General features: G+C 40.5%; 6 protein-coding genes across 6 annotated transcripts in view; 2 read left to right on the forward strand and 4 right to left on the reverse strand.

Annotated features, from left to right (window-relative positions):
• Positions 1-45,176, reverse strand: part of PARP4 (poly(ADP-ribose) polymerase family member 4) — a 52,408-nt gene extending 7,232 nt beyond the window's left edge. The window contains exons 1-21 of the mRNA XM_081046744.1: positions 45,055-45,176; positions 39,119-39,251; positions 37,254-37,452; positions 35,853-35,919; positions 34,829-34,904; positions 33,976-34,089; positions 31,328-31,474; positions 30,637-30,774; positions 29,530-29,703; positions 28,555-28,715; positions 25,173-25,310; positions 22,849-22,944; positions 18,845-19,028; positions 15,616-15,772; positions 14,256-14,380; positions 11,255-11,386; positions 9,890-9,976; positions 5,990-6,154; positions 5,289-5,335; positions 5,062-5,140; positions 1,820-1,957 (exon numbers count right to left, since the gene is read on the reverse strand). Of these exons, the coding sequence (XP_080902870.1) occupies positions 1,820-1,957; positions 5,062-5,140; positions 5,289-5,335; positions 5,990-6,154; positions 9,890-9,976; positions 11,255-11,386; positions 14,256-14,380; positions 15,616-15,772; positions 18,845-19,028; positions 22,849-22,944; positions 25,173-25,310; positions 28,555-28,715; positions 29,530-29,703; positions 30,637-30,774; positions 31,328-31,474; positions 33,976-34,089; positions 34,829-34,904; positions 35,853-35,919; positions 37,254-37,452; positions 39,119-39,250 (2,556 nt within the window). The 5' untranslated portion in view covers position 39,251; positions 45,055-45,176. The remainder of the gene's footprint in view (positions 1-1,819; positions 1,958-5,061; positions 5,141-5,288; positions 5,336-5,989; positions 6,155-9,889; positions 9,977-11,254; positions 11,387-14,255; positions 14,381-15,615; positions 15,773-18,844; positions 19,029-22,848; positions 22,945-25,172; positions 25,311-28,554; positions 28,716-29,529; positions 29,704-30,636; positions 30,775-31,327; positions 31,475-33,975; positions 34,090-34,828; positions 34,905-35,852; positions 35,920-37,253; positions 37,453-39,118; positions 39,252-45,054) is intronic.
• A 487-nt stretch (positions 45,177-45,663) lies between these two features.
• Positions 45,664-49,853, reverse strand: LOC308496932 (serine/threonine-protein kinase MARK2-like). Its single transcript, XM_081046761.1, has one exon. The coding sequence runs from the start codon at positions 48,219-48,221 to the stop codon at positions 46,401-46,403; it is 1,821 nt and encodes a 606-aa protein (XP_080902887.1). The 5' UTR covers positions 48,222-49,853; the 3' UTR covers positions 45,664-46,400.
• Positions 49,854-50,064: 211 nt separating this feature from the next.
• Positions 50,065-51,412, forward strand: LOC308496934 (phosphatidylinositol 5-phosphate 4-kinase type-2 gamma-like). The gene is given in 4 exon segments (XM_081046763.1): positions 50,065-50,604; positions 50,607-50,863; positions 50,867-51,005; positions 51,008-51,412. Coding segments are annotated over 4 exon segments (1,248 nt in total). The 5' UTR covers positions 50,065-50,072; the 3' UTR covers positions 51,328-51,412.
• A 9,485-nt stretch (positions 51,413-60,897) lies between these two features.
• On the forward strand, positions 60,898-103,472 carry CPAP (centrosome assembly and centriole elongation protein). The gene is made up of 17 exons (XM_081046743.1): positions 60,898-61,001; positions 66,544-67,053; positions 67,578-67,701; positions 72,151-72,429; positions 74,036-74,147; positions 74,971-75,073; positions 75,198-76,830; positions 79,271-79,403; positions 83,750-83,915; positions 87,504-87,755; positions 91,176-91,260; positions 99,019-99,083; positions 99,329-99,445; positions 100,898-101,038; positions 101,115-101,199; positions 101,283-101,403; positions 103,110-103,472. Exons 2-17 carry the CDS (start codon positions 66,610-66,612, stop codon positions 103,300-103,302), a joined length of 4,053 nt encoding a protein of 1,350 aa, XP_080902869.1. The 5' UTR covers positions 60,898-61,001; positions 66,544-66,609; the 3' UTR covers positions 103,303-103,472.
• Positions 103,473-105,046: 1,574 nt separating this feature from the next.
• RNF17 (ring finger protein 17) lies at positions 105,047-199,323 on the reverse strand (the record flags this gene model as incomplete). Its single annotated transcript, XM_081046130.1, has 37 exons — positions 105,047-105,217; positions 105,672-105,771; positions 107,266-107,455; positions 109,246-109,381; positions 112,043-112,211; positions 113,329-113,445; positions 119,813-119,869; positions 121,000-121,125; positions 123,433-123,513; positions 124,420-124,539; positions 126,417-126,580; positions 127,921-128,207; positions 129,860-129,975; positions 130,945-131,035; positions 140,175-140,293; positions 140,448-140,598; positions 141,297-141,524; positions 142,797-142,917; positions 145,793-145,913; positions 150,586-150,701; positions 153,352-153,505; positions 164,610-164,751; positions 165,643-165,833; positions 167,135-167,303; positions 168,123-168,306; positions 171,494-171,652; positions 172,910-172,987; positions 173,800-174,107; positions 176,830-176,904; positions 177,178-177,254; positions 178,496-178,667; positions 187,200-187,300; positions 188,509-188,589; positions 189,533-189,644; positions 192,021-192,112; positions 196,892-196,986; positions 198,960-199,323. The coding sequence occupies 36 exons, from the start codon at positions 199,321-199,323 to the stop codon at positions 105,673-105,675; spliced, it is 5,163 nt and encodes a 1,720-aa protein (XP_080902256.1). The 3' UTR covers positions 105,047-105,217; position 105,672.
• Positions 199,324-212,875: 13,552 nt separating this feature from the next.
• ATP12A (ATPase H+/K+ transporting non-gastric alpha2 subunit) lies at positions 212,876-241,556 on the reverse strand (the record flags this gene model as incomplete). Its single annotated transcript, XM_081046131.1, has 26 exons — positions 212,876-215,106; positions 215,190-215,281; positions 215,699-215,800; positions 215,961-216,094; positions 216,496-216,641; positions 216,760-216,883; positions 218,619-218,773; positions 218,866-219,034; positions 219,899-220,049; positions 222,066-222,202; positions 222,853-223,028; positions 224,904-225,096; positions 227,881-228,015; positions 229,513-229,622; positions 229,759-229,957; positions 230,954-231,222; positions 231,475-231,592; positions 231,899-232,033; positions 232,924-233,037; positions 233,781-233,984; positions 236,344-236,403; positions 239,138-239,296; positions 239,352-239,385; positions 239,876-239,970; positions 240,094-240,284; positions 241,529-241,556. The coding sequence occupies 26 exons, from the start codon at positions 241,554-241,556 to the stop codon at positions 215,078-215,080; spliced, it is 3,459 nt and encodes a 1,152-aa protein (XP_080902257.1). The 3' UTR covers positions 212,876-215,077.
• Positions 241,557-264,341: the final 22,785 nt, after the last annotated feature.

The following is a 264,341-nucleotide window of genomic DNA, read 5'->3' on the forward strand; positions in this document are numbered from 1 at the left end:
GATTTCTTCAATAAAAGGAGTTTAGATAAAAAGCAGAATGTCACATCTCCTTGCTGATTAGTGATCATATTGAGCATCTTTTCAAGCACCTGTTAGCCAGCGTGTCTTCTTTGGGAAAATGTCCATGCAAGTCGCTTGCCTATTTTTTAATCAGATTATTAATGCTTTGGCTATTAAGTTACATGAGTTCCTTACATATTTTGGACATTATTTCATGCAATCTTCTGGTACTCGCCACTTGATTTTCACATGATCATCTCATTCCGATCAGATGTATAGTTTGCAAATATTTTCTCCCATTCCATAGGTTGTCTCCTCATTTTATTGATTGTTTCCTTTGCTGTGTTGAAGATTTTTAGTTTGGTGTAGTCCCACTTATTATTTTGCTTTTGGTGCTTGTGGCTTTTGGTGTTATATCCACCAATTAGTCTTGGCAAGACTAATGCCAAGAAGCTTTTTCCCTATATTTTTCTCTAGGAGTTTTATAGTTTCAGAAATTATATTTAAATCTTTAATCCATTTTGAGTTATATCTGTGAGTGGTATAAGATAGGGTCCAATTTCAAAAACCATGTGGATATCCAGTTTTCCCAAAACTATATATTAAAATGATTATTCTTTCCCTACAGGGTGTTCTTGGCTCCCTTGTCAAATATTGTTGACCCTATGTGCAAGGGTTTATTTCTGGACTCATGATTCTGTTCCATTAATCTGTGTGTCTGGTCTTATGCTAGTACCAGACTCTGTAGTATAGCTTTGTAATGTAATTTGAAATCAGGAAATCAAGAGCCTCCAGTTTTGCTCTTCTTTCTCAAGACTGCTCTGGCTATTCGTGGTATTTTTGTGGTTCTACCATGGAATATCTTTCCAATTCTTTGTCTGTTTAATTTCTTTCATCAACATTTTACAATTTTCAGTGTACAGATCTTCCATCTCCTTGATTAAATTTATTCCTAAATATTTTACTGTTTTTGATGCTAGTGTAAATGGACTTTTATTTCTGTTTCAGATAGCTCATTGTGTACAGAAATACAGTCAATTTTTGCATGTTGACTGGCTTTGGTGGGCTCACCGAGTTTTGTACACCTATTACCTGGTGCAGGGGTGAGACTCACTCCTCCTGGGTCCCTTGGCGTAGGGTGTTGACGACAGGAGCAAGCCGAGTGGGGCTGCGGCTAAGTTCTCAGGGGCACGAAGCTGTTCCTACTTCAGCAGCTGGACCATCGACAGGAAGTCAGCTGCCTGGCTCGAGCCTACCTGCTCCAAATGACTCTCCTTGGTCTTAGATGGCACTGGGGTTTCACAGTCTCCTAACTGGACCCCAATGCCCCTACAAGGGCACTTTTTGCTGGTGGATGATGCCAAATAATTGTTGTTGGGGATACAAATGAGGGACGTCTTATTCAGTCACCTTGCTGATGTCACTCTCAATTTTTATTTTAATTAAGAAGATTCTTTGTCACAAGCTACACAAAATAGTCTTATCGCCATAAATAAATAATTTTGTATCTCTTTTTATAGCATCAATACTTAAAAACTAATCAACGTAAGGTCTAAAAGCAGATTTTCTTTTTGGTAGGGATTAAGGTAAAAATTACAACCTTTATGAGGAAATTTGCCACATGAGGCTTTTGGCTGAAACCTCAGAAGTTTGTCACGCTTGGTATCATAAGTGGTTTTAGTTGTAGAATCTTGGGGTGGTGAGAGCTTATTTACTAATGCTAGTTTTCAAGACTAGCAATACTTTCCAAATTTAAATAATCTAGTTATTCTGAAATATTTTTTCAATAGTGTCTCCTACTCTTAAGTAAGGACAATACCTCGCTTTCTTTTTCTGGATGTTTTTCAACCCACATTCTTGGGAGGTACGCATCAGATAAACCGACTTGAAGAGAAAATCCACTGCTGTCTAAGGAGCTCCCTTCCACGGTGCTAATCACAGCTTTGCAGTCTGTGCTCTACAAACAAACAACCATGATGACAAAGTGAATAATGGGATAATACCATATTACCAACTTGCAGTAACCTGTCAAGTAGCACACCCTTGCATAGTTTCCGTAACTTTACTAAGAATCAACAATGTAGCAATAAACTCCAAAATTATGAACTGCAGGTTTTAGAAACATGACAGGTATCTAATTACCCTCCTAAAATGCCAAGGGTGATATAAACAGTGGAATTTATGTGCGTTTGAGACAGTCTCGATCCCTGGAGCCAAAGATGATGAATCTGTGTACTCAGACTTCTCTGGAGGCAGCAGAAAGGACACCAGAAAATTCAACAGAAATCTAAGAATTATACATTCTTTTAAAATTATAATTTTATAAGTATAAAATAACTTAAAAAATGTATGTGATAAACTTTAAAACAACAAAGGCAACGTGGCAAATTATGAAATGGCCACAGTCCTCCCATTCCGATGTGCTGGCCCCTCTGCAATGTGACTCTTCGAAGGTGGCATCTCTGTCTGCCCTTGAGTCTGGAGTTGGCCCTGTGACTTGCTTTGGCCAATGGGAAATTGGCAGATGTGAGGCAAGCAGAGGCTTGAGAAGTGTTTGTGCAATGGGGCCTGCCCACGCCTGTTGCTACAGAGAACCGTCTGTCACTATAACCATGAACCTGGGCTACCTGCTGGATGATGAGAGACACGTGGCCATCACCACAGCTGACACCAGGCCAAGAGCCAGATAAGTGAGACCATTCTAGACCATCCTGTTCCAGCCCAGCCAGCCCAGCCCAGAACTGCCCAGCCAACCCCACACACTGTGAGAAATAACACATGCTTGTGGTTTTAAGTCACAAAGTTTTGGGATTTGTTCATTATGCAGTAAAAGCTATCTGATGCAAAGGGCTTCTTGTTCAGAATGGATTAAATCTATGTGGTTATCTCCACTCCCTAGCAAAATCCTAAAACTCCCTACAATAAAAAGGAAACAATTAAAAGGGTGTAAAGCCATGAAGATATTGAGAACAGGAACAAAGACAACAGCAGCCGAGAGATGCCCACAAATATACAAACCTGGAAAGCAGACAGAGGCGCAGTAAGTAACCTAGCCGGATTGAACGAAGCTGCCACCTGAGTCCTGCAGAGGGCACGGACCTGGCAGTGGGCTCAGTGGCCCTGCAGCTCTAGGGGGCTCACACACTAGAGGCACCAGGCAACAGCGGTCCTAGTGAACAGACTACATACTAAGCTGTCTGACGCACGGGCCCTTCCCCCCGCCCAAGTAGCCAAGTAGCTGGCACCAATAGCTAGTACGTCGTTCTCTCATAAAGTAAATTGGAGATTTATTACTCCGAGAAATTCAACCAAATGAAATCCAGACTCTGGAAATCTAGGCATAAAGAAGCACAGAAGCAGAGGGCAGCAAACAGGACAGGTGACAGTCGGCATCTCACACCACGGGGCCCTCAGTCGCCCTCCCCGTGACGCTCTGTGAACACCCTAGAGGTGCTCTGAGTAACAGAACAGAAGCAGCTAAAACAACACCACGAGACGAACCACCAAACACACAGTTCGAGCCACATTTGGGGCAGGTCTTTTTGGTCCACTCACCCCACTCACCTCAGAGCATCTAACTGGCTTCCTCATGTCTCAATTGAAGATGAACACACACAGGTCACCCAGACATTTGAGGAAACACCTCTAACATGACATGTGGACACCAAACAAGCAAAAGCCAGAAAGAAAAAAAGGAACTCAAAGAAAGGAGACACAACATAGGGAACAGAAAAAAAAGTATATTATGAATGTTTTCAGAGAGACAATAATGCATCCATGAAACACACAACAATCCTACAAAAGAGGAATACAGAACAGAAAAGAGCTCTTACAAACAAACAAAAATCTGAGATCTAAAACAAAAATCTCAGTTGAATGGTTGGGATTTAAAATTGACAAAATCACCCAGAAAGAAAAAAAAGACAATAAAGTGGGAAATAGGACAGAAAATGTAAGAAAATAAGGAGCTCAATCCAGGGGACATCTGACTGAGCAGCACTGCAGAATGGTGAAAGAGAGAGGAACAACTGAGTTCTTAAAAATCTAACAAAATTTCTCAGAAAGTAAGTCCACGAGCTACGTACTTGAATGAATATCACACTATCACGAAATTTCAGAATACGAGGGATAAAGAGAATATCTGAAATTCCTGAAGAATTAAAAACAAAACACATTAAAGACATTTTTTTAAAAGACAATGTTTTCACTCCTCAGAGAGAAGGTGATTTCCAACCCAGGATTGAGCCCCTCACAGCGTGATGAAGGGCAGCGGGTGGATAGGGACACTTTCCAACATGGCTACCCATCACTCTCACTCAGGAAGGTAAAGAGACTGTGCTCTGACAAGTGACGGGAACAAAACCAGAAAAAGCGTGAAGATGAAAGTCCTGCAAAGAAGAATCAAGGGAGGCCTCACAGTAGCCAAGCTGGCAGGACAGTCTTGAGGGGAAAACACAAATTAGCAGATTATCTGAAGCACTCAACAGTGTGAAAATAGTACAGAGAGGGGTTTTAATCTAGGTGTGGAGCACATGAGAAGAACTGTCCTAGAACACAAAGCAAATTTAAAAGGCTTTTCTTTTTCCCTCCAGAAAATACTATATAAAGAGGTTAAAAAGAAAGAGTAAAAGAAAATGTAATCATAACACATTTTTTGGCTCAATAGTAAACATCATTTACATAGTCATAATAATGCAAACATTGACTGTTGATGTAACAAAAAATTGTGATATAACTTTTGGAATGAAGGGGAGAGAAAAAGTGGGGAGTAAGGTGAGTGGAGGGGGCAATTTTCATCTACCATAACAGGAAGTCAAAACAAAATTTCTGAAACAGATGAATGAAGAACAAACAGTAAAAAATTATTATTTAAAACTATGGGGGCCACCAGAAAAGAACCAAAATATTTAAAGGGGTTCACTGTCTCAGGACTGCTACTGCTTGTAAGAAGCTGTTATTAGTATCATTTCACTTTTTAAACCATGTGTGCGTCTTGCTTTGATAACATAAAGTTAATGTTAAAATAAGAGCTCTTAGAAAATAAAGCAAAGCTTTACTAACCTTTTTTTTCAGTTCATGTGTATCACTATGAACAAATCCAATCACGTACGGCATCTCAATAGACATACTCAAAGAGAAGCTACCGAAAAGGAAGAGAAAGTTGTCTTAGATTAATATCTTAAATGTTACACAATACCTGTAATTGTTTCATTAATTTAAATAAAAATGTAAGCCATAAAACTAATGCCCACTGAATGACTGTCAGGTTTTATATTGTAGGTACTAACCTTTGCTCTGTTCCTATTTTCTTGATACAAATCTTCTCTACCGTATCCTGTTTAAAGAAAAATATATTAGTGTCTATTAGGTTTCACAATGAGACTCTAAGCTGAATGTAATGTCATCAAGGCCACAACCTACAGCAGCAACAAGACAGCTGGTCTTCCTTTGTAGTGAGACAAAGCATTTGTTTAGGGAATGACAGTGACTTGTATGACAGTAAATGTAACTAATGTCAGGGTAACTTATGACCTTTTCAACTATACGTATGTATGTGTGTAAACCCTCACACATCCACACCTATACACATACACACACACACACACGATTTATATAAACGCACACAAAGTAGGAAATCTGGAAAGATCTACACCACAGTGTTAATCTCTGGTGATGGAATTAAGCATGATTTAAATTTTCCTCTCAGGCTTATGTGCATTCTTTATGCTTATCTGAATTCTTCATGATGAACATGTAACACAGACACAAACATCTTTAAGTGACTGAATAATTCAGAATAAAACTGCTATGCCCATTGAGCATATCTGTCTTTATTCTTATTTTACAAACATTACATGTGTCTAAATGCATAGATGCCAGTAACATTGACTTTATGCCAAAAAGATTAGATTATTTTGGGTATTTTTCTTTCCTATGCATAAATCATACCAAAAAGAGCTTCCTTAAATCTTATCTTAGGCACACAGACCTGGATGTTTTCATTCAAAGCTTTGTTCTGTTGCCAGGGGGCGACCGTGGCAGGTATGAAGAAGATGGCCGTGGTGCCCTCAATGCTGAGTTCCGTGATGTAGGTAATCTTGATAAGGACCTTAGCCTTGGGAGGTAAGTTTCCAACACTTACAGTAAAAACATCCTGAAACAGAAACATGACTTAGCTTGCGACTCACAGCATGTCCATTTTATGCTGGTTAACCCCACCTATTACACGAACCAGCCGGATTACAGTCAGCCAGATTCTGCCTCAGAAAACGAACAGAGCCTACAAGACAAGCACTGATGGTGATGAACGAGACCGTTGGAGCCACTGCCCAGTGGTGGGGACAGTGTGACATCTGCAGGGGCCACAGGGAGAGGAGGCCCCTTGGCAGCAGAGCCCTGGCCTGCCTGGGGAGCAGCACCCAGTGGCCTCTCCCCACCAGAGGTCCCACATGCAGGGCTCTGCGCAGGGATCCCATCCATGCTGCCCCTGCCGGGAGAATGGGGGCCTCTCTGGCCCCTGCAGCCTCCTGCACCTGCTCCTCCCACAGCTGCACAGCCAGAGGTTGTCACTGAGCTTGGCTCTCACTTAATTCTTTTAACTGCAGTAAATTCATCACTTCACTTTTCAGAAAACGTATTTCGTTTTCTTTCAATGGGACATTGATAACCACTGCGTAGAGAAATAGCCTCATGACTAGCGAGAACAGAAAAAAGGGATAGATATATTTTTTCTGATTGCTGCACAGAAAACCGCTGAGCCTCCCCAACCACTGCCCCCGTTCCACATGACCATGCAGCAGGTTTAGGTCAGGAGCGTATGACATTAATGATTAGCACAGATTTAAGGGACAGAGTATGACTTCTGACATCAAGGAAATTCATTTGCAGGATGGGAATAAACAGTGAAGACATGATTATTAAACAGTTACTAGTTTGTCCTTAAAAGAAGTGTATGAAAACCTGGGGTTCATGTGAGAGATCGCCACTTAATTGTGTGGGGTTATCATGCTGTCGCTGGGCAGGATGTAAAATGGAAGGAAGATGTCACTTCTGTTACAACAAGCTGGATAATCCACAAAATTGTATATACATATAAAATAATATTGTTCAGCTACTTGGGAACATATATATCACATATAACATATATCGCTATATTATATTATCATATATAATATTATATACAATGTTATATATTATATAAAATACATACTCATACATATTTTATATAATACATATACACATATATATAATATGTAACATGCATATATTATATAAACATATGTAATATACATGTATAATGTTCCCAGCTATCAGAGACTAGCAAATAAATATTTTATGTAATGTATTGAACATACAATAATATATATATATATACAGTTGACCCTTGAACAATTCGAGCATTAGAGACACCAAACCCCCATCAGTCAGAAACCCACGTATAACGTTCGACTCCCCCAAAACTTAACTACTAATGATGATAACAGTCGATGAACACACATTTTGATGTTGCATGTATTACATAGTGTATTCTTACAACAAAGTAAGCTAGAGAAAAGAAAATATTACTAAGGAAACGGTGAGCCGTGCCTCGCTGGGAGTTCTGGCTCCACGTTCCTGCGCGGCCCTGTGGTCAGTGGTCTCTGCGTGACTGTGGTCCCGGAGTTGCGACAGCAGCAGAACCACAGCAAGCTGAGATCTCTATCTGTGGACCTGAGTGTTGATCCCTCACTTCAGACTGACATACCCAATGCACTAGATGAGAGAGCAGGTCAAGTCTACAGTGCATACCAAGACCATTGCTGCCCGCGTTTGAGCCCAGAGTTTTCTGGTGCAAAGCGGCACTAGGACTGTGTGGCTACGTGACCCTTGCTGAACGGTCAACTATGCTGGGATCATTGTTCCACCTGCTCCTACAAGCCCGACTTTCATGAGCCCTCAAGAGAAGATGCAGAAACTGGGAGACGGTGAAGGGACCATGAGCAAAGAAGAATTCGCCAAGATGAAGCAAGAGCTGGAAGTGGACTGCCTCGCTGTCTGTAAGATTGTGCCCTCCCATGAAATCTTTCTTCAGCAGCTCTCTTCTCACCCTGTTCTCAATGAAGATGGAACTGTCGTGTTTTCCTGGAATTCCATCAGGATCCAAGTGTTAGGCACAAAAATACCAAGAGATGTTTGGTGGCTTTTTCAAAAGTGTGCTGAAAAGTGCTGATGAAGTCCTTCTTTCTGCAGTTAAGGAGGCAGAGGACTTCTTTGAACAAGGTAAGAATTTCCTCATTAGCTACCTGGGTTCTGGTGGCCAGGAACATTGTCCAATATCAAAAGAAGTTAAAAGGCAGTCAGTCCCTTATGGGCCAGGTACGTCCTGAGACAAAGCATAGATGGAACCAACCCAAGAAAAGGGCTCTCACTGTGCAGGCCCTTCTTGTACAACCAAGACTGGCAGCTGGTGTTTATCTTTTCCCTTCAAAGCTCAGGGATGAGCTCTATAGATTAAAGGCCGTCCTGCTCATAAGCCCGACTGCATTCATACAACACCATAGACTTAGACCATCTCTTCCTCCTTCTCTTCCTTATCTACATATACTTTATGCATTTGTGACATACCTAACTTTTAAAATTTTTTTTATATATTTCTAGGCTATGTAGTTCATCTGTGAGTTTTTCCAAATTGTCACAAATCTCCAAAATTTTTCCAATATATTTAATGAAAAAAATCCATGTATAAGTGGACCTACACAGTTCAAACCTGTGTTGTTCAAGAGCCAACTGTATAATAATATATACTATTTACATAATACACTTATGTTATTATATATTATTAACATAATATGAAAACATTATAGTCACCGATGGCATTCTAGAGGAGAGAGGATGGAACATTCTAGAGGATGGAAAGGCTTGGGTTCTGACCAGACTACCCATGGCTAATATCCTTTGTGAAGACTTTTGTCTTGTGGCTCATATTCCTAGGAAATATGTCAGCATGAAGAGAGAAACGTGTAGGCCAACTTGTTTATGACAATAACCCCACATGGCTAAGTGGCAGCATGTGAACTGAACGCAGTCTTTTTTTATACATACACTTCAGAGGGGGAGGGGGTGGGCATTATGAACTGGTTAACAGTTACCTCATCCTTCCTCGCTCCTATTCTGCAAATGGATGTATTAGATGTCAAAAGTAATCATTTATACCTTAAGTCGCTATTAATCTTAGTAACTCCCCTTCCAAACATCAAATTTTCACAGAACTACAGCAAAGTGTCATCCTCAGAGATAACACCTGAAGCACGTGGCCTGTGTTTAAAAACAACTAAGTATCTACTGGAGATGCTGGTTAGGAACTGAGCACATGCAGCCTCGCACCTGCCAAAGGCACATTTAAAACATCTTGTGTTTAAGAAATCTAGTGGATGTGACGGTGGTTCCTTCTTCCAGACTCCCCACATCCTATCCCTGTTAAAGCAAATAATCACAAGGAAAAGGAACCTGGACCTGTCTCAGGACCCACAGAAATCCCTCTGAGTTAGGATTTGGTAAAAAAAACAGAATAAATTGCTAGGTGAGCTTAGTTCTAGGAAACATGTAAATATATTACACCTTTTAATCAGAAGATGAAAATTATATGTCCCAAATGTTTTCGTTGTCACTTCTGGGAAACTCAGTTCCCAATGACAGAAACAGCCCTTCTTGTTTGGTCATATTATTTAGGGTGGGTCCAATGGGTCTGACCAATCGGATCTCCCCTTGGTAACAGCAAGTGAAATTCTAGGGCCTAAAATAGTGTAAATTATCCTAGTTCTTAGTAGGAACTTCGTATTTCAAATAATTTGCAACTCCTTTTCCCTTTCTAGCAACTATGCTAGACTGGTGGATGGATACTCAGCCTCACAGGTGCCTCCTGGTCCATCAGGTAAGCGCCATGACCCTCACTGATGGCTTTGCGGTATTCTTGGTGGGCGGCTTCCTTCTCTTTAATCTGGAAAAAAATGATTTTTATACCAGTTGTAATATGAATAGTGATTTTAGACTTTACCAAGGAAAACTTCATCAATGTTTATTAAAACCTAGGCAAAAACAGAAAACTAAGAGTCTGTCAAAGATGAGTGGAAATATATAAAATGATCATCAATGATCATTCTTATCTAACAAGAATTTGAATTAGAAAAGGCCAACTAAAGAGAATTCTCTTTAAGTTGGGACCAAAATATTTCAGAGTCAATAGTGGAAAAAAAACAACAAAAGTTTGATTGGGACTTTATGTTGAACAAAAAAATAAGAAATTGAATTTATCTTAAATTTAATGAAATGTCACTTATTATTGTAACTGTGAGCTAATCCTTACAATAAACAAAGGAAGAAACAACTGTTACTTCTATTAGCACAATTTTTCTTAAACACTAAGAACAATAGCCTTCACTTCAGTTTGACTTTCACAGCAGGCTACAGAGGATTGGCTCTTAAAAAAGTATGTAAGGGGCCAGCCTGGTGGCTCAGGCGGTTAGAGCTCCGTGCTCCTAACTCTGAAGGCTGCCGTTTCGATTCCCACATGGGCCAGTGGGCTCTCATCAACAGGGTTGCCGGTTCAACTCCTCAAATCCCGCAATGGGATGGTGGGCTCCGCCCCCTGCAACTAAGATTGAACACGGCACCTTGAGCTGAGCTGCTGCTGAGCTCCCGATGGCTCAGTTGGTTGGAGTACGTCCTCTCAACCACAAGGTTGCCGGTTCGACTCCCGGAAGGGATGGTGGGCTGCTGGAGCTGAGCTGCGTCCTCCACAATTAAGACTGAAAGGACAACAACTTGAAGCTGAACAGCACCTACCACAACTAAGACTGAAAGGACAACAACCTGACTTGGAAAAAAGGCCTGGAAGTACACACTGTTCCCCAATAAAGTCCTGTTCCCCTTCCCCAATAAAATTAAAAAAAAAAAAAAGTATGTAAGGGCTTCACAATTTTCCAATGTGCCTCTCTTAAACTTTTGATAACTGAAGTCACTGTTTTGAAGTGCCCAGGCAAAGAATTTACAGGGCACTGACCGATGAATACAGGACAGGTAGGACCAGGTAATCAGGAATAGATGTGTGAGTGGAGGCTAATTAAGTACGTGATTGTTTCTTCAAAGAATACTTCTGTTTTCTGGTAAGGCGGCTCCTCAACCGTACAGCTGTGGGGACTCAGATAATGAAGATTTGGGCAAGTGGGATACTGACTTCGGAACCACAGAGCAGTCACAATGCATCTTCACCCCTTACCTCTCCCACTATGTGCTTCCCGTTGATGAATGCTTCGAAACCACACACAGCTGCCTTATCATCCAAAGGGAAAATATATTTTGCCTCAATGGGCACATGACTCTGATTTGTGTATGTCTGAAAAACAACGACCTGAAGAAGAAAAAACATCCGTAAACTTGATGAAACCATACGGAACAACATTTTCTTTGTATGACTGGGAGCTCAAAAAGTAAATAATTTTAAATAACGATGACAAAAAGTATTTCTACTAGGACTTAGAATAGAAACTAATAATTGGATAAACTTTTCACATCTTAATTTTTCTTCTTAGGTGAAACCATTACATAACTAAACTAAAACACTGAACTCATTTCAAGAACAGTCAAATGTGTGAGCTGTGAATATATTATTACAAGGTCTCTGCTGCTGGGCCTGCCTAGAGATTCAAGGTCAACCAATAGGCCAGCTGCCTAATCACAAATTAGTGAAAAAGTCGCTGCTGAATCATGAGTGAATTTTTTTAGGCAAATTTTCCCATGGAAGAAGACTCATGAGGTTTGAAGTAGCAAATGGTCCAAGTTGTCTAATCCAAAGTGGCCTGGAGGACACATTAGCATTCATCCTTCTCTACATACAAAAGCATGTATCTCCAGCCATGCCCCATTTTCTTAGATCAGTTTTTCTCTCTTGCACTGGCTCACACACATGCTATGATTTCTTACACCTTAAAAGAAAAAAGAAACACTCTCACCTCACTTCTCTTTAGCTACTGTCCCATTTTCTGTCTCTAAATTCTTGCCTCCCATCTCTCCTGAACTCACTCTAATTTGGCTTTCACCCCCATCACTCCATCAAAAAGGTGATTTGTCAAGGTCACCAATGACCTCCTCATTGCCGCACCTGGTGGTCAAGTCTCAGTCCTTATTTTACTTGACCTGACAGCAGCCGTCCACAGCCTTCAGCTTTCCAGGGAACTTGATCTCCCTCCCAGCTCACCGGCTGCCCCTCAGTCTCCTTTGCTGGCTCAGCCTCCTTCCCGACCTCCGAATGCTGACCTTCTCTCTCCACACTGATTCTACTGGTGGAGATCTAATGTGGTCTCATGGTTTTAAATAGTATCCAAATGCTGGTGACTCCCCAATTTATAACTGTCACCTGGGTCTCTTGCCTGAACATGAGACTCAAATATCTGGCTGCCTACTCGACTTTTCCACCTGGGTATCTAGGCAGCATCTTACATCGATGCTCAAAGATGACCAGATAGTCGCCTTCCAACCAGCCCTCTGCCAGCCTTCCCCACTGCACAGCAAACACAGTCAATCCTCCCAGTTTCTCAGGCCCAACACCTTGGAGTCATTCTTGACTCCTGTCTTTTTCTCATGTTCCATATCCACCAGCAAATCTGGTTCTACCATCAACCCTTTGCCAGACGCAATCACTTCTTACAGGGCCCACTGCTAACATTTTGGTCCAGGTCACCATTACCCTTGAATGAATTATTTCAATAGTCACCTTCAATTGATGCTATGGTGTGCCCCCAGGTGTCCCCATAAGGACCAAGGCTGCTGGGAATGTGACCTGCTGAGTCCCTCCCCAGACAATGTCCTCAGACAAAGACGAACTGCCTCACCTAAGGTAACAACTCCTCCCCAAGGGCAATCATATCCAATGACTGGTCCCCATGGGGCACCAGTAGGGGCCCCTTGCCTCAATTCAGAACATCTCTGCAGTGCCACCTTGGCTTCAGATCTCCCTGAGACTGTCTGAGGACTCTAGATTGCCTGTGTCACAGTTCCATGTTGTCTTCTGCCAGGTCCTGCCTCCCAAGCTCTCTTACAGTTGTTGCTCCACAGAGCACTTCCCAACAAGCTTCCTGAAAACAAATTTCCATCTAGAGTCTACTTTCCAAGGAACTTGACTAGATGTCTCCTAACTGATCTTCTTCAGACTGCTCTCAGCATGGCAGCCAGAGTGATCCCCCTAAAACACAAGTCCTCTGCCAAACATCTTCAAAGGCTTCCATTTTACTCACAGTATGTCCTGTGTCCTTATGTGAGCTGCCCTCCCCACAACCTCTCTGTCCCCGGCCCCCACCTCCAGCCATAGTGGCCTCCTTGGTGTCTCGACCACATCAGTCTCACTCCCACCTCAGGACCTTTGCATGTGCTGCCTCCTTGCCTGGAATGAGCACCCTGCAGATGTCCACGTGGTTCACTCCTCACTCCCTACACATCAGCACTCAGGTGTCACCTTCTCAGTGAGGCCTTCTGTCATGCAGGGACTCAGCTCCTGCTCCCCACACGAGAACGCAGGATATGGTGAGGCCACAAAAACCACCAACAGAGCCATGGATAGGGGGTTCATACCACTATATTCTCACTGGCAGCTGGGTTAGAGATACAGGAAGCAGGAGCCACAATCTGCCGCCAACCCAACTAATCAAACCAATCACTCACCCACCCACCCACCCAACCAACCTCCCAGCGTAGCCATGGCAGTTATATTAGTGGCCAATGGCTAACCGGTAACAGCTGATGGTCACCCAGCCACAGCAGATGGCTATCTGATTACAACTGATGGCCATCTAATAACCAAGCCAGCACCTTTCCATGTGAGGCCAAGAGCCTGGAAACAGCTCTCTGGGACTCTGTCCCCACATCTTCTTTGGCCATCCTGCTTACAAGTTGAAACCCCTCCCTCCTACGTAGCTACTGTCCCTTCCTGTTTTGATTTCTGTCTCTAGCACCTGCCACCACCTAACACAGCCTGGATTTTATTTACGTATCCTATTTATTGTTTAGACCCCAATGCAATGTAGGTGCTGTGAGGGCTGATTTTTCACACTGTTTGATGCCGTATCCCCAGGGCCTAGAACACTCCCCAGTATGTGGTAGGTGTTCAATGGATAAATGAATTTTAGAAATATACATGTTTTGTTGAGTTCAAGCAACTATAATCTAACTCCCATTTATGACTTCCATCCATTTGGTTTAAGTATATAAAACCACGCACAGCATACCTGGGCTATAAAGTCTATTATTTTCCCCTTGATGTGCACGTCCTCAAGAGGAACGGAATTCCCAGAGGTGTCCTGGAGGCCAGCCTTGATGCTGCTGAAAGGTCTGCTGTCTGGTAACTGGTAATCTACACATTACAAATATTAATGTTAGCTTTGAAAACCATCCCTGCACTCCCGTTTTTGTTTTCTGGATCTTTATTTCTCTTCTTCCCTTTCATACATAATGTAAAATGGACAAATAGCATTTTATGATTTTCTATAGCCAATTCTGAAGTATAAGTGCCCCCACATGAAAAGAATGGGGCAGTGTTCTCAGCAGACACTCTGCCTTTTTAATCTACAGACTTTGAGGAGTCACTCTGAAAACTCAGAGTCGTGCTGTACACATGGATACAAAGGTCTTAAGAATATCTGAATAAGAGTAGCTTAAGCTGAATCTAGGTATCTGCCCTGCCTGGCTTGTAATTTTGAACTGGTCAGTCACTATTACTTACTGTGCTACAAAAGCATGTTGGAGAAGTATGAAATTCCCTAGACTTTAGATCTGAGGAAGACTAAATCAAACTCTTAATACGGTATATCAAAAAAATCTTCACATACTATATAAGGTAGTAAAATATACAGATATGGTTAGATACATATACTCCTTCCAGGACATGTCATTCAATGACTCCCAGAGAAAAAACGGGAGTCTTCTTCTTGAACATACGTGAAGTCACACATTTCTGATAAAAAATACTTGGATCACAGTTAAAAATTTTAGTGTTTTTACAATGCTAATAATTAATATTATAGTAGTTCAGGCTTATGATTTTCTGAGAAGCTATCATACTCTCCTTTATTTGTACTACTAACATATAAGCTGCACATTACAATTTTGGGGTACCTTCACTTATCCCACTTAATCCTCACAGCTACACTGTGACGAGGATATTAGTCTCATTCCTGTGGGAGAAGCTGACGCCTGGAGAGGTGATGTGCTGTGTCGCAGATCCCATTGCCAAGTAAGTGGTCAGCTGACACTTGAACCCAAGCTTCCTGATTCTGAAGCGGTGTCTTCTGTCTGTTCTACCAGCCCCCATTACACTGTTTGCACACTGACATCATAAATTGGTCAGTAGGTTTTAGTGGCTATCCCGAGGGTAACAAGCTCGACTCTGGAGTTTAGTGAAATGACATAATTTTGAGATCATTTAAACCCCTTCCAGCTTCCTGGTTTTCATTTTTACAAAAAGGAAATAAAATATTTATGTATAAGGTCATAAGTATAGTCACCAAACATGAATATAAATTCCATTGAAAATATAATGTTGAATTTTGTAAATATCACATAAAACAGCATTCAAGAAAATTGTCTCACCTTCAACCTTTGAAAAATTTGAAACCTCGGGTATGTATTCCTCTAATTCAGCATTATTACAAGGATGGAAATCCTTTATTTCATCGCCAGGTAAACAAAACTTAACAACATATTTCATTTTAACCTGATTGGTTTTATATACAACAAATTCATCGTCCTAGAACAAACAGAAATAGGTGAAAAAAGACTCTTTTTGGCACGTTTTCACAGAAGCAGAATTTCATGTTTGCTTATTTAGAAAAAATTAAATTAAGACGGTAGATATAAAATAATTATTTACTTTTTACGTTTTTTTTTTTAAGGACGGCACAGCTCACAATGGTTCATACAGGGATTGAACTAGCAACTTTGGTGTTATTAGCACCATGCTTTAACCAACTGAGCTAACTGTTTACCCCTAAAATAATTAAAGTTAAGCATATTTAGTAAAAACAGGAGCCTTTTTGCCTGTTTCTTTTCTTTTTCTTTTTTTAATTTATTGGGGTGACATTTGTTAGTAAAATTACATAGATTTCGGGTGTACAATTCTGTATTACACCATCTATAAATCCCATTGTGTGTTCACCACCCAGAATCAGTTCTCCTTCCATCACCATATATTTGATCCCCCTTACCCTCATCTTCTACCCCCCCACCTTCCACCCCCTTACCCTCTGGTAACCTCTAAACTATTGTCTGTGTCTATGAGTTTTTGTTTCTCATTTGTTTGTCTTGTTCTTTTGTTGTTTTTGGTTTATATACTACATATCAGTGAAATCATACAGTTCTCTGCTTTTACTGTCCGACTTATTTCACTTAGCATTATACTCTCAAGATCCATCCATGTTGTCACAAATGTTCCTGTATCACCTTTTCTTACCACCGAATAGTATTCCATTGTGTATATATACCACAATTTTTTTATCCATTCATTTATCGAAGGACATTTTGGTTGTTTCCATGTCTTGGCCACCGTAAACAAAGCTGCAATGAACATTGGAGCACACGTGTCTTTATGGATAAATGTTTTCAGATTTTTTGGGTAGATACCCAGGAGAGGGATTGCTGGGTCATATGGTAATTCCATTGATAATTTTTTGAGGAACCTTCACACTGCCTTCCATAACGGCTGCACCAGTCTGCATTCCCACCAACAGTGGATGAGGGTTCCTTTTTCTCCATAGCCTCTCCAACACTTGTTACTATTTTTCTTGTTGATGATAGCCATTCTGACTGGGGTGAGGTGATACCTCATCGTGGTTTGTATTTGCATTTCCCTGATGATTAGTGATGTTGAGCACCTTTTCATATGTTTATTTGCCATTTGTATGTCCTCTTTGGAGAAATGTCTCTTCAGGTCCTCTGCCCTTTTTTCAATTGGGTTATTTGTTTTTTTTGTTGTTGAGTTTCATGAGTTCCTTGTATATTTTGGATATTAGCCCCTTATCGGAGGCACTGTTTGCAAAAATCTTCTCCCATTCAGTTGGTTGCCTCTTTATTTTGTCGATGGTTTCTTTTGCTGTGCAGAAGCTTCTTTTTTTTTTTTTAAAGATTTTATTAGGGATAGGGAACCGGTCTTTATTGGGGGAACAGTGTGTACTTCCAGGACTTTTTTCCAAGTCAAGTTGTTGTCCTTTCAGTCTTAGTTGTGGAGGGTGCAGCTCAGCTCCAGGACCAGTTGCCGTTGCTAGTTACAGGGGGCGCAGCCCACCATCCCTTGCGGGAGTCGATCTGGCAACCTTGTGGTTGAGAGAACGCATTCCAACCAACTGAGCCATGTGGGAACTCAGCAGCAGCTCAGCTCAAGGTGCCATGTTCAATCTTAGTTGCAGGGGGCGCAGCGCACCATCCCTTACAGGACTCGAGGAATTAAACTGGCAACCTCGTGGTTGAGAGCCCACTGGCCCATGTGGGAATCGAACCAGCCTTCGGACTTAGGAGCACGGAGCTCTAACCACCTGAGCCACCAGGCCGACCGTGTGCAGAAGCTTTTAAGTTTCATATAGTCCCATTTGTTTATTTTAGTTTTTACTTCCATTGCCTATGGAGTCAAATTCATAAAATGCTCTTTGAACCCAAGGTCCGTAAGTTTAGTACCTATGTTTTCTTCTATGCAGTTTATTGTGGCAGGTCTTAAATGCTTAAGTCTTTGATCCATTTTGAATTAATTTTGGTACATGGTGACAGATAGCAGTCCAGTTTCATTCTTTTGCATGTGGCTATCCAATTCTCCCAGCACCATTTATTGAAGAGGCTGTCTTTTCCTCCATTGTATGTTTTTAGCTTCTTTGTCAAAAATTATCTGTCCATATTTATGTGGTTTTATTTCTGGGTTCTCAATTCTATTCCATTGGTCTATGTGTCTGTTTTTCTGCCAATACCATGCTGTTTTGATTATTGTAGCCCTGTAGTACAAGCTAAAGTCAGGCAGTGTGATACCTCTAGTATTGATCTTTTTTCTTAAGATTGCTTTGGCTATTCGGGGTCTTTTGTGGTTCCAAACAAATCTGATGATTTTTTTGTTCTATTTCTTTAAAAAAATGCCATTGGGATTTTGATGGGGATTGCATTAAATCTGTATATTGCTTTGGGTAATATGGCCATTTTAACTATGTTGATTCTTCCAATCCATGAGCACAGAATGTCTTTCTATTTGTTTGTGTCTTCTTTAATTTCTTTCAAAAATGTCTTATAGTTTTCAGCATATAGGTCTTTCACATCCTTGGTTAAGTTTATTCCTAGGTATTTTATTCTCTTTGCTGCAATTGCAAAGGGAATTGTTTTTTTCATTTCTTTTTCTGAGATTTCATTGTTAGTATATAGGAATGCAATGGACTTTTGTACGTTGATTTTGTAGCCAGCAACTTTACTGTATTCGTTGATTGTTTCTAATAGCTTTTTGGTGGAGTCTTTAGGGTTTTCTATATATAGCATCATGTCATCTGCAAAGAGTGACAATTTAACTTCTTCATTCCCAATTTGGATGCTTTTTATTTCTTTCTCTTGCCTGACTGCTCTGACGCAGACTTCCAACACTATGTTGAAAAGCAGAGGTGATAGGGGACAGCCCTGTCGTGTTCCTGAACGTAGAGCAAAGGGCTTCAGTTTTTCACCATTAATTATGAGATTAACTGAGGGCTTGTCATATATGGCCTTTATTATGTTAAGGTATTTTCTTTCTATACCTATTTTATTAAGTGTTTTAATCAAAAATGGATGTTGTTCTTTGCCTGTTTCTTGATACAAATACCTCGAAGTCCGCAGTGACAGTGGCTGTTCCTGGAACCCCGTGGACACTGTCATAGCCTGGCGGTGCTTCCGTTAAGGAGAAGTCTTTCCTGTATAAGTCCATGCACTTCCCAAGGGCTACATCACAGATGGCCAAGAGCCGGGTGCCATCTGTCTCTCCCGGATGTGAGTACTTGATACTGGTGCTGCAGATGAAAGGAAGTAAGTACACATTTATAAATCACAGTTACATAGCAATGACCTTTTATTACATATAGGAGATGTTGTTTATAAGACTTTGTTGGCAGCATGTTCCAAATTTTACTATTACTGAAATATCTCTGAAGATTCAATTTAGAACTTTATGATTCATCGAAATTTCGATGTAACAACCACAAAGATGGCTCTTCTATTGTGCCAGGCAGCTCCAAGTCCCTTACTCCCAGGGAGAGAAGACTCCTACTATTCTCCAAATCTTTATTAGCTACTGAAATACATGCATTTTGGTCTAGTAAACACCAGAGTGTTAAGTCTCTAAAACAATTTGAACAAAAACTCATCTTATTAATTAAGAAAAATAGATTAGCTCTCTGCACTTAAGCCCAGAAAGAACATTAAACACCAAGTAAGAGCTGGTCAGTGGGAAGACAGGCACTGCAGTCTCATGAACCTTCTGAATCCAAATGGAAAAACAAAAATTTCACTGACACTTACATGAGAGATTTTGTTTAACCTTCTTCAGGAACCAGCAGTTTTAATAAAGCAACTTTGGCTATTAGGAGCACAGCTGGGGTGCCTTTGGGAGTAACTTGTTGGGGATATACTTTTAGTTTTACAAAGTTCAAGACCAACATGTAAAAGCGTTGCCTGACAACCCTTTGTTCCATCGCTTCTAAGACTTGCACTTAAAAAAAAAAAAAAAGTCGATTTCCCCCATTCCTCCTAGAAACCTCTCCTTTCTGTGGGCTCTTTCCCTATAACTACAAACATGCTAAACTCCTTCCCATCCAGCCTGGACCTTGACTTTGCCCTCCAGCTCTCTCCTGGTCTCCTCCCTCTCTGTCTCCAACCTCCATGGAGTCAGGGACCTTCTCCGCTGGCTGGTTTGCTGATTACGCCTCAGTCCCACTGCAGTTTGGCTCTCTTCATACTTCTTCATTGAAAAAATCTGTCAAAGGTCTCAAAGGACCTCAATTTGGTTCAATTCAACTGAATGCTAACTAATTAAAAGAAATATTTAAATACACAAAAATTTTTACTTTGAAATATTTTATACCTAGGAAAGAACATTTACAATATAAATGTTAAGTTTCAATAATAAGACAAATGCACACATAGCTACCACCTGGGTTAAGAAGTATAACATCATCAATATTTACTGCCCAACGAGATCACCTTCCCTGCTACCCAGATGTGATGTAATCACTTTCTGGATTGTCGTGTATATTATTTTCTTTCTTTTACATATTGGCACCTAGGTTCCTCAACAACTTAAAGTTTAGTTTTGCTTGTTTTGAACTTTGCACATATAGAGTCATGTAGTCATTTCTGCTCCATGCTATGTTGTTGAGGCTCATCCATCTGATAGGTGTAACTGTAGGTAACTTGTTAAAAGCACAATGTAGGTCGGCGCCTCCCACGCCGGGCCCCGGCTGCGTGGAAGCCGGGCGGCCCTGGTAACTGGGCACGAGGCGCGGAGGGGGCGAGCCCGGCGCGCGCGTCTCATTGTTGGGGGGGGCCCGTCGGGGCATGAGGGCGAGAGCACGGCGAGCTTATGTTTTACTCTATGGGCCTCGCAGAGTTGAAATAATGGAAGAGGAAAGTGAACAGTAATCTTCATTTTAGCTATTTATGCTTAGGTGTGAAATAAATGTTATTTGTTGATCATTTCTATAATCCAGAGCTTTAGAGGAAGATACGTAAGTGGTTTCCTTTCCCCTCATGTGGAACGAAAGAGGGCAGAAGCAGACCACTCCATGTGTCAGCCTAAAAAATTATAGAAAAGAGAAAAATGGCCTTTGGACTGTGCTGCCCTGTATTAAAGGTGGCAGAAAGACATTTTAAAAAGCTAATTCCCTGCATTAATTTTTTAAAAATTTCTGAGTTGAAATGCCTTTCAACTATTACCTTCTATGATGGTTTTTTCCTTGCCCTTTTCAGCCCACGATTCAGCAATGTGATGTTTATTGCACACCTGTTACTGTTATTTGTTGTTCTTGCATGGTTCACACCACAGGTGATTCCGTAGCTGTCCACCCTTTGCCTTACCTAACAGATTTTCCCAGGAAGATGGAAAGGAAGTAAGTGTTGCTGTCATTGTGCTCTCAGTGCTGCTGTCCACATCCCATGGCAACATGGGGACAATCAAGTATTTGTCCAGCCTGATAGTTGCTGGCTTTTCATGACTTTTAAATAAATTGTGATCAATAGTAAATTTGATTATACATTTATTACTGTCTCTGATGTACTATGGTTTGTACATTTAACTTTGCATTGGTTTTGTAGTAATCAACCTTAAAAAATGTTGACAAGCTCTGGTTGCTTATTTTTAGAAAAATGAGGATATTTAATAAAAAAAAAGGGAATTAACAAAAAAAAAAAAAAAAAAAAAGCACAATGTAGGACTCCACATAGGACCACACCAAAATATATAGATTAATTCCACTGTCAGTAGGCGTGTGCATCATTTCCAGAGTCTGTGACGAGTGATCTTAGTCATTCTTATACACGTCTCCTAGTCTATGAATAAGAGAGTTTTTCTTGACCCAGGCTGTATATTACAATCATCCCAGAAGCTGAAAACTATTGATCCCCAAGCCTCACGCCTAGAGATACTGACTGAACTGCTCTGGGGTGAGAGCAGCTCCACAGTGTGAGTGTGTGCACCAGTGCACAGCCAGTGTGCACTAAACCCTCCCCTGCAGTGATCCTGGCAGGCGGCCAGGTTGAGAAGCACTGCTTCCTGGTTCATAGGTCAACCTATAGCATTCCTGAGTCATACCATCAACTCTGTTCTTCGATTATACCAGACAATGGCAAAACTTTTTTAGGAGGGTTTATCAGTTATACTCTTACTGCTGGCGTTGGAGAGTTCAAATTGTTTTAGAGACTTACCAACATCTAGAGATATTAAACTAGTTTTTTTTATCAATAAGATAGGTATAAAATCACATCATTATGGTTTACTTTTCATGTTCTTAATTACTTAGCTTTTCAAATGTTGTTTTCCACACGCTTCCTCCTCTGTTAGGTTACTATTCATGTCTTTTGCCCATTTGCTTATTGGATTATTTATCTTTTGTCATTGATTTACAGAAACTCTTTACATATACTGGATAATTAAACATCCTGGATAATTATCTTTTATCCCAGGTTCCGTGTTGAACTAGCTCTGTGACCTAAGGCAAGTCACTTAACTTCCATGAGTCTGTTTCCTTTCCATAAAAATGATGTGATGATACCAATTGTGAGATTTACAGACAATGTACATGAAGCACTGAGCCTGGTGCCTTAGGACAGGGCAGCTGCGCAATACACTGTGGCTATTATGAGGACAGATTTAAATATCAACAAGGACACTGAAGATGAAATATTATTCCAAGCATGTAGATTTCACGGACAATAGATAAACTGTTTATAAGAGAGGTCATGTGCTATGGAAGTTAAGATTGCTGGCTCTGGAGAGAGAAAAATGCTGCGTGACCTTGGGCAAGATACCCTCAGCTGCTCCACAGTGTTCTCATCTGTGATGTGGGAATAACAACAGTACTGGCCTTAGGAGGTTAAGGATTAAGTGGGTACATATATGTAAAAGTCACTGAGAGGATTTCAAACACAACTTTCCAAATATCCACCACAAAAGACATGCTTCTATAGTATACTGAGAAAACTTTTTTTTCAGGTACCCATTTCCTGGGTGAGAAATCCCTCCTCAGGGAAAGACAGAGGAAACCACACAGCATGTACTCAGCCATGATTCCTTGGTAATGGGTGTGAGAAACATGATTAAGGATATAATGTACTAACCTGAGTGAATCGCTGAAATATATTCCACTCCCAAGATTTCCAATGTCTGTTCTTTTCACGCCACGATCTTCAACTACTTTGGGCAAAAGCAACCCACTAAAAAGAAAAGGGCATTATAAGGTTTACCAGAAAAAAAGCATTTTTTATTATAGCCTCATAATTCTAGCAAAGGCAGATGCTATTTAAGGACATTATGCTAAGTGAAATAAGCCAGACACAGAATGACAAATACCACGTGACCTCCCTTATATGTGGAATAAAAAAATCGAATTCATAGAACCAGAGAGTAGAATGGTGGTTTCCAGGGGGTGAGGGTTGGAGGGAAATAGAGAAATGTTGGTTAAAGGGTACAAACTTTCAGTTGTAAGATGAATAAATTCTGGAGAGGTACTGTGCAGCATGGTATAATAGTTAATAATATTGTACTGTACACTTGAAATTGGCTAAGAGAGTAGATCTTGTGTTTTCATCACAAGGAAAACAAAGTAATTATGTGAGATAATGGCTGTGTTAGTTAACTTGATTGTGGCAATCATTTTAAAGTTGTACTTATAGTAAATCATCAATCATGTTATACATCTTTAAAAAATCGCACTGTACAACCTAAATATATATAATTTTTATTGGTCAATCATACCTCAATAAAGTTGGAAAAAATAAATACACCAATTAAAAGACAATAAATAAATAAATAGCATTAAATGGAAAGAAAAATGCATTTCCAAGTCCCCCCACAGAAGGAGTCCCAGGTGCCAGGCTGGAACCTGCTTATCACCGACTGGAGCAGCCCTGGGCTGCGGGCCATCTCTCCTGCCCCCGGGCTCTGCCTCCTTCAGGCCCAGGTCCCCCCAGTGCTCAGGGAACAAAGTTCAAGCCCAGCACTGACTGCATTTCTCCCCTGCTCAAGAACAGATAGAGGTCCCTGCAGAGCTTGTGGCACTCAGAGAACTCTGCAACCAAAGTTAAACCACGGTTGTCTGGGAAGCGGGTAAAGGAGATGCCTGCCTTTTATTACACAAACATCTACTGTTTGAATTTTGTATTAAGAGATGGAATTAATTTTGTAAAATGGCTTTTGAATTTTGGTCCTACTTAGAAAGGCCATTCCCACTCAAAGATTATCATTTTGCATCTAGTACACTTACAAATTTTATTTTTAATATTTAAATCTTTGCGCCGTGTGGAGCTTATTTAAGTGTGACAAATGAAGTAAGGGTCCAACTTTATATTTTTTCCAGGTGGTTATTTATTTATCCCAATATAAAATATTGCAAAAATAATCTTTCTTCCGCAGAGATAAAAGCTACTTTGATCATATACTAAATCCTCTGCTTTTGCATTTATTTGTGGACTTTTTATTCTGTTCTTTCATGTATTTGTACACTACCTCACCATTTTAATTAATATAGCTTTATAATAGGTTTTTAATGTCTAAGTGGTTAATCCTCCCTCATTGCTCTTATTTTTTAGATTACTCTGGTAATGTCAATTTTTAAAAAATACATGCTGTAGAATCAGCTTTTTATTTCTTAAAAAAAATCTTGTTAGTACTTTTATTGTTACACCACTAAATTTATAGTTAATTCAAGGAAAATTGGCATCCTGTTGATTAGTGAAAGTGTCTTTTGAGTCCCTCAACAGCTGTTGAATGTTTTTTCCAGATAGATCTTATATGTTTCTTTTTAAGTTTCTTATTAGGTATTTAATTAAAGACCCAGATTTAATCGTATTTTCCCCTGCTCCCTATAACTTCAGTTTTAGCCCTAATATTAAGTGGTTATTCAAACAGAAAACTATAGTTATGTATCGAACAGATAACTCAGTATCTGGGCACTCTCATTTCTAGGTCTTTCTCTTTAAGTTTTGGACTAAGCCTAGTTTAGATACACATGGTAGACTCATAAAATAATCACCTTTCTTTATATGATACAGTCTTCAAGAAGCAATTCACATTCACGCATGACACATAATTTAAAATATGTACCGGGGCGGGAGATGAGGGAAAGGGGGATCAAATACATGGTGATGGAAGGAGAACTGACTCTGGGTGGTGAACACACAATGGGATTTATAAATGATGTAACACAGAACTGTACACCTGAAATCTATGTAATTTTACTAACAATTGTCACCTCAATAAATTTTAAAAAGTACAAAAAAATAAAATAAAATATGTACCTATAAAGTGTTCCATTTATTCTGGAATACAATTAGCTGGCTGATTTTAACTGAAGAGACCCATGTAGTATAGAAAAAAGAAAAGTAAGACACTTCACATCATGAGGCTGACAGACTCGGGAGGCGTACAGCTGGCGTCCTCTTACCGGGACAGGATGCCTACAAAGCTCTGCACAGGAGATCCATGCAACAGCGGCTTCACGTTGCCAAGCTGGCTCACGAATTCTATGGTTTCATTCACTCGGCCCACTCTGAATATCTGCAAGATGTCCACTGGACTTTGACTGTAAGAATTAGAAGGAAAACCCTGAGATAACATAATTAAAAGCAAAATGAAACATCACTGTTAGCAGCAGCAAACACAAGAGTCTAAATGCCCATTATTAGGGAGCTGATATAATGACTCACGACACAATCTATCTTGGAAATGCAATGCAGCCATTAAAAAGCACAATGAATAAATAAGGATTTGAGGTAAAAATTATAGTAAAAGATAAATTTTAAAAGGTCACAAAACTTTATGCATAATACGACCCCAAATTTTGTCAAATATAAATTACATACAACACAGATTGAATGAGCTCATTTATTCACCACGCATTCATTCAATGAACAGACTGTGGGGAGTATTCTGCCAAGCACTGCAAGTTAGACAACATGGTCTCTGGCTTCATGGAGCTTACATTCTAACGAAAGACCAAAATCAAGAAGTTAACAAAATGTCTGGTTTTAAGTGCTAAGGAAAACCGCCAGACTGAGAAAGGTGGTCAAGAAAGGTCCTCGTTGGCGGTGACATTTATTGGAACATGGCATAATACAGTATGTATTTTCAGATTTAACTGGTTGTTATGGGAAAAGATACTGGATGGGGCAGGGGTGGAAACAACATCAGTAAGGATGCTGCTGCGGTGGTTTAGACGATGCAACGGTCTGCACTAAAGATGGCGGCAGTGTAAATGGAAGCCAGTGGATTGAATAGATTTGGGAGATAGATGCGACAGAACACGTGACGTGGGAATGAGCGAGCTAAGACGGGGAATCAGAGGAAAGACTGGGGGTACAACTGGGGGCTGTGAGGGGTTATGAGAGCCTGTGTAGCTCGTCGTCCCAACCTCACGTTCAGTGATGTCACGTAGGTAGCTTGACGTGAACTACAGCAGGAGTATTTACACTGCAATCAGCAAATGTTACAAATCAGGACCTTTATTCCAGAGAGCTAGCTTCCTAGCACACCACTGGGTGAGAGCAGAATCAACAATTCCGTTTGGGATATGCTCTGTACCAAAATGTTAAGAGTGATTATATAATCTCCGGTTATCTCTGCGTGGTGAGATTTTGGGTGATCTTTAATTCTCTTCATGTTTTTCCACAGTTTTTAAACTTTCAGCAAAGAATATAAATTTAGAACAAGAACAAAATTAATATGAAAAAATCATTATTAGTGAAATGAAATGGAGAAAATCTCATTTTTCCCAGCAGCAGAATCTCTCCCTAGGAAGAGGTCCAATTTTGCTGTATGACTACTCAGGTGGCGGGTGAGCTCTCCAAGGGCTTGAGTTACATTACGTGGTTTAACTGCATCCCCATCTCAGGGCGGCAGGACGTAGCTCTTCCTTCCCTTTGATTCCTGGAGAAAGCTGTCACTCCTCTCCTGATTCTACCTTCATTGTTACTAGTCTCTGCATTAGTATTAGATCCTAGTAGAAACGGAGTCAAATCAAAAGAAATCGAAATAATTTGATTATATATAAAAGCAAAATCTGGAAGAGATCTACAGAATGGGTTTTTTCTGAGGTACAATTCACATCAGATAAAATAATTTTGATGTGTACAGTTCAGTGGTATTTAGTACATTCACAATGTTGTGCAACCACAACTCTATTTAGTTCCAAAACATTTCATCCCCAAAAGAAAACTGCATACCCATTATCAGTCAGTCTCCATTCCTGCCCCCGTAGCACCAGGCAATTTGCATCTGTCTCCACAGATTTGATTTATCTATTCTAGATCGTTCATATGAATAGAATCATATAATATGTGATCCTTTGTGTCTGGCTTCTTTCACTGAGCACAGTGTTTTTGAGATCCACCCATGTTGTAGCATATTTCAGTGCTTCATTCCTTTTCATGGCTGAATAATATTCCATTACGTGGATAGACCATATTTTGCTAATTTAATCATCCACTGATAGACATTTGGGCTATTCCTACATTTTGGCTATGTGAAGAGTGCTGCTATGGACACGTATGTACAAGTATCTGTTTGAGTCTCTCTTTTTAGTTCTTTGGGGTATGTAACGAGGAGTGGACATGCTGGGGCATATGATAATTCTGTGTTTCGTTTGTTGAGGAATCGCCCAATAGCGGCTGTACCACTGTAAATTTCCATGAGCCATGTATGAAGGTTCCAGGTTCTCCAAATCCTCAATAACACTTAACCATCATCATGGATGTGGAGTGGTACTGGGAGCAGAAGTGAGAATGACTGCCCAAGGAAGGTGGGATGTATGCTGAGATATGCCAGAACTAGTCTATAGGGCGGCGTAGCTGGATCTGGTTCTAGAATGGCGCCAGAAAACCAACTGTGAACAGAGCAAGCCCACAAATGGCCCTTCCTTGTAGCATTTGATTTCCTCAGTGTGTAAATTCTCCCACCATAGCTGATTGCACGTTACAGGTGGTTTAACATCAGTTAACAAAATGACTAAAAATTTAACAACAAGACCCCATAAGCTGGTACGAGCAGTTGCGAATTGGCACCACTGGCTCTAAGGAATGTGCAAGACTGCTGCAGGTTCACCTGGCCATACTTGAGAACCGAGGTGCCAGAAGTGCCCAGGAGAGAGACTGCTGGCAGCCCTGCCATGGAGGGATGGCCAAGCCAATGAAAGTCGGGCCAGCCTCGAGAATAATCAACACAATTGGCTTCTGAACCTTGATGCCTGGTCCCGGCTCTTAGCCAAGGTGATTCCACAGAGGCATAACACCACTGAGGGCTTGTCTGAGCAGCTCACTCACCATCTATCTGTTGGTACTGCTGCTGCCCCAGGTTACAGGATACACACCAGCACGAGACAGGAACATGCACGGTCAATGAGCAAACAAATGTGACTGATGTCTAGGGGCCATAGCTCTCGACAAATTCTCCAGGTTTTTGTGCCACAGGGTGGCCAGCTTAGAAGCTGCCACACATGTATTTCTGCACTTTAAAATCTTAATTTAAGTGCATTTTCCTATGTAATACCCTTCAAAATACAAACTTAAATATGCTTTGACTTAAAAAGTTTAAACGTAATTCCATCACGATTTGGTAACCTTAAAATCCACATGGAAGTGTAGGGAGTGTTTTCAAGTGCAGCATACCGCCCCATACCCCATTAAAAACACAGGAGAAAGTAACCGGTCATTACAACACAGTACCTTGTTACTGAGGAAGAACGTATCCAGGTAATTGTGATGATCAGTTCTGTATGAGAACATGAAATAGTGTTACAAGAAGAACAGAGCCTCATTATTTCTGGTGCTTACCTGCGATTACTCTGCAGTATCTCTTTTCTAACTCTGAAAAATTCTTCCGTGTTCTGTTCAACATGCTCAATTTTGCATCTCAAAGCTCGGTACTTGGCAAGAGATGGCGGGTTGGGTTTGGACAAATTAGTTTCACAGACATTAACCATGTCCCTTATTAGCTGTAGATGGAAATGATACACAGATGTTAGAATCACCACATTTCAAAATACTTGTATCATGTTATGGTTTCTCAAAAAGACTGGAAAAATAAGCTTTTTTTCCTCCAAAGCTTTTGATTAGTATCTGCCTGTACTGTATGTAGGTGACACATTAAAGTGATATAGTTGCCTCAATGATAGCAACATATAATAATAATAGAGTACATTAGGATAGCACACACTAATTGTTTTCAAGTGTATTATTCCTTTAGTCTACACCACAACACTGGTCTTACTGGATCTTATTAGCTTTGTTGTATAGATGAGGAACGTGAGGCTCTATGAAGTTAAATTAATTGCTCAAGATTAATTAATTGCTCAAGTGAGGAGAGGGCAGTGACAAAGCAGGAGCACTGATCACCAGACTTCGAGTTCAATTCTGTTTAACAAAAATTCATTAAGTGTGTTCTGTATGCCAGGCACGGTATTGGATTTGAAAAACACAGACATGTATAACACAGGTTTCTTCCCTGACAGCATATTTACTATACTCATAGGTCATGGAGCTTGAGGAGGGACTGTACCTCCTGAATAATGTGAATTACGTTTAATAAGGGATGTGCTACTTTCACATCTTTGAGACTAAAGAGATACTGAAGGGGAGCACCAGGCATTCGGCTGCCATGCATTCTAAAATGGCTCAACAATTTATTTTCAAGCAAACTCTAGAGACAACTTTTGTGATTCAGTGTTGTTACCTTCCTTATTCATCAGATTTGAAAGGAAAGACGCCTCCCCAACATATTTTAAATTGAATTCTGTGTTTCAGAGTTACCTGGCAGAGGTCCTCTTTCTTGGCTAACAGTCTCAGGTTAACTTCTTCAGTTGCTGTACCTCTGTGAGGTATTAATCTGTAGAACTCACTCATCATCTTTTGCAACTGCTCTTCTGTTTCTCCATTTTTCAGCGCTGCCTTTACTCGGAGGAGAATTCCCTCTGCCTTGCTCACCTTTAAATAGATAACAAAGGCTTATTAAAATGAGATCTTGATAATCATAGGAAAAGTGAGGCAACATGTGTAAAAGTATATAAAACCGCTGTTAGATATGGCGTAGCTACTCGCTTCCTACTGGACACCTGCTGTAAAACAAACGCTACATTCACTGGAGACGCACCTCGTGGTGACGACAGTGCCGTGAGTTGCCCCAAAAGAGGCTTGGCTTACCCAGAGGAAAGAACCAGGGTCTTCCATATCTGTGTCTATATATGTTTTTACACCTACATCACAGAAAGAGGAATACTCTTGCAACTGTAGGAGACTTGCTTTTCTTTTTTTTCTGAGTGAGGATTATTTTCACTCATGTCTTAGCATACCTAACAAAATTGTTTCTTAATATCATTTCATAATTAGAGACTTGCTTTTCACGTAAGACATTTAGAAAGATATCACAATCAAACTAGAAACAAAAGAAATGTTTCGAATTACACCAGTACTTTTCAGACTGTACCCCAGGAAACCTTTTCACCCTGAAATAAATTAAGAAGAACAGGTTCTGGAGGGCTGGAAGTCTGCCTGCCCTTCCCTGGGATGGTAAGACAGTGCAGGACTCTGCAGAAGTTGCTATGGAGTAGGTTAGGAACACAACCTCCACACCCTCGGGCCTGCTGCAGGCCTCTGGGCTCAGCGGAGCAGGCCTCCTCATGAGCCAACATCAAAAGCCACTCAGCTCTCATGTCTGACATTTTACAGGTGGGAGTGTCTGGGTTTCCTAGAAGCTCCTTTCCCCTCAGTGCTCTAGGTGTTCCCCTTCTCAGGGTAAGAAAGAAAGCACTCACAAACAACTGGACCAGCACTCAAAAAGAATCGGTATCACTGAGGCCAAGACACCAGGAAACCAGCTTTGTCATGTTAGAGGCTGTTTCAAGGACACACGTGACTTACGTCGTTAAGACTGATCCGGTTCACAGACGTGCGGATCGTGTGCTCCAGGTGGCCAAGAGCCTCTGCCCAAATCATCTCCACCAAATCGCTCACCTCTTGGCTCAGAGTGCTTGAATGTATTACTTCCTCTAAAAGCAACTGTAACAACAAAATGGCAAAAGAAAAAAACCCACCAACAGAAAACGTTCATAAGTAAGTTTATTTAAACCAAGAAATGAGAGGAGTGAGAAGTAATCACAGCCAAAGAGAGCCCGAGGCCAAGTATGTGACTGCTCGGGACCCCTTCCGCTCCGTTCTCCCTCCACTTTCTGCCATCTTACTTCCCCCCACTTCTCTCTTTTGCTTCCATTTTATTTTTCCTTTTGCCTTTTTCTTCACCCTGTAAGCTTTAGGCATGCCACTAGCATTAGAGGTTAAATACTACTAAGGGTTAAGGAGCCCTGACACCCAGCCTGGGTTAGAATGAAACCTCTGGAAAGCTGTGAGGTCTTGTTGCTGAAACAAGCCTTAAGCTTTGTGGCTCACCCTGTAAGTCACCCCCGCTCAGCTTCCATGACTTTCTGTGAATTTACTTGCTTTTGTTAATGCCCCCTTCCTCTCTCCTGCCAGTTTTTTATTTGTCACGGAGGAAACATGTCTATTAAAAATATTCAATCACTAACACAAAATAATATGGACAAATCAATCTTACTGCTTGCAATTTTTCAGATGCTAATTGGGTGGCTTCGGGGCTAAAATGTTCTCTCAGCAGAAATCCTTGCTTCTTCAGCTCTTCGATGTAATTTTCGTAGCACTCATTCGCATCTGCGGAGGTCTTCACAGAGAACTGACTTCTGGTCTGTGAATTACAGTATGTGGATTACAGAAGTGTTAGGATGTGAGGGTATAGTCACTTAGCACCAGTCTTTATTGAGCACCTACTATATACAGGGGGACAGGAACACAAGTAAAGTATTAGATCTTTGCCATGAAGGAGCTGAGAAACTAGTTTTTCCAATTAGAGCTCCAATTCTTCACAAAACAGCCTGAAACCTGAAAGGGGGAAATGCTTTAGCAGAAAAGACACAACCGGCGGAAAAGACACATTTGATTCACTGGAGAGTCACTCCAACATTCATGCAGAGACTACAGTCTTACTTTACATACTATCTAATTAGCTTTCAAGTCTGGCCTTTTAGCTTTCTGGGAATGACAAAAATAAATTGGGGGAGGGGAAGAAATGAAAAATACCTCAGAAATGAGGTACCATAGAGACAGCTGCACAGTCAGGATGAGATGGTAGCTACTGGTCAGGAGAAAAGGCAGGAAAGCTCTTAGGTCACACAAACCATGTCAAAGGCAAAGCGAGGGGTCCTCTGCAAAGGCACCAATACCCCCTCACTCCAGCTTGCCTGCCATGGGGCATTTTCTGCTCTTCCTGGAAATCCCTGCCGCGTGATGAGCAGTTATCCCAACATTAACCTCAGAGCAGGGAGGACTGCCCTCTGGGCACTGGGGTGTCCTTGCGGGTGTTGCCAAGCCCCTAGCTCTGGGTGCACAGCCCCAGGCGAGCTACTGCCCTGTATCCCTGAAAATAAGACCTAGCCGGACAATCAGTTCTAATGCGTCTTTTGGAGCAAAAATTAATATAAGACCTGGTATTATATTACATTACATTATATAAAACCCGGTTTTATATTATAGTAAAATAAGACCGGGTCTTATATTAATTTCTGCTCCAAAAGACGCATTAGAGATGATGGTCCGGCTAGGTCTTATTTTCTGGGAAATACGGTATGACACTGATAAACCACCTCAGACTGGTGGCTACAGGACGCCTCTAAAGTTGGGGAGAAGAAGTATGTCACGTTCAAGTCATTCCATTGAAGAGAAGAAGGAAGAGTTTATCATAATTTTGGAAGGTTTCCATCCAAATGGCTAGGTAAAGGGGAAGGTGAGCTACAGGAGCCTCCTGTGCAGGGCAGCTCGTCCCTGCGGGTGAAGTGAGGGCCATTTCTGTGGGGGTGGACAGACTCGCCACCACAAGCGCACCCGGGACCCTGGACAGAGCCTGGATTCAGGCCTGCGAGAGAGGAAGGCACCCAGGTACAGCTCTCTGCATAGAAAGCAGGAAGGAACAGGGCGGCCTAGGCAGTGGCATTATCTTTCTCAATGACGAAAAAAATTTGTAACATATTTTATCATGTTTTTCAACTTCATTTTTACTTACTTTTTTACCCACACAACTAAATTCTCTGGGGAAAAAAAAGAGTCTGCATTTTTGGGTAAAAGATAAACAAATTCTTTTCCCCTTCTTGGACACATTTGATCTTGGATTAACTTTTTATATCTGTTCCCGTGGAAACCTGGTAAGGATGGTGTGTCGGCTGTCATATTGGGCAAAATTGTTTGCGTAATAGTGACCTGTCACTAATCAATCACATTGGGGCTGGGAGTTCAATGCATGAACCATACGTAGCGGCAGAAACCAGAGCCTTGGGCAGCGTCCTTGAGAGCAGGGACTCCAACTAAGGCCTGTTACAAGAGGTCTGGCTCCTGTGGGTGGGCTTCTCAGTCAGGTGGGTCCTGCACCCACTTGACGTGAGTCTTCCTTGTTGTCGCCAGCTGACACCTGGAGTGGGCAAAGCGAGCCATATCCAGAGCCTGGGTGAACTGCCGGGGGACCACCCACCCCACTGAGCGGTGACTCTGTGCCTCGGTTTCCTGCCTGGAAGCTGAATGTCTGGGCAGAGTACAGCGCAGTGGGTATTGCTGCATGTTCTTTGAACTTTAGGTGTTCGTTCTGAACTCATTTTTGTTTCACAATTGTTTTAGGTTGGAATCCCGCCCTTGACTTGACACTGACCTAGGCAAAGGTCACGGCCTCTGCAAAACCTTCCTTGCTATGGGAGCCACCAACAATACTCCATACACATTTCACTCTCACTTCTGTCACAGCGGGGCTCAATCACGAATGTGGTGTTTCCTCCCAGATGGTGATTTCTGAGGGGCAGGTATGAGCATTGTTTATCTTTGGGTCCCACCCTCTAGTAGATTGCTTGGTACATAGTAGATGCTTATTGCGGTGTGTGAATGGATTGCTTGTACAGGTGTGTATGTTTGGAAAGTTCCCATACGTGACTCAGAACAGGAGTGGGAACCGTTATATAGAGAGTGCCTTTCCCTGATGAGGCCCCTGGCTGCCACTTTCCAAAAGGGGACACATTTTCACTTTTCAAAACTGTTTACCAGGTAGAAAGAAGAAGGTGAACAGGTTGGCTGGTTCACTGGCCAATTTTAAGAGAACATGTCAAAAAGAAGGGTGGATAAACACATAGAAATCAGCATAAAGGTCGTTACCTCAGTGCCCCCGGCCGTGAGGAAGTGTGAGGATATGAGGAAGGCGGGGTCCCCGGGGTCCTGAGAGCACTGCAACTCCACCACGGCTGTCTCCTGACACCCCTCCAGCCCCACCTGGAAAAGAGCTTGTTCTTTCATAAGCTGCATTCAGTAAATAACAAACCACACACACCACTTAAAAATACTGATTGTAAAATGAGTATGTGCTTATTTGGAGATACAGTGTAAAAAAATAAAATAAACGTCCCCTGAAATCATACTACAGATATAGAATCACTATTAACATTTTGGTATATTTCCCTCCTGTATTTTCACTATTGATGTATCTGCATATGTTTAAACGGTACCACTTTCCATATCTTCTTTATCATAGAGAGAATGTTATTTTCAAGTTACATTTTGTTAAAATACCTAAAAAATACAAATGGAGCATCATTTTGAATGCTAAAACTAGTATGCATTTCTATAATGTTGGAGAAAAGTTTGTTTTTCTTTTTAATCAAAAGTAATTGTAATTCAACAAGCTATAAATACTGGGTATCGAATCTACTCTTAAAATACAAAAATTATCAGTAACAGGGAGGAGGACCTTTACTTTTAATGTCATATTAATATTTTGTACTGTTTACATTTTTATTATGAGCATGTATTACTCTTACAACAAAAATGCTAAAAAAATTAAACATTAAATTTTAAATAAAAATTTTCCTATTAAAAATTAACTCATACATTAAGGAATGTTATTCAGGATATGCACAATTTTTCAAAACAACAAGGAAATTATCAAACAGGAAAAATAATCAGAAGATATTTAAACAGTTATTTTTTTGCAAAATAGAAATCAGACTCTTACTTTTTCCAAGTTGTTGTATTTTGCAACTTCAAAATCTTGAGGAAAATGAGGAATTTCAACATTCTCCGTATAAAATCTGAAATATGTATAATTAAAATTTTAACATTAAAATCAACTTTTAGACTAAACAGAATTTTCATAAAGTCCTTCTTTTAGCTTTCCTAATTCCATACAAAATGCATGTAAGTGCCTAATGCCACCTCAGATATTCTAAAGATGGTTAAAACCTCTTGTGGAACAAGCTGGATTCCTTCTTTACGTAATTCTAGAACTCTGATGCTGAATACCGTGAGTGTTTGTGTTGGACAGCGAGGAAGGCATATAGAAGAAGCAGAGGCATACAAGAAACAGGCCATTGTGTTGGAGAAAACAGCTCCTTGTTTTCTCCAGACGGCCTACGTTCATGCTGAGAAGGACCCTTAGGTGCCGCGTCACCACAGATAGGCCCACACCTCTTTGAACTATAGTCAACTCCTTTTTAAAATAGAGCTGTCACACTTCTTGTAATCTGCACTTTTAATTTTGGTATTTGTTCTCTCTTTTAGCACTACTGTTAATGAATAAGATGAAATATGACGCCTTATGAATATTGCAGCCTTGGGTACACTTTAAGAAGCCATGTATAACTTCAGACTCACTCCATTTTGGAAGGTTGCTATTATTTCTATTTTTAAGAATATCAGGTAGAGAGTAAGAACTGTCTTCACTCTAAAGGCTGTTCAATGAGGTAACAGAGTCAGCAGACTGCCCAAATTTCATCTCCAGTGGTTTTCTTTTTTCCAATCAATGACACAATGACACAATTACATTCTTTTTTCCAATCAAAGAAGGTAAAGATAATGATCACTACACTGGTTGAAGTCTTAAATAAATAAAAACTCTAAAGAGTTAGATCAATAAAGAGTTAGATAAGCAAGATGAAACAATATAAAAATATTGATGTACTAATAGCATTTTAATACTGTGCTTGAGGTTAATAAAACATTTTGCAAACTTTGTCGAGGCTTAAAGATCAGAAGATTACTTAGTGAGTTCCACAGTGTTTTCCTTCTCTGTGGAACTGTCCAGGCATAGGTCATCTGTTTTCACTTCTAGAATCAAAACAAACAAAATACTTGTTTAGTACCCAAAGACTTACTAAAATTGGTTAACAATAAATGCTGGAATTGTTACAACTCTTGAATATGGATCATATTTGCCATGCTATCTTGCTTTTTTTAAGGTGTCCATAAATTAGCTAGAGTTATTTGCAATCTAAGGACAATACAAGTGGGAAAGGAGGAAGATAGATTAAAAGATGGTGAGAACATATCATATAATTCTATTTAATAGGCATGTGAAAACTCTAATGTAATCTGTACTATTTGAAACTCATTTTCAGGCAGACAATTTTGAATGGCATTCTTCTCTTCTGAAGATTATGGTGAACTTGTTATGAAATGAATTTCTCATACTACAGGATCAGAATGAGCTCCCGAGTGCCTGCAGGCCACACACGTGTTCTAGTTGAAAGGGAAATTCAGTGTTCCTATGTGAAGCTGCACAATTTCTGGTTCATATTTTTATTACAGAGGAATAGTACAGCATTATTATATACAGGAATACCTCTTTGAATGCAAGGATTTCTTTCCAGTTTTAATTATGCTATCAAGATTTCAAAAGTCCTCAGTGTATTTGTAGTAATTCTGAATCTGACTGTATAATTCTGGATGTTGAAAAATATTTTCAATACAAAAGGAGTTTATCATCCTGACTTTTTGTTTCAGCTACCATTTTATGAAGGAAGAAAGAAAGTCTGATGACAACATTTATGCACCATACCGAAAATCTTAGATGTCTACAACTTTTATAAATAATACAGTTGATATCATACAAGAGTTTATCTAACATATATTGTGTGCTTACTCTAAGTGAACATTTAACAAAACTGCTGGACTTTCAATGTGTCTCAGGAGGAGTACATGTCTCTGTGTCCAAAGGATTTCTTCTTGGACAGATTCCAAAATAAAATCTGGGTTTATAAAGGAGATATATTTCTTGTGGAGACATCATCTTTTGGAAAGAACTTCTTTAGCAAAATGCTGGCCTTAAAATTTCCAGTCATTAAGTTGTGACGATGACTTTTTAACACAAATGTTCTTCCCCTTCCCAGCTAAAATTACACATCATGTTTTCTGACATTATCTGTGTTTTCTGTAGTCATTTTGAATCTGACCACACTAGACTGGATATTGAGAAATCTATTTCTGTTGCTAAAGTAGTCTTTTGTCCTTCACTTTTTTGCTGCCCATTTTCTGAGGTAACAAGAAGCCTACTTATTTTTGTAGTATTTCTGGACCATCCTTTGTCTATAATATCTTTGAACAAACCAGAATTGTTACTGTAGCACCAATAATACACAAAATGTCTGGTGTGAGATACTTACCAGAACTGCTTGCCTCTGGACAAGGGGGTGTGCTGTCCGCTGACTTGTGAGGATCATAATTCCTTACATCCAAGAGTCTCCTCTCTTTGATAGATTCCCATATAAAATCTGGGCTTGCAATATGGATGTGTTTCTTTTGGAGAGAGTTCAGTTGGTACTGGCTCAGAGCATCAACATTGTCTATGATTATGTGTGTGCACTAAGAAAAAAGAATCAATTCATTATGCTTTAGTAAAAATAAAATTCAAAGAAATTATTTGTATATGCAATTTTCACCCTTGAAGTCTTATTTAAAGGTAATTTGTAATAATTTTTCTCAGATTTCTAAAACTTATAAATAATATAATTTGTTACATAAAAGTTTATAAAACCAACAGTTTTTAAAGAGTATGGATGTACCCCAATTGACTAACCAATCCTAACGGTTCTTTCCAAATTTTCACCCTGTATTCAGCGCTGAGCTGAAGGTACACTCGTTTTTGTTTTTTCTTTGTACACTTGTTTTTTTCCTTGGGATAGTGGGATAGTGGGATAGAAGGTTCAAAGACTATTATTATCTACTCTAATTTGTTAACTTGTAATTTTATTAACTTAGTGTATGCCCATTGTAGAATATCTGAAAAGGAAAATACCGCCTGAGGCACCTGTTGTACCCTGTTCCTTGGGGACCCTCCGAGAGCTGTTCTATGTAGACAGGACACATACAAGCACACAGTCCCCTTTGAAGCCACAGATGGCAGCACACTAAGACATTCTTCTGTACTTGGCTTTTCCACTTGACAATTTATGTTGGAGATGATTCCTTTTCATTACAGTATCGTGCTGTCTCCTTTGTTGCACATTTGTAACACTTATATACACTGGCAAAACAACCTCCAACAAGGCTACACTCCCAGTATATGAGAATATCTAAAAATGCCAGGCTGGCATTCTCTATGCAGAGGGTGAACTGAGAGTCATGAATTATTCATCAAACACAGAAAAGGTGAGACAGAAAAGCCGTACAAGGGAAGTGAATACAATTCTGCTGGAACTGGAGGTAAACAGGGGCCTTCCATTTCTGATACCCACAGGCAAACCACCAAATGCCAGAGAGATGCGCCCAGCATCCAGCTGGAGTTGAATGCGCATCACAGAGCAGCCCGGGCTCCCTGTCAGCAAGCTCAGTTCAGGGCTGTGGTCCAGGAATGGGAGGCTGAGGCAGCCCCATCAGCCTCCTGATACAGTGAAGACAGAGGACCCAGGCAGGCTCTGCATTTGCAGGCCTGGGACCTACCAACTTCAAACTTCAGTGTTTACTTCTTGTGATGAGGTGGTTAAAAAGGAGGATAGCCTTCATTATTTCCAAGATTTATTCTCGCTGTGAAATTCTATATCTAAACTGTCAGACCTACAATTCATTTCAAGAGAGAGAAGGTAGCTTCTTTCCGCCTTTAAGTAAACAAACAGTACAAAGATCAGTTTACATTGCATGTTTTTCTTTCTGTCCCCGATGATACAGGTGTCATTCCAGTGGTGACACACTGGTGACTGTATAGTGTGCTTTTTGCAAACGCTGCACATTCTAACTTTTTTCCTTCAAGAACAAACCTGGCTGATTGGAAATTATTTCATTTATATCGCCGGCTGTGCTATAATAGTATCAGATTCACAGGGCACGTGGGATTGTCCTACAGCTCACAAGAACAGGAAAAGATGGGGCTGGGTGGTCTTCCTGCCTCTGCCTCTCTCCAGCCCAACTTCCCTGTTGGCAGTGTCACTTCTCCTGCCTTCGCTGACTTTCCTGCTGCCAATTTGCTGCTTACTCTTCCCACCACGACCTCTGCTCCCTTCTATGACACAGTTCTCAGGAAATTTGCAAATACCTGGGGATTTAATAAAAAGGAAACATTTCCACCATTTTCCTTAATGTCAGTTTGCAGCTTTATCTTCTGTTGACGAGGTAAGTGCTTAACTTTCAAACAAAAGGTACAACTTGCAAAGACTCCCACCGTCATCCTGTAGGAAAAAGAAGTTTCAAGTCATACTTTTTAAGGATTCTCTTTTAAGTGAATATAAATGACAGTGACTTTAGGATCGTTCTACATGCAAACTGTGGGAAAATTGGGTGTTTTTTTTTTTAAAAGATGTTGAAATCATATTATAATCACAGAAGTTGAATACTATCCAAGGTTGTAATGTGTGTTGATTTTAGAATCATTTCTAGCTTTATGGCTGATATTATGACACCCAAAAATCCTTCAGTGTAGACTCATAATACCCATCTTAATGAAAACATGACAGATTTCAGTTAACGATCAAGTGTGGTTTAAGAATATAAAAGCATTAATTTCTAAGTTAAAAATTAACATTATATGATAGTGAAACCATGATTTTTATATATGTCTCCTGTAAATTCAAAGAAACTTGTAAGTTATGTGGGTTTCTGTTAAGCCATTCTAGAGATAAGTTGAACAATTAGTAAAAAAATACACAACTTATGTTTAAACGGGAAGATATATAGAGACACATTTGAAGTTAATTTAATTTCTTTTACATTCTTACATATAGAAAAAGTTACTTCTAAAAAAATAAGCATATTTTGAATTGAAAGAAATTTTATGTGTATCTTACAATAAACTAATAAATGATGAGATAATGGGTTTACTTCACAGTAGCTATTTGTCAGTTTTGAAAAACTGAAGTCATCTCTAACAGACTGCCCAAAGTCAGCTGGGGTTTGGTGAAAAGTGGTTCCTGGGTGTAACGTTTGTTTAAGGAGAATTAGTCAGCAGATTCCTTGCAGGCTCTAGGATGGCTGGGCGCTGCCAGTCTCCGAGGGTGCCCCCCCAGCACAGTCCTGAGAATGTGATCGGGGATCTGCATTCCTCCTGCCCCATCCTGAACATCCAATTTTCCCAGGTCAGCTGAAGTCCCCACTCTAATTCCTACCTGAGCAATGGTGCCCATTCCTGGGGCCCTAAATGCTGTCTGTATGCAGACAACCCCCAATTTAGGACAAAATGCCCACTGCTTCCCCAACACCCATAGCTCACACGTGGCAAATTCCCAGTCTAGGCCTTTCCGTTTCCCTCTTGGCAGGTGGCTGCTGTGTCCAGCTGGCTGCTCAAGCCACACGGTACTACCTCTATTTCTGCCCATTATCTCTGTCATCAGCATCTCCCATCATCACTGCTCCTAAATAAAGCCAGAAACTATCCACGTTCTCCATCTCCACTCCCACCCTTCCCCATGCTCCATCAGTCAAGTCCTGATTCTGCTCCCCACATCTGCTCCTCTGTGTCTCTAATCTCCTCTCCACACTACAGTCTCAGTAACTTTTTTTTGAAAATTACATTTCAAATGAAATTCAGATTTCTTATGGTTCAAGGCCTGGCCTCTCTCCCCAGCTTCAGCCAGCACATCTCTCTCCCTGGCCACAGTGGCTTTTTCTTCAAGTTAGGGGGAAAAAAAAACCTAAGCTTCATCCTCCGGGCCTTCACACATGCTGTTCCTTCTTGCTGGACCCTCTCCCCTACCTCCACCTCAAACTTGTATATCCCACACAGGACCCAGTAGGATCTGTTCAACGAATGAACATATTAGGGGTTCATAATTTTTTTCTCATGAGATCTTAAACAAAGATCTTAAAGTCCCGTGATTTAACTCTGCCTTTCTATAGCATTAATATTTACTAATTTCATATGTGTTCACTGTTTTTTATACTCTCCTTGATTCATAATTATCATTGTTTGTAGATGGGGAAGATGATGGTGAATACTGTGAAAGATATTAAAATGCACTACTTAGGTTAATCTAGCTTGCTCTTCATCTCTGACAGTTAAAAACAAGCAACAGAAAAAGAAAACATTAAAACTCTCTAATGAACCTTTAACAATTTTCAGGACAGTCTCTATGTACTATATAGCTGCCTAAGCTGGACTAGGCAGGTTGACATGGGCGTGGCTGCTGAGCTCCGCCCTCCAGATCTGTCCTTGGCCATTTCTCAAGTCCTCACTGACCTGACCTTGAAAAAAAAGCTTTCTAATAGAAATGTAATACGTGCTCACCTTAGAAAATACGGAAAATACAAAACTGCCTAACAGCAGCAAAACAATCTCAAAACCTAGGGGCCATGTTAATTAACATCGTTATATTTTTTCTTATGAGGTGTCTTTTACTGTAATAGATGATTTTTAATTTAAACATTCATCGTATTGTTTGATTGCACCTCATACAGGCTTTTTTCCAGGTATATGTCCTGTAATGGACTATATTATTATCAAAATTGAAATCATACTATATTCACAGTACCTATGTTGCCTTTTATGTCAGCATCTTATCATTAAATATTCTTAGAAAAAATTTTTAATAGAGGCTATCTTAGATATGCACCATACATGAACTGTTTCTATATTATTGGACAATTAAATTATTTTTAAGTTTTAGTATCAAAAACAAAAGCTGAGGGTGGCTGGATGGCTCAGTTGGTTAGAGCGTGAGCTCTTAATAACAGGGTTGTCGGTTCAATACCCGCATGGGATGGTGGGCTGTGCCCCTGCAACTAAGATTGAAAACGGCGACTGGACTTGAAGCTGACCTCTGCCCTCCAGAACTAGACTGAAGGACCACTGATGGGTCCTGGAAAAACACACTGTTCCCCAATATTCCCCAATAAAAATTTAAAAAAACAAACAAACAAAAAACAAAGCTGGGAGGTAGATCTTTAGATGTAAATCTTTGCTCGCAACTCCCATGACCGTCTTAGAAAACAGTCCTAAAGTCCTTAAAAGCTCTGAGTCAGAGTTTAAATAATTTTACTCTTACTAAATTATATTACTTTTCAGTTTTTCTTAAATTTCCTATTAGGAAATTACTATGTATTTGTTTCTAAAAATAACCCCCCCATAAGTTAATCACTACGAAGAAAACTTAAATGCACCCACAGTGATAGAAATGCTCTAAACTAGATTGTGGTGATGGTGTACAACATGATAAATTTTTAAAAAAATCTTTGAATTGTACAATTCTAAAATGGATGGATTTAATGGTATGTAAATTATACCTCAATAATGGTGCTTTTAAAAAAAAGCACCTGTGATCCCTCCATCCAGAAATAACCACACTGCTGATATTTCTTTCTGAGATTATTCTTGCGTGTATCATATTTTACAAATTATTTTTATAAAAATATGTTATTCATTAATATGAATTTTATAGCCAGTTTCTCCTACCTAACTTTTAAGAAGAATTTTCCCATGTCACTAAATATTCTTTGAAATTATTTGTAGCGGCTACATAAGCTTTGGGTCATTTAACTCTTCCTCAAGTCATCTGATATTTGGTTATTTAAAATTGTTCATTATGATAAATACACTTTGAGGAAAATGTTTGTCCCTGCCTTTTTGGCCAGTTCCCTGTCAGTTTCCTTAGAACAGGTGGCCAGAGTGGAATCACTGGATTAAACAGCACAGATAAAATTTTAGCCTTTCTTTTGCATTATAACGTACCTCACATAAAGTTTATCATTCTGACCACTTTTGAGTGTACAGCTCAGTGACATTAAGTACATTCATTATGTTGTGAAACCAGAGTGTAAACATTTAAAACATAAACCCCTGGCCCAGCACCAGCAGCCGAGAAACTAACACTGTAGGACGTGTGAAATTTCAAATCTGAACCTTGACTTATAGTTCCTACAGGTTCTGTCTGGAGTCCCTCTTAGCTATCGTGTTTCTCCCAAAATAAGACCTAGCCGGACCATCAGCTCTAATGCGTCTTTTGGAGCAAAAATTAATATAAGATCCAGTATTGTATTATATTATGTTATATTATATTATATTAGACCCAGTATTATATTATATTACATTACATTTTATATTATATTATATTATATTATATATTATATTATACCTGGTCTTATGTTAAAATAAGACCAAGTCTTATATTAACTTTTGCTCTAAAAGACACATTAGAGCTGATGGTCCGGCTCGGTCTTTTTTTCAGGGAAACACAGTAGCAGCTTCCTCACAGACGTGGGCCACAAGTCAGCCTCTTCCTCCCTTCCAAGCTTTCTCCAAACACCCACCGGCTGCTTTCACCGGACCTTGTTCTGTCTGTGAGGTCAGCCTTCAGGCATGGGGCCTAGGGATACAGCCCCAGCTCCTGGGAAACCCTCAGCCTCCCCCTCACAAATTCTGGCCACTCTATCCAGAAACCGTGGGTGTAGTTGGGAGCTTCTCTGGAACCCTCCAGCTCTGATCCAGACAGGCCCCAAAAGCTTCCCTGCCAACCCCAGAGGGCAGCTGGTCACTCACACATCCCTATAACCACTGGCTATTCTCTTCATATTGTCAGTTTCTCCAAGAGGGCAGATTGCTTGAGAGAGCTCTGCCTTGTTGATCTCTATATCCCTAGAACCTAGGGAACACACAGTAGGCATTCTATAATGCAGTAGGCTTACTGAAAACTCACGCATCCATTAAAGCCTAGGATTACAGAAGAGCCTTCTGACACTATTTGGCATCCGCAATATCTCCAGTATGCCTATAGTAGAGTCCAGAACCATAACTTTTCTACATCTTTTCTATTCTCATTTTATTCAGTACCTGGGGAATTTTAGTCTTTCCCATTATCTTCTACTTACTGAATCTCCAACCCCCACTCCCGTGCTGGAATGGCACAAAAGTACTTCTACTGTGTTTCCCTGAAAATAAGACCGGGCCGTATATTAATTTTTACTCCATTAGGGCTTATTTTCAGGGGGATGTCTCATTTTTTTCATGTACAACAATCTATATTTATTCAGATACAGTCATTTCATCATCTTCTGGAACATTATCATAATGTGCTAAATGAGTCCGTCTGGATGATCTTAACTGGGGCTTGTTTTGGGAGTAGGTCTTATTTTTTGGGAAATACAGTAACTACTTAGGATCACTACCAGGAACTTCAAACTCAGGAAGTCTTAAACTAAATTCTTTACCTTACCTTCCTGCCACCCCAATCCCAAACCCTTCAAAACTTTTGCTTCCTTCCAGCTCCCAGGAATTCCCCTCATTTCTCAGCTAAATGGCATCAATTCCACACCTCCCTAATGGGACTACTGAACCCCTGAAAGGCCACCTACCCTGATGCTGCACCAAGACGTGTTAACAAGGCTCTGAGCACACAGACGGGACCTAGTAAGTGCTCACTGAATACACGATCAAGTCAGGGCACCCAAAGGACCCGAATCAATTTCTCCTGTTATCGTGCCACATTTTACAGGTTTTCATGTTTACAGACTTCCCAGAGTGGAAAGGATGAACACTGGGCAACGCCCTGTTTTTCTAGAACCTGAGATTTTACAACTCAGCACCCGCAGGGATTATTTAACTCATTTACACGTTTTCGACTTTGGACTTCAGCACAACATGAAGCGTTTCTGTCACGGTGTTCCCCATTCCTAACGAGGTCAGGTGACATGCCCTGATTATTCACCAGAATCCTGGACTTTTCGCAGAAGTTCGCTTTGAAACCTAACTTTCGGAGGACAGGCCGCTTGGCACGTCGGAAACGCGAAACACGGAGTCCTAGGGAGATCGCCCCTTTCCGGGAGACCCGGGCCTGAGAGCCGGCGCCCCCGCAGCCCCACCCACGTCCCCTGCCCAAGGGCGTACGAAGGTCCCCGCGGGAGCGCCGGGGCCAACACCGGAGGACGACGCGCCCGGGTCAGCAAAGGCGCCGCGCCCCACGGAGCCCGCGACGCCCGCAGCACCCCCGGGCCCTGGGCCGGGACCCGCCTGCGCTCCGCCGGCCTCCACTAAACGGCGCCACGCACCTGCCAAAGGATCCGGCCGCTGCCGACACCGCGCCTCCGGAGTCCGGGCTCTCGGGCTCCAGGTGTCCCGCTCCACGCGCTCCCGGTTCCGGGCGCGCCCGGGCTCAGGCTCTCTCCGGCGCAGGCGCCGAGCTCGGGCGGAAGTCCGTGGGAGGCCGCCTGCGCCCCGCGCTCGCCGTTTCCAGCCACACCCTCGCCGCGTCCCGAGGCTCCTGGCGGGTGTGGCAGGGCTTAGGCGGCCGCTGGGCCGGCTTTCTCTGTCTGCATCAGCGCCGGGGGTAGGATGTTTTCGATGGGATTTGGCCAATGAGGGTGACTCCCAAGTTGGAGTTTGGAAAAATGTGGGTGCATGGTGCTATTTAACTGAGAAATGTGGGGAATTCCTGGGAGCTGGAAAGAAGCAAAATTCCGGAGGGTTTCGGATTGGGGTGGCAGGAAGGTAAGATAAAGAATTTAGTTTAGGACTATGGCTTCTCAGTGTCGGGGCCGGCTGTGTAGTGGTTTGGTGTGATTTGTTAGTTCTTTGCGGCAGGGTACCCCTGTCCCGATTTCGACATGCAAAAAATCAAATCTCTTACCACCCGACAGCATCCACAGGAAGAAGGCAGCATGTGTGCTATGTGAGCGAGCAACACCATCCTGCCACAAAGGAGACATGGACAAGGGAGCTGAGGGTTCAAAGCCAAGGAAACAGAAGACCAAGAGGGTACAACATGCAAAGGTGCAGAGTTGTGCCAATGAAGTCCAAGTATTACATCACTACACGCTCCTCAAACTGCAGGATGCAAAACAAGAGGACCCAATACATCTTTCTGAAGCAAGACATTTATTGAAAGGTTTGGAAAACCAAGTACTTTAATAAGAATATCCCCTCCACACAGAGCAGGGGAGGGAAGAAGGGTCCCGGGAAAAACAGCCCAGTCTCTGAAGTTTCACCCAGCTGGGGGCCGAAGTGGTGGACCTGCAGCAATGGTGGTCCCTCCTCCTGTCTCCTAGGGAGCTCCAGGCTGTCCTCCAAGGAGGTCCTTCTGAAGGCCCCAGCCATGCCGGATGCCACGCGATGCCAGATACCCTGGCTGGGAATCCCACGCAAAGACGCCGTGGCACGGTTTACATCTCCATTGTCTGCTGGACCAAGTCCTCTCTCCCACGGCTCCTTGGACGCACCATGTGCATTTCTTGTACTGCTGCCGCCTGCAGTTTGCGTCCAGCCTCTGGCCGATCTCCCCCACCGCGTGCTCAGGCTCCCTGGTCCTCAGCTTCACCCCGTTCAGCCTTTAAAATGCAGAGAGCCAGGCTTGACCTCCCCGGAGTCTTGTTATAACCCTGACTTTGCTGTCCAGGGTCTAAAGGGGCTTTACCTGGCTCCGTTTACAGTGCCCCTTCTTGGGCGGCAGACAGAACATCTTCTGAAAAAAATTCAAGCACCCCCTAAACAACTGCCGCCGGCCCAGTTTGATTTTTTCTGGGTTTCCACTGCTGCTGGTGGTGTTGTGGCTGGACAGAGAGTCCCCAGGGTGACATTGGGGGCCTGGACTAAGGATGGTGCTGGAAACAGGGCTGCGCTCGGTGGTGGTGTTCCTGGACCCTGGTCTGTGCTCAGGAACTGATCTGTGCTCGGGAGTGGCAGTCCTGGAGCCTGATCTTTCCTCAGGAGTGGCAGTCCTGGAGCCCTGGCTGGGCTCGACAGTGGAGGACACAGGAGTGGCAGTTTTGGAGCCCCAGCAGTGCTTGGGTGTGGAGGGCCCGGGAGTGGCAGTGCTGGATCCTCGGCTGGGCTCAGGAATGGCGTTCCTGGAGCCTGATCTTTCCTCAGGAGTGGCGGTCCTGGAGTCCTGGCTGTGCTCGGGAGTAGAGGTCCTGGAGCCCCAGCAGTACTTGGGAGGGGAGGGCTCAGGGGTGGCGTTCCTAGACTCCCGGCTGGGCTCAGGAATGGCGGTCTTGGATCCTGGGCTGGATGGAGGTGGGGTGGCACTGGACTCAGAAATGGTTATTCTGTACTCCTGGATGTATGTAGGACCGGCAGACTCTTGGGCCTTCTGCCCTGGCTCCACAGGCTGCTGCTCTGCTTGCTGGCAACCGGACCAGTCGGATTGAACCTCCTGGGCTGGGGAGGGGCTGCTGCTCTGGATCTCAGGAGGATGGAAGGGCTTAACCTTTATGGTACGCTGCTGGAATTTTAAGTGTTTTCTGTATAAGATGTAGTATGTGGCCAGGTTGTTATTGTATGTTTTATTTGATAGTGTGTTCTTGATGTCTTCACTACAAAAGCCCATATTTACCATTTCTTCTATCACCGAGGTGTCTATTACTTCACTGGGTGGCTCAACGTATGGCTTCAGTTCTTCCTCTTGGCCCATGTTGAGCCAGGGATCTGGCATGATGTCCTTCAGGTTGTTTCTCTGCTCAGGGTTGAGGTTCAGCAGCTTTTGGAGGAGGTTTGCCACCTGAGTGGATAGGTAGGTTGGCACCACATACCGCCCACCACCTATCTTCATCATCACATGTAGCCAGCTCGGTCCATCGAAAGCGACGGTGTTCGTCAGCATCTCGTAGAGCAGCGTGCCCAGGCTCCAGATGTTCGCTGCACGGCCGTCATATGTGTCTCCCAGGAACAGCTCTGGGGCTGTATAATAGACACTGCCACAAAACGTGCTGAGTCGATGGATGTTGGAGGGGGCGCCAAGTCCAAAGTCTGCCAGCGTGGCGTTCATGCACGCGTCGAGCAGCACGTTCTCCGGCTTCAGGTCCCTGTGAGCCACGCCCTTCTCGTGGCAGTAGTGCACCACGGACACCAGCTGCCGGAAGACGCCGCGCGCCGTGGCCTCCGCCATGCGGCCGTGCTCGCGGAGGTGGTCCAGCAGGTCCCCTCCGGGCACGAACTCCAGGACTAGGTAGAGGGAATCCGCCGAGATGATCACGTGGAAAAGCTGGACGATGTTAGGATGGCGCAGGTCTGCCAGGCAGCGGACCTCTCGCAGGAGAGAGCTGCGCCTGTTGTCGGAGACACGTTCTTTGATGATTTTCACAGCCACCTTTGTCTGCGTGAGGATGTGCATGCCCGCCACTACGTTGGCAAAGGTGCCCTCGCCGATGGATCCATTGAGCTCGTAATGGGCCGTGTGGGGCTCCGGGTCAACGGGGATGTCTGTGAAGTCACGTGACATGGTGACCCGCGAGCTACACTCACTGACACTAACTACTCTCTCCAACGGTGCCAACAAGCAGTAACTGCACTGACTACGCTGCCTAAATATACTAACTGTATCGACAATATACTAAGTGTGCTAATAAACAGTAACTATGCTAACTACACTGACTAAATGTAATAACTGTACTAACAATACTAACTAATAATACTAAACAAATGAGACCAAGGAAACAATAGGGAAGGGAAAAAATAAAATGGTGTGTGGGGGGAAACAAGGCGAAAACAAGCTACAAGGTCCAAGTCCAACAGGTCACCACAAATCAGCTTCCTGGGCTATAACGGACAGAAAGCTCAGCCCAGCCAGGGCCTTATATAGCAGTTCTGGGTAATTTCATCACACTGGTGCTTTATGAGCTCAGAGCCAGAAACTGACCAGATATGGCTAAGGATGAACTACAGTAGTTCTCTCAGTTTTGGGTTTCAAGACCTCTTTACTCTGAGAAAGGGGGGACCCCGAAGAAATTTTTGTGTATGTGGGATATTAAAGACTGATATTTACTTTATTAGAATTTAAACTCTGTAGGATGCCTTAAAAAGAAAAAAAAGTGTATTAGAATGTTTTTCCAGGGGTGGATAGTGTTGCATTTTGAAAAGCCCTTAAGATGATTTGTTTCCACTCCCTCAGCCAAGAAATGGTGCTGCCCTTTGAGAAGCACTACTTGGGTGTATAATAAAGTAAGTTTTTATGTAAAATGATCATTTAAAAGGTATCTACAAGCAATTGTTCTTAAAACCACCTTGTGCTTGTTATTACCAAAGCTTAGCTGAGTAGTTCCCTCAGAAAATACTTTCAGGTGTGTATTCATTTTGGATACCTTCAGGTTTGTTGTTGTTGTTGTTGTTGGTTTGTTTTGTTTTTAAATAAATGGAACCTTGTTAAAAGTGAAAAAAAAAAAAGAATTTAGTTTAGGACTTACTGAGTTTGAAGTTCCTGGTAGTGATCCTAAGTAGTTAGAAGTACAAATGTGCCATTCTGGAAGGGGGGGTGAGGGTGGGTGGTGGGGGGCAGAGGAAAGGTTGAGATTCATTAAGAAGAAGGTAATGGGAAAGACTGAAATTCCCCAGATACTGAATAAAATGAGAATAGAAAAGAGGTACAAAGATTATGGATCTGGACTCTACTACAGGCATACTGGAGATACTGCTGTTCTGTTCCAGAACAGGCAATAAAGCAAATATGGCAATAGAGCCAGTCACATGAAGTTTTTGGTTTCCCAGTGCATATAAAAGTTGCATTACACTATATTGTTAGATAAGACAAAGGTCTCAAGGTTTGGACAGTTACTACTAAATGCCATTCTTGTTAAACGTTCAAATGAAGCACAGTGTTTTGCAGAGGCAGCTGAAACTGGATGAATTTGACCTCAAAGCAACCTCATAAGCTTAGCCAAGTTCAAAGAAGAAATCAACATGTAATTAATCTTCCAGGAGACAGAGCTTTGGATGTGAATCCCATCTCCTTTACTTGCTGCAAGTAAATAAAATTACCTAATGACAGCCACATCTCGATCTTGAATAGAACACTCCAATTGGTTAACCCCCTGAGTTCTGTAACAATATTGTAGTCTATTAAGTGTGTAACAGCATTCTGGCTAAAAAAAAAAATGTACATACCTTAATTTAAAAATACATTTGTGGGGTGGCCAGTTAGCTCAGTTGGTTAGAGCATGATGCTAATAACCTGGTTCATTCCCCGCATGGGCCACTGTGAGCTGTGCCCTCCTTAAAAAAAAGAAGTAAAAAAATAAAACATATAAAAAATAAAAATACATTTGCTAAAAATGTTTGTGAGGGTATGCGAGAGGCCATGGTGTCCTCCTCTGCCCCGCCGGCCACTGTACCAGCGACAACAGCGGCCCCCGGTCCGGGTTTCGGCTTAGCCTCCAAAACCAAGAAAAAGCATTTCGTGCAGCAGAAGGTGAAGGTGTTCCGGGCGGCTGACCCGCTGGTGGGCATGTTCCTGTGGGGCGTAGCCCACTCGATCAATGAGCTCAGCCAGGTGCCTCCCCCAGTGATGCTGCTGCCAGATGACTTTAAGGCCAGCTCCAAGATCAAGGTCAACAATCACCTTTTCCACAGGGAAAATCTGCCCAGTCATTTCAAGTTCAAGGAGTATTGTCCTCAGGTCTTCAGGAACCCCCGTGATCGATTTGGCATTGATGACCAGGATTACTTGGTGTCCCTTACCCGAAGTCCCCCAAGTGAAATTGAAGGCAGTGATGGTCACTTCCTTATCTCCTATGATCGGACTCTGGTCATCAAAGAAGTATCCAGTGAGGACATCGCTGACGTGCATAGCAACCTCTCCAACTACCACCAGTACATTGTCAAGTGCCATGGCTGCCCCAGTTCCTGGGGATATACCGTGTTAGCGTGGACAGTGAGGATAGCTACATGCTTGTGATGCGCAACATGTTTAGCCACCGTCTTCCTGTGCACAGGAAGTATGACCTCAAGGGTTCTCTAGTGTCCCGGGAAGCCACGGATAAGGAAAAGTTTAAAGAATTGCCCACTCTTAAGGATATGGACTTTCTTAACAAGAACCAGAAAGTTTATATTGGTGAAGAAGAGAAGAAAGTATTTCTAGAGAAGCTAAAGTGAGATGTGGAGTTCCTCCTGCAGCTGAAGATCATGGACTACAGCCTTCTGTTGGGCATCCATGACATCATTCGGGACTCTGAAACCAAGAAGGAAGGGCCAGTGCGGGAAGAGGAGTCAGAGGGGGATGCGGACTGTGGCCTGACGGACCTCCAGCTCTAGTGGGCTCCTATGGCACCTCTCCCGAGGGTATCGGTGGCTACATCCATTCCCATCGGCCCCTGGGACCGGGAGAGCTTGAATCCTTCATTGATGTCTATGCTATCCGGAGTGCCGAGGGGGCCCCTCAGAAGGAGGTGTATTTCATGGGCCTCATTGACATCCTGGCACAGTATGATGCCAAGAAGAAAGCAGCTCATGCAGCCAAAACTGTCAAGCATGGGGCTGGGGCAGAGATATCTACTGACCATCCTGAGCAGTATGCTAAGCGGTTCCTGGATTTTATTACCAACATCTTTGCCTAAGAGACTCCATGGTGACTGCTGCTTTATGTTCAAGGTGGTGGGGTTCTTCAGAGAAGCTTGGGGGAATTGTGGATATTCTGGCCACTACTTCTTCTCTTCCTCTTTGCTAAATTCAGGCTACAGGCTCTGTTGAGTAGGCTCTTCGTGGCCCTCAGAAATACATCCTTTCTACCCTTTGTCCAGTTTTCCTCCCTCTCTCCCTCTCCTCCAAGAAGTCTGCTTGCTTCATTAGAGTGTAATTGTTGACTCTCAAGTGCCTTGATCTTTGTAAAATGTCTCGTTGTTTCTGTAACATAGGAGGAGCTGGGGGAAGGGGGTTGTTTGCCATCTTCAGGACCTGATTGGACAGATGGACCTGGCTCAAGCAACTACTCTGGATGCACTTTGCTGTGTGGGATGAACTAAGTGTCTGAATTTTGCCGATAACTTTATAGAACTCATTATGGAATGCTTCCTTCTGGTAGGCCCTAGGATGGAAGACTTTCATGATACTGCAGATGTGGGTGCAGAATGCACACATATGATGGGATATGGCCAGTTTTACACACACAAGTGGGGTGGAGAGTGGTCAGCAGGCTGACACTTCATGTAGGTGGGACCTAAGAGGACTCTTGTGATTATTCACGGAACTGGAGAAGGTCTCTGTCAAGGATTGACTACTCTCCAATCTCTTCCCTTACCCCACTTCCACCACCACCCCTGTACTTGTGGGTGCAAGAGCCCAGAGATGGATGGCCAAAGTGTTCAAGCCTAGGTGAAAGGGTTTGACTTTTGCTGCTCTTCCCCAGGATCGCACACCCCTCCTGGCACTGGAGCCCTTCAGTGGGGGTATGGCCAGTTCTGGATGCTGGGATGATGGGCCAGGGGTATAAGGTAGATTCCGCATATTAAATTTCCCTTCTTCATGTCTAGCCATCCCTGAAGTTTTATTCCCAGGGGAAGGGAATATCGCTACCAGGGTCAACCACAGCCATTTTAAGAGGATGGAGGTCTCAATTATGGGAACCTCCTCTGGAGGTGTGTGCCTAGCATACTTCCTTCCCCCACCCACTCTCAAACCCTTTTCCCAGTTGGATTTGTTATTTTGTTCTCTTCTGTCCCGTCTTATACTGCTACTGTGTTTCCCAGGGGACAGATGGCCTTCTTTGTCATCTTCACTCTCGACCCCCAGAGAGGAGTCAGAGCCATAACTCAATCACCCTGCTCCCTCCAAAGATAGTTGAGTTGATGCATGATATTCTCAGAATGTAGAGGACCATCATGAGCCCAGATAGCGTCTTCCCCTCCCGCCAATGCCTTTGGGGCTAAGGCAGCCATTCTTGCTATCCTCCATACCCCTTGAGTCTCCTACATTTTTTTCTTAAACACAAAGATGGGCACGAGCAACTGGTCTGTGGGGATGCAAAGATTCTTTTCTCTGTATCTGCCTGGACTGATCTGTCTCACAAGAAGTCATGAGGTCATAAAGAATTCTTTCTCCCCTCCATCTTCTCCAAAGAAAGAAGAGTCCCCAGTTAAGGATTGGAGCCCCTGTGATATCATCCTGTCTGGAGCCTGATGGATCTTTTTCATTCATGTACCTTTCCCCTGTTGAATGCAATAAAACTCCATGACACCAGCAACTGTTCTTTAAAAATGTGTTTTCTGACCATGTGGCTGATGTATCATGAGCAGTATGGTCTTCATTTGTTGCTTCTGATTTTCATCTTTTTTTATTAATACAAAAGATCTTGTGTATTTACCCCCATTGCTGTCACTATATAGAAATTAAATTATTGAATCAAAAAAAAAAGTTTGTAAGTTTGTTGAAAAAAATTTGCTAAAAAATTCTTACCATCATCCGAGCCTCAGATGAGTGTAATCTTTTTGCTGGTGGAGGGTTTGCCTCGACATTGATGGCTGCTGACTGATCAGGGTGGTGTGTGCCGCAGGTTGGGGTGGTTGTGGCAATATCTTAAAATAAGACAACAATGAAGTTTGCCTCATGGATTGACTCTTCCTTTCACAACTTATCTGTAGCATACGATGCTGCTTGATAGCATTTTACCCACAGAACTTCTTTCAATGTTATGACTGGCTTGATTTTCTAGCCAGACAGCTAAAACTTTCTCTATAGCAATAAGGCTGTCTCATTTTCTTTTTTTTGTTTGTTTTTCTTTTTTTATTTTATTTTATTTATTTTATTTTTTGGCTGTCTCATTTTCTTATCGTTCATGTGTTCACTGGAGTAGCACCTTTAATTTCCTTCAAGAACTTTCCCTTTGCACTCTCTCCTTGGCTAACTATTTGGTGCAAGAGGCCTAGCTTTTGGCCTATCTTGGCTTCAATGTGCCTTCTTCACTGAGCTTAATAATTTCTAGTTCTGATTTAAAGTGATAGATGTATAACTCTTCCTTTTACTTAAAAAAAAAACCAAAAAACAACAACCATGATCTCCCTATGTGTTGTCTAGAAGAAGTTCACTTTAGATCCAAAGACACAAATAGGTTCAAAGTGAAAGGATGGAAAAGAGACGTTCCATGCAAATAGTAACCAAAAGACAGCAGGGAAGGCTATAATAATATCAGACAAAATAGATTTTAAATAAAAAATTGTTACAAGAGACAAAGAACATTGTATTTTAATAAGAGTCAATACATCAAGAAGATAGAACAATTATAATTATAAATATATACACATCTAAAAAGAAAGCCCCAAAATATAAACAGCAGAAATTGACAGAATTGAAGGGAGACACAGACAGTTCTACAATGATAATTGGAGACTTCAAAACCTAACTTTCAATATTTGATAGAACTAGAAAGATTAATAAGGAAATAGACCATATAAATCAAAAGACATATACAGAACACTTCACACAACACCAGCAGAATTCATATTATTTAAATGTATAGGGAGCATACTCTAGGATAGTCTGTATGTTAAGTCTCAAAGCAATTTTCAGTAAATTTAAAATAATTGAAATCATACAGAGTACCTTCTCCAAACTCAATGGAAGGAAGCTAGATATCAGTAACAGGAGAAAAACTGGTAAAATAGCAAATATGTGGAAATTAAAACACACCTAAACATCCCATTGGTCAAAGAATTCACAAGTGTATTTAGAAAATACTTCGAAATGAATGAAAACAAAAACTTATGGCGTGCAGGATGGCAGGATGGCTCAGTTGGTTAGAGCGCGAGCTCTCAACAACAAGGTTGCTGGTTCGGTTCAATTCCCACATGGGATGGTGAGCTGTGCCCCATCCCCGCAACTAAAGACTGAACATGGTGACTAGACTTGGAGCTGAGCTGCGGGCTCCACAACTAGATTGAAGGACAACGATTTGGAGCTGATGGGCCCTGGAGAGGCACACTGTTCCCCAATATTCCCCAATAAAATTAAAAAAAAAACTTATGGGGTGCAGTGATAGTGTTCAGAGGGAAATTTATAGCTGTAAGTGCCTATATTTAAAAAAAAAAAGATCCTAAATGACAACCCAATTCTACACCTTAAAAAACTAGGAAAAGAGCAAATTAAACCCAAAGCCAGCAGATAAAAGGAAATAATAATGATTACAGCAGAGACATATAAAATAGAGAATAGAAAAACAGAATTAATGAAATCAAAGTTGGTTTCAGAAAATATAAACAAAGTTGACAACATTTTATCCAGACTAAGTAAAAAGGAGACTCAAATTATTAAAATCAGAAATTAAAGTGTGAACATTATTACTAATCTTAGAGAAATAAAAAGGATTATAAGAGAATCTATGAACAACTGTTAAATCAATAAATTAGGTAACCTAGATGAAATGGAGAAATTCCTAGAAACACACAAACTACCACCACTTACTCAGGAAGAAATAGAAAATCTGAATAGATCTATGACAACATATTGTTCAAATTAGTAATCAAAAACCACCCAACAAAGAAAAGTCCAGGATCAGGTGGCTTCACTGGTGAATTCTACCAAACATTCAAGGAATGTGCCTGACACAGAGCAATCACTTAGTATTTTAAGGAATGGGTAGTGGAACACATGTGAAAGTTTTTTGAACAGTTTTGTGCTTTGCTGTTTATGTATTTTTAGGATACAAAAATCACTGGTAATTTCCACAATTGTGGAAAGTAAATGTGCTGCCTTAAAAATGTTCAATATAGGGATGTATAAGGTGTGATAAAAAATACACTGAATATTTAAATAAAAAATATTATTATAGTAAAAGACTATTGGGACAGAGTCCCAGAGAGCAGTTTCCAGGCTCTCGGCCTCTCGTGGAAAGGTGCTGGCTCAGTTATTAGATGGCCATCAACTGTAATAAGATGGCCATCCACTATGTCTGGGTGGCCATCAGCTGTTGCTGATTAGCCATTGGCCACTAATATAACTGCCATGGCTATGCTAGGGGGTTGGTTGATTGGCAGAGAAGTGGACGGTATATTGTGGCTTCTGCTTCCTGTATCTCCAACCCAGCCACCAGCAAGAATATAGTGGTATGAACTCCCTATACATGGCTCCGTTGGTGTTCCTTTTTGGCCTCACCATATCCTGCGTTCTTGTGTGGGGAGTGGGAGCTGAATCCCTGCGAGACACATGGCACAACGAGCAGGGTATTGTGCTGTCCAAAGCTCTCCGAAGGGCAATGGAACAGTTTGTTCGTATGGACACTCAGTCTCAGGGAGCCCGTGGGAGCAGCGCCGGGAGTAGGAGAGGACGTGGATGGTTCTCCGACCAACATAGAAAAAGCCATGCAGCTGCGGGAAAGCTGGACCCCCGTGGAGAGGTGGGAAGATGTGGACGGTTCTCCGACCAGCATAGGCTGGAGAAAGCGAAGGTCGTTGTGGCCCTGTGGGCTGGGAAGTTCTTGCTGAGGCCACCCAGGTGCAGGACTTGTATTCCCAGGAGGAAACACTTGCTGAGTCCTTGCGGGAGGATGCGGGTGAGGTCAAAGTCATCCCTCACCCCCAGGTTGGGGAGGACTTGGAGCCCTCACCCTGCAGAGAGGACACACATTGTGAGCCCAACGCACAGTCCTCGCGAATGACTGTGGACTATGGGGAGTTGCCTTCCATCCCTGATTTGATGGACCGTTTGACTATCTGCTTAGGAACGTACCACCATGTAGTGGAACTGGCAGATGTTTGCTTCCTGTGTCTTGAGAGTATGTAAGCACCTTGGTTGTGAGCCACTATTGTTCCATCATGGTACCCTAAGAGCCCTGGCTGTGCCCAGGAAGTCTGGCTGTGCCCAGAAAGACTGGTGGTACCCCAAGAAACTCTGGCTGTGCCCAGAAAGTAGGTGGACATCAAGGGACACCCCCTGGACCATTACTTGAACTGGACTGATACTTTTTCTTGTGAGCTGGGTTCCTGACACAGGGCTCCTCGTGGAAGACGCTTGTTGCGTAGATTGTGAGGCGAGACCCTGGAGGCGTGGAGTGTGGGGACAAAGTCCCAGAGAGCAGTTTCCATGCTCTGGGCTTCATGTGGAAAAGTGCTGGTTCTGTTATTAGAGATGTCCATCCGCTGTGGCTGGGTGGCCATCAGCTGTTGCCGGTTAGCCATTGGCCACTAATATAACTGCCATCGCTACGCTGGGAGGTTGGTTGGTTGGTTGGCAGAGAAGCGGATGGCAGATTCTGGCTTCTGCTTCCTGTATCTCCAACCCAGCCACCAGCGAGAATATAGTGGTATGAATCTCCTATCCATGGCTCCACTGGTGTTCCTTTTTTGACCTCACCATATCCTGCGTTCTTATGCAGGGAGCGGGAGCTGAGTCCCTGCATTACAAAGACACATTGCCATTAACCCTCCTCAAAATACTCCCCCTTGCTTCGAACAGTTATTCCATCATTCTTGCCACTTTCTGAAGCAGTTCTGGAAGTCCTCTTTCATGACTGTCTTTATTTGCAGTCATGGCTGTCTCAATGTCCTGAATCATTTTGACTTTGGGGAAGAGCCAGAAGTCGCACGGTGCCAGATCTGGTGAATAAGGTAGATGAAGACAAACCATGTTTTTATTTGACAGAAATTTCCATACCAGAAGTGATGTGTGACACAGAGCCTTTCCATTGTGATCAAAAAGTATGGTGGCTGCTGCTGCAAAGTGCCATCCAACAGAAAGGCAGGGATCTTCAATATGGGAACTGATGCGTCGAACCTTAGTACAATGTGTGACAAGTTTCATCTTGTTCGGTGCAGTCAGTCTAGTGTGAGCTACAGTTGAGAGAAGGTGTGTTTTTTTTGTTTTAAATTAAAGTTTATTGGGGTGTTTTAAAATGTGCCATAAATCATCCTCCATCATGACAACGCTCTGTGTCATACATCGCTTCTGGTACACGGCAATGTCTGTCAAATGAAAATATTATAGTGTGTCCTCATCTGCCTTATTCACTGGATCTGGCACTGTGCGACTTCTTCCCCAGTCAAAATTATTCAGGACATTGAGACAGCCACGACAGTGCCACTAAAGACATTCATGAAAGAGGACTTCCAGAACTGCTTCAGAAAGTGGCAAGAATGATGGGATAACTGTGCTTGAAGCGAGGGGGAGTATTTTGAAGGGGATTAATGACAATGTGTCTTTCACAATAAGAATTTTTGTTTTATTTAAACATTCACTGTATTGTTTGATCATACCTCATAAAGTACAACATAGGGAATATAGTCAATAATTGTAATAACTAGGTATGCTGTCAGGTGGGTACCAGACTTATCAGGGGGATCAGTTCACAAATTATATGTCTAATAACTATAGTGTACACCTGAAACTAGTATAATATTATATGTCAGCTGTAATTGAAAACAATTAAAAATGAAAATGCAAAAACCTATAGTATGCTTCAAGAGCTGAGACAATTACATAAAAATCTCAATTACTGTTATTTTAAAAAAGAAAGTAAAAATATAGGTGTGACAACTATCGTCATATTGCTGTGCTGTGATCACAGCACAGATTCGGGCTAGAATTCTCCTTTCTAGTCATCATTATTGCTTAGACATTCTAGAATGAAGGGGATGTGATCATCCCTTCGTTATTTAGACTCACAGGTTTCCACGAACTTTTGCTGCAGGTCCAATGCACCAGCAATAGTTCTATCTATATTGAAATTACAAGATTTTCTTTTTTAAAGATGTTTTTTAGTATCCGACATTGTTAAAAACTTCTGTACTGAGCTAAAATTCTAGAAATCTGAGATTTGGGGCCTTGGTGAAGAACTCTCTTCCCCACAGGTGAAGGGGGCTGTGAGTTTTCTTGCCTTTGCCGAGTCCTGGGACTTGCATTTCTGTGTTAACTCCCTGTTCTGGTAGGGTCTCCCTTTCTGGTCTGAACGATATAAGCATGGGGATCGTCCTTCAGCCAGGCCTGCAATTCTGTCCTCTCGACAGAGCAATCACTGATATCACTAGTCCAGCAATGAAAAATGCTCAACAATCAGAACACCTTTCATCCCAGATCAACAGCATTAAAATATTATTACCAAATAATTTGAGAATAACATAGTATTATTTTGTATATTGCAAAACCTGTGGAGCCGGGCTTTGGCAGACAAAGTGAGTTCATCAACCCCTCAAGTGATGATAAAGATGAAAGCATCCTGATGGATGTTTATGGTACAGATTGTGGTGATGGTTTCATGGGTGAATACTTAGTTCCAAACTCATCAAGTAATATACATTAAATATTACTTTGTAAATTTCTTTGTGTCAATCATACCTCAATAAAGTGGCTTAAAAAAATGAAAACTCCTCCTAGTAATTAAATTTTTACTACATGGTATGTATTATGCTAAGGTTTTTTGTTTTGTTTTTCTTTGAGCCCAGCATCCTATTTCCCGTGAAGTGTGGTGGCCAGAGCTCCGGGTTGGGAGTGGGGGCAGGGGCCATGAAGCTTGGTCTGCTCCAACTGTGGTAAGGCTGGAAGGCTATGCTGTTTTTACGTATATTTTTTTCTTTTAATCTTTTTGATAATCCATTGAGGTATTATCATTCCCACTTTGCAGATGAGAAGACTGAGTTTCTAAGATGTGGAGCACTGAAGACTACAGAGCTCTTTGTAAGGTAAGATTTGATCCCAGGCCCGCTTGACTCCAAAGCACGGGCTGTTAACCATTACATTATAGTGCCCTCCTGCCTATGATGACACAAAGGATTTTATGAGAATGGATAGTTTGTGGTTAAAACCTCTGTAGGAGAGCCTGGTCTGATTTTCCTTTACAGCAGTACTTGAAGATGCAACAAGAATAGGAGCAGCTGGTGAGGTTGGACCTTTCCTTGTCTGGCAGAATAGAGGTTGGAAGTTTCTCCTCTCTACCCCCTCCACTTTGTAATAGATTTTGAGGACCCTTCAAGTTTAATGGGCAGTTTTGAGAATTACCTGGGCTACACGGGAACACACGTATTAGAACCTTAATTTAACAACCAATTAAGACTTGAGTGTGGTAAAAGACCCATTTACTCTACCAACAAGCAAACGTGGTAGTATGAAGTATGTTAAAAAAGAAAACAAAGAAATATACGCACAAAAAGTGAGGATGTTGTTACTATCTTAAAAGATACATATTTTAAGAAAAATGATCAGTCTTTTGGGGGATGCTTTCAAGCCAAAGGACTATCGTAAATGAAGACGATTTGGGTCCTTGTAAGGCATCTTAATTAGCTGTGACATTGAAAGGCTTGGGCTTTGGTTTCTTCACCCACAGCGAAAATTAAAAGAAAAAATAAACAAAACCAAAACCTCGATTTAGGAAAGTGAAGCTATTTTTGAAGTAGATAGCAAAGCAGTTTTTTTTTTTGGGGGGGGGGCAAATTTCTGTGAAAGCGTTTTGTAATTATCTTTAACCAGTGGTAGTTTGTTTCAGCTATAATACCGGTTGTTATCAATAGTACTTCACTTGACTAAAAATCGTACTCGGCTTCCTGTTATTTAACAGACACGAAGCCCGGGTATGCGCGCCCTGCTGCAGGGCGGCGTCTGCATCTGCGCGGCTCTCCGTGGTGGCAATTAGCGGAACCCTCAAGTTTGCTCTTTCAGGATTCCAAATAAATACTCGTAACATGTAATGTGACACAATGCTAAACCAAGCATTAGCCGTACGAGAAACGCGGTGACTACTTTGGGAGTGAATTTTCCAGTGGTTACCTTTGCCTTAGGAAATAGTGTGGCCCAATGCCCTTTTCTTCTCCGTTGCTAAGTTACAGCCAGCCAAAACGGAAACAAAGGCAAAAAGCGAAAACCGCCCAGATACACTGACCGTGAAAAAAAACCCTTCCCCTACGGTCTCTACAACGGTCGGTCTCTGGGCGCTTAGTTTCCTCTCCGCGTCCCCGGAACTTCCTATCCGCGGCGGCGCTCTCCTAGTTTTCAAAGGGGAGGGACCCCGCTTCACCCCAAAAGTTCACTCTAGGAACCGTTTTTGTCCTTCCCGCCTGGCTGCGCCCCGAGCGGAGGACACCTTGCCCGGAGTCCCCTAGGTAACGTCCTCGCTGTGACTTCGCTGGGAGTGGTAGTTTCGAGGGTCGGGCGGTGCCCGCGCGCAAGCCCAGAGCGGGCCGGTGGGCACTACATTTCCCAGGAGCCCTCGTTCAGGGGCGGAGCTCCGGCCGGAGGTGGTGATTGTGGCGGCTCTTTCGTAAAGGCGGCGGCGACTCCAACTCGGGTTTGAGTGGACTGAGAGACCAGAGGACTGCGGGTCGGTAATTCCTGGACAAAGGGAGCGGGGGAGCTGGAGTGCTCGCCGCCCTGCACCTGAGAGGGCCGGCGGGGCGCCGGAGAAACGGCTTCGGGCCTCAGCGCGGGCGCGGTGGGCGCCGGGCGACGTCGGGCGGTGGCCATCGGGGCTCCAGGTTACCGGGGTTTTGTGGGGAGTCTGCGTTTCTCACCGCCGAGATTTTGGCCAGACTTTCCGTTGCTGTTGAGAAGCGCAGGGGCCGCAGGCTGCTCGAGAAGAGAGTGTAAAGTTGCGTTGCTTTGTGTCATCCGGTAAGGGCCGGTCTCCTTAACCCTGGTCAGGAGCTTGTCTTTAAAGCCCTGCTGTGGAGTCGTTGCTTTCAAGGAAGTGCGTTTTGGGGGACCGATAAGTCACCTGTCAGACCTCTCGTGGTCTGAGGATAGCTTTGAATTAACTGCTGGAGTCCACTTTGCCCCCTCACGCTGCAGAGACCCCAACTGCTTTAAAGAATGTTTACGTAGCGCTGTGGAGGCTTCAAAGCTATCGGTTTGTTTCAAAGAGATTTTGATACAGGGAAAATCTGAGTCCACATACTGTTATAATTCTTTCTAGGCATTTTGCTATACATGCTCCCTTTACCAAGGTCTTAGTGTCAGTAATAAGTAACAGATTAAGGTGAAACAGCATTTTTATGCTTCACGCTGACAGTACATATACTTTGCAAATCGTAGTCATGAAATTGAAATGAAGGAATAGAGGGGTTTTTGTTTGCTTTTTTAAATGTCCAAGTGCTGCATCAATAACGGCACTTACACCTGAAAACCTAGTAGGGAACTTTTCTAGATTTTGATGTTGCAAAATGTTCTTGTAGCTTGTCTACTTACTAAGTTTGGTTTCAAAAATTTCCTGCTAAGGTTATTTAAATTTAACCAAGGTTATTTGGCAGATTTTGTTAAAAAGTTGTTACCTTTATAGATAGTCTTCCAACTCAAAAATAATTAGAAGTAGATTGCTTAGAATAGATCTTTTAAAAATTATTAAAGAATAACCAATATACAGTAAAGTACCCTAATCTCAGTGTACAGCTCAAATGTGTACACCAGTGTAGTCACCACCCAGATAAAGAGCACTGTCTATGATCCCCGAAGGCAAAGCCCCTTCCCAGTCAATAATACCACCCCCAGCTGCCTAGATAATCATAATTCCGACTTCGGTACCTATAGATTTATTTTGCCTATTCTTGAACTTCATATTACATGAAAACATACAGTATGTGTGTTTCAACATTACTCATCCATGTTTTTGCCTGTAGCAGCAGTTTTATGTTTTTTTTTAAATGCCTGAATAGTTGTGGTTCTTAATGTGTATCAGTGAGGAAACAAATCACACTGCCATTGTTGTGTTTGGTTATTGAATAGTTTACAGGCATTCCTTTTGTTCCTAGAAAAGTCTTTAGTTGGAGTTCACAGTATGGTAAGCCTTTGTAAAACTTCCACAGCTCAACCAGGGCATTAAGTTCACTGTCTTCTACTGTGTTTCCCTGAAAATAAGACCTAGTCAGACAATCAACTCTAATGTGTCTTTTGGAGCAAAAATTAATATAAGATTTTACTATAAGACCGGGCCTTATATAATATAATATAATAATACCGGGCCTTACATTAATTTTTGCTCCAAAAGACACATGAGAGCTGATGGTCCAGCTAGGTCTTATTTTCGGGGAGACACGGTATTTCTTTCAACAGTTCTGTAAATTGGTGATGCATGGCATGTACACGTAACAGCTGGGACCATGACAGATCTAGGATCTGCTTCAGAAAACAGAGCACAAGGATTTTCAGCGTGTGTTGTACAGTGCAGTGATGCAAACCAGGGAAACAGAATTCTCTTGCTTTGAAAGTCCAAAAAATCCAGAGCTTTGACCTAAAAATGACACCACCTGCCTTTTAGTTCTTTATGCACATGAACCACATTTCAAGTGTTCAATAGCCGTGTGACTAGTCGCTACCATATTGGACAGCAAAGGTCTATGTAATTGTACTTTTTTGTCTTCAGTTAACTCTATCTTGGATGTATATTCAGTACTTCAATATCAGCACTTCATGAACTTACTTACTCTCTTTAATAGTTGCCTAACATGCATACCATGATTGGCTGGTCCCATGTTAACAGACATTTGAGTTAATTTCAGTTTATTACAAAGGTGAACTTATACCAATATAGCGCAAAATGCCTAGATGTGAAATTGCCGAGTCAAAGTTTCTGTGCATTTACAGTTTGGATAGATGTAGTCAAATTCCCCTCCAAAAGGTTGTACCAGTTCACATTCCTGAGTAACAGTTTATGAAACAGTTCCCTTTTACCACACTGGGTGTTATCAAGAATTTAGTCTTTGCCAACTGAGTATGTGAAAAATGGTGTGTCGTTACTGTTTTAATTTGTATTGGATTGATTGAGGATGAGCATATTTTAATGTTCGGGCATCTGTATTTCTTTTTCTGTTTGTCTTGTGTATTTATGCCTTTTAGACACTAACTAGGTGTGAAGCTAAATACATGTCTGTTTGCCTCCAGATTACCATTTTTCATTTCCCTTTGGTTATCTGTATTTTGTTGTGTTATATTGATAAAGTCCAGAATTCTGTCAGAAAAATAGTGTGAGATGTCACTCCACTTTAGTGTTTCTCATCAAACTAGATTTCTCAACTCAAAGACATGGCTATAGCAGTTTTTTCTCCTGTCTCCATCCTTATCAGCCTACAAATATGTTTTTATTTCTTACATCTTAAAAAAAAAAATCTCTTCTGCACTTTGCTTCCCTGTACAGCTACTGTTCTATTAATTTCCTTCTTTTTATAACAAAACTGGACAGAGTTAGCTATCCTCATTGTCTCCAATTTCTTCTTCTTTCATGTATCCCCTCCATTCAAGCTCTTGCCCCCCTCCCCAAGATGCTCTCATTGAAGTTAAGACCTTTGCTTTGCTAAATTCTAAGGTTCTCAGTTCTCCTCGTTCGTCATCTATTAACAGCATTAACGCAGCCCTTTATTCCTTAAAACACTTTCTTCACATGGTTTCAAATACACTACACTTTTACATCTTTTCTTTTTGTCTACCTTCAATCCCTTAGTGATCTCATCTGATTTGTATGCTGAGGAGACCTATATTTGTGCTTTACAGCCTTGGCTTTACATTCTTGGGAGTGCAGCTGACTACATGATATCTCTACTAGGATGTCTGATAGGCGTCTTAAAATGTCCTAAATTCAACTCTTGATCTCACACTCCCCCAAACCTGTTTCACCCCCAGTTTTCCCCATTTCAGTTAATGGCAACTCTCTTCTTCCAGTTGCTCAGCCAGAAAAATTTAAGGAATAAAGGGGAGGATCCCAGTGATCTTTGAGGTTTTATAGACAGTAAAGGAGGGTTATATAGTTAGGTTATATAGTCTGATCATATGAGGTTCAAAATTGGGTGCTTTTTATGGTGGAGGGAGGGAGAATAGCCAAGAAGCAAAAAAGAACAAGAAGGAAAACACATATTCTACTTTCAGGATCAGTGGTACAGGGTATGGGCTGCATAGGAAGAAGTGTTCTTGGGAAGATGAGAGAGGAGGTTAAGAATAATAGAGAATTTGCTGGTGATGGACAGTGAGTGTGTTGGCACTGGGGATGCTTGGGAGACAGAATAAGGCATGTGTGTGGAGATTAAGAGAGGGTGGCTTGGGAGCCAGGCCTTCTTATGGTGACTGATGTAAATAGGTTTAAACACATAGAGATTAATCCTGGAGAGCTCAAGGTAGGTGGTGGTGGTAGGACTGGTGGGTTTCTGGAGGAATGGGGCATTGGTGGGGCAGCCTGCAGATGGAGGTTCCCAAGTCTGGGTGTTGGGGTCTTACTCCACACCTCATAGCTGCACCACTCGCTCTCTTCTTCTCCACCAAATTCTTACTTTTATCCTCTAAAGCAGGGGTGTCCAAACTGCGGCCCACTGGCCAACTGTGGCCCGCAATCCAATTTTTATTGGCTTGCAGCAAATTCCAAAAATATATTTAGTTTACTTAAATAAACCAGGTGAGGCAATACGTACTTCACCTCGAGTGAGTGGCCCGGCTGTTTGTGTATTTTACCGCATATGGCCCTTGGTGAAAAACATTGAAAAAAGTTTGGACACCCCTGCTCTAAAGGAAGACTCCCTGTTCGCCCTATCTACACTTGTAGTCTCCTTCTACCATATGGCTTTTATTTTTCTCCTTAGCACTTATTACTATTCAACATATTGTATAATTTGCTCTTGTGTTGTGTTTTTTCCCCACTAGACCGATTTATTAACTGCCGTATACCCAGTGCTTAAAACCATATCGGAAAAAAAAACAAATACCATATCTGGCACAGAGTAAGAAGTCAGTAAATGTTGAGTAAAATGAGACATACAAAGGAGGAAGAGATGTCCCATTTAGGTTTCCATGTTCCACAGTGACAAAGTTACACTAGGAAATTCATCATTTTAGACTATTTTAAAATACAATGTAGCTGTCCTATGGGATGAGCCAGTGTAATTTTTATTGTCGAACACTGAATTCCCACATAATACTGAATTTATTTTCAATAATGTAATTTAAAAAAAAAAGTATAGGCCATTGTTAAAAAATATTTTTCATTGGGGAATATTGGGAAACAGTGTGTTTCTCTAGGTCTCATTGGCTCCAAGTCATTGTCCTTCAATCTAATTGTGGAGGGCGCAGCTCAGCTCCAAGTCCAGTCACTGTTTTCAATCTTTAGTTGCAGGGAGCGCAGCCCACCATCCCATGTGGGAATTGAACTGGCAACCTTGTTTAGAGCTTGCGCTCTAACCAACTGAGCCATCCAGCTGCCCACAATAATGTAATCTCAGTTGTGGTTTAATTTTAACTTAATTTTAGCAAACATTTATCATGTTTCTCCCATCAGTAAGGAATGGATGGTGCTAGGCAGTGGTGAATATACAGATATTTTCAAGGACTCACAGCTGCATAGATTATGAACATGGAAGTAAAATACTACTAATTATGGGATGAGTGCCAAAATATTGATGTCAGACCTCCAGGAATACAGATGAAGGACTGCCTGGTGGGCGAGGGAGAAAGGGACACCAGGAAACAGTGCCAAGTAAAGGTGGAGACTTTCGTCCTGGAACTAACAATGGGTTTCCCAGTTGGGCAAAGAAGCAAGGTAGATTAGGGTGAGAAGCATGAAAGTGCTTAACGTGGGTAATATTTGATATTGATAGTCTTTTTTCCTTTGGTAATCGAATAACTTTAAGGTGCTTCGGCTGCCATAGTTTTTGGTCAACTGATCTAACACTTGTATAAAATCATCAGTAATTGAATGATTAGATCAGAAGGGAATTTAGGTGTTTGATCCACTGAATTTGGATATTTAAGACTTAAAAAACATGTCTCTTAACGCCCAGTTGCTTTGCTAGTTAATGTCTTTTGCATCTGAAATATTCAGTAGATTTTTGTGCTGGGCCCACGTTTGGGTAGAATAGCTTTAATACTTTTTGTTGGTTGTCTTCTTTCTACAGGTGTGGGAAATTAATAGCTCTTGTAGCTTTTACATTATTTAAAAACAGTTGTGTGATTGGACTAAAATGTTCCTGATGCCAACCTCTTCGGAGTTAAACGGTGGACAGAACTTCTTAACCCCATGGATGACCAATCCTTCTCGGGCTGGAGTCATATTAAATCGTGGATTTCCTGTTTTGGAAGCAGAGGAAGAGAAGCGAGCAAAGGTGAACATTTCCACCAGCTCTCCTGTTAAAGCCACACGTTTTTCAAATAGCTTCAGCTTTATAAGTGAAGAAAATTCGCTTCATGAAGAACAGAAGTCGGAGTCTAACAGCCCTTACAAACTACAATCAGATAAATCGGAAACATATGCAGGCCTTCCTTTAACTGAAGAGGGATCACAACTAGTGCCATGTCAAGATGCTCCTGGCCACGGAGAAGATAACAGAAGTGACTTTATCTCATGTCTTGCAAGTGAATTAAAAGAAGTGGCTTATAAAGACCCACTTTTTAAAAAGCTTGAACAGGTACAACAGGATTTGGCCTAATACGTATTTGTGTTATTGCAGGGTTTTGTTTATGATGAAAAGTCACCAGTGTCAGGTCCTCTTGTTTTTCCCCCCCTTTATTGTGAAATCCTTAAAATACCAAATTTTGCTTTTTGCTTAATGTGAAACATTAAAACATTTAATGTGTAAGAAATATAATCACCTATGATAATATCTTTAAGTTTCTACCTCATTTGGTAAGAACTAAATTAGAAATAGTTGATCAGATATTAGGGGTAAAAGTTGGTCATAAATGTACTGATACCTATCCTATTTTAAGAATCGAAGGATTTATATGACTTTTTCTGTTTCTTAGTTCAGATAGTCGATATGAAAACTTGAATTTTAGAGTTTTGGTGGCAGGTTTAGTTACTTAGAGATCCCTCTTTGACACTTTTTATTAGTGAACATATGAGAAGGGAGATAAGAGGGATTAAGATAAATGTAAGGTCCATAGAGAGATGTAAAGTTAGCTTAATAAAATTAATTTTATGTTTAAATAGCTGAAAGAAGTACAACAGAAGAAGCAGGAGCAACTGAAGAGGCAACAATTAGAGCAACTGCAAAGACTCATGGAAGAACAAGAGAAGCTGCTCACTATGGTATCTGGCCAACACACACTCCCAGGTATTGTTTTGCTCCCAGAGGCCCTTCAGTTAGTACAGTGAGACAGTGACATACATTTCTTACCTTGAGTTGTTTGACAGGTTGTTTTTACCACTTCTCTATCATATGTTACAAACTCTAATTTGTTTAGGAGCCAGGCAGATAACTGAAATGGTGGTGGTGTCACGTAATTGGGACACGTGGGGGCTGTGCCATTCTGGGGCATTCCTGTCCTACTTAAAGGCATTCACATTTATTTATAAAATAAAATTTTAAAGAGACCTAGCCTATTAAAAAATCTAGAGCCAAAATTGGCCTAGGACTACTGGTTTACAACCCCTGCCTGATGAATGAAAGGCTGGTCTGTATCATGGAGGTGAAAATAGTGTGAAAGCAGTCTACTAAGCTAAAGAAGGATACCAAAAATATTTTCTGTGGTCGTAGGTAACAGTTCTTTTGTTGCAAGTTAGATCAGTTAATAGCATGATGTGCTTATGGGGGGAAAAAACCCGTTGAAATGTGACCTAGAGCAGTGATTTTAAAGTTTTTCGAGCACACTGAATAGTAAAAAAAAAACACTTTATTTTTATTTTTTTTATTGGGGAAAGGAACAGGACTTTGTTGGGGAACAGTGTGTCCTTCCAGGAGTTTTTCCAAGTCAAGTTGTCCTTTCAATCGTAGTTGTGGAGGGCGCAGCTCAGCTCCAGGTCCAGTTGACGTTGCTAGTTGCAGGGGGCGCTGCCCACCATCCCTTGGTGGAGTCGGAACCGGCAACCTTGTGGTTGAGAGCCCACTGGCCCATGTGGGAATTTAATGTTTCACATTAAGCAGGCTTCGGCGTTAGGAGCACGGAGCTCCAACCTCCTGAGCCACCGGGCTGGCCCAACAAAACCATTTTATTTATTTTATTTTTTGGGGGGAAGGGGAACAGGACTTTATTGGGGAACAGTGTGTACTTCCAGGCCTTTTTTCCAAGTCAAGTTGTCCTTTCAATCTTAGTTGTGGAAGGTGCCGTTCAGTTTCAAGTTGTTGTCCTTTCGGTCTTAGTTGTGGAGGGCACAGCTCAGCTCCAGGTCCAGTTGCCGTTTTCTAGTTGCAGGGGGCACAGCCCACCATCCCTTGCGGGAGTCGAACCGGCAACCTTGTGGTTGAGAGGATGTGCTCAAACCGAGCCATTCAGGAGCTCAGCAGCAGTTCAGCCCAAGGTGCAGTGTTCAATCTTAGTTGCAGGGGGCGCTGCCCACCATCCATCCCTTGCGGGACTCGAGAAATTGAACTGGCAACCTTGTGGTTGAGAGCCCACTGGCCATGTGGGAATCGAACCGGCAGCCTTCGGAGTTAGGAGCACGGAGCTCTAACTGCCTGAGCCACCGGGCCGGTCCCCCAACAAAAACATTTTAAATTGTGACTCATAATTTCAAAGAAATTTCATAAATCAGTCTTTATTGGTGTGCCTGGCATATAACAAAAATACTTTCTATTTTGTTTATTCTTGGTAAAAGAAAAAAAAAAAGGCAGTCATGACTTACTGCATCTGTCGATAAAATTACTGATGGATTGTGTATCAGAGTTTGGAAAACAGTGATCTGGAGCAATGTATGTGCTTCTTGCTGCTGCTGCCTTTGAAGAGACAGACTTTACTGATTCCACGAAGTACCTAATCTGTTCAGATGTTGCATGGGGCATTGAATACAAATAAGAAAAGACACTGGCAAATGAGTGTGCGAAGTGTGCCTGGATGGGTGGGACTCGGGGAGTGGTGAGGGTGAGAAACGTAGCAAGTGAAGAATGGGAGCAAGTGGTTCAGGGCATTTGGATGTTTATCTTAGAGAGTATAGAGAACATGCTGTGTTCTCTATCTTAAAATAGTTGAATGGTTCATGATTTTTTTATGGAATCCATAAAAAGAATAATCAAGATCACTTAAATAACAGCCTGTAATACTTCTTAATGTAGAAGTCACACTTGTGTTAAAGCAATAGGGAACAGATTTCAAAGTTACTAGTATAATAACTAACCCCATTCAGTATGGAGCAGGTGCTTTAGGGAAGTGGTTTTCACCCTTTTTGGTCTCAAAACCTCTTAACACTCTTGGGCCGGCCCGGTGGCGCAGGCGGTTAGAGCTCCGTGCTCCTAACTCCGAAGGCTGCGGGTTCGATTCCCACGTGGGCCAGTGGGTTCCCAACAACAACAACAAAAAAAAAAAAAAAAAAAAAAAAAAAAAAACCTCTTAACACTCTTAAATTATTGAGGACCCCAAGAGCTTTTGTTATGTGGGCTATACCTATTGATATTTACTGTATTAGACATTAAAACTGAGAAATTTAAAAATTAATTGATTTAAAATAACCAATTACATGTTATAAATAGCATTTTTTTAAATTAAAAAACTTCTATAAAACTAGTGAGAAGAATGGTACTGTTTTATATTTTTGAAAATTTCTAACTTCTGGCTTGAAAGAACTCAGCTGATTCTCATATTTACTTCTGCATTCAGTCTCTCGAGTTATGTTGTTTTGGTTGAAGTATGTGGAAAAAAAAATCCAGCCTCACATTGACACGTAATTGGAAAAAGGAGAGAGGAATATTTTAGTAGCCTTTTCAAATAATTGTGGTTCTTTCTTTGATATTGCACCCAAACTCAACGTTTTAGTGGTTATTCACAGTATGAAATCTGAAATATTAATGAATTTTTTTGTACTCTATTATATTAAAATATATTGGAATACTGGCATTTTGAATGGATCTTTCATCATGCATGATTTGGTAAAATATTGCATGGTTATTTGGAAAGTAGTGGTTCACTGAGTTATGTAGGTCTTTAAAAAACTGACATATTTCATTATATAATATCAAAAATCATATCCACTAATACACTACAGAGCTCATCATAAACGTCTTGAGATAATTATAAAGCTGTCAAGGTCATGGTGGTGGACATATTTTTCAAAATTCTGATCTTTATTTGAAAGTTCAAATTTTATCATTGGCAATAAATGCTGTCAGTTATTTTCTTTGAAGTGACTGGCTCACTTGTTTCATTTTTGAGAAAATGTCTGCAAGTACTGAGGTTTAGATTGTCATAATTTGTCATTTATTCTTTCAAGTAAAAACAACGTTCCTTGAAAGATGTGGCTGGCTGAGCTTACAACTCAAAAAATTACACAGCATGTCTTTGTTTGCAGACGTGATTTATTCATTTTGTCCTATAGAATGTGTAAAAGACACGTATAAAAGGTACTCAAGAGTTGAGATTTAATTAAAAACTGATCATTTTTGCTCTTTTAGTATATTGTTAAGTAAAACTGTTTTTTTGTTTTTTTAACTGTTGAGTGCATGGTAATGACGAGGACGGTGCCTGCCAGCACACTTGGGTCCTGCTGTCCGACCTTTGAGTGAAGGCACCAGGAGTCTCCATTTTGCTTTTGCACTATCAGTGCATATGTCAGCACAGTGAAAAAGGCATATACTATCTTAATATTTTATGAAAATAGTTTTGACCTGGTGCTTGATGCCCTGAGTCTTGGAGACCTCCAGCTGTTTACAGACCACACTTTGAGAACTGCTGCTTGGGGACATCACTCTTTTATCAAAGATGTGTTCAGGCTGAAGTGGGAATTCAAAAATGTGTCGATGGGGAGAGTATTGTTATAAAGTGAAGGGAGGTCAAACCTGATATTCAGTGAGGATCTGCCTGAGTTCCAGTTATATTTGTTGGTTAGGAGTAAGGTAGATGTGTATAAGAGATAGGTGGCACTGCTCTTTATGAAACACTTTCCACTGTGTCCTCACTTCTCAATTTAGTTGGGATAATCAAGGAGAACGGAGGGATAGTTGCAGGATTTCAAGGGGCTTGTACAGTAGGTAGGATGGCTACTACTGCCATCTATCCTCAAGAATTATATCTTGGAGATATGTAGAAGGGGATCTTCTCTCTGTTTATTGGATTATTTCAAAAGCAGAGATTTAAGAAACAAAACAGGTAACGAAGAATACAGGAAATTTATAAACTATTGAAAAGTCACTATAATACCACCACCTGAGGATACCAAAATGTCAACAGTAATTTAAAGGGACAATACTTCTGTATGCTGTGACACAGAACATGATCATTAGTTGAGACCGTTGGTAACGGTCTATGTTGGTGCTACTGTGTTTGTCACAGACTGCAGGGTTGACAATGCCAGCCCGCAGTGCTGCCCACAGTTGGTGCATGAGTGGCGTCTTCCAGTGTTCGGCGGTGCCACATTATCTGCACGTGAATCATGGTCTAAATTTGCTTTGCATTAAAATTATGCACGGGTCACTTTGGACTTTTAATATTTCATGATTTTGTTAAACATAGTTTCCTAATAAGGAGGAAAAATACTTTTATCACTTTGGAGAAAACTCTGTGGTAGGAGTCACTAACAGGCAGGAGAGGAAATGTTATAGAGAGACATCAGCTCTATTGGTTTTCTTAATTACAAGGTTTAACTCTACTGCCTGCTGAGCAGAGCCAGAAGCACAGAACGCCAGGAAACTCAGCCACTGCGGAGAAGACCACACCCTTCCGACCATCATGTCTCTATCAGAATCGAACCCAAGAAAAAACGCACATGTCCAACATTTTGTCTAATGAACTAAACAACTTGTGTAGGACTACTCATCAAGATCTTGTCTCAACTTCAAAAACTTCTCCCAATTTGTTTCCAGAAGAACTTGTGAAAAAAAATGATTTGAAGGAAGAAAACTATAACCGCCCTGTAGGTGAGTTACTTACATTTCTCTCTTCTGTGCTTAACCAAGAGTGTTGCCAATAGTCCTTTCTGCATTGATTTCCTGTCCCCTCGGCTTTGCTTATGAGGTCCTACATGCTGCACAGCCACTGAGCCTGGATTGGACGAAGAACTGGACACAGAACTGGACTTTCCAAGAACTGCCGCAGTCCTTGTGCTGACTTCAAACCCTGCATAGTAGCACGGGGGTCTTCAAAAAGGGGAAGCAATGAGGGCTGTGTGTACTATTTTTCTTTGAGAGCCTAGGAACAGTTTGAGGTTGAATTAAAATTTGTGTGGCAGGAGTGGGTTACTTGATAGAAAATGTGAAATGTGAGAAGTAGATTGATGATGGGAGTTAAAATACCCCTAACCCAGACACTCGCTTTGTCTTCACCGTCCCTCTGTGTGCCTGCCCCAGGACTGGCACTCAGTATCTGGTGGTCTGAACTCATGGGACTCTCGTGCCATTTCTGGTCTATTCTTTTTCCTGCATATTCTTTGTTTTTCTGTCTTGCCCCTCCTTTCTTTTCCATATTTTATAGTCATAGAGTATTGTATACTATTGTGTTCTTTGCTACTCAACATGGAAAATGCTTATGGTACATTCTGTAGTCTATAACCATAATTTTAATGATTGTCATTATGCTAATCAAGTAATATGTCAATATTTAATGTTCTTTGTTAAAATACTAAGTTAATTTTCAATTTTAATGGTGAATGTATTCTTATGAGTTAAATTTTAGAAAAATGCAAATAATATGAAGAAAGGTGTCTATGCTTACTACTTAGGATCGGGCAACTTCGTGTATAGTATCTTATTCCTAATTTAGAGCAATTCCTTAGTATAGGAAGGTCAAATGTCTATTTTTTAAACAATACACTCCCCTAACCTTTTAATTTGGAAAATTTAAAACATCTGGAGAAGTTGAAAGACCACTACAATGATTGCCAGTATACCCACCACCTAGATTCAACAGTTAATATTTTGCCATATTTACTTTCTCTATGTATATTTGTAGGTGTGTGTGTATGTGTATATAATTTATGTGGCTACCTATATCTATATATCTACATCTATATATAGTTTGCTGACTCATTTCATTGCAAGTAGTATGCAGACATTATATTACATCATTTCAAATATTTTAGCATGCATCAAGTAAAAACTGGGACATTCTTTTATATAACCACAATACTATTATTATACCTATGGACATTAACAATAATTCTTTAATATTCAAATCCATTTAGAATTCACCCTGTTATCCCAAAATACCTTTTAAAGTTTGTTGTTTTTTAAAAAACCCAGGATCAAATCAAGTTCATGTATTACATTCAGTTATTTTAACTCCTTAGTCTTTTTTAATTTAGAAAAGTCCACCCTTTTTTCTCCATAACATTACCTTTTGAAGAATGTCTGTTTTAATTTGGGTTTTGTAATTTTTCCTTATTACATTAAAGAAATCCTTGAGAGTTCTGAAATCTGCGTATCTTTTAACCAATTTTTCTTTTTTAGCATATTAACGTAAAATTCTCAAATTTGAACACTTTAATCTACTTTTTTTGAACTAAATTATTCCTAATTTTTATTCTAGGTGAAGGTATTTTACCATGTTGGGAGAAAATGACGGAACAGATTCAGGAAGGGAATGATGTAAACTTAGAAAAAAATGGTGATTCCTCAAAAGTGGTTAATACTGAAGAAAGGTATCATCCGTGTTAAAAGTAATAAGAAATGTGATAATATAATAGCCAGTTATTATTTTTGAGCACTTTCTTTGTTTGAAAGATCCACATCTTTCTTGTTTTTGTTTGAATATACTTTTATGTGTAAGATTGAAGATAGAGCGTGTCACATTCTGTCAGCAACAAAAAGAGATTGGGGAGATATATTAGTTTAACTACCTTTGAAATTGTATTGGAAGAACTGAGCGGTTTTCTCACCTAAAAGAAATATCTGTATAAAATTAATCTTCTTTCAAACAGTTAGGTGAATCCTGTTTTGGAGAAGAGAAAAACAAATTAAATACTGGAGTCTCACATTTGATGTTGCTTATAAATTATAGTTGTGTAAGTCTGGTTACAGAATTTAAAATTTTTATGACAAAGATAAAAGACCAATATTGAAGTCGTTTATTATTTTCTAAAATATTTGATATATTTTAATATATGTTGTGGATGGGCAAATTACTTTTTTGATTATTGCTCTATTTACATTGTTAAGGATCTTTCTTAATTAAAGAATGTGTATTTAAAGAACTATTTTTGAAATATGTTTTAAAGTTATATAATCTGACGTCAATAGATGGACTTCATTAGGCTTTTTTTCAAGTCGTGTAGAGTATTGTATATTTCTGTATTTTGGGAGATGAAGCAGGGTTGTACCTTTTAATTAGATTCTCAAAGAGGGTCTGTGATTTTTGGAAAGGTTAGTTTTTAATGTAGTCTGGAGTCTTCCTAAGGCATACTAAGTGTAAAATGTTCACCACATCTTGATTGGCATGTCAAATAACTTTATTTTTATTATTAGGCCTATTAAAGCTGCTATTAGAGAAAGGAAACAGACATTTGAAGACTACTTAGAAGAACAAATTCGGTTGGAAGAACAAGAACTGAAACAAAAACAGCTAAGGGTTAGCATTTCCACTATTTTGATTAAATTATTTAAGACTTTAGAGATTCATAATTTGCTTTAAAAATAACTTTGAAATTCCTTGGATATACCAGAATTAATTCAAATATTGTTCTTTATTTTAGGTAGCAGAAGGATCATTGCTAATCAGAGCAAAGCCTAAACAACCATTCTTAAAACGAGGAGAAGGTTTAGCTAGATTTACTAATGCTAAATTTAAGTTCCAAAAAGGGAGAGAAAGTAAAGTAGGGACTAATCAGAGCATTTCAGAGGACCAACCTGTGTTTAAAATAGATAAACAACAATTACATCGGAAAACTGCTCTTATAAATAAAGATCCATGTACAGAGAACCCTCCTGCTAAAAAGAACAATAAAGTTAGAACCAAGAGTGGTTCTGTCACATGCAGTCAGAAGCCAAAAGTGCTTAAGGGGAGTAATGGGAAAAGTCTCTCTCCATTGGGACTGAAGATCCTGGCAGTGAAGAAATCTGATGGGCAACTTAGAGACCAGATCAAATTAGAAAAACAAGTAGAATCTAATAAGAAAGAAAATGTACCTGAGTGCCCCAGTCCTTGTAATACTGGCTGCAAAGTCTGGAGCAGGACACAAGGTAAAGACAGACTTTCCTTTCCAATCGGGCTGGTCAGCTGCATGGCTTCTAGGAGCCCGGTAAGGGAGACCTTGAGAGAGTCAGGATCTTCTCTTGACATTTCTCTTCACAAAAAGTTAGAGAATTGGGAACGAGAGAAGGAAAAGGAAAATTTGGAACTAGATGAGTTTTTGTTTTTAGAACAAGCTGCTGATGAAATATCATTTTCCAGTAATTCCTCATTTGTACTGAAGATCTTAGAGAGGGACCAACAGGTCTGCAAAGGTCACCGGCTGTCTTCTACCCCTGTCAAAGCAGTGCAGCAGCAAAAGATGATGACACTGTGTCCCACGAGTCAGTGTAACCAAAATGAGAGTCCAGATCATACTGAACGTGAAAATACAGGTGAATGTGAGCCCATACCCAAACAACTAAATTCAGGGTCCTCACCTGAAGAATTGGGGGAACAGTCTTGTAAAGTCAGTAGGAAAGCATTCCAAATGAGCACTTCTGAAAATCAAATGAGGTGGAACGCAAGCGATGATGAAGGTGTCATGAACAGTGACAGTAGCACTGATTCTGAGGAGCAACTGGACATTACCATAAAACCGTCCACTGAGGAAAGCGCAAGGGGTTTCAGCAGCAGAGCTGATAGTCCACAAGTCTGTAATGGAAAGGGACCTTTTGGGGACACTGGGACTCAAGAAGAAGATAAAAGGAGAGATGTTGATTTAGACTTGTCTGATAAAGATTATAGTAGTGATGAGTCTATCGTAACTGAAAGCTTGAAAAATGAAGGTTCTGAGTCCTCAAGAAGACCTTCATCTGTAAGTAAGAGTAAAATTGACTTTGATGATGAAAGAACTTGGACCGACCTTGAAGAGACTTCATTTAAACATGATGTTATTCTTGGGAGTGAAGCCATTTATCGGACTCCCCAGACAACCTACCCTAATAAGAGTGAAGTATGTGTACTGGACAAAACAATAAAAAGGAAGGTTGCACCAGTGAAGAAGGAAGACATGAGCCAGCCTAGTAGGGGCACGAGTCCTCCGACATCAGATCTGATGATGAAATTCTTCCCTTCTTTGAGACCAAAACCAAAATCAAAATCGGATTCACACTTGGGAAATGAACCGAAGTTAAACAATCACGACCAAACTCCGGGTAAGTCAGAGCATTATATGTGTCAGAATGTTACAAATTTAACATTTAGTTTATTGGTATATTGTCTGAATGCTTAAAATCCCAACTTTGGTAGTTGCTCAGTAGAAGTCTAATTAGTAGGTAAGTTGTTAAAATTTGATTTGTGGGTCTAAATAATGGAATAGTCACTAGGATAAGAGATTGGGATGAATTGTGATTTCAGATTTTTCAAATTTAAGCCACTATCTTATTCCCAAGGTTTTAATATTAATTACTTTATTATAAAATTAGATGACATTTAAGTTTCTTTTATAGCCAGGGAATACCCAATTTATGGTTTGTGTTACTGTGGAGTTAACTGTATGTGCACACTTTTTTAATGACTGACTGTTTTTACTTATCTTTTTTTTTTTTTAGTAACTCATATTAACTCACTAAATATGACCGGGAATAAATACAGTATAATCCAACTTTCTTTCATTTCACAGACCTGGGCTCCTAGTCCCTTTCCTAGAAGCACCAGCACTCCCATTTCATTTGTATATTCTAAAAAAATTCCGTGCATAATGAAAGCATACGTGTGAGTGTGTAATCTGCTCTCTACACAAATAAAAACATGCTTTTTAAATAATACTCTGCACCTTATTTATTATATTTTGGAGATTTTTTTAACACACACATCTGCCTCATTCTGTTTAATAGCCATATAGGATTCAGTTGATGTGATAGACTTTTTACCTTATATTGGAAAACTCTTTTCTATTATTGTATCATGTTATATGATATGTATCATATGTATGATTGTATCATGTTATATGTGTCATGTTATATGATAAACTCTGAATGCCTAACAAAGCTTAGATGCTTTGAAAATATTAATTATAACAAGCTGTTTCAAAAATACTCTGAATTTAAAAGCAGTACTTTTTGCAGAAAGTTTGGAAGTTCAAAAAGTATAGAAGCAAAAATGTTTATAACTCAACTACCCAAAGACAACTGTGATATCATTCGGGGATATTTCCTTCCAGCCATTTTTCCTATGTATTTTTAATATTGTGGAGACATAACTTGTCTTATCCTTTTTGACTAGGTGTATAGCATGCATTGGCTGTATCATTAAAACTCTGTGTACTTTAAAAGTGGTTGCAGTGCATTATATGAATGTAGCATAATTTTATTCAGTAATTTTTTTTTTATTATTGTTGAAGGGGAATAGGACTTTATTGGGGAACAGTGTGTATTTCTGGGACTTTTCCAAGTCAAGTTGTTGTCCTTTCAATCTTAGTTGTGGAGGGCGCAGCTCAGTTCCAGGTCCACCATCCCTTGGTGGAGTCGAACCGGCAACCTTGTGGTTGAGAGGACGGGCTCCAACCAACTGAGCCATCCGGGGAGCTCAGTGGCAGCTCAGCTCAAGGTGCTGTGTTCAGTCTTAGTTGTGGGGAGGCAGAGCCTACCATCCCTTGTGGGAGTTGAGGAGTCAAACTAGCAACCTTGTAGTTGAGAGCCCGCACTCCAACCAACTGAGCCATCTGGCCACCCAGGAGTTGAGCGGCCCCTCATTGACTTCATTCTAGTTGAGGAGCATGCAGCTCATTCGTCCATGTGGGAATCAAACTGGCAGCCCTGTTGCCCAGAGCTCAGGCTCTAACCAGAGCTCGCGCTCTAAACAACTGAGCCACCTGTCCGCCCCCAGTAATTTTCTTAATGTTGGACACTTAAATTATTTTTCACTATTGGAAATAACCACTACAATTCATATTTTTGTGCAAAACTATTTGTATGATTTTTACAAATTTGTTTTTTAACTACATTTTTAGAAGTAGCGTAACTGTATCAAAGGGTGGATATGTATATTTTAGCCTTGTGCTATAAATCAGATTTAGTTTCTAAAAGGGTAAAGGACTTTTAGCCTCTTACATTCCTTGACTTGCAGCTGGACATTTGTGTTGTTTCTACCTTGTGGTTATTGTGAATAATGCTGTTATCATTAGTGTACAAATATTTATTCAAGTCTCTGCCTTTAATTCTTCTAGACATAGTAGCAAATTTGATACGGAAAGAAGGTCTTAATTTGTATTTCTTTGATTAGTGGGGGTTAAACTTTGATTTTGGTGTTGGTTAGTGCTTTAGATCTTGTGTGACTTTTTCGTGTTCTTACGCTATTTTTATATATTGGACTCTTAAACTTTTTATTTGAATAGTTTCTTTTATATGTAATATTAATTCATTGTCACGTTGATACTCTTGGGGTAGAGTCATTTGATTCTTAAATTTATACTGGTTTCATCTGGAAAGTTAGGTCAATACATTTTTTAAAAGAAATTTTGTTATTGAAATATTGTTTCTAATGCATTTTAGTAACGTATTTACCATATTTTTGGCTCTTAGTGTTAATAGCTATCTAGTGTTTTTGCTGCTAAACGCCTTTTGTGAAGTTCAATATTTATGGTCTATTTTATAGGTGACAGTGGTCGATCTCAAGTTTTGAGAGAGAAAATTATTGAATTGGAAACTGAAATAGAAAAATTTAAAGCTGAGAACACATCTTTAGCTAAACTTCGCATTGAACGAGAACATGCGTTGGAAAAACTAAGGTAAGTTTGCATCTATTAAGTTGGGAAAAAATATAGTGATTCAGTTACATCTTAAGATTATATCTAAAATATTTGTAACAATTTTGATCAATCCAACAATATAAATGGAAAGGAAATGAAATCTATACCCATATGAATTTTTTAGTTAAATAGAGTGGCTCATTGTGGAAAAAAATGTGTTAAAAGGGGAATCTCTCAGTGATGAGATCATAAATTGAATTTGAAAAGCAGTTTTGGAGTTATGAATTCGAGTGCTAACTTGGCCAGTGTATTAATTTCCCAGAACTACTGCAATGAAGCACACACACACAAACTGGGAGGCTTAAAACAGCAGGAATTTATTTTCTCACAGTTCTGGAGACTTAGAAGTCCAGAGTCAAGATGTCAGCAGAGCCATGGTTTCTTGCGTCTTTTAGTGGTTGCTGGCGACTGTTGGCATTCCTTGACTTGCAGCTGGACATTTGTGTTGTTTTTACCTTGTGGTTATTGTGAATAATGCTGCTATTATCATTGGTGTACAAATAACCTGTTCAAGTCTCTGCCTTTAATTCTTCTAGACATATACCCAGGGTGGGACTGCTGGATCATATGGTAATTACTGAATTTTCTGAGAAACCACCATACTGTTTTTCCACAGTGGCTGCACAGGGTTACATCACATTAAATGATTTGCATATATGAGCCACCTTGCGTTCAGGGATGAATTCCCCTTGGTCATGCTGTATAATCCTTTTAATGTGCAGTTGAATTTGGTTTGCTAGTGTTTTATTGAGGACTTCTACATCTATGTTTATCAGGGGTATTGGCCTGTAGTTTTCTTGTGGTGTCTTTCTCTGGCTTTAGTATTAGTGATATTAGCCTCATAAAATGAGTTTGGAAGTGTTCCTTTTTCTTTTTTTGGAAGAGTTTAAGAAGTATTGGTATTAATTTTTGAATGTTTGGTAGAATTTACCTGTGAAGGCATCTGGTGCTGGATTTGTCTTTGTTGGGAGATTTTTGGTTACAGATTGAATCTATTTGTTATTGGTCTATTCAGGCTTTCTATTTCTTCTAGATTCAGTTTTGGTAGGTTGTATGTTTCTAGAAATTTATCCATTTCTTTTAGGTTATCAAATTTTTTGGATTATAATTGTTCATAAGACAATCTTTTTTTATTTTTGAAGCTTCTGTTGTAATATCTCCTCTTTCGTTTTTTATTTTATTTATTTGAGTCTTCCCTTTTTTAAATTTTTAGTCTAGCTAAAGGTTTGTTGATTTCGTGTGTTTTTTCCCTCTGAGACTCCCATAATGCTTATATTGGCTCATTGTTTGGTGTCTTATAAATGCTTTAGGCTTTTTTCACTTTTTTCATTCTTTTTCTTTTTTCACCTCTGACTAAATTCAAATTACCTGTCTTCAAGTTCACAGATTCTTGCTTCTGCTTGATTGAGTCTGCTGTTGAAGGTCTCTTGTATTTTTTACTTCGTCCATTATATTCTCAGCCCCAGAATTTCTTTTTTCTTTTTGTAATTTAATTTTTTATTCTTAATGTCATTCTTTTGTCTTTATTTTATTTATTTATTTATTTATAGAATAACTTTTTTTTATTAGTTTCAGGTGCACAAGACAAAGTAATACTTAGACGTTTTATCATTTATATGCCTCACACTGTGTTAACCTCCCTCCCCCCATCCACTACCCCTCTGACATCGCACAGAGCCATTACGTTTCCACTGTCTCTATTCCTAATGCTGTACTCCGCTTCTTGTAAGTATATACATACATATGTATATACATGTATATATATAAAATTATAGTTGGCATTCATTATTGTTCAGCTTCAGGTGTACAGTGCAGTGATCAGGTATCTACATCATCCTGAGGTGGTCTCCCAAATGGGACACGTGTCCATCGGATACCCTACATAATCTTTATTGATTACGTTCCCCAAATTAATTTTCAAAACCTGGTGGCCATCTTGTGGTTACTGACTGTTTTCTAATCCTCTCACCTTCCCCCTTATCCCCACCCCCCCACCCTTCTAACAACCCTCAGTTTTAACTCTGTCTCCAAAACTGTTTCTGATTAGTTCATTCACTTATTCTTTTCTTTAGATTCCTCACATAAGTGAGATCATATGGTACTTGTCTTTCTCTGTCTGACTTATTTCACTTAACATAATGTTCTCTAGGTCCATCCATGTTATTGCAAATGGTAAGATTTCTTTCTTCTTTATGGCTGCGTAATACTCCATTGTATAAATGTACCACGGTTTCTTAATCTAGTCATCTACCGATGGGCATTTTGGTTGTTTCCATGTCTTCGCTATTGTGTATAGAGCTGCAATAAACATAGGGGTGCATAAAGATTTTTGAATTGGAGTTTTGGATTTCTCCAGATAGATACCTAGGAGTGGAAGTGGTGGATCATAAGGTAGTTAGTTCCATTTTCAGATTTTTGAGATACCGCCATACTGTTTTCCATAGTTCAGCCCCAGAATTTCTGTTTCGTTCTTTTTTGCGATTTCTCTTTGTTGAACTTTTCATTTTGTTTCGTGTATTGTTTTCCTGATTTTGTTGAATTGTTTATCTGTGTTCTCTTATGGCTTGGTGAGCTTCCTTAATTATTTTTAATTCTAGGTCAGGCAACTTGTAGATTTTCATTTCTTTGGGATCGGTTACTGTAGCTTTATTAGTTTCCTTTGGTGGTGTCACATTTGTCTTATTTTTCATGATCTGTGTAGCCTTGTGTTGGCGTCTTTGCATTTGAAAGAGCAAACGCCTCTTTCTGTCTTTACAGACTGGTTTTGGCAAGTCTTTACCTTCTCTTGCTGGATCCCTGGACTGATGAGTCTGCCTCGGATCACAGTCAGGTGGGGTTATAGCCAAATCATGTGGCAGCTTCTGGGTCCACAGTGGGGTCCAAGGTTGCAGGTCTGTTACCCAGGTTGCAGGTGGACATGGTTTATGCCAGATCTCCAGTTGGACAGGACTGCTTGTGGGACCATGGTCAAGCAGGGCTGGAACTAGGTGATAGGGCTGCTTTTGGGTCCACTGTTGAGTATGCAGGCAGTGGGCCTATTACCAGGGGTGAGGATGGATGTGATTCCTGCCTTGTTCCTGAGTATCCTCCTGCTGGACATTAGGGGACCCTCTCCCTGTCCCTGGGTGGTCAGGACTGCCTCTAGTACCACAGCAGCACGGGCTGGAGCCAGGTCACAGGGCTGTTGCAGGATCTACAGTTGGGACTGAGGTCTGTGGGCCTGTTAACTGAGCACAGATCAGATGAGCGTGGCTCTTCTCAAGTCCTTTGGCAAATGGGGCAGGAGCTGAGTCCATGGGGGCCTGGACTTTTTCCCATCTGCAGTCAATACCGTGTTTAGTAAGCTTGCCCCAGGGCACGCGCCTGCTTTCCCAAAGTGGCTGTCCTCAATCTTCGGCTTCACCAGGGTTTCTCAACCTCCTACCTGAGTCCTAAAACTTCCACAAAAACACTTTTGTCCACTTATGGCTGTCAGATTGTTGTTTATGTGGGGGCACGTGAGCCAGGGACCTATTCCACCATCTTGCTGATGTCATTCTCCCTATGCTCTTAACACAGCACTCAGAGTGAGCCTGGGTTATGACAGTCCCTGAGATCACCATTCCCCTAAGCTTAATACCTAAATGCTCACAGAAGTCTGTACGACCCCAGTTAATTTGGCTCTCTTTTTTTTCTTTCTTTCTTTCTTTTTTTTTTTTCTTTTTTAGCATTATCTACTGTTCTGTCTCTTGCTTCCTCTCCTTTAGCCACACTGGCCTCCGGGCTGTTCTTTGAACACATCAAACATATATTCCTGCCTCAGAGTTTTTGCATGTGGCGCTCCCTCTGCCTAAACTGTTTTGTCCAAATATCCTCATGGCCACTCTCTCCCTATCTTCAGGTTTACTTCAGATATTATCTCAGCAAGATGACCTCATCCGTAATTTTAATCTCCTATCCTGATATTTCCTAACCTCATTCCTGGCTTTACTTTTCTCTTTAACACTTCTGAAATTCCATATATTTTACTTATTTATCTTCTCATCACCTCTCTCTCCCATTAGAATGTAAGAGGCTTCATGGGAGTAAAGATGTTTATTTTCTTCACTGTGCGTCTTCCAGTACTTAGTAGTGCTTGACTCTTAGTAGGTGCCCAGTGGATGCTTATTGGAGGAATGCTTTATTGAATTAATCGACTTATTTCACGGTTATGGATTGAAGACAGATTCACCAAGACCAGCAGCTCCTCAATTCCATGCTGTCACTCATGTTACATTTTGGTACCACATGTGGATTACTATGTTGAGATGGTCCCCTTAGACGATAATATGGTTTTGTCATTTTAGGAAAGAAACTGCAGACTTTGAACAACAGAAAGCAAAAGAATTGACTCGAATAGAAGAGTTTAAAAAGGAGGAAATGAGGAAGCTGCAAAAGGAACGCAAAGTTTTTGAAAAGTATACTACAGTTGCAAGAACTTTTCCAGATAAAAAGGAACGTGAAGAAATACAGGTATGCCAGTTCTTTACATTATACTCATATACGTTAGTAAAGATGACGGTCTTGTAAGAATCTCAGAGTTACTTGATGCGTCAAAGAGAAATCGGGTATCAGTGTAATGATCCACTGACTCACCAAATACTCTGTCTGAGACACTGCCTCAGGAACATATTTTGTACTCTGACTTAAAGAGTAAGGTATGTTTGTTTACTAAAGGCTTCCAAGAAAAAGAAAAGAAAGACTACGATAATAACATGAATGAATTAATAAGCCAGAAGTTGGAAATTCACCAGTGTAATGTTGTGTTAATCTGTTTGACCCACCATACAACAAATACTGTTTGTTTTGTTCATTTATGATAATTTAAGCCCATATACCAACCAGAGATTTAAATCTAAAACTTACAAACTGATACGCCAAATTATCAGTCCTGTTTATTTCAAAGTCCTGTTTATTTCATGGACATGATCAGAGAAATGTAGTATTTAAAAAGAATTAATGCATTTCTAGCTAAAATTATTTAAAAAATGTAGGTGAATATATTCATGACATTAGCATATGCAAAGATTTCCAAGAGAACACAAAGAACTAAGTGTAAAAGAAAAAACGGATATAATGGACTTCACCAAATGTTAAAACTTCAATTTACCAAGAAAAATATTTTAAGTGGCTGTCCATTGCTTACAGCATAAAATTTAAACTCATCTTCCACTTCCGTATTTAAAGTACCAGTATTTTTTTTTAAAGATTTTATTGGGGAAGGGGAATAAGATTTTATTGGGGAACAGTGTGTACTTCCAGGATTTCTTTCCAAGTCAAGTTGTTGTCCTTTCAGTCTTAGTTGCAGGGGGCGCAGCCCACCATCCCTTGTGGGACTCGAGGAATGAACTGGTAACCTTGTGGTTGAGAGCTGGCGCTCCAATCAACTGAGCCATCCAGGAGGCAGGTCAGCTCAAGGTGCCATGTTCAATCTTAGTTGCAGGGGGCGCAGTCCACCATCCCTTGCAGGACTCGAGGAGTTGAACCGGAAACCTTGTGGTTGAGAGCCCACTGGCCCATGTGGGAATCGAACCGGCAGCCTTCAGATTTAGGAGCACGGAGCTCCAACAGCCTGAGCCACTGGGCCGGCCTCTACAGTATAATGATTTGATCAATATAATTGACACATTCATCACCTCACATAGTTAACGGTGTGTGTGTGTGTGTGTGTGTGTGTGTGTACGTACATGTGTGTTGACAATGCTTACGATCTACTCAGCAACTTTCAAGGACAATGTCCCCTCATTCAGGCCGTGCTTTCCGAGACCCTCAGTGGATTCCTGAGCCCGCAGCTGTACCACACCCTGTATGTGTTAGTGTTTTCCAGTGTGGACATACGCTTTACATCTTCTCTGTGGCACATGTAATGCCAGCATCATGACTCTTGTGCTTTAGGGCCATTATGAAGTAGAATAAGGGTTACTTGAACAGAAGCACCTGATGTAATAACCCAGACAGCTACTAAGTGACTAATGTTGACACTTGAATAAACTGGACAAAGGGAGGATTCATGTCCGGGCGGAACAGAGTGGGACTGTGTGAGATTTCATCACATACTCAGGATCGTGTGCAACTTAAAACTTAGGAAGTGTTTATTTCTGGGATTTTCCATTTAATATTTTTGGACTGCTGTTGACCATGAGTAACTGAGATTGTGGATAAGCGGGGAGTACCATACTATGTTACTAACTGTAGTCACTGTGCTTGCATCAGCTTCACAGAACGGATGGATGTCAGTTGTGATGCGTGTTAATGAGGGCCTGGGATTCCCGCTGCCTTCAGCGTCACATCTGAGGTGCTCCCAAGTGGAGAAGACTTCGTCTGTCCTCCCCTCAGCTCTCGGTCACTCCTTGTAACTTGCGCCTACAGACTGTAGGTGACAGTCTCCTTGGTTCTGATGTCAATCTTTATTTCTGTCTGTACAGTTGCAAATTGCTTCTAGACATATCCAGGAGTTACTTCACTTAGGTCATTTAGTCCATCTAAAACTCATTTTTTTAAAACCTGTTTTTTCTCATAAATTCCAAATAGAATCAGTTTTCAGGGCCGGTAGGAATCTTTTATTCTTCCCTTTACCTCAACTCTTCTTCCTTCAACTAGTAATGAATTCCTATTAATTAAAAAAAAATTTTTTTATTTGGGCTGCTGGATGGCTCAATTGGAGTGTGAGCTCTGAACAACAGGGTTGCTGGTTCAATTCCCACATGGTGGTGGGCTGTGCCCTCCATGACTGGATTGGGGGCGGTGGGCTGCCACTGAGCTTCCAGAGGGGCGGCCGGATGGCTCAGTTGGTTAGAGCACAAGCTCTCGGCAGCAAGATTGCTGGTTCAATTCCCGCATGGGATGGTGGGCTGCGCCCCCTGCAACTAAAGATTGAAAACAGCAACTGGACTTGGAGCTGAGCTGCATCCTTCCTGGCTAGATTGAGGGGTGGCGACTTGGAGCCAGTGGGCCCTGGAGAGGTACACTATTCCCCAATATTCCCCAATAAAAATTTAAAAAACAAACAAAATAAAAAATAAATTTATTGGGATGACATTGTTTAGTAAAATTACATATGTTTCAAGTGTACAATTCTGTAACACATCATCTATGTATCACATTGTGTGTTCACCACCAGAGTCAGTTCTTCTTCTACCATCATATATTTGACCCCCTTTGCCCTCTTCTACCACCCGCCACCACCCTTACCTCTGGTAACCACTAAACTGTTGTTTGTGTCTATGAGGTTTTGTTTCTTTGTCTTGTTTGTTCGTTGCTTTCAGTTTTACATCCCACATGAGTGAAATCATATGGTTCTTGTCTATTTCCATCTGACTTATTTCACGTAGCATGATGATCTCAAGATCCATCCATGTTGTCACAAATGGCAGTATTTCATCTTTTCTTATGGTGGAGTAATACTCCATTGTGTATATGTACCACATCTTCTTTATCCGATCATCTATCAAATTACACTTTGGTTGTTTCCATGTCTTGGCCACCAGTGAATAATGCTGCAGTGAACATATGGGTACATATATTTTTACAGATAAATGTTGTCAGATTTTTTTGGTAGATACTCAGGAGTGGGATTGCTGGGTCATATGGTAATTTTATTCCTAATTTTTTGAGGAACCTTCACACTGTTTTCTATAGTGGCTGTATAAATTTACATTCCCATCGACAGCATCTGAGGGTTCCTTTTTCTCCACAACCTCTCCAACACTTACTATTACATGTCTTGGTAATAGCCATTCTAACAGGTATGAGGTGGTTTCTCATTGTGGTGAATTCCTATTTTTTCTTCACCACCTCTCCCCCATTTGTCTCTTCTATTTCAATTAATATCTTAGTTCAGACCTTTATTACCTCATGGCCATGTTATTGCAGTGAACTACCGTGCTTCCTGAAAAGAAGACCTAGCCGGACCATCAGCTCTAATGCGTCTTTTGGAGCAAAAATTATTATAAGACCCAGTCTTGCCAGGCTAGCTATTGTTTCATTGATGCATCTATTTTCTTTGGTTGCATTGGTTTAATTCTAGTAATGCTTATTTTATTTATTTATTTTTTTGGAGAGGCTTTGAAACAGCAGGTAGCAGATTTACAGGAAGATTTGAAAAGAAAGGAAGCAAAATGGTCAAGTACGCATGGCCGTCTTAGAAGCCAGATAGAAATGTTGATCAAAGAGAACACAGACCTCCGGGAAGAAATAAAAGTGATGGAAAGATTCCGACTAGACGCCTGGAAGAAAGCAGAAGCCACCGAGAGCAGCACCAAGATGAGTCAGTGTGGGACTGCCACAAAGAAAGAGAAGAAAGAAGGGTCCATGGTACGTTTGGAGGCCAGTGGCTTTGTCAGGCCAAGAGAGATGTTATTAGGTTGGTGCACAAGCAATTGCAGTTTAAAAAGTTGAAAACAATTGGAAAAACCGCAATTACTTTTGCATCAACCTAATAAAAATATTGGAGCAAATTCTTAGGGACAGAAGGTAGAAGGATGGGTGCCAGGGCTGTGGGGAGGGAGTAGAAGGGCCTAGTGTTTGATGGGGACAGAGTTTCAGTTTTGAAGATGAAGAGAGTTCTGTGGACGGACGGTGGTGATGGCCGCACACACTGAATGTGCTTAATACCACTGACCTGCGCACTGAAAATGGTTAAGATGGCAAATGTTACATACAGGTTGCCACAATTAAAAAATTTTTTTGAGTGTTGCTATACAGATTGTTTTCAAAGTAATTTTCTAATTTTTATAAAGGAATTATACCACAGTAGGCAATCTCAGTTAAAACAGGCCAAAGGAAGTTTTTGCAGAGTATTACGTGTGTGACCCTTTGGAATCACATAACTGCTGTTTCAGTCATCTCTGTTCACAACTCTGATTTGCCAGGCAGTGCTTTTAGGCACTGCGGATATAACAGTGAACAAAACACAAGCGCTGTTTCCCTCTTGGAACTTAAATACTGCAGTGGTGGGAAGACGACCATAAATAAAATAGACGGTGTGTGACACAGTGATAGAAACTAAGGAGAAAAAGCGAGGAAGGGGAATTAGTGTCGGGGAGAGGGCTATTGCCGTTATAGGTAGGATGCCCAGAGAAAGCCTCACTGAGAATGTGATATTTGAATAATGGCCTAAGAGGACTGAGTGAGCAGGGCTGAGACCTGGTTGACGACCCCCAGGCCTGGAGGCTGGAAGATCTTAACTCTTCTTCATATCAATTAGCCTGTGGTGGATCTGCTGTCATTGCGTGTCATCTTGGACCCGCTGTGAGGACTTACTGTAAAGCTGGAGCAGAGGACCTGGGGGCAGTGCTGGGGATGAGATCAGCCATGTGACGGAGGGTGGCGGGTGCAGATTTCATCAGGCCGCAGCAGTGTGTCAGCACTGGCCTTTCCTAAGGGGACCTGGGCAGCCGGTGGAGGGCTCTGATGGAAGGGGCAGCCTACGCCTTTACCTTAGCACTGTCTCTGCAACAGACCTTAGAGACTGGGGAGGGGGTGTGTGTGGGCACAGTCAGGAACACCAGGGGGACTTGCAGTAATTCAGACCCGAGGTGGGGGGGCGCTGGAGCGTTGAGAAGTGGATGGGGTTATGGTGCCCTGGTGTGTGTGACAGCAAGAAAGGAGTCAGGAATGGCCTCCAAGTGTAGTGTTGTGTTTCTGCCTGATAGTCTCCATTTGTCTGGGAGAACACAAGGAGACAGCACGTATTTCTCGGGTGTGGACATGAGGAGCTCAGGTGCAGACAAGGTGAGTCTGAAATGCCTGTGCGGCATCCGGTGGACATGCTAACCAGGCAGTGTGTGTATCTCAGGAAAAGGTCAGGATGGAGCAGGAAGTTCGGGGTCCTCAGAATGTGCAGTGGGTGAAGCTTCGGGCTGGGAAGGATAGATGGCCGAGGCTGAAAGTCCACGGACTGAGCTGACTGAGGAGCTGGGTGTGAGGATGAACAGCCAGGAGGAGGAAGGAGAGGGGGCCAGTGTGACGTCCCAAAAGCCAAGTCACGGAGGTCCCTCAAGGGGTGGCGCCCACGGCGTCAGGGCCGCTGCCAAGTAAGATGAGAACTGAAGGTCGTCATGGGATTTACCTTAGAGGTGCTGAAGACAAAAGCGTGGATGAGAGAGAACGAGGACAACAGTGTAAGAGCTTCATGGAGAGGTTTTGCAGTAAGTGGGAAGACAAGTGTGGCTGTAGGGGAAGTTGTTTCTGTTTGTTTTAAGATGGGACAGTTAACACTAAGTGCCTGTTTCCCGGTGGGGTTGGCTCAGTGGGACTAAAGGTCTGATGGGCTGAAGGGGGATTGTTGACGTGGCCGGTGAACCAGGGGAGATGGGATTCGGGGATGAAGGCAGGGCTGCCCTCAGAAGGTCCGAGGTCTGTACCCAGGGTGGGTGTGTGGTGCCCTGTGGTAGGACGTCCCTCCTGATGCTCCGAAGCATGAGAGAAGGGGCTGTGGGAGGGGTGAGCACAGCGGAGAACGTGCGGTGGCTGTGAGAGGGTTGCCGGCACCGCGGACGTGCCTGGGCCCGCGCCCGTTACAGGGCGTTTCAAGTGAGCACGGATCCATTATTTTGTCTCATTCAGCTTTTTGGGTGTAGGGTGGCAGAGAGTTGTATTTCCGAAGAGGAGTGGTCATCGGGGGGAATCCCACAAAGTGGGGGGATTGGAAGTTGACAGGATGTACAATGAGAGTGACTGCAACGCCAGTGAATGTAAGCTGCCCGAGGGCACAGGCTCCACGTGGGGGCTGTGAAACCTGGGTCAGTGACTAGGACGCAGAGGCTGTGGAGTCGGGACCCGAGGAATGCGCTGAAGGCCCAGCTGTGACAGTCAGAAAGTGGGTTCTCCTCCTCAGACGCCCCTTATGGCGGTGGCTTCCCCACATAGCGATTTCCGCGGTGTGGTCGGCCCTGGAATACTCGCCGGGACTCCAGCACTGTTAGCATTTGCAGTGTTTGTGTGTGTCCTTTGCTGGGCCATTTGAAGGTGGTTGAAGAAATCATGGCACCTCACCCCTAAATACTTGAGCATTAAATGGTATTGGTTTTTTGAGTAGGTCAGGCTACCCTGCGTTCTGGATTTGAATGCTTTGAAATTGAGAGTTTTGCGGTTATTGATTTTGTACATGTTGCTAGTGACTAGTTCTAGAGCTTGCCCGTTGGAGTGCACGGCTGAGATTGCTCAGCACACTGCAAAACCCGGCCTTGGCTTGTCCTCTGCTGGCAAGGACAGTGGGATACGTGGTGTGGGTATGCGCCATGGGGCTCAGAGCTGGGCGCGGACGAGACAGATTTGGTTGGAAGCGGTGAGTGGGGGAGCAAGAAGGACATCTCCCCTACTTCTATTATAAATCTAAATGTAGGGGTGGGAGCTCTGAGGGTGACAGACTTCCATCCCCACGAGGGGACAGTGTTGAGCAGGCTTCTGAGCGGGAGCAGGGCTCAGAGCAAGACGGCAAGGGTGCTGATGCGGACCATGACTCCGCCCTCTGCTCTGGCTGCCTGCTACCAGTTGTCTCTCTTACGCCCTCACTTGAGTGAGGACATTGCCAGAGGTCGGCTGTGTGTATATGTGCGCGCACGCATGTGCACACACACATTCCCAGACAATAGCTGGTTCACTGGTCTATAGTGATGAAAACAACATAAATGAACAGACTTAAAACGTTCTCCTTGCGCGCCGAGTTGTTTCATTCGTTATATTAATAAGTAGACGAACACTACTTTTTTATTCAATTCTCTCCACCTCTAGAACTCATCACTTCGAATGCAAAAGAGTCAGAATTCTTCAGGGACCCAGCTAGAAAAACACAAGAAAAATACTTTGCCCACACAAGGTAAGAAGTCGTATAATCTTTTTCAGAAAACATTTCAGGAGTTTAAAGAATAGAAACTTCACACCAAACTTAAGACATAAAACACTGTAAGTGGAATTGAAGCCCATGTCCCGACTCTCCAACCTGATTCCCGCCAACTGCATTCCCACGCTGGTTTCTCATTCCTCTGCTACATCGTGCCCACGAATCAGCACAGTATGACTGTCTTATCTTTATGTATCCCTCTGCAATTTGCTGTTTTCTCTCCATATTTTGAGACTCACCACAGTAATACATATAAACTGTAGCTTATTGATTTAATAGCTCTATCCAGATTCCATGTATATCTGTGCCAAGTCTCCCTGTCTGTGGGCCTTCAGGATTTCTCCCAGTTTGTCAGTGCGATGAATAGGGCTGCATGATGTCTTGATCACATGTCTCTGGGACACTTGTCCAGAGTGGGATGCTGGGTCACAGCAAGTTTGGGTGAGTGTAGGTCTTCCCTGCGTTCCCCAAGGTCGTTAGCGGTTGTGTTTTGCCATCAGCAGAATGTGCTGTGTGTGCTTTCTAACCCTTGATCTGGTCAGACTGCAATTTTGGCCGTTCGGGTGGGTGTGAAATGGCAGGTCAGTGTATTTTTAATACACACTTCCCTAATTACTGGTAAGGCATGTGAGCATTTGGATTTCCTATTTTGTGACTTGCCTGTTTGTTTCTTTTGCCCAAGTCAGACTTTGGGAGTGGGGTGGGAAGTGTTTCTCTTCATTGAAGTTAATTATTCTGTGTACTAATCCTTTGTCAGTTACAAATACTACCAACATCTTCTCCCAATCTGGGTTTAGCTTTTTGGTTTGTGTTTTTCACACACGTTTTTCCTTTTAATAAAGGGTGCTTTTATGAGGATGCTAAAAAAAAGTACGAGGTATGACAATTAAATTCACGAACTCATCCTAGAAAAAGTGCTACATACCTCATTGCTGAATATCACTGGTCACTTTTGAAGTCCTCCCCTTGGGAAGCTATGCACCGACACCAGTACCTAGTCCACCCTTCAAAGCAATTTTGGAACTCCTTTTTTGGAATGGCCATCAGAGCTGTCATCTTGATGTCCTGAATGTCATCAAAATGTCTTCCTTTCAATAATCCTTTATCTTCAGGTAAAGAAAGAAGCCATTGGGGGCCAGATCAGGTGAGTAGGGAGGGTGTTCCAATACAGTTATTTGTTTACTGGCTAAAAACTCCCTTACAGACAGTGCCGTGTGAGCTGGTGTATTGTCGTGATGCAAGAGCCATGAATTGTTGGCCAAAAATTCAGGTCATCTAACTTTTACTCAGCCTTTTCAGCACTTCCAAATAGTAAACTGGGTTAACTGTTTGTTCAGTTGGTACAAATTCATAATGAATAATCCCATAGTTGCAACAAGTTGGTGAACTTGTCAGACTTGTATACAAGTGGATACTTTGGTCAGCGTTGCTCAAGCAGTAGTTCTCCATAATCAGAAGTGTCTGGACGCTGATGGGAACCACTTTGAGCACCTCTTGTAATTGCAGAAGTCAAATGTGACTTGTGTTCATCTTTTGTTATCGGTATATATTGAGTATTATAATTTTAAAAGTTTTCCTTTCTTAAAATGTGTATACATTTTTGGCACCCTCTGTATTGATTTTATCAATCTTTATTTATGACTTTAAGAAATTCTTCTCAATCCTCAGACATAAATATACCATTTTCTCCTATGAACTTTTGTTTTCACAATTGGGTCTTTATTCTACCTGGAATTGTCAGAAATTATTTTTGTGAATTAAATTTAGAACGTGGATATAGCATATGCAATTTGACAATTACAGAAGAAAAGCTTGGATGACAACCAGCTAAAGAAATAGATTAGAAGCACCCCAGAACTGTCCCCTCCATGACCGTATTACATTGCTTTTCCTTGTAGTTTCTACTCCCATAGATGCAGCCCTAAAAAGTGTTTTACTTTTTCTGATCTTTCTGAATACAGTCAAACCCTGTGTGTTCTGTCATCTTTCACTGTACATTGTTTTTGAGATTCAGTCACGTTAATCTGAAACTCTAGTTCACTCATTTTCATTCCGTTTATATATACTTATAATTGACTATTCTTTGATGGTTCATTTTTTTTAAAGTTTTGGAATGTTCAACAGTGATGCCATGAACACTCTTACTCATGTCTGGTACACACGTTCATTTCTCTAGGGCATATTCCTAGGGATGGGTTTACGGTAATTGGTAGGAATAGCTTTCACACCAATAGATTTTGCTAAAACATCTTCTGAAGTGATTTTACTTTCTGACCAGCACTGTGTGTGCTTTGCTCCACACCTTTTTCATACTTGGTGTTGTCAGACTTACATTTTTGCCAGGTAGTAGGAAGGAGTATAATAGTATCTCATTAGAGTTGAATATGCTAAACACCTTTGCCTGTGTTTATTCCTTTAACTTATTACAAATATCTTCTCCCAGTCTGTGTGCCTTTTTACTTTTTACAATATATTGAACCACAATTCTTTATCTTTTTTTAAATTACAATATATTTGACATATAACATGGTATAAATTTAAGGTTTACACATTGATACATTTACATATTATAATATGATTGCCATTGTGGCAATAATTAGCACCTGTCACATCACATAATTATCATTTCTTTTTAGTGGTTGAAATAGTTAAGATCTAGTCTCTGAGTAAGTCTGATGATTATAATACTGCTGTTGTCTGTACTCACTATGTTAGATCACTAGGACTGACTGACTACTTGTTGCAAGTTTGCGCCCTTCCACACCATCTTTCCTATCTCCTGATCTCGCAATCCTTGGTAATCACCATTTCACACTCTCTTTTTATGAATTCGGCCTTTTTAGATTCCACGTATAAGTGAGAGCATACAGTCATCTGTCTCTGACTTATTTCACTTAGCATAATGTCTTCAGGGTCAATCCATGTTGTCACAAATGGCAGGATTTTATTTTTTCTTGGCTATTGTATATGTGTACCATATCTTCTTTATCCAGCATCCACTGATGGACACATTGGCTGTTTCCATACCTGACTATTGTGAATAACGCAGCAATAAACATGGGGTGCAGATTCCTCTCCAAGACTGTTTACATTTCCTTAGGATAAATATCCAGAAGTGGAATTGCTGGGTCATAAGGTAGTTCTATTTTTAATTTTTTGAGGAACCTCAATCTTGTTTTCCATAGTGGCTGCACCAATTTGCAGTCCCACTAAAAGGGCACGAGGGTTCCCTTTTCTCCACATCCGCGCCAGCACTTCATCTTGATAATAGCCATTCTGACAGGTGTGAGGTGATATCTTGTGGGTTTGACTTGCATTTCCCTGATGATTAGTGATGTTGGATACCTTTTTATATAGCTGTTGCCCATCTGTATGTCTTCTTTGGAAAAATGCCTATTCAGTTCCTCTGCCCTTTAATTGGATTTTGTTGTTATTGAGTCCTATGAGTTCTTTATCTATTTGGATGGATATTAACCCCATATCTGACATGGTTCGCAAAAATGTTCTCCCATTCTGTAGACTGCCTTTTCATTTTGTTGATTGTTTCTTTTGCTGTGCAGCTTTTTAATTTGATGATTTTTGCTTTTGTTGTAAGTGCCTTTGGTGTCATACCCCAGTAATCATTGCTAAGACTATTGTTCAGGAGCTTCTTCTCTACACTTTTTCTAGAAATTTTAATGGCATCAGGTCTTATGATTAAATCTTTGATCCATTTCAAGTTAATTTTTGTGAGTGGTGTAAGCTAGGGGTCCACTTTCATTTCTCTGCTGGTGGTTATCCAGTTTTCGCAGCGCCATGTGTTGCAGAGATTATCCTTTCCTTATTGAATGTTCTTAGCTCCCTGGCTGAATATTAGTTGACTGTTTATGTGGGGGCTTTCTGTTCTGTGCCATGGGTCTGTATGTCTGTTTTTATGACAATACCGTACTGCTTTAGTTATTATAGCTTAAAACAGTATGATATTCCTTCAAATCAGAATTGTGATGACTTGGGCTTTCTTTTTTCTCAGGATTGCTTTGGCTATTCGGAATGTTTTGTGGTTCTGTACAAAGTTTAGGATTGTTTTTTCTATTTCCGTTGGAATTTTCATAGGAATCACATTGAATTTATAGATGGATTTGGGTAGTATGGATATTTTAACAATATTAACTTTTCTGATCCATGAACACAAGATGTTTTACCATTTGTTTGTGCCTCTTTGATTTATACTTTTATAATTTTCATCATATAGATCTTTCACTTCCTTGGCTAAATTTATTTCTAGGTAGTTTTTGTTTTTCATGGTATTGTGAATGGGATAGTTTTCGTGAATTTTTTCAAATTTTAGTGTGTATAGAAGTGCAACTGATGTCTGTATGTTGATTTTCTATCCTGCAACTTTAAGGAATTCATTGACTAGTTCTAACATTTTGATTGAGTCTTTGGGATTTCCCGTATACAAAATAATATTATCTGCAAATAATGACAATTTGACTTCTTCCTTTCCAGTCTGGTTGCTTTTTATTTCTTTGCCTTGCCTAACTGCTCTGGCTGTAAATATTTTACAATTATTGATTTGTGTGTGTTGTCTATCCTTGCATTCAGGGATAAATCCCTCTTGGTCATAGTGTATGATTCTTTTCATGTGTTCTTAAATTTGGTTTGCTAATATTTACTTGAGAATTTTTGCATCTGTGTTTATCAGGGATATTGGTCTATTGTTTTCTTTTCTAGTGCCCTTATTTGGCGTTGGTATCAGGGTGTTGCTGGCCTTGTTGACTGTATTTGGAAATACTCTTCCTTTTCAATTTTTTGGAAGATCTTGAGAAGGACTGGCTTTAGTTCTTTAAATGTTTGGTAGAATTCACCAAGTGAAGCTGTCAGATCCTGGGATTTTCTATGTTGGGAGGTTTTTGGTTACTGATTCAATCACCATTTTAATCACTCATTATTGGCCTGTTCAGATTTTCTGTTTCTTTCTGGCAGATTGTGTTTCTAGGAATGTATCCATTTTTTTCACGTTATCAAATTTGTTGATATATAATTGTTCATAGGAGTCACTTATGATCCTGCCGTTGGATGGAATGTTCTGTATATAACTGTTGTATGTTCATTTGGTTTATAGTTCAGTGTTACATAGGTTTCAGGTGTACAATTCTGTAATATATATCTATATCTATATATCTATGTATCACATTGTGTGTTCACCACCCAGAGTCATTTCTCCTTTTATCCCATATATTTGATTCCTTTTACCCTCATCTACCACCCACCTCCCCCCTTACCCTCTGGTAATCACTAAACTATTGTCTGTAAACAATGAAATACTATTCTGCCATAGGAAAAGATGAAATAGTGCTATTTGCGACAACATGGTTGGATCTTGAGATTATTATGCTAAGCAAAATAAGTCAGACAGAAAAAGTCGAGAACCATATGATTTCACTGATACATGGTATATAAAACTGAAAACAACAAAAGAACAAGACAGACGAAGAAACAAAAACTCAGACACAGACAGTAGTTTAGTGGTTACCATTTTTTTATGTTTCATGGATCTCCTCCAGATTTTCGCTTGTGGTTACCATGAGGGTTACATAAGACAAGACAAAACAGTTTTATGCTGATAGCTACTTAGCTTCCTTCACCCATAAAGCCGCCACCCTTTTACTCCTCCCCTTTCAGTTTTGATATCACGATTTACCTTTTATGCTGTGTATTTGTTAACAAATCTTAGTAGCTATAATTATTTTTAATACTTTCTCTTTAACCTCTGTACTGTAAGTGGTTAATACATCATCCCGTTATAGAACAGTTTCTATCTGACTAAATTTTCACTTTTACCAGTGTTGTGTACTTTTGTGTATTTTTATCTTATTCATTAGCGTCTCTGTTTCAGCTTGAAGAACTCCTTTCAGCATTTCTTGCAAGATAGGTCGAGTAGTAATGAACTCGCTTTTCTCTGGGAAAGCCTTTATTTCTCCTTAATACCTGAAGAATAACTTTGTCAGGCAAATATTCTTGGCTGGCAGTTTTATCTTTCAGCACTTTGAATGTCATTCTACTCTCTCTTGGCCTTCAGAGTTTCTGCTGAGAAATCCGCGGCTAGCCTAAGGGAGTTCTTTTTCTAGGTTATGTCTTTTCTTCCCTAGATGCCTTTAACAGTCTTTCATTATCATTGGATTTTTGAGTTTCATTATAATGTCTTGGAGACAGTATTTTGCATTGAGATAATAGGTATTCCATTAGCTTTGTGGACTTGTATACCCAAGCCCTACCCAAGCTTTGGGAAGTTCTCAGCTATTATTTTTTTAAATTAAATATTTAATTTCTTTAAAGAAATTTTCTTCTCCCTCTCTTCTGGAATACCAATTATTCAAATATTTGCCGTTCTAATGAAACCCGATAGGTCTCCTTGGCTTTATTTACTTTTTAAATCTTAGTTCCCCCTTCTCTTCTAACTGTATTATTTCTGTAGAGTTGACCCTTGAACAACCTGGAGGTTAGGGGTGCTGACTCCCCAGAGTCCAAAATTCATGTATAACTTAAGTCAGCCTTCCACGTGTGTGGATTGAACATACAGTTGACCCTTGAACAAGTCGGGTTTGAACTGCATCGGTCCTGGTTCCGCCTTTTATTAGTTGACAACCTTGGCAAGTTACGACGAGTATTTAACCTTTCAGCCTTGATTTTCTCACCTATAAAATGGGGATATTAGTCTTTCTCATGGAAGATGGGTATAAGATTTAAAGACGATGTGACATAAATCTCAAATTGTGTAGTCACTTTGCCTGTCAGGTGGTGGAAGCATTCTTTATCAAATCCAAAACAGAGCACTCCTCTTACCCCCAGCACTGCCTACCAGCCACCTGCCCGTTCAAGCCAAACCTGTGTGTACTCCTTGACTCCTTTTTTCCTTACTCCCCATTCCCATCAAGCCCTAAAGTAACCCTTCTGATGTTGGTATGTTCTAAATCAGTTCAGGAGGGTGAACCATGGGACATGCCGACACTTGGCAATTTGGGGCCCGTGCATCAGTGACTGGACACAGCCTAGGTGGGCTGTTTCCATACCGTGGCCCACCAGGCACCGCTGCACTCGCTGCCCTGTTCTCCGCTAGTCTGTTCTCCCCACAGCACCCCGCATCCGTTCTAGCCTTTAATGTGTATGTCAGAGCCTGGAACTTGGGAGTGTTTATAATATGACCTGTTGGCATATAGGAAGAAAATATTAGAACTTCACTATATTAAAAAAAATTCACCTCCTTTATTTCGTGGTGGTGGTGGTATTACTAATACAGTGTATGATCAGTGTGTGTCATGACTTAAAAACTTTAGACCACAGCCATCAGCTCTAGACTTTAAATACCCAGTTCATTTTTCAAGCCAAATTCTGTATGTGTTCTTCTTGGATGCCTTTATTACCTGTGTGCAGACCTGGTCTCCTTGTGGTTGTCTCCACAACACGCACGGGTCCACCTGTGACACTAGTGGAGCACCTGTGCCTTCTTCCGGATTGTAAACCCTCAGAAGACAAGAATACTGTCTTTGTCGCTTTGGACTCAAGTAGCTGAATATTTAAACTTAAATAATGAACTCCTATTAATTAGCAAAAAAATATATTAAGTCTTAATGGATAAAGGTCAGCAGTTCACCTGAGGATATGAACTAAGGAAATGTTTGACTGTAATAGTAAGTAAATTTAAAACTTTCAATTAAATATTAAAACTTAACTCTGACAATTATATTCTGACAGGCAATCCATCTCGAAGATGCAAGCCTGTGCCTCCTCATGGCTCATGCAGTTTGGATAAGGAACAAGTAAATCTCTATATTCTTACACATTCAAACAAATTATTCAGGCTTGAAGTGGATTAGTTAACTGACTTAAGTTTCTAAGCCATTTATAAAGGAGGGTTTTTACTTACATTGTAAATGTTTAATACGTAACACCAAACAGTAGTTGTAGAATCCTGTAATAGTAAAATTGGGTTTTTGAAAATAAGTGTAAATTTTAGCCACTTGAAATGTCCTTTAGGACAACTGAGAGCCTCTTGTCCTTACAGATTGCCTCACCCACGGAGCTCCCTGAACCAGTGGACCTGCCAGATCCTGAATATAAACAGGAGGAAAAAGAGGAAAAGGAAGAAATTCAGGGAGAAATCAGTCATCCTGATGGAAAGGTTAGAATTTAAAAAAAAATAAGGACTACTATAAAAACTAAGCATGGGTTAAAATAGAGTGAAACCCCCACATTCTAAAACAATTGACCTTTAAGGCTGTTGATGGGGCCTGTGAATGTTAGTGCTTTGGCACGTGACCTTAGTTGTCTGGACGTGCTCTGTATACAACATGCACTTAGAGCCCCGTAGAATGTGGATATGGAACCCTGTTCTTCCTCCATACACCCCTAAAAGGCCCATTTGGAAACCTCAGGTGGTGAGGAAAGGCTCACCCTCTCCACAGCCCCTTAAGTCACCCTGGGTCGGGGCCTCTCCATCTCAGCCTGCAGTCTTCTCCTCACACCCAGAAAGGTTGTGGGTGGGAGTGCTGCCTGACGGGTGGTCAGCTCGCAGGAGGAACGAAAGGGAGGGACATAAATGGGCTTTGTTGCTGGGGAGGCGATGAGAGAATTTTTCCTTGGGTTTTCCAAATACCCTAATCTCATCCATTTTAATTGAAATTAAAAGGCCAGAGTTCACTGCTAGTGATGAAGACAGTTTTTCTTGTTTAGAAGAATTCCAGCTAATAAATGGAAATGAAATGAAAAAATTAGGGAATCACCAGATTGCCACCTCTAATGAAATAAAGGATCTAGGCAGGAGTCACAAGTGATTCCCAACACCGTAAATGAAAGGTTGATGGGGCTTCATGGCACATCTGACTGATGTGACCCAGTCAGTCCTGAGTTAGGACCCTGCATACTGTATTTCTGAACGTGTGGCCATAAGAAGCTCACGGGCACCTAGGAAGTACTCGTCAGAATAACCCAACTGCAAGTTAATCAAGCCTCTAGATCTAACTACTGGTCTTTACTAGGAAATATAGGGGCTACGAGAACATGTTAAATGATACCGTAATAGGAAAGCGATCAGACAAATCCAAAATGTGGGAAATTTTATATGTTCAATGACCCAGTTCCTTCAACAATCAGCATTAAAAAGGGGGGCACGAGGTGACTGTTAAAAAATGAGTCACATTAACCAAGTGTGTGGACCTCGTTTTGATCCTGATTTAAATGAACTGTAAAAAGGTGTTTTTTTGTGAATTTAGGGAAAACTGTGAATGATTATGATAGGATGAAGGCACTACAGTTTGTTAGGGACAATAAGGGTTTGGTTAATAAAAATCCTTTCTTAACCGATATCTGTTGAAGTGTTCACAGGTGATGTCTGCAGTTTGCTTTAAAAAGAACACCAAAAAGTTTAGGGGGAATAAGTGACATGAGAATGGTGATGTGTTGATACCTGAAATTGTTATGAATTTATTAACTTTTCTCTCCTTTTGAGAGAATGTTTTATTTTATTATGAAAAATTTCAAAGTGGGTAATTAGGAAGAGAATTAGGGATATTTTTGTCAGGCGGTCTCAGGAAGAAATCATACATACTGATAATCTTGTTTTTCCTTTGTGTAGATAGAAAAGGTTTATAAGAATGGGTGCCGTGTCATTTTGTTCCCAAATGGGACTCAAAAAGAAGTGAGCGCGGACGGGAAGACTGTTACTGTCACCTTCTTCAATGGGGATGTGAAGCAGGTCATGCCAGATGAGAGAGTGGTAGGTTTCCTCAGGGCTGGTTCTCCCTGCAGCTCCACACCTGAGGGACAGGCCTACTGACCTTGTGTCGTTACAGATGTACTACTACGCGGCCGCGCAGGCCACTCACGTGACTTACCCCGACGGACTAGAAGTCTTACATTTCTCAAGTGGACAGATAGGTGAATACTTGCTCTGCCCTCTCCTTACTAAATTCTTCCCTTCCTCGAAAAATAAAATACTTACAGTAACCTTTTTTAAATAGAAAAATATTTCCCAGATGGAAGAAAAGAAATCACATTTCCTGACCAGACTATCAAAAACTTACTTGCTGATGGAGAAGAAGAAAGCATTTTCCCAGATGGTACAGTTGTCAGAGTACAACGGTATGGTGTCTGTTAAAATTGTTTCTCGATTTTCCAGTTTTCATGGTTCAACTGTGATTACCAATTGAAGTTTTAAAATATTAAAACATCTGTGTAAGTGATTCACAATTTCAGGGAGTTTAGAAGTGAGCAAAAGACGGACACTTTGAGAGCAGGTCAGAGTTTTCAGCATTTTGGAGTTAGAACTTGTTTGAGATAAACAGACTGTAATCTATAGTCTTTAGCCTTGAGATTTAAAGGGTGTCTGTATACCGTGTTTCCCCGAAAACAAGACCTAGCTGGACTATCAGCTCTAATGTGTCTTTTGGAGCAAAAATTAGTAATAAGACCCAGTCTTATTTTACCGTAAGACAGGGTCTTATGTAAACCGGGTCTTATGTAAGACCAGGTATAATATAATAATATAAAATATAATCATAATATCGGGTCTTATATTAAATTTTGCTCCAAAAGACGCATTAGAACTGATTGTCTGGCTTATTTTGGGGGAAACAGGGTAGCACTTCGGGAAAGGAATTTGCCTAGAAATCAAGTTGGTGAAATTGGAAAACAGTGAAGGAGACACAAAGAAGGAAAAGCTGCTCTATGTATTTTTAAAACGAATCAAACAATGACAGCAGGGATTGAATTAGATTCTCGCTCTCTCTCCCTGTCCCTGCCTGATAAACACTTGAGTTCTCTGGCCACCCTGACCCCATTCTTTAAAACGAATAATCTTTCTTTATCCTTCTGATTGTCATATTAGAGACTTCTTTAAGTCTTCAATCCATAATGAACATCTTATATCACCATTTTCATTAAAACCATGGTGAAGGTTAGTCAAATCCAATGTCCTTTTCTTTGTTCACCTTCTTCTCCTAGAGCAGGACAGTGGTAAACATCCATTAACTTGAATAGAACACATCATAGTTGCCTTCAACTTAAATTCTAAGATACTACCGTAACTTGCCCCCCTCCAACAAGAAGTAAAAATACTAATTCGAATGTAGGAACGTCTTATGGTCATGATAGTGTTTTTCCCTCAACATGTCTGAAACTATGTGGTGCTCATTAAATAAACAGCAATTTGTTCTAAAATTTGAGTAAAATCTTACGTGTACATTATACTTTGAATGTTTTCTACAATAAAAAGAGAAAAGAACATGAAAAACTCCATGTATTCATCTCTCCATCTTCACGTATTAACTTGGAGATGCTCAACCTTTTTCATCTCTGCTCCTCCCTATATTAGGGGTTCGGTGTGAACGTCCCACACACACCCAGGCTGGCAGCTGGCTACTGTTTTCCACACTCCACTTCACAGCAGGTCTCGGGTCTCATCACGCCCCCTCCTTCAGCCTGATGCAGGCCGAGCAAGGGCTGTGTGACGAGAATAAGGGTCAAAACCGAGAGTCTCGTGTTAATACAGTGCCCAACTTTTTTAGAGGCAGAACACATGTAAAGTTAAAAAACAAAGAAACCTAAGCATTTTGTGGTGAAAGCATAAACATATTTTTAAAAAGCCTTTTATGGGGACATGTAAGTGCTAATCTGATCATTGCAACTATCAGCCTGCAGCAGAAACACATGCAAAGAAGGTACCGTGCAGGAAAAAGGACCTAGGTGTGCTCTACAAGAAATAACTGGCAGAATCAAAAGGCTACTTTTAAATAGTTTTCCTGTTGTATATTTCGTATTTTAAAAGAAATTCTATTTTAAATTTACAGAGATGGTAACAAAATCATCGAGTTTCATAATGGCCAGAGAGAACTACATACCGCCGAGTTCAAGAGACGGGAGTACCCAGACGGCACAGTTAAAACTGTCTATGCAAATGGCCATCAGGAAACAAAATACACCTCTGGGCGTGTTAGAGTTAAAGATAAGGACGGTAATGTTCTCATGGACATGAAAGTGTAATGATGCTTGTGTGAGACTAATCATGAAATAACACTAGCTTGATTGTCTTGTTAAAAATGTACATTTCTTATGGACTGTGGTTTAATTTATACATACTGTGTGTGTGTGTGTGTAAATGGAGAAGATTATGTTTGGAATATAAAATAAAATGTATAGCTTTTTATAATCTTTGAAATGCACGTTTCATTTTTAACTCACCTACTCTGTCTTTCTACAGTTAAACACAGAGTAAAGAAAGCATTATTAAAGCACTGTTATAAGCTTTAAAAATATAAGTGGGCACTTTAATTGGTTGGACATCCTTATAAAAAACAAATACAAGAAACAGAGTATTGCATAGATTTTCCACTAGACATCAGCCATAGAACAAGGACTAGCACAGAAAGTTTACTCAAGGAGTAAGAGAGTTTCTCCAGTCAAAATATCACTAGGTTTAATTTAGTACAAAAATTAAAGCATCTTACCTACCTCGGAGGAAGTTAATGAATGAATACAAAAAGTCTAAAAAGAGTTCATTCTATGAGTACAGAAAACTCATAGTTATAGTGAGGAGAAAGCAGTTACAATGAGGGTGACGATATAACGGCTCAAAATTTAACACTTGTCACTGGGAGGGCATAAAAATAGTTGGTGTTAACCGATGGGCCACAGGTACCTTGATGTTATAACCTATAAGATGGTTAGCTGAGTCACCTACATGTAAATTTAGATAATTATAGGTGGGCCCAGTCATTTCGTTCAGTATGACAATAGTGTTGGCAAAGATTCAATTTCTAAAAAAAGCTAAATATTAATTTCACGCGATTTAAAAACTGAATATGAAAAAAGTTTAAAACTTTACGAAGAAAATAGTTACATACATTACCTCAGGATAAGAGGTATACAAAGAACATACAAAGAACAAATGAGACATACAAAGAACAAACCTTGAAAGGCTGGCAAATGAGGCAAGTTTCCGTTTGTTCAAAGATACCACTAAAAGAGAATTAAGCCACAGACTAGGAAAACGTATATATACATGAGACAGAGTTAATACCCAGAATGCTACAAATCAGTACAATAATTATGAACTCAATAGAAAAATGGACTAAGGGTAGGAATAAGTAATACACAAGTGACGACTAAACCAGTGAGTATGTACTAAAATAATGAGGCATCTTCTTACACTGGTGTCACCTACTACTACAAACTGGTCTGGCCGCACCATGTGTTGGCAAGGGACTCAGACTACTGGTGGTGGAGTCAATTGGGGAAACCACCTTTTGGAAAACAACGACCAGGACCTGGCACTACTAAGTGTATATATTAGAAAACACCTCACAACAGCTCCTGCAAAAAAATACTTGTAACTGAGAAAAAATGGTAACCTAAGTATCTAGCAACAGAATAAATTATGTGCAATAGATATCACAGGGAAACTAAACTAGAGCTCTGCGTACCAATACGGATAGTGAAAAGAAAAAAGGTAATTGTGTGACACTGCACATGTTTAAAAGTATAAGCAACACATCTTGTTTATGGATGCATTCAGAAACGGTAAAGTTACCGACACATAACAGTGAGAAACACCAGCTTCACTATGTTCACCTCTGGGGAAGGGGGGCACTGGAGCCTACAACTGCACTGACAATGTCATATTTCTTAAGCTGACAGATGTGCATTAGTTTTCAAATGAACTAAAATGGTTATTTTTATGGGTCTATAATACTTGATTTCAAAATTACAGTGAAACAATAAAGTATTTGAAAGCAAATATTTATTAACTATTTTTTCAAACAATTCCTAACAGTTCAACATGCAAGGAAAAAAAGGGGGCCAGCATTATTGCAGAACAAGTCGAGAAAAATCAGCCTGAAAGGGTCTTACATACAACAGAAAACGTGCTTCTGGCCTTCTAGATGCCAAACTGTACACACTGAAAAACAAAAAGTGTTATTTTAAATTTCTGTTTAATGTTAATGTTCAAATCTAGTTAGTGAAGCCTGTTACTTGATGTGAGTGGATAAAGACAGTGAGCTGGTTACCAAGTCCCCGAGTAACTGATTAGGACACCGACCCTGCAGCTGGTTGTGCGCGCCTCCGGCCCTGGCGCTGCTCTCTGCTCTCCTACCCCCACGGCCACCTGTACTACCTACGGTCATGAGCCAGGCCAAGCATTCTCACACACAGGGACTGTCTGATACGGGCATTCAGTAGGTGACAAGGGCCTATGAAGAAGAAATCTAGGAGAGATGCTTGTTGAGTCTTGTCATTCCTTTGACAAGGAGAAGTCCAAAAGTGTTTTTTATGGGCAATTTAGTATTAATCTCTTCTATATTAGTCATGTGCCTTATACTGACTCTAAAGGTGACCCAGGAAGTCATACTTACATCACTCGTCTCGGTCTGCGAGCCCCATTTCTATTAACGACATATGAACTGGATACTGTTCATCTTCATATAATGTCACTATTTGTTCTGGTGCTTGAGCCTAAAATTAAGATACAGTCGTCAAGAAAACACAGTAACGTCAGGGCTGCCTTTTCCCTCCTGCCTCTGGCATTTTCCAAGTTTATAATTTCATACTCTGTGCTTTTCAAAAGGCATGTGAAGAATTCCTGCTAAATTCCATTCTTTCCATCCTACTTTATTTAAAATGTAACTCCTCCCGAGTTTTCCTAGATTGAGTCAGCTGAGTGTGTTCACACTACTATCGCTGTTAAAATTTATTTACATGCTACAGAGAAAGGATACTTTATGTGGAAACTGACCAAATTTTGCATGTTCTTCACAGAAGTGAAAAAAACGTATCTCTATGAACATTTCTTTGCCCCGTCTATTTTCACGGGCTTCCTGAGAAACCTTGCACAAGCCATTTACACCGCTCTGCACACATAGGAGTATACTGCTCAGTACAGATTTTCAATACACACTTCTTAGTAACAGCATTTTTTTGTCACAGCCAAATCCATCCATCGGGAATCCCCAAATCTTGGATTCCCCAAGTCAGGGCAGGTTGGGTGGAAACAGTGGGGAAGACTCAGGTGAACCGAAAAGTCAGTTTCTGTGTAAAGGGGTTGTTGCCACATCTTCAGCTGACTGGGAATCAGAAGGGAGATCCAGGATTCCTATATTTTATAACACTGACCAGAAGTCAGACGTACGAACTGTGGAAAATTTTCCAGTTTTAAAACACTGCAGTCTATAGAACGTGGGTGCAGCGGATTCTGCCTGTGGGCTCCCCTTTGTGACATGGCAGCCTCTAAGGAAGAAGGCGTATTTACAATAAACTTCTGAAGTTTTGTATTTTGACGCAGGTTCTACTGCAATCAAGTCAAAATGAGTAGTTACGATACCACTGTAATTCAAGCTTTTCTAGAGCTCTGACCAGAACTCCATCTGGTCTTCCCTACTCCCCTTCCAGGATGCCGGCCCCACTTCCTCACTCCTTCACCAGAAGTACTGAGTGCCTACTAAGGAGCAGCTCAAACACCATATGCTGACCTCTGCAGAAGGAAAGAGTCACTCACTCCTGCTTCTTACCCCGCCCCTCCCCCAGGTTATCTATCCCTCTCTTACAAACTGACTTCATTCTACCTCCGTAATAAGTGGTTTACATGTTCCCCTCGTGGTTTGCATGACCCTTTCCTTCTGGAGAGGACAGCATATGGTGTTTGAGCTGCTCCTTAGTAGGCACTCAGTACTTCCAGTGAAGGAGTGAGGAAGTGGGGCAGGCATCCTCGAAGGGGAGTAGGGGAGACCAGATGGAGTTCTGGTCAGCTGTAGAAAAGCTTGAATTACAATGGTATCGTAAGTTCTTTGATTAAAGGACACTCATTTTGATCACTCTGATCTCAGTCATGACATCAGTGATTTTTCATCACTGGTAAATATACTCATAAACTAAGACATTTGAACAAGCCTTACAATTACCCCTGCATACTCACAGCTTTGTGCACTGCAGCGAGCATCCTGACAGACTCACCATGGTGGAAGCGTAGAGCTGCTTCCCCTGCAGACAATCGATCAGCGCCCACAGAGCTTCCATGCTCCACTCGGGGCAGTACGGTATCCTCGTCTTCCCGCAGTCTCGTAAGGGAGGTTTGAACCCCGCCAACAGAACCTTTATGGCTCGGGATGGATACTGCATAAGATGAAGAGGAATCTGACGCAGTCTGCCAAAAAGAAATTCTTAAAATGTTCAGAATGCCACAATTATAATTCTCTAATAGTGAAAACTATATAACATGGGAAAAGTCTATGACATTGGATTTGGCAATGATTTCTTAGATATGACACCAAAAGTACAAGCAACAAGAGAAAAAAACTCGGACTACATCAAATTAAAAACTGCAAAGGACACAACAGAGTGATGAAAAGTCAATCTATAGAATGAAAGAATACCTTAAAAAATAGACATTTCTCCAAAGATGATGAAGTGGCCAACAGGCACATGAAAAGATTCTCAGCATCACTACTCATCAGGGAAAGGCAAATCAAAGGCACAATGAGGTACCACCTCACACTACCCATTAGGATGGCCACTACCACACAGAACATAAGTGTTGATGAGGCTATAGAGCGAAACTAGAACCCCTGGACCCTTGGTGGAAATCTAAAATGGTACAGCTGCTATGAAAAAACGGTGGTTTTTCCAAATACTAAAAACAGAATGAGCACATGATCAAGCAATTCCACCTCTATGTATATACCCAAAGGAACTGAAAGGTACCTGTACCCCAAGATCACAGCAGCATTACCCACCATCGCCAAAAGGTGGAAACAACCCAAGTGTCCATCGATGAACAGATACACAAAATGTGGTCTATCCAGACAATGGAATATCACTCAGCCTTAAAAAGGAAAGGAATTCTGACACGTGCTACAACATGGATGAACCTTGAGAACATTATGCTAACTGAAATAAGCCAGTCACAAAAAGCAAATACTTACTGGATACCTCTAATAGTCAAATTCAGAGAGATAAAAGTAGAACGGTGATTGCCAGAGGGTGGATGAGAAGGGAATGGGCATTTTGTTTAATGGCTATAGTTTCAGTTTTGCAAAATGAAAACGTTTTGGTAGATTAGTTGAACAGCAATGTGAGTATGGTTAACACAACTATACAAGTTAAGATGGTAAATTTTATGACGTGTATTTTACCACAATTAAAAACAATATTACAAACAACAACAAAAAAGGAAAAAGTGTTGGCAAGGATGTGGAGAAATTGGAACCCTTGTGCATTGCTGGTGGGAATGTAGAATGGTGTAACTGCTACGGAAGTTTGGCAGGTCCCCAAAAAGTTAAACAGAATTACCCAGTGTCAGCAATTTCACTCCTGAGTATATCCCCCAACAAGGGAAAGCAGGGACTCAAACAGCTACTTGTGCCCCCATGTTCAGTGCAGCACGGTTCACAACAGCCACAGATGAAAGAAAACACCCCAAGGGCCCATCAACCAATGAATAAACAAAATGGGGTGTATACATACGATGGCAAATTATCATAAAAATAATGGAATTCTGATACATGCAACAAGAACCCAGAAAACATTATTCTAAGTAAAATAAACCAAACATGAAAGGACAAATATTGTATAATAATACTTATATGAGGTAGAATAAGAGCTGGGGGAAAGGGAATGGAAGATTAGTTTAATGGGTACGAAAGTTTCTATTTGGGATTTATGAAAAAGTCCTGGAAATGGAGAGTGGTGATAGGTGCACAGTACTATGAACGCATTTAATACCAATTAACTGTATAAATAAAAAAGACTAAAATGGTAAGGTTTATGTTTATGTATATTTTACCCAATAAAAAAATACTTAGATTGAAAAACTCCCAATATATGAACAGCTTTAAAATACTTTCTTTTAAAGGAAGAGGCAAAATCTTCCCAATAATTATTAAAACAAAAGAAAGCTAAGATTCCCAATTCAAGTAAGTTGATTTTTCCCCCCACCTATTTATTGTCAGCTTTTCAGTCGATCCGTAATCAACAAATTGTACGAGGACAGCTAAAGGACTGAATTCTTTAATGGAGACAATCTTTGCTCTGTACCATAAGCCATCATCATATTCTGCAAGGCAAGGCATTTCTGGAAAGACAGAAAAAGGGAAAAGTCACACTGCCTTTTATTTTAATTTTAAATAGTGAAGTACAAAGCAACCCCACCACATCCCCACATCCCCACTGCTCAGAAGTAGACACTCAGCAGGCCGTGCTCCCCTCTGGACTTTGCAAACCTGGGAAAGGTACCCCCACGCCCACTGTCCCCCATGCAGCCACTGCCCAGGGCTTAGATCATCCCACAGCCCCCGTTTCTGTACTTGCAAGCCTCTTCAATGGGGCCATCATCTTCTAGAAAGGATAACAACACTTTCTGCTATTCCTGCTTTCAAGTTTGTCCGCCTCCAACTCATTCAATGTGATTGAAATCAATTCAATCACATTGCTCTCTTGTTGAAAACCCTTCAATGGCATCTTAAGCACCAGGAATATCAAATCCTTGGAAGTGCCATTTCCAGGATTTGCAAAATCTACTCCCAACCAGCTCCAGCCACATATCCTCCATGTGTCACCCCAACACCACTCAGCACGTTGCTGTCCCCATATGTAGAATGTTCCTGTGCCCTTCTTTTTATGGTCAGTTCCAGCCTTTAAGTCTGGGCTCCTAGCCATGCTTGCTGTGACCCGATGGCATCACGCACACTTGAATGGGAGCTGTTATTCTCACCCTGGACTTGGGTTACACGTCCCTTCTTTGCTACTGAACTGGCTCTTCCGTATTCCCACCATGGTACATGGAACAAACATTTGCTCAGTAAAAAGTCTGCTCGTGAATGCTAGGCTGGAGTAAAATCGTAGGGAAATGAGTATAATACTACATGTTTCCTTTCCCTTCGCACACTTTTAGATTTCAGTATCTTCTCTACTTCCACCCCTCCCTTTATCATGTTCTCTTCTACAAAATTTCCATAAAGAAAGGTAGTTGTGGGCAAGTGTCATTAAATACTACATGACTCTAATGCAGATATTTTTATTTCAAATGATTTTTATTGGAGTTGTAAATAATTTGAGTATATAGAGGTGATCCGGAGAGCAAGAATGTCACCTATAGAAGTCTGTATAGCAAACGACTGACCGAACCACTGCTGCCAGTCCCTTCCGACTTTACCATTTCAGCCTCAGAACCATGGCTGGAGTTTCACCTCAAAATGGAACTTTAGACCTAGTTGTCATATTATTTTAAACCCACCAAGCAACTCCTTCCATGTAAATTCCTTACTCAAATGTTCATCTTTAATGGGCACTTGCCTATGAATTGACTGGTACATATGTATACTTAAAGAAGCTTTTATTGAAGAATAAAGTACCTACAGCAAAATACACAAATAGTGTGTCCAATGAGTTACCACATTACACCTCGGGTAAAAAATCCTCATGAGTTTATTCTTTCACTCATTCAATATTTATGAGCACCTGCTTACACACGGTGCCCTAATTGCTGCTGACACAGCAGTACAGGTGCCCGGCCAACCATGGAGAGGAGGCGGGTGGCTGGCTGCGCTACTTCACGTGATGTAGGATCGGGGAGGACCTGCAACGGGTTAGCTGTGCGGAGACCCGAACTGCGCTCCAGCCTGGGGAAGGGGGCCGCTACGGCTGGCAGCCAAACATGGGTCACAGCTGAGTAAGATCAGGTCCACTAGGCTGTTTTCCTCTGCCTTAGCACATCGTCTGTTATGTACAAACACCCTAAATAAACACATCTGTCTATATCACATTCACCAAACACTCTTGGCATTTGGGAATTGTCAACACCAGTAACAAGATGTACTTTGCTCACAGGAGAATATATGAGAGACTTATATATATACGAGAGACTTCTTTTTTTTATTGGGAAAGGGGAACAGGACTTTATTGGGGAACTTATAAAGTGTGTATTTTTCCAGGATTTTTTCCAAGTTGTTGTCCTTTCAATCTTAGTTGTGGAGGGTGTCGTTCAGCTTCAAGTTGTTGTCCTTTCAGTCTTAGTTGTGGAGGGCGCAGCTCATCTCCAGGTCCAGTTACCATTAATAGTTGTAGGGGGCGCAGCCCGACATCCCTTGCGGCAATTGAACCAGCAACTTTGTGGTTGAAAGGACGGGCTCCAACCAACTGAGCCATCCGGGAGCTCAGTGGCAGCTCAGTTCAAGGTGCCGTGTTCAATCTTAGTTGCAGGGGGCGCTGCCCACCATCCCTTGCGGGAAATTGAACTGGCAACCTTGTGGTTGAGAGCCCACTGGCTCATGTGGGAATCGAACCGGCAGCCTTCGGAGTTAGAAGCATGGAGCTCCAACTGCCTGAGCCACTGGGCCAGCCCGAGAATCACATATATTTAATAAAGACGGTTAAGAATAAATCATAAAAAAGAGCAGGATTTGACTTAGCCTGACACCATCGGAATTCCCCTGCCTGCTGTCTAAAATTATCAGTTTAGGTGGCTTGTAATTAAAGTTATTGCCATGTAGGTCTGAATAACAACTCTAACAATTTGAGCCAGTGGCAAAACCTCAAGGTGAGAAAAACCACTTTAGGCAATTTCCAATGAGTCCGGACTTCTGGAAAGGGGAAGTGCCCCAAGGCAGTTACTTCCCTTCTATTAGTTCCCAGAGAAAAGGGAAGGGCCTGCCAGGGGCTCAGGGACTCCGAGACCACACACCTACACCCGAGGTAACCCAATCGCATCAGCCCATCCAAAACAAACAGCAGGTACCTGTTCTAAAGTCCGTCAGGGGCGGGAAGGTCTTCACGTTCGTACTGAACCTCCGCAGGGCTTCGTTGAGGCTCTCGGACTCAGACTCCCAGCTGACTCCACTGTCATCTGTGTCACTATGCTGGTTACACAGGTTACTATTTTCTACAGAATCGAGGCAAATATACACCTATGTGGGGGGAAGGGAAGGAGAAAACTTTCAAATTCTGTAATTTTTAGTACCAACTGATACGGAACAATCATTGCAGTCCACAGCCTCCAACAATGGCCCCAACGAGCCCTTGTAGAGCTCCTCCTCTCCCACGTCACACCAGAGTTGATCTTTGTGGCCAAAAAGACACAACAAAGTGAGGCACGTGCCTGCGGAGGTGGTGGTGCTCTGCCACTGACTATTCTCTCGGGGCCCACAGGACAAGGGACAGCCTCCCAGGCAGCACCGAGTCAGTCTTTCTGGAAGCGGACCCTGCAGTGCCCCCTCCCCACCCGAACATCTTGACTGTGACCTTATGAGAGTCCCTGAGCCAGTACTTAATAAGCAGCTCCTGGATTCCTGACCCTCAGTGGCTAAATTTGTTAGGCACAAAAAAATCATTATAAAGACCCAAAACAGTGGTACAACTACTAAGCCCTCTGATCAAATTATAGAGCAGACTCTGCCCTTTCCAGTGAAAGAATGTTTTACTGTATAAAATGGCTGAAGGAACTCTTGGGCTACTTAATTTCTCATGTCTTTATTTCTTGTTAGCCAAGGACTTTTTCTTTAGCGTACTTCATTCTTTATTGAGTGCCTGCTATGTATCAGGCAGCATTCTGGGTTCTGAGGACATATTGGTTACCAAAACGGACAAAAGTCCCTGTCTTCATGGAGTGACATTTTAGTGGGGGAAAGCACACAAACATCCTAAGAAAGTGGTAGTGGTAGTGTAAGGTGATCAGTGGCGTGGAAAAATACAGAGCAGGGTCAAGAGCATCCAGCGTGCATGTAGGAGGACAGGGGAATGACGTATTGAAAATGTCATAGGCGGGACTAGGTCCAGTTTAAAAATCTAAATATTTGATATAAACATAACTAAAGCAACAAATTGCTGGGAAAACTCGCAAGTGCTTAAGAAATACTTGCCTTATAGTATAAACAAATGTCTGAACAGGGGATTGTAGGGCAAACAAACTGGAGGTCACTAATTTTCAATTACTTAAAATCAGTAAGATGGAAATGTGAAGTCAGTCCTAGGGTTTAGGACCAAGATTGCTTGTTATGTTTCTAACCAATCATGTAAATCACACACCTCATTAGGTGAGACCACGTGCTTAACTTGAACAGCATAGAGTTCTTCTGGGGGAGGCAGAGATGAAGACAAATATGGTGGCAAAATAGGGGTCTCCGTTTCAGACAAAAGGAATTCCTAAAACACCACAAATAGATTCAAATTTCAGAATGGTTATTGCAGAAATCGAGTACATTATCCAAATTCATTACAGTGCAATTTACTCTCAATTAGCAGAAAGCAAGCTTTCTTAGACACTGACCACCACTGGGTAGTTGTATTGTAGGACAAAATGTGAAGAGTAAACAAAAGATCTTTAGAATTCTTGTCACCCCAATTGAAAAAAAAAAGATTGTGCGTAAAAAAGCCCCACATGAATGTTTATTTATGTGTACATATTTACACATTTTACACAAAGTTCTGGAAAAATGGTCAACAAATAGTTAACGTAATGCCACTGCCTAGTGGGACTGGACGTTTGGACTTTTTTCCTTTTCACATTTCTGTAGTATTTAGTTTTAGAATAAGTACATATTTTATAATAAAAACTAAAATGATACATGAAATCCCAAAAGATTTAATTAAGTTAAAATAATCAAAAAAAGAGGCGCTCTCCTAAGCTCTATAAAAGCATAAGGATTAATAAAAAGATATGTGATTCTCAGAAGGATCATGGCAGTTAGCAGTTATTAAAAGCACATATATACAAGTATCGGTGGTTTTCTTTTTTGAAAGCTTTTAAAAATTCTTGAATACAGTAATTAGCATAAGAAGTGAAATCATCACATTCAAATTATAGATTAACTTATTACTACTTAACATTCAAACTGGTGACAAAACAAAACATCTGAACCACTCAGTAGAGTTCAGAAAAACTGACTGCCCCACTGTTGAATTTTAGTGACCTGTTACAAAGCACCAGACAACAAGCATGATATTATTATAATCGTAGGAATAAAATACTACTTATAAATGATAAAATGTTTACTTATTAAAATTATTTCTCTACCAAAAAGCACAAGTGACAAAAGGGAAAACAGATAAATTGGACTATTACAACTCAATGAAAATGCAACCTAGCTAAAAATGGACAGAGCATTTTTTCATCCTTTTTTTATTTTCATTTTTTATGTTTTCCAGTTTTACTGAGATATTTGATATATAACACTGCATTAGTCCCAGGTAATTTGATATACATACATACTGTGAAATAATCACTATAATAAGTTTAATTAACATCAATTGCCTCACATTTAGAAAAACTGTTTTTCTTCTGATGAAACATTTAAGATTTATTCCCTTAGCAACTTTCAAATATACAATACAGAATTGTTAACTATAGTTACCATATTGTACATTACATCTCCAAGACTTAATTATCTTATAACTTTAAGTTTGTACCTTTGATCACCTTCCCCAATTTCCCCCACCTCCAACCTCCCCACTTCTGGCAACCACCAATCTGTTCTCTCTCTGAGTTCAGTTTCTTTAGATTCCACGTGTGAGATTGTACAGTATTTGTCTTTTTCTGTCTGACTTACTTCACAGCATGCCTTCAAGGTCCAACCATGTTGTCGTCACAAATAGTAGGATTTCCTTTTGTATGGCTGAATATTGCATTGTGTGTGTGTGTAAAATTTCTTTATCCACTCAGCTGTTGATAGATACTTAGGTTGTTTCCATATCTTGCATGTTGTAAACAACACTGCAATGAACACGGGGATGCAGGTATCTTTTCAATACAGTGCTTTTTCCCTTTGGATATATGTCCAGAAGGATCACATTACAGGATCATATGATAGTTCTATCTTTAATTTTCTGAGGAACCCCCACACTGTTCTCCATACTGGCTGCACCAATTTGCAGTCCCACCAACAGAGCACAAGGGTTCCCTTTTCTCCACATCCTTGCCAACACTTACCTCTTGCCTTTTTGATGGCAGCCATTCTGACACATATGAGAAGATATCTCATGGTAGTTTTGATTTGCATTTCCCTGATGATTACTGATGTTGAGCACCTTTTCATGTACCTATTGGCCATCTGTATGTCTTATTTTAAAAAATGTCTATTCAGTTCCTCTGCCCATTTTTGTTATTGAGTTTTTTTGCAATTGAATTGTATGAGTTCTTTATGCGTTTTGGATATTAGTTCCTTATCAGATATATGATTTGCGAATATTTTCTCCCATTCAGTAGGTTGCCTTTTCATTTCGTTGACGGTTTCCTTTGCTGTGCAGAAGATTTTTAGGTTGATGTAGTCCCACTTGTTTAATTTTGTTTTTGTTGCCTTTGTTTTTGGTGTCAAACCCTAAGTAGAGGATTTGAACAGAGATTTCACCAAAGAAAATATACAAACTGCCAAAGAACACATGAAAAGACACTCACTATTGATACATCCCCCCGGCAAAGGAAGAGAAAAAATAAACATATGGGATTACATCATACAAAGAAGTTTTTTCATAGCAAAGGAAACCATCAATAAAACAAAAAGGCCACCTACTGAATGGGAGAAGATACTTGCCAATGATATGCCTGATTAAGGGGTTAATATCCAAAATTTATAAAAAACACTCAACACCAAAAAAACAAGCAACCCAATTAAAAAATGGGCAGAGGACATAAAGAGCCACTTTTCTAAAGAGGACACACAGATGGCCAACAGACATGAAAAAATGCTCAACCTAAATAATCATTAGAGAAATGCAAATAAAAACCACAATGAGATGCCACCTCACCCCAGTCAAAATGGCTATCATCAATAAATCAACACACAAGTGCTGGCGAGAGGTGGAGAAAAGGGAATCCTGGCGCACTGTTGGTGGGATTGCAGATTGGTGCAGCCACTATGTAAATCAGTATGGAGGTTTCTCAAAAAACTGAAAATGGAACTACCTTATGACCCAGCAATTCCACTCTTATCTTATTTTCCCCAAAATGAGACCAGGTCTTATATTAATTTTTGCTCCAAAAGACGCATTAGGGTTTATTTTCAGGGTATGTCTTATATTTTCATGTATAACGATCTACAATTATTCAAATACAGTCATGCCATCTTCTGGAACATCGTCATAACTCTCCAAACCCCGAATTCAGGCTTGAATTTCTTGCGACTCCATTTCCTGTAGAATCACTGGCCCCCATCTCTCATGTCCAGCAATAGAGCTCTCCTTAAATGAGCACTCTTGTCCATGTAGCCTGCTCGTAGTGCATTGGCAACAGAGCTGTCAGTGATTTTATCCCATGAATTCTTCACCCAAGTCACTACCTCTTGCAGGCTAGACTTCACAAAGTTTCCACACTGATTTCTCTCCATTCTATTTTCAATGTAGTCATTGATTTTCATGCACAAATGGTCCTTGAATGGTTTGTTTATTGCAATATCAAGAGTCTGGAGATAGGCAGTCATTCCTGCGGGAATCATTATTTGATCTATTCTCCTCTCTGCAAGGAAGTTCTTCATGTCTTTAGCGTGGTGAGTGCTGGCTGAATCCCAGACCAGCAGACCTCTGACCACCTCACAAAACAGTGGCAGCATTAAATCAACCCACTTCCTTATAACTGCTTAAGGCTTTTTCGGTTTCAAGAACGTAAATGCCTGAAACGCGTTCAACCTTATCTTTCTTGCCCTTAGTGATGATTAGAGGTGGGGCTTTCTTTCCATCCAAACGAATTGCCAAAATACAGGTAACATGAGTACTTTCGTAACCAGTGGAGGGAATGTAGATTGACAGGGGTCCCCTCTGATCAATCGTCGTTTGAGATCCTTGGCCTATAAACACCGCAGTTTCATCCATAGCAGTCATGTTGGAGAGCTGGTATTTAGAAAAGTCGGTGCCATCAACAAAGAACTTGAATGCAAGTGCACATTTAATAACTTCAGTATCTTCCAGCTTGAACAATGTTGTCGATCTTAGAGACCATTCTTATCGCCGAAGGAAGCTATCCAGCCAGTGTTGTAATGCTTTGAATTCTTCTGGGGATATTTCTAACCGTGGTGCCATTACAAGGGCAAATGCTTGAATATCAGCCTTGAGCACAACCAAAGCCTTTGCTCTCCTATCAGCAATCCATTCACAGATGATGTCTTCCAGCTCAGGAAATAATGGTTGCCTACCTGATCCACACTTGTGCTTCGTAGCATTTCCCACATCCACCTGTTGACTGAGGTTATTGTACTCTGCTCGCCATTTTCCGACCACTCGGAGATCCAACTTCTTCTCTTTGCAGAAAGCTGGAAGATTCTTGCCCTGGGAGTCCTCCATGATTCCTCTCTTGTAATCGATGGAATATCTCCTTCTTTTTGCACTCATCTTGTCTGCGGGTCAAAATATTATTCCCTTTAAATCTACCATTAAATCAAGTGTTAACTGAAGACTTACGAGACAGAAGTGGCAGCAAAAATGATGACAGTTAAGAATGATGGTCCACACAAAAGTGACAAAAATTGTAGGCACCAAAATTCAGAAAACGTTCCTTTATTTCACACGAGTGTATTAAGTACGTCTGTTACAACACACAACATATGGAATTATGAAGATTCATATTAGACACAACCACATCCGATCGTTATCAAGTGTGCACTTTATTCGTGTGTTGTGCTATACTCCAGTTGGTTATTCTGCAGTAAGTCTTGAGTTCATCTGTTTACATAGGCGTTTACCTCTCACCCAAAGGCGCCCGCTTGGCTATTTACAAATACTTAATTATAATTTGTATTATCATTTATTTTAACTATTAATGTCAATATTTATTTCTATTTAATTATACATTTAATATTATTTTACAATTCAATACGTCCATCGTGTGTTGCAACGGACGTACTAAATGCATCCATCTGGCTGACAATCTTAACTGGGGCTGATTTTGGGGGTAGGGCTTATATTACTAGCATCCTGAAAAATCATGCCAAGGCTTATTATCCGGTTAGGTCTTATTTTCGGGGAAATACGGTAGGTATCTTTATTGCAGTGCTATTCACAAAAGCTGAGACGTGGAAATAACCAAAATGCCCATTGGTAGGTGACTGGATAAAGAAACTGTGGTACATTTATACAATGGAGTATTACTCGGCCATAAATAAGAATGAAATCTTACCATTTGCAACTATATGGATGGATCTAGAGAATATTATGCTAAGCAAAATAAGTCAGATGGAGAAAGACACATACCATATGATTTCACTTATGTGTGGAATCTAAAGAAAAGAATGAACAAACTAATCAGAAACAGCCTCAGAGATACAGAGAAAAACTGAGGGTTGCTAAATGGGAGGGTGGTGGGGATGAAGGAGAAGGGGAGGGGATTAGAAAGCACAAACTGGGAACCACAAGATTGCCACAGGGGGTATGAAAGACAGCTTGGGGAATATAATCAATAATGTAAAGATTTTGTAGCGTGTCAGATGTAGGGTGTCTTATTAGGGAGACCACTTCATGGATGGTGCAGATGCCTGACCACTGCACTGTACACCTGAGGCTAAAGCTGAATAACAATGAATGTCAACTATAATTTAATATATATACAGTCACAGGATGTGGAGTAGTCAATGGAACTTAACAGCTATGTAAGATGTCAGAGGGGTAGCAGATTGGGGGAAACAGGGTTATCACTTTGTGAGGGGTGTAAATGTCTAACTATTACATTGTTTTATAATAGTTATGAAACTAGAAAGACACTCACCATCATCAGTCACCAGGTAAACGCAAATCAAAACCACAATGAGATATCACACTTTACACCTAACCTAGGATGGCTAGGAAAAAAGTCAGGTAACAAGTGTTGGTATGGATATGGAAAAAATGGAATCCTTATACAATCCTAGTACAGAAGTAAAATGGTGAGGCCCCTTTGAAAAGCAGTCTTCCTTACTATGGTAACAGAGTCACCATATGACTCAGTAATTCTACTCCTAAGTCCATACCCAACAGAAGTGAAAACAGATGTCTACTAAAAAAAGTGAACATGAACGTTCACAGTAGCTTTACTCCCAACCACAAAAAGGTGGAAATAACCCAAGTGTCCATCAACAGCTGAATAGACAAACAAAATGTGGTCTATTCATACACTGAAATATCAATAGAAAGGACACATACTACATCGTGAATGAACATTGAAAACATTATGCTGAGTGGAAGAGGCCATTTACAAAAGGCGGTGTATCGTAGAGTCCACTTACATGAAATGTCCTGAACAGACAAGTCCACAGACATAGGAGGTTAGTGGTCTCCAGCAAACTGGGGCAGGGAGAAGTGGAAGTGAGTGCTGTTGATAGGAGGTTTCTTGTGGGCTGATGCAATGTGGAATTAGTCAATGATGATTGCACAACAGTGTGAATATACTGAAAAACACTGAATTGTATTCTTTAAAAGTTAAATTTTATGGTATGTAAATTGTATCTCAATAAAGCTGTTATAAAAAGAAAACGCTTCCTTCCTGATTTTGTATCAGATCTTTTGCACTGATGAAGTGTCCAAAAGTTTCCAAAATACTTGAATTGAAACTTACCTCATACCTTATTTCCCATCTTTCCTCCTCATACTTGTTACTGTATTCTGTTGGTTTCTGAAATACAGTATTCTCAATGAACAAAACCATTGTTAACTATATTAATATTGTCTTAAGGTACTTTCATACTTCATCTCCACAAAAACTGGGTGCGTATCCTTATTGGGATTCACTTAGTTATTTCAGGTTAACTATGGGAAATCTAATGTCCTGAGTAATCTTAGTATCTTAATACTGAGACAGTAAAAATCCTCAAAATTATGTTAAACATACGTCAATTGTAATTAGTTTAATAGAAGAGAATGGGAGCTCTCACCTCCCCTTTTAAATGTTAACACTGAGAAGCACAACTGGAAGAGAGATGAGTAATCTTTATAAAACCTGTTTAATAGACAGAACACCTTTTACACAAGCTCATGGGCACAAATGCATGCATACACACCCGTCTCCTTAAAAGAAAAAGCTGGCAGTGAGGATGACATGTACAAAGTAATATGAGTTTCTATCTGAGAGAAGAAAGTAGTTTTTTATATTAAACTGAACACCCAATGTTCGGTTTTGGACTATTACTAAAATGAATATTCAAAAACATAACAAGTGAACTGTAAATAATGAAAATATCTTGCCATATAAAATGTTATTATTTATGATGCATACCGTCTTTCTATAACGTACTTATGGCAGCTTGCAATGTAAAACCATATATATAAAAGGGTAATTATGTTTTTTAAGCACCAGGCAACTGGACTGGGATATTTATTGGAGTTAAGCTTAAAATCTGGCATTGAGTTTCTTGCAAGAAGGCAAAATAAGGGAAAACGTTATAATATCAAATAGAAGCAAAAACCATTTTATCTGGGGAGAGAGTCCTTTTCTGGCAGTGAATTCTGTTAAGATTTTATTCTTTACATCTCTATATTCAAACAACACTAGATAACTCCTAGGGCTTCTTACTGGGTCTGAAGGTACAGAAACAACTGAATCTTAATGCAATTAAAGTCTTTTTAGAACACATATAAAGTATTGCTTTTCAATACAGAATTTACAATTTCTTTTTCTTTAGGCTCTCTTAACATATCAGACATGTAGAAGCATACTGAAGACTTGAGATGTAAGACAAAATAGGACATTTTAAGCAGAATGTTTTTCTGTAATTTAGATTTTTATAGAAAAAAGAGTTCACTTACTTCTTTCAATATCTCCTCAGAATGTTCAAAAGTACAGTATTTATGGTGTGCCATAAAATAGGAAAGTGACATTCCATCAAAATAGAGATGAACAGATAATTTCCCCCATGGATTTTCAGGTAATTTCTATTTAAGTTCAATAAAGAAGATTATTAGTATAAAAATAAAGTCTGTTTGAAGATTAAAATTTTGTAGTCCGCCAAAATGAAAACATATTTTCTGAAAATAATAGTATTACCAGTTTCATCAACGACTCTTTCTTAATATTTTCTTCCTGATATTTTGGCAGGTTATGAGGCACTAATACTGTTACTCTGGTTTATGTAAAATATATTTACATGTCAATAAGGTAGAGTTTTATACTTATTTACTTATTAGAAAATAATTTGCTGCACATAATTTACTATACCTCGTCTTTAGATGATACTCATAATGTATCTATTTAGAAGTAGAAAGAACAGGTATGTTTAGGGGTAAAACAATGAAGAGTAGTTGAAATGTCAAAAAACGCAGGAATCAGAAGAGATTGATGATGACGGCCCAGGAGTCAGGACATGGTTTGGCCCTAGTCTATGCCCATGATTCGGTACTAGGCGTACACATTGGCCAGCTGGTCGTTTCTCATCAGCTTCTCTTGTATCCCCTTCGCCCAAACTCCGGTCTCTACTGAGTTATTGTAACTGCCTTCCAGCAGATCTCCCTGTTTCTTCCTTTTCCTGCTATCCAGTTTTTGTCAGTGCAGAGTAAAAATACTAGAACACAAGGTCAGATCATGTCACTCTTTTGCTCACATGCTCAAATGGCCCCCCAGGGCAGCTGACAGCAGCAGCTCTCACAGGTCCCCTCCCAGGTCCAACTCTGTCTTGCTCCTGGCCGTTCGTTGACCACTCCAGACACGCTCCTGCCTCAGCCTTCTGCACTGCTTTCTTGGTATCTGCATGGTTTGTCCTGTGATCATTTTAAAGTCTTGACCTAACTCACCTTTGCAGTGATGTTTTCTCTGACATTGCATTTAAAATGTTACCTCCTCGCCTGCCCCACCTCTCCCTATCATTCTTCCTACTTTATTTTTCTGCCTACCACTTACCACTATCTAATATACCTTATATTTTATGTTGTTAATTTTGTTTCCCACCACTAAAATGGAAGCTCCACAATGGAAGGAATTTTTGAGTATTCAGTTCACTGCTGTACCTCCAGGCCTAGGGCAGCCCAGCAGGTACGAACACTTGCTCAGTATGTTATCAGTACGTGAGGTCACACAAGCAGATCTGGGGAAGGTCCGGCTCGGCAGTAAGGGCTGCAAGCCACGCAGGTTCTTGTTTCTGAGACACTGAGCAGCCTCTGGTACAGCAGGTCCTCCTTTAGTTATAACCTCAATAAGATGCCTAGGAACTTAATTAACTCGTTTGGTTTTGTTACACATCGTTTTGCTTAAAGTCACAGAACCTATCTGTACTACAAATTGTTCTCCTGTGATAAGCTAAGCAGCAAAGAAAGCTACCATGATTAACTAAAACATTTTAATGTCTACCTTACCTGTGACATCCTACAGGGGTTGTGAGTAACCAGAGGGAACTCTGGGTACTTATACCAGCAACATTAAAGCTTCTCTACTTTCTTATTTAAGTGCATCTCTGGCTCTTTTTAAGGCTTTGTCACTCTACCATCACACCTTTCATACAGAAATATTTTCCTTACAGTTTTTGTGTCTTTCTACTCAAATCCTCAAGCACAGCTGCAGCTTGATCTTCTTACCTCACTGCTCAGAAACCTCCTATGGGGCCCCACCAAAAGACCTCTACTTCTCTAAATCCTATTCACCACTTCTCATAAAACCTCTCAAGTTCTAGCCGAATAGTTGTATTATTTCCTAAACACGCAACATGCCCATTTCCGCCTCTGTGTCTCCTGGTCGGGAGAACTTTCCTGTCTTTTCTTCAAGGCTCCCTCAGTTCTTACCGTCTCTAAGTTCCCACTGCACTGACTTGTTGTCCCAGCCACCTGGCTCCCAGCCGGTGGCCTTGCAGTGCCGAGCTCTCAGGTTTAAGACGGGCATCCACATGCTCCACTGACTAGAGAAAGTCTCCAAGGACAGGCTAACCTGCACTTAACGTTCTGAAAGCCACTACCTGTACTTTTAAACACCTCTCTTTCATTGATACTGCTCCGTTATCAAAATAAGCTGTTAATAAAGAATCTTGCCATTTATGGACTTGAATGCTTATGCAAGTTATCGGGAACTTGCTCAAAATCAGGTTTACTTACAATGAACCTTGGAAACCAAGGGGTAACTTCTTTTTTATATTAATGAGTAATTTACATTCACACTGAAACATTGCTCATCGTAAAAAATATCCTCCAAATTGTGTTAGCTGTAACACTTTATGGCAAATAACTTAAATCAATGACATATGTTTTAAGTACAATTACCATAACGTGAATTTCCACGTCTCTCTTCGAAAGCAGCTCCTGAAGGAGTTCTACGGCATCTGCTTGCCAGACATTCCCAACCTATTTGGGATTAATAAACTCAGATTTTTTCACACGTTCACAAAATAAGAGCAGGAAGCAAATGAGGACACACAAAGTAGTCATAAAACAGATAACATTAGAGAGCAGTACAAAATATACCAGTACTTCTCAGAGAATATCATGGGTGTATGATAAAAATGATCTTAAGATACTAATCATTTCCCTGAGCTTCCCCCCCATCGCACTCTCTTAAAGCATTTTAAGCTTTAAAAATATAAATCTACATGAAAAACAAAGCATCCTAACAGTTTTTTAACAAGGCCAACATGCCACCGCAGTGCTTGTACACTGTGTATTATAAAATGTCTAATATGTACTTATTGAGCAGCAGTGATGGTTGTTTCACGTGTTACGAGGTTCACACGGCAAGAACTGGGGCCTCCTGCCAAATGCCAACGAGGAGCCTCAGCCTCTCATGACTGCACCATCATAAGGAGCCCTCAGCCCCAACCATCCAGCTAAACTTCTCCTAATCCCTGAGCAACACAAACTGTATGAGATTTTTAAACAGGTGACTGTTAATTTAGATCACTAAGTTTTAGCTTATTTGTTATGCAGCAACAAATAATTAATATACCACTCCTTTATCTGATTTTCAGCTTCAAATCTGTGAGGATTTTATTTGATAAAGGAATAAATTAATTTTTACAATCTTATGCCTTCCCCTCTATGAAGATATTATGTCTCTTCATTTATTCAGATGTTTTTATATCCTTCAGTATAATTCTGTAGTTTAATTTAGTAGTCATATTAAACTTATTTCTAAGTATTTTATTATTTTTGTTGCAACTAAAAGGGATTTCATTTTATATTCTAATTTCTAGAAAATTATTAACAAAAAACAATATTTAAAATTAATCATCTTACAAATTACTGTTTACTCACAGGTACGGTATTATAGAGCTCACAGGGAATACAAAACTGGGGTGTATCAGGATATAGCAAAATAGGGTAAAGGTGACACTGTGGAATCTTCTCGGTGAATCCATGATCTAAATATTGTACCTGAAACAGGACAAAAACAATTTATAGTTAAAATTTACTATTAAAAACTAGGGAACAGAAGGGACTCTCAGATCTTAAAGAAAAAAAGACATCTTACGAAGATATCTAAATCTGGATTTGAAAAATCTCCAGAAAAAAAGCAACACTGTATTCCCTCATCCCATAGTATATCAAACCTCATTGTCAAAAGGTTTTCTTACATATAAACCAGAGCTTTGTTTTTTTTAAATAAACTGAGAATTATTAGATTCACAAATTCCTTGCGAATAATCCATTTTTTAAGATGATTTTTAAATTTTTTTCAAGTATTTTAGAAGCACTAATTTACATTTGGTAAAGAAGCATTTCTCAAATTTTCAATATTTCTCAAACAGTTCCACACTTTGGGAAACTATGTGCACTACTTCCTGCTTGAATTGTCTCGGCATTCAGCATTTTAAAAAAGGAAATAGATCATGGAGATGTAAAGTACAGCCCAGGGAATATTGTCAATAATATTATAATAACTATGTATGGTGTTAGGTGGGTACTAGATCTTTCAGGGTGATCACTTCGTAAGTATTTGAAGGAAAAAAAGTATATAAAGGTCTCATAACTATGTAGTATACCTGAAACTAATAAATATTGTATGTCAACTGTGACTGAAATATTTTTTAATTAAATAGAATTGAATGAAAAACATGAGTATATCACATGTAGACAGGATGAGTACAGTTTCATGTAACGTTTATTTCTTTGTGGACCATAGGATGAACTTTGAAAGTATCAGATTAAGGACAATGAAAAATTTATCGCGTATACTTGAAATGTCAAATGACCATAGGAAAAATAAAACGATAAAAATATCAAAATACTTTTAAATAAACTTTTCAAAAGAGCTATTAGACTGTGTGAGAAGAAATAAAGTTCACCATCATTTTATTTATTTGGATTCCACGTATGTCAAGTTCACGAATTATGATAACTTAATGAAAGTGAATTCCAGTTCATTTTTATACTAAAAAGGAGTTACCTAAACAATTCAAATGTGAAATGGACTCATTTGCATATAAACACATAAATCTGTAAGTATCCATATGCTTAAATGTTCATCCAAAATTTGAAACCATTTTATTTCTATTAAAACCATTTAAAGCTTGTAGTCCAGTAGAAAAAGCACAAAACTTAGATCAGAAATTTAGCAATCAGATGCTAAATTTCAATTTTCTTATTAGTAAAATGGAAATAATTATCTACAACTATGATAGTTAGGAAAAAATTTAAAAAAACAAATGCACATTTGTGAAAGAAGCTTAAAAACCAGAAGTGCTATTCTTATTGTTAGGTAGCATCATCAAATAGACATGATCAAATAGACCCCTGTACAAGTAGAGACAAAAGATTATTTCTTTAATTTTTCCTTCCCACCTAAAACTAAAATTCTTAAGTGCTGAATGTCTCATGATTTCATTGCTTCACTTAGTAAATACATTATAAATGTCAGTTTTTTAACATGTATTTTTATATGCACTTTTTTTCCCCAAAGTATGCAGATCTCTCTGAAGATCATGCATAAAACGCAAGTACTAGCTCAGTATTCTGAAGAGGTAAATTAACTGTTACCCTGATAGGGTAAATTAGCTGGTGTACCATTGAGGTACCAGAGACCAAACCTTTACCTGGAAATAATTTTTGGTTATTCATGTTAATAAATATACTTGAAAATAAAACCAAAAATTATTATTACAAATAAATGTGTAATGTATCTGACTACTCTTCCTACAGGATTGAAGTTATTAAAAGATATTTTAATCAAACTTTCATGTATTTAGATTCAGAAGACACTTACTGTTATAGCAGTTAGCCTTACAATGGTCACCAAGGAAGAAAAGACTCACCCTGATGGTGCCACCGCCGAGTTCCATTACCTTGCCTCTATACCACATAGTATCTGATCCTCTTACTGCACAGGCTTCTCCCTTTTTCCAGAAATAAGGCTCCAAAAGACCAAGGCATTTTAAATTACTTTGAATTTCATTCATCATTTTTATTAGCTCAAATTCTGAAAAAGTTATTACAGATAGAAAGCATTTAGGAAAAATTCCCATTTTCAAATGAAATCACCAAACTTTAAAAATTTCATCACTTAGATAATATTATAAATAATTAAAAATCAGTTCTCACATAATAAAGCCTTAATAAAATCTAATTCAGTCAGTAGCTTCTATGTTTCAAAACATACAACTAACAGCATGTAAATAATTATTCTGATCTCTAGTTATAAGTGCGAGCATACTTCTGGGAGTGCAGGAATCATTAAAAGCTCTGAGCACATACAAGATAGTCTAATATAAGAGAACTACCACTTTAAGATAAGGTCATTTCAATAGCACACCTAAGTAAAACAGAACTCAAGCTATGTGTTACTTACTTAATGCTTGGACATAAGATAATGCTAGCATATAAAACCAAAATTCAAACATTGCTAATTACTGCTAACGGTCCCATTACTGATACCACAGAAGACAAGCTCTGGAGTCAGTGCCCATAATAGTTCTATCACTTCCGTTGAGTGATCTTGGGTAGTTCCTTTACCCCCATCAGCCTCAGTTCGTTCTGTAAACTGAGGCCCGCACTGTCAGTCTCATGGGGATCAGATGTAAAGCATCTAGCACATTGCCTGGCACTAGCAGTCAGTTTTAGCCATGACTATACATGTCAAGCAAACCTTCTGGATTAAGTACTAGTGCTAGAGTTCTCAAACACTGTTCACTTGTTCTAGAATAGCCAACTCTACAGATTTACTCAGTTTTTCAAATTAAAAAATAGTATGTAGAAGATCAATAAATGAGATAAACATTTCGACATCTTCATAGCCACCATGCCCTTACGCATAGGTGGACTAAGGGAGCTTAAGTCGTGTGAGTGTAGAGCTGCTCAGTTACAGAGCACTCTGCACACACCCACGCTGTAGAAAGAAAGAATTTGCACATAAGCCTAAAAGAGATCTCAGGAAAGACCTGAATATTTTCAAATCTCTCGTCGTTTGTTGTGATCTTTTCTCATTCTAAATTAATATAAACTTCTGTATTCTTTTTTCCTAGACAGCCTCCAAACTTGTGTAAGTTTCTAATATAAAAGAACTACCATCTCTAGATATGTGGAACCTGGAACCACCACTGTGCTTATGGCCCAATGTCTCAATAAATGGCTTTTACGAGTTAGGCATTGTGAAAACACCACGTGTGTTATTTCATTCAACCTTCACAACAACCTAGTGAAAATGAGGTCCAAAGAGGTTAAATACTTGTCCAAAGTATTTCCTTCCTTGTCTGTCTTATTAGAGAGTAAGCTGCTAAGCTACTACTTATGACTAACCCTATATACTGTAAAAGATCTTACCTGCTAATTTAGGTACCACAAATACAGTTCCATCATCACCAACGCAGCTGACTATTGCCTCAAATTCTTTCATGTTAGGAATAATTGGTGGTTTATAACAGCCAGTGGTTCTTGGTTCTAGAACTTTCTCCTTAAATTCAGACATCCTGTGCTCACTGATATCAGCAGCTTTTTTGTCAGGGCTAAAATTAATTTTAGTACACTTAGAAACCACTGAATCTTCTTGTTCCAGGGGGATTTCCCGAAACTTCTCAGCTAATGAATGGCTGTTATATAATTTATTAATTCTGTAACACCCAAAAAAGAATACATCTAAATAAGCAAATAAAACATTCTGGAGAAAACAATATAAAAACAATCCCTCCAATATATTTAAAATTTAAAAAAATATATATTTGTTCTTATCTAGGATATATTAGTCTAATTTGTTACGTGAAAATGAGCATAATTTAAGTTATAATGAAAATTATTTTAAATGATGGGCTTGATAAAAAAGGAATATAATTTCACTTAAATGCTTTAAATTACAATATCATATTTACATGCTATTTTCTCTTAAAATCTGATAAGAATACCTCAAGTATTGGACAATCAACCAGATGTTATGGGAAACACAACACCGTCATGTTGATTCGAATTTAGTCCACAGACAGAACATATACATACATGTGGCTAGTTATCAACATTCATAAAATTACACAATGATACTATGAATCCCCTAAAAAATATGGTACTAATCACATATGAAGTGTTATTGGTAAAATGCTATATTCACTCATAATTTCTTTTACCTTTTGTTATTCTCTTCCAATTAAATTCCCTTCCTTCTAAGATATGCCTACCAAAAATATCCTAGAAGGAAATTAGCATCACTTATTTTAGCAGAATTACAGCAGATTTTTGTTTCTTCTACTTTCCTGTATTTTCTTTTAAAAGGAAATAAGCATTGATGAAGTAGGTCCATAATTCTTCAACTCCCACCACACCCTCAGGCCCCAGCCTTGAGCGAGCTGGTGGTTTTGGTGCCGTCCAAGCAGTGAAGAGCATCACCAGTGGCAGGTGTAACATTAACTTGCATAGCATTTTCCCCTTTAACATTTTTTATCAACGAATTCCTCTCGTCTACAACCAGTGAACCCGAAGAGAGACTCGGGACTAAAGATGCAGAACGTGGCGACAGGCCAGTGCCCAGCATTAGGTCAACACCCACCAGGCCTGGTCAACCACCTCAGAACCCATCCTACTTCAGCTGTCTCCTTCTCTGGCCATTTCATCAGGACTGGGGTCCGCGCCCATATAAGGTAAGCTATAGTAATATAAAAGAGATCTGGTCACGCGTGGTACCACATGGCTACCTGGAACATGTATCTGCAATGCCCATAGACCTCTACATCTAAGAGAGAGAGAACCAGGAAGCAAGGGCTGGTGCAATGTCCTGATGCTTCTCCCCTTGGACCAAAGGTACTTGAACTCTGTAGGACCCGGAAGGGTCTTTAAATGCAAATCTTGTTCAATTATATCTTTTGTCACCCATTTCTGTTTCACATAAACATGTTGGTGTATACCTATGAGAATTGCCAACATAAAGCTTAAACATTTGTGTCTAAGCAAATGAGGCCAAAGGTTGCAGATCTGGTACCCACTGTATCATTCCCCTTTCCTGTGGTTTAATGTGTCAGTGCCAAAGCAAAGGGAAAAGTAGAAAAGCAAACAAGTCAGTAAGTCTTTAAATATGCAAGAGCTGATGGGCCTGAATAAAGAAATTAGCAATCCTGAAGGAATGTATTTCTGAGCTGGCTCCTCAGGGTTATTTTATAAATCATTTTTAAGAGCAAACAAGATGCAATTCAGATTTGAAGGCACACAGACATGAAGAATTACACAGGCAAATAAGAAGCCTCCTCCTAAACTGATGTGGAAAACAAAAAAAAGTCCATACCTCCTTTCTCTCAAAGCTAACCCCTTTTTAATCAAGTATTTAGAGACATCAACGCGCTCTCCTTTTTCATCTCTGCAGAAAATTTTCACAGGTAGAGGCCACGCTGTGGTGTTTTCCTGAAGTGGTTTCAGAACAGAGTAAGTATGAGACACAAAAATGAAATGTTATACACACTTCTCACCAGCATTTCCTCCAACATTTCTCCAAGCCAGAAAAAAATTCCCAGCCAAGTAATTTTGATATATGAACATATCAGAGAGAAAACAGCCTGGAAGAGAGTCAAAGGGGACAGACAGTGTCATGTGAAATGTAGCAGGAAGGTCTCACTATCAAGGTAACATGTGTGTGTGTGTGGGGGGGGGGGGAAGGAGGGATGAGGAGGGTAAGTCAACTGAAAAACTTTTGTTTATCCCAGAATGGGGCAGGGAATGGGGGGATACACCATTAGTTACAAGTTTCTCTATTCTCCTACTAAACTCTGCACATTACAGATTGAAATTTATTTTCCCAGGTGTGCCTTTTTCCCCCTACAAATAAGCAAAAGAAAGAAATACAAAACATTCAGCTTCATGTAGAATTACAAAAATGCAGAAAGTATACATACAAAGAGAACAGTAACATGGAAAAATTACTTATATAAGAAAATTCTAATCATTAATGTGATGTTATCAAATTAGAAAAAAAAGGAGGCAAAGAATATTTTTAAATGTTCTGAAAAGATATATCCTATATATACCCACTTCTCAAGTCCATACTCATACACACTTTTTATGACATAGTTAATATTTCATTAGAAGCTCAAATAGTTTTCCAGTTTGCATATATGCAGAAATTTACTCTGGCATACATAAATATAACATGCAAATTATCGATACAAAAATATTACTTTAGAAATGTTTTAATTCATGTGATCATTTAGTGACATGTATTATCAAACACTTGTTATAACTTAGAATAAGACCAAAAAGGGTTCCAAAAAAAAGAAAAATCAAATACTTTGCCATTTTTTTCTCAATAAGAAAACACACGGAACTGTAGAAAACATCAATGAAATAATCAGTACATATTATAACTCCATCACACACCTGTAAGATTATAGTTGCTACAGCTCCAGTTAGGTATAATGAAAGACAGTCACAAGCTGTCGCTGTCCACTTGTCACTCCCACCAGTTGGTCTAAAACAAAAAATAATGACAATTTGTTTTATAACCAACAGCACAGGACACAGAAATATAAAATAACCACCATGTACACATATATTTGAACCAACTATATAGTGAGAAATCAATTTAAACATGACTGTGCTACTTTCACAATTTTCTCCCGTTTTCATATTTTTTCTTTTTTTTTTTTAATTTTTTTTTTTTTATTGGGGAAGGGAAACAGGACTTTTATTGGGGAACAGTGTGTACTTCTAGGGCGTTTTTTTTCCCAAGTCAAGTTGTTTTGTGCTTTCAATCTTAGTTGTAGAGGGTGTGGCCCAGCTTCAAGTTGTTGTCCTTTCAGTCCCAGCTTTGGAGGGCGCAGCTCAGCTCCACTTACTGCCACTAGTTGCAGGGGACACAGCTCACCATCCCCCGCGGGAGCTGGAGAGTCCAGCTCGGCAGCCGCCCCACCATCCCTTGGGGGACCGGCAACCTTGTGGTTGAGAGCCCACTGGCCCATGTGGGAATCGAACCGGCAGCCTTCGGAGTTAGGAGCACGGAGCTCCAACCGCCTGAGCCACCGGGCCGGCCCCCCATTTTCATATTTTCATAGCTTTTTGTTCATCTCTAATGATGAGGTCCTTGTGGATAAGATTAAAAACAGACTAGATAAACCTGTCATTTTAAATGATTCATTAAAGTTTTTATAATAATGTTGAAAGAGTCTCTGGCAAATTTTAGCTTTATTTTTAAACAGATCTGTAATACTCCTATTTGTGCCCATGTCTGAAAAATGTACACACATACATGTGTATGTATATATCTTTTAGCCAAATAAAAGCAATTGGCTAGATGGAAACTGTTTCAAATCAGGAAAGAAATCTGAGACAATCCCAAACTACAAGCTTCCTGCATGACTTGGAGAACTGTGGGTGGCACACCAAAGCACCAGGAAATTATCCTCCCATAGGCTTTCATTACAGATAGAGCTACTTCCCACTTGTAAAACTTATATCCTGGTACTCCACGGAGAAATAGTAGCTAAGACTTATTTACCAAGTTAATGACTTGAACCTCTGGAGGGAAGGCCAATTTTTGGCAACATTGTTACTTCAGTGAGTATTCTGATTTTTGTCAATGGACGCTAGAAATTCAGATATTTATGTGGCACCAGTGGTTTTTAAAAGTTGAAAATTTTAAAAACTTTCTGGAGTCTGACCTATTTCACTTAGCATAATATTTTCAAGGTCCATCCATGTTGTTGCAAATGATAAGACTTCATTCTTTTTTATGGCCGAGTAATACTCCATTCTATACATTTCTATACATTTATCAGCTTCTTTATCCAATCGTCTATCGATGGGCATTTCTGTTGTTTCCGTATCTTGGCTATTGTGAATAGTGCTGCATATATTTTTTCGAATTAGTGTTTTGGCTTTCTTTGGATACCCTGGAGTGGAATTGCTGGGTCATAAGGTAGTTCCATTTTCAATTTTTTGAGGTACTTCCATGTAGCACCAACCTGCAATCCCACATTCAGTGCACCAGGGTTCCCTTTTCTCCACATTCTTGCCAACACTGGTTGTTTGTTGACTTATTGATGACAGCCACTCTGACAGGAGTGAGGTGGTATCTCATTGTGGTTTGTATTTGCATTTCTCCAATGATTAGTGACGTTGAGCATTTTTTTGATGTCTGTTGGTCATCTGTATGTCCTCTTTAGAAAAATGTCTCTTCATGTCCTCTGCTCATTTTTTAATAAGGCAGTTTTTTCAGTATTGAATTTTTTGATTTTTTTAATAAATTTTGGATATTAACCCTTTATCAGATGTGTCATTGGCAAACAGCTTCTCCCACACAGTAGGATGCTTTTGTTTTACTGATAGTTTTCTTTGCTGTGAAAAAACTTTTTAGTTTGATGTACTCCGTTTTTTTCTTGTTTCCCGTGGCCGAAGAGATGTATCAGGAAAAATGTTATGAAGGGTAAATATCTGCAAATTTACTTCCTTTTTTTCTAGGAGTTTTATGGTTTACAAGTCTTACATTTAAGTCTTTAATCCATTTTGAATTTATTCTTGTATATGGCGTAAGAAGGTGGTCTCGTTTTCCCAGCACCATTTATTAAACAGACTGTCTATTCCAATGTAAATTCTTGCTTCCATTATCATAGATTAAATTACCATATAGGCATAGATTTATTTCTGGGCTCTCTATTCTGTTCCATTGATCTGTTTTTATACCAATACCAGGCTGTTTTGATTACTGTAGCCTTGCAGTATGATTTGATGTCAGCTTAGCATACGTCCCACTTTGTTCTTATTTCTCGATTGCCCTGGCTATTCAGGATCTTTTATGGTTCCATATAAATTTTAAGATTATTTGATCTAGTTTTGTTGAAAAATGTCATTGGTAATTTGATAGGGATTGCTCTGAATTTAGTATTGCCTTAATATGGACATTTTAACTATATTCTTCCTATCCACCATATGATCTCACTAATATGTGGAATCTAAAGGTCAGAATAAATGAGCAAATAAAACAAATAGACTCACAGATATAGAAAAAGAAAACTGTTGCTTGCTAGATGGGAGAGGGAGAGGATGGGGGAGAAAACGAAGGGATTAGAAAGAGCAAATTAGTAGATACAATACAGTCATGGGGATATGAAATATAGTAGGAGGAATACAATCAACAATGTTGTAAAGATTATATAAGGTACCAGATGGGCGCTGGACTTATCAAGGGGATCACTTCATAGACTGTGTAGATGCCTGACCACTGTGCTGTACACCTGAAGCTGAAGTAGAATATTATATGTCAACTATAATTGATAGACAGACAGACAGACAGACAGAGGTGGATAGATGATAGATACATAGTCATGGAAGGTGGAGTATAGCATAAAGACGATAGTCAATGGAATTTTAACAGTTATATGTCAGAGGGGTAGTAGCTTGGGGGATGGAAGGGGGGTTATCACTTTTTGAGGGGTGTAAATGTCTGTTATGTTGCTTTGTACACCTGTACTCTTTTTTAAAAAGTGGAGACAAAAACAAAACTTTCTGGAGGCAAAACTTACAGTTCATGTTAGTTGGATTCGGTGCACAGATTGTAAACTACATATAGTCTCTGACATAGAAAGAAGCTTTCAAATTTACAAAAAATACATTAGGAAGGACAGCCCAGACGCTGAGTAACAACATTTGAATTTCAAAATGATTTAAATGAAATCTGACAGGAAGTAAATATAAAATTCTATGTTTTGGTGGGAAAAAATCAATGATTTAAGTGTATAAAAAGCTATAGTTTCCTCATAAGTTGATCGAAGAAGAGCAAGTGCCACTCTATGAAGCCCTTCTAAGTGGAAAGCCCTTGTAAGGACATCAGGGCATGTCCTGCCCTCCAGGCCAGTGCTGGGTCTTTGGCTGTAAACCCTGATGTTTTGGCTGGTGATATCTTTGTCTTAGAGGAAGACGGAACATGATAATCCTGGTTCAGTCAACAAATGGATACAGAGTGACGTGCTTGGGAGCTTTTATACAGTCGTTGTTTAGTAAAACTGAAAGTCGAATGGAGTGACAGCTAAGACCACCACTTTTGACTAATAATAGTCACAAGCTCAATGCAAGTTCAATGAAAACTGCTTAAGAAATTCAACCCAATTCACCTTCCCAAAATACAAACTTGAGTATGCTGCATGAACCAAAATGTAATGAACAGAACCCCACGTTTACAGTTTTTGTGAGATCTGCTCAGAAAATACCTGAAATAATTCTTCCAACTTAAAGCAGAAAACATTTAGAGAACACAACCAGGAAAATCTGGAAATAATGTTATTTTAGGATTCTTTGACAAAACTGTAATAGCCCGGAAGAAAAAAAAGTCCCGGTGGAATAAGATATCTATCTTTCCATATCTGACGGCTGGACGAGTCAAGAAGTTTGTTCTGAGGGAAGGTGAAGATGTGTGGGAGCTATGGGGAGACCAGCTTTAATGCGATATAAAGACACTAGCAAATGGAGCTGCATGATAAATGAGCTCCCTGGACAAGTATGCTGCATAGCACTGGAAGTTTTCAAGCAGGTCTCGGCTGTCCTTTTATTATTTGGACTGGTATGAAAGAAATTACTGTCACTATGCCACTAAGGTGTTTGGATTCCAACTCTAAGAAATAATTCTTGTTACAAAGACACTATGGCTGTTTTGCCACAGATTTTACGATGAAGGAAGGTCCCCTAGAAGCAGGAATTTGCCACGTCTTAATTTTTCAAAATGAAGCCTGAGGACAACATATACCCATGCCAATGATGCTGTGACTCCTTTCCATCTGGAGAACCATGAAATGAAATTCAACACAGATATATGAAGAGCTTCTTGGGTTTTACCAAACAGTATTTCCCTCCGAAATTACCATTCAGAACAGACTGCATTTTCCTATATTCCTTTAAGCTATATCTTATATACAAAGTTTTCTTCTTATTTACAGAGTTTTCTTAATAGCTGAAGCGTATCTGAATAACTTCTTAAAAATCTGGTGAATTCAACTTTAAAATATTATTATGTTGGGCCGGCTCGGTGGCTCAGGCGGTGGGAGCTCCGTGCTCCTAACTCCGAAGGCTGCTGGTTTGATTCCCACATGGGCCAGTGGGCTCTCAACCACAACGTTGCCGGTACAACTCCTCGAGTCCCACAAAGGATGGTGGGCTGCGCCCCCTGCAACTAAGATTGAACAGGGCACCTTGAGCTGAGCTGCTGCTGAGCTCCCGGATGGCTCAGTTGGTTGGAGAGCATCCTCTCAACCACAGGTTGCCAGTTCAATTCCTCAACTTCCACAAGGGATGGTGGGCTGCGCCCCCTGCAACTAGCAACGGCAACTGGACCTGGAGCTGAGCTGCACCCTCCACAACTAAGATTGAAAGGACAACAACTTGACTTGGAAAAAAGTCCTGGAAGTGCACACCGTTCCCCAATAAAGTCCTGTTCCCCTTCCCCAATAAAACCTTAAAAAATAAAAACAAAATATTATGGTAATTTTCGAACATTCAAAAACAGAGAATATAATACATCTGACGTATCTGTCACTCAGTCAGCCTTGACAATTATCAGTATGTTAGCAATTTTATTTCATTTGTACTCCTATACTCGTCCCACCCCTGATTATTTTTAAGCAAGTCCCAGATATCACACTATTTCATTTGAAAAGATTGTATTTCCATAAGATTATGTTTTTAAACAAACATAACCATGTACTGCTACGACATCTAAATAATTTAATACCATGTTTCCCCCAAAATAAGACCTGGTCTTATAATTTTTACTCCATTAGGGCTTATTTTCAGGCGATGTCTTATTTTTTCATGTACAACAATCTACATTTATTCAAATACAGTCATATCATCTTCTGGAACATCATAACGTACTAAATGCATCCGTCTGGCTGATGATCTTAACTGGGGCTTATTTTCATTGTAGGTCTTATTTTGGGGGAAACACAATAGTTCCTCAGTATTGACCATTCAGATGGTGTTCATTTTTTCCTCATGTTGCACAACAGTTTGAATTGCTAAACAAAGTACACACGTGATGGATGGCTGACGTTTCCCGTGTGCCCTTCCATTGCTTTCCCTTGCACTTTTCGGTTGAAGAAACTGAGTTGTGTGGTCTGCAGTTTCCGTGGTCTGGATTTAGCTGGTGCATTGCCATGGTGTTGGCCATGTTCCTGCCCCCTGAATGTCCTCTAAATTCGGGAAGGTCTCGAGTCCTGATCAGATTCAGGCTTGCGCTTTCCTTTTTTTCAGTCACACTATTCATCGGTGGTGCTGTGTGCTCCCATCAGGAAGGGTACAATGTCTGATTCTCTTTTTGTGATGTTAGCAGCCACTGATACTCACTGTCTAGATCTCCGAGTTTATTAGGGTTATAAAATGGTGCCATTTTAATGACATCATTCTTCCTTTGTTAGTTGGAATAGTTATAACGGACAACTTTCCCTAATTAACTATTTGATTATCCTGAAATACAGATCATAAGGAAAAGAAAAGCAAAAACTCATTTCCCTTATTCACCAGTTTTCAGAATAATGAGGTGGATTCCTAGAATCCTCTATAAGTAACAAATGAGGTTTTTTTTTTTTTAAAAATCACTTTATAAACAAAGATTTAAGCATAGCAAATGTTTTAAAACATTACAATTATCCTACTGGTGCTCGAGCTGTGCCATCTTTGGTCAGTGGACGTTTACTCAGGTTGGCTACTGAGTCCTTTTGTTGTCATCCCAATAATTCTTTAGAGATTTCTTGCTTTTTGCTATGATAAGATATTCTAGGCTCCTATTACCCGAGACCTGAATCAGCCGTTTTCTTTTTAAAGAGCACGAATTCTTTTAGTGAGAAATGGCATGTGATGGCCATAATTTGCATACCAGCACAGCTCACAGCTACTGGGTCCTTTATATTACAAGGCTAAAAAATATGGTTTTTTTTTTACAATTAAAACACCTCATGAGTTTCTACTGATACTTCTAATCCAAAATCACAAGTACAAGTTAACCCTAACCTTACACCTTTATCATCTATCCGTATCAGTTCTTAGTGACATGTACATAATGACTATTTTGACTTATCCTACCATACACACACAGTAAGTAGTTCCTATGACACTACAACCCACTTTGGGAATAATGAAAACAACTGCTGATGGAGGGGGGCAGTTATTTTTTTGTCCTTAGGATGTATTCTGGTTAGAATGTACATTCCACGTACGGTGTTTTAAAATCACTGAAGAAGTTCCTCTCTGAGAGGCTATACTACCACTAAATACAGTCAGTTAATTTCATTTTCCTTACCATCTTACTGATTTCTTTATTTAAAATATTAGCATAGTTCCAATACTAAATCAGTATTGTTAGGAACCTTCTTCTGCTTTTCCCCAACATCTTATTTGAAGTAAATGTAATGTTCACCACCAGTCCTTATGTGAAAATCTCTCATGCTTGTCATCCAAAGGTTGTTCTCCTACAGATTCCTCAGGAAGGGTTCCTTGAAACAATATTCCCTGAGTGGTCATATCAGTTTGTCTGTGGGCTTTATCCTGAAGGTCAGTTGAGCTGGACATAAAACTCATAGCTTGCCATTTTCGAGTATTTTTAAAATGTTACTGCATTACCTTCTGGCATAAAGTGTGATTTTATTCCTCTTATAAGTCAATAATTTTACTAGATAATCTCTGTGTTGGCATTCCTGACTTTCAATATACAGTTTTACGCAGGCTTTTATTTTAGGAACACTTTCTTGAACTGGGTTCTTAGTATTTGATATATTTCTTTTAGTCTTCTTTCAATTCATATCACATGTATGTGTATGCTGGGTCTTTCTTGGTCTATTTTAGGTATCTTTTGTATTCTTTTGAATCCTTTGGATTAATTTCAAAAAATGTGTCTTCCTTTCTACATTGTCTATTAAGAAACTACTTATTGTGTAATTGTTTTTGTGTTTTTTCTAGTTTAGTCTACATTTCTGAGAGGATTTTATTTTATTTCTAATTCTTTCTGAGTGTTATCACTTATTTCTAATTCTTTCTGAGAGCTATCAATTTTTCAAATCTTCCTTTTTCTGTAATAAACCTTATTTTTGAGTTTTTCTAATTGTTTGTGTTCTTCACAGTGTCCATCATTTTCAAAACTTTTTAGTCCATTCTGAAATATTAGATTATAGTTTATTATTTTATAAGCATGTCTTTTTGGTGGATTTCCATTGCCTCTAGAGATATTATTTGGCTTCACTCTTTTTTCTCATAATAATTTGAGCAGAATTCAACTGTAATCCTTTCTTTTGCTCATATTTTAAGTGACATAAAATTTCCTGTGCTCTTAGGAGGAAAGGGTAGATCACACTGCTCTTCTCACTTAATGACTCTAGAATTCTCTCGTGTTGTTTTCCCCAAGTGACAGAAAAGGTGGCATTATACTTTGATATTCTGTTTCTCTCCCCTGCTCTGATCTGCATCTTTTCTTTGCTTTCTCCCATTGTCTGGCTTGCTCAAATCAGGCTCTATTCCCAGCAGTCTCCCCTCAGTGTGGGGTCATGGAAGAGAGCTTAGATAGCTAAGATGTTATACAGCTAGGAAGGCCAGCGTCACAAAACTGACACACGACAGGTCTCTTACATTCAACTATGGATAGTCTCCAGCATTACTCCGTTCTCAGTCTGGGATGCTCTTTCTCATATTGCTCTGCCTGCTCCAGTGAACCACTATTACCGATTTCTTATCTTCAGAGCTGTCAGAAGCCCAGTCAGCTTTCTCACCACATCTTCCCACACAAATGCTGACCCACAGGGGTCATGTGGGCGACACCTGCTTGTATCTGGGGATTCTCAAGAGGAAGCCTTGTTGCCTACTTTCATTGTAGATGTTTACTGTGCAATCTTTACTTTTGCTATCAAAGCGGCTCTCGGTTTATGGTAGGATTTTAGTAGATTCCTCTCTAATTTGGTATTTTTGGTAATTTACACATTTTTAGTTTTCTATGCAATCCTCAGCTTAAGAAATACATTTTATTTCTGCGTTTGTTCAAGTTTTTATTTTATTTTTATTTAACACTTTAAATTCTACCGTGTTTCCCCGAAAATAAGACCTAGCCGGACAATCAGCTCTAATGTATCTTTTGGAGCAAAAATTAATGTAAGACCCGGTATTATACTGTATTGTATTATACCCGGTCTTATTTTACTATAAAATTAATATAAGACCCGATCTTATTTTACTCTTATAGTAAAATGGCTTCATTCTTTTTTGAAGCCATTTCAAAATGGCATACATAACCCTTATAGTAAAATAAGACCGGGTATAATATAATACAATACAATACCAGGTCTTACATTAATTTTTGCTCCAAAAGATGCATTAGAGCTGACTGTCTGGCTAGAACTTATTTTTGGGGAAACAGGGTATCTAGATACCTGTCATACTCACCTATCTCTAGTTCCTTAATACCACTAAAATGTATGTGTTCCAAATTTTTATCTTTTCCTCTTCTTTAAAACCTTGAAATTAACTAGATTTTATAGATATTTCAGAATATGTCAGCAAAATTAAACCTGACAAGAACCTATCCAGAAAGAACATTTAAAATCGCATTGAAAGGTAAGAAAATTTACTCAGTTAAAAACTACCTTATGTCAACAAGAGAGCATTCCAAAGATAATCTTCCCATTGTCTTTAGGTTTTCTTGAAGTTCTCGTAAACAGCTAATATTCACTACTACTTCAGTACCCACGTCATACAGCAAGACCTATGAAAACAATAACTTTAAGTCTATGGAAAGACAATATTTCCAAATATCTTTTGCAAACTGAAAAGCAGAATAAAAACTGGATTAAGTAACTCCAGTATAAAAATATGAAATGCATTCACTTTCATGATTATACCTTTCCCTTTGCATTTACCTCTACCAGCGTGTCTGTAACCATCCTGACGATCTGGCCTCTTCGCCACTCATTGTTATCTGGCATCTTCACAGCACAGTGCATATCATTTTCCCATTTAACAGGTTCCCATTTTGAGTTTTCATAAGCAGCTACCATGTTTTCCTGTAAACTATATAAAGAAAATGTATTTTAGCTTCCTAAACCCTTTCTTATAACATGTAATTCTCTAACCATATGCCTTCTATTGGCCTCCCTTACTCATCCTACTCCAGCCAAACTGTAACTTTGTCCTTACTTGACTATCCAAGCTTCTGCCACTGCAGGGCCTTCACAGTGGCACTTCCCTCTACCTGAGATGAACGTCCCCCAGATAGCTACATGGCTTTCTCCCTCTCCTCCTTCAGGATCCATTTTAAATGTCACTGTTTCTGTGAGGTCTTCCTTGATCATCCTAAAATTGTCTTCCTCCCCAGCTGCTGTAATTTTCTCCAGTGTCTTTATTACCATCTGCTACACTAAATACTTTATTTGTTCACTGTCTCTCCCTCTACTAGAATTGAAGCTCCATGACAGCAAAGACTTTTCCATGTTTTTACCACTGTATCCCCACTACCTAGAACTGTCAAATTATAAGCTGTCAAATAATAGGTGCTCAGTGAGAATTTGTGGAATGAATAAATTCTAATGCAGTGAAAATAACCAGTAAAGATACACTTGCATGCATTTAACTAGTGTCTAGTGAGTACTTAGCTGAAATAATTTTGCTACTTTTAAAATTCTATATTTATGACTTCTAGATCTTTGAAACAAAATATAGAAAAAAAGAATAAAACTATATACAATATATATTTTCTTTATATCTTATACCTATTAAGTAAGTTTTCTGTTAATAACCACTGAACATAAATCTTCTCAGGAGATACTACATTACAGATATGCACAGGCAGTTCCCTATTGTAAAGTGATTGGAGATTCTCATTAGGTAGAGATTTTGCAGACACAGAATTTAAGTTGTTTACTTCATTTGAAATAATTTCTTCTGGAGAAGGATCCCATACTTCAACATGCTTTTTGGAATTATCTTTGATAGTATATCTGAAAAATAATGAAACCCATTAGCAAAACCAGTAGTTTGCAAAGCATTTGTTTGCATTTGCTTAGATCTAGAAATGAACAAGTTTTAGCTATGACTCATTACTTCCCAGTTTTGATATCAGTAGCAATTTTAGTCTTTTTTTTAAAAAAGAGTTCTTAACTACCACCAAAGCAAGCACAAAAAAGCCTAAAAGTCCAACTTTCTATTTTAAAAAGTTTAAAATACCAATTTCGCTAATTTCACCATTTCCCATTGATATTTTGCACTCCCACAGGAGAATTATTCAGCTTTTTTTGATAACTTGACTATTTCTCCATGATTAAAAAAACATCAATCTGTTCTCCAATGAGCATACAAGTGGAAAACAACTGCTAACAAAGGGTGTTAAGGAGCAAAATTATTAAATGAAGTCTTCAAAACATTTAATAAATCAGATTAGTTCACACTCTAACCACAGATGATTACATGTCATTTTTTATTTCCATAAAGGAAAAACTTGATTTCTTTCATAATAAGTTTGTGATTTAACTAATCAAAATGATAAATTTTTGCTATAAATCTAATGGACAACTTTCAGCCCTCAGTTGACATAAACTCTGATCACTAGCTACTCTTCCCTTGCAAGGCTCTTTCTTTGGTTCCTGGTTTTCCCTCAGCCTCAGGTTCCTGATCTACCATTTTTTTTTTGGACTTTTCTTTCTTATATCACTTATAAGTGATTTCCTATAAGTGATAATCCTCAGAGTTCCATCTTCATCAAGGGAGACTGAGATGAATGATGACAGTGATCATTTCATTCACTCTCCTGGACTCATTTATCATATACATGCGGCTAACTCCCATCTAAAGCACCTAACCAGGTCTCTCTTCAACTTGCCTGAAAACATGAAAAATTCACATATCTCCAAATGGGAATGTAGGCTACTCCACCACTCCACTTACTCTCTGTCCTGCCATTTCTCTTGTTAATTCTCCTGTCAAACAGGTACAAGAGGCTGCCTAAGCAGACAGACGTTCCACCTAGAAGATGTCAGTATCCTTTTCTTGACTCACTTTCAATTTCTAGGAGCCATTCTCAAGATTCAGGGTTCCTTAGAGATGGTGGGAAAGACACTCTATTCCCCCATTAAACTAATGACTTCCATTATTTTTCCTGACCCACTAATAGGGAATAACTCCCATCTATGACCTAAGTAGGGGAACAATATGACAGTTTCTCTTCTTGTGAACAAAGTGTTACATATGAACTAAAAGTTTACAGGTCTACTTACCCTGCTTCATAAGATGCTAGGCCTTCTTTGACTAGCTGGTAATTAATACTGGTAGGGATCATTCCAGGGGCACCAAGAGAATCAAAAAGCTCAATTAAGAGCACATTATCTTCCAGAATTTCTGTAAAATCATTAAGACTAGTTTGGGGAAAGAAACAAATATGACCCAAAATATACTAAACGAAGCAATTAAAAAGACAACTGGAAACTTAATCTCCTTTACTTTGCATCCATGAGGTTTCTTGCTAATGTCAAAGTTTCTCTTTAGGGACTTTGCAGACATAAAAGAACTACCAATGTTACCTACAGCACTTAAAAATTAATGAAATGTCCCTTTTAGGTTATTGTGTGCTGTTCTATAATGAACCAAAAGCAGTTTAAATCTTTTAGACTCAGAAAAGTACAAATTGACATATAGTCATTGAAGAATTGTTCTTTTATGTTTTTATACTATTTTATTGGTTTTAGCCAGGTCCCATAGGACAAAAGTAATGAATGAAAGTTAATTCAGGTCAGTAATTATTTGCGAAGATTTATGGTTTTTATAAGAATGGCACAAAGTTTAACAGAAAGTCAATTTAGAACCCTCATTAATCAACTGGAATTTTTCCCCATCCCTCTGATCTCAGGACAAACCATCAAACTTAATTTCTTTTAGAAACCAAACTGGTTGCTGGTTCATTAGCTCTATTTCTTAAAATTAGGAGTTATCTGAGGGCAAAGCTTTCATCTCATGTGCCTATTTACTTATTTATGGTACACAACACAGAGAACCTGCTCAATAAGTATATGGGTAAATGACAGAGGAATTTCTCTAGGTGACACACACTGCCATGCACTGGGATCAGTTTATACCTACACCTTCTGATAGCTGCTAGTCACAATGATGATTCCAAATAAAAAGATAAATTGTTATCAGCAGTAATATCATGTATCAATTAGCCATAAGAATACATATTACAAAACTTTTTTCAAGAACTTAAAAATCATTCCCGACTACTTTTCAATGGATCAGATATATTATCTAAAAATAAAAGCTGAGCCTCAATAAACTTTTATCTCCTTACTTTCTGTCTCTTATGTTCCCTTTGGTTCTTTGATTTCATACTTCCCATACATCAAGTTCTTTATTCCATCAGGGCCAACTTTCCCTGTGTTCAGTATCTCTACCATCTCCCTGCTCTGCTTCTAACTAAAATTTAAATGTCCCTTGTTTTATAAGGTAACAGTGTATATTAATGGGAGGCTCCCATTCTCTTCTGTGGTAGTTCTCATTATAAATGTCCGTAACTTTCAAGTTCATCATTGTGCAAATTAATGGAGAAAGTTATTTTTAGGTTCAGCAGGGCCTTCTGGCACTCCTTACATCAAATTATGTGGGTTAATAATTATGGTTTGACTAGTGTTTGGAAGTTGATGGCATAACAAATAACTGAGAAAGAAAAAGGAGGAGTCAAGAAAGAAACCCAGGGAGTCAGGTCTTAATGGGTTGTCTACGGCAGGTCTTAATGGGTTGTCTACGGCAGAGAAACATTCAAGGGAGGAGCTAAAAACCAACAGAATAAAGTACCAAAACCAAAGTTGGGAAGCAGAATTACCTAGGTTAAAGTCAGCTGAAAAATCAGTGAGGTTACTTCAGGACTAAGTGGCCCTTACTTTACTGCTCGTATCAGAAAACCCAAATATAAAAATTCTATAGACTAAGGATACAATTCCTATAATCATATTCTTCCTCAATGGAACTATTTCTTCAGAACAATTTCTTGTATCAGACTGAGTAAATGATCAGAGATATGTCATCACTTCTAGGTTACCTGCCCTTGAGCAGTTGATCTCTAAGCTTCAATTTCCTCATTGTAAAACAAGCTAATGATCTTATGGTTGGGTTCATTCAATGGAAGTATGATAAAAGGGGGAAAAATGGATATAGTAAAAATTACCCTTGAAAGTCCCACAAATCAACCACAAATAAACATGGTCTTGTGTATCCTGTGCTAGTACTCATTAAAACCAACACAGCCAACGTGGGTTGGAGCTTTGGAACATATCAAAACCCCAGATAAATAACAGATTCCCAATCCCCCTCTCCAAATCCCCTGGAACCAGATGTATTTCAGAATTCTGAAAACTGAGACAAGTTGAATATTTTCTAATACCCCTACCAGGTTCTGAGGCAGCATCCCATAAAGAAGCATTACTATCCTGAAGTGGAATATCCAGCATGTCCCTGAATAATGTTATTTTGTTATAACATTGATGAGCTGCCATGGGAACCTAACTCTTGTTTATATCAATTAATCTGCAGTAAAATTGGTTTCCTTATACGTTGTTTCTCTTAAAGTCACAGAACCTATCGATGACGTTAAGTGAGGACCTACTTTCTAAATATTCATTGTATAGATAAAGACTATATCCTTATATCAAGATTTTGCCATTAAACTTTTGATTTTCATAACTTGTAGGGTTACAAAATTGTTGGCCAGTTTCAGCCTATGTCTCAGACCCAAACTATTCCAAAAAAAGAAGCAAGTTTCTTCAAGATATGCTGAGAGCCTACTGTTGAATTCACTTCGGTCAAATGAAATGATGCCAAACAAACAAAAACTATTTACCAGTTATGTCCCACCTCCTCTCACTTTCCTGAAAATTAAATGTTGGGATCCATCATTACAAAATCAAGTACAAAGCCCTCTCAAAAATACAAACAGAAATAAGAGAAGCTAATTCCTGGCTTTAGGGCTTTCAAGAGGCCATATTAAGGGTGACCTGATCTTTACTAGTAATTTTTGCCTCGTGCTGATTTTAGACTCTAGAGCCTGGAGAAGATATTATTCCGTTTTACCTAATTTCAATTAATGTTATCTCTCTCTACTCTTAGTGATGACACACTGAATTTATTATAAGATCTGGAGAATGTTATTTCATAATGTTATTCTCATTTAAAATTACGTATGAACACATACCAAAAAAAAAAAAAAAAACAGAAAATAACTTACTAATGACTGAACATGTCATAAATTTATCTTGAGTCTTTTCTTCAAATTTTTCTTTAGCTTTTTTGGACCATTGCATTGTCCTTTTACATGGCTCAATATAGGCCAGCTTACATTTAATTGCCTGTGTCAAACAAAATTGTACCATTAAGAAAGTAGACTTAATTTTTAGTTATTTTAGAATTAAAATAAATTTTATGTGTGTTCAAACTAAATTTTGGGTTTGAATTTAATACATATTCAGAAAATAAATGTGCAAAGATGTCTATAGTAGTACTTTAAAAATGCAAATAACTGGAATCAACAGAGCATTTGGTTGGAATTACTGTATTCAGATACTGTCAAAACAAGCATTCATTAAAAGAGTTATAGACACTTACGGTATATTGTTAAATGAGAAAAGCATTTATAGGTTATACGGCTACAGTCTAATCGCATAATTGTTAAAAACACAGAAGATGCATATTAGAAGTACATATTTCAAAAATATTAAAATATTGAGTAATTCTGAGTGATTCCCCTAGTTTTGTGCATCTGTATTTTCAAGTTTTTTCTAAAACATTCCACCCATTTTAAAAATGAAAACTATTGTTCAATAACTATTTGAATACCACAGGAATATATGAATTAGAAAATAAGCCCCCTTCACATTGCTAATCTCTGGGGAGGAGGATTCCAGGAGAATAAGTTTTCTTCTCTCTTTCTCTTGCACAAGTTATATAAAATATAAATGGAATCACAGTAAAAGTACTCATGTGATGAGCGCTGTTCACATAATATGTCATACTCTTACCATATTTATAGGTATTTCAAAATGACATTAAAAGCTGCAGACTGGGAAGTACTTATAAAGACACAAATGAAGGACAACCAAGAGGGCGCAGTAGGTAAACACTGTGGTTACCTCCTCACACAACCACATCAAAATTACAACTAACCTACTAAACCACCATTACTGACAATCACCTAAAATCAAGCTGAACTGAAGCTTTTCAACTAAGGAGGTGCAGAAAAAGCCACCTCCAGACTGGTAGGAAGGTCAGAGATGCAGAACAGGCTGGTCCCACACATGAGTGTGAAGGTCAGAGACACAGAACGGGCTGGTCCCACACACGTGTGTGATCATTAAAGATCGGGAAGGCTATTTCGGCTGCGGGGGTCCCCTCCACCCCCTAAGAGCGAGAGATTCCAGCCCCACTGCAGCCCAGGGTTCCAATGCCGGGAAGAGAAGTCCCTATAATTTCTGGCTGTGAGACCAGGAGAGATTGTGACTGAGACTGAGGGCGGCTGCACTCACAGGTGCTCCTCTTAAAGGGACAGCACACGGACTTACCCACCAACGGAATCGGAATCGCTCTGAGCTCCAGCGCTGGGGCAGAAGCTGGAAAGGCGGCAGGGACAAATGGTGGGGAATTGAGTTGTCCGACTTGGGGCGGGGGCTGGAGAGGCAGCTTTCTCCTGGACAGGGGAGCTGGTAGAGGCCATTGTTTCTTTGCTGAGTCCTCCCCCTCCCCAGCGTGTGAGTCTCACCAGTTCGCTCACCATGCCCTGGCGATTTGAGACCTGGCCCTGCCCAACTTTCAGGCAAATCCAGGATGCTTTCAGGGCTTTTTCATGCAGACCGTCTGCGTTGGCTTAAGCTGCAGGCTTTTCCTAGACTCTCAAAGATTTGCAGAACCCAGACAAGCAGCATCTGGCTTGAGCATGCCCTGTACCTCTGGCTGAGCACCCCTAAGCCGGCACTAGCAGCAGCCAACCTTGGTTCATGGCTTGGCCTCTTAAGACGTATCAAAGCACAGCATGTGCAGCGGCCATCTGCTGATTTCTTTGTGGCTCCCGCTGGGTGGTCCCAAGTGGGACACGGGCTGTGGCTGAAGACCTACAGTGGATCCCCTCCAAGGTGGTCCTGGGGCTGGAACCCCCAGTGGACAGCTTTAAAATGAGCTAGGGCATCACCCAACTGCCTCCAAGAACAACACACCCAAGGGACAGATTGGGCAGGCACCAGAGTCCTGCTGAGACAGATCCTGCTCGGTAGGTTCAGCCCCTGCACAACTCGTCCAGCATAGTCAAGGCCATTCCTCACAACCCTTGAGCCCAGGGGTCAGTCCCTCACATTGATGTGCAATTATCAACCAAGGCTCAATTACAAGAGGAGAGCACACACAACCCTCACAAGGGACATACCAGGAACACGTGGCTCAGGTGACCAGAAAGACTGCACCACTGAGCCCCACAGCACATCTACTACATAAGGTCATTCTACTAAGACTGGGAGACAGAGCAGCCCTGCCTAATACATAGAAACAAACACAGAGAGGCAGCCAAAATGGGGAGACAAAGAAACATGTCCAAATAAAATAACAGAACAAAGCTCCTGAAAAAGAACTAAACAAAATGGAAACAAGCTATCTACCAGATGCAGAGTTTCAAACACTGGTTATGAGGATGCTCAATGCTCTCAAAAAGAATTTCAACAAAGAGGTAGGAAACATAAAAATAGAAATGGAAACCATAAGAAAGAATGAATCAGAATAAAGGATACTATAATGGAAATGAAGAATATATTACAGGGAATCAACAGTAGATTAGATGAAGCAGAGGATCCAACTAGCGATGTAGAAGATCAGGTAGCAGAAAACACCCAACCAGAACAGCAAAAAGAAAAATGAATCCAGGGCAGCCAGATGGCTCAGTTGGTTAGAGCGCAAGCTCTGAACAACAGCGTTACTGGTTCAATTCCCACATGCGCCAGTGAGCTACACCCTCCACAACTAGATTGAAGACAACGAGCTGCCACTGAGCTTCCAGAGGGGCGGCTGGATGGCTAAGTTGGTTAGAGCGTGAGCTATCTACAAGGTTGCCAGTTCAATTCCTGCATGGAATGGTGAGCTGTGCCCCCCTGCAACTAAAGATTGAAAACAGCGACTGGACTTGGTAGCTGAGGTGCGCCCTCCACAACTAGATTCAAGGACAATGACCTGGAGCTGATGGACCTTGGCGAAACACACTGTTCCCCAATAAAATTTTTTTAAAAAAGAGAAAAGAACCCAAAAAATTGAGTAGAGTTTAAGGGGCCTCCGAGACAATATCAAGCGTACTAACATTCACATTATAGGGATACCAGAAGGAGAAGAGAGAGAACAAGGAATTGAAAACCTATTTGAAAAAATGACAGAAAACTTCCCTAACCTGGTAAAGGAAATGGACAAACAGCCCAGGAAGCAGATAGAGTCCCAAACAAGATAAACGCAAGGAGGCCAACACCAAGACACATCATAATTAAAATGACAAAGGTTAAATACAAAGAGAGAAGCTTAAAACAGAAAGAGAAAAGCAGTTAGTTACCTACAAGGAAGACTATCAGCTGATTTCTCAACAGAAGCTTTTTCAGACAAGAAGGGAGTGGCAGAAAATATTCCAAGCGATGATGAAAAGCAATGACATACAACCAAGATTGCTCTATCCAGCAAGCTGTCACTTAGAATTGAAGGACAGATAAAGAGCTTCCCAGACAAGAAAAAGCAGAAGAAGTTCATCGCCACCAAACCAGTATTACAAGGAATCATAGCGGGATTTCTTTAAGATGGGAGGGGGGTTAAGGACCAGTGAAACAGGAAGGGATTAACAAGTTCAGGTTGATTGTTATACAGTAGTTATGGGGATGTAGGGTATAGCATAAGGAATAGAGTCAATAATATTGTAATTACTAGGTATGGTGCCAGATGGGTACTAGATCTATTGGGGTGATGGATGGGAATGGGGTTGGGGGCAGGGTGAAAAAGGTGAAGACATTAAGAAATACAAACTGACAGTTAAGACAGTATGTGGAATATAATCAACAATGTTGTAAAGATCATGTACTAGATGGGCACTGGGCTTATCAAAGGGATCATGTCACAGACTATGTAGATGCCTGACCAATGCGCTATACAGCATACAACCCAGCAATTCCATGTTTGTGTATTTATCCAAAGAAAACAAAAACAGTAATTTGAAAACACATATGCACACTTATGTTCATTGCAGCATCATTTACAAGAGCAAATATTAGGAAGCAAACTAAGTGTCCTCTGATAGACGAATGGATAAAGAAGTTTTGGTACATATATCCAATGGAATATAGCACAGCCATACAAAGAATGAAATCTTGCCATTTGCAACAGTATGGATGAAACTTGAGGGCATTACTTAGGTGGAAAGTCAGGAAAAGACAGACAAATACCAAATGATTTTACTTATTTGTTGAACCTAAAAAACAAAACAAATGGACAAACAAAATATAACAGAAATGGACTGACAGATAAGAGAATAAACTGGTGGTTGCCAAAGGGATGGTGGGGAGGGGATGGGTGAAACAGGTGAAAAGGTTAGGGGGTACAAATTTCCAGGTATGAAACAAGTAAGTCACAGGAATGTAATAAACAGCAAAAAGAATATAGTCAGTAATACTGTAATAACTTTGTATGTTGACAGAGGTAACTACACTTACGGTAGTGATCACTTTGTAATACTGAATGACTACATTGTACACCAGAAAACAATACATTACTGTAAGTCAATTATACTTCAATAAAAAAGACAAATGTATATACATGTTTATAATTAATGCTTATTTGCTAAGACATACATATTATTTCTTAAACAACATCTCTTTTCTATAGTCCATGTAACAGGAATTATTTATAGACAAAAATGGTAGTTAACAGAACATTTATATGGTGAAATTAACTTCTAAAAATACTTTCATACATGTGCTAAAATTCTAATCCTATGATTCACAATAAGTAGATTACCTTCTCTGGGGGATTCAGAAACTCATCCTTTATTTTACGCATTTCTTTAAGTGTTATTTTTGCAGTATTGCCAAAGTCCACATATTTAACTTCAACTTCACGATGTCCAGGCAATCCTTCAAAAATTACAAAATTAGCAATCACAAATGTGTAAAGGATAGAGAGAACTATCTAGTTAAATTTATATCGATCTATCTATAGTTAACAAGATCAGAATGCTTTTAGGTTCAACATACAAACTTAGTATTTTTTAAAATGTAAAAAATATTCCTAACATGTGAACTTCAAGAAATCAACCATAAGGCACAGTTGTTCAGACTTGGTGAATGGGAAACTAACAAGATATCCAAGGAACAACCAAAATCGGTTAACAAAATGACAAACGTCCAGTGTTATGGCCTGAAAATTAAGAATTAGGCTTTTAGTTAGATCGACTGGGCTAGAACCCTAGCACAATCACTTGAATGACATGTGGCTCTAAACAAGCTAGTTAATATATTTAAGATATTACCCTGAGCAAGTTGCTTTTTCTCCCCAACCGTCATTATTTCATCTGTAAAATGGGTATACCCATTTTCATTTTTTGAGGATTCACCTATTTAAAATACCTGGCAGGGGCTGGCCCGGTGGCTCAGCCGTGCTCCTAACACTGAGGTTGCCAGTTTGATTCCCACATAGGCCGGTGAGCTGCGCCCTCTACAGCTAAGATTGTGAACAATGGCTCTCCCTGGAGCTGGACTGCCGTGAGCTGCTGAGGGCTGCTCTGTACTGCTGTGCGCTGCTGTGGGCTACCGTGTGCTGGCATAAGCAGCTGGTGGCCAGCGTGAGTGGCCGGCAGCGGCAAGAGCTGCCATGAGTGGTGACTGATGACTGGTGACCGACTGCCTCAGCCAGGGAGGAGCGCAGGGCTCCTAATACCAGCCTGGGCCAGGGAGCTATGTCCTACTCAACAAGACTGAGAAACCACGGCTTGAACCGGAGTGGGGGTGGGAGGTGGAAGAAGAGAAAAAAAAAAAAACTTTGCAAAGCACAAGCACAAAGCAAGCACTTAATGCTTATTGTTATTGCTTCTTAGTTTGTTAGATCAACATAGGTTATCAAACAAGGCAAAAGATTTAATAATCAGACAAAAGATTCATTCATATAATAATATCTAACTACGACATTTAAAAATTTTTCATTTTGGAGGATATTGTGAAATATTAGCATAGATAGATCTCTATGTCAATCTAATCTCTGTATTTTAAGGACACCAAAAAAACCTCTGGAATTTCAAAAACATCGAAGTTTGAATAAAGACCTATCACAAACTGACCTTTTTATAAACACTCAAAACATCCAGCTGACTTTAGCTGCTCTCAGAACATGTATGTAAGGTGCTGCTAAACCTGTTGCCATTGTTTTCAAACTTAAGGATTAACACAGTGCATATTGATTTCAATATGGGAAAAGTACTGGTGTTCTTTGCTCCTTGACAGACATGGACCCAGGTGGGAGCAACACTGGTAGTCAAGATGACACTGCAAAGAACTTAGGCCCTACAGTGATAAGCATCTGTGGTGACTGAGAAGACACTTGTCACTGTAAGTGTAGGTAAGAAGGTGAGGGAACCTCTCCCCACTTCCACTGGAATCTTCATGCTAGAAGGACATTCTCAACTGTACCAATGACATTAGATCCTTTCTATTCCTCAAGTCTCTGATGAAGATTCAGTTTTAAACAAAATAAATAGATATGGGGCGGAATTTAAAGAACATTTTGTACCCAAATTATCAATCATGCATGAGAGGAGAGTCAGGAGACATGGAAGGTCTCAAAATTTACCTACCATTTATTCTCTATGAAGAAACAACCAGAAAACGCTCCATCAAAATAAGGGAGTAAACCAAAGAAGGAAACATGGGATCCAGAAAACAAAGGGTCCCATACAGGAGAACAATGAAGTGCACTGCCAAGTGAAATAAATTCCCAGAATAACAAAAGTGTAGTAAGCCTAGGGGACAAGCAGTCTAATTGGAGCAGAAGACAGAAAAATGTTTCCACCGTTAAAAAAAAAATTATCTGAAAGTCTAATTGTGTAGAAAACTGTTTTGAAGTATTAAGAAGCTGTAGCCATAAAAGAAAGTGAAAAGTTGATGCAATTATTAACTCAGAATTAAAGTATATTTTATAGTTTAGCAGTGAAAATATTTACACAGGCTATTAATTTAACTAAAAATTGTCAACTATGGGGGCTAAGAAGGGTACAAGAGAGCTATAAGAGATCTAAAACTTACCTAATGTAATGATAAATATCTAAGACTGAAGTATGAACAAAGTATTACATATTATTTACAAGATATAACACAGGCAAACACCAAAATAAACAGCTAAAACAACTTAAAAATATTTGCCTTTTAGGAAGAGGGTGGAATGTTTAGGATCATTTAACTTTTTAAATAAGGCAGACATTAGAAAACATTATGTCCTACTCAAATCAAATGAAATCTAAGGAGTCAGAGATTTATCTCCCAACATTTTTAAATCAGATACCTTCAGTATCCTTCTAGATATTTTTCTGCACACACTTTCCATACTTTTGTTTTTATCAAAAATGAGAACATAACATTCATAGTTATTTAATTGATACAAGTTTATAAACACACATGACAGAGAAAAATGGTAAGATCAAATAATATCACTTCCATGATTTAATTTGTACCAACTCAAATGGTAGCAGTTTTTAAGCATAACATTTCCCTGTAGAAATAGTGTGTAATTTCCTACCAATGACTTTCGCTCGGTACCAAACTCCATCTTCAAATTTAGCTACACAGGCTTGATCTTGAACAGGACAGAGGATGTCCAGATTTTCCCCATCTTTACTTTTATAGAAATCATCAATTGTCTTTAATAGAAATAAAAAATCCAGGCTCTCTATCTAAGAAAAAAAGGGATTAAAACACTGTAGTTTCATAAACACTTAAAATTTAAATGTTGCATGTATAATAGGCACTGTTCATAAAATTATGAAATGTCAGAATTGGAATCAGACATAAATCATTATGTAATTTATATCTGAAATATTTCATTTCAGAAGAATTATATAAAATTAGCATATATACACATAAAATTTTTTTAATCATATTTCTCAGATACCTTAACTATCCTTCTAGATATTTTTCTGCACACACTTTCCATACTTTTGTTTTTTATCAAAAATGAGAATATACCATTCATACAATTTGATAACATGCATTTTTCTGTCAATTCTCACTTTTTCTATTTCGGTCTAAGTGTTCCTACTAGTACTTCTAGACCGTATTTCGATTTTCCCAACTGACCAAAACCAGTATCCAATCCAAGACTACACATTATATCTGGTTATCTGGTTATCTCAGTAAGTCTAGGCCTGTGTTCCTTTTTTTTTTTTTTTTTTTTTAATGTTCCTGTCTTGTTGAAGAGTCTCCTATTTTTCTACAGAATGCCCCATCCTTTGGATTTATGTGGCTATGTCCTCATGATGTTATTTAACTTGTTCCTTCAATGAGTAGGGTCGATTCCCTGAATTTCCCAAAAGTTACATCTACAGATTTGGTGGATTTAAGTCAACCCTTTTTGGCTAGAATACATCATAACTACACATCAAAAGACAGTATTACTGGGGCCGGCCCGGTGGCTCAGGCGGTTAGTGCTCCATGCTCCTAATTCCGAAGGCTGCCGGTTCGATTCCCACATGGGCCAGTGGGCTCTCAACCACAAGATTGCCAGTTCAATTCCTCGAGTCCCGCAAGGGATGGTGGGCTGTGCCCCCTGCAACTAAGATTGAACAGGGCACCTTGAGCTGAGCTGCTGCTGAGCTGTGGCTGAGCTCCCGCTGAGCTCCCGGATGGCTCAGTTGGTTGGAGCATGGGCTCTCAACCACAAGGTTGCGGTTCAATTCCTCCAGTCCCACAAGAGATGGTGGGTTGTGCCCCCTGCAACTAGAAACGGCAACTGGACCTGGAGCTGAGCTGCGGCCTCCACAACTAAGACTGAAAGGACAACAACTTGACTTGGAAAAAAGGCCTGAAAGTACACACTGTTCCCCAATAAAGTCCTGTTCCCCTTTACCCGACCCCCCCCCCCCCAAAAAAAAAGGCAGTATTACTGAAATCACTGTGAATATGCTAAGGTTCACCTAGGGACTGGAATGCTGATTATGATCCATGCTGATTCTGATCCCTCCATTGTACCGTCCGTGGTTTCCCCCTGGTGGCCACTAAGCAATTCATGTAATTCAACTAATTCATGGCATTATATGAATATTTGGTTTCCTATCAACCGTGTAGCTAATGGTTTTAAAGTGAAGTGATAAAATGTTAATCAATAATTTCAATAGTTTGTGAAATGGCTGCATTATTGATTAAAATAGAGCTATTATTATATGGGACTTTTGGTTACTTTAAAACATAGTTCCTATAGTACCTAAAACATAGTTCTTAAAACAGAATAAAATCAAAGATAAATGTTTGAACTCAACACACAAAAAAACAAACAATCCAATTAAAAATTGGGCAGAGGATCTGAATAGACATTTCTCAAAAGAGGACATAGATATGGCCAACAGACGTATGAGAAAATGTTCAATGTCATCACAGAAATGCAAATTAAAACCACAACAAGATACCATCTTATACCTGTCAGGATGGTTGTCATCAATAAATCAACAAATAACAAGTACAAGTGAGAAAGTGGAGAAAGGCAACCCTTGTGCACTGTTTGTGAGATTGTAAGGTGGTGCAGCCACTATGGAAAACAGTGTGGAAACCCCTCAAAACATTAAAAATGGAACTACCTATGACCCAGCAATTCCACTTCTGGGTATTTATCCAGATAAATCCAAAACACTAACTCAAAAAGACATGTATACCCTTATGTTCACTGCAGCGCTATTTACAATAGCCAAGATATGGAAGCAACCCAAGTGGCCACCAACAGACAACTGGATAAAGAAATAGTGGTACATTAATACAATGGACTATTACTCAGCTATAAAGAAAATGAAACCTTACCATCTGTGACCATATGGATGACCCTAGAGGGTATTATGCTAAGTGAAATAAGTCAGAGAAAGACAAATACTGTATCATCTTACTTATATGTAGAATCTAAAGAACAAAATAAGCAAACTGAAAAAGACTCATAGATACAGAGAACAAACTAATGGTTGCCAGAGCTGAGTGGTGTTGGGGAGCTGGGTGAATAAGGTGAAGGGATTAAGAAATACATATTGGTAGTTACAAAGTAGCCATGGGGATGTAAAGTTCAGCACAGAGAATATAGTCCATAATGTTGCAACAATTATGCATAGTGCCGGGGGGTACCAGACTTATCTAGGGGGGGTCACTACAAAAATTATATAAATGTCTAACCACTATTCTATACACCTGAAATGAATGTAAAATAATGCTGAATGTCAACTGTAGCTGAAAAAGTTTTTAAAAGATAAGTGTTTGATTATTTCTCCAAATGCCAATCCTTAAGGTTAAAACGTATTTAAAATCCACCTAAAATGGCAAAGAAAATTAGGTCTTTCTCTTTTGTGAGAACAAAGCAAGTGGAAATTTCCTGATCTCTCTTTTCTTGTTATTTCATTTAAATTAATTTAAAACTTACTTTAAACTTTCTGAACTTTTATTTCTAAGTATGTGTTTTTCATATTCTTCCATTAACGGTTATCCCAAAGACCACTGAAAAATTCAATAGAGGAATAACAATCAGCAAAACAGCTAAGTAGGAAGCTCTAAGCTATCATTCTACCCGAAACTTATTGAAAAAAAACCAAAAAACCAAGAAATCATCTGAACCAACTTTGTCAGAGCTCTGGAACAGCCAAAAGTTTACAGCAACCAACCAAATGCCCAATCAAGCGCTTGGCATTCAAGGAAATCTCTTGTCAAAACATTTGCTGAACACAAGCTAAAGGAACAGAGACTTCAGTGATCTCACACAAGCAATAGTCTTTGCAAAAATAGTTTGGAAAAGTTTCAAAACAAACCAACAACTATAGTCTTCAACAACTGAAAAAAATCCAGCAAACCCAGGTCGGGAGGAATCTGATTTTCAAAAAGCACACAAACAAACAGGAAAACATGGTTCATTCAAAGGAACAAAACAGACAGAAATTGCCCCTGAGGAACCAGAGATAGTGGACCTACTAGATACAAACTTAAGAACAAATGTCTTAAATATGCTCAAAGAGCTAAAGAAAAACATGGACAAAAAACTAGAAGAAACCAGGAAAACAACAGAAAACAAAAATGAAAATATCAACAAAGTAGAAATTATGCAAAGGAATCAAACAGAAATTGTGGAACTAAACTGTACAATAGCTGAAATGAAAAATGCACTAGAGGGTTCAAGAACAGATTTAAGCAGCCATTATAATCAATGAATTTGAAGACGGGACAATTGAAATCACTCAGGAAGGAGCAAAAAGGAATGAAGTGGACAAGAGACTAAGGGACTTGTGGGACACCATTACACACATCAAATATGCATTATAGGGGTCTCAGAAGGAGACAAGAGAGAAAGGAGCAGAAAGATTATTTGAATAATGCCCCAAACGTCCCAGATCTGATGAAAGATATCAATCTACAAATCCAAGAAGTTCAATGTTATGAGTTGAACCATGTCTCCCCCAAAAAGATATGGTGGAGTCATGAACCCCAGTAGCTCAGAATGTGACCTTAGAGATAGTCTTTTCAAAGATAACAGAGTTAAAATAAGGTCATATGGTAGGACTTAATTCAATGATTGGTGTCCTTATTTAAAGGAGTAAATTTGGGCACAGAGACAAACACACAAAATACATGCCAAGATGAAGGCAGAGACTGGCGTGCCCAAAATTTCCAGCTAACCACCAAAAGCTAGGAGAAAAGCTAGCTCTCTAGAAAGGAACAGATTCTCACTCACAGCCCGCAGAAGGATCCAACCCTACTGATAACTTGATCTTATATTTCTAGATCCAGAACTGTAAGACAGTAAATGTGTGTTGTTTAAGCCACTTAACTTGTGGAACTTTTTATGGCAGTCCTAGGAAATGAATGCAGATCTTGGTAGTGGAAAGTACGTTGTTGTAACAAATACCTAAAATGCGGGACTGGATTTGGAATTGGGTAATGGATTGAGAAGGAAGAACTATGAGATGATTGAATGAAAAAGCCCAGATTTCCTTGCAAAGACTGTTGGTAGAAATCTGAACATTAAAAATGCTTCTGGTGAGCTCTCAGACAGAAGTGAGGAACATGTTATTATAAGCGGGAGGAAAGGCCATCCTTGTTATAAAGTGGTAGAGAACTGGGATGAACTGTGTTCTGTTGGATGGAAAGTAAACTTGGATATTTAGCTGAGGAGATCTGTAACCAAAGTGCTGAAGGTGCAGCCTGCTTTCTCCTTGCTGCTTACAATAAAATGTGAGCGGACAGAGATAAATTGAAGAAATAATTGTTAAAGGAACCAGAACTTGAAGAAGAGTTAGAAAATTCTCAGACTATCCATACTACAAAATGTAAGAAAGTGTGCTCTGGAGAAAACACCAAAGGTGTGGCTGGACACTGTTTGCTCAAGAGATTACAGGTGTGCGCGTTGTGGATCCCATCAATCACCTCAGCAGAAACACTGCGAGTCTGAACTGCAGGGGATAGAGATGGGAGAAAATGAAGGAGGGCTTTTGGACTTGTGGGATTCTGTAGGCAGAAAGTGAGCTGATACAGTGTTTGGCCATGAATGTGTGTTATCTTTCAAGAAACAGGAAGAATGACCCTGAAGGTGGTTCAGAGGCTGGTCTGTCTGCCACCACCACCACAGGCTCAGAGGGCACAGGCCTGAGAGGCAGGCCTATGTCCATCTCTGTTCCTCCTGGGTTCCAGAGGGTGAGAACGACTCCTCAATTCCAATGGGTGAGGCTGCTGCCCGGGCTAAGGGGGCAGGACCACCACCCCAGTTGGAGGATTATTTTCCACTCATAAGAATCTACTAGAACTTGCCCTGCTAGGTTTTAGACTTGTTGTCTGGTCTCAGAGATTTAGAGATGGAGAAGAGTTTTGCCCCAGTTTGAGTGATACCCAAGTCTTACCTATACCTGATTTAGATGAGAAGATTTGAGACTTTGAATTGAGTTAATGCTGGAATGATTGAGACTTTTGGAATGTTGAGATGAGATGAATGTATTTTGCATGTAGGAAGGAAATTAATTTTTGATAGAACAGAGGGTAAACTGTTATGGGTTGAATTGTGTCCTCCCTCGAAAACATGCTGGAGTTCTAATCCCCCAGTACTTCAGAATGTGACACGAGACACCTACTTGGAGGTAGAGTTTTTGCAGAAGTTATCAAGTTAAAATAAGGTCTTATGTGGGAACTAATTCAGTTTGACTGGTGTCCTTATTAAAGAACAGAGACAAGTACACAGAAAGAATGCTATGTGAAGTAGGCAGAGAGATTGCAATGACCGTCAGTGAGCAGTCGTCAGTGAGCGCTAACAATCGCCAGCACACCACCAAAATCTAGCGGAGAGGCATAGAACAGATTTTCCCTCTCAGACCTCAGAAGGAAGCAACCTTGCCAACACCTTGATCTTAGACTAGACTCCAGGACTGTGAGACAATAAAGTTTTGTTGTTTAAACCATCCAGTCTGTGGTACTTTGTTATAGCAGCCCTGGGGAATTAACACATTCAACAAACCCTAAGTAGGATAAACCCAAAGAGAGATGCACTGAGATGCATTACAATCAATCTGTCAATAGCCAAAAACAAAGAGAGAATCTTGAAAGCAGCAAGAAGTGGCTTGTCATGTATATGGGATCAGCAATAATATTATCAGCTGATTTCTCAACTGAGACCTTGGGAGACCAGAATACAAAGGGAAGATATATTTAAAGTGCTGAAAGAAACAAACCGTCTTTCAATGAGGGCGAAATTAAGCCATTCACAGATAAACAAAGATGAGGGAGTTCACTATCACTAGACCTGCCCTGTAAGAAATACTAATGGGTGTAGCCGGATGGCTCCATGGTTAGAGCGCCGTGCTCATAACACCAAGGTTGCCATTCGATTCCCACATGGGCCAGTGAGCTGCACCTTTATAACTAGATTGAGAAACAATGACTTGACCTGGAGCTGAGCTGCACCCTCCACATCTAGACTGAAAAAAAGCAGCCTGACTTGGAGCTGAGCTGTGTCCCCCACAACTAGATTGAAAACAACGACTTGACATGGAGCTGATGGATCCTGGAAAAACTCACAGTTCCCCAATAGTCCCCAGTTAAAAAAATAAAAATTAATGGGAGTCCTTCTTGTAGAAATGAAAGGATGTAACTCCTTTCATGTGGCTTTCAGAGCCACATGAAGATACGTTAGGCCACAAAACAAGTCTTAATAAATTTTAGAAGACTGAAATTATACAAAGTATTGTTCCCAGTCATAATGGAAGGAAACCAGAAATAACAAGGAATACTGGAAAATTCACAAATATGTGGAAATTAAATATATTCTTAAACAACCAATGACTCAAAGAAGAAATCACAAGAGAAATAAGAAAATATCTTCAGACAAATAATAATGAAAAAATGACATACCAAACTTAAGGGATGTGGCAAAAGCAGGGCTAAGAGAGAACTTCACAGCTGTAAATGCATATCGTAAAAAAAGAAAGATCACAAACAAGCTAACTATACACTTTAAAGAAATAGAGAGAACAAAGTAAACCCAAAACTAACAGAAGAAAATAATAAAGACTTCAGCATTGGTATAAATAGAGAATACATAATAGAAAAAAATCAACAAAACTAAGTTGGTTTTTGAGAAGATCAACAAAATTGAGAGACCTTTAACTAGTTTAAGAAAAAAGAAAAAGACTGAAATTATGAAAATCAGAAGAAAGTGGGCACACTACTGCTAATTTTAAGAAATGAAATGATGATCAAGAGTCTACTAGGACTAGGAACAGACACCTATCAGATTGAATCATAAAGAGATAGAAAGACTGAGTAGACTTATACCTAATAAGGAGATTGAATCAGTAATCGAAAACCTCCCAACAAAGGAAAGCCCTGGACCAGGTGGCTTCATAAATGAATTATATTCAAAATTGAACGAATTAACAACATTCCTTCTCAAACTCTTCCAAAAAATTGGGAGAGAAACTCATCCTAACTCGTTTTAAGAGGCCAACATTACCTGATGCCAAAGCCAATATAAAGATACTGTAAGAAAAGAAAACTAAGACAATCTCACTTATGAACACTGATGCAAAAATACATGATAAAATACTAACAGCCACATTCAGCAGCCTATTAAAGGGATTATATGTCATGATCTAGGGAGATTTATTCCTGGAATGCAATGATGGTTCAAAATACAAAAAAATAAAATTAAAATGCAATACACCATATTAACAGAATAAAGAAAAAACAAAAACCACGATCATCTTAATTGATGAAGAAAAAGTATTTGACAAAATTGAACATCCTTTCATGATTAAAAAAATTCAATAAACATAGGAATTGAAGAAAACTTCCTCAACATAATAAAGGCCATATGTGAAAAACCCACAGATAATATTATACTCAATGAAGAAAGACAAATGCTCTTCCCCTAAGAATAAGACAAGGATGCCTGCTTTTTCCAGAGCCACCAGGCAAGAAAAAGAAACAAAAGGCATTCCAATTGGAGAAGAAGAAATAAATAATCTCTCTTTGTAGATGACCTTATGTGTAGAAAACCCTAAGAATCTCAATCTGAACCTCTCTCTCTCTCTCTCTCTCTCTCTCTCTCTCTCTCTCTCACACACACACACACACACACACACACACACACAGTATTAGAATAAACAAACTCAGCAAACTGGCAGGATACAAAATCAAGACATTATTAAAAAATCACATATATTTCTATACAATAGTAATGTGCAATGTGAAGAGGAAATTAGGAAAACAATTCCTTTAAAATAAAAAAGGATATATTTAGGAATAAACTTAACCAAGGAGGCAGCAGACTTCTACGTTTATTGTACACTACACACGCTGCTGAAAGAAATTAAAGAAGACAAAATAAAGGGAAAGATATCCACATTCATGAAATTGAAGACATATTCTTAAGATGTCAATACCACCAAAGCGATCTATAATTCAATGCAATCCTCGTCAGAATCCCAATGACATTTCATGCAGAATAGAAAAGCCTATCCTGATCAAATACATGATGATGGAAAGAGAACCGACTCTGGGTGGTGAATATGCAATGTGATATATAGATGATGTAATACAGAAGTGTACACCTGAAATCTATGTAACTTTACTAACAACTATCACCCCAATAAGCTTTAATTAAAAAAAAAAAAAAGAAAGAAAAACCCATCCTGAAAGTCATATGGAATCTCAACGGACCCCAAACTGACCAAACAATCTTGAAAAAGAACAAAGTTGGAGGACTTACACATCCTTATTTCAAAACGTGCCACAAAGCTATAGTAATCAAAACAGTGTGCTACTGGCATAAGCAAACATTGACCAATAGAATAGAGAGCCCAGAAATAAACCTTCACATATACAGCCAGCTGAGTTTTGACAAGCATTACAAGATCATTCAAAGGAGAAAAGACTGTCTTTTCAACAAATGATGCTAGGAAAATTGGACATTCACATGGTAAAGAATGAAGTTGGACCCTTCCCTTATACCACATACAAAAAAATAACTTAAAATGAATCAAAGACCTACATATAAGAACTAAAACTATAAAACTCTTAGAAGCTAACAGGCGAAAAACTTCATGATGTTAGATTTGGCAATGATTTCTTAGATATGACACCAAAAGCACAGGCAACACAAGGTAAAATAAACTGGACTTTATCAAATTTAAAAAGTTTGTGGATCAAGTAATGCTATCAAGAGAGTGAAAAGGCAACACACAGAAGGGGAGACAATATCTAAAAATGATGAATCTGATAAGATTAATATCCATAATGTATAAAGAACTCCTAAAACCCTACAAAAATAATCCAATTAAAAATGAGCAAAGAACTGGAATACGTATTTCTCCAGAGAAAATAGTCAAATGGCCAATAAATGTACATGAAAATATGTTCTCAACTATACCAAGGAAATGCAAATCAAATCCACAATGAGATACCACCCTTAAAATGGCTATTATTTTTTAAAAATAAAGTAACAAAGTGTTGGTGAGGATGTGGAGAAATTGGAACCCTTATCATTGTTATAATAGGAATGTAAAATGTTGCAGCTGCTCCAGAAAAGTCTGGAAGTTTTTCGAAAAGTTAAATAGAATTAGTATAATAGAATCCAGCAATTCCACTCCTCCTTATATACCCAAAAGAATTGAAAGCAGAAACCCAAACAGATACTGTATACCACGTTCATAATAGCATTATTCACAATAACCAAAAGGTTGAAACAATCCACTATTCATCACCAGATGGATAAATAAATGTGGTTTTATATATACATATATATATATATGTATATATATATATACATATATATGTGTGTGTGTGTGTGTATACACACACACACACAATGGATATTAATCAGCCATGAAAAGAAGTGAAATTCTGATACATGTTACATGTAAATATTATGCTAAGTGAAATAAGGCAGACGCAAAAGGAAAAATAATTGCTTATTTTCTACTTAGGAGGTACCTAGAATAGGCAGATTCATAGAGAAAGAAAGTAGAATAAAGGTTGTTGGACTCTGGGGGAGGAGAAATGGGAGTTACTATTTAAGGGGTACAGAGCTTCTGTTTGGGATGATGAAAGAGTTCTAGAGATGGACAGTGGTGATGGCCGCACAACATGGGGAACAGACATAATGACACTGAACTCTACACTTAATGGTTAAAATGGTGAATTTTGTTATATGTTTCACCTCAATTTAAAGACACTAAAAACAATTCAACAAAAGGAATACGTGCAAGTTCCACTCTAAGGCTGAACAAGCAGATTTCCCCAACTCATCTGGGGAGGCAGCATAGCACGAGCAGCTTCTGAGTACAGCTGCATTGCCCAGGTCAGTCCTGACTCTACTTTCTCAGGCAAGTTGCTTCATCCCTTTGGTTAGAGTCTTCACATCTAAATGAAGGTAACGGTATCTAATAGGATTGTTGTGAAAATTAATGAGTTCATTCATACAAAGCATTATGGCCCTTAGAATGAATTAATTCATATAAAGCAATGACGCGAAGACATCTACAAGGATGAACTCAGTAGCTATCTAAACCCATCAATCACATATCCAAAAGGTAATATGAAATGCCTTTTATCTGAATCTATTTTGGTGTTCAAATTCAGAAAATTACCTAATGATAATCAGTCCATTCTCAGCTACACATGATCAGAAACAGGTTTTATCATTATATTTTGATCTGTCAGCTCTATATGCTTTCCTAGTCTCTACAGCTGACCCTTGAAGAACATGGGTTTTAACAGCATGAGTCCCCTTATATGTGGATTTTTTAATACTATCAAATGTGTTTTCTCTTTATGATTTTCTTAACTTTTTTTCTCTATCTTATTTTACTTCAAGACTACAGTATATAATACATATAACATCTGAAATATGTTAATTGACTGTTTATGTTATTGGTAAGGCTTCTGGTCAACAGTACACTCTTAGTAAGTTTCTGGGGAATCAAAAGTTATACAGGAATTACAGGATTTTCAGCTGCGTGGTAGGGAGTGAGGAGGTTGGCACCCTATGTTGTTCAAAGGTCAGTCATAGATTTCTGAAGGTCGCGAGAAACATTATATATCCTTCACTGTCCTTTCCCTCCACACATCACTAAGTTGCCTAATGAAGAATTCCTTCAATTTACTATGAATCATGTGAATTTCTTATTTAAGGTTGCAGCTACTAAGAAACCTAAATTTACAGACAGCTCATAGTGGCTTGTTTGCTCTAAAATTCATACTGGGAACTCATTTCTGTTATACATTTCTATTTAAAATTTACAAAAATATTGTCTCAAAGGAATACTATATACTTACCAACTGAAGATAGAAATCAGTAGGACTATTTATATGACAAACCATAACTGAAACATCTGTCATTTCTTTAGGCAAAATAGGTGGGTTATAGTGTAAAGTCATATTTTTTCCAGAGTGACTTCTTGGTGATTGTGACCTAAACCTAATTAAAAGCATAATTAAAACATAAGCAAGAGCCATTTTCTTAGTCTCTTTTCTCAGGACTTGATCTGAAGAAAGGACTTGGACATACACTGATTTATCTGCCAAAGTATTTTCCAATTTCTCTCTTCTAACTTATAACACTTCTTGGTATTGTCTCCAATTATCAAATCAAGTTAAATAAGATGCCAAGTCTCAAAACTCAATAATTAACTTTCAAATTTGTGTTGGAACATTTTTGAGCTGGATTTGCAGGTTCTACTCAAAGTTTCTAACTGTTCGGTGCACTTGATAACCACAGTGTGTGGTAGCACTCGCTAAGGACAGCTGAGAGGTCTCTTTGGCCTCTCCCAGCTCCAAGACCGCTTTTATTTTTCCAGAATGGAACCTACTTGGTTCACTTTCAGAGTTGTGTAATTACTCAGGACAGAAAGTTAGTATCTTCCACTATCTCTATGGTTAGTCAGCTTTGTTCATCAGAGATGAGGGAGGAAAAACTTTTAAGTATCTATTCTAGATTCATATATTAAATAGAATGGTTAGAAAATTTAAATCAGGAACTGTTAAACTACAATCCTTGAAATACTAATGGAGCTGCTTTGAAATTATCAAGAGTCTAAAAAAATATTCAGTATGCACAAATAGTTTCTATTTTGAGCTACCTTAACTTCTTGATTTCCTTAAATCAAATGATCTCAACGTAGTTTTCAGAGACAACTGTAATTAGAAAACTCTGATAGCAATATTTTCAACCTCTTGGAGTATGTTGAGGTTCACTTTACAGCCCATAGTTTTCAAAGGTAAAATATGCTATTCCAATTTATAGCTATTATCTCAAAAATATTTAAGGTTTAGTACCTTATAAACATAACTTAATATTTAAGTTACCTACCTTGCCAGTTCCATAAACACTAATGCATCTCTAAGAGACACAGGCATATCACTGCTTATTTTATTTGTTGGTGGTTTCTGCAGGTCTACAATAAGCACACCATCTTCTTCTCTAAAAACTTTCATTAAAACAGCCTTGTTATTTACCATTTTCAAAAATTCTACTTTAGCTTCTTCTCCCCAGCCTTCTTTCTGTGGAAAAAGTTCAATTCCAAGGCACTTAGTAAAAATAATTAGTTCTAATGGTGCAATGCTCTGGATTTAACTTTATACCAACCAAAGTCCGCAAATTTGAGCAAAGGCATGGAACCAACCATAGATACTAAGCAGCAGCTGGGGCCACAAACTCAGGACAGTCTTATATATGCGTGATGTATGGATTATACTTTGATTTTACAAATATAGCCTCAAGGTGCCCATACGCTGTTCTACTTTAGAATTTAGTTTCACTTCTGGATATTAGCATGAAGATTATAAATAAAGATTTTAAAATAAAATAAGTATTAGGTAAGAATTTTCCATTGAAATGATGAAGATTCAAAAGGCAAATAGGAAAGTATAATGGAAGCCATGTAATACAATCAAGGTATTTATAATCATCATCAGTTAAATTAGTTCTCATTACTAGCAATACATGCTGTATATGCTACTTAAACAATAAAGAAAAATATTCACCTGTTGAAAAACAATTTTTTAAGTTGATCTTTGAAACTTTGAGATTACCGATACCTAAAATAAATTTCAAGGGTCAAAACTACGCATTCCTTAAAAACAAAAATATAAAACATCTTTCTAAAGATGAGTATGAGTATAAAAGTAAAGCCTACTCAGAATAAGACAAAATTAAACAATTTTACCATTTTGAGGAAAACACTAGGTGCTAGTATTTTTGTGTTTTTTTAATTCGTTTATTCATTCTTTCAAATATCTGTTGAATATCTACTATGTGCTACACCTAGCTAAGTGCTGGAAATACAATGATGAGCAAAGACACAGACTTCTGCTTTCACAGATTTTATAATAATATAACTGTTAAACATACATTCTTACACACAATTCCTGTCTCCCAGGAGTTTTCAATATTGCTGGGGAATAGCTAGACAGTAATAAATAATACAAAGGAATACAATATGGGCTATAAGTAATGAACAAAGTGTCATGGAACTACTGAAGAAATGTATAGAAACACAAACCATGCCTTATTTTAATTTCTGTATATTTATTTGACTCCAAAATTTAGTGGTTTATTTGGATATTTCACCTATCATTATGTTATATAAGCTTATTCTACTCAATTTCCCATTAAGAACATTTCCAATTGTGGAAACTGAAGTTCATTTTCTTTTTTATTGGCACCTATTGGCTTATTATGCAAAACGTAGTCGCCAAAAGAACTGGTACCTTGAAACTACACTCAGCAATCTGATTTGCAATACCTAGCTAAAACTGGCATATTTAGCCCCAGAAGAAGAAATAATTTAAGTTTCACTTACTGAATTCTGTGGAACAATGTCCTTCAATGAGCATGCCTGTGCTAATGGCTGGATATCTTCCAACAGCCTTTCAATATATGGTTCAGACTTCCTCAGAACCAGACCTAAGTCACGCAGTACTACACGCTGCTCAGTACTACGTTCTGCTCTCACACGGGTATCACCAACTCTAGGAAGAATTCAAGTGACATTTATTGAAAATAATGCTTCAAACCCAAACTTTCCCCCATAAAAGGTATGCATTTCTAAGGATACTCTCCTTAAGTTAAATCTTCTAGAAAGTTATATTTTAATTCATATTTCCTTACTATATAAAGTTAATCTAGCTTTTAGAAGTACAGATATTGTTTCTATGTATAGAATTAAATCTCAATTGCCTTTATCTGAATTGTCTTTCCTGTACTTATCCAGTTTAAACTTAAAGGGGATAATGATGCCGCCAAACAGACATCTGTTTATTTATAAAGCTGTGACCATTAAATAATTAGTGACCAGGCTATAGTTAATACTGGTCCTTATCACAGATTCATTTTCAGTTTGTTTTCTTTTCTAGAACACTGAGGAAAACATTTTTTAATACCAAGAGTAAGCTAGACACTGTGCCACTTTCACATGCAATGAAATTACAGAAATCTGACTAAAAATGTTACTCAATCATCCTGCAACTAACTGTAACACTGTATGTAAAATAACTTTTTGTGCATCATCATTCCCTGCTTTGAAGCAACATAGAAGAGTACTATGTTTGGATACGTCAAAAAGCTCCCTTTTTAAGCTCCCCATCTAGTAACACTAGTAAATAACACTTTACTAATTTAGTAATTTTTAAGACAAATTATAGAGCAAAACTATTTGCCTTGGAAATGGAGAATGATAAATTACTGCTCTCTACCTTTTTCCAATTTCCTTTAATCGTTAGGATCCACCCTACACCCATCACAAACGTTTTCTAAGCAGGCCAAGGACACATAATGTAAAAATATCATACCCCTCAACAATTAGCACTTCAGAGTTTCCAAAATCTACCATGAATATTTGTATTAGTGAAACTTCATGGACTGAGAATTTAGTTGGACGTTTCTTAATATTTTCAGTTTCTATTGGAATTAATTTAGTGATAATTCCTCGACACCATATTCCATTTTCAACACTGCTGACAAATATTGCTGCACCTAAATAAGGGAGAAAAATCATTATCAATGTTTATGGAGAAAGAATACTTAATAAGCTCTAATTTACGAATACTTAATAAGCTCTAACTTCCACTACTAAGAAGTCTTAATTCATTTATCTACTGATAAATGATAATAGTACTATGTCAAGTGCTATGAGAAGGATCAAGGCAGTGTATTATGATAGTTCCTGTCCCGCAGAAACTTATCAGCTGAAAGGGGAGGTAACAAAGAATATTCAGTTAGCAGTCACTTATTGAGGACCTACGTTTTATGAACTATAACAAAGATGAATGAGACCATCCTGACATCAAGATACTCAAGAAAGAAAGAGACAGGCAAATAAATGACTTTAATAACAACAGCAAAGACCCTCTATCCTCATGCGTGTACACACATGCATTGTACATATATACATGTACTAAAATTTGTAAAATATTTTGGTAACATAAAGGAAGAAATAATGACCTTCTCTTGGTTAAGGGGAATGAAAATAAACAAACAACGAAAAGCAAAATGTGAAATGCCAAAATTCAATTAATACACAGTGCAGTTCAGAGAAGGGGAAGATGAACCAAGGACCTAGGAGCAGAGGAAGACCTTACGGAGGGATCAGATGCATTATAAATAACCAGGAAAACAGAAGAGGCCTGTATTTGAATGCTTACTATGAGCTCAGCAATGTTTTCAGTATTTTATGTTTGAGTTCATTTACTCCCACAACAAACCTATGGAAATGGTAGCTACTTAGAAGAGGTAGGAGAACTCAGATAGTGTTAGAACCCATCACCTTAAAAACTAAGCTACACTAACCATCAGAGAAATGCAAATAAAAACCACAATGAGATACCACCTCACTCCAGTCAAAATGGCTATTATCAATAAATCAACAAACAACAAATGCTGGCGCGGATGTGGAGAAAAGGGAACGCTAGTGCACTGTTGGTGGGACTGCAGATTAGTGCAGCCACTATGGAAAACAGTATGGAGGTATCTCAGGAATCTGAAAATGGAACTACCCTATGATCCAGTAATTCCACTCCTAGGCATCTACCCGGAGAAATCCAAAACTCCAATTCAAAAATCTGTATGCACTCCTATGTTTATTGCAGCACTTTACACAATAGCCAAGATATGGAAACAACCAAAATGCCCATCGGTAGATGACTGGATTAAGAAGCTGTGGTACATTTATACAATGGAGTATTACGCAGCCATAAAGAAGAAAGAAATCTTATCATTTGCAGCAACATGGATGGATCTAGAGAACATTATGTTAAGTGAAATAAGTCAGAAAGAGAAAGACAAGTACCATATGATCTCACTTATATATGGAATCTAAAGAAAAGACTATGTGAATGAACTAATCAGAGTCAGTTTTGGGGACGCAGAGAAAAAACCGAGAGTGGTTAGATGGGTGTGTGGGAGGGGGTTGGGGATAAGGGGAAAGGTGAAGGGATTTGGAAGCAGCTGGTAACCACAAGATGGCCTCAGGGTTTTTCTTTTGAAAATTAATTTGGGGAAGGTATTCTATAATGTTGTAAAGATTTTGTTGGGTATCCGATGGACATGCGTCCTATTTGGGAGACCACCTCAGGGATACTGTGGATACCTGATCATGGCATTGTACATCAGAAGCTAAACATTAATGAATGCCAACTATAATTTTATATATATAATGTGATGGTTCAGTGTGAGGTCGGAGGGATAGTGGATGGGGGGAGGGGGGTTCACAGTATGAGGGATATAAATGATGAACGTCTAAGTATTACCTTGTTTTGTACACCTGAAACTAATAAATAAATTAATTAATAAAAAAAAAAAAAAAAAAAAAAACTAAGCTACACAGCAGAGATAAATTTAGTAAGACCTGATCACTGATTATGCACAGAAGGATGCTCTATAATCCCCTCTGTACATACTAATAAAATCAAGATAGTTCAGAGGCACATCAGGGGGGGGGCTTTTAAGTTCTACCAAAACATTTCTTTGTCCTTGAGATTGTTGTTGACCCTTCTCATATGTTGATATACCACATAACCAATATTCTTAGTTTTAAACTACATGCTATTAAACGTTCTTTCTTGCAATAGATAAAAGCCTGCTGAAGCCATTTTTGTTCTTTATAACGAAGAACAGGTAGTCAGAGTGAACAAGAGGATACCCTCCTAAAGCATCCTATCACATTTCTTCCCTTACCACTAATTTCTCAAAATATAAATGAGTATTTAAATCATACTCGTATACACTTATCTTGAAATAATAATTATCCTTAGTTTAAAACAAAGGGCGAGTTTCTGGCTTTCTTAGTACATTTTCTAAATCTAAGTTGAGCTCTTTTGGGCACGTATTAAATTTCGGAGAATTATTTGCAAAAAAATTAACACTACACTTCCCTCCTTTTAAAAACTTGTGTTATTTTTTAAGTTTGAAAATTATTATTAATTTTTGTCAGAAGTATGTGATGATCCTAGGCTTCTGATACTCTGTTAAGCTCCACAGATGTGCTGAGAGTTAATCACACTTTTAAAGAACTACTATGTAAGACTAAACAGATTACACTTTTTGGTATTATATATAGACATTGATCGCTATTAACAGAATTAGAAAAATGCTGTATTAGTAAATCAAACAAATCATAGCTTCATCTTATTACAGAGTATAACCAAATTTAGTCAAGAGTTACAAGGAAAATATTTTTAATGAAAGCCCCAATTATGACAAATTACACATATCCTTAGAATTAAGATGGACTGGTTAAGTTTCCCAATAACCCTTTGTGTGGCCCTAGGAAACAGATGCCACTATCCTCCAGCATCTCATCAAGTGTTTAATTACATCCTCAGCATTACATGTGGACACCAAGGGACTGGAGTCACATTATAAGGAATCATCTTAGAGGAACAATTTGCCTTGGAGACCAAGGGGCAAACTACATAACAAGCGCTGGGTTTTATCATTTATAAAACTCATCTCACTCTATAATGGAGTTTTTGTGTTATCTCACTCAGTGGTCAATTTTGAGTATTTAGCTAACTTACCTAAATAAAATTTAACTTATGTTAAATGATTCCAAAACTTTTATGCTTGGAGTACAAATCTGTCCTATAAAAAGTTTATATGAGCTGGCCAACTATTATATTTTTATGTACACTTGACATTTTAACCTGTAGTAATATTTCATTACCTAGCTCCAAAATGTCTGAAGGATGAAGGTGTACACTTTCACTGCAAAACTGATTCACCTTCTTTTCTAATACTGTTGCATTTTTCCTTTGTGAATACCTCCGGATGTAGAAGTGACAAGGATGTATTACATGACTTACAAACACTAGCTCTGGAGGACCTGGATAAGAATATTTAAACCACATTAATAAACCATAAGTTAGAAAAGAATTCACAAAACCTGAATGCAATATCCTCTAAAAGAATAATAAGTATCTTGTGGCATTGCAAACTCTAGAATATGGAGGTCCCACAAAAGAATCCAATGCCAAAATAGTAACTAGACTAGTGGAACAAACAGATTAGCAAACTGAACTGCAAATATTTTATTTACTTGCAAAATATGTTAAATAAGTGGAATTGCAGTTCATGTGGTAGTCAGACTGTAAAGTCAGTAATATTAAGTCCCTTGTATTACAACAAAACTTCAGAGTTTATTTGTGAACATATTTGGAACTCATAAACCCATTGGTAATGATTAGGTTTCTAATATAGACACCTAAAATCCTATGTAATCTATAGTATTCCCAAAATTAGCTCATAGTCACTCTGAATCCCAAATCTTATCAGGTTGGAGAGGCGTGAAAAAATGTCTGGGGAAAGACAACATATTGAGCAGCATTTAAGGGAAGATGGGTGTTTAGATGGAGGTAGAGTTGGTTAGAGTAAAAGATGGTGAGACATTTTTTGTATATAACACTGATTAAGCCAAGTGTTGCATCTGATAAGATCTCCAGAGTATATTAAGAAAGGAATTAAAATAACAGAATAGTGTTATTTTAATTCTTTGTATATTCATAGGTATGCTATGTTTTGTGTAAAACAACAAAAAATTAGAAAAGTAATGTATGTATGTGTGTTTGTATATGCATAGAGAAGCTCTGGAAGGGAGGGACAGGCTGGATGGAATGGGAATAGATTGGGAAAAAGTTTCATAGGGTATTTTAACATATATATTACATTTCCACATATACTATACAATATATATTAAATATTTAATTTTTGAGCAATGTAGATGTTTAATCTAGTAAAAATGTTTTTAAAAGACTAGGAGTACTAGTATTGAAGATAGCCAAGTACAGATGATAAAAATTGAGCAAATGGATAATTTTAATTATCCAATATAGATCAAAAAGAATAATACCCATATTGAAGATGGGGTAAGGAGATAAATACATGTAACTGGAGAGACATCTGAGAGAATTCTGTGTTATAAATTTTAGAAATGTTTTTGCCAATAACAGCCAAACTTTTAGCGTTAAAAAGGAAGAAGTTTTAGTTATCAGTAAAATTCATTTTCTTCATTGCTTCATGCTACCTAAGGGCCATTATACATACAGCAAACTCCATAATATCAAGTTCAGAGTTGTTCAAGTACCTGCTTTTGAGCCAAAAGGAAGAGATGGCTTTTCCTGAAGAGGCTTGTCTGGATATCTGGGTGTCTCCATAAGATAACCTGTGAGGCATGCGACAGCAAAATAGGAAGTAAAGGCAACTGCACTAATTTCATTAAGCTGACAATGGCATACTATTGTTTAAAACACTGTATTTGAATTGAAAAATACTGGAATGGCAAGACCCCTTGTATCAGTAGGTAGTCATGAGTGGTTTCTTAACTGAGATATCAGTGATGATAATACAGTGAAATGGAGAGAAAACAGCATATCCCTTTTTTGTATTCGTGTCATTCTGGAGAGTTGACCAATGGAACAGACGCCATGGGGAAGGAAGAGAACCAAGTGGATCTTGCAAATGACCCTAAAGAAAACCAGTAGTATAACTACACATACTAGTATTTCACGCTTGTGTTAATGGGGAGAATACCAATATTGGAAATCTAATCAAATAATTACGATACATTTAAATGTTACAAAAGAGATGCTATTATGTTAACGATAGTTCATTTTATAACAGATTCTATCCCAGAACAATGATTTAAGAGAAGCTGTTCTTAAATGTAAGGACAAAGTCATGAGATTGCTTCTAGAAATCTCATTTACATTTTCACCTTTTATATGAGGTTTATATATGGAACACTAAAAAGTCAAATACCCCATTTGAATCAAATATTCAATTTACATCCCAGAGCTTAGCTATATTATTTCATTAAAAATAAAAATGATCCTAATTTTAGAAAATGTGAAAGTAGGGGAATGGTATAAGCTAAGAGCAATATGTTTCTATTAAGTACAGTGACAGAAAGGTACTAATTTTGTTTCTAATTACAGACACGATCTATTGTCTCCTTGCTTTTGTATTTTCACTCACTTTCCAGGTTTTCTTCAATAATTTCTTCAATGATCACATCAGGGCTAGAACCCATCTGAGGCAGAGCAGCAATGGTTTTGGAGGATGTTGTTGCAGCAACCTCTTTCTGTGGCTGGAAGTTTTTTACTTCTAAATGCATATCTTTGGCTTCCGGTTGCAAAGGAGGAGGTGGGGCTTCATTAGTTAGCACAGACACATCAACCTTTTTCTTTTCTGGTGAGAGGTATGTATCAGGACAAGAAAATTCCTTTCCATGATTGTATTTCCTTTGAACATTCCGGCCAATTTCACTTTTGGAGGGATCACATCTGTTTAAAAATACAGAGGCATATGGCCACTTTAAATCATTTCATAAAATTTTTATATCTACCTTCAATCATTTCCTTTCCATATGACACTTAATATTGTGACACATAACAAGGGGTAAAGTTACACAGGTGTTCAGCGGTATATTTTAAACAGCTTTATTAATATGTAATTCACACATCATAAGATTCACTAATTTTTACTAAAGTTACAGAGTCGTGCAACCACCACCACAATCTAATTTTAGAATATTTCTATTACTCAAAGAGAAATTTTTGCCCAGTCCCAGCTCCAAGCAAGCCCAAAGGCTTAAAAAGGGCAACAGAAGTATAATCAATGAGCAGCTGAAGAAGAATTTGATACAGTCATGCCACAATGATCTAGTCCTAAAAGAACAGTGGATGTAAGTTTTCAAACAAAGTCATTTTGATTTGGCTTAGGTGTTTGATTTTAAATCATGTTAAGATTTATTCTTTTAATTCATTGGCTTAAAAATAAAGTGCAAAAAAAACAATGAAGGGGGCCGGCCTGGTGTCTCAGGCAGTTGGAGCTCCGTGCTCCTAACTCCGAAGGCTTCCAGTTCAATTCCCACATTGGCCAGTGGGTTCTCAACCACAAGGTTGCCGGTTCAACTCCTCGAATCCCGCAAGGGATGGTGGGCAGTGCCCCCTGCAACGAAGATTGAACGCAGCACCTTGAGCTGAGCTTCCTCTGAGCTTCCGGATGGCTCAGTTGGTTGGAGCGCATCCTCTCAACCACAAGGTTGCCGGTTCGACTCCCGCAAGGGATGGTGGGCTGCGACCCCTGCAACTAGTAACAGCAACTGGACCTGGAGCTGAGCTGCACCCTCCACAACTAAGACTGAAAGGACAACTTGACTTGGGGAAAAAAAAAAAGTCCTGGAAGTACACACTGTTCCCCAATAAAGTCCTGTTCCCCTTCCCCAATAAAATTGTTAAAAAACAAACAAACAAATAAACAAAAAACAGTGAAGGGTAGAATCCTGAGCAAATTATTAGAAGCCTCCACCATGGCTAGAAATCACGATTAATCTGAATCCTTTGGGTATCACTATTCAAGAGCCACTAAGCCACAGCGGATTATTTATTTACTCCATATTTTTCTATCTTCTTCACATATCCACACAGATTTAGGCTATGAAATATACAAGTACAGAAATGAGCTTGTGTTTTAGTTAACCCCTGATGGAATAGCTCCATCACAGATCACTTAAGAAGCATTTCAGAAATAAGAACCAAAAACGTCAATTAAAAGTAGTGACACATCTGTCTCTTCCAACAGAAGGTATGCACTTAATGCAAGAAAAATCAGTACGTGTTGAATAAAGGTCTGAGGATACATATATGCATGCAACTTTGCATCTAAATATTTCTTTTTATAACAACTCTTGTCTAGCCTTATTAAGACATTTAACACTGTCAACCACCTTCAGTCTCATAAACCCCTCTTTGACTTCTAGACCACCACTCTGTCTTTCAGCTTCTGCCTGCTCCTTCGCCGTTTTGCTTGGTTTCTGTTTGTTTTTTGCAAGCTACCCTTTCCCTACCCTAAAATTTCTTATTTTTCCGGAGTACTGTCCTTGACTTACTTCAATACCTGCTCTCACTGGGCAAATGCAATGTTTAATTACGACCTGTAATTACTAGATACAGGAACACTGATACTTTCCCTAGAAACTAGGAAAAAATTTAAATGACTACTGAGTTAAATTTAAAGTCAAGGGGGCAGCTGGTTAGCTCAGTTGGTTAGAGCGCGGTGCTCTTAACAAGGTTGCCGTTTCGATCCCCACATGGGCCACTATGAGCTGCACCCTCCACAACTAGACTGAAAAAACTATTTCACTTGGAGCTGATGGGTTCTGGAAAAACACACATAAATAAGTAAAAGTTTAAAAAAAAATTTTTAAGTCGAGACAAGATCTATATAGATTCTTAAAGAGACACAATAGCTTTTGGTATTAAAAATATTTGACAGTAAGAAAATATATATTTGACAGTAACCATATTCAAGTTATCAAAATGTCTGAAATAATGTACTGATTGAAAAAATGATGATTATCCTCTGGAGCACAAAAAGTCAAGTCATAGGGGCAAGTATGGGGCAGGGCTGCACACTGGGGAAAGTGGTTCGAGTCAAGAGACTGGTACTCCAGGGCTTTGGGAAGGTGTTCCATGCGGTGGCAAGGAATGGAAAGCTATCTGGGCCTAATGCTGTTAAGCTCTTTAATTAATCTTATTCCCTCTACCGCAAACAAGACTGCAAACAAAGCGGCTTCTAACAATTTGGCTTCTCATGTTTATCTGGATATTGGAAAAGAAAGCCAACCTACATATTCTATTCCCCGCCTACTAAATTCTGCATCTATAACTACGATAGCAATTATGTTGTGCTCTACTTATTGGAACTTCTCTGACATGTATGTCAACATTGAGGGTGTTAATGCCTGGCACAAAATCAGTGTTCAATGTTGGCTAAATGAATGAATCTCAAAAATAACTTTGCCACATATCTCATTGAATACTGATCCCTTGGCTAGGTCTTTTAATCTTAAATATTTTACAGACTATAACTGATAGAAACTATTTTGCCCTTTATATTGTTTTTCAACTTTTGATTCATACATACTACACCAAACAGCACTTTTTCTGTCTCTTAGGCCCTGTCAGACACTAATGGTACATTGTCATTCTTACAAATACTTACTTTGTTGAGTCCTCAAATTTAATCTTTACCATACTGTTAAACATACAGATGATCTCACTGCAATTCATATTCAACCTAAAAGAAAACACTAGCATGTAAGTAAATGTTCTAATACAATTTTATTACTTTTTCTAAATAAAAATCAGCTGAGGACATAAAAACTCTAAAAGAAATTTAAATAATTTTCTTATCTATCATAAATTACACTTATTTTAATTTGGTTGCTAACTTGGAAAACATTTGTGACCCAAATTTTCATTTTATAATTGCTTGCTATTTTAGTAAGCCTAGGCTCTAATACATTTTTATATTTAATTGTTATGTTCTCCTGAATTATAACTTATTTACCTGGGAGAGTTCCTTAGTTTTAGAGTGCTAACTTGAGACAATTCACTCTCAAATGTTAACTTCAAAGTCCGGATAATCTGGAATCAAAAGAAAAGTGTCACTCACATGTGAATTTTATTTTATTTTATTTTTTATTATTTTTTTTTATATTGTTGAAACAGAATTAGATTTTAGAAGAAAAACTATACCCTTTAAGTATTTCACTAATTAAAGTATTCAGGTTTCATTTTAGGCACTCAAAGGAAGGGATGCAAATAAGTTTTTATGACTTTTTCCCCATGGAAGGAAATTCAGTCTCTTTTTGAGACATGTATAACAGATAACAACAACAAAAGACACAGGTAACAAATGAGATATAGTTAATACTAATCAGAGGAAATTCTGACCAGATTCATTTTGCACCTGCATTGCTGTCCTCAAATGTTTCTCTTTTTTTTTGCCACATCTTCCTAACGAGGCTAACTAAAGACGAAATTTACCACTTTTTTCCACCTCCTAATGCCTCATGTGGAACACACAAGAAATGACTATTATTCTTTTTAGAACTACTGTTGGAAGGAGGTCTGGCCAAGTAAGACCGCGGCAAACTCTTCTTTCATTTAAAGTTAGAGACTTTGGAAGCAGGAAACCAATGGCTTTTATTTCATACCTCAGTTCAGTCCAAACATCTGATTACCTGTGGAAAATGAAGCCCTGAGGATTCAAAGACAGAGTACGATCTATTCCCCAAGGGAGCAAGGTAGAAATTAGCAAAGAGGATCCACAGTTAACCCAACCCTGCCACATGATCTCAAAAGAAATACGTTTCTCCATTTTTACCCAACTCTACTCCCTGGGCACATGATTGGGACATAGCTAAAGCACCTTGTCTCTTGACCTGGGGAGGCAGGCGGGGAAAGGAAAAAACTTGAATGGAATCTTGAATTAAGTTTTTAAGTCAAGAGTTGAAAGTCATAACTAAATTGCTTATGAAAACAAGAGTCCCCTTTAGTTTGCTACCCTTATATGTCCTGATTTTTTATTCAAGTGTCCTAGAAACATCAACTTTCAACTCAATGTCATCCTACTTGTTCTCAGATCATGTGTTATAAAAACCTTACTATACCATTACCCTAAGTGGTAAATAATTTAATAATAAAAGGCTAAACAAATTTATTAATGTTTGTCTTAGAATTCAAACAGCTAAGAATTCTAAATTGATGCCAATACGAGATAATCTGAAAAAAACATTTTTATTATAACTCTTAAACATCATATTAAAAAACATGTAAAATAAGCTACCTCAGAAATAACTCACATTATGAACCATTAAAATTACCTGATTCAAGTCACAGTAAGTCCTTAGAGAAGGTGCTGATTTTAACTCTCTTGCAATCTTCATAGCTGCATCCAAATCTTTTTTTTTCTCTTCAAGGTAGTTTTTAGCCATTATTACATTTGATAAATAATCATCTGTATTTTTCACTACTTCTTCACACAAGTTCTTTTTCCTTCATATAAGATCACAAAGTTATTTGAAGAATTTTGTAAGCATTTATATGCAAGTGGATTTACATTAATAGCATATCAAAAGGGTAATTTCACTGGTTAATGAACTTAACATGGTTAAATGAAGCATTCAATTGAACTGAAATGTATTATAATTGGAAGCTATATATGTATAAGTAGAGAAAAAGTCAATTTTGTAGGTTATAATTATATCCTAGATACAGCTGTCACAGAATTACAAGGTTAAGACAGACCCTAGATGATTCCACCCAAAATAGAAATCCTCTCTAATTGCGGTCACCTGTGCCATTACATTGACCTATCTGTACTCATTGCTTAACAGGATCTACCTGTATATTTTTAAATTTCTATCAATAGACACAAATTATAAGAATATGAAATATTTAAAAGGAGACTTCACCAAACCAGAACTTAGGTGTCAATTAACTATAACCTTCAAAGTAATCACTTAGGAAGGCTATATAATTATTCCTTCATTACTTCTACCTCATTACTTAAAATCTTTTCTGAACTTATGGTGGAATTACCCTATGATGGCAATTAAAAATTTTTGTAACAAAAATTGTAGCCTCTCACTCACTCATGTTATTCATCAAACGTCTTTCATTATTTCCTCAAAGTCAAATCTGGCCTCAAAAAAGATTTTGCCACACTGAAGAGGTATCACAAAAACCTTTTAGTAATTGCTCATATAACCTCTGAAAGTCATTTCTTTAGGGTGAAAAACTGACCATTTTGACAAGTTCTAGTATGGTTCCTAAAAACTCATGCTTATTTGGTGATGTCAGCAAAATGGCAGACCAGAAAATTTTAAGCCCTCGTTCCCGAACAGAGATGTCAAAAACATGCAAAAAAAATGGTTTAAATAATCTTATAAAAACTCTGGAAAATAGACAAAGATATACAGCAACCAAACAAAGGCCCAATCAATAAAAAGCCACACTCAAAACAGTAGGAAATGTTATGGGTTTTACTTCTCCTTGCCTAGCCCCCTCCTTGGCGTGGCACAGTATTGGTCTGAAGGCAGTGGGGCACAGTTCCCAACTCTTTCTCTCAAACCAGAGGGAGGACAGCAGACTTTATTTTCAATGTTCTAATTTGCCTGGGGGCTGCTTGAAGAATGAGTCTGTTTCACCTAATTTGGAGCTCAGGCAGTAAAAAGCAATGGGCACAGCTTGAGAAGGCTGAAAATAGACCAATAGCTGTAGACACCTGGGTAAGAAATTACAGGCAATGACACACAACAGACCATTTGAGGCTCAGAGGAGAAGCTTAGAAGACTCTTAGGGTAAATAAGACACTTACAAGCAGCCACGTATACAAGAGAATCCAAAAAGCCACACTCAGACCCAGGTATAATACATGCTCACAAGACCTGGGAATTCTATAAGCTTTCACCTCAGGCTGTCCCAAGGCTCAGAGCATGCTCAGCAAAGAGCCAGTTTGCACTGACTAGGGGGTGGTGGGTCGGGGGGCCCAATTTTCAACAAAGCATACAAAGGAAATCAGGAAAACGAGGGACCAAAATGTGAATACCAACAGTCAGAAATTATAAAAAGGAACCAACAGAAAATCCAGTGCTCAAGAGTACAATAACTGAAATAAATTCACTACAGGGTTTCAACTACAGATTTGAGCAACAATAAAAATCAGTAAACTTGAGGATAGAACAATTGAAGTTACTGAGTCTGAGGAACAGAAAGAACAAAGAATGAAGAGGAGTACACAGAGCCTAAGGGACTTCAGAGATACTCTTCAAGAGGACCAATATATGCCCTATGGGAATCCCAAAAGAAGAAGAGAGAAGTACAGAGTAATTATCTGAAGAAATAACTGCTAAAAACTTCCAAAATTAGATAAAATACATGAATTTACAAATCCAAGAACTCAAAGAAATCTAAGTAGAATAAACCTAGATGCTCCACATTGAGACACAATATTATCAAACTGTCAAAAGACACAGAGAATCTTGAAAGTGCCAAGAGAAATGCAATTTGTCACATAAAAGGGATCCTCAGTAAGATTATCAATTGATTTCTCACGAATAACCTTGGAGGCCAGAAGGCAGTGGGGAGACATAGTTCAAGTGTTGAAAGGAAAAAAACCTTTTCCTAACGCATTCTATGAAGCCAGCATTACCTAAGAATTCTGTACCCAGCAAAACCATCCTTCAAAGAAATTGAGGGAACAATTAAAACATTCTCAGGTAAAAGCTAAGGGAGGTCATCACCAACATACGTGTTCTACAAGAAATGCCAAATAGAGTCCTTTAGGTTAGAATAAAAGAAAGCTCAGTATCTCAGAGCCATACAAAAATAAATATCTATGGTAAAAGTAAATACCTTTAGGTAAGTGGACAAATATAAAATCTAGTGTGATTGTAATTTTGGTTTACAACTCCACTTTTTCTCTTCTATAGTATTTAAAGGACAAATACAGAAAATGACTATAAATCTATGTTAATGGGTACACAATGTATAAAGATGCAATTGTGTCAACAAAATAAAGTGGATCGACATGTAAAGGAGTAGACTTTTTATATGCAATTCAGTTAAATTAGCATCAATTTGAAATACAGTGCTATAACTGTATGTAATACCCATAATACCCATGATAACCACAAAGAAACTCTAGAATATGCAAAAAAGAAATGAGAAGAGAATCAGAATCTGTCACTACAAAAAGGTAAAAAGGAAGGAAGATAGTAATACAGGAAATAGATGGCAGAAAAAGCTGTAAGACAATGAAAACAGCATGGAAAAAGTAGGTAAGTCCTTTTTTATCAGTAATTACTTTAAATGTAAATGGATTAAACTTCTGAATCAAAAGACAAAGTACAAAAACAGATTTAAAAAAATGATAGCATATATTTGGGTCTACAAGGAATTTACTTTAGATCTAAAGACATACATAAAAGAACGTATGAAAGAATGGAAAAACATATTCCAGCAGATAGTAACCAAAAGAGAGCTAGGGTGGCAATATTAATAATCACACAAAATAGACTTTAAGTCAAAAACTGTTACAAGAGACAAAGAAGGACGTTATATTGATAAAGGGTCAATTCACCAGAAAGATATAACAGTTACAACACATACATATGCACCAAATATAAGAGTTCCAAAATATATGAAGCAAACACTGACAGAATTAAAGCAAAGCAAACACTGTCAGAATTAAAGGGAGAAATAGAGTTCTACAATAATAAGTGAGACTTCAGTATCCTACTTCCAATAATGGATAGAAAACCATACAGAATATCAATCATGAAATAAACTACTTAAATAATATTATAAACCAATTGGACCTAACAGACATATAGAGAACACTCCACCCAGCAGCGAATACACATTTTCCTCAAGCATACGTGGAACATCTCCAGATTAGACGATGTGTTAAGTGAAACAAGTCTTAATAAATTTTAAAAGACAGAAAGCATACAAATTATCTTTTCTGGTCACAATGGAATGAAACTAGAAATCAGTAACAGAAGAAAACTAGAAAATTTATAAATATGTGGAAATTAACATACTCCTAAACACAGATAGGTTAAAAAAAAAAATCACTAGGAAAATACCTTGAAACAAATTAAAACAAAAAAACCCCAAAATATTAAAATTAATGGGAAGCAGTGAAAGCAGAGCTAAAAGGTTAATACGTAACTGTAAACACTATTAAAAAAGAGATGGCAAACCAACAACCAAACTTTACATCCTAGGAAGTAGAAAAAGAACAACCTAAATCCAAAGTTAGAAGGGAGGTATAATAAATATTAGAGTGAAGTAGGATACAGAGAATAGAAAAAAATAGAGAAAAATCAATGAAACCGAAAGTTGATTCTATGAAAATATCGAAATGGACAGCTCTTTAGGTACACTGACTAAGAAAGAAAAAAAAGAGAAGAATCAATTTAGTAAATCAGAAAGAAAATGGGCACATGATAACCAATGAAAAAGATTAGAAGAGAATACCATGAACAACTGCATGCCGAGAAATAGGATAACCTAGTTGAAATGGACAAATTTCTAGAAACGCACCATCTACCAAGACTGAATCAGGGATTGGGTGTCCGATGGACATGTGTCCTGTTTGGGAGACCACCTCAGGGATGCTGTGGATGCCTGGTCATGGCATTGTACCAGAGGCTGGACATTAATGAATGCCAACTATAATTTTATGTGTATAATGTGATGGCTCCGTGTGAGGTCGGGGTGGTGGTGGATGGGGGGAGGGGGGTTCATGGTGTGAGGGATGTAAAAATAAAAATTAAAAAAAAAAAAAAAAGACTGAATCAGGGAGAAATAGAAAATCTGAACAGACCAATAACAAGTAAGGAGATTGAATAGGTATAAAAAAAACATCTCCCAACAAAGAAAAGCCTTAAACTAGATGGCTTCCACTGGTGAATTCTACCAAATGTTTAATAAAAAATTAATACCAATCTCCCACAAACTCTTCAAAAGACTGAAGGGGCAGAAATACTTCCTAATGCATTCTATGAGGCCAGCATTACCACAGCTGCATGACGATATTACAAAAGAAAAAAAAAGAAAACTACAGACCAATATCTGAGTACTGATGCAAAATCCTCAACAAAATTCTACCAAACTGAATTCAGCAGCAAATTAACAGGATAACACATCATGACCAAGTGGGATTTATTCCTGGAATACAAGGATGATTCAATATACAAAAATCAACTAATGTTATACACATTAAAGGAAGAAGTAAAAATCCCCACATGATCCTTTCAAAAGATGCCGGAAAAGGATCTGACATATTTCAACATACTTTCATGATAAAAAAATATTCAATAAACTAGGAATTCAAGTAAACTACATTAACATAATAAAGGCTACATATGAAAAACTCACAGGTAATATTACACTAGATGGTAGACTTACAGCTTTTCTTCTAAGATCAGGAACAAGATGAGGATGTGTGCTTTTGCCATTGCTCTTTAACATATTATTGTAAGTTCTAGCCACAGAAATTAGGCAACAAAAAGAAAAAGCACCCAAATTGGAAAAGTAAAATTATATTTTTGCAGATGACATGATCTTATATGTAGAAAACCCTAAAAATGCCATAAAAATACCTGTAGGTCTAATAAAGGAATTCAGCAAAGATGTAGGATATGAAATCAATACAGAAATCAGACACATTTCTATACACTAACAACAAACACTCTAAAAAGAAAATCAAGAAAACAATTCCTTTAAAATAGAAAAGGATTATACTTAAGAATAAATTTAACCAAAGAGGCAGCAGACTTGTCCTCTTACTGTAAACTATACAACCTTGCTGAAAGAAATAAAAGGAAAACTATCCCATGTTCATGGGTCAATACTACCCAAAGCGATCTACAATTCAATGCAATCCCCATCAGAATCCCAATGACATTTCATGCAAAATAGAAAAACCCATCCTGATCAAATATATGGTGATAGAAAGAGAACCGACTCTGGGTGGTGAACACACAACGTGATATATATAGATGATGTATTACAGAAGTGTACACCTGAAATCTATGTAACTTTACTAACAATTGTCACCCCAATAAGCTTTAATTTAAAAAAAAGAAAAACCCACCCTGAAAGACATATGGAATCTCAAGGGACCCCAAACTGACCAAACAATCTTGAAAAAGAACAAAGTTGGAGGATTTACACATCCTGATTTCAAAACTTGCTACAAAGCTATAGTAATCAAAACAGTGTGCTACTGGCATAGAGACAGACCAATGGAATAAAATAGAGAGTCCAGAAATAAACCTGCACATATACTGTCAACTGTTTTGACAAGTGTACCAAGACCATTTAATGGAAAAAAGACTGTCTTTTCACCAAATGGTGCTGGAAAATTGGACATCTAAATGGAAAAGAACGAAGTTGGATCCTTCCCTCATACCACATACAAAAACTAACTCAAAATGAATCAAAGACCTAAATATAAGAGCCAAAACTATAAAACTCTTTTTAAAAATAGGGGGAAAGCTCCATATTAGATTCGGCAATGATTTCTTAGATATGACACCAAAAGCATAGGCAACAAAAGATAAGTTGGATTTTATCAGTAACTTCTGTGGATCAAATACTGCTATCAAGAGAGTGAAAAGGCAGCTCATAGAAGGGGGAATATATCTGAAAATGATGTATCTGATACAAGATTAGTACCAGTAATATATAAAGAATGCCTACAATCCAAGAACAAAATAAATAATCCAAGTCAAAAATGGGCACTCATACAACTTAACACCAATAAAACCAAACACTCCAATTAAAAAATGGACAGGGGGCCGGCCCGGTGGCTCAGGCGGTTAGAGCTCTGCGCTCCTAACTCTGAAGGCTGCCGGTTCAATTCCCACATGGGCCAGTGGGCTCTCAACCACAAGGTTGCCACTTCAATTCCTGGAGTCCTGCAAGGGATGGTGGGCTCCGCCCCCTGCAACTAAGATTGAACAGGGCACCTTGAGCTGAGCTGCTGCTGAGCTCCCGGATGGCTCAGTTGGTTGGAGTGCATCCTTTCAACCACAAGGTTGCTGGTTCGACTCCCACAAGGAATGGTGGGCTGCGGCCCCTGCAACTAGCAATGGCAACTGCACCTGGATCTGAGCTGCGCCCTCCACAACTAAGACTGAAAGGACAACAACTTGAAGCTGAAAGGCGCCCTCCACAACTAAGATTGAAAGGACAACAACTTGACTTGGAAAAACGTCCTGGAAGTACATATTGTTCTCCAATAAAGTCCTGGTCCCCTTCCCCAATTAAAAAAAAAAAAATGGGACAGACGGTCTGAATAGACATTTCTCCCAGGACATACAGATGGCCAACAGACATATAAAAAGATGCTCAACATCACTCATCATCAGGGAAAAGCAAATAAAAACCAGTGAGATACCACTTCACAGCTATCAGAATGGCCATTATCAATAAGTCAACAAACAAGTGCTGGCAAGGATGTGGAAAAACCTTGTACAATAGGTGGGACTGCAAATTGGTGCAGCCACTATGGAAAACAGTCTGGGGATTCCTCAAAAAATTAAAAATACAGCTGCCAGCAATTCCACTTCTGGGTGTTTATCTGAAGAAAACAAAAACACTAATTTGAAAAGATATATGCACCTCCATGTTCACTGCACCAAAATATGATGCAACCTAGACATCCATCAATAGATGAATGGGTAAAGGAGATGTGGTACGTACACACACACACACACAAAACGAATGTAATTCAGCCATAAAAAAGAATGAAATCTTGCCACTTTGCGTACATTATGCTGAGTGAAATAAGTCAGAGAAAGACAAATACCTTATGATCTCACTTACATGTAGAATCTAAACATACAAAGTAAATGAATAACCAAAACAGAAACAGATCTATAGATATAGAGAACAAGCTGATGGTGGCCAAAGAGGGGAATAAAAATAGTAAAAATTAAAAACAAACAAACAAAAAAAAGGGCAAAGGACTTGAATACACATTCCCCCTAAGACGTATACAAATGGCCAGTAAATAAGCACATGAAAAGATACTCAACATAACCAGTCATTAGGAAAATGCAAATCAAAATCACAATGAGATATTACTTCATTCCCATTAGAGTGTGATTATCAAAAAGAAAAGAAAAAATCAGAAAATAACACTGCTGGGGAGGATGTGGAGAAAATGGAACAACCCTGTACACTGCTGGTGGGAAAGTAAATGTGTAGCCACAGTAGACAACAACTTGGTGTTTCTTCAGAAAGTTAAAGTTACCATATAAAAAAGGTAAACTTTGTTATATATGTTTTACCACTGTAAAAACTGTAAAATAAATACATGCACATTACCCATCACTTAAATATTATAATTAAAGACCACATGCGAGATCGCATCAACATGTAAGAGTAAAGAATATCAACTGATTCACTGATAGTGTATTGTGCCTGAAAGAACTAGGAGTCAATAGGACAAGCACCACTCACTACTAATATATTCTTTGGGCATGTCAGAACTTTCCCGATCCTATTTCTTCAAGTGTAGGATGTGATTAAGATCATTACAGATCATATACATCAAAGAGTTTTTTAACAAGTGATAAATATATAACTGTATGGTATTTGTTTAGAAGTAAGTATTAGAAAGCATCAGAGTATCATTTGCTCTGATGCAAATAAATTTACGAAAAAAATGATGGCACTATACATAAGAAAATATTTGCGTTTTCCCAAGTAAGCTAAATTTTACAACACAGATTCAGAGTTTGCAAATAATTTTCTGTGCTGCTTTAAGAAAGAAACCTGTTCATTTTAACAGTTAGCTTTGGGACCAGAAAGCAAACAGACTGAATAATGAAAAAATGTACAAATTGTTCCTTATTTTGAAGCTGTAAACATCAGCCTGTAGAGACCACCCATTATCTTCCCAACTTGTTTAAAAATTACTCATTACTTCAATCTATACAAAGAAATAAAATGACATGTTATTGTTAGAACTTCAGTTTCATTGAGTCTATATTTTTAAGTTATTACCTGGAATCAAGAGAAGTAAAAAGTTGATCAAACTGTTTCTCCAGAACCTCTAAAAGACTGACTGACTCCACTTGTGTTTGATCGTGTATGTTTTCAAGCCTCTGGGAAGAACATAACACTAATTTTGCATTTTTATTTTGTAGAAATTGTACTATTCAACATAATTTTCAAAATAAAAGGTACTTTTTGGACTTTTCAAAATAATAGCACAAGAAGAGATTAGATGATAAAAATGGAGTAAATCACAAGGTTCAACTTTAAATCCTGGTATTTGTCAGCAAGGTCACACCTCTGTGGGCACTGTCTATGGATAAATTGGCAAAAAGGCCCAGAAAGTCTAACAAGTTTTCCAAACTTCTTTCTTATCCCTTTTTATTATTACAGCAAACAAGTCATTTTAAGTAGCTGAATTTTCTTTGGTAGCATTCCTTAAATTTAAAAAGAAGCATTTTAAGTATTTTTTTAATATTAAATATTCCATATACTTTTCTGCATTTCTAAACAAAGAATTGTTGCTTGAGATCTGTGAGCCCTTTTTTCCTTTCCATTTCTTCCTTCTGGAATGGGAATGTCTATCCTATCCCTGACCAATGTATTTTAGAAGCAAATAATTTATTACCTTGTTTCACAGATTCACTGTTAAAGAGGGATTTGGCCCAGAATGAATCATACCCTGAGTCTCACCCATATCTGATTTAGAAAATATATAGATACGATTTTAAACTTAGAGTTGATGCTGAAATATGTTAAGACTAAGTTGAGATGGGGTGAATGTATTTTGCATGAATCTGGGGTGGCGGGGTGGTGCCGAAGGACATATTGTTATAGGTTCAATTTTGTTTCCCCCTCCCAAATTCTTATGTTGAAGTCTTAACTCCCATATCAGCTATAACCTTTTGACCGCGTTGGTTGTAAATTTCTTGTTGCTTGTTGTTTGTCATCAAAACAGTGATTCTCTCTTTTGGGAAATGGGGTACAGGAGAAAAGAGAGTTAAGACTCTTTGTATGAGGATATACAGCCAAATAATGAGCAATGTTAGAAGATCTGCAATGCTTCTGAGACAAAATTCAGCTCAGAGCAAGAAGAAATCATGGTTCCTTGATAGAGCTCCAATGTTACTAGGCTGCTAGCTCCGTGCCACAAGACCATGGAGGTTTTCCATTCTGTTGTATGTTTCTCTGTCATTAGATTACCATGCTTAATAACTCAGTGCTTAGCTCTAACTTCAGTGATAATACATCCGAATATACACATTGAAAGAGAACGTGCCCTAATTCATGAGAGAATTTAATCATTAAAAATGCTTACTTTCACAGCAATACTTAATTGTTCAAAATTATTGCCTGCTATCTTCAATGCTTCATCAATTTCTTCTGCAGTTTTAGTCTCCTATGAAGGGGAAGCGGATCATATTCAAATACAAAATATAAAAATAGATGCTTAGACATGTTAGTCGCAGAAACATCAAGCTATCAGTTTGGTTACAAAAGCAACATAGACCCACTAAAGAAGTCTGAAAACAAGGTAGAAAAATAACACTGTTAATCCTTCTTACCTAGAAATTAAAAATAATTAACATTTTAGAGTTTTGGTTATAGCATTCCAGATTTCAGATATCTTTTTTTAAAAATGAGATTATGTCCTATAACCATTTTGAAATTTAAAACTATCTTGAAAAATTTATCATGACAATAAATGTACACATCCAAAAATTAACAGTTGAAGGAAAAATATGTAATTTGGCTGTTAAGATAGAAACTTGAAGTAAAAGATAGCAATATTAAGTGCTCTCTCTCCTCCCTTAGCCCACCAAAGAGCTCCTTAACAAGACAATATTTCACTTATCAGCATTTTAGAGTTTGTTCTATTTTTAATCTTAAACTTTAAAATACATTATTTAAAGTTATCAGATGTAGTAAGAGATAAAATTCACTTTTTCAACAACAATATCATCATCATCAACAACAAACGCTATTAGGCCTTTTGGATGGAAAAATCACACTTAGAATTAGAAAATTGTACTTTATACAAGTTTCATGTACTTCAGACTGAAAACTAGGTTCAAAGAGAAGAAACCACATATAAATAAATATCAAGAACACTAAGAGAGTTGGTCCAAGGTAGAATGGGCTGCCTTGGGAAGAAAAGACAATTGTTCAATCATAGTTTAGAATAAAAATAAGAGGTTTAAGTAAGAAATGTAGTTTACCTCTTACCTGTAAGCTTTGAAGAGAATCTATAATTATAGGAGCCTTGAAAGGAAAGTTAAGCTACCAGAAACAAAATATAAAAGTTTGGCTTCGTGTTACTTTATAAATAACAGTTTTCATACCGCCATTACAGCTGATGAGTTCAAAACAGTCCTGTGTGTGGATGGTGAATGTTCTAAACCAGTACTTTGCTGATCAGCAGTCTTTTTCAAGTCTTGAGAACAATTCTTTATCCTGAAAAATGTCAAGTACATTATTTGAAATACCACCATTAAAGGCTTTAACCTTCTATTCTGATTTTTTTTACCCTCTATCAAAAATAATTCATATATGGGCCGGCCCGGTGGCTCACGAGCGGCTTAAGGTGGTTGGAGCACCGTGTTCCTAATGCTGAGGTCGCCGGTTTGATTCACAGATGGGCCAGTGAGCTGCTCCCTCTACCACTAAGACTGTGAACATGGCTCTTCCTGGAGCTGGGCTGCTGTGAGTAGCCGGCAGAGCAGCCAGTGAGAGTTGCCATGGGCAGCTCTGAGTGGCCGCCGGACGACTGGGGACAGTCTGCCTCAAGGTGGGGGAGGCAAGGCTTGTAATACCAGCCTGGGCCAGGGAGCTGTGTCCTACACAACTAGACTGAGAAACAACGGCTTGAACTGGAGTGGGGGGGAGACGGAAGAAGGAGGAAAAAAATACATAAAGCCAACAATTCACATGATGACTTGTAAGAACACACACTTGAATTCTCAATCACCTGTGATAAGCAGAGTGAGAAACCATGACTAAATATGCTTTCACAGAAAGCTTAATTTTATCAACTTCTTAATAAACCTCTACAAATAGCGCATAGTAAAAATTGTACATTTCCTAATCACCTAATTACCTCTCCTTACCTGACAGTTTTTGGTAGAGATGTTGATATCATCACTGAACTGTCTTAAGCTCAATTAAAGTAAGTACTTAACACACTTAAATGTCAGCTATTAAAAAAATGTACTTACAGGCCTGGATAATTTATAAAAAGGTAATGAATTTATTACATAAATTAATTTGCAAGGGAACAGTTGCATTTCGTGTCTATAGATACTGGAGTTTTTGCCTGTTTTTATCTTTCTATCCCAATATTGGCTAGCACACAGTAAGCACTTAGTGTTTGCTGAATAAGTTAATCATAAGCCTGTAACAGTTTGAAGAAACTATGATGTTTAAATGTGACTCTCATAGAGAGACACAAGAGACTAATTTTTAAACATTCAATTACTTTGAAAAATGAACATTCATGTTCTTAAAAACATATGTGAGTGCATTAACCCTGAGGAGTCCATATTCAATTCTTACTTCAACATATTAAAGATAAATCAGGAAAGCAATATGTTACATATCAAGGGATACTTCTATTTAAAATTTACAGCTATTTTAAACAAAACTCTGCTGAAATTAGGGAACAGAAATTCCTAACATAAGGATACTTGACATGGAAAATTTAATTTAAAAAATGGTTAACTTGGAAAAATTTGGGATGCTAAAAATGGACTCATGTACTTCTGAAAGTGAAATTTCACTGTGTAGCCATATCAGGTACTTTGTACTTTGGTAATTTTCCTAAAAGTACATATCTAGACAAGAATACAATCAGATTTGATTTGCATGATGGTTAGAAAGTCAGAAAATTTCACATAGAAGTTAAGATCTCTATTTTCTCTTGAGGAAAAAAAAAAAAAGGAGATCAGGCAACGATGGATCAGTCTTAACGGCCACAACTGGCTGGAGCCAGTAGAGGTTGTCTCCTTTGGAGGGGGTGAACCTTCTTCCAACTGCCATAATCCTTACCATTGTTAAACTCAATCTACTTATCTCACCCATTATGTCATCTGCTAGACTCCTCTATCAGTTTCAAATTTGCATGGCCACTGACTCACATGGAGTCAGAAAGATTACTAAAGATTTATTCTAATCACTCTACACGGAGCTTGTGGAGGAAATGACTGGTAGATTACAAATATAGAAGTTGGGAGAAATACTGGCGTTCAATAAACCTGAATTCTACTTCTGGTTGTGTCAGTAATCGGCCCCAGACTTTAGCTAAGGGGTTTTACTACCCAAAGAAATAACTATAGCTATTCTTTGGGTTTCTAGGCACACATTTAAGTCTGGACAGAGAAGCTGCAGCAGTCATGTGAAAAACCACGAATGCTAGTCTAAAGAATTTTGGATTTTACTTGGATAGGCAGTGAAGAACCACAGAGCAGAGAAGAGTCTAGAAGTGCTAAGAAGGTAGGCAAAAGAGAATTAAATAGGGTAGTACAAATAGAAGATACATTATGAACACAGGAGACACTGGGAAGTTAGAATCTGCAGGAGGTAAAATGAGTGAGACGAAGAACTAGGGTGATCTACAGATGCTTGGTGCCATTAACAAAACTGAAAAGTTCCAAATGAGACTGCTTCTTGAGGGTATCCTATGTTTCTTTTAATTCCTACATAATTTACTATCATATTAAATATTTTAAAAATGTTAAGTCATGCAAAATTGTAACTGCCATCTAAGTAGGGTCCCAGTGAATTAATAAGAAGGTTCTTTAACCCTTAAAAAGTTGCAAAATACACAGAACATACTTTTTAGACTGCGGTTTTTCCATAAAGGAATCTTCTTGAACACATCCATCAACTGGGTAGTATCCTTGTCTCATATTTATAGTTGTTGCAACCTTACGACAAAATAAGATTAAAAATAAAAACAGAAAGTCATTCATAAATTCTGTTTATCGAGAATTCAAACAACTAGTGTGCAATTCATAAAGTTGATAATAGCCTTAAAAATCCTTAAATCCTCTTTAAATCAAAGAAAAAATTGTACATCGATCATGTTTTATCTTATTGTTATTTTTGAAGAAATTGGTAATTTGGCAACTATTAATTAAATAGAACATTAAATTAACTAAAACTTAATTCTACCATAAGGTACATTCAAAACTCTAGTAAAACACTTAGGAATAAATTTAGTAAGAAAAATATAAACTCTAAGAAAAAAAACCAAATAATTTATTGGGGATCATAAAACAAGAACGGAATAAATGGAGCATCGTGTCAGGTTCCTGGAGACAAAAATTTAATATCCTAAAATACATGTAATATAAAATACAATTCTAAAGTTCAAACAGAAAATACGCAAGCATTACTAAAATTTTAACAAATCATTCAGTAGAGATTTATCCCACCAGATAATAAAGCTACTGTAATTAAAATACTAGGGTACCAGTACAATAGAGGAATAGACTAGAGCCCTGAAACAGATCCACATATATATATATATGGGAACTTGATACAGAATACAAGTGACATTTCAATTAAATAGAGGAAGGATTATTCAATAAAGAGTATGAGAAAGGTGGACACCCATCTTACATCACATATGAATATTATAAAAGGATTAAATACATACCTTTTTTTGAAAAACACAATATAAGTATTTAAATACACACACACACACACACACACAACACACACATATAACTCTGAGATGAGAAGGTCTGCCTAATCAAAGAAAACATAGAAACCTAAAAAAGGGGGGGGAAGACTAAAGAAGGAAAACATTTCCAAATGGTTACATGTAACAAAAAAAATTAAAAGTGAAAGATTGGGAGAAAACAGCTGAGATACACAAGACAAAGTGTTAACATCACATGAAATATTCCTACAAATTAGGAAAAGACAATTCAAAAGGAAAATATGCAAAGCATCTCAAAGGACCTGTTCAAGAGCTTCCCAGAAAGGGAGCTGAGAAGTCAACATGTGAAAAGTTGCTCAATTTCACTAGTCAGGGAAATTCAATTTAAAACAAGGAGATACCCATTTTTTGCCCATCAAACATTAAAATAAATTTGACAAGTTGAAATATGGATTTGTTTTGGAGCTAGAAATTAACAGAACTTGCTGATGAAGTTATTTTGGTAGGGGCAGGTTTGAAGAATTGTGTAAAAATATAGTGAACATTTTTGAAAACCACCTAAATGTTTATAATGAAGGGATTGGTTAAGAATTACAGCACTTATGTACAAGGGCTTATTATGCAGCCATTAAAAGTAATGGAGGAGGGCAGGCCGGGTGGCTCAGGCGGTTGGAGCTCCGTGTTTCTAACGCCGAAGGCTGCCGGTTTGATTCCCACATGGGCCAGTGGGCTCTCAACCACAAGGTTGCAGGTTCAATTCCTCGAGTCCTGCAAGGGATGGTGGGCTGTGCCCCCTGCAACTAGCAACGGCAACTAGACCTGGAGCTGAGCTGCACCCGCCACAACTAAGACTGAAAGGACAACAACTTGACTTGGGGATAAAAAAAGTCCTGGAAGTACACACTGTTCCCCAATAAAGTCCTGTACCCCTTCCCCAATAAAATCTTTAAAAAAAAAAAAGTAATGGAGGAGACTCTCATGAGAATAAGTTAGTGTTGCTAAAAGAAATAAAGCAGACAACTAAATGCTATCGTCTTCCACTTAAATATACATCTTTGGTAGGGAAGAGGATGTTCTGTCGAGGTTTTAAGTGTGATGTACCAAAGATAGCCATGTCTTACTAAATAATTACGGGCAAAGTGTTACTTTTAACAAATCACACTGGACCAAATGTTATTTTAAGACACCCCCTCCAAATTAAGGACTAAAACCTTGATTTCTATATGCCTCATTTATCACCCTTTGGTTTGCCATTTCAGAGTACAGCTTTCTTCTACCACCCACCCTCAGTTTGTCATTTAGTCCCCCCCAAATTAGGGACTAAAACCTTGATTTCTACATACCTCATTTATCGCCCTTTGGTTTGCCATTTCAGAGTAAAGCTTTCTTCTGCCACCCACCCCCAGTTTGTCATTTAAGGTTTATTTATGGCGGTGTGTTTATTTGTTTTTGTTACTTGTAAATGAAAAAATGTGGTCAAATTTAACCAGAATTTTTTCTTTGGTTTCTGACTTCACTGATTTGTTTAACAAGACTTCCCTATCTAAGATTATACAATTATCTATATATTTTACCAGTTTACATTAAGTTTGTATGTTAACATTTCCAAACCACATGAGATTTTAATACATATTAATTATCTGTTAACTGGATAACTTCTATTTTCCTCATGCATAATATATTTTTGATCCAAAAGATCAATAAGAGATCAGTATTTCTGAATTATACTTAAGTATGATCCTATTTGGAACAAAATCCCCCATCTTGCTGTGCAAAATTACAGAATGGTTATTATTTAAAAAAAAAAAAAACCACAAAACGTTAGTATCAATCAAAAGCAGTAAAGGGATGTTATTAAAAAACCACACAACTATGAAAGATAAAGGCTGATAGATAAGTCCAGAGTATTCACCCAAACACAGAAATAAACAAAAGCATACCGTTAATCCCAAATGGAATCATTTTAGGCTTAAATGTAAAATAAACAGAATTATCCAGGCCTTCAACATCATAGATTATAAGTTTAACGCAAATACAGGTACTTAAATCTTACTTCACTGAGCACATACTTTTTAGAGAATATACATAAATTAAAAGTAATAAACTACATTCCTCAAGTATTCTATAAATTCAGACTTTTCACTAATTTATATTAATTCTTCCAATCTCTCTAATAAACTTTAAAAATCAGTACGAGTGATAATTTCAGAAAGGTTTCTTGAAGGACTCCTTTATATAGCGACCAGCTTAGTGTCTGAAGAATCTGAATATAATTCCTTGTCAATTACCTGAGAAGAGGGGAAAAGGGAAAAGATGAGGAGGATGGAGCAAATCATCCATATCCCAAAGAAAGAGTCAGAAATAGTCAAAATGATATTTATCACAAAATAGACTTATCACGACCTTACAATCAAAACCAGTATGTGTAAACACACTACAAACATTTGTATAGATGTTATCCAAAATAATACAAGTATAATTATTTAAGACTAAACGAAGTCGTTTGTCAAAAAAAGGCAAAAGTTACTGTTCTAATAAATCTGTCTGTTTTTGAGTGTTGGAACAGGATGGGCATGGGCAGAAACAGTTTCAGCTCCTTCCATTCCCTTCTTTACCCATCACAAGATGAAATCTGTCAGGGACCCTCCCTCCATTACAAACAGAGTTAGGCTCCCATTTGGTCGTAACTATGCAGCCAGCCAACATCTGAGGAATCTACTGTCAGGAAAGGAATGGAAAAGAATTCTCCACCATGAAGGACACAATTGGTAAAGCATGTGATTCCAAAACAGATATCTTCTAATATGTAAATGGTTCTGCTACGATTAAAACTTTCACACATTTATACACTATATATGCATATATATACACATACACACATATACTGGGGGTATACATATACATGTATACATATACCGGGGTGTCAAAAAAATATATACACATGACTCGTATTCGTCTTTTGCTATCGGTATATATTACAATTCTAATATTTTTTTTCTTTCTTAAAATGTGTATACATTTTTTTGGCACCCTATGTACATATATACACATATGTATGTATGTATTTTTACCATGTTTAACCTGCAAACCAGTTAATCCACACCTAAATAATCAAGCGTCAACAATGACACATATTTTAGGTCTTTAAGCTTGTAGAGAACTCTTACATAATTCAGATTTGACTCTTACAACCCCATGAGATAAGAAAAGCAGGTATTATTTCCATCTGACAAATGAAGAAACTCAATCTTAGTGTGACAGAATTAGGACTGCATTCCAGGTCTCCTGCCTCCATAGTGTCTGCAACACTACCAGAGAAAACAATAAATACAAGTCCTCATCATCTGATCTCTCAAGTGGAGCATTAAGAATTTCGAGATTAAGACAACTTTCCAGAAAAATACTATGTTTAGCTACATTTGTATTTGTAGTACATGCAAATGATGTTCATTAACTTTTATTTTAAAAGTTATTTTAAAATAAAATAACTTGTCCTCATTATTATCGGTCCATAGATTTTAGTCCTAGTGCAACTGTACTATTTTCAGTGCTTCTGAAATTAACTTTAGGCCACTGTATTGCTTCTCTTTTTATACCATGGCATCTCTAAAAATGTAATGACACACAAAGGTTGAGGGGAAGGTGGAGTTCAAAATTTGCTTGAGGTATTGGTGTAGGAAAGAAGGGCAGGGACTTGAAAGGAATATACTTTATTTAAAAAGAAGTAAATAAAAAGAGGCAATTTCCTGTAGATGTTTCCAAAGAGTCAAAATATGTATGTAGGCTATTACAACGTATGTAACTATAACCTTGTATTCTTTGTGGGTTTTTTTTTACCCTTGTATTCTTCTTGATCATTTTGAACAATTATTAAATGGATGGAAAAATCTTCATCTTTTGTTAGGCTTCTTGGCTTAAAGACTCAGCAACAAAAATACAACTCTAACGTTTCTAACTAGAATTATGTTTTACTTTGCTAACATTTTTACTGTTAACATTAGGTTGTAATGTATTCGATATGAAAAATGATAAAACTTACCTCACAAGCAGGGCATATAATTTTGCTGTATTCTTCGGTTACTAATAAGCACAGTTCACAAAAATCATGCCCACATTGAAGTTCATGGTGTCGACCTATTGATGAAATTGTGAATTAACCTTCTCACACTTTGTTAACATTGAATGTGCAGCATTAATCAGAGGGCAAAATTAAAGAAGATTCTATTGTACAGGAAAAGATACCAAGTTTAGTTAGAAATGGATGACCTATTAAACAAAAGTCAGGAGAAACTATACAAGTCAGAATGAGGGAGAAAAATCAGAAAAACCAGGCAGAGCTATATATAATATTGTTTGCATTAATTTAGATAGTTTTTGGTACTGCAATGTTCTTTCTACTTGATCACAATGCCCTCTACTAATTTATATTTCCCATCCTGTGAAGCGGACAAGAAGGGCAGATATGAGACACTGGCAAAACCCCCCTCTTACAAGGCTCTAGGTAAGACATTGGCAAGTACAGAAGCCAGATGCTACTACTGTCACACACACAAACAACCTAAAGATCATTTTCACAAACCTAGCATTTAAGAGGGAAATACCATAATCTTCATTGTAAACCTAATAACAAGATTTTAACGCTCTAAGTAGAACATGAGGCATAATAAACATATTTGCTTTAGCTCTGTAACTTCAAAAGGATGTTATTTTAAAAGAGACTTTGCAAGAAAAAAAGGAAAGGGAAGAAAAACTAGATAAAACCAGTCATCTTCCACTAGCAAAAAAGTAACGTTCTTGCTGATTTATATATTGTAATTGCATTCTTTTAATTAAAAAAAAGCTTTACAATTTTTCTGCCAACTGAAATACCTGAAACTTGCTCACAACCAACCTACATTTTAAAGCTCTATTTAAATTTCAGAGATGATATTACCAGGGAAATAAAAACCGTTTAACTGCTTTATCTTTAACATATGTCTTATATTGTACAAGTCAAGACAATTTTTGGTGTGTTAACAGCTCACAAAACACAGGATTCATAACCACCATCTTTCCAACTGACTATTTCTAAGCACTGCAACACAAATGCACGGAAAAACCAGTTATTATAAAAAGTCTTGTTCTAAAACTATTGTGTAACACTTATTTCCTTCAAACAGTGTAGATTTTCTATGGAACAGGAACAGTCAAAACCCCAAACCCCGAGTCTCGGCTCTCCACCAGGAAACACAAGCAACCAACTGTCTGCACACACGTTCCTGTCTCCTAAACGGAGTCCATCTAGAAGGGACTATGAAAACTGATTGAATGACTCGCTGTGAAAGTACAAACATTAAACAGTTACGCAGGGTAATAAAAAGACGTTTCAGCACTCTGAGGCATTTTAAATTACATTAAATGTTTTCACTTGAGGAGAATCTAAGCAGACCAATGAGACTCTAAAACTGCTCTAAAATATAAAGTCTAAGATACATAGCAAAATAAAGATCTTGTATACAGAAAAAAATGAAGTAAATTAGCAGATCAACACTGAGAGGGCGGGGTATTTTTTTCCCTTGACGTACAGAAAAACAAGATGCGTAAAAGTATCGTATTCCAAGCAATGCTTTCCACGAAACTCAGCAATAATTTTCCTCCCTCCACCAAATAAAATTCCTAGTATCTGTTTAATTCAGGAACATTTCAGGGGTCTACTTGTCGCTTCTACCAAAACTACAAAAGAAAATCAAGCGTCATTACTGCCTGACCACAAGAAAATGGGCTCAATTTTTACAGCGATTCTTCCGTGAACCTGGGGACGTTTGGAACCGGCGCTAGGAGGGCTCACACAGCGTGGGGTCGGAGACTCGGAGAGGAGGGGAGGCACGGCGCGCAGGCTGAGACCGCGGCGGGAGGCGCCACGTCCCTTTCAACTGACCAGCCGGCGTCGCCGCGGCCCTCTGGGGGCGGGCTGCCGGCGACGAGGGGCCCGTGGGACGGTTTCCACGTCAGCCCCGGCCCCCGCCACCCCAAATGACTCCCACCCTCCGCCGGCCTCACTCGATCTCTCCTCCTCCGCATCGGCCGCGGGGCCGCGGGGCCGCGGGACCGAGCCTCGGACTGCTCACCGGAGGCTCTGGCCACCCTTCTTCCACACCGAATGCACTGAATCTCAGCAGCTTCCCAGGGCCGACCCTTCCTCCCCACAGAGGAAGACTGGGAGAGCCAAGCCGTCGACGCTTCTGCCTCCATCGCCGCCGCCTTTTGGATCCGACGGCCGGTACCGCGTGCCAGTCCCGGCGTCCCTCGTGCCAGCGACCAATCATCGGAGGCAGCCGCTGCAGGTAGCCAATCAGCAGGCAAAGAAGTTAAGGCCCGCCCCCTCCGTTTGGCCCTGCGGGCGGCGGTGCAGGTGCGGGGGAGGTTGTTTTCAGTTTTAGTGTGGGGCTGCCCCATTCCAAGGAAGGACGTCGCGAGGTCGTGAAGGACCATTTACTTTCAAATCTTTACCAAAAGCGTCACCCGTTGAGCACTCTTCGTGCATTCAAATCCAGATTTCACGTATTATTTCACTTACACTGTTATTGACCTCACAGGCAGCAAACGATCCCCCATATTGAAAGGAATCCCCCTTCCCCAGTTATCAGCGCCAGAAATCCCAAACCTGTAAAAACTATATATATACATATACATATACACACATATATATACACACACACATATACGTATATGTATATATAAAATTATATACTTTTTATCACATCTTTAAATTATCTGCAAGGGATTTGAGGGCTTGACTACTAGTAGCCTCAGTGGAGAACCTATCAGTGGCTATCGGCGGGGAAATTCAATTAATTTCAAACTAAAGGGTGATCATCATTACTAACAGTTGTTGAGCTGGGAGCAGTTGGGGATGCTAAGAATTTAAAAAGAACAGGATAATAACCTCTACCTAAAACAGTAACTTCTGCTAAGGTCGCTTGTAGTAAGCGCCAGAGGAAAGTAAGAGACACTAAAAATCACTGCACTCTGGAGCGTTGATGTCAATGTGGCCTATAGTGGTATGAAAAACCTTCCTAGAGGACACAGGGTTTGCATTAGACCTGAAAACCTGTGTAGTATTTAAAGGAGTAAACAGAAAATGAGGCATTCCAGGGAGAAGGAACAGCATAAGCAAGGGAAAGTAGGTGGCAGTTGTATTGTAGAGGAAGCACCTGGCGATGGCAAGTGCCTTCAGTGGTGAAAAATAAAAGCCACATATATTTTTTATTTTCTGTCTCCATTTTTTTGAAGTAGAAACAGAAGTATTCTGTTCAAAAGCTCCTGCCTGCTCAAAAATCTTTATACTTTGTTGCCTTCAGGAAAAAATACTAATCTTTTTTTTTTAAGTTTTTGTTTTTGTTTTTATTGGGGAAGGGGGACAGGACTTTATTGGGGAACAATATGTACTTCCAGAACTTTTCTCCAAGTCAAGTTGTTGTCCTTTCAATCTTAGTTGTGGAGGGCACAACTCAGCTGCAGGTTCAGTTGCTGTTGCTAGTTGCAGGGGGCACAGCCCACCATCCCTTGTGGGAGTCAAACCGGCAACTTTGTGGTTGAGAGCCCACTGGCCCATGTGGAAATCGAACCAGTAGCCTTCAGATTTAGGAGCACAGAGCTCCAACCGCCTGAGCTACTGGGCCAGCCCAAAAGTACTAATCTTAATCTGTCCTCATCCAGTAGTTTCTGCTACTAATCCAGAATGGAACTCATAGTACTAATCAAGCCAATATTCTCATGTAACATGCTGATTCCTCTACAGTTTTGTGAGTGGGATTCCCTATTTCCCTTATCTGGAATGCCCACTCCTTCCTCTTCAACTACTTGTGTTCTCCTTATCCTTTATGGCTCAGCTTTAGAACCACCTACTCCTTGAAACCTTCACATTTCTCCCTGCACTCAGTAATGCTCTAGCATGTAGCAACAATCTCCTTTCCCACTAGGATTTCTGTACTGTAATTTGAATAATGACAATTTCATTGCATCAGCGTTCTTCTTGGGTCATAATTCAAATGTGACGTAGCACAGAGGAGCCATCTCTGAAAACCATCAGGCATGCTGGAGAAAATTATATGCCTTTGGTAATCCCAGAAGTTAAATAAGTCTTGAATAAATCAGGGCCAGTGAAAAATGCAATAATAAATGTTTAGACCCCCTCCATCAGGTCTTAGTATTTTCGGGGAACTCTCAAATAGAGCAACCAGAATTATCATCTTAACATTTAATTTAGATTATTTAAATTTTTTGTTTGGAATCCTTTAATTGCTTCCCATGGACTGTAACAAATCCTTAAAATGGCCTTCAAGGCTTTTTGATTTGGCTTCGGGTTACCTCTCTTGCTTAATTTTGCACCACTTCTCCTCACTATGTTCCAGGTACAGTAGCCTTTTTCAGTTCTGTAACAGTCAAGCTCTTTGCAACCTTGGGACCTTCACCTGGAACTCTCTTCCCTGTGCCATTAAAAAACAATTATCATAAAATATTTTAGCTCAATAAAAAAGAATAAAGAGTAAAATTATGGATGCCCATGTACCTTCCAAACAGTGTAAGAAATAATCTAATTTTATCCAGATAATCTAGTTTTATTATGTCTGTTTGGCTATTCACTCACATGCTGGCCAATTCTTTATTCCTCCTTGTGTCTCATACCTTTGTTCTAAGATAATTTTTCTACTTCAAGAACACCCTGAAGAAATGTCTTTGGTGAGGATATGTTAATGGCGAATGCTCTCGGGTTATTTGGCTATAAATGTATTTTTACCTCATCTTCATTCTTGAATGATCATTTAATAACCTGAAATTCTAAGCTGACAGTTCTCAGACTTTATATTTTTCTCAGACTTTGGAGATAACACTAGAGATTTCTGACTTCTATTGTTGCTATTGAGAAGTTCATGATAAATGTGGTTGTCATTCTTTATAGGTAAGTTGTTTTATTTTTGGCATTCTATATATTCATTATAATATCAAGGTGTAGATATTTTTTTATTTTGCTTGGGATGGATTTCATTTCCTTGATCTGAGCATTCTTTTCTTACTGGTCTAGAAAATTGTTGTTTTTTTTTTTGCTTTTTGTAAGCGCCCCCAAACCACTATGAATCTAGAACCACTTTAATTTTTTGGATTCTGTTTTCCTAGACTACTCCAACAACACATTTAGAATCCCAAGCCCACCTGAAGGCAGGTGTGTATTCTAGATTACCTGGGGAGATATTTTCCCTACCCGAAGGTGTACAAGATATATTTTACCTCTTATCCTATGGTACCTATTCACTCTCACCAGCAGTGCGTGAACTTTCTATGTAAATGCTTAGATTAGCAGCTGTTTTATTTTTTGCTAATTCAATGGCTGTACCCTGATATCTCCGAGTGGCTTTAATTTGCATTGATCTAATGTCTAATGAGACTGGCATCTTTTCCTGTTTATTTGTCTTTAGGCTTTCATATTCTTTTTTTTTTCTTTTGGGTTGTTTCTTATTGATTTGTAAGAATTCTTTATTCTAGATTCTATTGCAAATATCCTTTTCTAGGCTATGTCTTGTTTTTCACTTTGTTCATGATATCTCTTCTTATCCAAAGGTATTTTATTTTACTATAATATTTTCATTAAAATTTGCAATTTTTGTGTATTGTCTCAGAAATCTTTTCCCAAGCTAAACATTAATTTTATTCGCTATCTTCCATAAGCTTTATTACCTTCTCTTCTACTTTAAAATACAGCTTTACTGTTGTTGGTATCTGTAGGAGTGAGAGGAAGAGGGGTGTAAATGGAAACATGGGAGCCCAGTAATTTGGACAGATAGGGTCATGAACCTGGATTTACCCTTTACATGTGTCTCCACATACACACCATTGGCATAGTAACATCTCAGAACATAGACAGGTATTCCACAAATGGCATTTTATTATGGTTTTTTTTAAATATTAAGTATATTTTAACTTTAATCAGCTTTTGTTTCAATAAAACTTTGGACTGACCATATTTTTTTAAGACTAACTAAAAGTATCAGGTTGTCATTATACAATATTCTCAGTGTTTCATACACAGTATATGCTCCACAGAAATGTAGGAGTAAGTGCTCATGTGGTGTCAGAACACAAGACTGCCCGCAGTAGGGAGGACACACTAATATAGCGCCAACCAGCATGACATCATCTCAAAATGCACCAGATGGCGCCAGACCCATAACAACAGCATTTGCAATTTGGTTCCTTCTTACTTTTTGGAGGTAGTTTTAAGGTCTTCTGCTACTCCATATGACCTTTCAGTCCTGTCATTGGCTAGGAGAGGTGTGCAATGAAAAGGTATAAGCTCTCTTCCATATCTTCTAAAAGAGACAGAATACCCAGCTCTTTCAGGAAGTGACTCTGGCTTTTTTCTTAGATCTAACAGGGCAGTGAAGCAGGAAGGATCTTTGGACATCACTAAATCCTACCTCCTCATTTAGGATGGGGAAGCCCAGACTCAGAACCACTCTGACTTTCAAGGGTTGAGCTAAGGTCCTGGTGTTCTGATTTCTGGACCATAGTACACCAGTTTCCACATCCACTTCCAGAAAACTACTTTGGGAAACTATAACAGAGATGGACTGCGCAGATACGATATTTGGGATTAATGGAGAGATGACAATTGCTGCTCTTAGCCATAATTGGAGGCCTTTTGTAGGGATCAGCAAACTTCAACCTTGTTGCTATGAAGAGTTAGGGGACACGATGGGGACTGCAGTGTCCTTTCTGGAGAAATAGCTCCAGGAAGAGCTCTAGGGTCCTAAAAGTTGGAGAAGTGATCTGCAGGGCCCAGTGAAATGAACCCCTGTGAGTCTTCCTGACTGAGTTGGATGTGGGCACTAGGTGGCAGGGCTCAAGCCACCACTTGCCTGAACTCAGCCCACAGAGGTTTAACTTGTGGACCCCAGACTTGGGTGTGCTTGTGAATCCCAGGCAGAGGCTCTGATTCCAGAAGTCGGGTTGGAGCCCAGGTGTGTGCCACAGAACAGCTGCCCTGGAGCGGGATGTAGTTGGCCTGAGTCCCACCCTGAGGGACAGAGTGCCTTATTCATACATCGCTGAGGTTCCTTCCGACTCCTCAGTGGGTCCCGTACATTTCTCTAGTTCTTACCATTCCAAGATGTTCATGCACTGCTACTCTACATTGGGCTTTCTTTTTTTGGAAACACAAAACTGTAGACACTGAGGGAGAAACAACACCCAGGTTTTCGGCGATTTTATTTGTTTGCATTGAAGATAAGTCATCAGGATTAGGAACTTTCCAGGAAGCAGAGCGAATCCAAGTTCAGGCTCTGAATTTACTCTGTGGTGAGGCAGCCAAAGGGAAGTACATTTAGGGCTACCTTCTAATAGAAAAACACAACCTGTTGGTTCAGACTTTCATAGTCACTGGTCATGCCTGCTATGCTGTGAGCTGTAAGGCATTCCTGCCCCACGGTCCTTTTCCCAGGATCCCTTCACCAGACACCTGGCCAGAGGGGTAGGTAGGTACATAGCTGCAGCCCTCTGTTCCTGATTTTTCCAAACTCTCACCTGCCTTTTCTCATGAGCAGAATGCTCTCTGTTTCATCTCAGATGCTGTAAAAGAGTAAAAACATTTCCTGCAAAGCTCAAGCAGCAGAATCACTTCTCCAGTCTTATGGTGTCTTGTGGTGTTTTTCTGGCTGTCATTTTTGGCTCTAAATGCCATTTTTACTTCCCATACTCTAGGAAGAGGTGCAATTAAATGAGGTTCACAAACCCTGGTTACGATTCTAACAGAGATGGCATCAATTTTGATGATGGCTTCAGGGAGACAATGAAGAAATTAATGAAGGAAGATTTGAGAATTAAAGGTAAAGGAGGATTTGAGAACTACAGAAGAATGCCGGCTGAGGGGGTGGTGCAGGCATCACATGATCACTAGGGCCACATGATCACATTTACCACTCTTCTCACCAGAGAAATTCAATTCTCGGCCCTTCCTTCCCTCTCTGAGGTTCTCCTCCTCTCTCTTCCCACCACCCCCTCACCTTTCATCTTAAAGGCAAATAAACTCACATCTGAATTGACAGGAGTATTCTGGAAACCAATATATCATTCCTGTATTCACTGGCTTATCTCATTTTAGTGAAGACAGTGTATTCAAAGTCACATTTCACCACTGTGTTCATACATAGAGCTGCTTTCATATCCCCAGTGCCTCCTTCAAACCTCCCTGCCCAGGGCTCAACCCCATGGTGGGTTCCCACCAAGCACTACTCTTCAGATCTCTGTGGTTGTCTGCAGCATCTATGTTAGCACCCAACTCTGCTCTTTCATATTGAACTCTAATTGTTTCACATGGACTAGTCTTGCTGTTTGAGGCAGATTGTACTTTTCTAAAAATGGCCCCTAATGGTGTTCCCTACAACGTGCTGTTGACAATCTTGGTGGGGCTGGTGGGTGAGGGAGACAGTGGGCCCAAATGAAGCTGGAGCGGTGGGCAAAGACAGATGACACACTGTGGGGTGTGCTAAAACTGGATTTTATGAAGCAGGGGAACGACAGGCTCTCTCTCTTTCATGTTGGCAGCAGTGAGTAGAAGAGCTTCAGTTGTTGTAATGGTGGCACTACTCTATTTTGAGATTCAGACCTCTTGTATATTTCAGACAGGTTAGTTAGTATGATTGTTAGGTAGATAGGTAGGTCCCTGGTAAGATAAAGAAAACACAGCCATAGCCTAAAACTTCAGGTTTTGAAACCACTCTTTTGCTCCAGGACATAACGTAACAAGGCCTTGAGGTGAATCATAAAATTCATTTTGGCCTGACAAACGGAGCAGATCTGATAGATAAGAGTGGGTTGCTTTGCCAATTCCTTTAGGATGAGCAAGCAGAACAAACCTGGTAGACGAATTTCATTAAAAGATGCCAGTTCCATTTTTCAAACAGTTCCCTTCTCCAAAACCGCTCCCCTTCCCCAAACAGACAAAGGAAAGATATAAAGGTAGGAACTTTTGCCTCAGTCATGGGGCACCCCCCATTCAGGACCCCCTCCCACTCGGGAGCTACAACCTCTTCTCCTGCCTCTAATAAACTATCCTGTTTTTAAGACTTTTTGCCTCTCCCTGGTCTGTGTTTCCATTCTTCGGCTTCATGAGACAAGATGGATAAAAAAGAGGATAGTTTATTAGAGGCAGGAGAAAAGGTTGCAGCTCCCGAGCGGGAGGGGGTCCCGAATGGGGGGTGCCCCATGACTGAGGCAAAAGCTCTTACTTTTATACCTTTCCTTGCCAGCGTGGGTAAGGGGAGTTGTTTGAAGAAGGGAACTTGTTTGAAGAAGGGAGTTCCCTGGCGCCTGCTAATGAAATTTGTCTACCAGGTTTGTTCTGTGGCAGAATCCAAGACGGGAAGGAACCCAAGCGGCACTCAGAGAGTTAGGAGAGTCAACCCCTAGCAAGGTTTTGAGTAGGTTTTTATGGGTTGGGGACTTTCTTGAGTCGGGGAAGGGGTAGGTGTCATCTGGTGATTGGCTCAAGGTGTGGCTTGGAGGGGGTTATGCGGAAATGGGCTGGGGATTAGGCTGGGGACCTCTCTCTCCACTTGGGCCACCATTTTAAGGTCAGTTTCCCCATCAGTTCTGCTTGCCCATCCTAAAGGAATTAGCAAAGTAACCCACTCTTATCTATCAGATCACCTCTGTTTGTCAGGCCAAAATGAATTTTATGATTAACCTCAAGGCCTTGATACATTACGTCCTAGAGTGAAGGAGTGATTTCAAAACTTGAAGTTTTAGGATATGACTGTCTTTGTTTATTCCACCGGGGACCTCCCTGTCTACCTAGGGATCTGCTAACTCTCCTGTATCAGTATCAGTTGCAAAAGAGGATAGTTTATTAAAAGCAATGGGTTCCAGCTCCCGAGCGGGAAGGCGTTCCCGAATTGAATGCTTCCTGACTGAGGCAAAAGCTCTTACTTCTGTACCTTCCCTTGCCTGTTTGGGGAAGAGGACCTGGCGCCTTCTCATGGAGTTCATCTATCAGGTATGCTCTGAAGGGATTAGCAAAATAACCCATTCCTATCTCTCAGATCTACTCCATTTGTTAGATCAAAAGGGACGTATGAGACAATTTATTAGCCTCAAGGCACTGTTACATTTTGTCCTGGAGTGGAATGAGCTATCTCAAGTTTTAAGAAATGGCTGTCTTTTGTTTATTCCACCAGGGACCTTCCTGTCTGCCTAACAACGTGCTAACTAACCCGGCTCAAATGTATAGGAAGGAAAATCATTAACATTTGGCGGAAAGGAAGCAAAGAAACAAAAGAAAGCTTTCCAAAAGTCCCAAGCTAAATTACACTTGTTAATTTGAATTATACCAGAGGTCTAAATCTCAAAATAGAAGATTTAGTGCCACCATTACAATACCCCTGTATCATCACTTAGGCAAATCCATCTATTTAGGATGACTTGCCTCATCTGTAAAGTTCCCAGATCATTTCTCAGGTTTATCATGAGGAGTGTAAAAGGGCTTTGTAAACAGTCCACTGTTAACAAGTAGGAGGTATTCATGCCATTTTAAGTGAACTTTGACCTCCCATGTTCCTGAAGATGTTAATGAGTGGAAAGAATCTAGGGCTCTGGCCTGGGCAGCCTTTTACACTTGTAAAGATGAAGTGTGATGGAAACGGTGGGTGGCAGCCTACTCATTACTCTGTTTTCTAAAATCTCATAGCCAGACTGCATCAGCATTCACATTGTGTGAGTGAGACGGAAAATTAACTCTCCACTAATTCATGAGACATGGAAAATTAACTCTCTTACTTTTGAAGCTTCCCTAATTCACAATTTCGCCAGCTCTGCTCTTTAGTTGGACCCGAAATCAACTTTCAGAGGTTGGTCCAGGGGAAGCATGAGGGATCCTGGTAAGGTCTGGCTGCTGTGCTTTATAATCCTGACCTCACTTGTCAGAGCCTCCGTGTTCCTTCCTACAAAATGCAAATATAGTAGTAGTAAGCTTGTTTCCCCCATTTAATTCTCATGGATGCTATCAAACTAAATGGAATTTTCAAAATTGCAGAAGACCGTTCAAACACTTTCTTTTTTTCTTTTTTTCTTTTTTTCTCCCCCCTTTCTTCCGCCTCCCCCCATCCCCACTCCGGTTCAAGCCAGTGTTTCTCAGTCTAGTTGTGTAGGATCGGCGTTAGGAGCACTGCACTCCAACTACCGGAGCCACCGGGCCGGCCTGAGGTTTTCTTTTTAATGTTCATATGTATGTTAGGTAGAAGTTAGAAAATGTAAGAGAAGGAGGAGGGGTGGGAGGGGGTCCACAGTACTTACAGAAAAAGCTCATAAATAGCGTTGATTAACTGCCTCCAGCCACGTATCTGTTTTTACAATAATAGATGACAAGAGGGGGTCTGGAGCAAGATGAGGATCTGGGTCACCAGACCTCCACCCAGCTTAGGAAGAGCACGCACCACTTTTCCCACCAAATCAATATGTAACTCCCTCACCTCACCCAGTAAACCTTAAGTCCTCGGTCGGGACAAGGGGACTGGGGCCTAGGTCCCCCTCTCCCACCTCGGCTAGGCCCCTTCTCTTCCCTGAGAATGTGTCACTAATAAACCCTGCTTGCATGCTAATCAGCTTGCTGACCTTTGATTCTTCACTGTGTCGGCAAGAAGAACCAAGACTCCCAGACTCCCGTAACACATAAAAATCATGATGGAAAGTCTTCTTGGAGAGTGTGCTCTCTTAAAGTAGAAGAGACTGAAATAAATAGCTTTTGGATTTCATGAGAGACAGTATCATACAGTGGTAAGAGCACAGACTTTGGAGTCACTGATTGGGTCTGATTCCTGGCTCTGTGACTTATAGTTAATTGTGTGACTGTGCAATGTACATGTGTATATATACCATTTATATATATACCACATATATACAAATGGCTCTGATATAGGATTCTGGTGTCTGGTGCCCAGAGTTCGTGGTCTCATGTACTCGAAGAATGAGAACACAGACTCGGAGAGGTAAATTGAAGCAGTATACCGTTTTATTGTAAAAGTTAAAAGCACAAGAGTAAAGCTCTCCGAAGAGAGGGGGGATCCAAATGGAATGCCCCTCAGGCTAAGCTGTGCCGGAGACTATATGTCCTTGAGTCTCTAATCTTTAAGTTGTTCATCAGGAGCACACACACTCGAGTCCCCTCTTCCTCTCCCACTCCCCCCCCCCCCCCCCCCGGAACTGGGCTGGTGTTTTGGCTACCTCTGCAGTCTGATGGGGTAGCCCCACCCGTGTAGGTTTCTTCTCTACATTTCTTTTCTGTCAGCTACTGTTCTCTTTGGCCTTGAGGTCCTCCGCCGCATGTCCCTGATTGCCCATGATTTTCTCATCTCACTTTGAGACTGTTTGTCTGGGCCTGGATGCCCTCTACCACAGTCCTGTCCCTAACTGCCTATGACTTTCCTATCTCAGCTCCATTTGTATTATATACCACATCTTTACCCATTGGAGCATTAATGAAACAAAAGTGAGAACCAGAAGATAGGCCTTCATGTGTGGCTGGCTGGGCAAGACGAGCGGAGGTCGGTAGCGCAGTTTCTCACTCATGGGCAGCTGGACTTGGCTGACGTCTAACTGCCAAGGCTGAGTGCCCCTGAAAGGAGTGAATAGAATAGTGGGTTTCTTCCCCTTTTCATTGTGAATGGATAATTTTCAAAGAAAAGGTAAAATCATGACTCTCCTACAGATACAAAATGAACAAATGTTAAAGAATTTATTTAGCTCATTTAGGTGAGGGAACTAGGCAGTTGTTGGAACGGGTTCAAAGGAGCAAAGCAGCACACATTTATCTGGAGTCAAGGAATGTTCCATGATTGTGCAAAGGGAGCAGAACGGGCTTTTCTGGAGGAAGGAGGATTAGTCCTTCACCAGACAGGATCATTTGCATATCCGTAGACAAGGAATACGCTGAATTGCTATCTGTTCTCAATAACCTTAGAGCTGGAAAGGGTGTCATGTAGTTTTCCATGGAAGCACAAATTCTCTCCATACCACCTTACAGATTCTAAAGTTGAGCCACCTAGTGGAGGAGAAATCAACAGTGCTGGGCAAGCCACTTGACCTCTAAGCCTCTGTTTCCCTATTTGTAATGCAAGACTGATGTTACTAACTAATGGGGTTGTGAGCATTTACCTAAAATTAAAAGGAATGTCAGAAGCAACACACATTTACTTGAGATCCCAAAGAATACCTATGTGGGAACTGCTGATTCAGGCAGAAACCCAAATGGTGCCCTGATGAGGGGTGAAGGTAAGGGATTTTTATGAGAAAGTGAAAGGGATTAATTACATGAATAGAAGGAAGGCATTTCTATTGGTGTTAATAAGTCAAGGAAGAAATTTCTACAGGCACAAATAAGCTAAGTTATTCTCTAACTATACATGATATTGCTAATTCTAAATAATGTTTTTCATTCTCAGTCCGGTACTCTGACTGTCTGCTTTCCTGTTAGCTTTGCAAACAGTTGTTTGGGATATAGTACTACTTCAGGCCCAGCCCAAAGGTTATTTTGCCCAGTTTAAACATTGAAAGAGTTTGGAGAGTAAGATGTGCAAGGTGGTTCCTCTGGGATGGCAGCTCCAACTCCATTTTAAAGTGGTTCCATTTGCATTATTTTTCACATGAGTATTTATGAGATGCTTTTAGGTTATCACAGTGCCCAAGACATAATAGGTATTTAATGAATATCAGTTATTGTTATTCCCTTGTTGAAAGACATTAAGCTTGTCAACGAAAAAATATCGAGCCTAAGAGAAACCTTATAAGAGTTTATTTGAGCCAAACTGATGACAACTGCCAGGAAGTACAATCTCAACGGATTGAGAAAATGCTCTGCAAAATGGTGGTTTGCAGTTTATTTTATACACAGAATCAATGGAGGAGCGTTACATGAAATCCATTGGTGGTAGATTAAGGGAGTGGGAGAAAGCAAAGCGAGGAAATCTCTGGGATTGGATAAAAGTAAATTGGAGAGACAGGTACTTTCACATAGGTGGGTACAGGACAGTTAATAGTTCACGTTTTTTACAGCACATAGAGATGGTAATCAGGAGATAAGAATAATAATGAAGGATTCTATAGTTTCCTGCTCTGGTCCGCAAAAAGAGATGACTGACATTCCAAGGATGTCATCTTAGTTGCAGGCTCACTTAAGGTGAAGATTGACTATGAAGGAAGCTTCATGCTAAAGATGTGACTTCCCACCATGGCCCACCTAAGTTATGAATTTTTTTATGTTCATGCTATCTTATGTGGTTATTTTCAGGTTCCTGAGTTTGTCAGGTTTAACATGTGGCCTTTTTTCTGTCCACAAACTCTACTAGTGGAATGATGGCCAAATAAATGAATGTGGAATCTGACAATCTTCAAAAATGTAGAACCAGAAGGAACCAACTTGTGTACATTTAGACAGATATTGTATTCTATTTTAAATCTCCTGAGAAGTCCTTGCCTTAGTATCTTTTCTTTCCCCATCTTGATAGTAATGTCATCTGTCAGGGAAGGTGATGGCCTTTCCCCTAGGGCTGATTTGAACACATCCTGATTTGTATGTCTGCAGGTAACCCCCCTTACAAAGGTCTCCAGGGGAGTCTGTTTATTCAGGTAAAGGTGCACACACATACACACTGTCACAAGCCAAGTGCTTTGCACGCTAGTCTCATAACTGTCACCACCTGCCTAGTCTAAGTCACAGCTTACCTTGCCTCCTAACTATCTCCTCATGTCCACTCTTCCTGGCTGCCCCTCTATCCTCTACACAGAATCCAAAGTGATTTTACCAGGTGATCTTACCACATCACCTGGACCAAGTCACTGCCTTATCAATAGTCTTCATTGATTCGACATTGTACTGGTGATGAATCCCAACTCCTTCACTTGGACTGTGAGACCCAAGCTGACAGGACCCTTGCCTGAGGAAGCGGTTTTCCGGGTGCTGTCCATGTGCCTGCCACACACTGTCCTCAGAGTGTTTGCATGCCTGTCCCCTCCTCCTGGACTCTCCACTCTTGACTGTGGCTGGCTGCTCCTTCTCATTCACCTCCTCAAAAAGGACTTCCCAGACCACCCTGTTTGAAGTAGGCTCCCCACACCTCCCCACACCTCCCCATCCTAGAACTCACTATCTAAGCCTCACTGTGTGTTTAGAACCCTGATCACAGTTTGTATCTTCTCTGTCCTTCTGCTGAGGAGCCAGCCTGAGTCTGTCTCGTTCCCTGTTGTATTCTCAGTGCACCGTGGGCACCCCACATGTCTTTGCTGAATGAATTAGAATCTTTCCTATCTTAATGACAGACAAGGTAACGTCACTTTATGGTTGCTGGTGGGAATGGTAAATGGTGCAGCTTATCTGAAAATAAATTTGGCAACATGTATCCAGAATACTTTTAAAACGCTCTTAATCCCTAATTCCATTTTGAGAAATGTATTATAGAGCAATCAGAGATGTAGAAGATTTATTGACAAGATAAAACTTTTAAAAAAAGAAAAAAGGTGGCCAGTGTGAGTGGCTGGCAGCCATTGTGAGCGGCCAGCAGCTGGCAAGAGCTGCCATGAGCTGCCGTGAGCTGCCTTGACCTGCTGTGAGCAGCCGACCGATGACTGGTGACCGACTGTCTCAGCCCGGGGGATGCAAGGCTCATAATACCAGCATGGGCCAGGGAGCTGGGTTCTACACAACTAGACTGAGAAACAACAGCTTGAACTGGAGTGGGGGGGAGGCGGAAGAAGGAATAGTAGGAAATAAATGAACCGTCCAAAACTGGGGATATGGTTAAAACACTCTCAGTGTAGAATACTGTGTAGTCACTAAAATGACATCTTCAATGTTAAATAAAAAGGCAGAATGGAAAACTTTATATTTCAATTTTGCCTAAAAATAAATATATGCATAGAAAACCCCAATGAAATAACTACTCTTTCATTTAGGTTTATTACTAGGTAACGAGATTCAGGGTGATTTTAATTTTCTTTTTATCCTTCAAAATTCCAAATTTTATTAAATAACGTGCAATTTTATAATCGGAATAAAACATAGATTGTTTCAACAACAAAAAAGACTCTGTAAATCCAGCCTCATCTTTATCTCTGAGTTACTCTGCCACACCAATTAGATTTAAATTAACTCTTATTCTTCTAAAAAGTATCTAGGCCTTAGTGGGTCCCTGAAGTAGTCCCTCCAAAAAAACACCTCTGATGTGGGACTTGATTGCCTTTTGCTGTTTACAACCTAATGAAGCGACTTGGTATGCACATCTCATTTCTGTCTGCTTTTTGCAAGAGCAGGTATGTACAGTATGAAAGTTTCTGCAGACGAGGTTCCTGCTATGAAGAGACTTCCATTTCAAATTTAATTCCTTTCAAACTGAATCCAATCCCAGGTGAAACCCTTGGCAGTTTTGTGCTGTATTTACAGTCTCCTCTGGCTGGCTCTAGCAGGACCAAGAGCCTTCCACCGTCAAGGCCAGGAGCACCCAGACAGCCTGGCAGGAAAAACGGTGAGCACAGATCCGTTCTAGTTGAAGTTTAGAGGGAATTCCAGCCTTGTTGAGGCTGGAATGAGGTTATGGTGATGCTGCCCTGGAGGGTTTCCAGTTCACTGGAACTACTGAGATGAGATTAGTCAAGGGATAACTGTGATATTTGTGGCTGAAAATATAGATAAAAACCCACGAGAATAGCAGCATTTTCTAAACTGAAATATACACGTACAATACACACCGCACATTATCTATTTACAGTTCCAATGCTGCACCCCTGGCTTCTTTCATACTTCTAAATGTGACCCCTAAGGAGAAGGTAGAGAACCGTGGCTCTAAGTCCCCCATTTCCTGTTTGCAGACATTGCCCTCGATCCGCCAGCAGCAGAATATTTGTGTCTAAATGGAAAATGGTTAACCAAATGTAATTTTCAAGCTCGGTCCATTCAGTTTGTGCTGGTGTGTTGTTAATGGAAAGGCTGTGAACACTAGTTTCCCTAGGGTACTGCTGATAAAAGCTGTATCCTCCCATAGAAATCCTGACTTAAAAGTGTGGTCCCATCAGAGACCGGGTGGTGTACAGGTTGGGGATGCTGGTGAGGGCAGAGTTCAGAAGGAAAATCCTCTATTTTCAGACCATCCATAGAAAAGTAAAATTACTAAAGGAAACAAAAAAATTGAAATCACATCTCATTTGTGTGCGTGTGTGTGACCTATGCTCTACACTTTAGAAAACCTCAAATTAATTAGAACACCACGAGACCTGGTTTTATAAAACACCTTTTACTTAAAAATGAGGCCTCTCTGGGGCTGTCAATGTGTGTGTGTCACACATGAACCAACCTAAGTCAAGGCAGGAAACATGATAGACGTAAAATGAGTTCTGGAGAGTGCTTTGTGAGTGTTTGACAAGAAATAAATATTACTGCTTTAAACCACAACAGTTCTACTGAGGTTGCATCCTAGGAGATGAAAACCTCTTTGGGTCAGGGGAGCAACTGGAGCAAGACATGCAAGATGGAGTTGGAGATCCCTTTTGGAGGAGTTGGTAGTGGGGGTGGAACGCAGTGTGGAAGGGAGGGAGTCCCCCTGGAAGAGGGAGGGCACGAAGGATGGGTGAGGAAGTATAGCCAGGTAGCTGTGGACCTTTAAGAAGGATCTCAGAGTTTTTCAAAACTGAGGTTGGCCATGTTGCTGTGATGTCACTTCCATCTCTTGCAAACTGTCAGCTGAACCAGCCTTTTCTGAGCAAAGTAACTATGAAAATGTAAGTTTTCGGGGAATTCACAGAAATCTTTGGGAGGTCGTTGGACTTGTAACAGGGTGAACGGAGGTCAGAACATTCCTATCTACGGCTTATGGAGCAGGGAGACCCCAGCAGATGTCTGGATTATCCAAGACTATTTCACACGAGTGAGCTTTATGTACATATAAACACGTCATTCTTCCCTACACCATTACCTTGAAATTCACATCTGTTAAAATAAGGAGATAGATCTAGAGATGAAAATTACATATACACAGTTAAATATCTGCTCTGAAGTAGAAAACATCTGGGAGTGTCTTTCACATGGTCCGCCTCCTTCTCCCATGTGCATTCTGATGACACGTGCTGCAGTGACATCAGTCTGGGCGAGTGGCCACACAATGGAGAGGAAGTCCCCAGTTTGCTGGCGGGAGGCTTGGGAAGTGAGGTGGTCTTAATAATACATGTTCTTATCCCACCAGCCTGCAGAGGTAGAAAAAGTAAATTAGAAATGGGCAGCTTGTCAAAGTGGATAAGCAGGGTCTCAAAGATCACCCTACACTTACTTCCAGGGTAAAGTCTGATGAAGAGTTTCCGCATCTCGTCATACACCCAGATGAGAATGGCGTGCGGCACAGCCACAAACCAGTACTGAGGCCTGGAAGCAGAGGGGAAGGTGAGCCCAAACGCATCCAAGGAAGGGCCCAGACCCCACCAAGCAGCAGAGCCCCCCGCCCCCGCTCCCCCCCTGCTCTGGTTCGTGTCCCTGCCTCACTGGAAAGAACAACAGGTCCACTGGGTCACACAACATAAAGCTGGAAAGCTTCTTATTTAACCTGGGTTGTGACCACTAAAAGGAACATCTGCCTTAGAGGTGACCTGTTGGATGAGGGCCGAGATGGGATAGTGAGGTGTGGGAAACCCATTTCCTCTTCCGGGGAAATCTAGCAGGTTGAAGCTTTGAACTAGTAGAGAACTGAATCGGTTTTGCCTCTTCTGAAAGACAATGTTTATTGAGGCTGTGACAGCTCGCAGCAAGGCTGGCCCTTTCCTCCCCACTGTTGAAGGAACTCACCGGAGCATGGTGAAATTCAGGGCTGTGATACTTCCGAGGCCACAGGAGAGGATGAGGGCGATGATAATTTGTGAGGCAATCCCCACCCAGATGACTTTATTTCTGCAAGAAACATGAAAGCATAAAGATCCTCGGTTCCCATGGCTCAGGGCGTCATGCCCAGCGTCCAGGAAAGTCGGTGCCTCAAGTGGTACAAGTGGGACCCTCGTCACTGGGGCAATGGAGGCCCAGTTAGATCCATGTGGTTGGATGCGGGCAGTACCTGAAGAGACCCTGCTGGAAGATGGAATTCCTCCGGGTTTTCCTGATGATCAGATCTGCTATTTGCTGGACCATGATGCCCACAAAGAAAGCCGTGTAGCCCGTCCATTCTAGGTATTTCCTTTGGTAACGTGTCTGTCAGTGGACAGAAAGGAGACAATGAGACCGTGCCGGGGATAACTGCAGGAAGATTTCCATGCAGTTCTGAGAAGCTCTACTCTCTTTCCCCACTTCTCTGAGATTGACAGATTCACCCTCTTGTGTTTAGAAAGAAAGAAACATTGTTTTTCTTCTTTAACCAGGTGAGTAGGAAAAGATGCTAACTTTATTGATTTGGCCCAACCAATTAGGGGCCTTGTTGGACTGCTTACTCGCCCCTAAAAAAGTGACCTTGGCCAAACTAATGTCACCCAGGGGCCCACTAGCCCTGTGATAACCTTCACTTCCTCTGGGTCATCAAGGCCATCCAGGGAAACAAGCTCACGTGAGCTTGGGCAGGGCAGTGAGAAGTTGTTGAAGGCAGAGCCCCTCCTTACCCACTCTTGTCCGTAGCTGTCTTCCAAGTCATTCACAGAGTCCTGCTCCCACTCCACCCGGAGGTTCATGAGAGTACTGGGTCTGAAGCCCTCCTGTGCATACACGGTAAAGTACACAAGGAAAGCTCCCAGGGACTGCATGAGGCCTAGGAGAAGAGGAGGTCAGCACGGCCCTGCCCTCATTGTCCTTCTGTTCCTTCTCCCACCCCACCCCCCACCCCACAAGGGAAAACCCAGTTTCTGACTGACAGGTAGGAAGCTTACCGATGTGCAGGTAAGAGTACAGGGCGAGTGGCTTGTTCACCAGCCGGTCCTGCTTCTTGTGACGAGGCTTCCTGTTCATGATGTCACTTTCAGCTTTCTCATAAGCCAAGGCAATGGAAGGAACCTAGATGGGGGGCAGAGTCCATGAAGTCCACCCTTGAAACACTGTGCTCTACCCACAGGATGATAACGGGCACAGTCAGGGGTCTCGGGTGGGGGTGGGGTCATGGATGGCAGTGGTGTGTTACGGATCTGGTCTATCCAGCGTACAGGCAAACAGGGTGCATTGCCTGCAGAGAATTTAAGAACAGTTGGCTTTAAAAATCAACCTGCTTTTCATCAGCACGTGCTGGCAGTTCTACACAATGATGCGAGTTATAAGCCACTTTACCTCTGGGGCGGACTTCTCCTACCAACCCCTCCCTCTTTAGGCATGCCACTGGATCACAGTGGTTCTCTCTCAGGTCTTCCCAACTGGAAGGCCTGTTAAAAGATAGATTGCAGCCACTTCTCCCTCCAGACTTTCTGATTCACAAGGTCCGGGCTGAGGCCAGAGATTCTGCATTTCTAACAAGTTCCCAGGTGCTGCCTGAACCACACTTGAAGAACCATGCAGTGGAGAAAAATGAGCAAATTTAAAGGGCCTGGAAATGATCTGACTATAAACTTTGGGGATCTCACTTCCCCTGCAAGGTAAAAGTAAGGTTCCAGTCTCTCTGCAGCGTGGAGGTCACCTTGATGTTGTATAAGGCAATAGAGGGGATGGCAATTTGCAGGGCCATTCTCCTCACTGAGTTCGGGCTGCTCCCTTTTGCCTGTGTAAGTCAGGGCAGTGAAAAACTGTCATGAAACTTTCTGACATGGGTGCGAGGAGCAGAGGGGAGGGTTTAGGTAACGTCATTGTAGGTCAACATGAGGCTTTATAACTGCAGCTTCTTACCGTGTTGATGTGAGGGGCTTCCAGATCACAGATCCTTTTAAAAGTAAAAGGGGAGGCTGTGGGTTATCACTTTAGCAACTGAGCCCTTGGTGGCACAAGGGACTATCCTGGTGACAGCTGCATCTTCTCAAAAGAGAAGGGAGGCATGTGAGCTGAACCTGACCAATGGTGTATTTTGCCGGGAGGGTAAAGAACTCATGTCTTGAAGTGCTTTTAATTTCCTCACCTTTGACAGATCTCCCTAGTTCTTTGCTTTTTTTCCCCCCCTCCTTCTTTCACCCCTCCCCCACCAACTCCAGTTCAAGCTGTTGTTTCTCAGTCTAGTTGTGTAGGACACAGCTCCCTGGCCCATGCTGGTATTATGAGTCTTATGCTCCCCTGGCTGAGGCAGTTGGTCGCTGATTGCCAGTTGGATGGTCCCGGCAGCTCTCGCTGGCTGCCAGCCGCTCACGATGGCTGCTGGCCACTCGTGCTGGCTGCTGGCCACTCATGGCAGCACACAGTAGCCCACGGCCGCACAAAGCAGCCTGCAGCAGCACCAGTCCGCATCAGCTCACGCCAACCTCCGCAGCTCACGGCAGCCCAGCTCCAGGGACAGCTATTGTTCATAATCTTAGCTGTAGAGGGCGCAGCTCACTGTCCCAGGTGGGAATCGAACCTGCGACCTTGATGTTAGGAGCACTGCGCTCCAACCACCTGAGCCACCGGGCCAGCCCTAGTTCTTTGCTTTGAAGTGTGGTTGGTGGACCAGTGGACTTGTCATCATGTAAGAGCTCATTAGAAATGCAGAACGTCAGGGCCCATCATACTGAAGTTTGAGCACTGATTTAGTCCAACTCCTTGCCCTTGAAGGAAATGACTTTGAAATTTCTGTCACCTGGGGCGGTTATCGAACCCTGGTCTCTTTAGTGCTACTTACAATGTCTGTGCCCAAGTCGATGAATAGAATCGTGATGGTGCCAATGGGCAGGGGTACCCCAACGATGATGTAGATCAGGAAGGGACACAGCTCAGCGATGTTCTTGGTCAGGGTGTAGGCAATGGTCTTCTTGAGGTTGTCAAAGATCAGGCGGCCTAGGCAAAGATGTTTCTCCTTATAGGACTGGCTTTTGGTCCCCAAGGTGACCCCAGTTCTCAGGAAGACCACTTGGAGGCAGACCACGCACCTTCCTCTACTCCTGTGACTATGGATGCGAAGTTGTCATCCAGCAAGACCATGTCAGCTGCGTTTTTGGCGGCATCCGATCCCGCTATCCCCATGGCAATCCCAATATCCGCCTTCTTTAGAGCCGGAGAGTCATTCACTCCATCCCCCGTCACAGCGACAACTGCATCCTGTGGGGACACAGTGAGAAAATGGGAGTGAGCAGGACTACCAGGTCACAGCTTGGTCAAGAACACCATCTCCCTTTCGTCTCGAGGATGTGAGGACGACTGGATAGAGAAGAAGGGTCCATTTTGGGTTTGGGGAAAAGATAGAGAACAATGAGCTCCAAACAAGATGCATTCAAATAAATAAAACCAGTGTGTGTGGCAGACGAGAGGGAAACTGTTGAACTTTCATATCCACAGATATCCCATCCACAGATTTAACCAACTACAGATCAAAAGTATTCAGGAACCAAAAAACAAAACAAAAAAAATAGAAAATTCAAAAAAGTGAAACTTGAATTTGCCAAGTGCTGAGCACTATGCTGACTCCATGCAAATGAAGTGATGTGTGGACATGGGCTGCTGTCCTCTATGCAAATGTAGGTTATATGCAAATACTACTCCATTTTATATAAGAGACTTGAGCATTGTGGATTTTGGCATTGGGCTGGACACGGGGGTCCTGGAACCAATCCTCTGCAGATACTGAGGGATAACTGCATATTTTCTATCTTATGTCTTTATAGTTTTGTTCTTTTTCTTACATTTTAAATCTTTCTATACACACACCTATCACAGTACTAGATGCTTCACTGTCAGAAAGTCCTTCAGGAGTGTGCAGCTGCATGAGGTGGGTGGGTAACAGGACGGCAGAGGGTCAGCCCCCGAAAGGTGGAGATGTCAGATGATGAGGAAAGAGGGGCAAGAAACTGTCTTGAGAGGTTGAAAAGCACCACGGCCTTGATCTGGGAGCCGAAACTCAGCCCTGCATTTCCCCGTGGGACAGGGAGGGACTGGGAGGTCCTATGGGCGCTGTTGCCCACCCACCTGCCTCTGGCAGCCCTCCACAATGATCAGCTTCTGCTGGGGGGACGTCCGGGCAAAGACGATCTCCTGGTAGCTAGTTAAGATCTCATCCAGCTGTTCCGCACTCATGTCCTTTAGCTCCATGCCAGTCACCACTGCGGCTTTAGCGTCCCTAGAAGGCCAGAAGGAACTGGTTGAGGCCAAAGGTCAGGCCTTGGGCTGGAACCCTGTGCTGGGAAAGGCGTGGGCTGAAGCTTCTTCCAACTTCACCGGGAACCCAATATCCTTGAAACCCAATACTCTAGTGGATGACAGGGTTACAAGTACTGGGGACACTTTGGACTCCATTTCAAGACAGTAAACTGAGGCTAAAAAAGGCCATTTCCTGTTATCACACAACAAACCATAGGAGTAAGCCAATGAGCTTTTTCCTGACAGGAAGGGGTGAGAAGTGGTATTTCCTGGGCAAAGCTTTACTTACCAAGTAAAAGGAGGGTTAAAAACAAACAAAAATCCCCACCTATTTATATGTTTTGGGTCCTAGAATTCAGCTTATGCCAAAACATGGATAACAATTCCTGGTTATTGTTTATTTCAGATTTATAGAGTGTCTATTATGCAATGAGCTATGTAAGGAAATTTATTGAGATTTTTCTGTGAAGAACACTACTGTCTGCTATGAAAGAAGGTTCTAGAAACTAGCGATTATTCAGGTCTGCTAAAACTCTTCAGAGGTGGTCCACGGCGCTTATAGCAGATCCCAGAATCCCTAACTTGGTCTGTGAGGCCAGGAGCAGCCCGTGCTTTTGGGCCTCCCCCACCCTGCGGCCCGCTGGACTGCTCAGTCTGAGCCCACACACCTTCCATGGCCCTAAGGCCTTCACAGGTCTTTCTGCCTCGCTTTCCCTTGGCTAAAACTCCACATTTCAGCCTTCAAATCTCAGCCTAAACGCTCCAGCTGCAAATCACCGTGGGCCATTTCTTTACATTTTTTTAAGTTATGAGCTTTTTCAGGTCTGTTTTTTCCTGCTGGTGCTAAATATTGGAATTCTAGCACTTGACTCAAACCACAGGTCTTCCTAAGTTCTGGTAAAATATATGTATACAAAAGTAAGATAAGAAAGAAAGGGTGGTTCTGTTTCCCCTACAGCTACAAAAATCTAGTTATCATATGATCATGAAGCCAAGCTGATAACGTGGATAACTGAAAACATTCACAAAAGTACCCACCCACTCTTCTGTCCAGTGTAGTAACTCGTATGAAAATTGGTAACTTGTTGCCCTGGTGATTATTACCTGACAGCTCTGTATTCCTGAAAGGCATAAATGCTCGGGTAAGCTAGAAGAGGTTCACTGGTCTTTCCCCGATTCCCCCTTATGCATGAAAGCATAATCAAGCCAATGACATTTATTTTCACACTGAGAGCACAGAGTCTTTGATCATTTAAATTATCAGCAGTCCAGCTAACTCTCCTCCCCTTGCCAGTTCCTCTGTCCCCTGTGTGTCTCCTTCATTGCACTCATCACATCACAATCAGTTTTGCTTTTTCTGCCCCTCTATCTAGATGGAAAGCTCCCCAAGGGTGGGGACAGGGTCTGGTCTGTTTGCTACTATAGTTCCAGTGTCTAGCATGGTACCTGGTATATAGCTGGTACTCAATTGATTGTGCAAAGAACCAACCCAAGGAAAAACCAAGTCTTTCTAAGGAAGCTGCTGTTCTATTTCCTATCAAAGAAAAAAGCATATGTTTACGTAGCTACCCTTAAGCAATCGAGTAGATAAATACTAGAGATACACACCAGGGCAGTGCGCAGAACCCAAAGGGTTCTCAACATTCTAGCTTACACAACTGGATCGATGACAAGTCATTTCATATAAACTCTTTGTTTCAGCCTTTATCACTCTAAATTAGGATCTTAAGTTTTCAGATCTACGTCATTGGGTTTTGAAATTTCACACAAGGAATACATCAAGGGTAATTTCTGTGGTATTAATACAGTGCTTGGCACTGAATTAGGTGCTCAATAAAATTTTGGGTGAATGAACAGACATATATGAATTATGGAGGAAATCAGCCTCGCATCACCATGATAGAGTGTTTGGCAGAAAAGGGGATTTGCTCCAAATAGCACAGCTCCCATGGAGGAGAACTTGAGATTCTGCCGTGTTGGTTCTGTGCTTCCTTACCGTTTGTTAACTTGCTCCACAGCGATGTTGAGGCGTTTTGCAATGTCTTCCACCGTCTCACTGTTGGCTGAAATGATACCCACACTCTTGGCAATAGCTTTGGCTGTGATTGGATGATCGCCTGTAACCATAATAACCTAGAACACAAACAAGGAGAAAGGCATAGGGACGATGTGGACCTTGGCTGGCCAGAGTAAGGGCAGTTCAGCATCGCCTGCTCCACCTGGTAGAACGTGCTTAGTAATGATTGTGGTGTGGCCTTTATAGATAGTTGTTGATCTTTAGGTCAGGGACACGCTGATCCCACTGGATCTATCCTTGCTCCTAAGTTTCTTCCCTTTGACGGGGTGGTATTTATAAAAGGGCTGGTAGCTGGCGACCCGGGACAACCTCATGTTAATTCAATATGTCTTGATATTAACGTGGGAATAGAATGAAGTTTTTGGTGTCAATATCATGAAGGTAAATGGATTATGGAGGCTAGTCCTCAAGATTAATAAAACCTTTCATCATGAATCACAGTCTAGGGCAAAATATGGCTACTTCATGGCAAAGGGAGATAGCTTCTCACTGCAGTTATTATTGTTTATTCCACAAAGACAAAATTATTTTGCTTTCATTGTAGTTACTGAAATCTTAGTACAGTGAAAGTAGATATTTTTTAAAAAGGGGAATTATGGTATTTACTTGAAGAGCCCTAAATGCTGACTACCTCCTCTGACAAACGTTCGTAGGAAGGGATGCAACGTAAATGGAGGGCTTCCTAAGTCAGGAAGGGAACTCTCACCTTGATCCCTGCGCTCCGGCATTTGGTGACTGCGTCTGGGACAGTGGATCGAGGAGGATCAATCATTGACAAGAGCCCAACGAAACAGAGGTTGGATGTGGGAAAGTTCATGGCGTCGACATCAAATGAGTAGGTGTCTGGAAACTTGTCTGCTGGCAGGTAGAGATGACAGAAACCTGGAGTGGGCATGAATTTGGGGGGCGGGGGGGTCAGTGAAACTAGGCTATGAAATGACACAAGAAAGGGAGGAACATTTTGACACTTTCTCAGTCCTTCACTCTTTCACCAATACTTTAGAGTCTACCAGAATTATTTAATTCTTTCAAGTCCATAATGTATGTTGTTTTTATCAAAGACACAGTTCATCCAAAAATAATTCACTGTGTGCCCATTAGGTTGTAGGGCTATAAAGACCAAGTATGGACAGCTTTTACTTCTGAATATGGCCCAGTTGAGTGTGGGGACAGAGACATAAAGAAATAAGCATAACAGAGCATGGAGAGTGTTACAGAGGGGAGCTACGCTCTGGCCATCTGGGGAATTGGGAAAGACTTCACTGAAGGGGTCACGTGGGAGCTGACTCTTGAGAGAGGAGTTTGGGAGGACTGGGGGCGGTGAGAAGGCCAGATGAAACAACACATGCTACTGCACAAATGGGAGAAAGAATCTGGGGAGTTAGGGGAATGGTACAAAGCTCAGTCTCGAATCAAGATTAAGTGTGGGAGAAAAAGCCCCAGGAGTGGAGCAGAACTGCTCATTACTCAGACGGCGTCGGGCTCTCACTGGCTGAGGTGAAGGAGTTCCTGTGTCTGGTGGGCCTTCCAAGACAGTGTGACTTTTTCATCAGCTCTCAGGTCAATTGTATTCTCAGCATGGCCCACTGTGTTACCCGTTTCGGTAAAGCCCAGACTTTGAGAGGTCAAACGTGAGGTTTCTAGAGTGACTCTAGTCAGACGAGTATCAACCTGGCCCTGACAAGATTGCCTGGTGCTGTGGGTTGTTTGAAGCATGCTTAAAGCATTATCCTCTCATTTATAGGTTTTATTTGCTTTACAAACCCAAATATCCTTTAGAAACACACATTCCACAGATTCCATCTCTACTAGCAAGAACTTTCCTGATGTTTAATGAGCCTTAGCATCGACCATGAACTTGTTACCTTGAATTCACCATTCTGTAGTTCAGAGGTGCCACTCTGTCAACCCATGATTCTCACAGCAGGACGTATTCTGTGATATCAAGCCACAGTTCCACTCCTGCCACAGTGGTTGTATTTCTATTGTCCCTTCCACCTCTAACATTGCTGTCTCTCTTACTGACAGTATATTTTTCCCTAATCACTAAGTGGAAAACTTCAATTTTTTTAAAACTAACTTTCCTCCCCTAACCAGTTGCTAAGTCTTCCCAATTCTGCCTCCAAGAAGTCTCTTGTGTCTGGTCCCTCCTTCACGTCCCAATTGCCTTGGATCAAATTCCCACCCTGTCACCTGACTGAGGGCAGCCACCTGCTACTGAGACCCTGTCTGCTCCCTGCTCCCGCCAAGAATGAGTCTTTAGAAACATGGACTCTGACCAGCTCACTTGCTGCAAAGCATCCAGTGTCTCTGCGCTGACCCGGCTCCTTAGCCACATTAACCACGCCATATGGGGACGGACCTCCAGTCTGGCTTTCCAGTCCCATCTCCCATGAGGAGTCGTCCCTCGACCATGCAGCAGCACTCCATGCTGACTGCCTCACTGATGACGCACATCCCCACTTCTACCTCTGGGGCTTGGCCTGTGTTGTTCCCTCCACCTCCCTTCAAATGTCATTCAAGGCCCAGTTTGACTTCCATAGAATCGTTCCAGGATTTCCTCACTGGGCAGCAACCCCACCCTCCCCGCTGCTATCATGTAGTATTTATTTTCTTATCTGCCTGCTATTCTGTGAGTCCTGTGAATGCCACGGCTACTCTGCTAGAGGGTCAGCCTGTCTCAGCTTGTGTCCTGACCTGGCTTACAGCCATGCACCTCACAGGTGACACATAAGGGTTCTGCCACCAAGTACTCACCCAGCACGCGCTCGCCCAGGCCCCCCAGCTCCATGTATGCGGTGTGGAAGGCCTCGGCTATGCTCTTGTCCAGAGGCTGCTCCCGGCCATTGAGCATGATGGTGCTGCACTTCTCTAAGACCTTCTCAGGGGCCCCTTTCATCACCAGGAGGAAGCGCTTGTCACTGGGGTCGTCTGTCTCATGTATGGAGAGCTGGCAGGGAAGGAAGTGAGTATAAGCACAGCATGCAATCGAATCATGATACCATCTTCACCACCAAGGGCCCGAACTATACAGGCCTATTAATTAGCAACATGACAAGATGAAAAACAGCCCTTTTTTTTGCTGGGCTGTTTATCCTTGAAATGTAAAGGAGAGGTGCTCTCCACAGCTGAGTTCTCTCCTTTTCATTTCTGGCCAAATGATAAGCAAGAGGTCTAGACTCAGCCATCTAGTCCGGGTCCAGCAGGATACCCTGAGGTCCAATCCAAACTAAGTGGAGCTCGTCTTTCCAATAGAATCTGGCTGCTTTAGGGGGTCGAATGTGGCTGTCAGCCTGAACAAGTTCTGCAGGGGTGACTGTGGGCTGGAAGGACCTCGTCTCGCCTCCCGCCTCTACCTCCCTATTTCAAACAGCGATTTTTCAGACCAAAGCTGCTCTGAGCTCAGGCAGGTGTGAGGGCAGCAGGCCTTCCTGTGCCTCTTCATCTGTATATCGATCCAGTTCTGCTGTCTGGATGTGACAGAAAACGGCAGGGGTGCAAGGAAGTGGGAGGCTTGTCCAGGCTTCCAGGAGGACAGTTAGGTAATGGTTATCACAGTTTTAACACCAATACACTTTGACCTAATAATTCTACTTCTAAACTCATCCTAATAAGATACTTGGGACAAGTATGAAAAATGTATAGACAATAATAAATGGCTAAGTCTTATGTAGCCCTTATCATATACCAGGTACTCTCCTAAGCTCTTGAAAGGAACTTCAGGAAGCTGGAGCATTTGGCAGAGAAAGAGTAAGTTACAGACAAAAATTCTACCATTTTGGGTCTGTCAGTTGATTCTAAATCAGTACTTCTTAGACTTTGGGATATCAGACATCAGTACAATTAAAACAAAAAGTAGAGGACAAACATAGATTTGCCAGATGTTTTTTATGGCCAAGTAAAGACAAAAGTAACTAACCAAATCAAACCCAAACCAAATCAAACCAAACTAAACTGAAAACCTCCCATCTACTATCACTATCATTTTAACATTTAAAAAGTAGAAATAATAAACACTTATGTAGTGTGTACTATTCTAAGTGCTTACACAACTCTTCATTTTATTCTCAAAACCTCCCTAAGGTTGTGGGTACTCTTACACCTCCTTTTACAAGGCGAGAAACCGAGGTACAGAAAGGCTAAATGATTCCTGCAAGGTCACACACTAACAGGTGGCTAAACTAGGGTTGAATTCAGGCAGACAGCTGTGAGACCCTGCCCTGACCATGTAAGATACAAAGGATAATCTTTTAAATGGAATACATTTATTTTTACATAAAACTTCATAAAATATGGTCCTAATTTTCCAATTTGCTGTAAACTACTGAAAATATCTTCAAGGACCAGTCTCAGTTTGGGGAATTGCTACTCTTAACATCAGTAAGACATGGACTTTCCACTTTGTTTCCTTTGGTTGACCACACCCCACAGAGCTTCCAAGTTCAGGACATCTAAAGCTCTTTGTTCAGGGCTCAGTGGGGTAGATGGAGCCCCAGCAGGACTCTGTGCCTTGTTCCGGACTGCAAGACCATCCAGCCTAGTCCCTAAGAGCACAGGATTCCTGGGTCTGTGTGGGTCTTGGCTCCAGCCCTTACAGCTGTGTGATAAAGCCCTGTACCTCACTCCTCACTCTCTACCTTACAGAGCTGTTGTGAGAATCAAGTAACTTAATACATGTAGAAAGGTGCACACAGAGGCTGTGATTACTGTTGTTATTTTAGAATTATGACTCATTCCATTTTCACTTATGTTTTGAACAAGAGGTCTGATTTCCTGGCTTTAGTATTTGACATCACACATTTTTGTAGGCTGTCTATTTGACTAATTGCAGTTCTTTATTGGCCCATTATCCACAAAGATGTTTGCGACAAACAGTTCTTTTCCATCCAAACAAAATGGCTGGATAATCACCAGAAAACACAAACATGGGTATCCTACTGATATACTTGACTGTTAATGCAAAGACCAAATCATAATGCCTGCTCTTAGCTCTGGAGACTACGAAAAAGCTGACAGCAGGACCCTGAGCTACATACTGTCATCTGTCCTAACGCAAGGACGATGGGGGTGGTTGGTTGATGGAAGACAACCAGGCAAGGATGGCCATTATCTTCTTGAGCAATGAGTGAAAAAAGGTCCCCATGGGGCAGAATTGGAAAGCCACGTGGCTGATCATCTGAGACTCCTCCTGGTTTTGCAAAGGGCAAGGCTCCCTCACACAATCCAAGGGAGACTGTTCTGCCTTGGAACTGTGGTAGAAAACACATGGGCTCAGGAGTCAAACAGACGTGTGGAAACTGGTCATGCCACTTCGATGCTGGTGTGAGTCTGGTCACATCAACACACTCAAGGGCCTGTGTCCTCACCTATAAATTGGATTAACTAATCCGACCTCATAGGCTGTTGAGAGGATTAATGAGACAATGTATGTAAAACACCTGACACAGACTGAGTAAATGTTAGCTCCTCCTTCCCCCACCTTTCATTTACCCTTTAGACTCTGGCTGTTGCCCCTCACTTGTGCAAGTCACCCTGTGGTGTGTGTGTGGGGGTGTCTGCAATAGAGATCCCACCAGGCAAACCTGTTCTGACCTGACTGAAGGCCCAGGCCCTCCATCTCTGAGGGCTGTTTTTCAAGTCAAGTATCATTCAAAACCCATGGGAACCTATGGATACTCGCCGGTAGAAACGCCATTCTGGGGATAACAAAGATTCATTTGTGAGAAAAACTCACCTGGAATTTGTTGGTCGAGTTAAAAGGGATTTCTGCTACTTTGCGGTTTCTTTTTCTAATTTCCATCACATCACCCAAAACCACCTCTGAGAATTTCAAAAGGGCAGTTTCGGAGGCATCTCCAACCACAACTCTCTAAGAATCAGAAAAAATAAAATACATATACATATATATTTTTTCAGCACATAATCTGGTTCTTTTGGGATTATTTTCAATGAAACATGTCACCCGAGTTTACTATCTAATTGGAAAGACAATGATGCCACACAATTGTGACAGATTTAAAACCACAATGAAAGTGTTAAAGTGAGTGGTGCCACCTACTGGCATTAGGAAAACTCAAAAAAATCAGAGCTCTGGGAGAAAAAAAAGCGGCTATCAACTAGATCTTGAAAGACAGTAGTGGGTTACCAAGAGAAGAGCTAAAGAAAACCTTCTAGAAACTAGAATGCCATGGACAAAGGCAAGAAGTGGAAGACTTCTTTCTATCCGGTGGACATGGAAGGCCCTGAAAGGCAGGTGGGGGTGTAGACTTGAGAAGCAGAAAACAGAAGCAAGGAAAGTCTGGGGGCAAAGTTGGGTGAAGTATTTCATCTGACAAGGTATTTAAAGAAAATGAGTGCCATGTAAGAAAGACTTAGGAAGGGAAAACTGGAATCGTGTAGGCCAATAAAGAGGCTGGTACAGTTATTTAGATGCAAGTTTTTGGTGATAATAGAAATGTAAAATTATAGATATTTTGAAGCAGGAATGATAGGACTTGGTGAGGAGAAAGTTAACAATGACTCATAAAAGTTTTGGCCTAGATGACAGGTGAAATGGTGATGTCATAGAACAGTAGAAACTTTGGGACAAGACCTTGATTTGGAGCCAGGTTGGGTACAGGTGGAAGGTGACAAGTATAATCTGTAGAGTGTCTAACAGGACAAAACTTCCACGTGGAAACACACAGCTAGCTGAGATCTATGGAATTGGGATGAGAAACTAGAACTGGACATAAGGATTTGAAAGATACTAACAGAGAAGTGATTGATCAAAAAGAAAATTGATGAGCTGATAAAGAAAGGCAAACAAAAAATAGAAGAAAGAAAGGTTGACGAAGGAAACAAATGGCACATAAAAAAGTCAGGAAGACATAGATTCAGTGACACATTGGGAGTAACAAGAAGAGGGAGAGAGAGGAGGAAAGGTAAGGAGGGAAGGGAAGGGCTAGTTTATTGTATGTTCCAATATTCCAGGACCCCTTATAGCATCTGTTGCCGAGAGGAGTATGTTCTAAGATCAGTCCTATTTCCATCCAATTATATTTTAAACTTCAGTGAATGGCATTTATGTAATAAAGAAACTTTGATTGTATCTACTTATCTGATCAAGACATTAGGAAAGTAACTTAAAAGCACATTGACTTTCTAGAATGAGACAGAATTTTCCACAGACCGAGATCAATCTGAGAACTTGCAGACGTCTCTGTGATGTCGCAAAGCTTGTTAGAATGAAAGGAAATCTTCGGCAGGTCTTGCGAGTCAAGACTTGTCCTGCCTAGCACAAGCTCTGCTTGGTTGGAGTGATTAAATCCACTTCGGTGACTTCAGACTGGTTGTGATTTAAGATTGGGCAATGCAGATGCTTTACCTTCATGATGGGGACATTTTCCTGTCCTGGTCTGAACTCAGCTCGGTTACACAATGTGATTATCTTTGATAAGGAGGCCCAGGTTCCAGAACTTTGATCAAAGCTTTGCTCTGGAAAACAGAAAGCACAGTGGATGCTGGGGGTGCAGGGCACATATTCTGGAACCACACTGTCTGCTGCCTTAGGCTGGGTCCCACCGCTCGGGTCCACTGCTTTGGGCCAGACAGAATGCTCCAGGAATCTTACTTGAATGGTCTTCACTGGTGTCTGCTATGAAGATCTGACTGTCGAACCACAGATGGGCCACAGTCATTCTGTTCTGGGTCAGAGTCCCCGTCTTGTCTGAGCAAATGATGGAGGTGGAGCCGAGCGTCTCCACTGCCTCCAGGTTCTTCACCAGGCAGTTCTTCTTGGCCATCCGTTTTGCTGTCAGCGACAGAGTCACCTGCACAGAAGAGAGAGGAGTCATTTTGAGGCAGGTTCAATAACATAGAAACACCTAGAGCTGGACTAGTTTCAAGATAGAGCTATAGTTACAGAGACAGCAGAGCTGACCCAGTAGCTGATAGACCACTACAGAGCCCCATATAGCACAAGCCTTTCTTATTAAATATGGCACACTTCTTTTGTCCCTTCGCCCCTTGACAAAAATGAGCCTGAGGCACCCACAGGTGGCAAAGCCAGACAAGGTTGCTACAGCCGATACTCATGTGTAATTATAAAGGAAACTTTGGCCTGGAGTTCAAACAGGTCTTCTGCCTGTCTCTGCTCAGGACAATAGCAGGCCAATGATCAGGGAGGCCACCTTTCCATGTAATAGGGACCATGAGTCCCCTTTCCCCACCCCACAGCAGAGACTGGGAGGTGGGGTGTTTAAGGATGAATTGGACGGGCCCTTACAAAGGGAGACTCGAAACTGAATTAGGGGGTAGACACAGAAAAGGGCTGAATTGTTTTGCAGAAAAAAAACGGGAGGAATTTTTGTGTCTGTGTTACAGAAGGAAGAGAAAGAAGTGAGGTAAACGATGGGCCTGAGTTCCTTAGTTGTAGAAACTGCCAAGGAAGTGGGTTTGCTTTCTGTTTAAGAAATGTGGAAATGTGGGGACGGCATTCGGCTTCTAGAAAATCTGGCAAAGATAGTTTGAGTCTGTGTAATCTAGATTTAAGAGGCAAAGTAACATATGTGATTTGCAGATAGATCTCCTGAAAATGGAAATATGAAGTTTTCAAGGATAGTGCATTCAAATATCAACAATCTTACAGTTAGTTCCTTTTGTCCCTCTAAGAAACTCATTTCAGAATGTCTCCTGCTCGCCCTGATGGGGCTGGAGTGTCGCTCTGAGATGGAGGAGACCTAGTTTGCGATAGGAGCTCAGCCAGCAAGCAGAGGGGCATGTATCAGCAGGGTCAGGGGACAGGCCACCTAGCAGCATGGACTCACAGTGACAGTGGCCAAGAGGCCCTCGGGCACATTGGCCACAATGATACCAATGAGGAAGATGATGGCGTCCAGGACACGGTACTTCATGGACACCGCGATGGTAAAGAAAAGGACGCCGATGGACACGGCCACTCCAGCCACAATGTGCACGAAGTGCTCGATCTCAGTGGCAATGGGTGTCTTCTCGTTTCCGACGCCTGAGGCCAGTGCGGCGATCTGCCCAATGATGGTGCGGTCCCCCGTGTTGATAACCATGCCTGTTGCTGTGCCTACAGGTGGAGTGGACATTTTATTCCAGGGGTCCTCAGTTGGGAGAGGACCACAGCCTGCTCACAGGACTCTGGGGGCTTACGGGATACATCAGCATGTGACATCACAAAGGCCAAACCTCTGCTCGCTAGGTAGGCCCTACAGTTCTGGGGTTTCCCTTGGACAAACTTTGTAAAGAGATGCAGACACAGAGCCAAGGGGGAGCAGTGGTGTGGGTGGGGCAGGTGGTCCTGAGGTCCTCGGGGGCATACCTTCCAGACAGGTTGTGGAGTAAAAGCCAATGTTCTTGGTCTCCAGGGGGTTGTCGTGGGTGAACTCGCAGGAGCGGGGCTGGGGCTCCGACTCCCCAGTGAGAGATGAGTTGTCCACCTGGAAGGAATTGTGAAAAAATTCAAGGGGCAGCCGATTAGCTCAGTGATTTAGAGCACGGTGCTCGTAACACCAGGATTCCCAGTTCGATCCCCACATGGACCAGTGAGCTGCGCCCTCCACAACTAGACTGAAACAACCACTTGACTTGGAGCTGATGGGCTCTGGAAAAACACACTTAAAATAAATAAAAGTTTGTTTTTTTTAAAGTTCAAAATGAGGCACCGCATCCCCTGCCAGCTTACATCAAGACCTGGAAAGAGCACCGAATGCCAGCCTGATCTACGGGGTGCCCATGACGCTTACCTTGCACCCCTGAGAGGACAACAGCCTGATGTCTGCAGGGATCTGGTCCCCTCCTTTAATCTCCACTATGTCTCCGACCACTAGCTGCTCTGCAGGAATTATCTTCTTCTCCGAATCTCGAATGACAAGAGCTTGCTGTGAAAAAAAAATGTGACAGATGCCTTGGATTCTGCAATGATGCTGCGCCTCCTCCATCTCCCCTTTACCAAACCTCAGCAATGAGGCACTGGAGGCCACAGCTGTCAGAATGGCAAAAGATGAAACAAAAGACTTTGATCTGGGCCTGAAGACTCTGGCCATATTCTCGGACCCAGAAAGTGCTGCCATGGGAAGACATAGCACAACGATAGCCCTGGGCCTGATAGAAAGGGATGAGCGCTCCAGTCTGGGATGTCTGGGGAGAATCCTGAGGATGAACCAGAGGGCTTAATAACCTTGCTCAGGTCAGGAAAACTTTAATGCAGGGGGAGGTGGATCTCTCACTTGTTAGCACCAAAGATCCCCAGAGTCCTCTCCAGCTGGCAACTCTGGGGGGCTGGGGATAACGTGGTTTTCCCTCTGTGGTGACCATGGTGCACAGTATCCCTGGAAGACACCTGCCAGGGGTCCCTGTGGGAAAGGGGAGCAGTGGGCGTCCCATACTGAGACCATGCTGGGGCAACACGAGTGAGGCTCAGCCATGGCAGCCAAGATGGTCACAGATAAAGGATCACAGGCTGATCTCCTTGGCTCCCAGAACCACCTGAATGACTTCTGTCTGAACAGTTCACCAATGCTTGTGAGCAGTGACAGAAGACGTGCAATGAAAAGTGTTTCTATTGTACTTTACTCTTGACAAAGCATTTTCCTGTATCTTACCTCATGGGTCATCTCAAAACCCTGAGGAAACGAGAGGTCAGGGAGGTTAGGCTTCCCAGACAGCAAAGGATGGGGCTGGGCTGAGCATGGACCCTCTGCCTCTAGGGCCCCACTCTCTTCCTCACCTGGAGTTGTGCAGACACCAGAGAGGGACTGCACTCACTCACCTGTGGAATCATCTTACTGAAGCTGGCCATGATGTTGGTGCTTTTGGCCTCTTGGTAGTATGCAAAGATCCCTGTTAAAATGACGACCAGTGCGAGCACGGTGCCCAAGTACACCTGAGTCAGGAGGAGAGGCACCGATCAGAATGACCAGCCTCAGGAGTGAGCCAGGTCCCAGAGCGATGGCAGCTGTGTTCTGGTGTCATTTACTGGCCACAGAATTCACCCATTGTAAGTATATAATTCAGTGATTTTTAATAAATTTACGCAGTTGTTTATTAAAGTTGCCGCGATCACCACAATCCAGTTTTAGAGCATTTCCATCACCCCAGTAAGACCCCTGGCACCCACTGGCTGTGTCTCTGCTCCCACCCAAATCCTGGCAACCACTGCCTATTCTGTCTCCAGGACATGTCACATCAGTGGAATCATACAGTATGTGGCCTTTGCGTCTGGCTACTTTCTCTTAGCTCATGTCGGACACTTCCGTTTTGTGGTTTTGGTGCAGCAGTCATAGACGCTGCCTGCTTTAAAGAGAGAGAGTTAGCTTTGGGGACAGAGAACCCCAAAACACGTCACATGGATATAAATTTTTCTTCATTTAGGAACTTCCAGTGTGTCTGTCTGTCTGTCTGTCTCTCAAATTCATGCTCATACTGCCCCCAAGACATGAGAAAGTCATGTAGACTCTCTTTTACAGCTGGAAAAGGACTGATTTTTCCCAAACCCATGCAGCGATTGGTCAGCAGCAGACTCCAGACCCACCCAGGGCTCTGCACAAGAAAGGCCTCACTTTATGGTTCTCTTCTCCCTCATGACTTCAACTGAGCAAAACCAGGCAGGGGACCCCAGTGCCTTACGTTGTCTAGAGACGAGGACTTGTCGTTGGAGTACTGAATCCCAAACGCGATCCAGCAAAGGATGGCTCCCACCCACAGCAGGATGGAGAACCCCCCCACCATCTGCTTCAGGAACTTGATGATCTCTGGTGTTTCCTTGGGAGGGGAGAGGGCGTTGGGCCCATCTCGCGCCAGGAACTCAGCAGCTTGGATGCTGGAGAGACCCTGAGAAAGCCGAACAAAGACAGATAGGAATTAGACATTTCTCCTGCCTCGGTTGGACATCATACTTAGGCAGGCTGTGGGGAGGACTTACCATGTCTAGGGAGGGCCTGGGGAAAGTGGTTGACGCCCCCAGGCCCCACCTTTTTAAAGTAATATTTAACGTTTAATATCAGCCAAACAGTGCTCTCCATATATTTACACATTTATTCTTCAAAATTACCCTCTGAAGAAGTAACTGTTATTTTCCTCACTCACAGAGGTGGGATTTGAGGCTCATGGCGGTTATGTCACCTGGCTAGTTAGTGGCAGCACCGGGATTTGACCAGGCACCTGGCCCCAGAGTCACTACGTTGTGCTCTGCTAAGACCGGTCCGTTTCTTAGAGGTTCCCCCAGAGACAGGAGCGCTCTGGCTGAGGAGGACTAGACAACAGAGCTGGTCCCCAGGTTCAGGGCGATGCAGTTAACCCCCAGAAGTACTTCGGTTCTGGAACTCCGATACAGCGCATGGCTCATTTTTCATCCTTATGTCTGGTGCTTTTCTGCTTTTCTAGATATCCACCCTGAGTTCTAAGTTCTTGCTCATCTTGTGAGTCCCAAGTCTTACCAACCTGAGGCCCACATGACCAGTTACGTCTTGTCAGGTACCTTCCATCCACAGGTGCATGGAGCCTCCTGCACCCCCTAGAAATCCTGCACTGTCACTCACAGGGGATTTTCCCCCCACAAACTACTTTTTGTGGAGAAAGTCTAGTACACACCTTCTGTGCCTGATTATGTTATAAACTGTTAAAGGAAAGGAAGGACGCTATCCTTGTCCATTTTTGTGTCCTTTGTAGGGTCCGCTGCTTTTTCCATCATAGAGGCCCAAATAGTTGTTGAATAACTGGATATCTGAGGTCACCAGTCTGCTATCAGCCCCCATTTGTAATTCCTCTTCCAGAACCCCAGACTCATCACCACCCCTCCCTCCCACTGCCTTCTCTAATCCCCACTCCCACCCCACACCCTGCCACCTCTACCTGTAACCCAGATTAGGGATTTGTTAAAAAACTTCAGCAAAATCCTATCAATGATTTCTGTGAAACGTCTCTTGAATCTGTCTCCTTCCCTCCAATCTTAAGGTTGCTGCCCTGTTTCAGATTCTCATTTCTTCATTATTGTCCTATTCTTCTAGACCCTTCCATCTTTCACTTAAAAAACACAGATGTAGAGAGATATATAGGTACATTGCACACAGTGGGTATTTTTGTTGACTTGAAAAGATACCTAAATATCTCTCCACAAATTTATCTTCTACCAGAATTGCCTTTTGAAAACAAATCACCAAATCGTTTCCCCGTTTAGAAATTGTGCCCCTCTCACAACTTAATATAATCCTTATTCCTTAGTTTAATAGGAAAGTACTAGACAGTTTCACTCAAATTACCAGTCCCCTGGCCTTCCTTGTTTTCTACCTCACCTCCCCACTTCCCACACATGCTCCCTCCCAAAAACCCCAGATGGCTGTGCAGGCGCACTCCGTCCTTCGTGCCCCCTGAGTACTCTGCCAACTTAAATCCGACGCATTGAGCCATCATCCTTTGTCCCAATTTCAAACATGACATCTACTCTGGCCAGAATCCATCACTCAGTATGTCGTGTGGACCTCTCATCTGGCCTCCAAGTGGAACAGAGTGGATGCTATGATATTTTCCTAGCACCTGCCTCCCTTGCTGAACTGCTTATTCCTGAAGACCAGGGGTCCCCATTCATCTTTGCCCCTCTCACTGCTGACCCAGGGCACTGTACACAGTGGGTGCTCTTGCTGACTCCAACAGATGTATCCAAGTCTTCAGATGTCAGCACACTTACACTTAGGAAATCTGACTTGAGTTTGAAGTCTCCCCCGCCGTGCTTCTGTGGGGAGAGATCTGGGGGATGCCTGGGAGTATTGCCCTTCCCAGAGGAGGAGGCGGACAAGCCGGGTCTAAGGCTGTTACTCCAGACCCTTTCTTCTTAACACTGCTTCTTCCCATTCTTTGATAACACCATCATACTTCCTGGATACCGGGATTAAAACAACTGTGACAATGAGCAGGCATCTGCCTCTTTCTGGGAAGACTATAGCTTTCCTGCTGCAGTCACAGTCAGAAGAAGTGTATATAGTCAGTGTCCAGCTTAGCCGAGATGATCGGGACCTTAGTTAGGACATGCCAGCTCTCGAGGTCAACCAGCCCTCTCTCACCCACCAGGCATGTGGTGACTGGCATTCCCAAAGTTGCTGCTATAGGTCGCTCATCCTAAAGGTGCCATCTACTTTCCCACACACCCTTCTCCTTCATAGTCACTTCTCCCAATCGCAGCACCCTGGTGACTTACCGTAAGGATGTTTGAACAATATTTATCTTCCAATTCCTTATTGCTGAGCTTGTGGTCATCCTGAAGTCCATGAAATGAAGAAGAGAGTGAATTAGACAATTCCCAAAGACTCAAACCCGAAGCTCTGGCCAGCCTATGGAAGCTGGGAGCAGCAGTGATGGGAGAGGAGCCAGGAAGTGTGTGAACAGGAGAGAGAGTCCTTGGTGCCAGGTGGCCCTCACAGGGAGGGGAGGGGAGGGAAGGAAGGTCTTGCTACAGGAGAGCTTGTCTTTCCAATTCAGGGGACTCTCTGGCCATCTTGGAAAAGTTCAGACTTAACTTACCATTTACCACATAGTTTTTATGAACAAAGCAATGCATTTCAGCTCAGTCTGAGCTCTAGCACATGCAAATCCGAGCACACCTGGTATCCAGGTGCTAGTGAGCGGGACCCTTAACTCAGACCTGAATGTGGGATTAGTGGAGGGTGATGAGCAATACCAACCAGCCCGCTTTCATGTTCTGACCACGGGGGAGCCATGCAGCCCTTGTGGGGAGAAGTCTCTGGGAGAGGGAAGTATGACTTTCCTTATTCAAGTAGGTTGCTAGTTACAGAAACCCTGCAGTTTAATAACCTGCCAAATAAAATACCAGTATTGCCCACACTTCCTAATTTGGCCACAGAATCATTAGAGTCAAGCAGCGTTTCTCGACCTGGGCATCATTGACATTTTGGGCTGATAACTCTATTGTGAGTGTTTCTACCCACAAGGACCTGCTATCATTTGTGATAAGCAAAATGTCTCCAGACATTGCTAGATGCCCCCTTGGACCAAAGCCTCCGAGGACCACTGGGCTAAGGACTAGCCAACAGCCTCTTCCTGTTGCAGAAAGAAAGCCCAGGAGTAAGTCTTCCTCAGCCCACCTGGAAAACCCAGCACTGGGGGTCTTTAAGCGTTGACGTCCGGAATAAAGATTTATACCGTGACCGGGACCACAGCCACTCTTTTCTTAAGTATATGCAGAAAAAATCATGTTAAGAGATTAGACTTCACGATTAAATAATGTGTTTGCCCCTTCCTCAGCCAGATTCTACTCTGCTCAGTCTTTCATCAATTGAAGCCGACGTTGCTGGGGATGCAGAAGATTAAGACACGGTTCTGTACACTATACGCTAAGTTCCAGGCAGACGCGAGGAAAGGATGAGTAGGGCCACTATTTGCATGGATGGACCTGGATTTTAAGGGGCCTGCTCTGTGAGGCACAGCACCTTCCCTCCTCCCCTGAGCCCTGGCTTTGGGGAGGAGCCTGCGGGAGGGCAAGGAAGGGATGCGGATGGGGCGTCCTCTGCTGGCCAGCGCTGGAATAGCACAGGGCAGGACCTGCCGCTGGGGCTTGGGTTTATTCAGAAGCCAGGGTTGCTTCAGTTCTTATCAAGGTGCTAATGTGCTGGACAGGTCAGGACCCAAGAGCAGCCAAGTACAGTCACAAAATACAGATTCTTGAGAGAAGCCTGCGAAAAAGTGATGTGCCTCTCTCAGTGAATCCCATTACACATCTTCAGAGAATACTCAAGAAGGGAGATTCTCATCATAACAAACAGGCATATGACAGAATGGATATATTTTCATGTGGTCAGTAGCAATTTCAGAGCAGACGAGCTAAGTTTTCAATCCTAAATGCCGGAGACACATAGGCAATAAGGATGACTACCGTCCGATGCTCCTGTAAGTCTTTTTCCTGAGGTGTCTCATTTAACCTTCTTAATAACTCTTAGAGGCAGGTATCATGTTTCATTCCTGTTCTTCAAAATAGGAAACTGAATTTCAAAGTGGGATTTGAGTTCAGCTCAGTCCAGTTTCAGGACTGTGTTCTTAAATGTCCACCAGAATATATACAGACAAATGCCGCTAAATGCTTAACAAGCTCTCCAGGAGAAAGAAAAAGCTCTGATTTGCAGTGTTTCCTGATTTCTCCCAAAGGCCACATTTTAAGCTACTAACACGATGTCAGTCAGCTTGCCCAGTTCCTCAATATTTAACCATGGGCTCTCTGGCCCCCATGAGTTTCCACCATTACCATCTGCTTTTAGAGCTCTAAAGTCTGCAATGAATTTCAGGGACTATCTAGCAATGCCTTTGGCATTGCTGAGATGAAATGTCACATGTCAGTTCTGAGGCAACCCTTTTCCATGACAGCCAAAATTCTTCCTCAGTCATAATAATATTGTGCTTCCATAAAGCATTTTATTTACAAAATACTATTTTCTCACTTTGTCTCCTCACAGACCCATGCAAACTGTATTTCCTGTTTCGCATAAAGAAAATGGAGCTTCAGTGAAGCCAGGTAGTTGCTTCCAGTTGCACATCAATCAATCACTTAGAGAAGTGGAAGTTTAATGGGGCGTAAGGTCACCTGAATCCAAGGCCAACATCTTACCACCTTCTCAGGGGGCATATATACCCAGAAACCTAGCAAATCTCATATAGTTTTACCTTATCAGCTCCAAGCTGGCAAATGGTTACTTATATCCCAAGGCAGCAGCCTGAAGGAGAGCTGTCTGGACCAAGCCTGTGAGGACTGAAATCCCAGACGCTTCCGTGAGTCCCACCTGGGACTGTCTGCAACCAGAATGCAAGAATCCTGCAGAGGCTCTCGCGCGCTCTCCTCAACAAGAAAATGGTCTCACAGGGATTTTCAAATCCCTGAGACTGATTTTCCTTTTGTAAGAGGCAGCTTGTAGGGGCAAGCTCCCAGGGGAAGGGCAACACCCAGCGGGGCCCATTGGGCTTAAAGGCTCAATCAATCCACTGACCAGATCAAGTTCTTTCTTCAGCTCCTCTTTGTGGTGATGCTTTCTGGGTTCCAAGCAGTTACCCTGCAGGCCCCGGTATTTCTCTTTGCCATCCCCCTTGTCTGTTTTCTCGATGTCCTTAGCTCCATTGAGCTCCACAGAGTAAACTCGTGGTGTTTTCTAAAGAAGCAGAGGTGCTTTATTAGCCCCAGATGGGTTTTCTGACCTCCCCTACCAGTCGGGGACCACCCTCCCCGTCATTCCGTCCTCTGTGGGGACAGGAAGGAGAATTGTGGGGAAGTTCCCCCACCTTCAAACAGCAGCTCCAGGCTGGGGGTGGGGGCACGACGATTTACCCACCTCGAGGGAAGACCCCTCCAAGGAGCCACGGGGTCTCCCTATGACCTTGTTCCCTGTTTGTGGGTGAAGGCTGCCCACCGCTACCCCGTTTCTTAGGTGGGGTTGCCCACTGCTGCCCCTTTTGTTGGATGGAGGGTGTCCCGGGCAGGGCGCACCTTACGCACCGTGGTACATCCGTGTACCCCAGCCTGGCGCCACCCACAGAATCGGGGCTGGCCTGGGACTCCCAGCCCTCCCCGCGTCTGGGTTTGGGTCTTCGCGCCGCCCGCCCGGGTCCCCGATCGAGGAGCTGGGAGGGGCGGGCAGAGGAGCCGCGCGTTAGCCCGAAGCGCAGTCTGACGCCCCGCCTCCCCGTCCCTTCGCCCCCCGCACCCGCCCCGCGGTCGGGGCTGCACGCACCTGGCCCATGACTCGGCGGCGGGCGGGCGTGGGTCGGCACGCGGGTCCGGGCGGCGGAGCGGGGCTGCGCGCACCGTGACGGCCGAGCGCAGCCGCTGGCACACGGAGGCGACAGCGCCTTAAATGCCGCGCGCCCCGCCCACGCCTGCGCGGCGCCGGCCGCCGACCTCGGGAAAGTGCGATTTGCTTCCTAATAACACCAATAAAGGAATCGATACCCACACACCACCCGCACAGGGGCACACGGCCGCTCTGGCTGCGGCTGCGCCGTAAGGCCGCTCTAGGACCGGGTCCGCGGGGTCCGTAGACGCAAGTGCGGCTCCGAGGGAATTTGGGAACAACCGAGCGACTCTGAGCAGTAGCTGAATTCCTTTGCGGGATGCACAGAGGGTGTTGAAGTCGGAAACAACTTGGGAGGGAGGGAGCGGAGAGGAGAGGTGGGGGATACCGGGCCCACCGAGGGGCTCTGGGGTCTGAGGTCTCGGACCCGGCTCTAGGGGCTCAGAACCAGCTGTAGGCTGCGCACCCCCACCCACCTCAGCGGGGACCGAGCGCTCCCGCTCCCTGGAGCCGCACACTCTCTGCCCTCCCTGCTCGCAGCCTCCCTCCACACCTCCTACCCGTTGCTTTCTCCTTTTCTTTCCAGAATGATAGAATTTATAGCCTAACCCCGCCCCCACCTCCTTGCACAGCGGAGCAACACCAGCGAATTAGTTACTCCTGATCTAAACTAAATCGGAAGGGACAGAAAGACTCGGGGGGGGGGGGTGACTCCTGGTTACAGATACACATCACAGGTTCTTTGGGGGGAGGGGCATTAAATTCTTGTCCAAACTCAAGCAGCAGTGGCCTTCTGGGGGAGGTCCCAGAAGTCCCTGTAGTGTTTTTCCTCTCTCCGTATTCCCAGGAGAGGGCTCTTCAAGAACAGATTTGAAGACATGGGGCAGGAGATGTGAAATGTGTGTGAAACTGATGTTGCCACTGTTTGCTGGGAGTCTGAGAGAAGGGGTTTTGCAGGCACCAGTGGCTGCTGCTCACCTTCGCCTGTCCCCAGCCCCTGCTCTACGTTTTTGGACAGATGTGGACCAGACAAGCAAGCTGCCCCTGACCCCAAGTCTAGTCCAAGCTTCAAGAGCAAACCCCCATTCATACTGAATTGATGGGGGTGGGAGGGTGTGTGGGGGGAGGCTAATGCAGAGGTGATGGCATAGGGTTAAACATTAGGAAATTGTAACAAGCTCCTTGGAGAAGATTGCTGTTTATTCTTGTTGATGTCAAGTTTGGAAAAGTGTTGGTTATGACCAAACTGGACAAAAAAGAACATTGCCAGGTTCTTAGCACCTCTCTGGTTCTGCAGGATTCCTGGCTTCAGCAGGGTGCCAATCTCAGCCACTGCTGCTGTGACCATGAGGCAGCTCTGATGCCATCAGGTGTCCTGGAGTGCAACCAAAAAGGATAAATGGGGCCACTCCCCCCACACCCACCCAGACTTCAGAATTACTGCTTTGCTGTCACTAGTCATCCTGTCCCAGAGTCTGGATATCCCATTATTTCTTGAAAAGAATGGCCTCCATTGTGACACAGGCACCTGGAGTACTCCTCACCTACTAGTAGAACCGTGAGCTGGATTTCCCCTCAGACACACAGACTCACCTCTTTTGGCTCCAGAAGCTACTACCATGCTGTTCTGGGCAATGGATACCGAACTCCACCCAATTCTAATAACCTCTCTTGAGCTGCCCATAAAACCCAGGACACCTCCTCGGCCCTCCTACTCCAGTAGTGACTTCTGCTTGAGGTGGGGTTTTCCTGTCTTTCAAAAGAAGCCTATCCATGCCAAGACAGTCTTCTAGAACTGTTCTAGAAGATTTCTATATAATATTTGTAACAGGTTGTTATAGTCCTGGCTCATTTCAATCAGCTCATATACTTAATGTAATCAGTATGGTACTAGACATAGGAGGTGGTGGGGAGAAATGGTACTAAAATTATGTCATTCTCTGACCTCAAGGAAGTTACACTTGATCCATTAGAGAGGCAAAATTAACAAATAAACAGTAGGTAACCCAAAACAGAAAAGAAATTGGACACTAAATGGTATAGGCTCTAAATACTTTAAGAGTTGAAAAGAAAGATGGGGGAGATGGCAAGATTTTCATTCCTTAGAATTAATTACTCATATTTGTTTCTATCCCATTGCACTCTGGGTGAAAGGTGCAAGAGAGGCAGAAAGAGGGGCTGAGTTAGGGCCTGGTGGCTGTTGATCCTGGTGCCTCCAAAGGCTCCCTGCTGCAGAGTCCTGGGTAAAAGGACATTCACCTGCTGGCTCAGGAGACCTGAATGTGAGGACTCAAATACAGAGAAGGAAGTGGTCCAGGTGACAACGGGAAGAGGAAGGTTCCCTTCCGGCCTCACATCTGGCTCAGCTGGTACCACTGCCCACTGTCCTCTTCCTCTCCCTGGATTCCTCTCCCACGCACACCGGCAGTCCCCACACACCTGTGTCCACTGGTCGCGCCTGGCAATGACTCTGGCAGCATTTCCCCGCTGATAAGGGCCTCCTGGAGTTGCAGTCAGAATGAAAAAACAAAAACAAAACTTCAGGCAGGCACGCTCTGCACTGTTTCCTCATTGCTTTGTGTGGAAGACATCCTGCAGAGAGGACTGCCGGCTTTCAGACATTAGCACATGTGCTATGGTTAGCCCCTGCCTGGGCCTCATAACCACCGTGACCAGAGCAGCTGGTAGTGCTCTCAGAAGCAGGTCAAGTCCTGCAGGGGGCTCAGCCAGGTCATGGGGGCAAGTATGGGCCTGTTTTCTCCTCTGTGCATACAGCTCCCCAAAATGTTAGCTCACCACAGCATTTGTTCTCTGTGACTCATTTTGGGTAACAAGTTTATTTTTCACAAAAATGACAATTTCCCTTTTAATAGTTGATTAAAAAAAATTGACTGGATTTTTCTGACTTACTTTTATAATTTTAATTTTTTTTATGAGTTTTGCTTTTTAATCTTAGATTTTTTCAACTTGAATGATCTTCACCTTTATCATGGAAGTTAAAACATATATACATATGTAACATATATGGCATATCATCTGTATGATATGAAGGATATTATTCACACAAATACACTTGGTTAACTTTGCAGGAATTTGCCTCTTCTGATGAGTGAGGTGGCATTATCTTGGTCATCAGCTTCCACATGTTTCAAAGTAAGGGAGCCCAAAGCAGACATTCTGGTATTTATTCCTGAAATGTTTATTGGAGGCTTATGTGTGTATAGCACCATACCAAGTCTTTTGAAAGAGCTTTCAACCTGGTTAAGGAAATCAGCTACATGATCCAGGTTAGAATATTAACACTTAAGACATGTCAAAGGCCTCATACAGTCCAGCATTCGGTGAGGGCAGATGCCCAAAGGTGCTGAAGGAGGCGGAAGCTGTGTGCATTGGGGTGATGGGCGCTTCTTGAAATGGGTCAAGTGCAAGTGAAGTTTGATCAAGTGGGGAGGAGAAGCATGGGCTGTGAAACACCTGTGGGGAGGAAGATACTGGTGACTGCAAAGACAGGCCCAGGGGATGGGGGAATGACAATGGTGGCATTTCAGGGAGAGCAAAGGGCCTGTAGCCAGAGAGGACAGGTTCATTCAGGTTGGGCAGGTGGGACTATGTAGGGACCAGGCCTTGGGGAGCCCTTGAGGATGAGAGTAGCATAATGGAAACAACATTTGGGGGAAGATGAGAGGTTCTCTAGCAAAATCCAAGAAGTCTGTTGACTCTGTGAAGTTGCTGGGTTTGCAGCTGTCCCAACGTGAGACTTGAACCCAGTTCCCTGTATTCTAGTTTCCTGTCAGTGAGCAGGTTGTAAAGGAGGTGGCTTGCTGCTTTTGTCACTTATGCTTTAGCACCCCAATACCCTAAGCATGTCTAGTCTCTAAGCAACTGTTAGTTCAGATATTATTGATTTGTTCCATCAAGTGTCTTTGGAACAAAACCAGGGAAAGGGCAAATGGCACTCATCTATCTAAGGTTGATAGCCACAATCTAAGTTAGAGAAGTGTATAGGACTCTCTCCTCTACAGAACCCCAATAAATATGTATTTATCCTGTGGTTCCTGGTGAACTGAGCTGTCCTAAGAGCTGAGGGAGGTCGGGAGAGAGAGGGAAGCAAGGGCTATGGAATGAAATAATGTCCTAAGAGACATGGTCCCTCTCATCCAGAAAGATTGGCTTCAATCTAATGATAGTGGTGGGTGTTGTCATTCCTTACGGTGTCCTAAATTAATAAAGAAAGTAGAGTCTGACCTTTTTCCAGTGATGGTAATAGAGCTGTGTTCATCTCCCCCAATTTTCATGTCTGATCTATCCCTTGTGAGATGCCAGGTTCGGTTTGGGGCACATAAGAATGACCTCGTTCTCACCGGGTCAGTGTTCCAGGTGAGCCAGGTACAGATAACGATAGCTTGGTTGTATTGGTTGCCATGCTTGTGCCTTCCAGGAGCCACGTGAGCTGGATTTGTCTGAAGACTGTCAACTTGAATGAGTGTGGGAGTAAGATTGTTTTTTTAATCAAACAGCTTTTCAGCCAGAAAATTCTTACCACTGTGTAGAGGTGACATTCTTGGCTCTGAGAAGTCCGCTGTGGAAATCCAACGCCGGCTCAAAACTAATTTTCAGCTTTAGATGGGACCAGCAGAGGGCGCACCTTCTAAAACCACGCGGGGCTCAGGTACCGGGATGACATCGTCATGGTCAAGGCCACCTGGAATCACTCGGGCACCAAGAATTTATAGAACGCCTGCGGACTTTGTAACTGCTGCCAAATATTTCATGTCTGACGGAGCAAAGGACGACTTGGATAAAAGACAACCCCCAAACAAACAAACCAGAAAAGAAAACCCAACCGACCAGTAAAAGAAAAGAAACAATAACAAAGACTCCAGTGCTAATTAGCACAAAGAAACAGTGAACTACAAGGTTATAAGAAAGACAAATTGTGAATGTTTCCGTACTCCTGGTGCTGGATGGGATCTAGAATCACCAGGTTCAGCCTTTTGAGACTAGCTTCTTCCTGAGGCTTCTCTGAGTGACAGCTCCAAAGGGTTAATGCGTTCATAGTCTTTCCCCTAAAGTCTCCCGATGGCTCCCTGTCACTTGTTTGTCTCACCACCAAGGAAATATGCTCTTGCATGCCAGGTATTATACTTTCTTTAGATCTCTCGAAGACACGGCCACAGTGACTGGTACTTAGTAGGCGCCTCCACATCTCAGTTGTCCTGGAGAAATGCAAGAATAGTTTTTCAATATTTTAAAAGGAGATTTCACTGTCTCCCTTCACCACCCTTGATTTTAGCGACTGACTCTAACAATTAGGAAAGTTTTCCTTATAAAGTACTGAAAAAAAGCTCATTTTGCAGCTGGAATTTATTTCTAGATGTGAGGGGGGTCCTGATGCAATAAAAAATAAATTGTTTAAATTTCTTGTGAAACCTAAAACGTAAGCGTACATGCTTCTTTCCAGCTTGAGAGACCTAATTATTTCTTCATATGTAATCCTGAATGGACAACCTGTAGACCTGAGTTCTGGTCCTGGCTTTCTTATTTGCTAACTGTATTTTGCAGTGGCAAGACATATAACATCTCTGTGGCCTCAGAGCTGAAATCAATGGTTCCTGACTCATCAAAGAATCTCCTGGGAATTCAAAAAATTCTCTGGACCTCACCCCCAAGTAAGTCTGGGGTCAGTCTTGGAAGTTTATTTTTGTAAAGATTCCCAGGTGATTCTTATGAACCAGCGGGCTTGACAGCCACCGGACCAGGTCACTGGTCCTCAGCCTGTATGTACGGATGCCAGGACCAGCACAGTCCGGTGTGAGCCCAGGTTGAACAGCTTCCCCAGGTGGCTCCAATGTGCCTCCAAGGTCAAGGGCCCTGGATTAGATACAAATACTGGTGTCTGGTGTCTGTGCAGGGCAGACACACAGCAGTGTTAGCGGATTACTTCTCCTAACAGTTTGGGCTTTAAACACTTTCTCCTTTACCTTTGTTGGGCTCCCACTTGGAGAGAGAACCTCTGCATCCTTAAGGACAATCTGCTTGTTTCCACTTGGACAGCTTGGTGAGGAAGAGCTGACTCCCGGAAAATGCCTTCTCACAGCCAAAGTGAGCCAAGTGCAAAGTTGGTTCCATTTCCCTAAGAGAGTAACAGTCTGTTTAATTCTAGCAATAAACTGGGTTCCAGGGGGAGGGGACTGTTGAAAGGTCTGTGTCAGTTACATGGTGATTATGAAATTCATGGTATGACTAATCCAGTTGCTGAACCTATGATTATCTGACTTAACCAAGGATAAACCCATTGTATTTCTTCATCTAATTTCCAATGTATCTCTTTATATAATTTGTAGTACAATAAAGGCCGGTGACTTTGAAAATTTCCCTTCAATGATCTGTACATCCTTGCCTATAGTTAGCAGCTATAATTAGACAACAGGCCATCACGACAAGCCTGTAACTTCCTGAAGCATTCTTTAGTTATTTATTTTTCGACATTTTATAATTTCTTCTTTCTTAGGGACACTTTGTATATGGTAAATAAAGCCCATTTGTAACAAGCTCCTATAAATATCCTGGTTTTAAAAATCAGAAAACCAAAAATTATTGTCCAAACTCTGAGGTCACTGACTGTTTTTGGAGAGAAGTTAAAAAAATCTCTGAATGCTTGTCACCTCCTAGCTTCTTTCAGAGAAAAATGCCTGTGGTTCCTATTGGGGACCATATATATATTTGTTTTAATCTGCAGTTACTTTTTTTTAAGATTTTTTTTTATTGGGGAGGGGAACAGGACTTTATTGGGGAACAGTGTGTACTTCCAGGACTTTTTTCAAGTCAAGTTGTTGTCCTTTCAGTCTTAGTTGTGGAGGGTGCAGCTCAGCTCCAGGTCCAGTTGCCGTTGCTAGTTGCATGGGGCACAGCCCACCATCCATTGCGGGACTCAAGGAATTGAACTGGCAACTTGTGGTTGAGAGGATGCTCTCCAACCAACTGAGCCATCCGGGAGCTCAGCAGCAGCTCAGCTCAAGGTGCCCTGTTCAATCTTAGTTGCAGGGGGCGCAGCCCACCATCCCTTGCGGGATTCGAGGAGTCGAACCGGCAACCTTGTGGTTGAGAGCCCACTGGCCCATGTGGGAATCGAAACGGCAGCCTTCGGAGTTAGGAGCACAGAGCTCTAATCGCCTGAGCCACCGGACCGGCCCTTAAATATTTTAAAAAATAATTTACTTAAACCAAAAAAAAAGTTGACCCATTATTTTCCATGCCCAACCACCTTGCCTCTTGCAACCACCAACCTGTTCTCTGTATCTATGAGCTTGGTGGTGGTTGTTGTTGTTTTTGATTCCACACACCAGAAAGATCATGTGGTATTTGTCTTTCAGGGTCTGTCTGACTTATTTCACTTAGCGTAATGCCCTTGAGGTCCATCCATGTTGTTGCAAATGGCAGGATTTCATTCTTTTTATGGCCAAATAATATCCAGTTGTATATATGTACCACCGCTTCTTTATCCAGTCATCCATTGCTGGACACTTACATTGCTTCCATATCTTGGCTATTGTAAATAATGCCGCAGTGAACATGGGAGTGCATGATTACACACGTGTAGGGCTGGGCAAGGATAAACATTCACGTAAAGTTCTATTTGATGTGTCCACTTGGTGAGGCTGCAGTTCCCAGTTACACAATCAAACACTCATCTGGGGGTTGTTGTGAGGTATTTTGAAGACGTGACTAAAGTCTATAATCAGTCGATTTGGGGCAAGGGAGATTGTCCTGGATATCGTGGGTGGTCCCAATACAAATAGTTGGAAGGCCTTAAGAGCAGGACTGAGGACTTTCTAAAGATGAAATCCCACCCGTGGACAGCAGCCTCAGTGCATGGCCTGGAATTCCAGCTGCCCTTTCTGGTGGTCTGCACACTTATCCTACCAGCCCCCACATTTTTGTAAGCCAATTTTTGCAATCAGTCCCTTACCACTGTCTCCTACTGGTTGCTACAAGCACTGTGTAGATGGGCAAATGGAAATTCAGTTGGGATAAGTGGCTTTCACAGTATCACAGAGCAAGTGAGTGACATCCAAGGACCAGCTTCAGGCCTGCAGCCTGGAGTTATTTCTGCCATGTCCCTCTTCTTCATTGTTCTGATTCTGAGCAAAAGGGAAGGGAGGATTTGTTGAACCTTCTCTGTAAAAGTTCCACAGGAAGTTTTTTTTTTTTTTTTTAAATATGGAACGCTTCACGAATTTGCGTGTCATCCTTGCGCAGGGGCCATGCTAATCTCTGTATCATTCCAATTTTAGTATATGTGCTGCCAAAGCGAGCACAGGAAGTTTTTCTTTATGAGAGCTGATGAGTTTATGACAGCTGATGAATTTTATGAGAAAGCAAGAAGCCTTCCTTTGAAATGCTAGAAACTACTTGCCCAGCTCTCTCCCTTTTCCGCAATCTAAGAATAGCACAGGCTCTTAAAGAACTTGGGACTTGAACCCATTTACTGCTGCTCACCTTCAAAGTGCTGGTACTGATGAGCTGATGGCAGGTGCAGGAAGCCACACTCAGGGGTCATGGGATACTTGACTGGTAGTGTCCCAAGAAGAAGTGGCAAGAAGGGAATCCAAGGTGAACTGGCAATTATAGCTGAGTAAATGCACTTCTCATTTCATAGTCACACAGGAAATCCATGACCACAGTCCAAGGACCTGACTGGGCTGAAGGTGGCGAAAGCAGGGCAAGAGAGGAGAGTGTTAATAGAACACTTTCTCACAGGCAATATGCAGCATTCTTTTCGTGGGATCCTGGAGAAACTCATTAACTCTTGAGATAGGGAGGTAACTTAGAAAGCCTTGGAAAAATGCCTCCCAGGAAAATGCATTTGTATGTAATGAGGTACAAAATTCATCCTCCCAGTTCCGACTGGACTTAAAAAGGAAGAGAACACTCCCCACATAGATTTACTTGAATTAAACTCTGTAGTTTTCTTATGAGCTCATCAGGTCTTTCAGAGAGTTTGCATCTGTGCTCTCATAAAGGCTGTGTAAATATCGATTCTAATACAGGTTGGAAAATTACATCTTCCAGGCCAGACGTGTGATTTGCACAGAAGATTCATTTTCCTCAAGTAACCCCTTCATTTGCGGGGAAAGGATCCAGGAGGATGGATGGATAGTTCTTTCCTTCCTTTCCCTTCCCTTCCCTTCCCTTCCCTTCCCTTCCCTTCCCTTCCCTTCCCTTCCTTTCCCTTCCCTTTCCTTTCCTTTCCTCCCTTTCCCTTTCCCCTTCCCCTTCCCTTCCCTTCCCTTCCCTTCCCTCCCCTCCCCTCCCCTCCCCGCCCCTTCCTTTCCTTTCCTTTCCTCCCTTTCCTTTTCCCTTTCCCCTTTCCTTTCCTTTCCTTTCCTTTCCTTTCCTTTCCTTTCCTTTCCTTTCCTTTCCTTTCCTTCCCTTCCCTTCCCTTCCCTTCCCTTCCCTTCCCTTCCCTTCCCTTCCCTTTCCTTTCCTTTCCTCCCTTTCCCCTTTCCCTTCCCTTCCCTTCCCTTCCCTTCCCTTCCCTTCCCTTCCCTTCCCTTCCCTTCCTTTCCCTTCCCTTCCCTTCCCTTCCCTTCCCTTCCCTTCCCTTCCCTTCCCTTCCCTTTCCTTTCCTTTCCTCCCTTTCCCCTTTCCCTTCCCTTCCCTTCCCTTCCCTTCCCTTCCCTTCCCTTCCCTTCCCTTCCCTCCCCTCCCCTCCCCTCCCCTCCCCTCCCCTCCCTTTCCTTTCCTTTCCTTTCCTTTCCTTTCCTTTGCTCCCTTTCCTTTTCCCTTTCCCCTTTCCTTTCCTTTCCTTTCTTTTCCTTTCCTTTCCTTTTCTTCCCTTCCCTTCCCTTCCCTTCCCTCCCCTCCCCTCCCCTCCCCTCCCCTCCCCTCTCCTCCCCTCCTATCCCCTTCCCTTCCCTTCCCTTCCTTTCCTTTTTGAAGTGCTAATTATAGCAGTAGCAGAAACTGAGTTGCTTTTGTTTTTTGTGGGAATACGAGGGAAGCCCACCAGGCCAATATATACAGAGAGAGCCTGTGATAGAACTTTTCAAGTAAAACACAGCTGAGCAACAGTTTAAGTGGTGTTCCTTTCCTGAACACTCTTGGAGGACCTCTTTAGATAATTCCAAAATTTTCTAATTGGTGTTGTGGCATGGTAATTGGCACGATTATCCTTCCTTTCAAAGGGAGAATAAAGTTTGATGATGAGTATGGCTCTTTCCCTCTATTTTGGCAAGTATTAGGAAAATGCTTGAATCTACACCATTCTCTCCTCAGTCAAAGATCACCTTATAAGACATTCCTTGTGGTGACCACTTAATCTGAGGAAGGAGGGTGATGCCACTTATGAGGGCTGTTGAAGATGACATCATCACCACCATCATCATCATCAATCTGTGAGCAGAGGAGTAACATGCACAAATTTGTTTGGATTTGGAGGAAAGACTGCCTGGAGAGGAAAGAAAGTAGAGCAGGGAGGCCAGTAAAAGGCAAGAGAATTTCTCTGACTTCTAGTACTTAGCTTCCAGTTCAAGTCATCAGGACTTGAATGTCTCATGACATTTAATACAAGAGGGTGTACAAGTATTAAATGAATGGTATGGAATGTAATAAATACGTAGGGGGAAAAAAGATTATTATAGGCTGGGAGACTAGGGAAGAGGGAAGTCTTCACAGAACAGTGTGGATATGATGGCAAATTTCGAAAGACAGGGAGAAGAAAGATGGGCCTTCTGGGCAGAGGGATCAATATGCATAAAGGTTTTGTGGGCAGCAAGTTGTGTTAGGCAAGTTTGACTGGAGTGTACTACTTTGAGAATGGCATATATCTGGGGGGCAAGTCTTCATGGAGGACACGAAGAGAATCTCAAATGCCACTGAACACTTTTCAGTTTTATCTTAAAAGATTGCTATCACAGTGTAATAGCAAAAAATTTGCGAGAACCTAGTGCCTATTAATCAGAGAAGAGTTAAGTAAGTTACGATCCTGTCAGTGTATGGCACACCATCCAGCAGTGACAAAGATTGAGTTGGACCTGCATGTACTCACTGGAAAGCTCTCCAAGGCACAGTGAGTGAAAACATCCAGGAGAAGTAATGCCAACCACGTAAAGCAAGCACACATCCACACCCACGGTACTCCATGCTCCTGACGGTACAAACGTATAAACACAGAGACGTGTGTGAACGCATCCTCATTCTAGGAGGGTACACTCTCACTGACGACAGTGGCTACTTCTGGCACAGGGCCTGGGATGGGCCACAGCACTGCCTGCTCTGAAGGCTCCGATCCTTGTCAGTGGAGAGTGTTTGAAGGAAATGGTGCTGAGCCAGATTACCTCTCAGTCACGTGAGATTGCTTCTTTCCCCAGCCCAGCTCAAACTGGATTCCAGCCCTAGTTATCATGTAGGTGGACCAGATTGGACTTGCTTTGCTTCCCATCAATTAAAATATACCGTTTCCCCAAAAATAAGACCTAGCCGGACCATCAGCAATAATGCCCGGTATTATATTGTATTGTATTGTATTATATTATATTATATTATTATATTATATCATAGTAAAATAAGACCGGGTCTTATATTAATTTTTGCTCCAAAGGATGCATTAGAGCTAATGGTCTGGGTAGGTCTTATTTTCAGGGAAACGTGGTATTTATTGTAAAAAAAGGTAGTAAATACTGTTGCAAAGATAAGCAGAGCTCCTGTTTATCTAAAACTATTTTTTACTGCATAAAGTGTTTCTGGCCAAGACAAAGACAAACAGCCTTTTTAGAGTGATATTTTTAAGTTTTTCTGTATGAGAAAATCTTTGATACCTTCACTGGAGTAAAAAATTAGTAAATAAAACCAACCAAACGACAAGATACTTCAAGTTAAAATGAACAAAAATGTGCAAGAACCTTATGAAATCAATTATAAAATATTATTGAAAGACATGGGAGATCCAAATAAATCGAAAAATAAACCAGGTTTCATGAATGTAGAGATCAATATCAGAGAGATGGAAATTCCACACAAATTCATCTCTAGATGCAATTCCAATAAAAACTCCAATGGAATGTCACAAATTGTTCCTAAAATTCATATGAAAATGCAAAAGAACCAAGAATAGCTACAGTATTTCTGAAAAAGAAAATAAATCATTTAGAAGTACTTGAGCTACTGGATGTAAGTAATTATCGTGAAGGTATAGGATTTAAAACACAGTGATATTGAAATCATAGGCCAAATGAGTCTGGGGTTTGTGCTCCCTGCGCTGCTCCAGCCATAGATCCACACTGGAGTTAGGTCATAGAATACACGTTTATTATCAGAGCACCAGTGGTCTGGGAAGGCAATGGGTTAACACCTCCAAAAACTGCCTTAACCTTCTCAGACTGGCTTGGGGTATTTCAGGGAAAATCAGGGCATTCCTCCAGAGGCTACGTGATGGTTTTGGGGGTCTGCATGGAGCCTTCCCTCTGGCCGCGTGATTTTCCCGTGGAGAATCAGCAACCCAGGAACAAAGATGTGATTAACTTGGAAAGAATGCTAGATCATAGATATTGTGATCAATAAACTTCAGGGTATTAATCATAAATTTCAGGATAACTAAAACAGGGAACTGGGTGGGACAAGGGGCATTCCGAGCTTAAGCCACAGGGGGTTGTTTTATTGCTAAGCTATAGGTAGGTCAAGTAAAGGTGAGGCTGGGGCCACGGAGAGGCCTCGACTGTGGGGGTGCCAACAAGGCCCTGCTTTAGTGTTGATTTAAAATAGACAAGGGCAGTAGAGAGATCGAAAACGGATCAATGGAATAGAAATCAAATACATGTTTAACATGAGAACTTGATGTTAAGATAGCAGACATATTACGAATTCATGGAGAAATATTATATGTAAAAAAATGAAATTGGATTCCTACCTCATACCCTAGGCAAATAAAGAAACAAAAAGTTAGGAAATACAATCTTGCAATAGAAAAGAATGGTATAAGCAATGGAAGAAACCACAAAAGAAAACCTCAATACATTTGCCTATTCAAGTTAAAAGCTTCTAATATCAAACAAATGAAAATATATGCACAACATTGAAAGAGAAACTATCAAAATCATTTCTATCTAAAGAACTTTTTTTAAATCAATGAAATGAATACAAACACTTCAATATAGGAAAAAATAGTGAGCACAGAATAAATACAAATTGGAAATTAACAAATGTGTTATTTCATTAGCAATCAAATTTATGCAAATTAAAATAAGATGCTATTTTTCACCTACCAAAAGGAAACCCAAACAAAACCCTTCATTATTTATTACTAGTAAGGGTTTGTTGATATTTCTATTCTCATTCATTGTTGGTAGGAGTGTATATTGGTAAAAATTTCTGGAAAACAATTTGGCATTGTGTATCATGATTAAAAAAAAATTATTCCTATTACATTATAATTTATAATGGTTAAAATTGAAAAATTAAATGTCTAACAATAATTAAATCAATGGAGGTCTATACAGTTAATGGAGATCAAGTTTTTGTTTGCTTCTGTTTTTCTAATTATTTATTTTATTAAAGTATAGTTAACATACAATATTGTAATGGGATCATGTTTTGAAGAGATATTCAGTTGTCATAGGGGACAATACTCAATATTAAAGTTCAGTAGAAAAAGCAGCCCACTATGTGGTATATGGACCAAAAATAACAAAAGAACAAGACAAACAAATGAGAAACAAAAACTCATAGACAGACAATAGTTTAGTGGTTACCAGAGGGTAAGGGGGGAGGGGGGTAGTAGATGAGGGTAAAGGGGATCAAATATATGGTGATGGAAGGAGAACTGACTCTGGGTAGTGAACACAAAACGTGATTTATAGATGATGTAATACAGAATTGTACACCTGAAACCTATGTAAATTTACTAACAATTGTCGCACCAATAAACTTTAATTAAAAAAAAAGCAGCCCACAAGTGTATATGATATAATTCCAATTTATTAAACAAAAAATATATACATACTCTAAAACCAAGACTGGAAATAAGTATAAAATTTTGATAGTGATTATCTCTGAGTGTTAAAACTATGGAAGATTTATTTATATTTTCTTCTTTCTGTTTTCTATACAGCTTTAAGGATCTGGAATCCAAAACAAAAGGAAAACAAATCAGGTTACATGGTCTAGGTAAAAGAAGCAATTTGGCTGGGAGCAGCATCTCCCAAAGTGTGCTCTGTGGACGTTAGTGTCATTAGTATTATTGCTTGTTATGTAATACTAGGAAGAGTTATGACATGATGGAAGGAAGGCTTCCCTGGCTACCAGTTTGGATACAAAAGTGAAATAGTTTCTCTACTTCTCTTAAACCTTTGATAAATGAAGAGTCCGCAATGCTGTTATCCGGTTATCCTTAGCTGTAATTCAGATTCCAAACTATAGACGTCAGAATAAGCATTCATTCTGTTTGTAAATTCAAGAGCCAAATGTGTGTTTTAGCCTAAATAGAAACCCATTAACAGAGTGCCTATGGGGAGGGTCAGATTTTTCAGTAAGGGCTTAGAATCTGTTAAGCTCTTAGTTAAATATTTTACCCGACTCCACAGTTTTGTGCTGTTACCATGGAGGAGTCGATTTTATTCTGTAAATATTAGGGCATTGGTTACAATTTACCCTCTCAACCGTAATCATACCAAAACCTGGCCCCTGAAGTAGATCTGGTTTTGTTTTGTGTCTTGATGTATAATTTAGTTGTAGACAATATCATGGTTTAAACCCCCCAAGTTGTGTAAAATGTTGAATGGGGATATTTAGTTTTATCCATTTAAATGTGGAGACGCTTTGCTCAATACGTGGACTTTCTATTTTTCTGTTTTATTTATTTATTTATTTATTTGTATTAATATGGAACACTTCACGAATTTGCATTTCATCCTTGGCAGGGGCCGTACTAATCTCTGTATCGGTCCAATTTTAGCATATGTGCTGCTAACATCTGATTCAGCTCACTTTGTATTAAGCTCTTGTTTTTAATGACAGGAGAGCAGGTTCCGTTAAGTCTGCCCTGGGTTTGAGCAGAAAAGGAGGCTGTGCAGCTGCCTCGTCCTAGAGGCTATTTACATTTAAGTTATAAAGAAGAGAGGCTATCACACCGTTCTGCTTGCCACTGTTTAGAAATGGACTTTGAACCTTCAAAAGCTGTTCTCAAATTTTGATACTGGTAGAAGGGCCAGTGAGCACAGGTACAGGCTAATGTGGGGGAGAGGACAATTTCATCTCCAAGGGCTCATGAACCAAACACGCTCCCCACGGTCAGAACCTGAGCTCTCCAAACAGCCTTTAATTTCACACCATTATCAATATGAAAGTTTTGTGTACAGACCTAACTGTGTGTACATTATTAATTAGTGGTGCGCAGGTGCTATAGTGCTATAGTATGAGGTATGTTATAAATACATAAATTAAAACTAAATAAATTAAAGATAAATGCAAAGGGGGCTGGCCCGGTGGCTCAGGCAGTTGGAGCTCCGTGCTCCTAACTCCGAAGGCTGCCGGTTCGATTCCCACATGGGCCAGTGGGCTCTCAACCACAAGGTTGCCAGTTCAATTCCTCCAGTCCTGCAAGGGATGGTGGGCTCCGCCCCCTGCAACTAAGATTGAACACAGCACCTTAAGCTGAGCTGCTGCTGAGCTCCCGGATGGCTCAGTTGGTTGGAGTGCATCCTTTCAACCACAAGGTTGCTGGTTCACTCCCATAAGGGATGGTGGGCTGTGCCCCCTGCAACTAGCAATGGCAACTGCACCTGGATCTGAGCTGCGCCCTCCACAACTAAGATTGAAAGGACAACAACTTGACTTGGAAAAAAGTCCTGGAAGTACACACTGTTCCCTAATAAAGTCCTGTTCCCCAATAAAATCTTTTTAAAAAAAAAGATAAATGCAAAGTAACATCATTTTAAATACTATTAGTAATGGTATCTTTGTATATTAATTAGTGGATATGTCAAGGCTGTGCATAGGGTCCACTATTTTTGTGGACAGTGGATACGAGATCTGACAATTAGGTTCATGACTTGTTGCAAAGATATTGATAATCTTTTTTGATATCAGAGGGATTATTCATTATGAATTTGTACCAACTGGACAAACAGTTAACCAAGTTTACTATTTGGAAGTGCTGAAAATGAAGTAGCAATATTTTTCTGTGAGTCCCCAAATGATGTAAATGATGTTGGATCTGCCGGCAGTTTCTGGGTGTGGGCTGGGAGCGTGTCTCATGAAGCTAAAGAATGGACACACGGAACAGGGAGAGGCAAAAAGTTGTAAAGGAAGATAGTTTATTAGAGGCAGGAGAAGAGGTTGCAGCTCCTGAGCAGGAGGGCCTCCCGAATGGGGGTGCCCAGTGACTGAGGCAAAAGCTCTTACTTCTATACCTTCCCTTGCTGGCTTGGGGAAGGGGGCTGGCGCCTCCTAATGAAATTCATCTACCAGGTTTGTCCTGTTTGCCCATCCTGAAGGGATTAAGGAACCAACCCATTCCTTCTATTATATCTGCTCCTTTGTCTGGCCAGAAGGGATTTGAGATTATCTATTAACCTCAAGGCTATTCTCATGTCCCTGTCCTGGAGTGAAGGAGACATTCCAGGACCTGGAGTTTCAGGATATGGCTGCTTTTTTGTTTATTCCACCTGGGACCTTCCTGTCTACCTAACGACATGCTAACTAACCTGTCTCAAAAAGGCTGCATAAAAAAGATGAACTGAACTTTTGGCCAACAATTCATGGCTCTTGCGTCACAACAATGCACCAGGTCTCTGAGGGAGTTTCAAATAACTCTATCAGGACACCCTCCCTGCTCACATGGTCTGGTCCCAAATAACTTTTTTCTTCACCTGAAGCTAAAGGAAATATTAAAGGGAGACATTTTGATGACATTCAGGCCATTAAAGGTAATATGACGACCGCTTTGATGGCCATTCCAGAAAAAGAGTTCCAAAATTGCTTTGAAGGGTGGACTAGGCGCTGGCATTAGTGCATAGCTTCCTAAGGGGAGTACTTCGAAGGTGACCGTAGAGATATTCAGCAATGAGGGATGTAGCACTTTCTCTAGGATGAATTTGCGAACTTAATTGTCAGACATCGTACAAAGCCATATTTGAAGTGGTCTTCAAATAAATTGGTCTTTCAAACGTGAAATAATTCACATTTTTTGTTGTTGATGTCTTGGCTAATCTCATTAGAACGGCTACGGGAGTCTCGGTTTTTCTTAGTTCTTCTTGCCGACACAGTGAAGAATCAAAGGTCAGCAAGCTGATTAGCATGCAAGCAGGTTTTATTAGTGACACATTCTCAGGGAAGAGAAGGGGCCTAGCCGAGGTGGGAGAAAGAGAGAGATAGGGAGGGGGACAGAGAGAGAGAGCAAGAGAGAAAGGGAGAACCATGTCCCGAGGACTTATGGTTTGCTGGGTGGGGTGAGTTACATATTGATTCAGCAGGAAAAGTGGTGCGTGCTCTTCCACGGGAAGGCATGACCTCCTACGACAGGTGGAGGTCTGTTGACCCCGATCCTTATCTTGGGCCAGACCACCTCCCGTCACCTGTTGTACAAACAGATATGTGGCTGGAGGCAGTTAATCAAAGCTATTTACGAGCTTTTTCTGCAGTAGGGACCCCTTCCCACCTCTCCTCCTCCTGCATTTTCTAACTTCTGCCTAACAGAACTGTCACTGTTTTCACTTCGTGGTGTGACTAACAGAGCTTGCTAGTTTGCCCACTGTCTTCTGGTTGGCTTTTGCCTGCAGCGTTGGTGTCGTGTCATCTACACTTAGGGTTCTTCACAGAAACGCTCCAAGCCCTTTGTCAGTTACGTCATAGTAAGCCTTAAAAAACAAATGTCCCTGGGAGGCTAACACTTTCAGTCATTAATTTCTGGTGTGAGTTTGTCAGAAGTAGTAACCTTGTTACTGCCTTCAAGGCCCGAGAAACCCGTCTGTCAGTTATTTGAAGGACAGAATTGTTTAGACACTCCTCAGATCAGAGCATCTCAAACCCCGCCGTTGTTCAATGCAGTTTTCTTGAATGAGCAGGCCTGTGTTTGGATAATGGACAGGTGGAGGTTGGGTCAGCTGGAGGGCATAGGGTGCAGTTCAGATGGGGCAGGCATGGCGGGGCGCTCACAGGAGCAGGAAACTGCACAGGACAGAAGAAAGAAGTGTCCAAAATGCAAAAGGGAGGGAAGGACAGATTCTGGGAGACACTCACTCCTGAAAACATGTATGACACACTGTTAAAGAGGTATCTTTACACAGTGTTGTTTTGAGGATGTAGAGACCAGGCTTGTGAGCGCAAGAGGGCATCGGTGGAAAGGTTCATCCGAATGTCTCTCCTTGACCGAGCTGGAGAACCTGGAACGAATCTAGACACAATGTCCTGTTGTACACTGGGAAGGAAGATGGCAGAATGCATAATGATAGTCTCAGGGGATCTGAACCTGCTCCGGTGGTTTGGGCTGGGTGAGTGTCTAGAAGGAAGAAGGAAGAATGCGAGTGTCGCAGGACCAGGCCTCGGGAGCCCAGGACTCGCTGTCAAAGGCGGGGCAGATTGTGGGGAGGAACGATACTGGCCAGTCTGCAGCAGGCGCCAGGTGCTCAGGCACAAGGCTCGGTGCGTGAGGTAAGGGCTGAGCAGCAGGGTGGTGCAGGAGGGATGCGCCATGGAGTAGAAGCAGGGACTGTCATCATTGGGGACAATGGATTGTGTCGGATGGTGGATGGTACTGCCGTGGGGCCACCCTTCCCTCTGTAGGGACCATGGGGTCATACTCAGGGTTGACGTTAAACATATGTAGCAGTACAGAAGGGGTGCCAAGCAACTCCTCCACGGGGCGGGACCAGTGTGCCATGTCAGCAGTGAGTCCCACTGAGCGACAGCCCCGGGGAACGAGCCATCCACTCTCCTCTCCCCAACCCTCTGGTAGCCAAAGGCATGAGTTTGCAAAGAGACTGGAGCATGTGCTGACTATCTATTCAGTCCCAAACCACTGAGACCCTAAGAGTTAATGAAAGCTGCTTTATAAGAACTTGCTGGTTTGGGCACAGGGAGAGTCCACGTTGACAAACAAGCCCCAGAAATAATGCCTCCTGGAACCTACCCTTGGGCACACCCACAACCACCCCAGGTACTCTTGGAAGCATAAGCCACAGAAGCATTTATCTAGAGGCCCTCCCCCTCCTCCGACTGTCAGACCTCTTTCAGCACCTCACTTCTAGGCTACAGTCACATTCACGCATTGCTTCCCTGTTCCACCCCCTTCAAAGCTCAGGAGGTAAAATATTTGCATAGTGTTTCAGAATAATTATTTATCAACAGTGTTTTTCCTCTCCAGTTTTCACCCACTTAAATCCATAGCAGAAAAAGACTCTTTTGTGCATGCTCTACTCTCAAATTTTATAAAAATAGCTTTGAACCCAAGGAATGGCCAGTGAATAGAAAACTACTCATATCAGCCTATCTTGGTATTTGAGTTGACCCAGATTTCTGGGCAATGCTCCCTTGCAGGGGAGGAAATGGTATAGAAACAATGACCCGGGCTGGCCAGCCTTTAAGTCAGTTTAATAACCGTGCAATTATCCTTTGTTGAGAGAACAGAATAGAACCAGTGGATTTCCCCATAGGCGCTGCAGCTGCTTCCTGGCTCTTAGTCTTGACTTAAGTGACAGCGTTCTCGGATTTTCTGCATTTTCTTCCTGCAGGCTCTGATGCAGCCAAGTCCAGGTTACCCCTACCTGTTTAATCCTCTGGACTCATGTGGAACTCAGGAGTACGAGGGCACTGCTTAAAAACTGCTTTTTAGACTGTAAGGGCTAGATAGCTCAGGCAGGAGACTCATTGCGGGGACATGGTCCAGTGTGCGGGAGGATGGGCAGGAGTCTTGAGTACTTTCTATATTCTTTGTATTTTGCTATATATAAATTCTTTCTAGGCCTGAATGATTGAGATACAGAAATTGGAACAATATTTGCCATGCTTTATAAAGAGGCAGTATGGAGTGAGTTTTCCGAGCCACCTGCTCAGGGGGCCCTTTCACAACCTTCATTTCCTCACCGGTAGAATGGGGCCAATATACTCACCTCCCAGGAATGTGTAGCACAGGGTGCGGTAGGTAGTAAGCACTCATCAAGGTAGCTATGATTGTGTCTTTTATGAAATAGAAGACTCTATTAAACATACTTTAATACAAGAGGCATAAGTGGCATTGTTGGTAATAAGAGCATCTCAGGAGATTTGTGTCAAAGTGGCAGCAGTTACATTTACTTTATATATGAAAGTGATCTTATCAGCGTTGATGGAAAAGCATCCAGCCTAAGAGAAAACTTATTAAGAGTTTATTTGAGCCAAACTGACGACATTTGCCAGGAAGCAAAATCTCAACGGATTGAGAAAATGTTCTGTAAAATGGTGTTTGCAACTTATTTTATACATAGAATCAAAGGAGGAGGGTTCCATGAAATCCACTGGTGTTAAATTAAGGGAGTGGGAGAAAGCAAAGCAATGGTGGAAAACGGGGAAAGGTGGAATCTCTGGGATTGGATAAAAGTAAATTGGAGAGACAGGTACTTCTTTCACATAGGTAGGTGCAGAACAGCTAATAGTTCACACAGAGATATTAATCAAGAGACAAGAATAATAATGAGGGATTCTGTAGTTTTCTGCTCTGGTCCAGAAAAAGGGATTACTGACATTCCAAGGATGTCATCTTAGTTGCAAAAAAGACCATAGACAGGCTCATATAAGGTGAAGATTGACTTTATGAAGGAAGCTTCATTCTAAAGATGTGACTTCCTGCCATGGCCCACCTTAGTGATGAATTTCTTTTATGTTCAGACCATCTTATGTGGTTATTTTCAGTCTTCTGAGCTTGTCAGGTTTAACCTGTGGCCCCTTTTCCATCCACATTAGCTTTGCTAACTGATTCCAGAAAGAAATGCTTTCTCTTACTGAAATCTTTGTGGTATAAATGGGAACACATTTATATGTAGTTATTAAAACATGATTAAAGAACTCTATAACTGCCCATTTTAGGGACAAGGACAATTGCATAATGACAGTCTTATTTTTTTTTGCTTCAGGACCAAATCTAGATCCACTTTGAAATAGATGCTTATATATTTTTGTTAATTGAGTAAAAGTCAATATCGGAATAGATCATACAAGGTGGAACAATTAAGTTCGCAAACTCCCTACAAAAAGTGCTACAGGGGCCGGTCCGGTGGCTCAGGCGGTTGGAGCTCTGTGTTCCTAGCACTGAAGGCTGCCAGTTCGATACCCACATGGGCCAGTGGGCTATCAACCACAAGGTTGACAGTTCAATTCCTCGACTCCCACAAGGGATGGTGGGCTGCGCCCCCTGCAACTAACAATGGCAACTGGGCCTGGAGCTGAGCTGCGCCCTCTACAACTAAGATTGAAAGAACAACAACTTGACTTGGAAAAAGTCCTGGAACTGTTCCCCAATAAAAGTCCTGTTCCCCTTCCCCAATAAAATCTTTTAAAAAAAATGCTACACACCTCACTGCTGAATATCATTGCGGTCAACTTCGAAGTATTCCCCTTGGGAAGCTACGCACTGATGCCAGCGCCTAGTCCACCATTCAAAGCAACGTTGGAACTCTTTTTTTCTGGAATGGCCATCAGAGCTGTCATCAAATTACCCTTGATGTCCCGAATGTCATCAAAATGTCTTTCAGTATTTCCTTTATCTTCTGGTAAAGAAAGAAGTCACTGGGGGCCAGATCAGGTGAGTAGGGAGGGTGTCCCAATACAGTTATTTGTTTACTGGCTAAAAACTCCCTCACAGCCAGTGCCGTGTGAGCTGGTGCATTGTCGTGATGCAAGAGCCTTGAATTGTTGCTGAAAAGTTCAGGTCATTTAACTTTTTCACACAGCCTTTTCAGCACTTCCAAATAGTAAACTTGGTTAACTATTTGTCCAGTTGGTACAAATTCATAATGAATAATCCCTCTGATATCGAAAAAGGTTAGCAACATCATTGCAACAAGTTCGCGAACTTAATTGTTCGACCTCATATAAAATCAAAGTGTTGAGTGAGAAGAATATTTCTTTGATTCATTTTGTCGAACTCCTGATTTTCAGTACAGTATTTCCACTATCATAAAACGGACGCATATTTGATATTTGAAAAAGGACTATTTAAGCCATTACTGATAGATGTTCTGTTTTAGAGGTCTTTTAAAGGAGATAACAAAAATATCAGCACTGGTTGAATGATTAGGTAACAATCACATCTAAGATCCTTTACATTTCTAAAATATATCTATTTTCCTATGACATAATAACTAGGGCAAATTTAAGTGTAACTTCCAAGTTTATTCCAGAAACAGAAATCTTTATTACTTTTCAGGGCAAACCACTTCTTAACCAAATAGTTGTTCTCAAGTTGGCAAACTTTTGTGGGGGGAGAAAAGAATTGAAAACAGATTGGTGGGGAGGGAATGTGTGATAAATTTGAATGTGAGAATCAATCCTTGTGTTCATGACCCAAACAGGAGAAATGACAGAACGATGACAAACAGTTATGCCCACATGTCCTTTCTGTGGGAAATTGCGTTGTTTGATTTGGATTATAACAAAGCTTGAGTGAAAACAGGTATGCTTTCTCCAATGTGAAATGGGGGTGCAAAGTGAGGGTAGGCCTCATGGAAAGTGGCCGAAAACCCATCACACGAACAGATGTTTCAGGAAAGAAGAGGTAAAGGGTCACATTCAAAGAGATACTGGCAGAAAAATACTTTACATCTTCAGATTCAAGACTGATGTTCCCAGTGGTAGAAACAGAAATCCAAAGTTTTCAGTGGACTAGAAAATGAAAAAAAGAGCATGCCCATTTTCAATTGCAACTGGCCCAGAGATGGAAGGAGGGAGGTAGAAAAAGAAGGTGGGAAAGGAGTGCCTTTCGGAGGGAAGGTAACGGAGAGGAAAGGGTCCAGCTTTTTGATGACCATGAGGAAAGGGCCTTCTTTGAAGGAGCTATTGGGTGGGTTGGAAGGAAAGAATAAAGCTGAGTTGGGGGTTGGGGGATGGCAAGTTAGGGAAAGGTAGCATGGTTTAATGAAAATAAATTGTGCCTTTTCATTAGCATCTACCAAATCTTTATTACTGGGAAAGTGGCTTTTCTTTGTGCCATACTTACTGAACTCCTTTGATAATTATTAACAGTTTTTAGTCCTACGTTTCTGTAGGGAGAGGTTGGAAACATTGCTGCTGACAGATTTGAAGATAGTCGCCTCAGATGTACCTTTCCATTATTCTATCAAATCTCTCTTGAGCTGTGTGTATCCTGTTATTTCATGTGTTTAGGAACTTCCAGTTAAACTATCATATATTTTCATTTCTGAAAGTTTTATTTGGTATTTTTCAAACCTGCTCCCCCCATTTTATTTTTAAATAGGCTCTTGCTCTTTCTTAGAAATCTGATTCATTTTTTTATGTTTTTAAAGGGTTCAGCATACCTTTCCATTCTCTTTCATAATTGCCATTCTATTATCTGAAATTCTTACGGCTTGGATTTTGCTGTTCTTTCTGTTTGCGGATTTTCCCTCTCTGTGGGCTATTTCTGCATGCGTTGGCTGGTTGGTGACGAGCTGGTGTTTAGTGGGGCTTGTTCTGTTCCTGACAATCTCTCGTGGCTTCATTGTGAAAGTTCTTGCAGACCAGTTGTGCAGCCGATTTGATAATAATATTGTAGCTCGGGGATATTAGGGTAAGGTAAACTCAACCTCCACCTGTACCAAGAGAAGGCCTGGAATTCTGAATTCCTGGGGAGGACTTTATTCCCAGTGCCTAGAGCACACGGACCTCCTTCCAACAGCCTGTACCCTTGGGTGAGTTTTTCATAACCTGCTGGGTTATGTGTGGAGGGGTTTGGGAACCAAGTATAGTGTGTAGGCTGTGTGCTTGTCTCCAATTCCCTGCTTTGTGAAGACTCAAAGTCTTGTTTTCAGTTCAAGCTTCTGTTTAAGGGGCCTAGGACCATCTTTTCCCAGGGCATCGCACTGACACTTTGGTGCCAGCATTCAGTTCCCTTGTTTATGGCACCTGGCAATTACCCTTCTTCACCCTGCCCCACACTTCCTTCTGTTTAAAGATTAGCCTTGCACTCAAAAGTTGATCTATTCTAGCAGTGCTAAGGATTTTAGGCAATTTAAATTTGTCGCATTGCCAGAAAGAGAAACCACGACCAATAAAAGCGGATAAGCTGTCGTAGGTCTGGCTGTCTCTGTGACTCAGTGGTGACTGGACTGACAGGCCACACTGCTGGTGTGTTAGTGAAGTAGCAATATTTTTCTGTGAGTCCCCAAATGATGTAAATGATGTTGGATCTGCTGGCAGTTTCTGGGTGTGGGCTGGGAGCGTG

Source organism: Rhinolophus hipposideros (genome assembly GCF_964194185.1).
Source record: "Rhinolophus hipposideros genome assembly, chromosome: 4".
NCBI lineage: Eukaryota > Metazoa > Chordata > Mammalia > Chiroptera > Rhinolophidae > Rhinolophus > Rhinolophus hipposideros.

Bases quoted from the DNA above. Each gene is read 5' to 3' on its own strand.
- LOC308496932 (XM_081046761.1), bottom strand. From the start codon at position 48,221: ATGTCACGTGACTTCACAGACATCCCCGTTGACCCGGAGCCCCACACG.
- CPAP (XM_081046743.1), top strand. From the start codon at position 66,610: ATGTTCCTGATGCCAACCTCTTCGGAGTTAAACGGTGGACAGAACTTC. The intron at 76,831-79,270 runs GTAAGTCAGAGC...TCTATTTTATAG, and splicing joins CAATCACGACCAAACTCCGG to GTGACAGTGGTCGATCTCAA. The intron at 83,916-87,503 runs GTATGCCAGTTC...TTTTTTGGAGAG, and splicing joins AGGAACGTGAAGAAATACAG to GCTTTGAAACAGCAGGTAGC.